Source organism: Lepisma saccharinum, chromosome 1 (genome assembly GCF_977018435.1).
Source record: "Lepisma saccharinum chromosome 1, izLepSacc3.1, whole genome shotgun sequence".
Classification (NCBI taxonomy): domain Eukaryota; kingdom Metazoa; phylum Arthropoda; class Insecta; order Zygentoma; family Lepismatidae; genus Lepisma; species Lepisma saccharinum.
The window spans coordinates 38680255-38916178 of record NC_139229.1 but is presented as its reverse complement, the minus strand read 5'-3'; the positions used below and the strand labels follow the sequence as shown (position 1 = coordinate 38916178).

Sequence of the window (235924 nt, the reverse complement as noted above, 5' to 3'; positions counted from 1 at the left end):
CTGATTGATCTTATTATAGGAGAAAGGAAACAACTTGTTTAACCTACTACAGAAGGTACAATGCACCGTATATTCGTAATTTTTATATTACATTAAATTTATATACAGAATTGTATTTAAAGCTGACTCTTTGTTTCTTGGTTACATACATATATCTCTATTAAACATATTTCATCTACTGGAAGGCTTCTTCCGTCTGCTAATAGGCTCCCTCTTCTTTATGTTAAAGACGTTCTCTTCTTCTATCAATTAATCGGCTGATTCATCTATTGGTTAAGAAGCTGCTGCTTCTATCAATTTGTTAATAGACTACTACTATTAATTGGTTAATAGGCTTCTACTAGTTGGTAGTCTTCTTCTTCTAATCAATATACTTATTCTTCCATTCAGTAGACTACTACTTCTATTGATCAATATACTTATTCTTCTATTATTTAATATGCTTCTTCTATTTGTCAATAGGGTTCTTCTATTAATTAATAGAATTCTTCTTATACTTCTTCAATATATTTATTCTCACATTGATTACTAGACTACTTCTTCTATTAGTTGATAGACAAAATTTTCTATTGGTTAATAGACTTCTTCTAATCGTTAGTCTTCTTCTTCTACTAATCAATATACTTATTCTTCTATAAACTACTTCTTTTAGTCGATAATCTTCTTCTGCTAATCACTATACTTAGTCTTCTATTGATGAAATCATATGCCTTTCATATATTTATTCTAGGAAATATACCTCTTATTTACAAAGGCACCTCTATCCAAAATTCCTTCATCTATTAGACATTGGATTGATTCCCGTATCTTCCCTGCTATATTTCCCTTCTTTTTTGGGCTTTATCAAAGATATAACAATAATTCGAATCAATATTTTGCTGTGCAATAGCCTAATACAAGCAAAAAAAAAGGGGGGGATTAATCAAAGGGTGCCGCCTGTCCCACGCTCGACCTCAATCTGGGTCAGCAATAGATGCACCGCAACGGAAGTGCTTGGCAGCCGCCACTGAGTTGACACCACACCGGGGAAAACAACCAAAAAGGTCTAGTGGGAAAACTCCTTCCCACTAAGACAGTAGAGATAAAAAATTGTAATCGCTTTTTAACTTAATTAATCTTTACATATAATCACATATGCCTCACGTGTCGATCATTTCTTTATCTCACCTTTATCCATTTCCATTGTTTATCTCAGTTCATAAACTTATGTAAGCACAATTAATTTAGGTTCTCCCAAACGCTTGCACATTGTTACTATAATCGGCGATCCTAATATTTCTTCTGCATGCTGCCATCTACGATTCCTTATTTCAATCATTGGCCATATGGTTTACATGTGCGGGTACGTAAAAATTCTCGTGCGGTGGCGAGTCATTCGAGTACCAAGTGGGTAAGGTGACAGGTGTTCAAGGTCACCCAGTCAGCAGGGAAGGTGATGGTCACAGTGTTTTGGGATATTAAAGGCATCGTACTCGTGGAATTTCTGCCCCAGGGTCACACTCACTGCAGCCACGTATTGTAGAACCCTGACGAAGTTACTGTCAGGAAACGTCCAGATGCTTTGAGAGATGGAGTTCTTCTGTTGGATGACGACGCTTGTCCATACAGTGCCAATACCATAGTGGCTCTCATAGGGAACGACTGGAACATCCAGCCTACAGTCTGGATTTGGTGCCATCCGGCTTTCATCTCTTCGGCGCACTGAAGAATTACCTGGGTGGTCACCGGTTCCAGGATATGGAGGAGTTCCATCAGGAGGTTACCAGCTGGATACGACAGCAACCACAAACCTTCTTCGCTGCTGGCTTTGAGGGACTCTTAAAATGCTGGGACAAGTACCTAAATGTTCATGGAGATTATGTTGAAAAATAAACCACATTTCATCAGGTAGCTATTTCAACTTTTCTTTCTATTCCATTTTGTGACTTTATATATTGACTTACCCTCGTAGCTCCAAGGTTTCTGAAAATGTGCAAACTACAGACATTCCCGTAACTTAGCCTAGCGACGCTAGTGCTAGTGCTCCCATACCAGAGTTTCAAATGTTGTGATGGATCTTTACCTCTCCAAGTTATGGAAGGTATTTGTAATGCAATGAATACTTTCAAAACTACCCACTCCCATTAATAGCTATATCCCACTGCTGACCGAGATCTCTATTTACAGATTTCTTGTGACTGAATGTAAAAATGATACCAGTGGTATGAGAAACTAAGAAATCCTAGTAAAAACTCAAATCACTGACCAATTCCTGCAGCAACTTCAACTCTGTAACCAGTTCACAAATTATGGATTTCACAGAAGACTATATTAAAGATGCATTAGTGTAGATCGTTAGCCATTTTTAACTCAAAACAAGAGTGGTAGACTTTAAGTACTATTTTCCCAATCAGCTGACTTTGACTTGGTATTTTAAGTCCACTTTATGCACAGTAAGGCTAATCGGGACTGGACCTACAGTTTAAAGTGAGATCCGAACCAGTATGTGCCTCCACCAAGTATTAAATCCATGACCCCTTGATTACAAAGTGACACTGCACCATCGGAAAGGTCCTCAGCTTTTGGTGACATATGTAGGATGACAAGTGTTACACTATATGCACAACTTTTCCATTTGGTGATTCACAGAGTCCTTCACTATCATCAGTGTCATAAATAACTTTACATTTTTATTATGAAATTTACTACAGTATGAGGATTGATGAAGTTGCTTAATACCTAAGAAATAATGTTGTTTGTGAATTTTTGTGCACTTAACGCTTTTACCATCAACAATTACACAATTGAGTAATTTTCAGTTGATAATGATGTTCCCTCAGATGAAGCCATTGCTGAAATATTGAACACAGCACTTAAAGCTCAGAGCGTAATCATTCTTTCGGTTTACATGGCAGGTTGTCACTAGGGATGGACGATATCGAAAATCTGATATCGCGATATATCGTCACAGAAGATGCAATATCATCTCCACGATATATATTGCCAAATATCATGCTATATCGCAGACACGATATATATTGCCAAAATATTATGACATTATATCATCTAGTTGAGATAGCCTGGACGATATTTTTTCAATATCGCGATATATTGTCTGGATTATATATGACCCAACACTAGTTGTCACTAATTCAGCGTTGCACTGGCCACCAGAGCAATGACTAATATCGTTATATATGGCCAGAACAGAAGTGTGTTTTTGGCGTTACTGAATACACTGGTCAACAAATTTTAATTTTTTTTTGCGACATGGATGAAAATTCACTTTTCTTTATCAATCCATGATGCTGAACACGAAACTGACAATGAAAATGCCACTCGACTTCCGGTTTAAGAATTATACGAGGTATTGTCGAAAAGTCGGGTTTCCCAATGTTCTAACGTAGTGGAATGACGTATGCTTGGTGTGCATGTGACTTTTACGCTTGAACTGTATTATGCGAACAGTACAAAACGTGTGTACATTTCCATCTGCCTTTGCAAGTAAATTCATGAATCATAGTTTTTACATTAATCTCAAAATAATTATTTTCTACTATACTACTGTATGGTGTGTTCTTTACTACTTACGTGGGATTAAATCCGCTTCCTCTTTGCTTCCCTCTTGTAGTGAAGTTCAGGATCATCCCTGGTTACTGTCCAGCAATAGTCGACAAGCATTCCTCTACTCCATTTCCCTTTGGGATCTTTTCTCCATTACAGATATTTGTTGGTGGAAATGCTCACTGAGTTCATCACTTACCTCCCCACAACTTTTCGGGAAGAAATTGAGATGAGAGTAGAAAATGCAATTTAAGGAACATATTGCAACCTATTTTTTGATATGATGAAACCAAATTATTTACAAGTTTTTCATAGTCTTCAGCACGTTTGTTTCCCAAAAAATTGTTGGAGACTTCTACGAAAGAACTCCATGTACGTTTCTCAACATCACTTAGCAGGTGTTCGAAGATCTCGTCCTGGTGAAGTTGACGAAGTCGCAGCACATGAACATTTCGCCAGGAAGTGTCCGAAAAGCAGGCTGCAGAAGGGGATTCCCCAGAGAAGAGGGGGACAGACAACATGTGCAAGAGGTGTACTACGATGACCCACACGTACACAAGTAGTATCCAAAGCTGTACGTAGAATTGTAATGTAAAATTGCTGCCGTAACTGGAAAGACATTCTTGAACATGCTGACTACGTGGCTTATGCCGTAGCCGACACATGACAGTGCAGACTTTATCTATCAGCTCGATGGAGCCCAATGTCACTTGCACCCTAATGTAAATGAGTTCCTTGACGAGGGATTGTCACATCATATCGTTGGATTGGGAATGGAGCTAATAATTACCGTATTGACGTGTGCAGAGTAACGAAGGGTGCCCACATTGAGCATTTGTGAGTTAACTTCGCGATAACCATTGGCACTTAAACTTGGACAGTTACATTACATATGTGTGATATTTCATCTCATTTTGACCATTTATGTAAAATATAACAAAATGAAATCGTTCAAATCATTTTGAAACACAGTGTACAATGGAAAATATGTCTATAAGTTAATTGTTTCGCCAGTGGATGTCACTGCAAACGTATGTTTGGTCTTTGCTGCCATCTGGTGCCCATTTCGTAAACTAAGTCATGCCTTTAATCCAGGTGCTGCTTGTAGCATCGTTGCCACATGAAAGGAAATTATCATTGGCGCAAAGAACGCCAGGCAGAATATAATTTTGAGGGCAGAGGGGGTAAAAGGAGAGATTTCAAGAAAAACGTCAAAATTGCGGACGATTTTGAAGATATCCGCGTCATATAAAAATAAACCATGATTAAAATTTTAAATGGGGTTTGGGAACATCTTCCAATTTCCCACTATCATCTAATTCTAAAATTTTGAAGTAACACAGCTACTACTGCTAGAGGAAAAGGTCAATTTCCAAGAATGAAAATATTACTATTCTTGACTGTTTTACAATTTCAGCTTCTGAAAACTTTTTACAGGTAACATTTAAGATGCATTTAAAATATACATATATATACGTGTGTGTGTGTACATACAGGGTGTCCCAAAAGGTACTTTACAACTTCAATGTCATATAACAAGACTTGTAATTCACTCAGAGAAACAAAGTTTTATGTGATACACCAACTCAAAAAGTTTTGTTCTGTTAGGTAATGAATAACTCCATTCTCAAATGATGTTGCTCCTGCCACATGGAAAGACAAGGAAGTTATCCATTACCTAAAAGAACAAAACTTTTTGAGTTGGTGCATCACATAAAACTTACTTTGTTTCTCTAAGTGAATTACAAGTCTTGTTATATGACATTGAAGTTATAAATTACCTTTTGGGACACCCTGTATATATTATACACTACATATAATTGAAGGGCTTGGCGCAACATCATGACAAGCCACATTTTTCACGAAAATCATTTTTTTCTCTTCAGGTGGTAGGTATGTTGGTACCGTATCCAAGTAGGCAACTACGTATTTCATGTAGGCACCCTGTAGACCATGTTGTTGCCCAAATCTCTCTCCTTTTTGTATTTGAAGAACGTGACAAGCCACTGTTTAAGATGACGTAATGTGCGCCTACCCGATGGCGCAGTAGTAACGTCGTCTCCTTGTAATCAAGGGGTCCCGAGTTCGATACCCGGTGGAGGTACAGTGGTTCGGATCCCACTTTAAACTGTAGTTCCAGTACCGATTAGACCATCTGTGCATAAAGTGGACTTAATGCAACAATTCAATCAATTCAAAATGACGTGATGCAGTAACGTGTTTCTTAATCCCGGGAGGTATTGTTTAATTTTGGCACTTTGTTGCCTAATTATAGTGATGATTGATTCCACTTCCCTTGTAGATCATAGCGATGGTGACATTGACTATCGACCATCAGGTGAAAATTCATCGTCTTCAAGTCAAGTATGTAAACAATAAAATAATTTGTGGCTTGTCATACTATTGTGTCTGTAATTTCTAAAACTTCCTGTGGCAAAGTATTGGGTACAAAATTATTTACGGCACCAAATAAACTGCTTTTTAATCTGAAGTTAATCGGATGTCTCCCTAAAGTAACAACAATTATCAGGAGCATAACATTTAAAAAATCTTAATGTTGTAATAGTTATTAAAGATATTTAGAGAATGTGGCTTATCATATTGTTGCCGAGAGACTTTCAGTTGGTTTATTATGCGAGGGCAAGAACATGACAATATAAAAAAAGCGTGTGTATTATTTTAGAAAATAATTAAATTTGAGTAAAGCAACACTTAAAACATACTTTCGTTTGAGCCAGAAAATAAATAAAATATATTTTCAAAAATTATTAAGTCTGGCCGAAAAATTTACCGGATGTGGCTTGTCACGTTGTTGCACCAAGCTCTTCAATTATCATATGTGCAGTACACAAAACAAATGTGGGTCTTTTTAATATCACGGTTAGTTTGTGAAATATGAACAACAGCGAGTCAATGTAACTCAAGAGAAAAATGGTGTGATGGTATAAATATATAGAATGGAGTCGGAATCTATTTCAAATTATGAAAGTGACAATCAAGTTCCTTTTCGATCAAAATAAATACAATGTAATAAAACTGATTGCAGTTTTGAACAAAAAGTCCTGAAGAAGAATATCTGATTGAACAGTGTTGGCGCTACAAATCCTGTTTCATGTGAACACAATGAATGCGCAGAGGGAAGAATTGTGTTTTTGATCTCTGAAAATAACATTGTTATATGTTTTGCTAGACAATATCATGTAAGAAATACAGGGTAGAGCATTTTCGACTACCTATTTTATAATGAAGACAGATGATTTGCTGATTACATTTATTTTCATTTTTCATTTCTAGAACAAACATCGCACCTTTGGATTACAGAAAATGTATACATGAACAATGTACACAAAATTATTTCTTGAAAATAACATATTTCAAATGACGTCCCTGGCAGGCAACACATTGTGCAAGACTGTCTTGAAAGCTACGCATGACCCATGTTCTTTGGTGCTCTTTTTCTCCCATGCGGTTTATTTTGAACACTTCCAACTTCACGCCATTGTTTCCACCATTCATTGATTGTTTTCCTGTTAGGAACTCGTCCACGGCATTGTTGATCACCATACTCCCTGCGGCAGTGGCGCAGGAACGGAGGGGTACAGGGGTACATTGTACCTCCCCAAATTTTTGAAGGGGGTACTGTACCCCCTAAACTCGTAAATCGAGTTGTACCCCCTGTACCCCCCCCCCCTTTGGTAATTTGACAGCAGACGCAAGAACCTATTTTAAATTCCCCCAATAAAAAAGTGAATATTTTTTATAACTATAAGCATTATCTTTAGCACAGAAATTCAAACCATTGTAAACTGATTCTACTACACTGTGCTTGCTACTAGTTAGTTCATTGACCTGTGTTCTTGGAAACCTTCTTAAGGAGATGAAATTTGTTTAAAATGTGTGTGGAACAATGGAATCAGATATGCTCCCAGAAAATCACGCTGCATACGAATTCTCCTTTGCGTATGGGGGGTACACTTTTCTAAAGAAGTGGTCACGTCGATTCGAAGATGAAATACAAATCTTCATAAGAAGAGTGTATGACTGGCCCCATTTTCTTTTGAATATTTAAAATGGAATTTTCCTAAACGAAATACTTACACGAACGAGACGAGGCACGACAAACCAACTTGGGGGGTACAATACACTCCTGTACCTCACCCATATTTTTCATAACTTTGTAAGAGGGTGTTCGGAAAACTATACTTAAACTTATATATTAAAAATTAAAAATTAAGAGATTTTTTTTATAAAATAGAATCCAGACTAGCCTACCTGAGCATGAAGTGAATCTAGAATATGTTATAACAACTTCAGAGTGGAAACCGAAACAAAAATAAGCACAAACAAGAACGAGAAGGACCTCACCACACAGGAGACGAGATGAAGCTGTGACAGTTTTCGACTCATCGCATTGCGATATCATTCCTAGGTGAAATGAAATTTTATCGAGACATTTAAACAGGGTGCAATCTGCGATTTTATCAGAGGGGGACTTATTTTACCTATATATTAGGTATACTTATAATTGGACATTAATTGCTTAAAATATGATTTTCATATCGAAAGCAACACAAACACAACGCCATTTTAAGTTAAACACTAAAGTCAAACTGTAAGAAAATTACATTAGTCATATGAATGCACGAGATAAATTAGACTCACTGCAGGTTCTATTGGTAGATTTTGGATTGGATTCGCTAGGTCTTTGGAGTGAGATATTAATGTTTCATTGATTTATTTGGTTTATTTTACTTCGCATTTCTGCCATGAGTGATGATATGATGGAATTGATGGACACTCACAAATAACACCCATGCCCAGGCCGGGTTTCGAACCTGGGACCTCTGGCGTCATAGCGCACTATGCTATAACCCTTCCGCCACGGAGGCCGGCGAGGCGGGAATGTGTTTTGGATTTTCTTTGTAGATTCAAAAATCTTTAACTGTGGCGCGCATGCTTTTGCTTACATTAAAGTTTACCTTTTCACATAAACAAGAAATTGACATGTCACCCTAAAACACACGTATGTATCTGCATTTAATACCACTCCATGCGAAAATAAACCTTGGCCGGCTCTTCATGTTGTCCACCAAAGATTGAAAACAAAACAAAAAAAACTTTTCTTGCTTCCTCCGTTATCTGAAGCATTTAGGTTTTGTATATGTAATGATAGTACTTGCAGTGCTTGAAGAGTGTCAGGTACAGCTCGTAACAAATAAATGCTTTGTCAAATGTTTCATAAATATTTCAAAGTTAGATTTCTTACGAGTTGATCAGGAACCGTCTGAACTCAGTTCTTTTCTTTCTTTTTTAATACAACGCCCTACAGATGTCTGAGAAAATACCAAATACATGGCTTCTAAAAGGCATTGGATGTGGTACACATCTGCCATAAATTGTTTAAAGATATTTTTATGCGTAGCTATGGGAATTTAAAATTAGAATGAACTGATCTGAAGTAGAACTCAATTAGTTTGATATACGGATCCAGTGGGTGGAAGATGATTATTCTTGTTTGGAGCGGCTCAAGATCCTCCTCACCACCTTTAATTTCAACCTGTATTAAAATGAATAGATGTATCTTTGTTCGCAATTTTCACATTTCAAACTTCTGATTTTCCGTTCCGTTAAATCCAAATAAGCCCAGAACGAGGTCCAGAGCTTTATGTGTTTCACAATTGTTATCAGGTTTTAAAATCTGTTAAAAAATCTAAGAAAAACAAAGAAAAATACTGTATATTTATGCAAATTTTGCATTAAATAACAGGACGTTCGTGTGTGCTGTTCTAAAATAGAATGTTTCTCATGGCTTCACATTATACCTAGGTATCAAGGACGTATTTGGAGGGGGTACAAGAGGTCCGGACCCACCCCCGAAAGTCTTACAATGTAGTAAAAGTAAATAATCAATATAATTGTGTAGCATTAAATATATAATCGATGGCTATTTCCGCTCAACTTATTGGAAGGCAATACATTTCGCTGATACGGCTTTGAAGTGTTCCAAATATTTATGCACAGTACTAATAATGATATCCATAAAATATTGATCAGCAACTTTACTTTTCGTTAATTGGATCTAACTCCTTTTTGTTATTCAATAAATATTCAATTCTTTTTCTATTTGACATTAAATGCTTACCAAGGCAGTTGTTTTATGCAAATTTTGGCGATCTTAACTACACGAAAGCTAGATAATGAGTACGTGCTGTTATACATCTATTCTTTTACTATCTTTTACCTATTCATGTAATAATATTTAACATTAATTAATTTACATATTTAATTAATATTTTAATTTAATTATTCTAATTATTATTATGTATTATTATTGCGACACTTGGTTGGACCCCCCCCCCCAAAATGTATTTCTACATACGTGCAGGAGAGTGTGTGTGTGTATATATATGTATGGGAGACTGAATTCTGTACCCCCCTAAATGAGAAACGTTCCTGCGCCACTGCCCTGCGGAATGTACGCTGCACCGCTACAATTGACTTCGTCAACACGAACTGCTCCACACAAAATATACGTTGCTGTAGCGGCCAACGCTCCATTCCTACTGAAATCCAAAGTCACAGTCATAGGAGTCATAGGTCACAGTGTACACGAGGCAGGAGGAAACCTCCCTCCCAATGCATTTGTTTTGCAGTGTTGCCAACCTCAAACTGTGTAGTCGTAAATGCTCCACCCTGTATGAGTATAAACTTAAACGATGATTAGATTTAATTGATGAAGGGACACTCACAAAGAAATAACATGCCGGGGCCTAAACCCAGAACTTTGGTGGCAGGTTCACGAATCTAAACACAGCGTTTTCAGCCACCAGGATGGCTTATTTTTAATAATGCTCATGGTATTTCCATTGATTGCTTGTTTTAAGCATGACTTTTTGAGCTAATATTTTAGACATTAAAAAAAAGCTATATGTACCATTGAAATCATGACATAACATTATGTTCAAAGGGTTTTTCGTAAATATGTATTCTCGAATGTTTTAGCAATGTTTTTCTTATCTGACCTAGTAATCTTTATGACATTTCGTAGACCATAATTTCGAAACCCGTAATTTTACAACTTTTTGGAAATCGTTGTTTGGGGGAGAAATTGTGAGTACTCTTTGAGAGTGATATGCTGAATTTGATGAAGGGACACTCACACAGAACAGCCATGCCCATGCCGAGATTCGAACCCGGGGACCACTGGCGTCGTAGCGTGCTATGCTAACCACTCCTCCATGGAGGCCGGCTCCTATCAAGAGGGATTGAAAACCTTATCGAACAGTGAATATAAAAGTTGGAAAGGGAATTTTTGGAAAATCATAAGGGAATTTTCGGTCCGAACCAGGAACAACACTGCAGAGAGGACAACGAAAGTTAAAATGGAGAGGTCGCGAGTGAGTTGCGATTCCGAGAATGAAACTTTTTTTTTGGAAATTTTGAGTTACTACTGACTTCCATTAATCCAACATACCAGAAGTTTCGGGGGAGTTGAACCCTAACCCCCCCTTCCCCTCTAAATATAGCCATGTCTGTTGTGTCGCCCCTTTCAGGGTCGGCTCTGAACAGAAGAGTTGGTAAACATACTGTTGTGATGTAAGCAAATGCTCTTACTGCAAATTGCAAATCATATTTAATTCGATTATGCTCTTTTATCTCTGTAGTCGACGTCATTTTACTTTCCAGCCAGACCGGAAATTTATTTCATGCTTATCTAACAATCCACTGTATTTTTAAAATGCTAGACGTACTGTTAGGGGAGGGGATTCATTTGTTGTCAAAAGCAAAGGGGAATTACACGAAGATACGTTGAGGGAGTTTTAAATTCAAGCGTGAGCGCCATCTGGTGTTGTGGCAGGAAACTGCTCTTCTTTTCCGGAAGCTAGCATTTTAAAGAGACAGCATGGAAGGTCAAAGGCTTCGGAATTGCTACCTTTCAAACGTTACAAACTTCAAAGTGGAATTGGCCTGTTCGAGTAACGTTTAAATTCGAAACCGGAGTTGTTCAAATGAGAACTTCATTACAGGTATAATTATTTCGGTTGTGGTATGAACTGTACTATAATTGTTCTCAGATGTGTTGTGTGAATGTAAGCAATTTATACATTCGTGTCTGGGTATCTATTAATAATTATCGCATAATTTCTAACAGCTTACATGCATGTTTAAGATTTTTTCAACAGTTACTACAAAACAGTGAATGTAACTTTGAGTAGGCATACCAATATTGAAACCAAATACGTTATGGCAGTTAATAATGAGCTTCCGTGTAGTTAAATCGTTCGATTCCCTGTGGGATTCCCCAAAATTTCGGTGTTGACCGAACATCATGAGAACAGGGAGCTACTTGAAAAGAATAGCGTTCCGATCTCGAAAGCCAAAAAACAGCTGCGATATACCCAGACCAGGACGCGTCATCTAACGACTCTGAAGGCTAGAGTTCAGGTTGTGTAATAGCCCTTGTACACTTGCATTGGATGCTGCCTATGCATTATATTATTTCTGCAACTCATAATACAATTTCTGTTCTTCAGAGATTTTTGATTGACTACACTTTATGAACAGATACGTTAATGAGGACTGGACCTACAGTTTAATGTGGAATCCCAACTACTCTGCAGGGCCTCCCCGATGGCGTAGTGGTAACGTTGTCGCCTTGTAATCAAGTGGTCCCGGGTTCGATACCCGGTGGAGGTACATGGCTCAGTGGTTCGGACCCCACTTTAAAACTGTAGGTCCAGTCCCGATTAGCCTTCCTGTGCATAAAAGTGGACTTAAAACAACAAATCAATCAATCAACCAACCACTGTGCAATGTGCCCTCACCGGATTATTTTCTCGTGTCATTCATAAGTAATGAATAGGTATCAATCAGCCATGTATCTCGAAATACATTTCGGGAGGAGGATTCCGAACCAAGCGTCTCAGAAATAACAATAATTATTATTATTCTTAAATTTAAATATATTATAATATTAATTAAATATGTAAATTGTTTAATAACCTATTGTTATTATTATTTCATGAATAGATACAAAGACGGTTTAAGAATGGAGACATAATAGTACTTATTTATTATCTAGTTTACGTGTAGTTAAGATCGTCACAATTTGAATTACATCAACTGCACTGACAGACAAGGAAATTTATATCAAATAGATATGTATCAAACTGAATATTTATTGAATAAGAAAAGAGATTGTTTGTCCAGTTGACGAAAAGTAAAGTTCCTGATTAATATTTTCTGCATATTTGTCCTTCAAGGCTACATGATCCAAATACAATCCTTGCCTTCTTACAAGTTCGGTGAAAATCAATAGCTACCGATTCTACAATATATTTTCATTATTAAATTTTACTACTTGGTAAGTCTTTCGGGGGAGAACTCCCAGCCCCCCCCCCTAGATACGTCCGTGGTATCAATTGCTTAACGGAAGCATGGGCGTCCGGAAGGGGCGACAAGGGGGGCCGTGCCCCCCCCTGGAAAATGAAAGTCAATCAAAAAATATGGATTCACACATATAATTTCATTTTAGCCACAATAATATGTGTTAATTATTGCATGAACACCATAAATTCAAATTTAAGCAATGTTTTTTTAGGGAACAACACTATTTTGGGGGAAAATTTGCCTTCGTTTGCCCCCCCTGGAAAAAAATACCTTCCTTGCCCCTCCCTGGAAAAAATTCTGCGGACGTCCATGAACGGAAGATGAGTTTTTTCTTCTGAAACATCGTAGCATATTACATAATCAGTGGCGTACCAAGGTAGGTGAGCTGATGAAATAACCTCCTTTTGGCAGTTTGCTTGCAACAAAATGGCAGACGCATGAAAATCTTTCAAAATTATAGGTATACTACTGTTAACGATGTGGATATCTAATACAACAATAAATTAATTGTGTGTGTTCAAAGGATAAGAGAAATTCTTGGGTGTTCTCCAAATCTTTTTCAACACTTCCCCCCCGAATCTTCTATTATGGTAATTAGTGGTTCATAAAGTCCGATTTTCAGGATGGTCAAGATTTATGGGGAGGGTATGTGTCATTTTGCGTCTCTAATACACTTCTTTGTACTCACTGGACAGCGCGAGGTTAAATTGTCCAAATTAACCTAGAAATACAGAAAATCAAGGTAAAAGTCCACGAGAATACAAACAAGAAAAGAAGACACAAGAACAGAGAACCGAGAACAAAAAAATAAAACTTTCTTCATTCTTGTTTGTTTCATCTCGCTAATATTCACTTACGAAGAACAAGGATATCAAGAAACCTATATTAGCCTACTTCTGAAATTGAAACGTAACGAGATCTACCGCTCAATTCGTTGTTGCTTGAATTCTCGAATTAAACTTTCTTTCTGTTGTGTACACACGTCTTTTTTTTTTTTTTACTTATGAACTTCTTTGGTCGCTCTCTCAAGTTAGCCCGTGGTTCGTTGGTCTTTTCTTGCTCAGCCGACCCACATCCATCCGAGTACGAACGCGTCCTTATTTTTCAGCAGAGCATGACTTGCTTACCCTCCATCCTCCAGCCAGTCTTGTGCGGGACACACGAGCGAACGCAGTGTCGGTCGGGTCTCTTTTCAGTGCTGTGGTGAAAGGTCAAGCTGAGTACCGCGTATCGCTGTTCTCTTGTTCACTCAAGATTGGCGCTGCACTGTGAAATTTGACAGCAATCTGTATCTGCTGGCTAAATAACGATTAACAGGCGAAGCCAAAACACGCCAGATTTTTGTGTCGTGCTGCTTAATTTATCTAAAAGAGACACGAACTTACATTTACTGTGCCATATTTACATAATGTGCATTGGTTATTAGTGTTACGAGTGGTGTTTTTACTGTACAATATTTCAGGGATTGTGTTGAAGGCTCACGTGGTAAGTAATTATTTTATTTGTTTACATTGAAAGTCGCTTTATATTAGTTTGTGAACTATTATTTTCCAGTTTTTACTAAAGAAATAAAAAATTCCGCGAATGCATGAACTACGTATATGTACAGTGGGATCCATGCGTATTACCCTGCAAATTGTCCATGACTATTTTCATTAATTTTTCTCTTACATCCTATGTGTTTTTAAGTGATGGATTCTTATGTGTGCTGGTTCAGAAGTTGTCAACAGCTTGTTTTGAGTTTTCTTTTAATTCTCGAAGCTCTTATTGGATCAAATAAGATGTACGAACATGATGATGGACAATTTGCGCGGTAATACTCATGGATCCCACTGTACCTGTCATTGCGTAGGCAAATTTATGTTTAAACAATTTGTCAGCATCTACTGAAATGTAGTTTTGCTTTTGGTCTACAATTGTAAAGGTGCTGGTGCAGTAACTTGCTAGGTTATTTGTCTCCTCCGCCACCTCCAATTATAAAAGACAGGAGAAAGAGAAGTGACAGTAAAAAATGGAAGGTGAATATAAAAGAATAAGGGTGAACATGGTGAAACATTGTAACAACATATTAATAACAATTATGTTATAACGACTTTATTATCTTTATTATTTGGGATGACGTAAGATCTAACTACATAGTTCTTACTTTGATGTTGAGTAATATACTGTGTCTTCTATCATCAATCATGATTCACATGAAATGTTGGAAGGTTTAAATCTCGATATCACTATTCATATCTATGTACATTCAGTGGAGTCAGCTTTGGATTTTACCTGAAAAATTCACTTTGTTTTACACAATTCAAAGTTGGGATAATTGAAACAAATCGTTGACAATGAAATATTCTGTAAACACATCAAATGAATTAAAATTATATTGCGCATTCTGTATATACGTGACAGTGTTCTTATCTGTACAGTGGGATGAATAAGTATTACCACGCAAATTGTTTATTCCTATTTCTCCCTTTTATTTCACGTGTATTGAAGAATAAAATTGTCCTGATGATGTCCTCAGGTTTTTAACGGCTTGCTTAACATTTTATTTCATTTAAATTTTCATCCTCACAGTGAGTAAAACAAAATGAATGAACGTGAAAATCAGGCCAGTAGCCAGAGTTTTATTTCGGGGGGGGGCTTTTCCTTATCAGCAGCCGCTATCTAAGGGCGAAAAGTGTGGGGGGCAGAACCTCTGAAGATTAAAATTATTTAAATTAGATATTTGTAGGATTTCTGGGGGGTCTTCAGCCCCCCCCCCTAGCTTCGTGCCTGGTGACAATGCACAATTTGGCTGGTAATAATTATGCATACCACTTTTCAAGATTCCTAAAGGTAACAGAGCGATTCTGGATGTAAAAGAAAGCTTTATTAGGCGAGTGAATTATACCTTGAACACCTTGATTGATTTGTGGGATAAATTGAACGGCGTAAAATTATTATCTTCCCGGATACACAGCTTATTAAGTCTGCAATTAACCGAAGCAAACACGAGAGGAAGATACAACAATCTTTCCTTCCCAGCAAAAAAAACAACAACAAAAAAACATATCGTGTACATTCATAAATGCGACCTTTTAATTTTTTACACAAGGATAAAAAAAGGGTACAGTCCAACCGCTATTCTGTTTTTGATCTGAGATTTTAATTGTTCTTCGTAAAAGTGGAAAATCTCTAATCTCGTTTTCAAAGCACGTTTAAATATTATGCACAAAAAATGAACCGATGTCAAAAACATCCTTGCTTTAAATAATAGATTATTTTAATAAATCAATTGTTACGACCAGTCTCGTGTTTAGTACGTTGTATTTTTACGATTTGCGTACATGGAAAGCTCAACTTGTGGTTGGTGGTTACAGTCGGCAATGAGACCAGGATTTTCGTAAGTGCTGTATTTTACCTTTCCTCGCGTATGCATTTTAAAAATAAACTATCTACGCAAATAACCCACTAGTTACAGTAATGGATCCGCTTCTTGTATCTTCAATTTACAAACTCATCTGGCAGTGTTTCAATTGTTTTATTTTTCTAATAGTTCTGTAAGCAATGCAACGTTGTTGTTATCTACAGAACAACTTGTCCTCTCTCAAGTGGCATTTTACTACATCTCCGTTTTAACTTTCATGTAGGGATTTTAGTTAAGGGGAATTTTCCTCACCTTTGAAGGGTGCAAAATGTCAAAGTGTGTTAATGCACCCGAAATTTTTAACTCCATTCATTCATTCAATCCTAACAATGGTTCCGTAAGAGTATTAAATATTACAACAATTATACACACACGTGGTAAAACTTTACTGTTGTTGTTACTATTATTATATTCATGAGCTTCCGTAGAAGGGTATTGCCCCCCCCCCCCTCCAGGAAATGAATGTCAGCCAAGAATCATATTTCACTAGTTCATTTCACTCGTAAGAAGTTCTGTTAATTATTATTAGGGACCAGTGGCGGCGATTAGGGGGAGGGGGGGCAATTGCCACCCCCCCACTTTTTGCCGCTTTTGCCCCCGCACTAAACCTTATCAACGAGGGAAACAAAACTGGTTTTGCCCCCCCCCCCCAGTTTTAGAACCTTGCCCCCCTCCTAGTTTTGGAACCCAATCGCCGTCACTGTTAGGGACTGATAACTACAAGTAAGGCTGGTATGGATTGTTGCAGGCATGGGAAAACTTCGAAATGACGCAGTTTTTTTTGGTGGTGGGGGAGGGGGTTGTTTGCCTCACTGAAAAGAATATTGACAACATCAATTTTGTACCAAAGACCTGACCGCGCATTGTAGTGTGCGTACGGACACACACACACAGTGGCGTGCCCGGGAGGAAAGTTGGTGGGTATCATAGCCCCCTATTTCTCGGAGTTTTCCATGTAAACAGAACATCGAATTCAAGAAAAAAGGCAACACGTTGGCCGGACTGACTGCAGAAGTCACATTCAACTGTATCCTTCCCTACGTATCTTCTTCATCATTGTCCCGAGAGGATCGAGTGAGAGTCCTTGTGATAAAGCTTACCACATGAAATTAACGCCGTTTTACATGACAGTAAAACTATACTGCTGCAAGGTGAACGTTTTTACTACATTTTATTGCATGCTTTCAACGGACCGAACCTTTCTTCTTTTCTTCCCAAGGGGAAACATAATAGACCCTGACTCTTTTAATGAAAAGAAAGAGAAAAAACTTCAAACGAGTGCTCTATGTGCAATTTGTTTTCATGCTCATAGGCGTACCTCAGCAGAGGCATGGGGGGCATTTGTCCATTTGCTGGTTTATTCAAATTTACATGTTCAGGGCAATTTTTTTAACCTTCTTGAACCTGAGATTCACGTTCTGCCCCCTTTCCCACCACAAAGTTGCGCTGCTGCTCATGTTCATGTAGAAATCGTTCCTAACCCAGCCATTTAATTTGATTTGCTTTATTTTACTTCGTTTTTCCGCCACTTTAGGCTAATCATGAAGATGAGGATGAGTTATGAAATGATGACATTGATGAAGGGACACTCAAGAAGAACACCCAGGCCGGGACTCGAACCCGGAACCCCTGACGTCGTAGCGCGCTGTAATAAGCACTCCACCACGGAGGACTGTTTCCATTCATTTAGTGTTGGTTTGGCTGAATACTTGTTGGTTTATTGTTGCTTCATACTACCACTATACAACAAAACTTCTTTGTTGAAAAGCCGGCGCCCATGACGGAGTGGTTAGCACATTGCGCTACGACGCAAGGGGTCCCGTGTTCGAATCCCAACCTGGACATGGATGTTTGTGAGTGTGTATCAATTTCATCATATCATCTCTCATCCCCATCTTCGCAAATTAGCCAAAAGTGACACAACAGGCGAAGTAAAATAAAGGAAATCAATCAATCAATTCTTTGTTGAAAATATTCTAATTGAATGAATTGCAATTCGGAGACCCTCAAAACTTTCCCTTTTCCTTGTGTCGACATTTCTAAGTGTGATTCATTTGGTTCAGTGGCGGTGATGGGGGGCAGTTGCCTACCCACTTTTCGCCACTTATGCCCCCTCAGTTTTGGCACCTTGTCCTCCGGTTTTTTGAACCCAATCGCCGCCACTGATTTGGTTATATTTCTTCGCTTTTCTACCACTTTTGGCTAATCGCGACCATGGGAATAAATGCTGATAAGATCAGATGGATGAAGGGGGCAATCACATAAGGGTCTCCTCGATGGGTAGTGGCGAAGTCACCTTGCAATCAAGGAGTCGCTAAGTCGATACCCGGTTTAGGCACATAATGGTTCGGATTCAACTTAAGGCTGTATGTCCAGTCCCAATTTCCCTATCTGTGCATCAAGTGGACTTAAAAACAAAAACTCGAACAAACAAACTCATATGAACGACACAACACAAACCCTACAGATGACTATACTGGCTATGGGTCCAGGCACCAGAACCGCGTTAACCTGAAAAATGCAGTCCAAGTGCACTACTTGGTAGAAAGGTTGTCAAAAGTTGTATAATCTAATACCATAAGAACATCCAGAATTTTCTAAAAGCAGGCCCCCGTGGCGGAGTGGTTAGCATATCGCGCTACGACGCCAGGGGTCCAGAGTTCGAGTCTCGGCCTGGGCATGGATGTTTCTGAGTGTGTATTCATCAATTTCATCACATCATCACTCATCCCCATCTTCGCAATTTGCCAAAAGTGGCACAAAAAGCGAAGTAAAATAAAGGAAATCAATCATTCAAAATCAAGAATTTCTAAAGGGAGTGTTTCGGATCCTACTTTTAATTGTAGGTGTATATGTATATAAATAATATATATATATATATATATATACACACACACACACACACACACAGTGGCGGTTATTTGGGGGGACCTGGGGGCAGTTGCCCCCGACTTTTTTTTGCCACTTTTGCCCTCGTACCATACCCTCTTAATGTTGGTCTACCAAGAGCAAAATAACTGTTCTTGCCCCCTCGCCGATACTGGTCAGAAGTATTGTATTCGGATAGTTCTGTGTTTTTTTGCAAATTAAAAATGTTTTCAAAATTTCCTTTATTTTCTTCAGAACCAATGAACAGCCACTATAATTCTATATTTACCAAATAATATATTTGTAAATTAAATTACACGCATTAGCAATAATTATTACAATAAAGGATTCTAAATTAGAGTTAACCGAAAAAAATGGGGCAGAGACATTTTCACCTGGTAGCCAGTGGCGGCGATTGGGTGCCAAAACTGGGGGGGCAAGGACAATTTACTTTCTCTTAGCAGACAAGTTTGAGTTTTGTTTTAGGTTCACTTTTATGCACAGATAGACCAATTGGGACTGGACCTACAGTTTAAAGTGGGATCCGAATCACTATATGCCTCCACCGGGTCTGGGTAGACAAGACTTAGCATTAAGAGTCCATAATGCAGAAGCCCCTCCAATCACCGCCACTACTGGTAGCTTTGCATCTATGGTTGTAAAACTAAAAGTACCCAATATCGCAGACTGCAGACTTCTGGAGACTGCCTGTCTATACAACAAACGCATTCATTTATGCAAGAACAAAATTCAATTTTTTACAAGTTTGAAAAATCGTCGATATTATTTTCGTAGCTTTTTAAAGGTTCACATTTAAAAATTTCATGGCTTGAGGGGGGCCCATGACGCCAGTTACCCCTCCCATGGCTACGGGCTTGACACATTTTACCATTCAACCTCATCTTCACCATTGCTAAACAGAAAAGGCTATTTTATATGTAATTATAAAGCACATTACATCATAGGGAGATTTCTTTTTATTTTATTTCTTTCTTTAACAGTTAAGTTGATTCAAAATTTCATTTCTTTTCAAAAACACTCGTAAAGAGTTCGTTTCGCAAGTTTCTTCACACGTTTGAACCTTCCTTCCCCTGAGAGGAAATATTGCATGTATGAAGCATCCGATGAGATTTCAGTTTCATGGGAAATTTTAGAATGCACGAAGAAACAGAATAAATCACATGAAAAGTAGCGCTACAGATGTCATTGCCACTGTTTTATATTCACTGAATCCTCCACAGTACACAATGCGTAAAGGTTTCTCAAAGTTTTTGAAAAGGGTACGCATGTCCCCTCCAAAAATATGCAAAATGTATTATGTGTATGTAAGATATTGCCGTCTTATACAGCATTTTCCCCTCAATGACTCAAACTTAACGACCAGTGGCGCAGGAACGTTTTTGATTTGGGGGTACAAATATACATAAGCATGGACCATTCCATATTAGAACAAGTCACATATAGGGCCTCCCCGATGGCGTAGTGGTAACGTCGTCGCCTTGTAATCAAGGGGTCCCGGGTTTGATACCTGGTGGAGGCACATAGTGGTTTGGATCCCATTGTAGGTGCAGTCCCGATTACCATATCTGTGCATAAAGTGAATTTAAAACACCAACTCAATCAATAAATCAAGAAACAAGCCACATAGCTCTCAATCTTTGAAATAAAATTTGCATAACCTTGTATTGTCAAGAAAAGCAATAGTTACGAAATATGGTAGGCGTGTGACGAAGAAACGTATTCTTTCTTAGATTAGGTAAGTTATTTGTTGAAAGTAGACCTACTATTACTTTATATTTGAAATACTGTAATTAGCTATAATGTTCAGTGATATAGCTTTCTTCCCAAAAATGTGTACAATGTGTCTTATACGCCGGCAAATACGGTATGTCTATTTTCAATATAGTTTTAAACATGTTTTAGAAACAATTCCGGAACAGATATAGATCTAATCCTTATTCCATTCTTTTGCACCCATTTTAGACAGTTTTTACATCCTTATAAGGTTACCGAGAACACAGATCACGTGAGGTAGCTAATACAATGTAGTATAATAGATTCACTGTGGTTTGAATTTTCTTGGATAGGTAAAATTAAACTTTTTTGCGTTTAACTATTGAAAACAAGAATCTTTGAATGGCAACATTTTGCAGTTTGATTGATTTGGTTTATTATACTCCACTTTTCTGCCACTTTCGGCCAAACGCGAAGATGAGAATGATTGATGGTATGATGAAATTGATGAAGGGGTACTCACAAAGAACACCCTGGATTCGAACCTGAGAATCCTGCCGTTACAGCATGTTGTGCTAACCAATCCGCCACTCAGGTCGGGACATTTGGCAGCTGTCAAATAATTTGACGAAGAGGGTACAGAGGGTACAATTCAGATCAAATAATTTAGGGCGGTATTGTGTGCTCCCAAATTTGAAGTGGTACGATGTACCCTCATTCAAAACCCACTCCCAAGTTGGTAAGGCGCCGATGACAGCAACTATAACAATGGGCATTGTTGAAGTGATAGAATCTCTCCACGTTAATAATTTCACATTCCATGTTAAAACCTCATGTTCTTCAAAGTCCCTTGCGTGTACAATTTTAACTTCACGTTGCGCTTCGGGAACATGCATTAATAAAACAACAAGGCTTCTGCGTCAGATATGTACAAGCAGCCAACTTTTTAAAGACCTGGCCACTCGTCATGAGTCATAATTCGGCGATTTGCGTCCTAATTTCATTATAGCGGTTTCCGTCACACTTCTCCGATTTATGTGGAGGCGAAATAAAACCCTTTGCCGTTTCTTTCAGAGTCCTCTGGTTATATTGTCAATAGCTTACCAGCATGCAAATGCCATCAAGGGCCTTGCTCTAGTTGCAAGAAATAATGGCCTACCATACGGATCAGGGCAAGCCTCTATGAACTGTACTTCATTCTTGTTGTCTCGTACAACAGTAAGTATCAGTGTAAGTTTGCGGCCAAGAAAGACATTTATTAATAATTCAGTGGTATAAAACACAAGGTACTTGTAAAGTAATTTGCTCTGGCCAGTCTGATATTAATTTTTATATTTATTAATATCAAGTTGTACATATTAATAAAATGGTTATTTTTGTACGTATTGGTTCAATAATGATATAATTTCAATTACTGGAGGTAACGTATTAAAATTACACAAGTTTTGACGCCCCACATAGATGCGAGAATAGTTGCAAACAAACGTCCTATGAGCTACGAGTGTCGAACTTGACATTTGGTTTCGCAGCTAGAACTACGAGTATTTCTGGTTTCTAGTGTTTGAGATAGGTACAAGTAACCATGCCTGCTTGTTGGTTGGTTGACTTATTGTTTTAAGTCCACTTTATGCACAGTAAGGCTAATCGGGACTGGAGCTACAGTTTAAAGTGGGATCCGAACCACTATATGCCTCCATCGGGTATCGAACCCGGGACTCCTTGATTACAAGGTGACGACGCTGCCACTGCGCAATCCGGAAGGTCACAAGTAAACATGACATCACCATAATTTTTTGTAGGGGAGGATCAGACCTTTGATAAGTCTTGAATAGTACAATATTAGCATGGTTATGATTGTTACTATACAATAATAGCATTTAGAAACTAATAAAACAAAACTTTTCCCACATTTATTATTATTATTATTATTATTACTATTGCTATTGTATCGTCATGGAGAGACTCGATCCACCAGATGAGTTAATATCTGACACAACTGGTTTTCATTTTTTATAAACATTTCATAGTTAGTGTACTGAAATGTATATTTACTTTATTTTGTTATTAACTTTTGCATACCTCGTTCAAGAAAAGTCTTGAAAAGTTGGGGGAAAATTGTAGTAGGTCTAATTAGCTTATGTTGTGTGAAACTCACGAAACATTCTAATTTCTGGAAGTTTGAAAACAGTGAAACTATTTATTCTTTGGATTACCTGGTTCCTGCCTTTTACACATAACTCTTTTCGCTCTACCGAAGTTTTTAATTTGGTTATTCTGTTGCAATACTAACTAGCTGAACTTTCGTTATGTTTTTAATAACAAAATCTCTCGGACAAACCTCTGTTCATATGTGTTTCTGCATGAGTTCCAGTCTCTTTACATTTAAATATGTGCAGAAGTGTCAGAAGTTCCCCCTTCGCCACGTCACAGATAAAAAAAAATAATGCTTTCACTGCTCTGCAGAAACGCATGGACTTTTGTGTCGAGCTTTTTCCCAAAGAAGGTCAACTGGGGCAGGTGAAGGGAATCTAACGGGTTTCTGTTCGATGGAGGAGGAAGGGTGTGAGGAACCACCGCCATGGAAGAGGCAGGTGTTCAACTACCTCCAGAAAACACCGTTTGGTCTGAAAACCACAAAATACACAACAGGTTCCCACTGCAACAATACGAATCTCATTTCGTCATCGTACGTTATTTAAGGTGGCTCTTATAGAAGAGACATTGACAATAACAAGCTCACTCATCAAATGAGTAAGAAAATGCATTTATAATATGATCTATCAGGGTTAGGGCGTGAAGACTACCTTCTCTCGACACTTCAGATTAGAATACTCTCCTTTTCCATTTTCAAATGTTAAACGCTTCAGACAATGTTTGTAACGCGACTTTTAAAAAACTAGTTAAGCCCGTTCATACCGAATGTTAATAATTTTGAACCTGATGATTTTCTTTCATATGAACAAATTATATAATACAACACTGGCAAACATTCCATAATTTTGTCTAGCATAGTGTTGTACAAATGTACTTACATTTGCTCTAAGTTATTACTGTCATCTAGCGACAAAACTGGAAACTAAGGAACAGTAGTAAACAGATCTGAGAGGGTTAGAATCATTTTTTTAAAAATTGGAAGCTGTTCATGTGTTTCTTTTATCAACCTAACAAAATAGTATTCCTCTTCGTTTGATGATTGCCGACCTCCGTGGCAGAGTGGTTAGCACAGGACGCTTCGACGCCAGGACTCCTGGGTTCGAATCCCGGCCTGAGCATGGATGTCCTTTCATCAATTGCATTATATCGTCACTCATCCTCATCTTCGCGATTAGCTAAAAGTGACAGAAAAGCGAAGTAAAATAAGCAAATCAATCAATCGTTTGATGATTTATTAACATTGTTATTGTGTAATATAAAAGTGGTATTCGTTTCAAAAGACAGACTTTTACCTGGTAAATTCAAAGCCTATCTAACGACGATCTCTGGTCCGATCAAATACCAACCTCTCTCCCAGTGTCGTCGCTAGAGACTTTCCTTTGGGTAGGCTAAAGGAAAATAGTTCCAGTTTCGATCTCGGATGGAGGCATATTGCACAGCAACCCACTGGCGCCGTCGTCGAATTTTCAACCCTGAAGGAGCGAAAGTAACGCAGCTTAGCAAGTAATCCTGCCCCTGCGTTGCCACAATGTGCGACTTTCTTCAACACATCTTCCTCACCTTTATTCAATGCCAAGTATTGGTATCGCCATGAAAGGGAAAACCATACACAGCGAGAAGCAAGGACGTAATACTGTCATTGTTGAAGTTTTTGACAAGCATTATCTACGTCTCTGCTTTCGCTGTGTATGTACCCATTTAGCATTTTGACCTTTCGCATCTAATATCCTTCGTGTCTACTGTTAGATTGACCTGACCCGGAAACAAAAGACAACGTAAAAATACACGGTAGCAACTGAAAAAAAAGTATGCGTAAACGAAGTCACGCGTTAGGCCTAAACGCTGTTGCTCTGCATACAATGAGACATGGCATTGTTGCACCGGAGGTGATTGCAATGAGGAAGTGTATTTCAGTCTTCTAAAAAGTGTCCCTCATGCGTAAGAAGTTTATTATGCAGGGCCTATAACCTGCCGTTACATGTCGTTTCCTCTTTCCGTTTTTATTGCCATACGGAATCTCACATTAAGCTTTAGTTATTCATTAACAGCAACTTTTAAGCAGACACAGGGTATCAAAATGCAATGTATGATGTTGAAAAATTGCAGTGTCAAACTGCTGTGTGATAGCTGTCATGGATTTGGTTGGGCTTGGGTCACATCTTCAAATAAAGATGTATACTTATTCACATTGTTATTATCACGTGGTGCAAGCAAGAATTTCTTACAATTCTCCGAGTGTTAGTGACAGGGAAAAGGATCTTTATCTTTATTAACATGTAATATTAATTCGACATTATCATAGCCGTATCTTGGCGGGGCACTTGCCCCCCCCAAAAAAAATTTCAAGTTTGTTAAAATTTACAAGTTAATTATACTTGTTATACTCCTGGAACCTGAGAGGCAATGCAATAAAGAGTAATTTTCATAATTTGGACCATTCCATGTCAAATCAACAAGTTCCCCAACCTTTCATTTTTTTCATTTTTTTGAAATTTGGCATACTGGAAGCGCCACCTGAGGTAGGATAATATGAAAAGTTGCAGATCCATATCTTTTGCATTTCCGAAATTACAGTGTCCCTGTGCGATTTTGACCATTTTGTTTTCTTGTTAACTTTAAATTGCAATATTTCGGCAATCAGGCCACATATAAAAGTGATTCAGAAGACGTTGGAAAGGTCTTGAAGGATTCTTTCACACGAGAAATAGCCTATGTCAGGGTAAAAAAATAATATTGGTAGCCATTTTCTCAAAGACGGGCCTTTAACAGTTATTTAGCAAAATAGACAGAAAACTTTTTGATTCTGCCCCCTCCCCCATAAAGTCGATTCTGCCCCCAAAAGTTAAGTCCCAAGCTACAGACACGGATATTATCGATTGTCTAGTGCTTTTATTGGTTCACCGAAGTTCGAAAGTACACCTCTTTTCACGTCTTTGGTGAACCAATTTCGTTTTGACGCTGTGGGGATCGAACCGAAGACAAAGTTGTGATTTTGCTACAGCTTCAAATTTGGTGCACTAACGAACCACTCCACGGTGGATTATTTGTGGACCAATTAACACAATGAATTTTGGTTTCTTTGAAGTGGTCGTGTCTCATTTTCCCAAATGATGCATTTTTAGTGCATCACACGGAAGAGCAGGTGCTAAAAGTACTCTTTGCACCGTTTACACGTTCTGGAGCGGTGTCACGTGGTGCGTGCTAACTTAACAAATGAACGTTTAAAGCAGCAGACAGGCATTTGTTCAATTTTCTGAACTTGAACACCGCTATTCGTCTAACCAGCCTGACACCGGGATATACCTGCACTACACCCCGAGTAGAGTTCGGATTTTTATGACCTAAAAACTTCTGTAATATGCATGCATTTATGCCCTTAAAATTAGCAAAATATGACCTTAAAAACTGAAAATATCACGAATAGGATAGCCAATATGTAAAATTTAAAATGACTGACATTTAAAAAATATATGAAACACAATTTACAAAATAAAATTCGGCCATCGGTACTGAAAAACTTTTCACCGAATTCTCTCACAAAACTTTTTAATTTCACACTCTCTGGGCACTTCACATTCGGCATCTTCAAATTATAGCAACGTACGCGTTACCTGCAAAATTCGTTCCCCTACTTTCTGGAGCAAAGATGGTCTCTGGATGCACTGCGAAGTATAAGCTTCAAACTCTAAACGACAGGATTCCTTTCTACCCTTCCTTGGCACTGATACGCTCCGTCACTGAAAATAACGTACACTTCCAATCCAATGCTGTCTGGTTGCCGTGTATACAGTGTGGCTCAATAAGTCACTTAACACCCCCAGTACAAGGCCACTGCGGCATGGGACGTGAAAATGGCGATGACCAATCGTTATCAGGCCAAGGGGGAACCACATTGACATCACCCGCATGGTCGGCAGCCATCTTGATGTCCGCCATCTTGAATTCAACTTCAGAAATTTAAATGGGAAGGGGGTCGTGCGACATATCAAAATGGGCTAGAATTTCACCAGGAAAACAACTGTGACATTTGTTTTCACCTAACTTTAATTGTTGCAGAGTTAACAATACCACAAAGTTATAACACATGCTCAATATGACGTCCCTCTTGCGCAACACACACGTGTAATCGTCTCTCCCATGACCTTACCACATTCTGAAGAACCCCAGGAGTTATTGCAGTACAGGCATCCACAATGCGTGTGCGCAAGTGGGCCAGATCCCTGATTTTCCTGATACACCATGGCTTTCAGGTGTCCCCAGAGGTAAATGTCCAATGGTGTCAGGTCAGGTGAGCGTGCAGGCCATTCCACAGTCCCTCGGCGACCAATCCAGTGGTGAGGGAATTGTTGATCCAGGTACTGACGGACTATCATCCCATAGTGCGGTGGAGCACCATCTTGCTGGAACCATTCAGGATAGCTCCCATCCTCGGACAGTAAGGATGGTAAGATCTGCTCCCGTAGCAGAAGCAAGTAGCCCTCTGCATTTAAGTTGCCCTCAATGAAAAATGGACCAACAAGTCGGGAACCCCAAGTACCACACCACACCATTAGCTTCCCGCCTCCCGTCACCTTGCTGGAATCTGTCCAATGTGGATTTTCGGGTGACCAGTACCGCAGATTTTGCTTATTCACCTCTCCCGACACATAAAAATTAGCCTCATCACTGAACAGAATCTTGCTACCGACGGCAGGGTCACGTTGCAGTTGTGCTATAGCCCACTCACAAAACTGCAAACGCCTGTCTGGATCGTCCTCACTAAGGTGCTGCTGCAGCTGTATCTTATACGGATGCCAGTGGTGGTCACGTACAATCCTTTGAATTGAACCCCTGCTGACACCGCTTTCCAGCGCCAGTCTCCGTGTGCTACGGGTTGGGGACTTTGCAAATGATGCCAACACCGCTACAGCAGTACCCTCATCCGTGGCTGTTTTCGGACGTCCATGTCGCGGCTTGTCATCCACAGATCCAGTATCTTCGAACTTTGCCAGCAACTGGCTGACGGCCAAATGTGACACCGGTTGTCTTGCAGGATTGGGGTTATTGAAGTCTGCGGCAATGTCACGCGTACTTCTCTCCTCTGACATCAATATGATGGCAATCCGTTCCTCACGTGTTAGTGGCATTTTCGTTCAGATCAGTGAAAAAGGAAATATGCTACTCTTGACACGATCAATTCACATCATCACTCTTTTAAACTTTTATGTAAAGACAAAACACAATCGTAATTCCCAAGCCAACCAATACTACAAGATATGTACATACCGGTAAGTCAATATCCGGACATTTTCAGTGATTGGTCTAACAATAAATACCACATAATCACATACTAACGATTATTTGAACAATAAACATTTAAGCAAAAAGGAAAGGACGTGTCACTCTCCCATGCGGAAATCGCCCTTAAATTTAAAGTTAGGTGAAAACAAATGTCACAGTTGTTTTCCTGGTGAAATTCTAGCCCATTTTGATATGTCGCACGACCCCCTTCCCATTTAAATTTCTGAAGTTGAATTCAAGATGGCGGATATCAAGATGGCTGCCGACCATGCGGGTGACGTCAGTGTGGTTCCCTCTTGGCCTGATAACGATTGGTCATCGCCATTTTCACGTTCCATGCCGCAGTGACCTTGTACTGGGGGTGTTAAGTGACTTATTGAGCCATAACTTTGTGGTATTGTTAACTCTGCAACAATTAAAGTTAGGTGAAAACAAATGTCACAGTTGTTTTCCTGGTGAAATTCTAGCCCATTTTGATATGTCGCACGACCCCCTTCCCATTTAAATGTCTGAAGTTAAATTCAAGATGGCGGACATCAAGATGGCTGCCTACCATGCGGGTGACGTCAATGTGGTTCCCCCTTGGCCTGATAACGATTGGTCATCGCCATTTTCACGTCCCATGCCGCAGTGGCGTTGTACTGGGGGTGTTAAGTGACTTATTTAGCCACCCTGTAGAAGGGGAGGGGAGGGGCAGAACAGCTAACGATAAGGAATGAACAATAGCCTAATAATCTTTAAGCCGATTGCGGACAGCGAAAAGAACGATTGGAAAACAATTTCAGTTTATTTTATAAATCACGTCCAGGAGAAATACACAGTTGGTTATTTTCCAACCAAGGTATAAAACAAACTGAAAAAAAAATCCGCCGTTTAGATAAGCTTGCGAAACAAGTCAGGAATTTCTTTTTAAACGCTGGAAGTATGTTGAACATAAAAATATGCTTTTATTCCACACTTTTGGGCCATAATATGCCCTAAACCGAAAATATAGTAGAAATATGCATTTATATGACCAATAAAAACAGTGTTATTGATTTCAAAACACCAAGAAACGTGCTTAAACTAACTTAACAAACAGAGAATCAGCCCCTGGGAAAATATCATATGTCATAAAAATCCGAGCCCTATTTATTAGGCACCATAGTGCATCATTAGCAGTTCATGCACTTTAATATGTTACTGAAGTCAATTGACACGTTTTGAGTTGTGTGCGCATGCATGAATATTTCATGTTTTCTTTATTGTCAACAAGCCCTAAATTTCATTCTGCACCCCTTCAGCATCCATAGATAATTCTGGTGCCGCTCTTGCTTGTCAAAGCGTTAACTGAAATTAATGTATAGTTTTGCATATAAAAGGATCCTTCTTGAGAAGTGCAATGAGATGGCATTCTGCTACAAAAATGTTACACAATCTCTCCTCCAAGAAACAAGCTGATAGCAGGAATTGAGTTTGTTGCAGTAGACAGTAGGAATGAGAAAGCAAATACAGCAAGTTCTGGTACTTCATGGTGTACTACAAGGAACGGTAGGAAACAGGCAATGTACAGTTACTAATGAACCCTGCAATGAGGAAAGGCGACTCTGCATTGTACTCGTAAGAGAACACCGTCTTTGGGGGGGAGGGGGGGAAACGTCATGTTTATGAGCTAAGAGTACTGAGCGTGAAAAGATTTATGTGGGAGTCTTCATCTTTTGAAGTGGCAAAAGGTTTCCCAGGCTGTTAACAGCATCAAACGTAACTCACACGCACAAGAGTTGTTCCTCCATGATTTAACCCAGGACAAGGTCTCACGGTTGCAAAGGCAAGGGGAAAAGCACAGCGCCGAGGAAGGAATGGGGTGTCATTTGTCTTGCCTTATCACTAACCAACAATTCGTTTACGTTGCTCAAGACAGCGTTGCTACAACACCTCTTAACTCATTGTTTACACTGTTTGTAATCTTGCTTGTGAAATATTAGATTGCGACAATGTTCAGTGATAGGATGTGAAATGATCTCAAGACACATCTTTCACCATTGCTTGGCAGGGCCTTCTGGATGGATACCTGTCCGCATTTCTGACAATCCGGAAAATAAGTTTATATTGAATTATTTTAAACGTCAGCACATAGGCTACTTGGGCCTATCGTGTAATATGGGGTGGGGTCCCTTAACTAAAACAAAAGAAAAACTAGAAAATAGTATGTCCGGTACTAACTAACTAATTCTCTAGCCTTCTCAAACCCAAAGGTTCGACTACAGCAACAAAGGCCTTCCATCTGTCCCTATCTTGAGCAAGATCTATATACTCTATTCCATCCCTACCAATTTCCTCTAGGTCCATCTCAACGTTATCCCTCCATCCTCGTCTTGGCCTTCCTACAGGTCTCTTACCATCAGGTTTCCCAACAAGAATCCTGTAAACTCCTCTTTCCTCTCCCATTCGTGCCACATGGTCTGCCCATCTAAGTCTTCTTGATTTAATCATTCTAATAATATCTGGACATGAATACAAATTATGTACTTCTATGTAACCTTCTCCACTCACCTGTCTCCTCATCCCTTTTAGGTGCAAATATTTTCCTAACGATCTTATTTTCAAATACTCTCAATTTATGTTCCCCTTTCAATGTAAGGGACCAAGTTTCGCATCCATATAATAATACAGACAAAATTACTGTTTTGTATATTTTAACTTTTAGTTTCTTAGATATTAAACGAGAAGACAAAGGTTTATGAAGAGAAAAGTAACATGCATTTCCTGTATTAAGCCTGATTTTTATTTCCTCTTTAATATCATTTTAATTTGTTAGTATTATTCCTAAGTACTTGAATTTGGAAATTGGTTCAAACGAGTTGTTATCAATAATTAGATTTTGATTATTACCTAACACTTGGTTTCGGCCTGTAAGCATATATTTAGTTTTCTCTTTGCTAACTTCCAAACCTATCTCTTTAGCTGCTTTCAAGAATATTTTACCATTACTCTTAATTGTATTTATATCATCCCCTAATAAGTCTACATCATATGCATATGCTAACAACTGAGTCACACCGTTTAATTTTAGTTCTTCGTTAGTTTCTTTTACCTTCCCAACAGCATATTCTAAGGAAAATTAAAGAGCAATGGAGATAATGCATCTCCTTGCTTTGACCCATCATGAATTGTAAATTTGTCAACCATATTAATACCCACACGAATTTTACTTTCTGTTTCACTGGGCATATTTTTATCATTTTAACAAGCTTCTTAGGTATTCCAAACTCGACTAATATATTATATAATTTATCTCTTTTGACTGAATCATATGTTTTCTTGAAATCAATGAATAGCTGATGGACACCTTCATTATATTCCCACTTTTTCTCAAGTGTCTGTCTGATGAGAAAAATTTGATCTGTAGAGTTGATCTGTTACGTTTAAATCCACATTGATAATCACATATAATTTCATTAACATATGGGGTTAGTCTTGTTGAAAGAATGTTAGATAATATTTTATATGTTGTTGAGAGTAGAGAAATTCCACGGTAATTATTGCAGTTCATTTTATCACCTTTCTTAAACACAGGAACAATTATGGATTCTTTCCACTGTTGAGGGATTTCTTCTTTATTCCATATTAAACAACTTAATTTATGAATTTAACATATTAATGAATTTCCACCATATTTAATTAACTCAGCTGGTATTAAATCAATGCCAGGTGCTTTGTTATTCTTTAGCCTCTTAATAGAATCTTTAACTTCAGTCAAGTTAGGTTCTGGAACTAAAGGTTCTGCTGTGTGTACTTCTTTTACTTCTGATTTATCTCCTACATGAACATTTAAAAGGTCATTAAAGTAGTTCTTCCATCTATTTAGAATATCGCTTGGGTCAGCTGGAAAATCACCGTCTTTATCTTTTATCAAGTTTACTTTAGGTTGCCACCCCTTTCTAAATTCATTTACACCTTTATATAAATCTCTGATATTTTTGTTTTTGCTATTTGTTTCAATTTCGTTAATTTTACTTTTCAAGCAATCTCTTTTTTTACTTCTCAACGTGCGGTTAACATCTCGCTTTATTCTATTATAATTGCTTAGATTTGTATCATCAGAGTTATTTAACCACCTAAGTCTATCCTGATTTCTTATTTCTGTTAGATTATAACATTCGTTATCAACCATAGCTTACTTTTTCTTGGTTTATGGTATCCTATACATTCTTTAGCTGCTGATTCTATTGCATTACGTAGGTGCTCCCAATTCTTATTTACGTCTGTTTCATTTATATTTTCATTATCATTTAAATCCTGCAAAATATCGAATCTATTTGACACTTTAATTTGGTAATCTTTCTTAATTCTTCCATCAGCAAATTTACCTGTATTAAATTTTATAACTTTTAGATTTTGTTGCTTATGATTTATCACTGCAAGTCTTTCTCTTAATATAGCAATTACTAAATAATGGTCACTGACACAGTCAGCACCTCTATGTGAACGAACGTCAATTATACTAGTATGCCTTCTCTTATGAGAATATGATCTATCTGATTATGAGTTTTACCATCTGGAGAAGACCAGGTACATTTATGGATATCTTTATGTTTAAAAGTGGTACTGTTCACAATTAAATTCTTTGAGGTTGCAAAAGTAATTAATCTTATACCATTATCATTACTTAATTCGTGAAGACTTTCTTTACCAATCGTGAGTTTAAATGTCTCTTCTTTACAGATGTGTGCATTACAGTCACCTAACAGAATTTTCATATCATACTGGGAAAATTTATCAAAGACCTGTTCTAACTCGGCATAAAATTCATCTTTAGTATTATCATCTTTATCTTCCGTTGGTGCATGTATGTTTATGTATGTCCGGTACAAACTCCCTCAATCAATTTCTAAAACTAATATTGTGTTAGAATCATTAAACATTTAAGATAATGTTGCAAGCTATGGGTGTCGGGAGGGAGAGTTGAGGGGGTCCATCGACCCTCACCCCCCCCCCCCCCCCACGATTTGAATCGTTCAGTACAAGTTGAAAAACCAAAGTAAAAAATACGTACGTTAGATCGAAAGAAATGAGTGTAAAATACAGGATGTTTTCGTAATTTACCATTTAACCCAGTTAAAAAAATAAATTTTTCAAAATTCCAAAAATTATAGTTTTCATGACTAAAATACTTTAAAGCTTTTTCTTGAACTATGTATAAGTTAATAGAAAAAGAGAAGAACTATCCATTTCAGCACACTAACTGTACGAAATATTTTTTTTTAAAAAAATGATAAATAGTTGTATTGTCATCTAGTGGATCGAGTAGAGAAGTCTCCACAACGATATAATAACAATACATTTTTAATAAAATTGTTTTATTATTTCTAGTTTTATCTACACTCAGCGGCAATAAATATGGGACGTCTAGATCCTGAAATACGCGCTTCCTTGCAGGGCGTTATGTGTGTTGCCTAACTCTACGGCGGTGGTAGAAGTTGGCATCGAAAATTTGCTATTAACCTACACTTATCGTCATGCAGTTATGCAACACACATAACACCTTGCAGGGAAGCGATTATTTTAAGATCTATTGTCACATTTTTACTGCCGGTGATTGATAGGTTGATTGATTCACTTTATTTTACTTCGCTTTTTGTGTCACTTTTGGCTAATTTGCGAAGATGGGGATGAGTGATGATATGATGAAATTGGTGAATGAACACTAACAAACGTCCATGTCCAGGTCGGGATTCGAACCCGGGACCCATGGCGTCGTAGCGCGATGTGCTAATCACTCCGACACGGGGGCCGGCTTTTGCCGTTGACTGTACATAATCATAACCGCGATAATAGTTATTATTATTGTTATTTCTGCTGACAAGACAAGACCCCGACAAGAATTTCTGGCGCGGCGTCCATGTTGCAAGCTGTATTGTTTTGAGGGGATACATACGGCCCCTACTTTGTCTCATCACATCCAAGACGGGTAAAGGAGCTAATTTATCATGTCCGGGGGGCTCCCCGATGGCGCAATGGTAGCGTCACCCCCTTGTAATCAAGGGGTCCCGGGTTCGATTCCCGGTGGAGGCACATAGTGGTTCGGATCACACTTTAAACTGTAGGTCCAGTCCTGATTAGCCTTACTGTGCATAAAATGGACTTAAAACACCAAATCAATCCAATGATCATGTCCGAATCCAACCTTCGAACTTCGAGTTGATAACTTGACCAAGCGCAATGCTGTTGTACCGCTTCCTAAGATCCGTATCTGTAATCTCCCCTATCGAAGCAAGATATCTTGATTTACCACTCTGTAATGCGCAACTTGAGGAGCAATACCCGTCGTCACGCCCGAAGTAAACGATTCACCTAGATTCGAGCGAAAGACGGTGTGGCGACTTGTTCTGTTTCCGCTGCAGCAGGTGCGACGGCAACGCCACCAGAGCGGGTTTCACTCCCCACGTAATGAGGAAATCCTTCACCGCATACAGGATGCATTCTTCCTTGCTCTCTTTAACTCTAGTTTTCGAATTAGAATCCCAGCACACGGCAAGAAACACAAGTAACAATTGCGTAAGGGAAAAGAAAGTGCATAGATAGCACACTATAAACATCGGAATATGATAAGTTGATGCTCCCGGGTTCGAATCCAGGTTAATACGTGGATGTTTGCGTTTGTCCGAAATATTTAAAATAGACAATTGAGTAAAAACTGATACATGTGAAAAATTGAGAGAGAGAGAATGAAGAGGAAAATTAAAAATAAAAATGTGCGCTAAGTGGTCCACTTTTGACTACTCCACCGAATTTCACCGGATTCGTGTCCTGGAGGGGATGGGTATTCTTTGTGAGTTTCACTTAATCAATTTAATCTAATCATCACTCATCATCATCGTCGCGATTGGTCAAGTGATAAAAAACGACGTACAAGGAATTACAAACGATGCATTTTTTTTTTAAAAAAAAGAAGCGCACTGTGTATATTGGAAATTCGACTGTCATTACTGGCTACAGATGTATTTGGTTACTGGAAATGTGAGGTGGCGTAGTAGTAACGTTGTCGCCTTCTAATCAAGGGGTTCTGGGTTCGATACTCGATGGAGGCAAATATAGTGATTCGGATCCTTTTTTCTAAATTGTAGGTCCAGTGCCGATTAGCCTTGCTGTACATAAAGTGGACTTAAAAACTCCAACTCAATCAATTAAGACAGCGACAAGCAACAGGTGGTTTGACACGGAAATAACTAGCAACAAGCGACAAGGGTCTTTCAGTCTGTAAGTAAGCATTCATTCACAGCGTCACGATGGACGCCATTGAGAAAACGGTCCAGTCCAATCGACACGCAAGCTACCGTGCGTCCATTTCGATCTGCAGCCGAGAGATCGGGAGAAGCGTGGCGGGCGGCGCTGGCGGAGATGCCGACATTTGCGGCCTGAAATGCCCGCTTATTTTTATGGACATATGCAGACATTTATATAAATATTGCAAAACGAGCACTAACCTGTGTTATAAGAGTATGGTTTTAATTTTAGTAGCTTAGTGGCTGTATGTGCTGATGATTTTGACACTCCCATCTCCTGTGAAATACGGCGTAGAGGTTTGTTTGGATAACTTTCTAACGCTGCCCCAATTTCATCGAGTTCATCGAGGAAGCTCACGAAAACCATTGACTTTTAATGGTTTCGTCGGCAGCGTAATCTTGATACAGTGTTGCACATTCGAAACCTCCAAACGATCCCCATCGACACAAAACTCTTTCAAGGATATAAACTTAAGCAGGACGTTGCTGGTCAAAACTATGATTAAAATGTTTTATTATCTGTGACTCTTATCGTCACTTCTAAAGCGTATTTTTTTGTGTATATAATTGCAGAACTTGGATGAATTACAGATGATGAATTATAACCCAGGTTAGTGATCGTTTTGCAATATTTATATAAATGTCTGGATATGTCCGTAAAAATAAGCGAGCATTACAGGCCGCAAATGTCGGCATCTCCGCCAGCGCCGCCCGCCACGCTTCTCCCGATCTCTCGGCTGCAGATCGATATGGACGCACGGTACAAGCGATATGGGCAGCTTGTAGTGTCGCTCCGGTTCGAAAGGTTGTATTTACTTCTGGTGGCTTGTTTACAAGCGGTACGTGTCACTTTTCGCATGTTGCTTCGGCCTGGAAGCCCTATTTCTCAACACTCCAGATCCAAATTTTGAATTTGTTGTTCTACCCGATATGTTATCAACAGGCAAACTTTCATACCGATCTGTCAAGCGACACGTATTACTAATGCAGTAATCAATGCAACATTTCGAACCAAAGCAACACGACAAGCTGCACATGTCGATTATGGCTTGCGTGTCGCTCTGACTTGGCTGTTTTCTCAAACCATGCGTCGCCTAGGTCTGTTCGCGCATAAGCAGTGGATGTTTTGCTTTACACTGAAGTGGTCCGTGTCGCTTGTCACTTCGGCGTGAAATACCCGTGTCGCTTTTCGCTTCGGTCTGATATCTCCCTTAAAGTACTCTCTACCCCCCCCCCACCAGGCTGCCAGGAGGATTTTTCTCAGGGGGGCAACAGCGCTTAAAGTTGGGGAAAGGTGGGGGTGTTGCTTTCCCGAGTTAAGATAATTCTCATAAAACATCGCCAGCACAATGATAATTTGCATAGGTATTAATGTGCTGCTTTTCACAACACCCCTCGTCCATGTTTTCACCTACAATTTCAAAATTTAAATTATATGAAAACTTTCCAGATATCTCGGGGAGAACGGGCAAATGCCCCCTGCCCCCCTCCCCTCATTTTGACGTCGCCACTGTATTGTGTGATGCATCTGCCACGTGATACACCGTTGCAGATTCACAGGAAACGGCGGAAGTACACTTAATTACTTCAAAACAAAGATTAATTTTTGTTTGCACGGATGTACGTACATCTGCGCGTGGCAAAGTAGGTCGAGGGCACCCAGTTGATTTCAATTAGTGGATAAACTTGTCTTCGCTAAGTTGTCCAGCTGGGAGAGAAAGAAAGAAGATAAGGCAGATGCTCCTGTGACCTGAAAGTCCTTCACTTTCCCGGATGGGGTGCCCCCTTCCACTTTTCTCTAAAAAGTAGTGCATCGCTTCTCTCAAGTACCGCAATGAAGTCAGATTTTCAGAATCAAATATCCAATTTTGAAATAAATAAGATGCATCTTTTTTCTTATTTTTCTGCAAGAAATCGTCGCTCAGCTAAGAAATATTTTATTTACTATTTATTATGTATATAATAATTTCCCTTTTAGTTACAAAAATATCGGGGTCTCCCCGACGGCGTAGTGATGACGTCTTGTGATCAAGGGGTCACGGGTTCGATCGCTGGTGGTTGAACGTTTCGGTTCCCATTAGCCTATCTGTGCATAAGATGATCTTAAAGCAAATGTTGTTTGCTTGTTCAGTTACAAAAATATAAGATTTCTTATTGAGCTGTGACAGTATCCATTTTACTACAAAACACTATAATTACCTGTTTTTGAAATAAAATTTCCTACTTTGAAATATAATTTTCTATTTTTGGAGTAACATTTCCCATTCGAATCCCGGCCTGATCTTTGGGTGTACTTTGTGAGTGTCCGTTCATCAATTTCAACTTATCATCACTCATCCTCATCGCCGCGATTAGCCAAAAGTTGAAGAATAGCGACGCTAAATAACTAATCAAAATCAGTACAGAAAATGTTTCCTTTGAAGAGAGTACAGATTTCCTTTTCGGAAATAAAATTTGACAACTCTAAATTAAAATTCCAATTTTGAGCAAAATGTCTTCCGTTTTCAACTCAAAAATTCCAAACTTGATACAAAATTATTCCATTTCGAAATAAAATTTCCCTCAAGATACTGAAAAAAGGTAGTCTTTATTATTTAATCAAACACTTTACAGTTTACATGAAACGTTTCAATCCTATGTCAGGGTCTTCTTCAGGCTAAGGTCTCAACTAAAATGTTCTAGAGACGTTTTAGATATTAGTTCGGTTCTTAGCCTGAGAAAGATCCGGATATAGAGTTGAAATGTTACGTGTAAAATGTTTTATTATATAATGAAAACTCCCTTGGTCATCATTTTTAGCGTTTTTTTCTACCATGGAAAGATGCCTTAGTGCTAGAATTTCCCATTTCCGGATTAAAAATATAAGATTACAATTCGCATTATTTTCACTTTTGCCTGATATTTCCTGCCATCTATATGTATTGGGGCCAAGCAGAGATTTAAGGTCTTGTTGTTTTTGCAGCGAAAAGTCAACCAGGTATATATTTATATATCCTGGGAATCACGGCAAATTCTGCGTGTGAGCAACATTCCCAGTCGATCTGTGTCAATCGTGAAGAGAGCCTCTTGGAAAATATGGAAAGGCTCGGGGCAAAATATACCATTAGGCTTTCCACCGGAAATTAAACACGGCAGAGAAATTTCGCTGCTGTGGCCCTAATGCGAGGACCTAATGACCCTTGGGAAACGGTGGATCATTTATTCCCGCTAAGGAGGCTGTTTCCACTTGGTTTTGTTTCTGTGTCGAGAGGTGTGTAGATGTGTCCTGTACCCCTGAAATCTTCAAGACTTACAGGTTGATTCGTTTGGGTATAGGGATTCTTGTAAATGTGCTGCGACATGGACGATAGCTCGAAAAATACTATTTCTTCATATTTTTACATGTACCTCAGTCGTTATGGCGTCTGACTACCATGCGAGAGACCCGGGTTCGATCGCCGGCGGGGGAGAACCGGGATTTTTCCCACCTGGTCAAGCTGCTCCGGCGCTCACCCAGTGTCGAATAAAGTGGGTACCTGGAGGTAACTCTGGTGGGTAAAGGCGACCATGGGCGTGGTGCTGATCACATCACCCCTATACGCCTTCATGGCGTGATGCAAAACCCTTTTTTTTATACATATATTAGCTTTTTGAATGTATTTTTCTTATTTTTACATATAATTTCCATATTTTCAAGCATTTTTGAGCATTCAATTATTACCATAGGCGTGTGCAGACTAATTCATTTGGAGACTTTCAATTGCCTATCTGCACAATATTAGCCTGATGTACTTCATGTGCGTTTCTCACAGAAACTATTAGGTATATGAAAATGAAATTTTAACATTATTGTCTCTGAGTATTCGTTATCACCTTAACAAATGATTTTCTATATTTATATTATTTAATTAATGAAAATAATAGAATCAAAAATTGCCGTCATTAAACCACTTGTATAGAGCTCCTTCATAAATTTGCACACCCACTAAGGCCCAGCTCCCTAAATGAAATCAGAAATACGCCACTGAGTGATCTTCCCTCACAAAGCAAAAAGCTTAATTCTCACTGCACCAAACCTGACCTGCCTAACCTACTTAGGTGTGCATCTAATATGAGAAATAAGCATGCGAGTAGGTTAGGCATATGTTGTCGTATTTTGCACAGTGGACAATAAATACGTGACGTCATAACAGTCACTGCTGACAGCATTTCTCCAAGTTGCTAAAGCTGTCGTTAACCGCTCGTCAAGAAACGCTACTGCATATGCCGAGTGCCACACTATCTCAATTCAAGGCGCCTTAGAACCACAACTAAGAGTCTAAACAAAGCAAGCCTTGCATGAAACGTTAACATCCGTTGCTTCCCTTCCTACTGGTTTCCTTACATTTCTCACCTTCGAGCCAATGGGCGTGTGACTATTTACACACGGGATTCGGGCGGAAGACTTGTGGGTGGATAATCGTGTGAAGTTTCCAGTGTCACAGGACAGCTCAGCCACCTGGCCTGTCTCACCGTTAGATCGCCCCAGAAAGATTTTTAGCCAGTTGATCTGGTAGACTCGTGCCGGCACAACAAAGCTGCCGTGCAATGTTTTCAAGGCAGGCAAGAAGATAATAATTCTTGTCATTTGTGGTGTTGTGGTTAGCATTTGAATACTTTGTACTTATTCTCGCATATCAGTTCCTCTTTAAACTCCATCTTTGCTTCAATGAACTTCAAGTCATATTTTCATCTCCTTTGTATCCTTGCATTCTTTGTAATTAGTTATTTAACATGTCCACCCGATGGTGTAGTGGTAACGTCGTCGCCTTGAAGTCAAGGAGTCCCGGGTTCGGCACTGTGGGTCCAGTCCTGATTAGCGTATCTGTGCAAAAATTGCACTGAAAGCAACTATTTAAAAAAAGTTATTTGACGTCACTTTTCTGCCCCTTTAGGTTAATCGTAAATGGCGTCGCCAGTGAATTTCGATTTAGTGGGCTCAAGGGCGTTGGCGGATATCCAGCGGGAAAAGGGGCACTTGACCCCGCCTACGGAAAACGAGCGATGGAAAATTTTCATTTGGTTCACTGTGATTTTTACGTTGTAGAGCAAAATGTTATTTCCTTTTCAAATATATCAAATATAGAATTGCCATAATTTCTAAGTTAGATTCCTTTTTCTTCCTGAGAATATTTTGTATGGTTCCCTGGAAAAAGTCTCCATGGGCGTATCAGCGGAGGATAAAGGGGGCACATGCCATCTCCTGGAAAACAAGTGGTGACATTTTTTTATCTTGTTCATTGTGCCCGTTTACGCGGAAAGTAAAATAAATGCCATTTCCTCTTCAAATAATTCAACATAAAGCATTGCCTTCCCTGGGAAAGTGTTATTCCCTGCAAAGAATGCTTATTTGTCCTATGTCTGCATGGTAGTTGATGAGTTTTCGATAGGTCAAAACATTTTAACTTTTTGTTTGTTTCCGAAATGAATTAAGTCATTTCTTAATGATTTCGATGTTATGAGTTCAAAAATGAAAATGAAAACCTTCAATTAGCTCAGATACATGGACGTCCGCAGGATTTTTCCCAGGTTAAGGGCAAACAAGGTTTTTTTTCAGGGGGGGGGGGCAAAGGAGGCATATAGTGATGCCCCCTCGAAAAACACTGCTTCAGTCTGAAATTATCACGTTCCTTCAACGCCCTTATAATAATTAGCATAAATTACTTTGACGGAAATGAAATTATGTGTGAAATATAAACTTGATAGGTGGACATTCATTTTCCAGGGAGGAGGCGTGCCGCCCCCTTGCCCCTCCTTCATGCTCAGATAAACAAGATAAATATACTTTAATGAAGGACACTATGTAGTTTACACATACAATGCACAGTCTCAATATAACTAAATTATCTAGTCAATACAGTTTAAATGTAAAGTTGGAACACAGAATTATCACACTTTTTTGCACTATTTTTGCATAAATCATCAGGTCTTTCTCTAGTAGCACCCCAACAATAGTTTGCTAGCATTTATGGCTCCATTGTCCTTGGTAACATTTCTCCACACCTGTAATAGCCTTATGTAAAAGCTCTCCATGCTCATCATTGACAGAACTACAGTTGTCGGAGAAAAGGTAAGATGGGAGTGCAAAAAATGAATTTTCAAAGACATGTTGCATCCCATTTTTTTTCATATCATGACAGCATACTTTCTACCAGTTCTTTGTAATTCTCAGCCTTGTGGTATCAAAGAAATTGTTTGCTACCATCTTGAAAGCAGCGCAAGTTTCTTCTTCAGCACCATGAAGCACTTTACCGAAGTGTAATCCTAAAACAGCTTGCAAATCTGTGGTCCCACCAATATACCCTCTTTTGACGAAGTTTTTCTTTTAAAATGTACTCTTTGATCTCCGCTATCCCATTCAACAGAGGAAACAAAGAGTACTTTCTGTAACGAAGTTCAAGTACAAGCACTATACATAGAATTTTCAAATGCAGTCTGTGGAGTGATATTTCGCTTTTGCAATCAGAAACTGACGCAGCAACTGAAGTATTATTCAGTCTGTGTTTGGTATTAACACAAATAAACATATTACGCGTATAATACGTTTATCTTTGATATTAACCAGCACCAGATAGCGCCCGCAGCCCGCATACGTAGGAGCTTTCCGGGGAACTTTGTTGTCATCATATTTCCGCAGAAAGAAAGCATACCTCATATGGCCTTCAGCAGGATTTTTTCCAGGGCGGGGCAAGCAAGGTATTTCTCCAGGAGGATTGCAAACAAGGCACATTTTCCCCCATAATAGTGTTGTCCCCTAAGTTGTCATGTTCCTGCAATGCTCTTGCAATAATTAACATATATTACTGTGACCGAAATTACATTATATGTGTGAAATAAATAATTTGTGGTCGATTTTAATCTTCCAGGGGTGGGAGTGTGGCCCCCTTGTTCCTCCTTCCGGACGTCCATGATACCTCATGCCTTATGTAACAGTGTAACAGTAAATAAGTGGAACGTTTTTGCATTTTATGACATTGCATCATATTGTACTGACAATTAAAATGGTAGGATTTTCAAACCATTTCTAATGATTTCCTTCAAAAATTTTGAAAACTTGAACTAATTGACATTTCCATTGTCAGATTCTTATTCAGCGCCCACGAATTATTAAAATTCGTGTACTTTGTTTGGTCTCAGAAATATTTTGGCCTTTGACCAGTGTAATTAACATGGACGAGTGGACATACGACTATATTATACACTTTTCTGTTCAGTACACCATTTAAAAATGTTCTGTTTTGGGCCAGAAAGAAGAAGAAATAAACAGAAGTCAAACCAAAGAAAGTGACCCAGATTTGACTACAATAAAAAGAATGGGTAAAAAAAAGAGAGAACAGTTCTGAGACAGAAGACCGCTCTCCGCATCTTCCAAGCTTCCATTTACACGAAAGTGAAAACTCATCACAGAGGAATATTAATGCTGCAGCAACCCAACGCCGTCATTCCAAATTACCCTCAACCTCATCTGAATTGGCAATTCAACCAGTAAACGCACATCGAAAAGAACACTTAAAATGGATGACTTTTCGTTGACCTAGCCGAAATGGAAAGTTTGTCCGATTACCCACTCTCTTGACGCAATCTTTTCCATTTAAACAGATGATAATGACAAGGAGCGAACGAAAAGTCATCCATTTTAAGAAGGGGTTGTCCATTGTCGTAGCCATTATCTATGTAACTGTTGTTGTAAATTCCTTTTTGCTTGCTGAAAATGATAGGATGACTATATTGTTGTCTTATTCATAATTCATATTATCTTTTTTGTACAATAATAATGACATCACATTGTCGTACTTGAAGATAACAACAGCGGGTTGCATCATATGCTATAATCTAATAACAAATATAGTGTTCTTTATCACTTATTTTAGACAATGTTTACTCCCTATTTTTTACACACCATGACAAAAAATGTTTGATTTAAGTCCATTGTATACTTAGATATGCTATCAATCATTACTGGACCTACAGTTTAAAGTGGCATCCGAACCCCTGTGTAATGTACGGTATCCATGAGTATTACCGTGCAAATTGTCCATCACCATGTTCGTGCATTTTCTTTGACCCAATAAGAGCTTCAAGAATTAAAAGAAAACTCAAAACAAGCTGTTGACAACTTCTGCACCAGCATACATAAAATCCATCGCTTAAAAACACATAGGATGTAAGAGAAAAATTAATGAAAATAGTCATGGACAATAATACTCATGGATCCCACTTTAATTACAAGGTATTAGCATTAGCCACTACACTACTGGAGAGATACGATGCAGGAAATATGTTCAAGAAATTTCATGCTGTATTTTATAATATTTTTAATATCTGATAACCCTTCCTTGAACACGCCACTGGCAGTAGGTTAATTTTGTTACGGTTGTCGCCACTGAGCTTCTACCAATATAACTTAAGAGTAGATTTTAGAAACTACACCTACACCTAAGTGTCATGGACTAGTCGCAAAAGCCCATTACTTGTACTTGGTTTTGTAACTATAAGTTTGGTAACTACAGTGCTTTTCACGGTCGGGTTGGCCGTGAAGTGCGCCTGAAAGTAAGAGCACATCTGCCGGCAAACTGGATGCAACATCCGCGTTAACTGGAACTGTATAAGTTACAAAAATGTGTCCATAAAACTTGTAGTTTGTCATTCAACCGTATGATGGCATTAGTGACTTCCAAATTCGCTTTTCCATGTCTATGGTAAACATCTTACCTAGAAATTGGTCTTCAGGTGTTTAATATCTGTATATTTCGACAGTGTCGTTTCGTTTAATATTCTCCCTAGCCCAAAATCTGCAGGTTAGCCAACAACCATTACAAAATTGCGTTGTCTATTAGAAGTAACGTCCAACTCATGAAAGGTATTCTGTTTTAATCATGGGCGTCCGGAAGGGGGGGCAATGGGGGGCCGTGGCCCACCCCTGGAAAACGAAAATCAACCAAAAATTACATATTTCACACATATAATTTAATTTCAGCCACAATAATGTGTGTTAATTATTGCTCGAACATGATAAATTCATATTTAAGCAATGTTTTTTGAGGGATGAACACTATTATTGGGGAAAATATGCCATGTTGGCCCCCCCTGGAAAAATATACCTTCCTTGCCCCTCCCTGGAAAAAATCCTGCGGACGTCCATGGTTTTAATCCTTCTCGATTATACGTAGGCGTAGAACAAAGGCCGCCATTACGAAGAATGAAGTTCATGCAACATGTATAATTCTTCCAAATGAATGTAAGCAAGGAGCTGCGAGCGAGCTTATCAGATGAGGCAGCAAGTGTAACGGCCATCGTAATGCCAGATAACGCTAGGTTCCGCACCAACTTGCAGACGACTCCTCCTTTTGCATAACGAACGAACTCCTCACGAGTTCCCATGTGGTTAGAGGAGACTGTAATCTCTGGCGAGAACAATTGAATACATTTTTCGTTTTAATACTCCTGAGTTTATGCGGGAACCATTGTTTCGTAGTTGGTAATTTTTCCCTCAGAAAACGTGATTGAAAAGTAAATGAATGATGCACAAACCATCTGTTTCAAGCACGTGGGACTCTTCAGAAGAGGTACCAGATTCATGAGCGTCGTCAGAATGTTTTTAGGGGGGGCAAACCATTGATAAAACTTGAATTGTAGAAATAACAACAGTAATAATAACTATTATTAACATGCTTATGATTATTATTATACAGTAATAACTATTATAAACTACTAAAAACAAACCAATTTTATTACAAATTTATTATTATTATATCCTGGGCGACTTTTCCACTCAATCCACCAGATGAGTGAATATCCAGCAGAACTTTCTTTTTGACATTTCATACAGTTGGTGTACCGAAATGCATACGTTGTTCAAGAAAAAGCTTTAAAGGTTAGGAGGAAATTTTAGTCATAGTGTTTATGTTGTTTGATGTCTCGCATTTTGGAATTATGAAATTGTAAAACCATTTATTCTTTGTTTTAAATGGTAGAATTGGAAAACACACTGTTTCCTGTATTTTACACTAAATCCAATGCCATTTTTCTGTTACAATAATAACTAACTGAACTTTATTTCCGTTAGTAACAATTAAAGTAACTAGCTTTATGATTTTTTGTAACTTTAAATGAACGATGCCAATGTCCCGACCTGTTCGTCTACCCCCTTGACGACACCCATGACCAGATTCAATATCCCAGTGTCATAGGCGTGCCCAGACCCTCTGATTAGGGGGCAAAGCCTTTATGAAAGTTCAGTCGGGAAAGAAAAACCTCATTTTATCTCGCTGTTCTAGTTTCATTGGATCGATGGATATACTGTGTGTGTATATAATGCAGCAACATAGAGGCACCATACGGAATGAATAAATTGTCTGTGAAATGTGATGTCCTTTTCCTCCAAACAATTGTATTCATGCACTTAAAACAAAACTATTTAGCAGCAAGAGTGTGAAGTACTTTTTAGTTATAAGTTCTCTTTCTGGTAATTTACAATGCATTATAGAAAACAATAAGATTTCGAGCGAAGCGAGCAAGAAAATTTTTAGAAAAACAATTTGACAAATTGAAAACAATATTGATTTAATATGGCACAAAAACTTCATGGGCCACCATGGCGTTCTTTTACAACTTTTTTAATCATTTCGGCCAACTCCCGCCGCCCCCTAGCACGGCTCTTAAGTTGACAAGACTGTAAGAAAAGCAGAAATTGCGAGCAAAGCGAGCAAGAAAATTTTACGAAATGTATTTTTATTTACACAAAACTTGATATCGAGGGGGAGGGGCAATTGCCCCTTTGTTCCCCCCTGCAGGTGTTCTTGGCCATCTGGAAGAAATAATGCAAGATATATAGACGTGAAAACAAATTCAATCTTGACTATCGTCTTGTCCTGCTACTCTTAGATTCTACTATTCTTGCTTTCTTTTACCCCATTGTTTGCCCCTCTTGCCCCCTATAATTGATTTCCGTCCAAGGTTGGGGAGGGAGCAATACGAGTATAATATCGCTTAATAATGGCGATAAAATTCCTGTACACTAAATTTCTAGGTGAAAGTGTAATAATGTAGGGACATAGACTTCTGGACATATGCCCTATGGAAAAATACCTTGCTTGTCCCTCCGTGGAAAAAACTGCGGACGTTTATGATTAGGGGGGGCAAGTGCCCCCCGTGCGCACGCCTATGCCCAGTGTTCGGATCCTAGGTTCAATCCCGACTGTGCAGAGGTGTGGACTAACGTGTGTGTGTGTGTGTGTGTGTGTATATATATATATATATATATATATATTCAAACTGTCTCTTTTGACGACCGTTAAAATCAGTTAAGAATGAGAACAAATCATTTGTATCTTTTCTTCCATTTTTTGGTTGTGTACTACGATGTTCAACTCCTCTAAACACATGTGTAAAGTTATGAATTACATATTCATTGTGTTTTTGGTACAAGAAATGATTAATTAACAGAATGAGATCGTGCCATTATGGAAAATTGGAATAACCAACGACAGGAGATGGGAACGTGGCTGAAAGACAATTTCGTAAGACTGCCATACTTCATTCTAATGTTGGACGAATAGTGTTTACGCTAGCCAATGATTTTTAAATATACAGGGTGACTGGTAATTAGATGTATTCCCTGAAAGGGATTAAAGTAGAGAAAATTTGCAATAAATTTGACCATATGATACCCCGTCCGAAAATTAGTAGTTTTCGAGATAATCGAATTTCTATTGTTTTTTTTTTTTAAATGACAATTTTCCACATAAAAAGATGAATTGAGAAAAAACTGCTCATTGTATGGAACTTATTTCAGCGTTTTCTGATAGCTAACAAATAAGTGGTTCGTTGAAAAAAACGTTTTTCCCAAATAACAATCACATGTAAGTAACGGGTGGGTCTAAACTTACAAGTGATAATAAAAAAATGCACCCTTAGTTTACTTGGCAACGTATTAATAACAAAAATGGTATGACACGAAGCGTACACATTACTTAAATTGCTTCCTTGTGCCATCTGCTAAAATTATCCGATATGCCATCTGGTGAGATTTTCAGGAACCACTCCACATAGGACACTTCGCTGCTGTGTTGAAGGCGTTCAAAAATGGGGAACATGCGAGAGAGTAACGTCTACTGTTCAGTTTTTTGCTCTAAATCGTTTTGTGGGCCAGGACAAGTGAAAAGCTTACATGTGTTTTTCAACCCGTGGAATCAACAAAATGAAATTTGTAAATAAATCAGGGAAAACAGAACTGATTGACAGGATTGGCAAAACTGAAATGCGGCAAGGAAATTACGAAGAATGCACGAGTCTGTTCACATTATTTTCCGATTATTTTATTACCATCAAAGTAAGTTTTCAATTGTTCTTTATGAATATAACATTTTTTTTCGTAAACAATGTATTAGGCATGTAATTTGGAACAGGTGCAAGTCGATTGAGTGCAAAGATGAAAATAGTTTGAGAATTAATTAACGTCTGTAACCATAAAGGTAAGTCAGAAAAGGAAATTGACATGCTAATGTTTCATTCAGTAAGTCAATTTTCAGTGAAGGCTGAAGATAGCCTCAATGAAATTATTGTTGGTATTATTATTATTATCCTGTGTTATTAAACCAGCCTGTCTCTTTGTGGAAAGAACTGCAACGGCAGGTTTACATTTTTCTCCTTACCAAGCTTTGCAATACAGGTGAATTGCTTTATTTTCAAATCATTTCTGAGAGCCCCAGTTACAACCGAGGTGCAGATGAAGCAGCACTACTTTGAAGAGCCAGTGCGTATGCATTAGTTTCGTCTGCGTTTTCCGTGTTATTTTTGCCTATCATATTTAAATGCTTCGTTCTCAGTACAGCTTCACCTTCGTTATAGTTCCTGGAATTCACATCACATTCGCAATATTTAAAAATATCGCGTAATTTAAACGTTTCTTTCATACCAGCCACGACAACACGCTGCTATTACGTACTACTACTGAATGTAAACAAAGATCTATCCTACGTAGAGCGGCCATATTGGAAGCGACACTAGCGCTCATGTGGTAATTTTAATCGCGAATAGAAAGATGCTGGGACTATCAGTGACGCCAACGGAAAGCCTCCTGACACATGGAAACAGGTCGCGAATGTCATCTTTTTCAGGATTCGTGTACGAGAAGTTCCGACACGTCATCATTTAAGATAAATAAAATGTTTGTGATGACATTGTGTGCGAGTGGGAACTGGAGTAAAAAGATTCGTGGGAAACGTGGAAAAATCGCATCGATACAAAACATTTCGGAAGTAGTTCCTGTGTTCCACTTACTTAGCGGGAGGCAAGATCCGCTCGAGAAAAATAAAAAATGTAGAAAACACGAAGTCGTCCGAGGTCGCCGACCCACAAATTCACGGCCATACATAATATCCGAGTCACGTGACTATTTGTGATGGTTCTTCTTCCTCGCTTCATGGGGGATCCTTTGACGCGAATATCACATATAGCGCGGCTCCTCTACATGAAGCAGGCACGTATCTAGAAATACATTTCTGGAAGGGGGGGGGTCCAACCCAAGTGTATAATAATAATAATAATACAATTATTATATTACATTAATTAAAATAGTATTAATTAAAACTATTGAAATTAATATAATATTTTTATTACATGAATAGGTAACAAGACGGAATAATAATAATAATATAAAAGCACGTATTCATTATCTAGCTTACGTATAGTTACGATCGGCAAAGTTTGTTAAAAAAAAGAACTGCCCTGGCAAGGAAATTAATGTCAAATCGAGATGAATTGAATATTTATTGAATATAGAAAATGGACGTTAGATCCAGTTGGCGAAAAGTAAAGTTTCTGTCAATATTTTATGCATATTATTGCAAGAAGTAATAAATCTTGCATAAATCTTCTTTGGTTAAGTCATTCAAAGTCGTATGACCCCAATATAATCCTGTCCTTACAATAAGTTCGGCTTAAATAAATAACCTTCGATTAAAGAAGAAGTATATTTTCACTATTTAACATTAGTTATTTTATTATTTCACTATTTTCATTATTTAATTTTAGTACTTAGAAAGTCTTTCGGGGTGGGGTTGGGGGGTCCGGACCCCCTCCAAATACGTCCCTGACATGAATATATTTAACGGCGAAAGGAAGTCTGAGTGTTCAGTTCTTCCCTCAGTACGCAACATTCTGGCCGACTTCAGTGGCGGAGTTAACCACAGTGCGCTACGACACCAAGGATCCCAGGTTCGAATCCCAGCTTGGACATCGGTGTTCTTTGTGAGTGTCGATTCATCAATTTCATCCTCAAAGTCGCGATTAGCTAAAAGTGACTGGAAAGCGATGCCCCCCTAATAAGAAAAATCAAACCAAATATACACAACATTCAGTTCTGATCCTAAAGTTTGTGACATTAAGAAAAAAATTAACTCTCTATATCCTTGGGCGTTGTCAGCGTAGGGGAGGGTGGTTCACATAATAAACGGGAAAATTATGTTTATGTAAGATATTAGTGTATTCTACATCATATCCCACGCATTAACGCAAAAGTAGCGACGCTTATATCAGAAAGAGGTTTTGGAACGGCATAATGCATAGAGCTCGTTTTTGAAAATGTGTGTCAAAATTTATTTTCTCTTTCTTGCTTCCCAAATTATTTTTTTAAAAAAATACATACTGTTGAAACATACAGTATACGTACCTTCATGTGCTGGTGCTTCTGTGTGTGTACTGCGTGCTGCGACACCATGGTTTTTGGGTGTTCTATGTGAGCTCTTTGTTTGAGCTGGGTTTGAAGTTAACTTTATGAACAGATAGGCTAATCGGGACTGGATCTACAGCTTAAAGTGGGATCCGAACCACCGTGCAATGTGCCTCCACCAGGTATCGAACCCGGGAGCCCGTATTACAAGGCGATGACCTTACTACTACGCCATCGGGGAGGCTCGCGTTCTTTGTGAGGCCCTTTCATCAATTGAATCACATCATCACTCATCCTCATCTTCACGGTTAACCAATAGTGGCGTAAAAGTGAAGGGAAATAAACCAAATCCATCAATCAATATAACGTTGTCGCCTTGTAATCAAGATATCCTGGTTTACATCTCCGGTGGGGATGCATAGGGTTTCAGACCCAGTCCCGATTAGCCTATCTCTGCTTAAAGTAGACTTAAAAACGAAAACACCAAATCAACCAATAAGTCAACAACACAGAAAGGGGCGATGAAAATGTGAACCAGGGTTGTTATAGGTCCATGAATTTTAAATGAATTCAATTCCGGTCCAGGAGAGAAAATCAGCAGGGTTCTGGACCTTAAAGAACCTTTTGTATCTGTAAAGTATTTCAATTCGGTTCAGGAACCTTTTTTCCGGACCGATTTAAATACGGTCCAGGAACCTTTTTTCCGGATCAATTTACGTAAATGCAGCCCAGGAACCTTTCTTTACGGATCAATTTACGTAAATGCAGCCCAGGAACCTTTCTTTACGGATCAATTTACGTAAATGCAGCCCAGGAACCTTTCTTTACGGATCAATTTACGTAAATGCAGCCCAGGAACCTTTCTTTACGGATCAATTTACGTAAATGCAGCCCAGGAACCTTTCTTTACGGATCAATTTACGTAAATGCAGCCCAGGAACCTTTCTTTACGGATCAATTTACGTAAATGCAGCCCAGGAACCTTTCTTTACGGATCAATTTACGTAAATGCAGCCCAGGAACCTTTCTTTACGGATCAATTTACGTAAATGCAGCCCAGGAACCTTTCTTTACGGATCAATTTACGTAAATGCAGCCCAGGAACCTTTCTTTACGGATCAATTTACGTAAATGCAGCCCAGGAACCTTTCTTTACGGATCAATTTACGTAAATGCAGCCCAGGAACCTTTCTTTACGGATCAATTTACGTAAATGCAGCCCAGGAACCTTTCTTTACGGATCAATTTACGTAAATGCAGCCCAGGAACCTTTCTTTACGGATCAATTTACGTAAATGCAGCCCAGGAACCTTTCTTACGGATCAATTTACGTAAATGCAGCCCAGGAACCTTTCTTTACGGATCAATTTAAATACGGTCAGGAACTTTTCTTTCCGAATGAATTTAAATACGGTCCAGGAACAGTTTTTTATTGAAACAATACAACTTGGACCGAATTTAAATTGTGCAAGAAAAAAGGTCCCGGTCCTCTTGCTGAGCCCAAAAGAACCCATTAGAATGTATGGGTTTCTGGAACTTTCACAACCCTGATGTGGACAAAACTCAGCATTTCGTCCAATGTTTCCGGAACTATGGTAAATTTTATTTTCTTTCTACGCTCTTGATATTTACAGCAGCTGTTCTCAGCAAAGACACTCGCAAGACAACCTTAAATAACAAAGGAAACGGAGCAACGAACATTTCCTTTCCCCGTGTTGCCTATTGTCTGTCGCTCTTACCACATACCTTGGCGGAAAAATCGAATTACATAACGAAGGGCGAGGAAAGGCGAGAATAATTCCCTTCTCTGGGCGAAGGCTACACGAGAGCGCCTGGTCCGTCTGGCCACTCGGATAGAGAACCTGTGGCCAGCTTCCCATACGCTCCGGGGTCGTTTACCGGCCAAATGAACGCTTATGACGTCCAACGGCCTGCGGTTTTGTGGATTTTTCCCCGCCGTGATTTGCGAGGTTGACCCCGTTCTCATAACCGCAGCGTTGTCTTCGGTCGTGCTATGAACGTTTCTAATGTAGTTCCGATGTTTCTCGTTTCCCGTTTCGAACTTCCTACATCCAGCGTGGTTGTGGGAGTTGAATGAGTGGATACACGTATTCAAGATGCAAAGGGACTGGTCAACGAAAACTATTGTAGGTGGCAGCACGCAATTTCTGTCTCATTTAAATACATGGGAAATTTGATGCTGAACGTGCTGCTATTATATTAAATTGTAAGTTTAATTTAATCTTAACTTCAGGAATGATGTTGGAATATAATAGCTGAATAAGCAGTTCTGTAAAACTTTTTTTTTTTTTAAAAGAAAATCGTCAACAACAGAAATATCGACAGGAAAATATTTTATCACTGAACCATTAATGGATACGAATGGTTTTTCAATTGTGTCTGTTACCAGTGGCGTATGCTAAGTCCAAGATATGGGATATCTCACTATGACACGTGGTTATGGAAGGAAGACGACCTAAACACCGTGTATAAATGGACACACATTTTGCTCTTTCTCGGCGTCTTCAAGGAAGTATCGTTACCATGCCAACGGCGGTTAGGTTGCCAACTCATAAGAAATAAGGTTGCCAACTCCTGAGAAATCAGGTTGCCAACTCCAGAATCACCATCATATAATTGAAATGAGTAATTTTATTCACAATTTATAATATATTTTTCTTCTGCATTCTACTCTCTACTTTTCAGGCTTCGCAGATAGCCTAGCTAGACTCGAATATACGCTCCTGTCTGTTACGTAGTTGTAATGGTATGCTTCATGCTTCCAATCCCATTTTCCTTGAGGGGAATAAAAACATCGCATTTGGGGTGGCGGTCCAGGGGGTTCTGACCCCCCCCCCCGAAAGACTTACCAAGTACTAAAATTATATCAATATATACTTGTTTAGCATTTGTTGCATAATCGAGGGTTATTTATTTTCGCCGAACTTATTGGAAGGCAAAGAATTTGGCCCCTACGGCTTGGAAGGACAGTTCCAAAGATTTATGTACACTTCTACTTATCAATTAAAATATTAATGAGGAACTTTACTTTATGTCAATTGAATCTAACTTTTTTTTTGTAATTAATAAATATTCAATTCTTTACATGTTTTTACATGAATTTTAGCGATCTTAACTACACATAAGCTAGATAATGAATATATCATTTGTCCTCTTTTTACCTAGTAACAATAACAATACAATATTAATTAATTTACACATTTAATTCCCACACCCCCTATACGCCTTCATGGCGTGGTGCTAAGCACAGGGGAGCACTTTACCTTTACACATTTAATTAATACTATTTTAATGAAATTAAATACAATAATTATATAAATGTATTATTATTAGCAGTAGTAGTAGTAGTATTGAAACATTTGGTCAGACCCCACTCACGAAATGTATTTTTAGATAGCAGGGATCAAAATAATTATTTTATGGCGTTAATTCTCACACTGACCCTTACGACAGATCAGCTCACGGTAAATTTAATTTAACCGCATAATCGATTTTACCTGAGTGCTAGGTTACGATGTAGAAGACATCTCTCTCCTATTGTTGTAAACTCCCTAAAGACCGCAAGAGGGAATGCGGATATGGAACGGGGGAAAAAATTGCTCGAATCGGTCTCAGTGGATATTGTGTTGGTAACGCTTCTCTTCTTTCCATCAGGCACTCGAATGGACTGAGAAGATCTGGTGAAAGTGTGAATCTGGAGAAAGGAGACGCCTGGCGACTCTTCATCGCTTCATCGCTCCTCAAACATCCTCTTCCCTCTTCTTCCGAGAGAGTTCCTGCCATGGTGAGCGTCCGTGGGACGGACTGAGTGTCCGGTGCTGCTGTCCGGAGCCACTGGCCCAATCTTCACTTGAGAGACGGTGATGAGCCGACAGTCACTCCGCGTGGGAGTTTAGTCGGTGCTAAACACACCACAATGGATCGCAAGGACAAGAGGAAAGGATCTATGGAGTCTAAGGTAAAAGGAGATAATTATTTTGTTTATGTAATACATAATTTGTTTTGATTCTTGCTTACTTCACTCTTAACATTTCCAGATCATATGCTATTTTACCCCTTTGTTTGAGGGGAAATATGTGTGTATGTATAACTTAATATGACATAATTATATATTGTTTTCTGCAGAGCGATCCATTCAAGTGTAGACCACCGCGTCGGTATTTGCGCTATCGGCAAGCGAGGCGTTAGCGGCCGTATGTCAGCACTGTAGATGTCCGTCAATCAAGCACGCAAGTATCCGTAACTAGTTTCATTGGTTGATTAAGTTGGTGTTTAAGTCCACTTTATGCACAGTAAGGCTAATCGGGACTGGACGTACAGTAAAAAGTGGAACCCGAAGCACTATGAGCCCCACCGGGTATCGAACCCGGGACCCCTTAATTAAAAGGCTACGACGCTACATCTGCGCCATCGGGGAAGCCACCGTAACTAGTTTAAAGAGTGATTTATTTACTTACCAATTTATGAAAGAAGGTCTGGCTGCCTTCATTGTCCACACATTTTTGACACCTCTTGGTGAAGTTACCCATAACTCGCTGCAGTTCCAGTTGATTAATATTAGCAATTTCTTGGCGGATGTTACGTTTCAGTTCTTCCAGGGTGTGTTAATCTACCCCAGAGATTAAAATCGCATTCAACTTATACACCCTGGAATCTTGTTTCAAACCGCCTTTGAACTTCACGTGCCGATTGAGTTAACACATATGAATCATAAATAAATACACGCTGTGCAGTAGAAAACTTTTGCTGAGCCATAAAACACTTGGCTGTTGAATTCAGTAGAAAACACACAATACATAACAAGTAGTCTATCACTTAGTCGCCAGACTAATAAACAGGCACACAATACAAAACAAGGAACCTTATCACTTTATAGTCGCCTGTCTACCTTAAGGATCTCCGCAAAAACAGGTTTCTACCCCCCGCCTCCTCTTGCCAGCATTAGGTTAGTGGGTGTCTGAATAAAGATGTATCAAAAATGTGTGCGCATCGAAGGTGACTAGTTTGAACACATCTTTTATAAATCTGGTAAGTGAAAGTGAATAACTCTTTTTTAGCCGGCTCCCGTGGTGGAGTAGTTAGTACATCGCGCTACGACGCAAGGGGTCCCGAGTTCGAAACCCGGCCTGGGCATGGATGTTTGTGAGTGTGTATTCATCAATTTCATCATATCATCCCCATCTTCGCAAATTAGCCCAAAGTGGCACAAAAAGCGAAGTAAAATAAAGCAAATCAATGAATAAATCACTTTTTTAAAATAATTACGGAAACTGTTGTGCGTTTGCATCATCGACATTCTACGATGCCGACAAACGGCAGAGAGAGCCTCGCTTGCCGATAACGCAAACACCAACGCTGAGGTCTACACTTCAATGGATCGCACTGTATATAATATATTCATAATAGTCATTACATAATATATTAAAACACATCCGAAGTTTTTTAATAAATAATGAGAATCAAAAGCGCAAGACCTGCTACAGTAATAAATCCGGTTCCCAAACATTATTCATAAAGTATTAGCGGATTCAAGTAACGAGAAACAGAAGACAGCGGCAATAGGGTTTAATGCGCTGACTGGTTTGGTTGTCATCATAATTAATTATTTCAAAATATTGTGGTTGAAATTAAATTACACGTGTGAAACAAGTAATATTGTCTAACATTCAATATCCAAAGAGAATGGGTTCGTCCCCTCCTTAAGGAGGCTCGCGATTGTGTGTATTCATGTAAATATGTCTGCAGATGCACTCTTTAGCATCCCATAGCCCCAACATTTTTAGCGGTATAAAATGTTTCACAAAACCTTGATCTGTGTTTGTTTTGGTACTGCGTTTACCATTACACCCACTAAAATCATCCCTACAGCCAAAATGGAAATTTACTGGGGAGAGCCCTGGACGTGGGTGCGGAAATGGCCACATTGATTGAGAACTGCTTTAAGAGCTACTCTTAATACTAAACATTAACTTATTACTTGTTCAACAATTATTCGGGAGTGAATTTTTTCTACGGAGTAGTTTTCATATACAGTTACTCACAATGTTGTTCGTACAGAGGAAGTGTGAGAAATAAACGAAAGCAAAAATTACAATAAGTTAAGCCTTAGTGCATTAGATAGTCTCCCTACATGTAGTTATAACACACATGGTGATTTATTTACAACAGTTTGTTCCTCCATAAACTTTATTAATAACGAAAAAACATACATTTTAGCGCAAACATGCTACTTCGATGTCACATTTCTGTTCGTACAGTTGCAATGAAAACAGAAAAACAAACATACGTAAAAATGTTATAAAATGATACAATTTAACAGCCAGAATTATAACACTTGACCTTATTAACTTCTTAATAGAAGCGACCAAGCTCTTGCAGGTGTCTGGGCTGATTCCCTCCCACTCTAAAGCGACTGCTCCCTTCAGATCATTTTTTGACTTGCATTCATGTTTATGGACAAGTTTATTCAAAAGTGGCCATAAATGCTGAATCGGATTCAGATCTGAACTTTGAACTAGTGTTTTAAACTGCTTTGATACGTTCAAAATCAACCAATCCCTGTTGAGTTGAGCAGTATGTTTGCTGTCATTATCCTGCTGGAATGTGAACGCACGTGGCAACCCAATTTGCTAGGAATTTTGTTTCACGTTATTCTTCAGGATATTATTACAGACATTATTGTCCATGATTCCACCAATAACTTGCATTTTCCCAACTCCTTTAGCCGACATGCAGGCCCAGATCATAATGGATCCTCCACCATATTTTACCATAGGCGTTGCATTGGCAACATTGTCCTGCGTATTTGCCTTCCTCCACACTCTGGTCACACCATCTGATCCGTGCAGGTTTATTTTGGTTTAATCGGACAAGATGACGTTGTACCAAAACTCCTGATCCTTATGTAAATGCGCTTTAGCAAATCCGACTCTGTCGATACTTGTGCCCTGTACGAACAACATTGTGAGTAACTGTATATTAAATTATTTTTATTGCAGTGCGCTGCTATTGGCAGGAGATTTGACGCGCAGTTTAAAAAGATGAAACCAATTTTGATCTGTGGATCAAAAGTTCTCTAAAGAAAATTGAGTTTCTAAAATTTTAAAGTAAAACTTCCTCTAAGCTACAGAAAATTTGGAGATATAGTGACAACTAACGTAAAGAGAGCACTTTCGTAAAATGACCAATGAAAAAGAGTTCAATATAAATTGCTGTCCATCCGTATTGCATAATATTTGAGGAGACTGCGGGGATCATGCAGAACGCAGAAGGAAGCTAAGACGCAGCTGTCGAAGCGAGAAAACCTGCGGTGAACCAAAGGAATCGATCAGCGTAGCGGGAGTGTGATCGGTTTGATCGGTACGTGGGAAACAGAAACCACACGGCTCGTCACTTTCGCTTTCAGTGGTGGGTTTTCCGCGTCTCTCTTCCCCTGGGTCGGGAATGGATTTTCGTTGCTCAGGTCAGTCAGACTAGTTCCTTCTTTGGTACCCAGAGACAGGAGTTAAGTCGGCGACGTGGCGTGGGCAGAATTTGAGGATTACGATATTTGATCAAGACCAGTTCAATGTATTGTACTGTAGTACTGTATTGGCTACTGTGTCAAATGCTTTGCTTAAGTCAACATTGCACACATTACCGAACCAGCTTCAAAACTAGTAATTATTTCATTAACCAAACTTTCAACTGCCTTCATTGTTGACTGATCTGGTATGAAACCAAATTGATTGTTCGATATTGTTACCTCCCCTAGACCTCACATGATCGTTCTTTGTATAATGCTCTATTATCTTATAGAAGATAATCATCAGTGATATAAGCTGATAATTACACTGGGGGAACAAAATTTTTGTTACCTTGATACCAACACTTGTTCTAACTAATTTGGGTGCACTGATTTCAAATCTGAGGTTTGTTTTTCTCTGTAAGATCTACTTTTTTGGAATGCAATATTTAAATTTTTCGCCTTGATATTCATTTTTCAAAAATCAATTCAACATTTTAAAGTTAGATGCCATCTTGAATACCATATTGGCGAAGATATTCTTCATGTATTCGCAAACATGTGTAATTGCATCGCCTCAACCGAATTGCGCACACTTTAGGTCCAGGATTGCGTACAAATCTCACTGACCTGTTTTGCGCACAGATTTTGATCGAACTTTGCCACTTTGATATCTTTAAAGTCTGTGCGGAAAACTGTTTTTGTCTTTAGACAATAAGAGAGAGATAAATTAGAAATAAAATAGTAAATCATACCAATTTACTCAAACTCAAAAGTTAGGTTAGGTTAGGTTAGATAAGATTAATGACACACACACACAGAAACAAACACAACAGAAGTGATAACGGCTTGAGAACATTTTACATCTGACAACATCGCCTCATTTTTTTGTGCGCAATCCTGTACATTGTGACAGCTTGTTAAAGGCCTATCAGATACCTCTGATAAAACCGGAAAAGTGTGCGAAATCCGGCTGTAGCCAATTGCATCACAATATGCATTACAGTTTGAAAATTCGGCAAGATAAAAGCACTTTTTGGAGTATTAAACATGTATGCAATAAAGTAAAATATGAGTAGGAATTTAAGGCTTTTTAAAAAGAAAATAACACAATCCCTACATGTAGACGGAAGGCAATATAAGAAATTTGATATGGATGGCACGCAAAGTTCAAATAGGTTCTATTCAGGCAAGAATTTGCGCCTGTAGCTCTTGCTCCGTGAACTTGCACAGGGCAATGTCGCTGGCAACTGTAGTCTGCCATCATATTCTTCTCCGTCGCCTTTCACATGCTCTTTTATGGCATTATGATCTCGCAAATGCACTGAGTGACCAACTGGAACTGATCCATAAACATTCCCGTTGTGCAAGAGAACACACATGATACTGTGCTTAGAGCAATCGAGAAATAATCGCCATTCTTCTACGAGGTAAGAAGACCTAATTGGGTGAGAAGACCTGGGATCTCATGGCAGTAAACAAAGTGCTTGTATTCTGAAAAGAAGTCCACAAAAATCTGCTCTCACTTTCGGAAATATGACACTTTTGCTTATCAGTGCAGTATATTTGTTATCTTGCAGCCTGGATGCTAATAACTCAGCTGCTTTCTCTAAGTGATGAAGCCATGATCCGATATGAAAAACCGAAAAAGAGGTGTTTTAGGGCCTTACTGATGACGATGTAGGAACGTCATCGCCTTGTAATCAAGGGATCCTGGGTTCGATACCCGGTGGTGGCACATAGTGGTCAGATTCCGCTTTAAGCTGAGGTTTCTGTCCGATTAGCCTTTCTATACACAAAGTGGCCTTCAAACACACTCAATCAATTAATCAAAGGTGTTTTAGTGCGTGAATCTAAGCGTCGTTGTCCACCTATCCCCAATGTAGGTAAATACCAATGGGTGTCCTTTTTCGCAAAAGTAAAAGTTTCAAATTGCATGATAACTATAGCATATACGTGAAAATAGTTTCATATTTCAAATCAGCGTTGAAAAATTACATAGAAACAGTGGAAAAATCAAATGCAACAGAAAATGAAAAAAAAATGTTCCCCTGAGTTATCAAATGTATTCAATCACTTTATTATATAAAGGAACTGTAACAATGATTTTTAGATGATTTGGGTCGACTCCTTCACTGAAATAACTTACAAGATACCTTTCACTTTCTATAACAATTTTGACTTTTCATAAGTTAAGCATTAATGCAATTGGATAAAATGTTAATCGTACTTCTGATATGATCTGTAAGTCCTTGAACACAGTTCTCACCGTTAGCCCATTCAGATGTTCTTCAGTTCTTCTTTGACAGGTAGTCAATGAATAAGTTCTTCTATTAGTTCTTCCCTCTCAATGTAATATTTTCCATTGGCGGTAGCTTTTAAAGGAAAGCCTGATTTTCATGTTTCATGTTGCAAAGTATTTTGCCAATTTCTCCAACTCACTGCTCAATAATGGTAGACCATTTGGCAAAATTTCAGGATCTCCAACTAGAATTAATACCCTCCAGTAACTTTTGGATATTAACTTCTCCAATTGATGAAAGGGGTTTTCAGTAAGTAAAAGTTTGTTTTCAGTCACTGTAAGCTCTGGTAGTCTAATCAGGATTGGAACTACTTTCAAAGAAGGACCTGCACCACTGTGCAATGTGCCTCCACTGTGAATCGCACGTTTTATTACAAGGTTGTATCGTTAGCCACTACGTTATTCGGGGACTCACAAGGCAACTGATGAAAATCATAATGGGGTTGTGACGTATTTTACGTAGTCAACGTTAGACCTAAATTTACCTCTACAGCTCATACTCTGTTGTATACCCTGTCCCGGGAATCTCTGGAGCAAGCAAACGAAAGCAAGTCTCTGCGTAAGTTAGTGACTCGAGAGGGCTCGACCAATGAACGTGCGAGAGAACGGGATTCCGTGGAGGAGGAAAAGCGACTACCGTGACCAGCCTTTGCAGGAGCGTATACTGCTTCGCTCCACCCACTCGTCTTCTCCCCTTTTCTTCCTTTATGCGAGTCCTTGCTACACAGATTCCCGGGACAGAGTATAGGTGTCTGTGGAGCAAGCTAAACAGATTCTCTGAGCAAGTAGTGAGTGGCTCAAAACATGACTAATGAACGTGTGAGAGGGAAGGAGATTGCACGGAGGGGCAACGCCACTGCAGCTGCAGCAATGCACACGCTTTACTCTGCCCACTCGCTTTCTCCCCTTCTCTGCGCGTCGTTGTTCCACAGACATAACATAGTATAAAACGTTGCTATTCTCCCTTCATATGGGCAGTTCTGTTTTCACAGCTTTGTTATTATTTAATCCCCACCTGGGGAGGATTGGATTACGCCCTCCCCAGAGTCGTGACTCGTGCAAGGACGTAGCTGCCTTGTAGGAAGCGTGCCCCTTGCATCTGGAGCGCAACGCAGCAATCCTTGTCTCTAGGGAACGTATCAATTCCCCTCCTTGGGAGGGCGTTGTCTCAAAAGGCAAGAATGACTCGATTGAAAACCGAATTAAAGGCACTGCGGGAACTCGTTGTTTCGATCACGTGACCTTCTTGTTTTCTTTTAGGTAACCACATTCTGTCGTTTTGCCTTCCGCGTCCCTTTCTCCAGCTGCCAAAGGTCACTACGTTCACCTCTGCAGGTTTCAATACGTGCAGTGACTAAGTGCGAAGTTGCATGCTCTCGAAACCTTTGTCAATTAGGCCAATTGGCGGTTTGTGTGCACTGGGGTTGCAGGCACCAAAACGTGTAGCTAGCTAACATTGTCCGTGTGTTTGATTTTAGTTTTAAGTCCACTTTATGCCAGATAGCAGACCTCCGTGGTGGCGCTACGATGCCAGGCGTCCTGGGTTCGAATCCCGGCCTGAGCATAGGTGTTCATTGTGAGTGCCCCTTCATCAATTTCATCATCACTCATCCTCATCTTCGAGATTAGTGAAAAGTGGCAGAGAAGCGAAGTAAATAAACCAAATTAACGAGTCAGTCACAGATGAGCTAATTGGGACTGAACCTCCAGTTTAAAGTGAGTTCCGAACCACAACCGGATATCGAACCCAGGGCATTTTTATTACAAGGTGACGACATGCAGTGATATAACTTGATATACATAGTGACATAGCTTAATGATAGATATAGATAGCTTGATGATGGAGCTTAATATCATTAAACTTGTATAAACTCATCCAAAACAATGATGTTATTTTCACTTGTAATCGTGTTGAAAGTCGCTTCATATCGGAGAGATTGAGAGAGCTGTCATTTTTGCTCTTCGACAATGAAATATTTTTTGTTTGGGGAGGGCTATAAGAACAGGCACATTAATGTTAAGGTTGATAGAATAGTCTATTATACTGTTGTTCCTTATTAGAGAGAAAGAGTAGTCACTTACGTACTTGTCATAATAAGTAAGAGAATGATAAAAAGGAAGAGAATTGAACAACCAGACAGAGAGATGGAAGAGAAAAAATGAGAGACATAAAGATAGGGAAATAACGAACAAGTAGAGAGAGAAAAGTGAATTAGAGAAGCGAAGCGAAAACACACACAGAGAGGAAGACAAGTAAGGACGTAGAGAAAAGTAGGAAAGTGAGAGAAAGAGAAGGAAAGAAATCAACGAGAACGAAAGAAGAGAGAGAGAAGTAAGAAGAATTGCAAAAGTCGATAGAGAGAAATACTAAAGAAGAAACAAGGAAATGGGAGGGTGCTTCACTAAACTGAGAAATGAATAACGAAAGCTAGAAAGAAGCTGCAAGAGATGGAGACAAATAATAGAGAGAGGAAGGAAGGAGAATTAGGCAATTTTTACTTATTGTAAGTGCACGTTGCCGAGGACTAATTCACTGAAGTTATACTGTGAAAGTAGATTTACATTTGGATAGACCAAGGATCGCCAAACCTTCGATCGCGAGCTACTGGTAGCTCGTGAGTTAGTTGGCTAGAATAGACTGTAGATAAGAGAGGTAATATTTGAGTGAAACTTTTGCAGAAAGATCTGCTTGTGCCCAACAGAACAACTCGTTCTAATATCTGAGACAACCTATTCACCTAATTTGACAAATATTGTGGATGAAAATGAGTGTCGTCCTCATTAACATGATAAGAACAAGAGGATAATGATTAGGAACAAGTTTCTAAATTTTACTGTGTTTGTAAGAAAAGTATTTATATGTTTTGAACTCTCTTTAAGTAATGACAGCCTCTGTATGTTGCATAGAAATTAAAAATAATACAAGTAATTTGATGTGATTTGATTTTTGTTATTTAGCGTCGTCTTTCTGCCACTTTTGGCTAATGGCGACGATGAGGGCGAATGATGATATGATGATTTGATTGATTGATTTGTTGCACAGTAAGGCTAATTGGGACTGGACCTACAGTTTAAAGTGGGATCCGAACCACTTGTGTCTCCACCGGGTATCGAACCCGGGACCCCTACCACTGCGCCATCGGGGAGGCCCCTGATGATATGATGATGAAATTTAATGAATGGACACTAACAAAGATAATATTCTTATGCCGCGATTCGAACCCAATGCCCCTGGCGTCCTAGTGCTGCAAAGAAATTATTATATATATTAAAGTTGTTATAACTAAACAAAGGATTGTAAAAAGAAAATCAATCCACAATTGGTAGCTTGTCATATATTTTCAAATGTGGGAATATGCCTCCCCGATGGCGCAGTGTAATCAACCAACCAATCAAATGTGGGAAGAAGCCCAATGTCTCTGTGAGTTTGGAGACCTCTGGGATAGATCATAAAATAATTCTGCTAACAGAAGTTGCCTTAGGAGCAACCGAAATGAACTTGGCGCTTGCCTTTCGTTACTCAAACACCCCTCCAGGACATTAATACAAACCCGTCCTCCAAGTGTTTGGAAATGAGGTTTAGACATAACAATATTCTTATCATTGACATCACGCCACGAGAGACAATGGGGAAGCTAATTGTCACCGGACCTCCATTGCCAGAACGATAACCATGCGAATATGGCGTTGTCTTGCCAGAATCAGAGAAGGATCTGTCGCCGTGGTGATACGATCTCATTCCCAGCACTGTTTGCACAGAGAAGATGGCGTGAAAGAAGCTGGGAAGATAACTGTCATATCTGTGGAAGGTCCTTTCGTGAAAATACTCATAATTATATTCTCACCAGAGGCTAACCACGCAACTGTCGGAGTTTCCATGTTTTGGGGGCAGCCAGCAGGTGACCTTCTAGAATGCTCATATACACACCGCGCATTTTCAAGCAGTAATTTCAGGTTTAAAAGGGCATGCAATTGTCCATTAGAAATGGTAAGAACTTTTGAAATATGCAGTAAAGTTTATTGTGCACAATTTAAGTAAGTATAAAATATTATTGCGGCAGTAATACAGTATAATCATAAATAAAGTGACTGTGTGGGAGGGTGATGTGCTGTGCTGGAGTGTCAGTATTATTTTATTCGTATTATTTGTGGATTGTCTACGTAATTTTTGTAGGGGGTGACTTTGCAAGGTCATAGTCTCGTTTCGAGATGTAAATGCCTGCCTCGTTCTCGTCTTGATTGATTGATTTTCATTGATTGATTTGGTGTTTCAAGTCCACTTGATGCACAGTAAGGCTAATTGGGACTGGATCTACATTTTTAAAGTGGGATCGGAACCACTATGTGCCTCCTCCGGGTATCGAATCCATCCCAGTCTCCATATATGTCTCTTTCTATGTAGTATAAACATCATTTACAGCGTTGATTGATTGATTTGGTTTATTTTACTTCGTTTTTCTGCCGCTCGGGTAATTGCGAAGATGAGGATGAAATTGATGAAGGGATAATCGCAGACAACACCCAAGCCCAGACCGGAATTCGAACCCGAGACCATTGATGTTGTAGCACACTGGGGTAACCACTCCGCCACGGAGCTCGGCCAGTATATACAGCGTCTCACATAAGCTTTCACACCATTTAGGAGCAAACAACTTTCTGTTTGAAGCTTCATTTACGCTAGGAGCGTCGAAGATCTGAATTTTGTCGTGAATATTTTTGTTTGTTTAACAACTTTAAATTGGAATGCAATAATAGGAGAAACGCCAAAGAACACGACATATACAGAGTGGGCCAAAAGTAGCGTTACAGTTGTTTTATTATTGGTTTCACGTTTTTTATCTAATTTTTCAAAACAATAATTCCAAACCAGTATTCTATATCCTTGATCTACGTTATAGAAATGTTTTTATATCCATATTACCATATCGCCCACGACTGGTGCATGATATTTTGGACGACGACCCCGATCGCCGATTACCGTTCTGCGAACTGATGCGTAACCAAATCGGTTTGAGCCAGACCTTCTGGATAAGATCATCTGGTCAGATGAGGCTTGCTTCAAATTGTCAGGTCACGTGAACAGGCATACCTGCGTGTACTGGGCTGATGACAATCCTCATGTTACCATCATTTCTCAACTGAACCAGCCTGGCATCGCAGTGTGGGCTGCATTGTCCAGCGAAGGTGCTGTCGGACCAGTTCTCTTTGATGGAACTGTGGATGGGGCGAATTACCTAGACGTGGTAGTGCCACAACTCAGAACCAGAGCTAACTTTGCCGAACTGTTCTTTCAGCAAAGATGGAGCACCTCCCCATTATGCTTTGGCAGTAAGGAACTACCTTAACCAAACCTTTCCACACCGTTGGTTAGGAAGAAGGGGCAGCATCGAATGGCCACCACGTTCACCTGACCTAACACCAATGCATTTCTTTTTTGTAGGTGTCGTAAAGAGCAAGGTTTACGAGAAAAATTTCCACACAGTGGATGAATTAGAATCGTACATCTGAGAAGCATTTACTGAAATTGATGCAGATAAGGTTTTCTGTCGTACTCTATGTCATAGTGTTATGGAAAGGTTCGAAGCATGTTGCAATGTTGAAGGAGGTCATTTTGAGCATTTACGAGATTAAACTGTGTTAAAAAAGGCAAGTGAAGTGTTAAATAAATGTGCATAAACAGTATTGAACATATAAATGTACTGTACAGTGCATACCTACTAAGTGTAGCCTAAGGCTACCTTTGGCCCACCTTTTATATAGTAGATTGCATATACGAAAGTAGGGGTGTTGGCCCTTTCTAAAGACACCTTAAAAGCAACCTCTCTTTCACGTAGTACACTATGGACTACATTTGCAGACTAAGGAGGATCGAGCGTCAGGACTCACAGCCAGTACAATCCTCTGTGTGGCTCATGTTATATCCTGACCCTATGTGTTTATGATTGTCCTTTCATCAATCTCATCTTTACACCTATCATCATGGCCATATATAAGGAGACGTTTTAACGAGTCCAAACTTACCCCATTGGTTTATACATTTTTCACTAATTTATAATCAAAGAAACAACAGCTCGAAATTGATCAAAAAATTTCATTGATTGAAAAGCTGAAAGCTGTATTAATAACACACACATATACCAAAGTAGGAGTTTGAAAAATACCAAAATTATATTGTTATAGTTAATATAATAATTGAACGTCAGATTGCCAAATTGTTTACAGAGAAAATTTTATTTGTTGTATTTATTAATAATAAATAAATAGTAACAAATTATAGCTAGTAAAAATGAACCGTCTTTGGACTGCCATTATTTCTGTGTATATATACGGCCATGCCTCTCACTCTCATCTTCGCGAGCAGCCAAAGTGGAAGAAAAGCGAAGTTAAATAAAGCAAATCAATCAATCAGTCAATCATGTGAAAGTGGAAACATTCAGGATAGAACTCTATTCTAAAAATAAGCTGTAGGAGAGAATCTAGAATTGCCGCCACACTTCCCTTGAATCATCGGTCTCATCGGAATTGGAGAAGCCTGTTGGTTTTCCCTTTTCGAAGAGCTCACCTGGTGGAAGTAGGTGAGGACGGAGAGTCTGTCGCCAGGGGCACTTCCACGGCTAGGTCAGGGGGCCAGCGAGGACCGTTACTTCATTTTCTTGGATTCGTGCTGTATCGTGTTTCGGTTCTCTCCGGGGAAAGAAAGAACTGCACGCAAGAAAGGAGGCGCCATTGAATTGCATGGTGGTTCTTGCCGGTCACGTATTGTATCGCGAGGACTGCTGTTCCATGTCGCATGCAAATGTCCTTGGACTGAGTGCATTCTGGGTTCGAGTCCTGGTACGTTTGCTTATTGTATTTGTTATTTCATCTCTTTCATCAAATCATCCAGGGGCACCTGCCCTCCTACCCCTCGAGATATCTGGAACAAAACCCTCATATAATCGATTTGTAATGAAATTGTACCGTGAAAACATAGACGAGGGGTGCCATGAAAGACGTCTCTGATATCTGTGCATTGTGAAAAAGAACAACAAACAAAACTTTCCATCAATAAAATGAGAGATGTTTATGGTAAGGAAGCAAGTCGATTCCATTTTCTATTCAAATGGTGAACTCAAGTCTGAACTTTCAATTTTATGATTTCTACAACAGTAATAATAATAATGAAAGTTAAAATAGAGTTTTTATGACAGAGGGGCAAGATATGAAATCTTACTCTGCCCCCCCCCCCCCCCCACCGCCAGTGCTCGAAGTAGAAAGGTAGAAATTCCTAGCTGGGGGTGAGGGTTCCAATGGAAATTATCCAAGTGTGGGATGCTTTATGAGAATTTTCTTAACTGGGGCAATAACATCATTCCAAGTTCCTTGCTCTTTGACCATTGTTGCACCCTCCCCGAGAAAAAATCCTGTTTGTGGCCTTGAAATCGTCCTTCATATTCATCATGTCATGTAGTTAAGTAGGTAGTAAAGCTAATACAAACTTAAGTAGGTGTTTGTGAAATGTTAAGTACAAACCAGAATAAGTGTTACAACTTCACTTTCTCTCAAAAACATTTTCCCTGTGTATCCTGGAGGCACTATTTAAATGATGCTGTTCCGATCATGAGGTTAGGTGGACGCTGGGGTAGGGATGAGAGTGGGGGGATACGGCCTGACTTTCCATCTGCAAAGGAGTCACAAGATGGTGGGGAAAGATATTTGAAATACGGAAAAATAGGTACAAATATTAGGCATAACTGAAATCTAATGCTGTTTTATGTATGTGAGGATATAAGGTCGCTTTCTGTCACTTTTGGCTAATCGCGACGATTATGATGAAGTCATAGCAAGATGAAATTGATGAACGGACACTCACAATTACCATGCTCAAACTTGGACTCGAACCCGGGAACTTCGGTGGCGGCCACCGATTTATTTGGTTTCTTCACGTCACTTTCTTCCACTCTTCTCTAAACGTGACGATGAAATAATCATAAACACACATCGACAATAGGTGCAATTCAACACAAGTCCCGCAGAGGACTGTGAGTCCAGTCGCCAGAGACTCGTTAGTCTGCAATGTTAGTGTTCAATGTGAAAGGGAGGTTGACACTTGAGTACCTTCTGAAAGGGCTGCTTCCTACATCCCCAATATAAGTTGCAAACAATTTAGGGACATTATATGTATCCCCAAACCTTCACATATACAGAGTACATTGTAAATCCTTGCAAAGTCAAGACTAGTAGTACCAAGCTTTCTTAAACCTCGGGAAATATGCCAACTACAGGCTACCCCATAACTTAAACTAACGACACTAGCGCCACTGCTACCACGATAGGGTTTCAAATATATTGGTGGTAGATGCATATCTTCGTGGCGGAGTGGTTAGCACGGTGCGCTGTGACGCCAGGAAAACTAGGCGAATCACGGCATGGATGTTCTTTATGAGTTTCCCTTCATCAATTTCATCATATCATCCTCATCGTCGCGATTAGCGAAGTAAATAACCAAACCAACCAATCAATGAAAGACCAAGTGTATTAAAAAGAATAATAAAATAACTTTTATGGTTTTTCACATGATGACAAGATCCTTTTTTAATCAATTACTTGGTACAGAACACTATAATTTAGGAGGTTGAAATAGGGGTAAATTTGACAGCACTTTTTTTTTCATCATGTCATTATGATTAATGATATATAATAACTGTAAACTTTAGTGATATATCCTTTTCAGTGAGATTTACAGCGGCGATCCAATAGGGCTTTCCTGCACCCGTACATGTCCTCTTAACGATAGGTGCAATCGTGAATTCCTTGTACGCAACGCAAAGCAACCCAACCGTGAAAGAAAAGGGTTTCCGGTTCGTGTAGATACATTATGCGTTGCTGCCACTTGGGCATGGGCATGGGCATTTTCTGTGTTCACAAGTTCAAGGTCTCTGCGTAAACAACGGGAAGTTCCCACACTCTTCTCTTTCTTTTCAGATTCACTATTTCTCGGTTGCCTTCCCCTCTTCTATCTTTCCCTTTTCGAGTTTCTCTTCCTCTCACCCTTTGTGCTTCTTTCCTTTCTCTGTCTTTTTCTATTATCATTTCTCTCTCTTCTTTTTTCTGTCTCGGTAGCTCACTCATTCTTTTAATGCTTTTCTTTCTCTCTCTCTCTACCTCCTCATTACCTTTGCTTTCACCTCTCTTTTTCTCTTTCCTCTTATCACTTCTCTCTCCTTTCTTCTGTATTTTAATTCACTCTTTCTTCTACTGTTTCTTCTTTTTCTGTTTATCTCTTCTTCCCTTTATTTTTACTTACATCTCTCTCTCTCTTTCCTTTCGTTCTATCATCCTGATTCTTTCACTCCCTTCTCTTTCCTCATTCTTATTCTTACTCTGGTCTTCCACACCTTCCACTATCTCTTTTTCGATTCCTTTCTATGGAATAAATAAATTTAAATAAATTGGAATAACCAAAACTGCAAGAAAGATTTCATTCTAATGTTGGACCAATGTTTAAATATAAGTCCCTTTAATTTGCAATTTAAAATCAAATTTATCAGTTTCCCGAGTAAAATAATATAGGCGTCAATTTCGCAATCAGTTGCTGTTATTTGGAATTTTTCTGTGTTCAAAATTGTAAATCACCTATGATAATCACCACTTGCCAAATTAATGATGTTTGAGTGAAGAAACTATAGGAGTTCAATAGATCCAATGGTTGGCAATTAATTTAAAGCTAAACCTATATTTGTCAATCATTCTAGAGATAATAGAACTATTGCTCTGTATGATTGTGAGGTGTTTAAGAGGATGACCTTTCCACGTTGTACACTCAAATGTCAACCTCCCTTCCACGAAGTACGCTCTGGACTGCATTTTGCACACTAGCGAGGCTCTGGCGACTGGCAGTAAAATTCTCTGTAGGACATGTGTTGTGTCGTCCGTATATGTTTGTGATTGTCCTTTCACCTGTCTCATCACATCACCACTCATAGTCATCGTCGCGATTGGTCAAAAATGTGATAAAAACGTAATTCAATCAATTAATCAATCAATCAATCTATATGATTCGTTCTTAGGTTATGGCTCTTAGCATAAATACACGATAAATACACTGCAATATTTCAGGGCTTGAACAAAAAGGTATTATTTATGCTAAAGAGCCCTAAACCTAACAACGAAAGGAATCAGCTCTGATCTCAGTAGACGACAAGTGAGGCTCCCATTCCATCTATCGGTGGCAAACAGGCTGCCACAGAATGTTCTATCAATTCCTACGGAAGCTTTCCTTCACTTATGTCAAATACATGATTAAATATACCACATTGCCACACAGCAAGGAGAGTGAACGAATCATTCGAAACGAATGAATCAATAAAATATACATGTTACACAGCAGATGTAAAAAGTTTTAAAATAAATATGCTTCAGTTATCTTTCCCGTAGCTATTTGCTCTCTAGAAAGTTACTTCAACAATAACTTGATACAACCAGGTATATTACAATGTACGTAAATTGGGTTATTACCTTGTAATCAAGGAGTCTCAACTTCTATACCTGAATCCCACGTTAAACTGTAGGTCCAGTCCCGATTAGCCTTAATGTGCATAAAGTGGATTTAAAGCACCAACTCAAACAGACAAACCAACTCAACTTCTATACCCGGTGGAGTAACATAGCGCTTCGGATCCCGATTAGCAGTCCCGATTAGCCTATCAACAATATAGTGGCATAGTTCCCCCCCATCCCGTTTTCATTCTTACCTGTTCTATAGAACAGTGTATGTTCAAGTATATATGGCTTCAAGGGTTTATTTTCATATTTCATTTGATCAATTCTGTATTTGCTTTCATGCCATGTATCTAATTCTTCAAAGATATCTGGATCAATGAGGGAATGTAATGCTCCAAATAAATAAAACCATTCATTTATATGTATTTAAGAAATAAAGATGATACAACAATCTGTAATGTACTCTTTAGTTTCGACAAACTAATTTTTATTGAAGGTTACTAAATAACACAAACGTTAATATATTTGAATTTCGTACGCGAATCACTATAACAAACTACATATATATATAAATTTATAGACAAGTGTAAGTTTTGGTGTGTTTTCAATGTAGTTTCCGCCCCTCTTCCTCCCTCAATAAGTGATAGTTTTTGAGGAAGTCCTTTCAGATGTTAACACAACCTAAACATTCTCTGTATGAAACATGCTACTGATTCTTCAAGGTTTTGTGGCATCCAGATCTCTGTAGTGCGTGTACTCTAAAACATGTTTTTTATCAAGCAGACTTTCACTTGTACGTATGTAGCACAATTAGTACTATATCAGTCATTACTTGATTTTCTGCTTCTGTAATTTCTTTCACTTTACAGTTTATCTGGACGTACTAATTTTTGCACATGTTTTTACATATTAACCGTCTTCATTAAACACTTGAAAGTATAGATAAAATAATATATTCTAATACTTCACTGTCAAGTTTCAAGTCGAGTTTCGCTACTTTGTTTCCCAGTTGAAAAATTATTTTGTATGTGTTGTAGTATTACCCTAGATACAATATATCTTGTACGTGTCAATATATTGAAGCATGAGAATTCTGGATACACGCTTCAAAACTTTACAAAAGAAGAACAAACCTGGGTGGGAAATAGTGTAAAACGTAAATATTGCTAGACATCTCAATTCATAAATCTTTTCGTATTGATTTCTTGAAAACATAACAACACTGACATTTTAAAAGTGATATTGTGTGCTGTACCTAAATTGAAACATAAAAGTAGGGAAATTATGATTAGTGAAATAACTAATATATCAAGAAGTTGTAATCTTGTTTGCATTACTACTTTTGACTATTGAGGTTTAAGTAAGTAGTTTCATAAATATTCGTGTAAGCTTTTTCAACACTTGATACTGACTTCATTCGATCTCCTCCTGTACGAAGAACTTGCAATGCGTTCTCATAATATTCTATTTGGAATTGACAAAATAAATCTCACCGTCGTTCTACATTAGCAGAGCTGTATGTGTGAATAGCATGATATAGATAAGTAAATAAAATAAGTGAGCGGAGTCTAAGAATATTTTTAGTATTTTTGTATCGAGGTTGAAACTGTTGTGTGTGTACAGTCGGATGCATAAAGATTAGCACAAAAATTATCCATGGCTTGTTTATTCTCTTTGTTTTATGCAATCAGAGCTTCAAGAATTAAAACCACGTCAAACAAACTGCTGATAACCTCTGCACCAGCTACGTAAAAATCAATTACTTAAAAACATGTAAAAAGGCAAAAATAATCATGGGCAATTTGCCGAGAAGTATTTGTGTATCCCACTGTACATTTCGGTATTCTTCATTTGGGTCCGATTGATGTACAGGAAACGTTGTCGCCTCGAAATCAAGGGGTCTCGAGCTCAATACCCTATTAAGGCACATGCTGGGTATGTGCATAAAGAGGACTTAAAAACTTTGTATTTTTTATTTGACCTAGTTCTGTATTTAGTATCATGCTGTTCAAGAACTTTAAAATAAACTATTGTTATTATTAGTGTAAGTGAATAAAACACTTTTAATCCACTCAACTAGCAAACAAGGATATTGGAATTATTATAAATGAAGAAAGAAAATGATATGGAAAGGCAAATGGAAGTGAAACGAAAGGGTAGCGTCTTTTATTCACCCAGAATCCTCAGCAGCACTTGGTAACGGGAACCCTCGCAGCCAAGCTTTCCTTTGTTCGGGTCACATGCTTTCCATACACGAACCTTCGGAGTCCTCCCGAAGCAAGCAGCCATAGACCGTTACCTTCGGAAGGTCAGCACCCAGGTCTCGAACACACAATCAAGTCGAACTCGGATCACAAAGAGCAAATATTTGAAGAGCCCTGTTTATTGCTGAGACGGGGAGATTCTTATTCTGTTCACCGTTGCATATTTAAATTGAGAATAGATGTTGAACCGACTTGAATTTTTATCTTCTTTTATGTTGCTAATAGTTCAAATCGGATACGAATTTTCATGGAACAATTTTTTGCAAATTTTGTTCAAGATTTCTTGTAATAGTAAAAATAAGTTTTTCCTTAATTGCTGAGTACAGCAGCTTAAATCTAATATTTGAGACAATTATTTAGCACAGACAGGAGAATTGTTATCGATATTATGATAATTCTTGTCAAAAGCTTTTATCACTCCATCCATGTTTGAATTAAGCTTAACGTCCACTGACACGCGGAGAAATGAGGCAGTAGAACGCAACAAACGCGTTTCCGCCGTCTCAGTGGGCGACATGCTTTACAATTATATAATACAGGGTGTTCATAATGTACATTGTAATGGTACCAGGACTTTATGAACACCCTGTATTTTTCGTGTCTTATTAGGAATGCTTTTCGATATATAAAAACTACATACAAGGTGGGCGAGAGGGTAGTTTGATTGATTGATTTGTTTAGTTTTACTCCGCTTTTCTGTCATATTTGGCTAATCGCGAACGTGAGGATGAAAGATAATAAGCAGTTACCACTTGTATACTGTAAATCTTCTCGTTAAACCGAATGTCAGTTTTTTCACCTGCTTCTGTGGGAGGGTGGTCAGCGTAACGCGCTACGAGGTCATAAGTCACAGGTTTGAACTTTGGTCGGTGCTGTGTGTTTTTTTTCGCACACAGCTGGAAATTGGAAAGTATGTATATAAAAGTGTATTTCTTTGTACATGCTCTGGCCTAGGTTGCTTTTTGCCCGGTAGTCGGGGAAGCCAACGGTTGGTTCCCTCAACGGCTTCCCCTTTTGAAAGGTAACAATAGGACCTTGCCTGGGTGGTTGGGGGCGGGTCGTTTGTCGGAGGTATAAATACCGGTTCAGACTTGTTACGGTCTCTCTTATGCTCTCAGATTTTCAGACTCGCAGATCGCAGAAAGTGGCCGTCTCTCAATGGATTGACAGGTTTTTGGATGCATCGATACACACAGAGAGTAAGCGCCGTATGTTTAGGGACCTCTGCGTGATAAACTGCGGAGGCGGGTTAGCGCTATGGTAAATAGTGCGCTCGTAGAGTGAAGTCTTTATAAGTGCAATTCTCTGTGTTATGGGGCAAAAGGCAACCGGGAGAAGTTGATATTGGATTTGTAATGAAAAGATGTATATACGGAGACGGGCAGAAGTGTAAATAAATGCTGTACATAAAGAGATAACTACTTGAGACGTTATTCTTGTCAACATCGGGCATGAATGTGTCGTTTGTCCCATCACCCAGTTCATCATCGTCGCGATTAGCCCAAGAGGTAGAAAGCGACGAGAAGTGTATAATTGAAATAGAAACAGAATCCATTTTCCCAAAGTAAAGTTCCAGCGAAATAAACTAAACTAAACGTCATGGCCAGGGCCTGCCAGAGCGGCTCTTTCATTGCGTGGCGCATGGTCAGAGCATTAGAGTCCCATCGCCGCTGTTTTCTGGTTTTCGAGACCGGAGTCTGTCCTTCTTTTCAAGCACGTATTGTTCTCACGATACTGGGTGAACACCGAAATTTTGGAGGCTCCCATTGGAGGCTCTATATTATGTAAAAAGTAAAAAAAAGTAAAGTGCTCCCCTGTGCTTTGCACCACGCCATGATGGCGTATAGGGGGAGTGGAGTTAGGGCCCCACACTTCCTTGATCACGGGCGAAGGTGGGAGTGATGTGATCCACACCACGCCCCTGGCCGCCTTTACCCCCAGAGTTTCCTCCAGGTACTCACTTTATATGTCGCTGGGTGGGTGCCGGAGCCACTTGGACAGATGGAAAAAATCCCGGTTCTCACCCGCCGGGGATCGAACTGGGTCTCTCGCATAGTAGTCAGACGCCCTAACGACTTTTTTTTATATATATAAGGAAAGCCCCTAAGCGGAAGCTTTCCCCATAACACTTAATTCACTCATATCATTTCATTCAAATTTCTATTCCAGGACTTTTCAGGACAGGCAATCACAAATACCCATGCCTTACCCGGGACTCGAACCCGGAACCCCTGGCGTTGTAGCGCTCTCTGATAACCACTCCGCCACGGAGGAAGACAGTCGACTGAGCTACCGCGGCGATATGTTGTACATTTATAAACATGTATACACATTTAGCAGAACTGTATAGCTTAACAAATTAATTAATGTAGGGCAAAAAGCTGTTTTTATAGTAAGATACTCTGTGTAAAATAAACTGTAAGCTTAATTGTAACCCTACTTCAAATAATAAATAGTAATAATAATAATGATCGAACGCGGGACCTCTTGCACCAAAGGTGGGAGCGCAAACCATTTGGGTACACGGGAACCTGAACATCGAAATGCTACAGCTTAAAACGGAGGGTAAAGAAATACTAAATTAGATTAAAAATCAGAATTTCAGAGTCAGTGTGAGGGAAATTTGAAGGTTGAGAGTGTTCTGGGTACCTGGATAAATACTGTAACCTTACAGACATGCGACAATCGTCTTTCATGCCGCGCCAGCGAGAGATCGCACTCCCTAACTGCCGTGCTAATGTCATTTGCGCCTTCTCGCGTGTCAGAGCAGAAGTACGTCTGATCCAATAAGCAGGGGATTGTGACATCAGGGTCCAGCGGGCGTGACATTGCTTTGCTTAGAAAGCGAGACACGAGAGTCACAAAAGTTAACGTTGAGCTGAGTACAAGTTGGCATCGTCACGTCAATTTCCCACTTGTTACCAAAGCAACAAACCCCCTTTATCTGTCTTTCTATCTAAGAGATCCCAATCTCTGTGAAGGTGGAATTTATTTACAAGGTATGCTCTTTGTTCGAATCTTCTTTGTATGTCAACAATTGTTTTTAAGTGTTGTTTACGTGAGGTAAAAAAAAAAAAAGTGCAACGGAAATGTTGCGTTGTGGAAACTGGATCGTCTTCTTTTTTTCTTGTACATTTTGAAGGAAAACTTTTAAAACAAGTTTTCCATTGTAGTGGTGTATAATACACAGCATTTGTATGCTTTTTCGTGACGTAGGACCGTCATTTGTATACAGAGTAGAAATTTGAATAATCTTTTGGCACGTGCAGTATTCTTTGTGAGTTTTTATCTATTATACTTAGTTTGTATTGTTCACTTTCAGGATCGCGGGAGGGGTCAAAGTGGGCAACTTGCCCGGGTAACGGGCCAAAGAGGCCCCAACCGAAAAATAAATGTGGGGTCCAGTGTGGAATCCAGATACTTCCCTCCGGAGAGGGGGGGAGGACATATCAAATTGCCCCTTGCTTCTTATATGTAAATAAATTAAGTTTAGGTATAATTAACTATCATTTTAAGAATAAGATTGTGAGAATCAATAAAGTATTAGTCTATTATAGCATGCAATGGTTTACATTTACAGCAAACTATAACGTCTAAGGGCCTCCCCGATGGCGCAGAGGTATCGTCGTCGCCTCGTAATCAAGGGGTCACGGGTTCGATACCGGAGGAGGCACATAGTGGTTCGGATCCCACTTTAAACTGTAGGTCCAGTCCCGATTAGCCTTACTGTGCATAAAGTGGACTTAAAACACCAATCAATTAATTAATCAATTAAAACGTCTAGGCTTTCTACAGCATATCTGTGGATGACATCATCAATGACACTTTCCGTGTGTTCCTCGACCCCCTCAGCAGTTAACACCTTTCCACAAACTTGAAGCGTATCCTTATCCATACTATTTCTTAATTTAGCAGTTATCAAAACGGACGGTAATTAAAATTATTTCATAATTTTGGCCTTTAATTATACGCGTAAACAAGACTAAACAAGTGCTTGTTACTAAAAGAAACCCCCACCAAAAAGTACGTTTTACGTTACATTACTGTGAATGAAGGAAAGCCTAAGTGAACATAGTAGCCAAATTTCTTAGTTATTGTCGATTGTTCTTCCAGCTTACTGAAATTGTCGTGGGGGACTTTTTAATTTCCGGGGGGATTTTCCCCCTCGGACCACCCCTGAATTTATCACTGGTGAAGTCAAAATGTTCTTACTTACTTCGCTAGCAAATATATCATTTTATTGAGAGTGACAGTTTTTACCTTAAAATAGTTATCGTTACTTTCACGTAGTACTTACATTCTAGTAACTGCAGTCTTGTAGGTCAGCGAGGCTGTGGCGTCTCGATTCACTACCAGGATAATCTTCTGTGGGGTCTTGCTGTCCTGATTGTCCTTATTTGTGTGGAATGACCCTTTACAGTCTCATCTTTAAACTAGGGTGTGGAGATTTTATCCTCGGAGATAGTATATTTTTAGTTCTTAAGGAATTTATGACTGTAATAGTTTTAAAAATTGAGTGAGGAAGTATTTTTAGACGCATTTTATTTTCTTGTCAGGTCCTGTCCTGAGTCTTGTTTTACTTAAGGGGCTTATCCCCTTATTGTTTGATGGGCAAAAATATACCATGTTCTCCGTAATATAAAAATCAAATCAATCAATCAATCCAATCCAATATTATTGTATACGAGTTATATTTAGAATGTGCAAGAGCTTTTAGAAAATCAGAAAGAGACAAAGTTGCAAAATACATGCTTTTGCGTCTTTGTGAAGTTTAGCTTACGAGATATAGAAAGTAATCTTGGTATTGATTGTTACCAGTTATAAAATAATGCTGTTATATTATCTACATTTAATGCACATGCATCATTTTTACATGCCGTAAAAATTGCACTCAATATATAATGCACAGTAAAACATCCTAAATTACCCATAGAACAGAATAATAAATAATGCTAAATGCACATTTCGAACTTTTTGTCGCAGGCAAAGTGAACTTTGTTATTAAAGTTTAAAAATAATTTTGTTGAAGTTCGCACACTTGAAACAAAATATAGATCTTGTTTGCTCTGGATTTCTTCTGGCGCCATGGTAATTGAGTTGCTGTGTTTATGTGAATATTAAAATGAAGAAAGATTAAACTTAGAGAGCGCAAGTAGCGCCAGTTTCTATTATATTTATATTCAGTTTAGTAGTAAAAACTTTGAAATACGCGTATATTACTTGGTTGAGGAGGGCCGATCAGATCATGGATTTTTAACCCTGCCGCAACAATTAAGCTTTTGTTATAGCTGCTTGATACCTCGGAGAACTAGTTTGATTTTTCATTGCAACTAATATTAGAACTGGATTATTGTTTTGTTGCTTTGTAATGTCAGAAATGGGTACTGTAGTTTAAACATATGACCTCACGTTTGAAAATGTTTCCTCACTCGATCAAGACATTCCGAGACTGGGTAAAATTAGTTATTAAAAATTGTATCTGCAGTCATTACTTGGTAGCAGTATAGTAATTTATATTATTCTGTTCATAGGTGAAATTATTTTTTCAATTCTTTGCGAGGTATCTGTGACCTCTTTGAGCAGAAAGCGGCTTGTTTTGAGTGAGTTTGATACTTGAGAGAAATCACAGAGAAAACACATCGGTTGCAATCAATTACCTGACTGTTGGCCAAAAGCTGAACACTTGAACTATCTTGAAATATGCAAAACGTAAACAATTATGAGCAATGGAGTTCTAATTGAACACCTAACACCTCCGTAACAAGCGTTACCAGACACAGAAACGTCTAAATACGTCTGTAAAAAGTAAGAATATCACATTCCATTTTGACGCGCACCTACTTTTACCACTATCGGTGAAAGTCACCTCATGTGTCATTTCTTTGCATGAACAGAAAAGTGAGAAGGACAATATGTGGAGATCCTATCTCAAACACCGAGGACATTCAGGAATAATTATTGTAAACATAAGTAGCTAGGAGGCCTTAAGGAGAAGAGGGGGTGGGGGCGACTGGCTGCGTGCTGGAGATGTCTCCAGAAGCTCTGAAGCAAAACGAACAACCTGGTTGCACCTGATAGTGAGGTTCCAGAATACATTTTCTTTCTTATCCAGAGAAACGGACATAAACTGGAAGAAAACGTGAGCGCAACCATAAACCGGGTTGTATATTTAAATACATATCCGTGCTTTTTATCAGCGAACAAAACACGAATTTCTATAATGGCGAATATTATGTGCGTATCGTTTCTTGGAGAGGAGAATGCTTCCCCCAACCTCCCTTCGTATTCTGCGTGTTTTACTTTGGCTCCATCATGACTCTTGAGTAGCTTTGTGGAGTGCGCGCTGTCCGGTTGTGTTCTCTTGGTGTCTTGTCTGTGTTCGGGAACATTTCTTCTAGCCATTTTATCATATGTGGCAGCACTTGAGGTTACATGATTTCTCAGAGGTTTGTACCTAATGTGTTTTGGTGATGTGTCCGCGTTGATTCGCCGAAACCCTCGCTTCTTTGCTAGGCCTGAGTGTACTTCTCGTGACGCCATCATTGGGAGTCTTAAAAAAGTTACGAATGTGGAAGTGATTTTTTTCTTTAGTTGGCTTTAAGTCCACTTTTATAGCTTAATAGGGGCTAGACCTACTGTTTAATATATGCTTACAGGCCGAAACCAAGTGTTAGGTAATAATCAAAATCTAATTATTGATAACAACTCGTTTGAACCAGTTTCCAAATTCAAATACTTAGGAGTAATATTAACAAATGAATATTATATTAAGGAGGAAATAAAAAGTAGGCTTAATTCAGGAAATGCATGTTACTTCTCTCTTCATAAACTTTTGTCTTCTCGTTTAATATCTAAGAAACTAAAAGTTAAAATATACAAAACAGTAATTTTGCCTGTAGTATTATATGGGTGTGAAACTTGGTCCCTTACATTGAAAGAGGAACATAAATTGAGAGTATTTGAAAATAAGATCCTTAGGAAAATCTTTGGACCTAAAAGGAATGAGGAGACACGTGAGTGGAGAAGGTTACATAATTTAGAACTACATAATTTGTATTCATGTCCAGATATTATTAGAATAATTAAATCAAGAAGACTTAGGTGGCAGGCCATGTGGCACGAATGGGAGAGGAAAGAGGAGTTGACAGGATTCTTGTTGGGAAACCAGATGGTAAGAGACCTGTAGGAAGGCCAAGACGAAGATGGAGGGACAACGTTGAGATGGACCTAAAGGAAATCGGTAGGGATGGAAAAGAGTATATAGATCTTGCTCAAGATAGGGACAGATGGAAGGCCTGTGTTGCTGCAGCCATGAACCTTCGGGTTTAAGAAGGCTAGAGAGTTAGTTAGTTAGTCGGTGTAAAAGCATTGATTTCGTGTGCTCATGACTTCGCTAAGACCTCAATGACAGGCCTTGTAATTTTATCTTGTAACGTCACATTTAAATGCTTTGTTTTGGAGGATATGAAATTCATAAGCCCGAGGGCTTCGAAAAAACTTTTATTAACTATTGCCTGTAATATCTCGCACATTTACCAGGTAGTATTAAACGGCAAGGCAAATGTGTAGCCCACGAAGCATTGCGTATTATATAAACTACATATGCAGCCCCGCTTCAGATACCACCCTGGGTTTAAGTGCTACATATTTGGCAAGAAAGCAAATTCTCGAATGATTTCGAAATATACGCGGAATTCCATTTTCGGCATTGCAATAAAAAAGAAACATGGAATAGTGTCTCTTTTTCACAGCAACGGGAAATGCTTTGATTGGTTTACTGATTGATTTAGTTTATTTTACTTCGCTTTTCTGCAACTGAGGATGAGTGATGATATGATGAATTTGACGAAGGCACACTCACAAATTACAACCATGCGCAGACTGGGATTCGAACCCGGGATCCTTAGCATCGTAGACGCTCCGCCACGGATGTCGATGGGAGAAATGTTTTTGTTGGCACATATACGATTGAATATTATTTCAATGATGATTGACTTGATCGACTTGGTTCTTCTTGGGAGATGTTCTCAACCTCAACCCCTTCCTTCCTCTTTAGCCACAAAGTTCTATTGTATTCTATATATGGGATCCCCTACACTGGATCTATCAGGTAGAATCATTAATTTATACGTTTTGTGTTCCAGAAAGAGGATTTCTGACCCTGTGCCCGGACATCTCTCAAACCTTGACTCTGCATTCTTGTGTCATTGTCGCAACTTTTGTGACGTAAATTAAAACAAATTTACCACTTAGCAAACGCACGTGTGTCATAAAGTATGTAGGCCGGAAAAATGTTTTTCTGCTGTTTAGTAATTTCCGTTTATTGTGTTCCGCTCTCTTACTTTTCCACGCTTTCCTCTGGAAACGGCACTGCTCTTTTCTGGATCTACACGGAGAGATGCGAGGATGCATCAGAAGTCCTCCGAACTAGAGCAGATGACGCAATGATGACGACATTCTGCACGACAATGGCGGATTATTCAGAATGAAATTTCTCCACCCTTACTGTGAATTTACGAGAACAACACAGACCTCAGTAAAATCGAGAAGACACCGGGACTCTTGTTCTCATTCGAGACTTTGGTGAGATATTGAAAAATTACTAATCATATCTATAAATAATGATTATTTATAGATATGTCTTACATTTTTTCATACTAATTACGAAGTGGTAATTAAAAATGAATTCGTGATAATCACTCGACCTCTGTGGCGGAGTGGTTAGCACAACGCGCTACGAAGCCAGGGGTACCGGGTTCGAATCCCAGCCTGGACATGGGTGTCATTTGTGAGTCTCTCTTCATCAATTTCATCATATCATCCGTCATTCTCATCTTCACCATAAGCCAATAGTAACCGAGAAGCGAAGTAAAATAAAAACAAATCAATCTATCTTTCGAGATGATATTGACAACTGTACCTAAACCCAATTTACTTTACTTTGCAACTTCTCCATACATACCGAGAGGTTATATGCCTGATTATTGACACGTTACCCGCTTTTATCACTGTAGAACCCTACCCTGAGGCCATCTTGGATAAACCTTATGGTTGAAATACCACAAGCATCCACATTACCTTATATGGGCCTCCCCGATGGCGTAGTGATAAAATCGTCTCCTTATAATCAAGGGTTACCATCGGTTCGATTCACGGTGGAGGCACATTGCACAGTTGTTCGTATCCCACTTTAAACTGTAGGTCCAGTCCCGATTACCCTTTCTCTGCAAAAAGTGGACTTAAACCTCAAAATTCAAACAAACGAACAAACCACCGTATATCCGTGTATGCTTCCTGTTAGTCAACACCGAAAAGTAAACACTGAAGCAGATATTAATAATATTAATCTCGAGAAACATTTATTCAGTTACACTTGTCCAAATACCCCAAAACTCCATGTCTTTGAATCAGCCAAGAAAGAAACTTACAAGTTAGTTATTAATCCTTAGGTAGGATTAGAGGATTTCGTCATAACAGAATTAAGGTCATAATATAAAAGCATTCTCTTTTCAATGTAACATATTAAGTATCGTATCACCTGATCAGGGGAGCGTAACATTATTTGTAACTAAGCCGAGGTATGTTTTGTTTATACTACAGTCAGTCCATTAGAACCAATCGTGAGCTTGTGCTGCGTGATGTGTATATATTTAGGATAAAATTCTAGTTTTTCGAAGGATCATAGCAATGTTTAAGGAAAATTCCCCTGGAATGTTCGGGTAAAATTTCAGGTAAAAGGAGAAAAGAAAAATTCTCCAGGGTATACACAAATGAATGGTGCGGTTATAAGCGTCAATATTTTTTTCTTTTTCAACTTACGTGGTTGCAGCAAACACTGTTAGAGGCGGAAACTGTCCCAGTTTAGAAATTTAAATCTGAATTGAAATCAATCAAAAACATCCCATCATTTAGCTTTAAAATTATTGTCCTGAAAATTTTGGTATTTTGTAATTTTTCGAAAAATGCACAAAAAACTAATAAGCTGCACAATCTGTTACCCTAGTCTAATTTTTAATAATATTATGTTGCCAAAAGGAAGGGAGGGGGAGGGCAGAATCTACCCCAGCAGGATGGAAATTTTCATTTGTTCTTTCGAGAGGAGGGATGCAGTACGATCCGCAGCCAAAAATCCATGAACTTTCAGGAAAATACGTTCACAACTTTTGGCCAAGATATACCAACAGTCAAACTTTAGAGAGAATGTTTACTCTTCTTAGTACATACAATATAAACAGCTGTTAATTTCATTTTTACCTTGTTTATTGTGTTATGGAGTGTGCAACGGCTCGCCCTCTCGGCACATATCCTTAAAAAAATAATAAGAAGAAAACGCTTTTGCACAAACACGCCACGAGATGTCCTTGCAGTGCGCACGCGTGTGTATCATGTGACGTTTTTCAGAACTTTCAGACGTCGTTCGTCACGGCCTAGCTCCCAAATGGGAAACTGGAAGAAGGCGGAAGAAATAGGGGCGGGGGAGGAAGAAATGATGAATGGTGACTCAAAAAACGAGCAACGCATGCTGGAAATTTGAAATGAGAACGACTTGCGGTGAGTGTTTTGCAAGTCGCGTGTTTCTTTCACCTCCAAAACCATTTGAATGAAAAATTAATGTTTTTGTGACACGTAACAAGGTCATGTGTACTTCTTGGTCTACTGCGTTCTTTACTTACGAAAATTTACTTTTTATCTGCACAGCGACTTTTCCACTTTTTTGTATTCATCATCATGAAGAAGGTAATCGTGTTGCTTCTTCCTCAATTTTACCTATGGACAGTACGACATTTTCTGGAAATGCTTATTGTTTCCTGGACTCAATTGCAGGACTTCAATTTCATGTTCACTAGAGTTTAGCCGACCTCCGTGGCAGACTGGTTATCACAGTGTGCTAAGGCACCAGAAGTACCAAGTTCGAATCCCGACATTGGTGTTGTTTGTGAGTGTCCCTTCATCAATTTCAACATATTGCTCATCCTCATGTTCGCGATTAGCCAAAAGTGGCACAAAAGTGAAGTAAGATAAATCAATCAGTTACTCGAGTTTAATACAGACTTTTTTTGGTCAAATTTCACCACCAAACTTAAGATGCAGACTAGAATCGAAGACTCATTGGATTCCGATGCAATGCGTAACATAAACCCATTGTATAAAATAGCCTTATATTGTAATAAAATTCAAAATTCCAAACATACAGTCATTGTTGTATCCTCCCGTTACATTGTAATAAAACTGAAAATTCATAATATTAATCCATTGTAGTGTTAAAAAAGTAAAGTAAAGTGTTCCCCTGTGCATAGCACCACACCATGAAGGCGTATAGGGGGTGTGGGGGTAACGCCCCACACTTTCTTGATCCGGTCATGAGTGGGGGTGATGTGATCAGCATTACGCCCCTGACCGCCTTTACCCCCCAGGGTTTCCCCCAGGTACCCATGTTATTCGACGCTGGGTGGACGCCGGGGCCGCTTCCACCGTTAGAAAAGTTCCCGGATTTGAACCGGCCGGGGATCGAACCCGGGACCTTTAGCATGGTAGTCAGACGTGATATGATCCATATTTTTATGTGACGTCATCAGTAGAAAATATGTCACTAATGTATTTATTTTTGTAAAAGAAAGAGTAATTTCTTTGTTATTATAGTTATTATATGTAATAACGCACCTGGTTTGTAATGTATATCTTTTGTTTAATGTTTATTGTATTTTATGCTTTGTTATAAGTAGTTTAATGTATCTTCATGTTTGCAAGAGTGCACTATACGAATTTGCATTTCTAAAGATGTATAGATGTCAGTTTTGTTGATAGTATCCTTTTGTAGATAGGGAGTGATTCATCTGTACTTTAATCTGTGTTCTCGAAAAGAGTATAAAAGCGAGGATATCGCGTAAGAAATCATCACACTTTCGCCACGGATCGTCGAAGCTTTTAAACTTAAAAAGAACTTCTTGGTGTTGTGCATACATCCTGGTATGGTAGTTCGGGGCGCAAGCTAGGCCTATGTGAACATAGGTACGCCGATAGCCATGCATTGATGATATGCACAATACTGCAACCATTCTACGTAAAATAATAAAGTTAGCCTAAAGATTAATTTGGAAATAAAAGGCTAAAGAGCAAATATTGGCTCAGTTATCATTGCATATCTCTTGGTGTGGTAGTTCGGGGCGCAAGCTAGGTCTATGTGATCATAGGCTTGCCGATAGCCACGCATTGAGTTTTATGCGTTTTAATTGAGTCAATTCATCGACCAAGCGAAATCCTCGCTTTCATCTCAAGTATATTTGCATTATAATTGCAATGAATAAAGAATAAAACCTTTCAGTTTATATATACTGCAATAAGGTGATTTTATTTCTCTGTGCTGTGAATATTGTCTTTGCCTAACACTACCCCTGTACCTGAGAGGAGTCTGTGTACTTCACCGAGTCTCATCGTTCACCGCTGAGTATTATTAAGTTAATATTAATAGTATAATAATACGACGCATCTAAATAATTGTAAAACCGGAACGTGTCAAGTGGCAGCTCAACGTGTTGGCTCGATTTTGTAGTGTACAAGGGCAAGACAATTGTTTAAAGTTGAGATTAATTGTGCAAGAGCACTGAACTTTCATATTTATTGAAAAGCACAGAGTTATTTTGTTTCGATATGGACAAGAAGCATTTGCGTAGCGCAAATAAAAATCTCACTTCGAGTTCAGGACTTAAGGTTCCCGATTGTTGTCGGGACATTGATAAAGATAAAACCACATTTGTGTGCAAGAAATGTACAAAGCTTCTACATTTTGAATGTTGTGGCTTAGATATTCGAACTGAAAGCCACGATGCTACCGATTTGGTTTGTAAAGATTGTGAATCATTGTCTACGGATAGTTCATCTGATCCATTAAATATGTTTAAAGCATTAAAAGACATGATTGAAGGAATTAGCAAGCAACAAGTCGAAAGTATGGAAAAATTACAGACTGATATTAAACAGCAAGCTGATTCCATTAATAACTTGAAGGCCGATATTAGCAATGATATTAGTAAACAGTCTGAAGCACTGAAAGCTGATATTAAACAGCAAGCTGATTCCATTACCAGCTTGAAGGCCGATATCTGCAAACAGTCTGAAACATTGCAGGCTGATATGTGTAAACAGTCTGAAGCACTGAAGGCTGATATCTGCAAACAGTCTGAAACATTGCAGGCTGATATGTGCAAACAGTCTGAAGCACTGAAGGCTGATATCTGCAGACAATCTGACATATTAAAGGAAGATATCCTCAGACAATGTGCGTTGCTAAAGGATGATATCGGTAAGCAGCACGATGAATCTATAAAAGTATTAAGAGCTGAAATAGGCGAGATGGCCTGTGAGATTCAACAACTGAAGTCTGAGAACGAGGAAACTAGGGCTCGATTCTCTGAAGAAATCAGGCAGGCTAGAGAGATAGACTTTGATGACTTCCGGCGCAGCTTGGCAGCCGATGTAAATAAAGCCACGGAAAATGTTCGCACAGATGTGGAGGATATTAACTCGAGATTCACTGGAGAGTGCAATAGGATTATCGAAAAACAGCTGACAATAGAACAGATGTTGGCCGAGGCCGAGACTGACAAAATACAGTTCCGGGCTGAGGTCCAAGAAAATATTAGTCAGATTTCAGTAGTTGTGTCTCAAAGAAGCAAGGACGTTGAGGAAATAAAAACTCAAGTAGAACAACTTACGAATCAGTTAGAGACCATGCACGTTACCCGCCAAACGGAAACAGAAACTGGATCTCGAACAGCTGGTTATCCGTCTGCAGTTGCTGAGAGTGCAGCGTTGCCAACCATGAACATTGAACTAAATGAAGCGATGGACAGAGCCGGTGGAGAGAGAACTAAAGAAGACAAACAAGTCTGTCGCCCACGAGTTACTGCTGATTCAAGAGCTAATGAAGTGGCGTCTGCTGTTCCACCTACCTTTAGTCTTTCGGGCGATGACAGAGGTTACAGAGAGCGTGAATCTCGCAGGGCCCGGCACAGTCTTTATGAAGAAAGGACAAAGAGGAAACGTCTAGAAAGGAAGAAAGGTCGCAGTTCCTCCTCTTCCAGCACCACATCTGACTCTCAGTATCAAGCAAAAATCAGGAAGCGAACACGAAGGCATGGAAATTCAAGGAGCGGGCCAGATGAGTCGCCGCCAAGAACTCAGCGATCAGCAATGACTGGAACTCCAAGGATGGCAGACCTTAATTCCTTGTCGAAGTTCAAGGGAGACCTGGAAGCCCAGAATGCTGAGCAATACTTAAAAGAACTTAATATCAATTTTGATTTAATGCAGATTCCATACGAATACCGATTGGAAATTATTCCTCGGCTTTTCAAGGGCCAGGCTGAGCATTGGTTTCGAGCAAACCAGTTAGAGTTCAAGTCCTATTCTGATTTCTGCCGTCGTTTTCGCAAACAATATGCTTCAGAAGAGGCCAAAGAGAGGCAGCTGACAGCAGTGAGATCTCGCCGATACTTAAAGCAGTCCGGTATGAGCATGGAGGAATATGCCTGGTCTATTTACTCAGCCTACCGCAATCTGTCTGCCCATTACATAGAACCTGAGATTGTGAATTTAATCATCTCCCAACTTCCATATAGAGCTCGCAGTCTGAGTCTAGCTAATTCTCCTCAAACTGTACGGCAGCTAGCCGACTTTCTGAAAAGGTTTGAGGTGCTTGAGGAACAGGACAGTTGGAAGCCTGTGTGGAGTAGGGAAGGTGCAGGCCAGGGAAATGCTCCCAGACAAAATAGAATTGGAAACCAACAACCCAGAGTCAGACAAGTTATGCAGAACCAGAGGAATGGATATTCCAATTACAACAGGCGGCGTAATCCTCCGAGAAGGGATGGCAGGAACAACTACGCACGTGGGCCGCGTCGTTCCAGATCTGATCCAGAAGAACATTCCCGTGACTCTTCACGTAACGCCTCTGAACCCAGTAACTTCAGAGCGACGGCGCCTCCGTTTGAACCTTCTGCTTCACGTTTGACGAACGAGCAACGTCAAAGCGTCGACATGACAAGAGACTTTTGTTGGGCACCATCGACTAGTGCTAATCCGAGTGGTATGCAGTCGGATTTAGCCAGTCGCCCAACGTGAATTCTTCGTTCCCGATCACGGTTGGGCTAAAATCTTGGACTTCTCTGGAAACAGATGACAGCGTTATAAATAGTGAAGGCAATCATCTTTTTGTTGTGCTGACTCTCAATGAAGGAGAACAAAGTTTTGATAGAGCACTACAACAGGCAGTTAGAAAGGAAAATTTACCCAGGGCTCCATTAATTAAAGCAACTGTAGCAGGCGTCGATTTTATTTGTGTTCTGGACACTGGCAGCGAATGTAATCTCATGAGCTACGCCATTTGGAAGAAGATTAAAGAGAAGCTGCCGTCATTGCAGTTACAACCATGTCCAGATGTTAGGCTGACTGATTTCACTGGGAGAAACAAAACTAGAGTTGTGGGATGTAGACAAGTATATCTAGAGATTGCTGGAAGAAATTTATTGGAGGACATGTTTGTCTTGAAAGGTCTCGAAGCTGACTTTATTTTGGGCTACCCATTCCTCAGGAAATATGAAGCAGGAATTGACCTACAGCGCGAGAAGTTATCCCTCACCGTAGACGGAGTTCCGGTAGAGCAGGACCTCGTGAATAATGGATCTTCGACAGGGACGTATGTAAGAAAAGTCCGTGAAGATTCCCATGTCGATCAGTGGACGGCTAGTCCTGACGACATTCTTCAGAAGGTCAATGCGAATGAGATTTTATGCGAAAGGGGTAGAAGCCAATTGAAAGAAGTCTTATTGAAGCATAGAGATGTATTTTCCGAGAGACCAGGTACTATTAAAAACTTCCAGTGTGAGATTGAACTCACCACCACAGAACCAGTGTATCGATCTCCATATCCCATACCCATAGCAAAAAGGAAACTCCTGGAGGAAGAATTAGCAAAGTGGAGACAATGGGGTGTTATAATGCCTTGTAATTCCCCTTACTTGAACCCTTTAATTGTAGTCGACAAGCCTGACGGTACAGTACGCCCTTGCATTGACTTCAGAAATTTGAATAAAATTGTACGTGTTCCACGAAATTCAGTTGAGCCCATTTCGGATGCCTTACAAAAATTTAAAGGTGCTCGTTATTTTACAAATATGGATCTGGCTTCTGGATATTTACAGATCCCTGTAAAAGCTGACTGCCAACCATGTACTGCCTTCTCCTATAAAGGACGTCAATGGATGTTTGCTCGAATGCCTTTTGGTATCTCTAGTGCTGTGTCAATTTTCATAGCTGCCATGCATGCTGTATTTGGTCCTGAAACCGAAGAGTATCTAACTCAATATATGGATGACTTGCTGATTTTCGACAAAGAACTCTCCAAGCATCTCGAACATCTGGACGAAGTGTTGCAGCGACTCCAAGAAGTGGGGATGACTGTAAAGCTGCGAAAGTGTGAATTTGTAAAAAAGGAAATCACCTACTTGGGTCACGTTGTTTCTGGAGATGCGATCAAAATCCAACCAGACAAAAATTCAGCCGTTAAGCTATTTCCTAAACCTAAAACTAGAAAGGATGTTCGGAAATTTCTTGGCCTCGCCAACTGGAGGCGGAAGTTCATTGAAAATTTTGCGGCTAAATCTGAACCGCTCACCAAGCTGTTAGGTAAAAATCAACGTTGGATTTGGCGAGACGAGGAAGAACAAAGTTTCCAGCTACTGAAGAATGAACTTGTAAGAGATGCTGAATTAGCACAGCCTGATTTTGAACAGGAATTCTGTATCCAATGCGATGCTTCTGGGAAAGGATTGAGTAGTATTCTTTTCCAAATGGATGGTGAAGAGAGAAAGGTCATTCAGTATGCAAGCCGAAAACTGAAGGAGAACGAACGCCATTACTCCATCCATGAGTTAGAATGTTTGGCCATAATCTTTGGAGTTGAGAAGTATGCTGTTTATTTGAAAGGTAGACCCTTCACTATTTACAGTGATCATAAAGGGTTGGTATGGTTACAAGACGCCCGTAACTGGAACAGTCGTTTGACTCGCTGGTCTCTAAAACTCCAACAGTACCAGTATAAAATAGTATACGTCTCTGGTCGCCAGAACGATCTGGCAGATATTTTATCTCGGTATCCTGCTGATGATATACCCCAGATTCATCCTGAAAATAGCCAGCAGACATTCAGAATAAACTACCTGTGGGCCGAAAGAGGAGAAATAAATGACGTCGACAAGTGGAGAGAGGCACAATCTGAAGATGAATTCTGCAAAAATTTACTCCAATCTCTAAATTCTCAGGAACCTAACCTCAGATTGCATCGTTCCTATCGCATTCAAGAAGGAATTTTATTTAAGAGAGGATCAGACAATCAGTCCCTTTGGAAATTGTGTGTTCCGGTGGTAATGAAGCAACCTCTCTTGAAAGTAATTCATGATGAAGCTGGACATTTTGGAGTATCCAAGACATTGAAGCGACTTGCAGTACGATACTTCTGGAAAGGCATGAAGGATGACGTGATACAGTACATCCGAGATTGTGAAATTTGTGCCCAGAGTAAACCAGACAAATTGGGGATACTCAAGGAGACCCTTCATATCAGTCCCAAGCAACCTCATGAGATGCTTTCTCTGGACTTGATTGGGAAGCTTCCTCGTTCTAATGGATACCAGTACATCTTGAGCCTTATTGATGTGGGTACACGTTTTGTCTCCGCATATGCTTTACGGACTGCCAGCACCACAGAAATTATAAATACGCTTCAGAGAGGATATTTTGCTCACTATCCAAACGTTACGTTTACCTTGAGCGACAGAGGAGCTCAATTTACCTCTAAGCAGTGGAAAGAATTTACCAAAAGCCGTGGTATCCATCATGTTTGCACAACAGCTTACAATCCAAAGGGGAACATGGTAGAACGAGCAAATCAAGAGATAGTCAGATTACTTCGTTTATTTTGTTATCGAGAACATCAGACTTGGTCGCGATACATATCAAAAGTTGTTTGGTTAATTAATTATTCTATTTCCGAAACTACTGGATATTCGCCTGCTGAACTATTCTTCAATCATCCTATACCCAGAGAGATCCTAACACATTTCAATTGGCCCGAACGGGAAGAAGCCCAACCGGATTGGAAGTCCAAATTATTCTTAGCCCAAGTCAGGGAGAAGAAGAAGCTGTCGAAAGATTTAAAACAGAAGGGAAACGCCAAGACAGTGACAGTTGGAGACTTCGTGATGGTTAAAAACCATTCCTTAAGCTCCTCACTAGATAGGACCATTCAAAAGTTATTTATGTTGTGGATAGGACCTTATATAGTGGACAAAGTGGAAAATAATGTTGTGACATTGCTAATTCCAAGGACTAAAGAATTATATGATAAGGTTAACTTGGATAACCTAAAACTAGTGCGTTTTTCGGAGGATAAAAAGAAAGACTTTGTACTTTAAAACTAAGTTTCCTCCAGGTAGATAACTTCCTTCCTGAAACTTAGTTTTCGAAAGGAAGGGGCAGATGATATGATCCATATTTTTATGTGACGTCATCAGTAGAAAATATGTCACTAATGTATTTATTTTTGTAAAAGAAAGAGTAATTTCTTTGTTATTATAGTTATTATATGTAATAACGCACCTGGTTTGTAATGTATATCTTTTGTTTAATGTTTATTGTATTTTATGCTTTGTTATAAGTAGTTTAATGTATCTTCATGTTTGCAAGAGTGCACTATACGAATTTGCATTTCTAAAGATGTATAGATGTCAGTTTTGTTGATAGTATCCTTTTGTAGATAGGGAGTGATTCATCTGTACTTTAATCTGTGTTCTCGAAAAGAGTATAAAAGCGAGGATATCGCGTAAGAAATCATCACACTTTCGCCACGGATCGTCGAAGCTTTTAAACTTAAAAAGAACTCCTCGGTGTTGTGCATACATCCTGGTATGGTAGTTCGGGGCGCAAGCTAGGCCTATGTGAACATAGGTACGCCGATAGCCATGCATTGATGATATGCACAATACTGCAACCATTCTACGTAAAATAATAAAGTTAGCCTAAAGATTAATTTGGAAATAAAAGGCTAAAGAGCAAATATTGGCTCAGTTATCATTGCATATCTCTTGGTGTGGTAGTTCGGGGCGCAAGCTAGGTCTATGTGATCATAGGCTTGCCGATAGCCACGCATTGAGTTTTATGCGTTTTAATTGAGTCAATTCATCGACCAAGCGAAATCCTCGCTTTCATCTCAAGTATATTTGCATTATAATTGCAATGAATAAAGAATAAAACCTTTCAGTTTATATATACTGCAATAAGGTGATTTTATTTCTCTGTGCTGTGAATATTGTCTTTGCCTAACACTACCCCTGTACCTGAGAGGAGTCTGTGTACTTCACCGAGTCTCATCGTTCACCGCTGAGTATTATTAAGTTAATATTAATAGTATAATAATACGACGCATCTAAATAATTGTAAAACCGGAACGTGTCAGACGCGTTACCGACTGTGCCACCGCGGCCAGTTGTCAGAAACGTATTACTTTTTGCATGTTAAAAGAAATATATTTATTTGTTGTATGAGCAAGATCTGAAACAACCTGAAAGATTGAGGGGAGAGGGTGAATTTTGAAGGTGGTGTAATCAAAATTTGGGTAGTCATTTTCTCAAAAACTTATCTTATTTTTTTATGTTATGCTTTCATAAAATTAAATTTATAACCTAAACCCGTTGTTGTGCAATTTATTTTGTAGGTGCGCATTACATTATCATCCCCCCTTCCAAGGTTTTCATAATTGGAGTGCGCATTATATTCGATTGTATACTGAAATGGTATAGTCACATTTGATCCGGTTTCGGCTGTATATCTCGTTAACCCATCCTTTTCACTGCACGTCACCTGCACACGACGATTTTCCTGATGCAATGTTCAGAATATACCGACCGTCAGTCGAACTCAGTCACTAGCATAAGCAGGATGTTTTTTCGGAGGGACTGGAATTGTAAAGATGGATATTATATACCTGCGTTCTAGGGAAGTGACTGGATATGCTATACAATTCTGTAATTCATATTTTTTAAATTTCGCTTTAAAAGTTCTTCAAGGGCAAATATGCTAATCGGGAGTCATTTTAAGAGGGATATTGCATTTACCACTTCGACTTGCCCAGTTCTTTTCTGCTTTTATTTGGAAATTTGGATTTTCTCACAATTTTGGTAGTGGGTGTAGCCCCACCGTGGCCGTAGGGTCTAAGGCATGCTTTGAGCTCCGGCTACGGGACGTGTGCAGGTTCGAGTCTCCTTGGGGAAGTGTAACAACCTACAACAACGACTGGGGGTTCGTCGTGCTGACCACACGTCACCTCGTAACCGGTGGGAGTGTGGCCGACAGTCGGTAGGTAGGCCCGGGCCCTCAATGGGTTGTTGTTGTTATTGTTTATTATTATTATTATTATTACTATTATTATTATCATGTAGCCCAATCAGCTCCCCCCTACGTACGCCAGTGAACTCGGGAGAACACGGCATTGCAAAAGTTCGGCAAGATCCAATGTGACCATAAGGTTAGTTACAAACAGATTTCAAAACAGAATGAATGAATGAAGTGTTGTTTTTAAGCCCACTTTATGCACAGAGAGGCTAATCGAGACTGGACCTACAGTTTAAAGTAGGATCCGAACCACTATGTGCTTCCACCGGGTATCGAACCCGAGACCCCTTGATTGCAAGAGGTAAATGTATCTTTGTTTCAATCGATTATTGTCAGATGTAGCGCAGAAACTCGTATTTCAGATAGGAAGCTATGTTTGTATAATAGGATGGTGAGGGTAGTGTTAGGTCTCCCCGGTTGCGTAGTGGTAACGTCGTCGCATTTTAATCACGTGGTGTTCGATACCCGGTATAGGCACATAGTGGTTCGGATCTCATTTTAAACAGTAGATCCAGTTCCGATTAGCCTATAGCGAACGTGAAACAAATTTTGTATTTTTGTTATTTAACGTCGTCTTCCTTCCACTTGTGCATAATCGCAACGATGACAATGTGCGGTGAATGGATGGTATTCAAGAAGGGACACTCGCCTATGACTTGGCTGAGACCCGAAGCGTGACACATCGGTGACGAGATAGAAAGGCCACCACTAAAGCATGCTCAGACAACGGGTTCGGATCCTACTTTCAACTGTAGGTCCAGTCTCGATTAGCCTCTCTGTGCATAAAGTGAACGTAAAAATAACTCTGAGAAGGATTTGCAATGTATTTTTTTTATTATGTATATACGTAGTTGAAGATAGATTCGAGCTAAAAAAAAAGGGGGGATTCACTTTGGAACACCCTGCAGCTATGATCAGATTGTGATTGCGATACTAATCGTGATATCACAATTGATTCAGATTTTTTTTTCTTTATTCACTTCACCGATTTCCACCCACGACTTAAACCCCCCCCCCCCTTTCCCTTTAATTGAACTTCCGCAAGTCCCACTCCAGCGCTTCTTCGTTCGTGACCACGGAACACCACGGTTGGTCTTTTCTCGGCCAAGTGGCGTATCAGAAAAATATCTTCGAGCTACCGTTAATCCCACGTGACTTCTGGACTGAGTAGTCACCTCCGTTTTTTTAAACATGCCCAGTACTGCTTCCGGTTTCCGGTTTCAATCCAGTGAAGGTGATCTGTTTTGATTTCAATATTTCAAACACTCTAACACGTAAAACTCCACAAAATGTATCCTTCTGAAGCCGAATTTTTTTCCTATAGCAGTTTTACACAATATAGTTTACAGGTTTGAAATACTGTATCCGTCACCAGAAGCAGCAATACTCGTAATTTCTCACTACTCACCTGCTTACGTAAATAAAATCGATGACTATATGTTTTAGGTTTCACCAGGTACAGCTTTCTGTGTTCACACAAATTTGTTTAATGCACATGTCATCTCGAATAATTGCAGTTATAACACGAGGTACGAACAACACTAAACGCACGGCCATGAAATTAGGCGGGTGGCAGAAGTTCGCGCTGTTGCCCCGTCAGAGCACAATCCCATGTGTTCGGAGGTTTAAGAGAATAAAGATCTCGTTGTAGAGTTGGTCTTCGTAATCCATGTGATACGCCGGCCCCCGTGGGAGAGTAGTTAGCACATCGCGGTACAACGCCAGGCCTCGGCATGGATGTTTGTGAGTGTCCATTCATCAATTTCATCATATCATCACTCATTCCCATCTTCGCAAATTAGCCAAAAGTGGCGTAAAATAAAGCAAATCAATCAATCAATTCATGTGATACAAACTGACAGTATATGCTCGATAGGTCAGGGATGACACAAAAGTGCCCCGGAGAGATATCGGTCTGACGCTGGAACTAAGCAACGCAGCCCGGTTGACGTTGCCACACAGTTCGCGGGAACCAGCGACTTTTGTCCCGCTCTCGCCTTGCTTTTGCCATATGTGGCACCAGCTCAAATCTCCCCAGCCGCCTATTTTCATGGACGTGTGTTTAGTTTACAATGTAAATCCATATGTACTTATTGTGACTCAACTTTTTTAAGAACTGTGCAAGATAGAGGGGCAACTCGATCACTCGCCCGAGGCCGCGAGCTTCATGGGAGCCAGCTCAAGCCACATAAAAATAATTGTGCATGGTTTATTATTGTAGGAAGCTGCTATTTCAAATTAAGCAACTAATATTCACAGATTGTTTTCATATACTTTAAAATATCCTAAATTACTGAAATCATATTCTAAACAAAGAACTACATAAAAATGGTGTTCCAATATTTCAATCATAAATAGTTCGTATGCACTATTTGTTTCATTTTAGATGAAATCAGAAAGTGAATATATAATTTCATATGAAATGATGTAAATACACTATAACACCAACATTCAAAGAAAAGTAAACAAAAAGACAATCATGATAGAGAATGTTATTGGATATGATTAAGATTGTCATTTTGATACGTGAGGTAATAGTTTGATATTTCACACACTCGTTATGCAGTTAAATATAAAGAACGTCGCACCAGTGGCGCATTGGAAAAAAAAAACACTTCCATAAATCTTGATTTTAACCTTCAACATGTTCTGTTCTGCTTATTGGTCTTAGGTAATAGTAAGAAATATATACATTAATTGTACTTCTGACTAACGAACAAAATCTCTACTTTTTTCAGATCTCTGAAAAATTTTGGTTTCAGGCCCCGCGTATAGTGTATGCCCCAGGTCCCGCATCCACTCTGGTGTACGAATTATACTTTCAGCTTTTGTATAAGTGGGTTTCACATTAAGTCAGGATGTGCACAGCTGCCATGTTTGCGGCCAATTTTATTTGTCGTTTGTTAGGGAATAAGTAATTTTAAATCACGAATGTCTGTATTAGTAGTCTCTGCCGCCCGCCTGCTTGAATACCGTATGCATACAAGAACTGGCACAATCATGGCTGCTCGAAGCCACAATGCAACAGGTTTTGACGTAGGTGAAACATTGGATTCGCAACACACGAAAACATTCCGAAAATTCAGTTTTCTGTATTTTGAACAAAGCCATTATTTATTTATTTATTTATTTTACAACGCATCACGTCGTATAAGGACGATTCCAGGGAACATAGTGGCAGCAACAACAGCTACACAGTGCCATAGTGGTAATTTGAATCCCGATTACCTTATCATTCATGGGAATTTTGGCATTTTTATGATAATTCTTAAACACAGGTTTCCAGAAATAAAATATGCGACATAATAACGACAACCATGTATTCATTTACGATTTTAAATTTTAAAAAATAAGCATTGACTTTCCCCTCATTTCTGGGATAAAATAGTGTTTGTGAATACATGTATGAAGTTTTACTGTCATCGCTAATTATATCTACAGTGCATCGAAAACCACAAAAAGCTAAGAAAGCGTTGAGAAACCGCAATGCCTGAGTGCGTGATTGCAATTTGTAAATCAGACAAAAAGTGCACACGGGAATAAGTCGGCCGCATGTCCCGTTATTTCGTCTTTGTTCAACTACAGTGTCACCTCACAGGTTCGGATCTGCCTGTGATAACGAATTGGAAGGACTAGGTTTTCATGACTTCGCATATTTTTCCATAGGTTATTTATATAATAACTAGGTACAGAAATTCGTGTTATCAAAAAAGCTAATTAATTTAAGGTTCTACGTTACGGCATATCATAATTGTTTATTGTTACTTAATGCTGAGAACAATGGCCACATCATCAAATCCAATATTTCTACAATTAGGCCACGGTCGACACATTATCGTTTAAATTATCTATAAGAGTTTTTATCAGTTCACCACCATTGTTACTCTTTATTGAAGTAATAGAATTGCGTCTAGTCCTATATTTAGGAAATTTTCTAAGCAATAGAACTCAAGAAATTGTCACTATCAATCTTAGATGAGAGTATTTTATGTACAAATACTTACTTACTGTACCTTATCCGGTGGCTCTACAGCCCCTCCTCCACAATGGACTGCCAGACTGGTCTATGTATCCATTGCTTTCTTCCTCCATCCTTTCACACTCAGCTTCCTTAGATCTTCCTCACCCTCCTCCAGCCACCTCTTCCTTTGCCTTCCTGTCCTTCTTATTTCCTCTGGTCTTCCATACATTAATTTTCACACACACCTCCTTACCTCCATGCTTTCCACATGTCCTAACCATCTTAGTCTCATCCTCTTGATTTCATTCACAATATCTGGCTGCTGATATAGGTCCTGGAGTTCTTTGTTCTTATACGCCCGAGTCCCCTGTCATTCACTGGTCCATATATTTTCCTTAGGATTTTCCGTTCCTATGTACAAATACACTTATTTTTTAACTCCTTTGGGTGATATTGCAAGAATATCCAGTTTATGTAATACTAATTTATGGTTCACTCACTGAGTCGAGAGCTTTTGATAAGTCTATAATGTCTGTTTGAGATTTCTTAATTAGAGCATTTTCATTTTGCATATTTTGGTGATTATGACATGAGTGTAATAGAACAATGGGTTAATGCAAAATTGGTGTTGTGTAACACCATCCTTAGTGTCTTATTACACCATTGCCTTCCGAGCAATATTCGAATTAGGCTAGGTATTGTGTTACACTGTAGTTACTACGATGTTACACATTCAACTGTTTGTGTCTAGGCATTGAATGACTTGTTTCTTTCCTGGTTTTCAGGTGTCGGTGGGAACAATGAGCACTGGGAGGCTGGCTCGGTCGGAAACCCCTTCGTCAACCGACAGCGACATTAGGTTCACAAGGAAACATGGCTGCCAGTACAGGTGGTGCTGCTGCATTGGCGCTGCCTTCCTGTTCCTCGTTCTAGGAGCTGCTGCGGGAATCTACTTCGGATGTAAGTACTTTTCTCGTGTCCAAGCACTGTGTTTGTATTTTGGGTTTTTGTTTTCCTTTGCTTTCATTCTGGCTTCGCAGCGCGTTACGCTAACCAATAGACCAAGGAGTTCAGGTCAACCAACTCTCCTGTTTGAAGACTTTCTTATGTCTTATGTCTCGTCATAAATTCATAAATATTAATTTTAGGTTATTCGAAACATGTTATGTTTCTGGACAAGATTTCAAGATGTACGAAGAGATAAAGATTGGTTTGGAAGAGAGGCGCAACCACAAAAGTTTGTGTGTGTGTATATGGGGGGGGGGGGGAGGGTCAGGTACCTGGAGTCGCCAGACATTTTTGTAGGGGTCAGGCCAAAGACAAAAATGGATAGTAATAAAAATAATAATTATTTTCATACTAATGATTATTATTATAAAATAACTATTATAAACTAATAAAATGAACCATTTGTATTACTATTTTGTATCACCACTATCACAATTGTCCTCCTCCGTGCGGTCTAAGGCTCCGACTGCGGAACGACATGGGTTCGAGTCAGACTCTTAGCTACTGTCCCTATTTCAGCACTATTCATTATAATTCCAATTGGTCAGCACGCACAAAACTTCTCTAAATAATGTCTGAATCCTAGCGGATCCGAAATCCGGATCCGGTTGGTTCCGGATCCTAAAATTTTTCGGATCCGGATCCAGTACTTTCGGATCCGGATCCAGAACTTTCGGATCCGGATCCAGAATTTTCGGATCCGGATCCAGTACTTTCGGATCCGGATCCAGAACTTTCGGATCCGGATCCAGTACTTTCGGATCCGGATCCAGAACTTTCGGATCCGGATCCAAAACTTTCGGATCCGGATCCGGTACTTTCGGATCCGGATCCGGTACTTTCGGATCCGGATCCGGTGCTTTTGGATCCGGATCCGGAATTTTCGGATACGGATCCGTTTTGCCATCCCACATGCGCTTCTTTGGAAAGTAACAATGTGCTTATAACATATTGTTACTTGCTAATATACATATAAGTTGGGCTGAAAAGTTCGTAGGCTAACATAGTAAAAAATATTTTTTTGACAAAATTCGATTTTATTATTCAATATAGTTGCCTTCGAGGGCGATACAACGATTATAGCGGTCATACAATTTTTCGATGCCATTTTTATAGTACGATTTCTCTTTAGCCTCAAAATAGGCCTCAGTTTAGGCGATTACCTTTTAATCAGTGCTAAATTTCTTTCCAGCGAGCATTCTTTTAAGGTCTGCAAACATGAAAAAGTCACTGGGGGCCAGATCTGGAGAATATGGTGGATGGGGAAGCAATTCGTAGTCTAATTCATATAATTTTGCCATCGTTTTCATTGATTTGTGACACGGTGCATTGTCTTGATGAAACAGCACTTTTTTCTTCTTCAAATGGGGCCGTTTTTTCGTGATTTGATCCTTTAAACGCTCCAACAACGCTATGTAATAATCGCTGTTGATGGTCTGGCCCTTTTTAAGGTAATCGATGAATATAATACCATGCGCATCCCAGAATACTGATGCCATAACCTTGCCAGCCGACTGTTGCGTCTTTCCACGCTTTGGATTCGGTTCATCACGTGCAGTCCACTCGGCTGACTGTCGATTGGACTCTGGAGTGTAGTTATGGAGCCATGTTTCATCCATTGTAATATATCGACGGAAAAATTCGTGTTTATTACGGTTGAATATCGCTAAACATTGCTCCGAATCATCAAAACGTTGTTGCTTTTGATCGATTGTGAGCACGCGCGGCACCCATTTTGCACACAGCTTTCGCATGTTCAAATATTCATGCACAATATGTCAACACGTTCCTTTGATATTTTTAAAGTCTCAGCTATCTCGATCAACTTCACTTTACGATCATTTAAAATTATTTTGTGGACTTTTTTGATGTTTTCGTCGGTAACAGCCTCTTTGGGGCGTCCACTGCGTGCATCGTCTTCGATGCTCATTTCGCCTCGTTTAAATTTAGCAAACCACTTCTGAATGGTTGATTTTCCTGGTGCAGAGTCCGAATAATGTTTATCAAGCCAAGCCTTGGCTTCAACAGTATTTTTTTTCGCCAAAAAGCAATGCTTTATTAACACACGAAATTCTTTTTTATCCATTTTTTCACAATAACAAAAGCTGCTTCACTCACAATGCTATATCTCACGAACTAATTATCCGGCAGCTGTGAAATTTATACACGTATCTTTTGAAGGTTAGTACTAAGTAAAAATCACATGGATTTAATTCTAGTAACGCCATCTATGAGTCAGCCTACGAACTTTTCAGCCCACCCGATATATATAATATACATACACACATATATATATGTAGTGTGTGCGCGCGTGCGCGATTTGTAATTAATTAATACACTTACAAGGGAGGTCTAAGTCTCCCCCTCCGATTTCCATGAAACTTGCAGGGCCCAAATGAAGAAATACGTGTTTTTTTGTTTCGGCAAAAAATTTGTTCTAGGGGGCAACCACCTCTCAAATGTCAAGATGAGGACAAATTGAAGTGGGGATCTGACCCCTGTGTTCCCCTCCGATTTCCATGAAACGTGGCAGGTGTATAGTAGGGATGGTCAGATCCAGATCCAGAACTTTATTTTAAATTGTAGAACTGTAACTGTAGAACAATTGTATAATTTTTGTATAACATTTCTATCTTGTTATATGTGTTAAAGGTTTCATCCTGGAATGGAATTTCTCACATTTATGTGTGTTTTCATTTCCCCCCCCCCACTCAAATGTCAAGATGAGGAGAAATTGAAGTGGGGATCTGACCCTGAAACCACGTAAATATGGCATAGGAAGAATCAAGGGGCATACGGACTGTCTATACACCTGTCAAATTTCATGAGAATCGGAGAGGGATACTTAGATAACTTCCCTTGTAATTATTTAACACTGCATATATTATAATGTTTTATTTTAATTTGTAGAACTGTAACTGTAGAACAATTGTATAATTTTTGTATAACATTTCTATCTTGTTATATGTGTTAAAGGTTTCATCCTGGAATGGAATGTCTCACATTTATGTGTGTTTTCATTTCCAATACATTCGAATGACTACATATTCGTTTCAATGGCATTTACAAAATCACCTCTGACATGTGTGCACGAGTGTGTTAGCCGATGCGTAGCAAAGTATTTTAGGAACAATACTTGAAAAAAATTCTTGTAGGACTAACGAAAAATTTCTTTGTAATAGAAGATCATAATACCTTTTAAGTTGTGGTAATATTATAATGGGATTGAGATACGAAACTCTTTTCGACCCCGAACGTGTCAAAGGAGAAGCTGGAAAAGACTAAGAAAGTATTGACATCCTATTAAATTGAAAAAGCCTGCAAAGAAATGGATGTAAAAATTTTCTTTCTCGCTTCGCTCGCAATGATGTGTTCTTAGGATGCGTGTTTGGTGCTTTAATGAGGTGAATGTGAAGCTTTTATACTATAGCTGCATTACAAGACAAGCGATATTCTCGATTATGATCAACGATTTTAGGGATGGTCTTGAGTGTTGGGCTCCCTGTTTAGGGAGGAGGGGCAGATCAAGTATAGTGTTCAGTAAAGCTAAGAAAAAGTTGCTTTCGGTAGACACGCTGTCGTAATTAAATACTTTATGTAGATTACGATATGGTTTGAGGGCGGGAATTATATGATTTGGGGGGGACGCATGTCATGATTTTGGGGCGATGCGCCATTGGCCTTGGGAGGGATGGGCACCCCTGAATTCCTAAACATTAATGAACACAAATGCACCTAATTTATTTTACTTTTTTTTCATCGAACGGCGAACAAAAAAACAAAAACATTCAGAAAGCACAGACCAAAACCCTTTTCCTCGCCAAACTCACAGATTACCTTCACACGAGAAAACTTTCGCTCTGATTGGCTGCTACTACAGCATCCAGTATAGAATCCAGTTGCAATTAGCACACGGTCTAGTCGCCAAAACCAGTATAGCAGCTAGCCGGACAGCTATCATTTCCAGCCCCCACGGGTGGACAAGAGGGAGCACTTGCCCCCCTCCCCCTCAGTACTCTTATTACCGTTATTAGACAATATTATGCTCTTAAAAATTAAGTGTTTTCAAACCGATGAAAGTTCCAAGCAAATACGGAGAGGGAGGAAGGTGCATTATTTCCGATGAAATTGAAGATTTCAACTTCGTTGTCTAGCAAATTTCTTGTCATTAACACTCCCACACACTTTATTCGTTAATTGTGTTACCTCTGTGTGTTTGCAGAATAAATTGTACATACATTGAAAATCAATAGTGATGATCAGGTACAAAAATGTGGGGAGTCTACGTTTCAAAAGTGGCAAAAGTATGGGGGCAACTACCTCCTTCACGCCTCCCCCCTCCCAATCGCCGTCACTGTTGGGAATTAATAAATTATGTGTAGTTGTTTTGAATCTGCTGTACGAAACCATGATTTGTAAAATAGTCTATGAACCACAAAAGAGGGGGCAAAGAACATTGGTGTCGCGGAAGTTTGAATTCTTCTTATATAGTGATTTTCGATGGTTCCGGACACACACTATATACGCCCCTGTCCCATACCTATCAATACAATAAAACAGTAAGATGAAATGACGTTTTTCTTTCTCCGATTGAACTTTCTTCAAGGCTTTTGCCCCATAATCAGAGGGTCTGCGTACGCCTATGCCAGCCAGGTAGCCAGTTCAGCGCCAACTAGAGCATTCCTACTGAAAATCCAGTTCCGTGTGATTCGTCCTTTACATGAAAATGTGGTACTAAGTGACAACTAAATTAGAAGTGACTTCCCACTACCTTTAGAAATGTCTGGACACGCTCCTACAGGATCAGTGCAGGATCTGTGTTGAGGGAGTGTGTGCAAGATTAGAGCTTCTTTCATCTCTTCAGTCCCTAACGGTTCATCCTCCGTTACCGTTTGCGAGGCGACAGAACGCCTCCTGCAGCGTGCATACTTCAGAGGTCAATCCCCAGTGACCGACATTCGATGATGACGTAACACATCTGCTTGCGTAGGCGCTGTAGTACAAAAATGACGCCATCTTCCGGACTCGCAGGTGAAATGCGATGCAAGATCAGTTCGTGGGTGTAATGAACTCACTGCGTTTACCTTCCTGGATGTTTTTTACGTGAGTTTTCAATTCCTGCGGGGTTATTGAAGATCGCCCAGGCGTTGGAATTGCCAGCTGTTTCGTGGTTACCACAAAACTGAAGATGTTGGTGCTCCAATGAATGTTAATTTAAGTAAATTTGCTCGCTCCGCGTGAAACAAACCTCAAACCGAACTCCGTGCTGTAACGGTTAGGGTAATACGATGACCCAATTGGTATGGCAGACCAGAACTATTCTTCGTCCGTGGTAAGAACCACAAAGAGGGTGAACAAAAGCATGTGACTTGCATTTGCTTACCCATAGGTGGGTGGTTCATATGATAAGGTCCCACTCCACAAGTTCACTATAGGGTGTGTAAGGGGTGACCTTCTGGTAAGGCAGCCAAATGTCAACCTCACTTCCACGTAGTACACCCTGGTAATTGGTTTTTGCAGGCAAACGAGGCTCTGGCGTCTGGACTACGGCCAGTATAATCCTCTGTAGGACTGTGTGTGTGTGTTATCCTGTGTTTTGATTGATTGATTGAGTTGGTGTTTAAAGTCGACTTTATGCGCAGTAAGGGTAGTCAAGACTGGACCTACAGTTTTAAAGTGGGATCCGAACCACTATGTGCCTCCACCGGGTACCGAACCCGGGACCCATTGATTACAAGGCGACGACGCTACCACTGCGCCATCTGGGAGGCTCGTTATATGTTCTGAGTGCCTCTTTAGAGCCTCACCTTTTTAACCCAGGTAAGACTCGTTATTATTTATGGTAAGGGGCTGGGCCCTGTATAATGTAACGGGTGCAAAATAGTGTTAAGTGCTGACGCGCTCACAATTTTCAAACCAATCAATCAATCACAAGTTCAACAGCCACGATTGTAGTAGATGGTATACGGCGATATACGAGGGCTAGTCAAAAAATAATGAGAACGATTTTTTTTTACTTACGAAATAACATTAGGCAGGGTCCAGATTGATGTGGTCTTTTTCGAAGTAGTCCCCATCGAGTTGTATACACTTGGCCCAACGTGTCACTGCCAGTCTGCGCTTGCAATTTTATCTGCCGATTCCATGAGATTTGTTTCACCGCTGCATGTTCACTGTGTGATAAAAAAAAAAATTCTCACTCTTTTTTGACTAGCCCTCGTACTAACTTCCATCCTCTCTTCTGCAGAGCGTTATTAAAATGTAATTGTAGATGTAGTGAGATCTCACTGTTCAAATACGTTGGACACCAAGATAGTTGTGCCGACTTTCGTGGCGGAGTGATTATCACCGCGCGCTACGACACCAGATGTCCCGGGTTCGAATCCCCTTCATCAGCTGAGGCTCGTAGCTAAAATTGATCTCATGGGGATATTATTGGGGCTTTGTTAAACCAAGTTCATTTTTCAAAAGTTTAACAGTATCAAATAAATGTAAATTATATGTGTGTGTGTTTGGGGGTCATTAAATTAATATGAAATTTAGAAATATCATACAAATACAACAGGTTGTTTTCTATATCTTCTAAAACATGTCTTGAAGTGTTAATTGACTGCCTTACTTACATTATCCCATATTATACACTCCATACTACTTATTATGATACAGATATTTATATCCCACAAGAAAAATGAGTAATATTCATAGTTTTTCATTGATTGAGCTGGTGTTTTGAGTCTACTTTATGCACAGTAAGGCTAATCGGGACTGGACCTTCAGTTTAAAGTGGGATCCGAACCACTATGTGCCTCCACCGGGTATCGAATCCGGGATCCCTTGATTACAATGCGACGTCGCTACCACTGCGCCATCGGGGAGGCCATTTTTTAGAGCCTGCCGTACATTCCACCCCCGACCGAAGCAGTAAAACTCCCCTTCGTTCCCAAAACTTGGGAGCTATTGACCTTTGACGCAAATGTGGAAGGAACGTGGATGGTGACGTAAACGTCATAAATTTATGTCTAAACGGAAGGCTGCAACAAGGTCTGCGAAGTTACAGATAAAGAAGATCCCTTATGATAGAACTTTCTAGTCTAGGTAATCTTCTTAGACTTCTGCTCAAAAACCAGATGAGCGAATACAATAGCTGCTGTTCATGTTCTGTGAATTTATCCTACACCAAGTTGTGAGCAAAATATCTGCTGTCGATTAAACAAAATAGTTTTCAAGGAGGCTGACTGCAGAGCCAAGAGGGGGCTCAGACCCTCCCTGGCCCCTGCCTGGCTACGGGCCTGCATCAGATCAACATATCATTACTGAAAAGCTACCCAAAATAGTTTGTACTTGTATGACGTAGTTTTGTGATATTTTAAAACCGTTTCTGCGTTCAAAGTTTCATCTTTCTACTTAGCACTGTTGGGGAAATCGTTCATTTTCTGAAGGAATGATTGGGATCAATCAGCCCACTCTGAAGTCTTCCTTCTTTCGATGAAAGGTTCATTACTCCGCACGGGGCATAACAACGTCTTTTGTCTGCAAATTTTCCAATCACTACCTTTCTCTCATTTTGCAAAATCGCTCCGATATCGCTTTCTCTCGATATCCTCTCGCCATTATCTTTTTTTTTGTGGCCCGTGACCCAGATCTGGAGGGAGGATCTCATAATTCTAATGCCACACTTCGAGGGGGAGGGGGCCATCTTGTAGGAGACCGCTTTCTCGATTCGAGTTCGGACCTTTCACGAACTCGCTCGATTATCGAGGTAAAAAAAAAATGCCAGTCTCTCTCTCTAATGCACTGTAGAAAGGCGGAGAAGGATTTTGCATATTATGTGCCTCGTTGTGGTATTTTGGACGCTGGCTCTCGCCCTTTCAAATTCTCCATCACTTTTTGGAAACAGCGTGGCCAAGCGTAATGTCATGTCACTCAGTGTTGCCTGTTTTCAATGTTAGGTAAAGCGCAGGATAATTTGAGGTCTAACTTTTTCTGGGGGGTGTCAGAACATGAACTTCGGGTTACAGAGAGAAACTCTAACTTGTAAATTTTCATAAAGGTGGAATTTTTGGGAGGGGGAGACAGGTGTCTATACGCCACCCGACACCAGAAAAAATTATAGACAATCGAAAAAAAAGATTTCACCAAATTTTTCCAGCATAATTTCCATCAAAATGAAAGATGGAGTGAGCTCTAATTGTTTTCTTCTAAGCAATTTGTGTGTTTAATTTTATCAGCTATGCTAAAGGAATCATGATTTGGAAAGATGAAGGACAAATTGAACATGATTGAAGAGTAAGGCTCCCTCATGCCTTAAGGTTCTCTTTAGGAGGCCGAAGTTGTTAGTTACGCCACTGAATTTATTTTGTCACTTCATATTGTTTCATGGCCTATCATTTTTCATAATTGATTAAATTATCTGTAAGTTCCAACACCATTTCTCCTCAGCGTATATTCTTACTGCTTGGACTTTCCAAACAATTGCTTCATTTCATTGATTGCTTCATGTCAATCTCTGTGTACTTCATTGTTGGAATGGCAGTACAAGAACCGTGGAGAATATAAAGAGCGGAACATCATTAACAGAATTCAACAGATTCATGTTAAGACTGCATTGTCTATATTTCTAGATTTGAAATAAAGGTTTACCCTTCGTAGATGTAGGCCAAATTACACCCTTGCGTCAAAAGACTTACACAATAGGAAGATAGTAACATCTCCATACTATCAATGTGGTGCAACTGAAGGACCAGTTGATCATACAATCTTTGAATGTCGTCTCCATGTAACTAACTACGCGTGAGGAAGCTAAATTATGCAGGATATTATTCACCATACGTCCTGTCAACACTTTCGAGGAATCCAACCGCGAAAATAGTACATATACTTACCAAATTATATTAGAAGATATTGTATATAAATTTATGAAATACCATGTTAAATCAAATGTTTAAAAAATAACTGTGAGTAGTTGAAAAATTAAAACAAAAAAAAATAAAAAGAAATAACAATTAGAAAAGGAAAGGACAAGTTTTTTTTTATTTAAATGTACATTTTTGTGCGTGTAGAACAATATTTATAAAACAAAAAAGTTGTCCAATTTTTATTTGTAACTTTTTCTGCTGTCTTCAGTATTAGAATATAACGTAAAATTAATATTCCACCGTTAAAATCTAAGTTTCCCCGTTCATTTACAAAAATGGGACACAGCTGTTTTTTTTGTTTTTTTTAAATGAGTATTTTATCACGCATAAAGATAGCCAATGATTATAAATTGCAGTTGGTAAAACATAAATATATTTTTAAAAGCTAATTAATTACAAAAATTGCATTATTTATGCGCCGCTTTTATATCCGGCGCGGGAACCGCTATTATGGCAGTGACCCTCTGTTGCCGCGTTTCCCTACGAAGTAACTCGCGGTCAAACAACCAATTAGGCCTAGTGCTTGGGCAAGAAGGGACGGCATTAAAAATACCCCCAAAGCAGCCAGTAGAGAAGCAATATTTTGTCAAAATAACCGTTCTGCGCTGTGATTGCACCCCGGTTGCTACGCCGTCCTGGGAGTAATTAGTGTTACTATGTTATAGCCAGTAATACTTCAAAAAGAGTCAAGGTCATTTATGCTCGAGTAAACTTTCTACAGTGTAGTGTGATAATGTCATCGCCTTGGAATTAAGGGATCCCGGGTTCGATACCGTGTGGAGTCACATGGTGGTTCGGATCCCACTTTAAACTGCAGGTCTTGTACCTGTGCTTAAAATGGACTTAAACAAAAATTCAATTCAAGTCTTCTGTGTAGATATTCTAATTCTAATGATATTTTTCTTTGCCTTTGCAGACAATTTCTTCATCCTGGAGACCCCGATGGAGAAGATCTTCCGGGCGATGTTCAGGGTCCAGGAGGGGGATTCGTTCACCCCCGAGCTGGCAGACCCCGCCACAGAAACGTTCAGGAGGAGAGCCCGCGAGTACAGGGAGAGGGTCAACTTGGTCTTCAGGCGAAGCGTCTTCAGGACGGCCTTCCTCGGCACAGAGGTCCTCGCGTTCGACGGGTAAGTGGAAGATTATTTTGTATCACCCGGTGCTTTCTTCAAAGTTCAAATTAATCCACGTGGGCCGTTGGAATGTCTGTTCATCTTTGTACGGTCAGAAGAAAAATTGCAGTTGTTATGTAATCATTAAGATACTCTCCATATAATTGACTTGCATCTTTTGGCATGGCCCTATATAGAGAAATAATGGAAGGGGTTCATCTTTCAGCAGCAAACGGATAGTAAAATTTTAATAGTAGTAGAATCTAAATAATAATAATAATTTTAAGTTCTGAGCACAGTATAAAAACTAATAAAACACTAAATCAAGTAAAAAGTACAAAATTCCATGGATATATTTGTATTTCAAGTTATAGCTTCCAGCAAGATCATCTATTATACCTCTATAATAGTATCTTGGAAAATAGGGGTTCCTGATTCGAATCACGAGGACTTGTAAAGCTATTTGTAAGGAAGCCGAAGACCATGCTATTACATGGAACATAGTTTTGAATGAGCAAAAACAATGCCAATTGAAAAGAAATCTAATTGTATTAATGGTTAGTTGAGAAGTAGTGTTTTCAGTGGGGTGCCCAGGATGTTTGAAAGGGGAAGTATGTATACTTTTTTTTTTTAGTATTCAGTCCTTATTTTGCCATGTTTTCCTGCCTTTGACGTTCTTTCTTTTAGAATACTGGGTCAAAGGAGGGGTTATGACCCCCACCAACCCCTCCCTTGGGCACGTCACTGAGTGTTGTGTAAATATAAAGTCACTATCAATATTCACATTGACTTGTAGCTTTAGAACCACAGTATTTCCCCCCTATCAATTATCGCATACACATTTTACCTATAATTTTAAAAATAATTGTCGAAGGAAAGGCAGTTGGTTCAGTGTCCGAGCGCGTAAGTGGTCGACTTTCGATCTCGCCACCGAAGTTCCCGGGTTCGAGTCCATTCCTGGGGATGTTCCTTCATCAATGTCATGTAATCACCACTCGTCCTGGTCGTCGCGATTAGCACAAAGTGGCAGAAGAGCGACTTAAAATAAGAAAACATACATTTCATCGAAGGTTGGGTTTCACCTGAAGAAGAATTTGTGGCTATGCTTCTGGGGGTAACAGGTTACAACCCTCATGAGCCCACCCTTGGATTTGTTCATGATTTTCCAAATGCTTGATTCGTAAATAATTCAACACCTAGTTTTCGAAAGTACCGTGTGAATTTCCGACACATTGCACCATGATAGTAATTGACAAATGATGTTTTGCACACTTAAGCTCGATTTCTATCCGGCATTGTTAGCTGCAGTGGCGGAGAACAAGAATGTAAAACCTGATTTGCTTTCTAACAATGTTGAGCTTACTGTTTGCCTCTTATCTGCACGTCGGGCCAAGATAAAAAGAAAATCGTGAAGCACTTTCGACATGACAGGGCAACTTTCATTGCTCGTGAGAAACGGAGATACAAGTGCTTTCGCTCAAGCCCGTGGTGTTATTTGTCTGACCAAGATGGCCGGAGGTGAAGTGGCCAACAGCTGACGCAGTGAAATTCATTCTGCTTGTCTCTCCGCTGTGCATCTTGACCTGGAAGCCTATATATGCTCCCACGTTAGTCACTTTGGGCGGGTCGTCTTGTTCCGGGCCGGCGGCCACCTTGCCAGCAGAGCACCTGGTGGGAGAACGACGAACTAGCGCTTCCATCTTGCTTCTCTTTTGTTTTCTTCTTCAGCTGAAATGGAAAATGTAGAAAGTCATTTTAAAAAAACGAGTTTACCTTTACATTATATTGCTTTCTCCACAAGCATGGGCAAGGTTGTCCTCTCCATTTTTTCAGGAAAGGGTAAACACAGTGTGGTATTTCAGAAATTTCAAGAGGGGGGAAGTTCTACTGACTAAGAGACAGCTTGAGATAATAATTGTGTGTGTGTGTATATATATATATTATATATATATATGGATAGACATAGGGGAGTTGCAGGAGGGGTATCTCGACAATTTTTAATGGTAAATGGGGTCACTCCTCACTTCGTTTTATATCACTCAACTTTTTTTTTTTTTTTAAAAAAATGGATTTGGACAAAACATATTTTTAATAATTGCTGAAATATTGCCAATTTACATTTGTATCTTGACAGAAAGAGAAGGCTAATTCCACGTTATGATCAGCACAGCTAATCGGAACTGAGCTAACAGTTTTGAAAGTGATGTTTTGACACCCACCCCCTGAAATCTAGTGTGGGACCTAACTATTGGGTATCTGAATCGAACTTGGGTATAACTTTTTGTGTGGGAGGAAGAATGGGAGAATCAAAAAGTTTTCTACCCATAAATTCATTGATTGATTGATTTGCTTTATTTTACTTCGCTTTTTGTGCCACTTTTGGCTAATTTGCGAAGTTGGGAATGAGTGATGATGTGATGAAATTGATGAATGGACACTCGCAAACATCCCTGCCCAGGCCAGGATTCGAACACAGGACCCCTGGCATAATAGCGCAATGTGCTCTACCCCATAAAAATAGCAACCAAGACTACTTTGCTAAATTACTTTTTCATTTGCGAAAACATAAAAATTACGCATTAACTTGCTTATCAGGTCCCAGAAGGTTAACACAAGTTACATTAGCTTCTTAATTCCGAAAATTTGTTAGGTGGGCAAGTGCCCCTGCCAAGTGCCAAGTTACGCCTAATTAGTCCGGAACTCCTTGAATACAAGACAATAACGATTACCACTATTATATAACTAACGTCCATTATTGTGTACGAAATTTCATGATCAATTGTTGTTACGGAACTGATCAAGAGAACGAATTCAATCATCTGTATTTTTAGTCATGATGTTTTATAAATGTGTTTAGCTTGATGCAAAATTACAAAACTACCAACTTGACAATGCATGGTGAAACCAAAAAAAATTATTTCCAACAAAGGATATCACCTCACAACTCGCCCCTGTGTTGATAAAGATCCCATGGCCGTGTAATTGTCCGCTTAATAAATTTTTCATAGGCAACGAACAATCAAAAGAAACTCACCACTTTACAACTACTGACTTCTTATAGATGCACTTGCAAATTTTCAAAATCGATCATTTGATCAACTCTGTTGCAGAGCCTGGAACTCATACTGTTAACTTTTTTACTAACTTTCTAGCTTCACAAAGAAACCTAGCTCATTCTTCTAAAAAAAAACACTGTTCTTTAAAAATGACTTCACAAGAGATTATCGCGTTCGCGTCAAAAAATTACGTGTAGGCTATCTTCATGTACTATTGTTCCACTCGTACAAATACAGACTTTTTGTGGTGACAAGTTCGAGTCACGTAACAACTCATTTGTAACTTACACATGCATTTTCCTGCCAAATTCCGTGAACAAAGAAAATTGAAGAGAGGGATGTGGTCTTCGACCCTGGCCACTTGTTTAACATTTCCAGAAATATAGCAGCGATTGAAGCTTCGTCAAATGGAGCTTCCAGTTGTTTGGCAGAAAAGTGTTGCAATTGAATTGCGAAGTGGGAAAAGTAACTAAATTGCCAATAATTTCATGTTTCCCCCCCAAATATTATTCCCCCCAGGGATAAAATTTCTCAAGCAGAGAGGGGGACACAAGTATCCAGAGGGTAGGGGGGAATTCCCCCCACCTCCGTACAAATACCACCCTGGGTAAACATTATTTTTCTGAAACTGTGCTGCTTCACCCATGAAAAAAAATGACTTGAATTTGAACTTGTGCGACTAAGCTGCACCCGAAAGGGTTAATCGGAACTGGACCTACAGTTAAAAGTGGGATCCGAACCCCTGCGGACCTCCCAAACATGGGATAGGGTAGACTGGGGGATTATTGCTTTAGATGAAAATATTTTATTAATACCTGGGATCTTTTGTAGGAAATTAAATTCCTTGCTGTTCTAGTTAATGTTGGGACTTTGTCCCTTACCTGCAATTTTGCCAACATGACAAATTCGTTGTGTTGAAAAGTGCGAAATAAATAATTTGTGAATTGCAAAATGTGTAAAGATGTATCTTTCCCAGTAATTTTATTCTACGTTTTAAAAAATGGAGAAAACAGGGTATAAACAGATACGAGATCAGATTTTAGTGAAGTAGAAAGGGAACAGACCGAACAGGAGAAGGAAAAAAACCCTCTAAAACGTTATGTCATACAGTGACGAGTCAGAAGACAGGTGACTGGATTCAATGTCAGGAATGTAGATTGTGGTGTCACGAACCTTGGGTTAATGCCTTTGGACACAAACAGTTTGTGTGTGGAATATGTATGTGCAAACAATAAAATAGCTGTGTAACTCATTTACTCCCACACTGATCCGGCTTACCCCGTATCACCGACGCACAATAGACTTTTGTTCAACATAAATGGGTTAGAAATTAATTGAAGTTGTGTGTTGCATGTTGTTTAGATGCATCGAAGTCTGCTTTTTGTATTAACTATATAGATTGTACAAGATTTCACCGAGATAGACAATTGTTTTGACAAAGTGGTCCGATTTCCATCGGTCTACCAAACTTGGATTACAGTCCTACTTGTAATTATCCATATATTTTATAATTTATGCGATATTTTTTCATTGGAAGTTACCTGTATGGAAGCACCTGTATCTCATATGTAATTTTCACCATGGGAGCTTTCTCTGTTCCCTTTCTGGAGGTACATGTACAGAAAGTTGAAAATAGTCCCCAACGGACCATATAAACTTAGTAATCGGACTATCTTTTACAGTAAATGCACACTACACATGTAAAAATAAGAGGTATATTACAAATGTGAATCTCTCTTTTACATTACTGTTGATTGAATTGCTTTATTTTACTTCGCTTTTGTGCCACTTTTGGTTAATTTGCGAAGATGGGGTTGAGTGATGACATGATGAAATTGATGAATGGACACTCACAAGCATCCATGCCCAGGTCGGGATTCGAACTCAGGACCCCTGGCGTCGCAGCACGATGTGCTAACCACTCCGCCACAGGGGGTGCTTTCTTCGCTTCTCCCTTTCTTAAGTTTTCACTGTTGACAAACAGAATACTATGTTGGGATTCTGGTGTAAAGGAATACAGAAAAATGAACTTCTCAATTCAAATCATCCTCACAGCTAGACAACCGTAAATACACAATAAATAGCCACGCCGCTCTGATATCATGACTGTGAGCATAGCATATCCCCTTCTGGATAAGGGAAAATTGCCTCCTTCTCCTCCCTTTTCCCATTTATTTGAAACCCTTCTGTCTGTTTCTTTTGTTCTTGTTTTCTAAGTTTAGTGAAGTACTCTCCCATTTTCTCTCTGTTTCTTTTTATTCTTCCTTTCCATTGATCTTCTGCTATTCCTCTTCATTCCCTCTCTCTATATGACTGTCTTTCTTCTATATGTCTTTCTTTCTCGCTTCCCTATTTCTTTCATTCTTCCTATCTAGCTTGTCTATTTCTTTCTATCTTTCTAGCTTCTCTATTTCTTCCTTCCTTTCTTTCTTTCTAGCTTCTCTATTTATTTATTTATTTATTTCTAGCTTCTCTATTTATTTATTTCTCTCTCTTCTTACTTTTCTACTTCTATATCTCTGTGCCTCATCTTTATTTCTCTTTCCCCTCTCTCTGTTTCTTTCTCTCTTTTTTCCATTTCTTTGTTTCCATACCAGATCTGACTTTTTTCTGAAAGTGCATTGCAAAACACGAGAAAGATAAGTGAAAAAATCAAAACGATACTACAAATGGAGTTCCAGTCCGAGTTTGCTCGCTTCCAACAATAGTGTTTCTTTTTTCTAAATTCCAACAACGTCCTCGATTTCTTTCCAACCACGTTTTGATTGCAACCTTTCTCCTCTGTTTGCCAGTCTTCGTTTTCCAAAAGAGTGTGTTTTGCGAGGAGGATGAGAAGTCAATTATTATTTCAGAAGAAATGGCGGATGAAAGCACATTTCATAAATCTTCATTTGGGTTAAGTGGACCAGAACGCGATTCGTCGAGGTTTCGCTCTGAAAAATCGACGATTTTTTTTCCCACGTAAAAGAAAATAACGGATAGTGATCAAGGTAGATAGTGCGAGACAAGGCGTATATGCACAGGCGGGTCAATAAGAGTTTTGGGGTATTCGTGAAGCACGCAGAAGGGTTCTTTTTTTGTAAGGGGATGTTCACTACGAAACTTTTCCGCTGTGGTAGCCAATTCCAAAGTAAATTTCTCTCGTCGTTTGTTTTGCTCTTGTCCAATTTTAAATGTGAAAACAGCTGTAAATATTGATTGGCGGAATTCTTGTTATTGTAACTGAGAAAACATAAAACTTACGAACATTATATTGAAAGAAATAAGTATTATCGCCATTCCACTCTATTATACTTTCTGAATAGTGTTCATTTTATATATATATATATAAATATAAATCTGTGTTTGTGCACATTTATATAGTGCCGGGGGTCCACTTGATAGGGTGTCTGAACGTCACGCGGGAAAACCGGCTTCGATTGCGGCGTGGGTGATTTCAGGCGGAACTTTTGCGGAAACGCTCCTGCATGAACGGACTCTGGGGTTTAACTAGGCTCAAATAAATGGGTAATTGGGGGAGGGGGAAACGGTGGGGGTTAAAGGCGGCCGAAGCGTGGTGCTGATGATATCATTTCTACATATGACCGAGATTGTAACTGTGTGGAACTTTACCTGTGCATTCCCAATATGCCGTCAGGGAACGTTGCCATGCGCAGAGCCTAGCCTAGCCTAACCTATTTGTGTATATGTGTGTATTTATATTATTACATTTATTTGCATTCCAGAACGGAAGGGCGAGATCTCCTGGTGCATTTCAACCTCCACTTCAATGCGCGTAGACTTGACGTGGATGCCACGGACTTGTTCCTGGTGCTGACGAGAGACATCGAACTCCGGTCGCCTTACTTCGACAACCTCACCATTGATGCAAACAGCTTGGAAGTACAAGGTAATATGGCTGTTGAAACATCCTCCTTTATGATTTCATTTTGTTTTTACTTGTATTGATTGATGTGTTATTGTCATGGACGTAACCTGGGAACTAACTTTCGGGAGGCAGAATTGAAAAGTTTTGCATCCCATTAAAATATTAGAGATCTTTCACACCGAAGCGACAGGCGACACGGAGAATTCACACCCAAGCGACACGAGTCCCTTCAGTCCTTAGAGAATAGAAGGGTATGAAGGGAGCCCAAGCTTATATTCTAGGCGAGGAGAATGAAGCCGTGAGAAGAAGGGGATGAGGTAAAACCGCCATCTTGGGTAGCACGCTAATTACAGCTGATACAATGGTGGAAGTAGCGATTTGAGCGTGGAATGTCAGTTTATAGTGCATAATTTCTGCATATTATAGTGACATTGTCTTCTACCCTCTAAGATTCAGCCTAAAGCAAAACATTCACCGCGCATGCGTGAACAACAGACCTAGGCGACACGATGCACAGTATTGAGAAAACTGCCCAGCCCGAGCGACAAACGAAACCTGCAGCTTGTCGTGTCTCTTCGGTTCGAAAGGCTACATTCATTACTGAGGGTTCTCTTCCAAATGACACGTGTCGCCTGTCGCGTGTCGTTTCGATATGAAATCTAACTTACATTGCAAAATCTTACATTTTATTACTTTGCTCCTCACGCCCCTTAACTTGTAAATTTTAATAAATCTGAAAAAAAAATTGAGGGCGAATGCCCTCCTAGCCTCCCATAGATACGCCTACGATTGGTGTTGTTTGAATGGGGTGGGCTAAGACAATTTCACATTTAACTTTAGCACAGTAGCCACGCCCGTGACGCGCAAGAAGCATTTTTAAAATTATATATATTTTTCTACTTACAGAAAGAAGTACGGTGTTCATGATGTCCACTCCGATGTTACCAACCCCTGAGATTCCTATCCGATCGAGAGAACCCTACTCGACGACGACCTCGCTGCCCCCTCGACGTTGCACCCCCATCCAGATGGAGTACTGCTCTCGACTGCCCTACAACGTCACCAGCTACCCCAACGCCCTGGGTCACATGTCCATCGAAGAGATTATGAAGGATGTCATCCCTTTCAGGTATTCATTTCGCTTCGGGATCGGTTGTGGGCATGAGTTCTGCCTAGGAACAAAATGCTGGTAGCTCTGTACGTGAAAAATTGAAAAACTTACACGAAAACATCAGACTTTGTGCGTGTGGCAAAACGTTTAGTAGGGTTTTGACAAGGTCATAATTTATATGTATGTGCTTATAATATACATATGTAGAGTGAGATGCATAAGTATTACCATACAAAGTGTCCATCACCATGTTTATTCTCTTTGTTTACTCAATGAAAACTGCAAGAATTGACACAAAAAGTCACACTAATTGCTGACAAACTCTGCACTAGCATGCGTAAAAATCAGTTCCCTATAAATGAGTGAAAATTGTCATTGATAGTTTACCGAGCAATACTTGTGCATACCCTGTACTAGAAACTCGATGAGCATTCTTTGCAAGGACTTATTTAGAAGGCGCCCAGGGGGTCCTCACCACCTCGAAAGTGTTGCCATGTATTGTTAATAAAAATAATAACTACTTCTTTACAGTTTGTTGTGAAATTGTTTTGTATTGACAGTCGTCTACGAAAATCTATGCATAATCTATGATAATAAATAACAAGATATAAATGTTATCAATGCATCTACGAGTTATAAGACGATGAAAAGATAAATAAAAATATATACGGGTATGTTATATATTATTCATAAAATAATAATCAGGTACTTTAATTTCATTAGCTGGAATAACATTTTTTTTTCCTTATCCTAAAAATCTTGTAGTTTTCTTTCCTATTTTGGCATTAATATCTTTGGTAGAAAATCTGTTTTTAATACAAATGATATAGGTATTTCTTAGAAATAAGCTAGGTCAGTGGTTCCCCAAGTGTCCGCCGCGGCATCCTGGTGCGCCGTGGTTAGCTTACGAGGGCGCCGCGAAATGTTCCGATATTTTCACTGAAATTCTTTGAATTATATGATTGTTCCAAATATGTGCTTATTTAGTACTTTTTACACATACAATGCTTGTGAATTTAAATTCTGTGTTTAGTTTTTAACTTTAGGCAAGCAACTTAACCACACTAACTAAGCGTTGCAAGTGCAAGGGCGTCATGAAACGAAAAAGTTTGGGAACCCCTGAGCTAGATAATGAATAATATACTAAACTATATATACACACCTATTACACATATTTTTGGTCAAATGTATTGCTATATTAGTATACCCATATTATTATAATTAAATGTAGACCCCTTTTGGGGTGAAATCTTTTAAATTCATTAACAGATCCTCTTTCCGTCCATTAAAATTCTTACCAACAGGAAGGAAATTAACAAGCTTAAAATAATTGTCTTATGCAGAGAACTGGTTGATGCCGAGTGTTACCCTCTGGCGTACGAAATCGTCTGTCAGCTCCTTCAGCCGTCTTGCGTCAGGGACCAAATGGTGCTTCCGTGTCGAAACTTCTGTAGGGAGTTCCGGGCCAACTGCAAGAACAGGCTGCCGGAGCGGTTCCGGAGCAAGCTGGACTGTTCAAGGTTCCCCGTTTACCAAGGAAAGGGTTCCTGCATTTCGAAGCCAGGTAGGAAACGGGAAATTACCAGTTTCTTTTGTAGCACCCTGTTTAAATTCTTGAAATGTGTAATGCAAATAATTTTTATTATATGTATTCATTCAACACCATTTCCTCAAAACATCAAATGTTTCCGGGCCATATCACCTTCCATTTACTTCCTTACTTCAGTGTTTCAGAGTTGCTGTTCGAATAAGGTTCCCATGAGCAACCTTTCAAAGTGAACTACCTAGTGCCGCTGTTTTCAGCGGCGAGTAGAGAAAGCAGAAAGGCTCTTATGGCTTGGATCAGAGGGCTTTCGGACTCGCTTCGCACAAAAAATTGAGATCTAGTACCTACAGACATGCGCCGACTTCCCTCTTCGTCATGTAGTGTTGCAATCTTTGCATTTCTTACCGTGTGACGGAGTAGAGAGCAACCCACATAACATATTTTTACTTGGAAGTGGTAGGTTCAATAAAGAAAGAAGCAGTAAATAAACTTAGAACGTATTTTCCCAATAGTTATGCAATAATTTGTGAGATTTGTTCATTTTATATAATGTTATACACGAATATTTGAGAAAGCAGTTTGGTTATACTGCTACCTACATGTGTATGTGAATTCTAATACTTTGATATTACACGAAGACACACACCCACACACACCCATACACGCAATGAACAGTTGTGAATAGTCGACTATAGTGAACCAAATTACAGACAGGACTTCAGACAAGCCTTGTTATATTAACTTGAAGATAAAGAAACTACTTTCCTGCTTGTTTTTATTTTGGTAGCATGCAAAGGGACTCAAATGAAACTGGAGGAAGTTGTTCTGAAAAAAAAATGTTTAATTTTGTATTGATATTGATATTTTGTTTCATTGATAGATTCAATGCCAATCAAACTACTTTTGACTTTGAACCTTTAGTCCTTTGCCACTACAAATCTCAGTTCGGCTTAAGGGAAGGCATTTCGGTTTTAGTGAACTTCGGATATAGTGAACAGATTAACTGAATCCGTTTCCGTATAGGGATTCGTTATAAGCGGAGTTTACTCTATATATCGTATCGTGTGTACGTATGTTTTGCAATTGGGCGTTGGCGCTTTGTAATCAATGAGTCCCGGTTAACCTTACTGTGAACAAAAGTGAACAAACTCGACTACATTGCCAATTGTCATGCAAATAGTTTCGTGTCAAAAGTAAGCATACTCTCTAAAACAGGTAAAAAAAGGTAAAGTGCTCCCCTGTGCATAGCACCACGCCATGAAGGCGTATAGGGGGTGTGGGGGTAACGCCCCTCACTTTCTTGATCCGGTCGTGAGTGGGGGTGATGTGATCAGCATCACGTCCCTGACCGCCTTTACCCCCCAGGGTTTCCCCCAGGTACCCATGTTATTCGACGCTGGGTGGGCGCCGGGGCCGCTTCTCTAAAACAGGTATCTAGACAAAAGCGAAAGCAAAGTATGCGAATATTCACGTGAATGCTGTAGATGAAATTCTAAGCAGATGTAACTTTTCAGAATTTGCAATATCATAGCGGTTTTTCGAAAACGAATTTGTCTTTCTTGCTACACTATTCAGCTGAGCTGCCACCAAATGTGGTGTAACAACCCTAATGGATTTTACGCAGCGCCTAATCGAGTGTTAAAGGCCTCCATGCAAAGGGTTTAACAAGATAGCAAAGATGGTGCTACACAACGCCAATTCCTCCTGTCCTGTTGCCGCCACTTTTGATCTCAACTCAGCTGCATATTATTTAATGCATAAGTATACCCTAATATCGCCTCCTTCTAGGTTGCGTCGAGGAGCTCCAGGCCCGTGGGTTGGTGTCCCGGGTGTGCGACGGAATGGTCGACTGCCCTGACTTCTCCGACGAGAGCGGCTGCGACTACTGCCCCGACGGTTTCATCCACTGCGGGGCCGGGAAGGTCTGCATCCCCGCCTACAAGAAGTGCGACGGGATCCCCGACTGCCCCAACTCCAGCGACGAGAGGGGATGCTGTAAGTAGATCGCGATTTGCTTCTCTATTCTTTGAGCAACCCAAAATGCCACTTTCATGTATAACTTAAGAAAATGATATTAGCAATCAAGGTGGATTGATTTAAACCAGGTTGATTTAAATTGCAATTTAAATGAGGTGATTTTTAAAAAAAAATACTGATTTAGATAACTTTAAACAAATAATTTATAGAATAATGTGCATAATGATTTTGTAGATACCAGAATCACTTTCGGCGAAAGTACATTAATCTCGTAATCATTTAATTGTGTTAATTAGGCTCTAAGAAAGGAACAAAATATATGTTCTGATGGGGTGGAGCTCATACGAAAGGAAAGTAATAGGCCTATGTGTACTGTAAACACACTTAAATTTATCTTCATTTTAAAATTCAATAATTTTTATAAGAAAAATAGCAAACTTTGTGTACAATAATATACAAAATACTAATCATGTTAAACCGTAAATAGTGTCATTATTATTAAACTGTAAATAAACATGGCAGCATATAGTTTGTAAACTAGCATTAAAAGAATTGCAAAATTCAGTTACAAAAACGGTAGAAAATATTTAAAGTTACAATTATATAGTATATCCAGAATATTTCATTTTCACCAGAATAAAAGTTACTGAAGTTTTTATAGTTGCATTAACACATTTAACAAACATTTCCGTAGTAGGTTCAAATATATGCAGTATCAGAAATAGATAAATGTATACTTACCAACTAACTAACTCTCCAGCCTTCTTAAACCCGAAGGTTCATGGCTGCAGCAACACAGGCCTTCCATCCGTCCCTATCCTGAGCAAGATTTATATACTCTTTTCCATCCCTACCGATTTGCTTTAGGTCCATCTCAACGTTGTCCCTCCATCTTCGTCTTGGCCTTCCTACAGGTCTCTTACCATCAGGTTTCCCAACAAGAATCCTGTAAACTCCTCTTTCTTCTCCCATTCGTGCCACATGGCCTGCCCACCTAAGTCTTCTTGATTTAATTATTCTAATAATATCTGGACATGATTACAAATTATGTAGTTCTAAATTATGTAACCTTCTCCACTCACCTGTCTCCTCATCCCTTTTAGGTCCAAATATTTTCCTAAGGATCTTAGGGCCTCCCCGATGGCGCAGTGGTAGCGTCGTCGCATTGTAATCAAGGGGCCCCGGGTTCGATACCCGGTGGAGGCACAAGTGTTTCGGATCCCACTTTAAACTGTAGGTCCAGTCCCAATTAGCCTTACTGTGCATAAAGTGGACTTAAAACAACAAATCAATCAGTCAATCAAACCTAAGGATCTTATTTTCAAATACTCTCAATTTATGTTCCTCTTGAAAAAATAAATTGAGAGTATTTGAAATAAGATCCTTATGTCCAAATATTTTCCAGTAGGTTCAAATATATGCAGTATCAGAAATAGAAAAATGTATATTTACCAAACAAAGTATCTGTTTTAATCAAATTGTTCAAATATTTTACATGGCAGTCTACCCTATAAAATATCATATATCTATATGTATGGTGCCAAAAACCATACAAGCAATTTAAAGCGTGTTTTCTTTAATTTTTTTTTAATAAAATTCATGATTTGTATCCACCCTGTCAGCAACCTATACTAATTCTCTGAATGCTAGTGACAATGGTCGTATTCGTGGCGTATGCAGCCTAATTTATTTGGGTAGTCTCAATTGCTATCTGGACAATCTCCCCCTAATTGTAGTATATTCATGTTATTTTTTCACAAAAACTCTTTACGTATGTGAAGATGAAATTTTAACATTATAGTCTGAGTATTAGTCATCACTAGGACTAGGATTTTCATGACTTAGCATATTTATTTTTGGTAAGGGTGATGTGTTCCCTAAATATATAGAAATTCATATTATGAACAAACTAATTATATTAAGGTGCTTCTTAAGGGCATATTTTGGGATATTTAGCCATTTCTGAGTGATAGAGCATATTTTCATGGATTTTCGGTCATATTCAGCATATTTTTGCTTTTTCAAGAAATATACAGTCATTTTCTAAGTGGATTCATTCTTACTCCCAAGTTCACTCGAGGGTATTTTTTTTTTTTTACTGCAGCAAAATCTTTTTCATTTTCATTTGAAAATTTACAGAAAGATTGCATTGTGGATTGCAACTCAGGGCCCATAAAGTGAACTAAAAGTAGTACGAATGTGAAAATATCTCAGCATTTAGATATTCATGTTTGAAACAGTCCAGTTATAAGGGTATATTTTTCAAATGATAGTGCATATTTTGTACAATTTTAGGTCATAAGAGCATATTTTATTTTGCATATTTTGATGATTTTTAGGTCATAAAAGTCCTAGCCCTAGTCATCACTATAGCACAGGTTTTCCTACCATGGTGGCAATACTTATATTATTTAAATAATGTAAGTAAACAATTTGAAATTTATATTCGTACAGAATAATCAGCTCTAGCAAATGTAGTACAATACAAGGCTATATCTTCACACGTAATACGTATCAGCTGAATCTCTCTCATTAAAAAAATCTGTAGGTTCAGTTTGTACACGTTTTCTAATGCGTATTACTTTCTAAAAAAATAACATTGTACCTGGTCACTTGATAGTTAATACCATGTGTTATATCAACTTAAGTGCGGGCAGATTTGTGGAGGAGTCCAGTGGAATTTATAAAGTGAAAAACATATTTTTTACTACGCAATTACTGATTGTAGTAAATAATATCACACTGTTTTGGAGAGATAGATGGAGAGCGAAATTCCTTACTATTTTAAACACGGATATTATTTTCATTATTTTTATGGTAGCATCTACATATTTACGTATTTTTCACGACACATAAGGGGTTGCCCAGGCACGCTGGCACACCCGTGCGCACGCCTATGACAGTGGTTTCTTATTAACATGCAATGTTAGTTGGACATTACCCATTGTCTAGTGTTCAGTAGTAAGATGACACTAAGAAGCATACTATCAAACACCAAACCATACAAGCTAGCAAAACTGCTTATACAACATACCATGTGAATGCAAGCGAGCTTACATAGGAAAATCTGAAACCCCTCTAGTGAAGAGGATACATGAACACAAGCAGCACCATTCAAAGGTAAGTGCTTAGGACAGAGCGCTACTAGTCCCGGGTTTGAATCCAGGCCTGGACATGGTTGTTCTTTGCGAAAATCTCTTCATCAATTTCGCTCATATCATCACTCATCCTTATCTTCGCGCTTAGCCAAAAGTTGCAGAAGCAAGACGTGAAATAGAGCAACTTAGTCATCTATTCGACCTATTTTATATTTGCCAACTAGCCTAGACACACTCGAACTGTTACTCTTTATGATTACACCAGTATCGGTCTGATGATGGTTGAGAACCACTGTTCTACACGATCTGGGAAGAAGAGTTCAAGATGGATTGCACAGCATGGAGCCAGAAGCAAAACGAGACCCGTCTGTTACCATTCTTAAGGAATTGTGATGTGTTATACTTTTCAGGGCGTCCCGAGTTCTCAGGTCAGTTGTGGCAGAATGACGTCAATTTCCGTTCCAAGAATGTAATTAAAATCCCTTTATATTGAAGCCCTAAGCAGGTGTCGCTCAGATGGACGGAAGCGCTGCTTAGACGCTTCGCCGATCATGCGAGGTGGCGTGGTCGAGCGCTTTAATTCTTCCGCACGCTGCAGGTAAAAAAGTTTCAAAATTCCTCTTCTGTTCTCAAGCGTTTCTGTAAATGGCTTTATTTGAAAAAAGAAATGCAGGAGAAATGGAATACCAAGAAAAATAAGACTTTCAAATATTGGTTTGGAAACACAATTGAAAACATTAGTGGTGACTTCACGAGCAGACAACTGAACAAAGATTGAGTCCAAACAAATCGGTCAGCGATAGCATTGAATTTTCCATCGCAAGCGGTAACTTTTAAAATTGTGGCAAATCGTAATGTCTATCGTACGTCAATCTCAAGATGAGATTTCGAACACGTCGATATCGTATTACACATGCCTTACATTACAGAGGATAAGGTAAGGAATAACTGGAGAAAGAAATCAAATTTGAATTTGAATTTATTTACTCCATATAAACCATATTCAACGACACTATAATATTCCATATTTAATAGTAGTTTTTTTCAATTTGTTTTTGAACCTTGTTATATTTTCTGATCTTATATCGTTTGATAGGTTATTGAATATTTTAATTGCCATCTATTCGGGTCCTTCTTGAACTTAGCCTGGTGAGGTAGGGCTTTAGAAGATGTTTATTTCGAGTGTTATATGAATGTTCTATTGAGCTTCGTGGCATAATATTTTTTATCGCATATAATGTAATTTCAGTGAAGGGAGCTTTAATACTTCATATTTTTTAAACAACGTTTTGCACGATTCCCTAGTCTTCCTGCAATAATCCTAATCGCTTGCTTTTGTTTTCTAAATGCTTCTAAACTTGCCGGTGAATTCCCCCAAAATTCTATTGCATAATTTTTCACCTTTACCTTTACTTATAGTATTTATGTACTGTGTCTTTGTATTTCATATTTTCTTCTATAATTATTTGATTTAATTCCAGTGACTGTAGCGCCCAGCTTAGAAGCCGCCAGTTACGTCCATCAGTATTACAATGAAGGCTACGTTGTCTTCAATGAAAAAGGACACACTGGAAAACTGTGTACAGAGAATCTCAACTCGACAGTGCCTGAGCCCAATAGGGACACCGTACTGCAGACTATAGGCGCCTCGCTTTGTGATCTGCTTTCCTACAAGTAAGTAGTGTGTGTGTTGACGCATTGGTCGTTTCGAGGACTTGCTTTAGAATACACACCTTTACACCTGAGTAACAAATCGGCTCCAGGGAACTTTCCTTGGGTACTCTAAAATATTTATCTTTAATTTCAAGTATGATAGTACATATACTTTCAGAGGGGAGAAAATGTTCTTGCCCCAGTTGGAAACTGGCTTCCTCTCTTCAATTCGAACACTGAATTTATGAATTTTTTCAGAGGAAAATTAATTAATTTTTTGAACTTTGATGCAGTAAATTAAAAAATATTAAGCAAGTGATTCTCTAGAAACACCTTTTCTCAGTGCTCAGATAACATTTGAAAATTATCTGTTGACTTGTTCCTCAGATATTCGTGACCAAAGTTACCCCATAAGCTTACACAGGCTTGACAAGGAAAAACTAAAATCTTGACAAGGGTATAAGATGGCCTTAAGATAAAAGAAACTTTTACACTGGTCGTTTGTAGTTTTATTTTTATACATATACAAGGCTGATCCGTGGTCGTGTGGTCAAAGGCGGGAAGTTTTGGCTTCGAATCTCCAGGGGGAAGCGTAACAACTTTTCTCCCGATATTTGGGCCTGTGTATGGGACCGTTGGCCACCCACTCTCGATGGGAAATTGGGGAGCTACGAATGAGTAGCGTTATCCGGTCAAGGAGACCTACAACAACTGGGGTTCGTCGTGCTGACCACACGTCACCCCGTAAATAGTTGGATTATCTTCCACCCCCTGGTTAAGGCACAGGTTATATACAGCTGCTTGACCTTGAAACACAGCTAATCATGAACTAGAAACTATTACTTAACTCGTGAGTCTCAATGTTGTTCTTTATTTTAGGAAAGTGAACGTTGTGAAACTACGAAAGGACGATGAACCAGAAGTCAGCTACGTGCACATGGAAGACCCCTCCGCCCCAGAAATCACGTTCGTTCGAGCTCCTTGTCCGAAAAAAGAAGTATTGTATGTTTCTTGCTCGGACCTTGGTACGTATTGCATAGAGGCTAAATTTTAGTTTTTGGTACGGTTCACCTTTCAGATCTACTCTGTAGGACCTTACTCACTGTACTCATTATAAGAAATAAATAAATGTTAATTTAGCGGTGAAATGTCCAGGACGTTTCACAATACACGTCTGCCGTTTTTTATTTGCTTATCACGATTCACGACAACGAGGATAAAATGGTGATTTGATGAAAGGACAGTTAAAAAAAAGGAACACCCATGCCCATGCTGAGATTCGAACCAGGAACTTTCAGGTAGCGAGATCAAGAGTCGATCTTTCAATCTGTCTGTCCGTGCTGCGGGGAGCGTCCTCTCGCACGATATCTCCAAACTATACCCTGTCTCAGTTATCTCTGGAGCAGGCGAACGAAAACAAGTCTCTGCGCAAGTAGTGACGCGAGACGGCTCCACCAATGAACATGTGAGAGGTAACGGTATTGCAACATCAGTTACCAGCATTTGCAGCAGCGTATACTGCTTCGTTCTGCCCACGTCTCTTGACTCTATGCGCAACCTTGCTCCAGATATATAGTATGAGACAGGGTATATTTCTAGGCTGTTCAAGGTTGCCAGGTGTTCCTCAATTCCCCTCCTGTTTGTGGTGTTCCTCAATTCCACTCCTTTGCACTCTTTCTACTTCCTTTCCACCTTTCCAACGAGTATGTTGCGTATGTGCTGATGTAAGTTCTGTTCAATGTGTTTCAAGATGAGTGGTAAACGTGAAGACGAAACGACTGTTTATTCTTCGCAAGCCATGGTTAGAGGAAGAAAATTTCCAGTTGTTGAAGGACAGTGGTAATAAAAATATAAAGCAGATTACAAATACTGCACCAAAAAAATTCAATTGCACATGTTCGACGCGCCATACTCGGGAGCATAAGAATAACAAGATATATATATATATTGCATCTATTAGTATTTTTCATAAGAAGGAAAAGTTCTGAAGATGAAAAGTTGAGTGTAAATGTTTATTAAGGTTATTATCCTGTGCTTTTCTAATTTTGTTCCTTATTTTTTATTCGTGATTGCCAGTTTGTCCTTTATTTTTAACTTGTGTAACGCTCTTGGGGAGATAGAGACGTTACATGGGGTGCGTAGCTCAGTTCTTGAGACATTTGAAAGTACAAGACACTATTTCAAATTGCTTACAATATATTCACCAAAGCGTATACATAGAGTATTTTTAAGTTATTCCCTAAACTAGCTAAGTCTAATCCGTTACACTTGACAACCTGGCAACTCTGAGACTTAAATGACGAGATATGCTAGAATCGTGTATTATGTACTTTTTGTATTGAAATTATATTGTATATTAAATTGTATATATATTACATCGAAATAATATAGAGACATAATTATTAATCATTTAAATACATCTGTGTTTTCATGTAGAATGTGGAACCCAACCTTTCAAAGCGCCTCACAAGATAGAAGCAGGAGTGTCGATGCATGGAGATTGGCCGTGGCATGCAGCTTTGTTCAAAGACAGTGTCCATGTTTGTGACGCAACTCTAATTTCTTCAGAGTGGTTGATGACAACAGCTTCTTGCTTTCAGGGGTAAGGAGTCAAGAGTAAATACTTAAAAAAATAAAAAAGCGTGGATCTCGTATAAATAACTGAATAACTGAAGTTAGGTTACTTTGGTATAATTTAATTAGTGATCTTGCTCGACATGCTGTATGAAAAAAAAGAGAACATGTCAGTCATTATTATTCATTCATCATTATTTACTAACCTTAAAGTGATATCAATCATCCTGCGAAATTCCAAGCAGAAAGCATTTATTTATACTGGTAATGTTTAATTTCTACACATGAAGCATTCGTAAGGCAAAATGTTGTGGCGTGCCCAGTCGGAGGGGTTGGCAATGGCTACAAACCTCCTTTGCCATATTTCACGGATAGAATCGGTTCTAATTTTCTCAGCACCTCGCGTAACATAACCAAAGCGAGCTCTGCGTATTTAACAAGTGCATGCCGCCGAGTGAGGTGAAACCAATGTTTTATACACAAATCAATGGCGCCGCTCCTCTTTTAAATCACATCCTCTTTAAATTTATTAACTATTAAAGGAATACGCATAAGTCGGTACGACTTTTGTGCTGTGTATGTTAACTTAATGTTGTTCTCTGCACGCTTCGCATCGCAATTAACAAATGATAATAGGAATGTTACATGAAATGTTTCCGTATAAAGTATTATTGTCCGCTAAAAAAAAAATGTAAAATTTTTAAAAGCATTTACGTAGCATTTATGTTAACGAAATGCTTCCGTCTAATTGCGAAATTACTGGGCATGAAAAATGTTCCTTGTGTAGAACTGAATTTTCAACATAGGGCAACATAGAGTATCACAACTCCATGATGTTACCAGTAGAGGAGAATGTTTCTCACTTGGAATTTTGTAAAACTGATATCAATTTAATATTAGTCAGTATATTGTCGAGCATATACGTAGAATATACCTCTGTATTAAACTACTAGCTATTAGTTGACGAGAGCTTCAAATTGCTTTCGTTATACCGTCCCTCCCGTCGAGAAGCAGTCATTTTAACTCGGCTCCGTATTGGACACAGCCGTCTCACCCATGGTCACTTTCTGCAGGAGCTGGACTCTCCAATGTGTTGTGTCTGTAATGTTAAATGTTCCGCATATTCTTATATTTTTAGTCTCTCCTTACCCTCTGCCTCCCCGATGGCGCAGTGCTAGCGTCGTCGCCTGGTAATCAAGGGGTCCCGGGTTCGATACCCTGTGGAGACACATAGTGGTACGGATCCCACTTTAAAGTGTAGGTCCAGTCCCGATTAGCCTTACTGTGCATAAAGTGGACTTAAAACACCAAATCAATCCTAATCTGTTTGTACATCCTCTACAACCTTGTACTTATAACTTTTCTCAAGGGACCAACCTCCGTGGCGGAGCAGTGCATGCTACGACTTCAGGGGTCCCGGGTTCGAATCGCGGCCTAGACGTGGGTGTTCTTTGCGAGTGTCCCTTCATCGATTTCATGGTTACATCACTCATCATGATCTTCGCGATTAGCCAAAAGTTGCATAAAGCGAAGGAAAATGAGCCAAATCAATCAATCAATTTCTCAATGGGCTCTTTATATCCCTGTTTTAACTTTGAGGTAAGGATTTTAGGTAGGAGGATTTTTGCTCGTAGGCATTGAAGGGTGCAAGATGGCCATACTTGCCGACACACTCAAACATTTTAACTCAACATTCATTTGCTTTCCAGGCAGCCTAAGGCCAAGTGGGTGGCCAAATTTGCAAGCGTGAGACTCACTGGTTCATCCCCATGGCAACAGGAGAGGAGGATTGTTGGAATGGTGAAATCCCCCGTGGAGGGTAGCACTGTCGTCATGGTGAAACTTGAGCAGCCGGTAGAATTTTCTGACTACGTGAGGCCAGTCTGTCTGCCCAAGGACGAAAATGTATTCAGCAACAAATCTTTGTGCTATACTCTTGGATGGGGAGTTAACAGTAAGTTCATTATTATTATTATTATTATTATTATTATTATTACACCTTTATTATGATATTAAACTAGTATTTTAATTTATAAGACACATGGCCTACACATGTTCGTGATTCATACCTTGGATATGATTTCTGGGGAAGTTATTTTCCATTTCTCAGGCGACAACAAATACTGGTGTTACTGCTCCCGTGTGGCGGTAGCCGAGGACTCGATCTCCCGCCAGAATCCCACCGGTGATTCCGTCTCGGTGATGGAAAATATTCCGTTAGAAGTAGTGTTGCCCACGAGACGAGACTTTGGCCTGTCTCGTCTCGTAGAAATGCTGTGAAATGCTGTCTCGTCTCGAAAATATTCGTTTGTCTCGGGACACATGATCAATCTCGTCTCGTCTCGAATTTTTAAAAGCCTGTCCCGTCTCTTCCCGTGGGCAACACTAGTTAGAAGGCGAAAACCCATTGAAACGTCCAACCAACATGTGGTTTCGTGTACATGTCGCAATTTTTCCATTTATAACATGCACCATAACTTTTGTGGGAGATAACATTTTGGAAAACCTGCACGACACGCGTAAATGCTGTATATTATTTTTATTAAGCCTAGAACACAAGAAATTTCTCGTTTTCGCGGTATTTTTCGTTTTTAAGCACAAAATGTGTTGAAATTCGCGAGAAAGGTCACAATTTGCATTTTATGCCAAATTCGTGTTATTTTGCAATTTCGAATGAATGAAAAACGTGTCTTGCAATAATTAATTAATATCTTTCGGTGTTATTGCATTTGCGAAAAATCAAAGTTCCTACTCATCTAACACTTGCAGAAAAATACAGATGAGGAAAGTAGGTCGTCGGGATTCCCACAATACATTTGTTGTAACATGTTGATGTTGATTGGTATTGATTCTATTCGTGTGCCAAGTAGAGAAGGGGGCAAGGACAATCTTGGTAGACAAGGCTTAGCATTAAAAGGCCACGTGTGGCGCAAAAAGGGGGGGGGGCAACTGCCTCCCATGCCCTTCTAATCGCCGCCAGTGTTCTTGGCACCAATTTATTGTTTTTTGTTGACAAAACAAGTTTAAACAAACACGACCTAACATTGGACCGAGTGAAATTTAAACGTCACGATCCCCACCTTGTCAAAATCCTGTTCAGTTGACATGGAACATAGGCGTCATTTGGCGGGACAAGGGGGAGCACTTGACCCCACCCCCAAAATTTTCTGGTTACTAAATTTAAAAGTTAAGTTAAGGATATTTTTGTTAACCTTCTGAGATATGAGGAGCAAAGCATTGAAGAATATTTCTTTTATGATTGCGCAACTATTTAGCAAAATAGTTTTTGGACGCTATTTTTATGTGATGGAAAACTTATCAAGTTTGATTCTGCCCTCCCAAAGTTAAATCCCAAGGGTTAAGTCTCAACTTCGATTCCCCCCAGTGATCGAATTGGGCCGGTATGAGCTGGTATGACATACCGTTAGTAAATTAAGATGCCAAACAGGATACCGGCAGTAAATTTTTAATATTCGCACCCATTTATTGCAGCTGATCGCACAGCTACGCAATGGTCAGCAATGTACTCGCTCATTTGCATACCGGCAGTAATTTATTTCCCCCAAGTTAGGCCCCAAGATACGTTCATGCCATGCAATGTTTGTCTTTGGGGATTGGTTCTTTCAATTACTTACTATCTTATCTCTTCTAGGAGACCAGTTGCAACAGGTAAAACTACAACTCAGTTCCATGGAACAATGCGAAAATGTCAGCATTACCACCGTGAACAGTGTCTGCACGGAACCAGAGGAAATCACGGATCAATGCACGGTACGTTTACCACAGATTGAATATCTTTTCGAAAACAGTTTCAGTGCTTCGAGAAATAGCATTTGAACTGGAGTTCTACTTCAGGATGTGCGCAGGCATATTTGTTTGGATATTGGACTAAATTCTTAACGAACTTGCTATTTGTCTGTCATTTTTCATGCATAATAAATTCGACTGCCCCCTTTTTACTTAGCCTCTCACTTTTTAGTGGGGACGTTGCTGTAGGTACAAAGAGCGCCGAAGAAGTAGGGGAACGAGTCAGGGGTTTCAAAATTTTCCATTTGGGGGGGTGTAAATTCGTGTTCAGGCGGGTGAAAGGATATATTTAGAGCCAAAATTACCATAAATTGTTATTTTGTAAAAAATTTAGGAGGTGTTGATGAATATTGGGTGTGTGTATATAAATCACTGGGGCGAGTGCCCACCCCTTTTTCCCTCAAACCAACAATAAATCTTAAATGAACATAGTAGGAGAGCAGTAAACAGTCAGTTCCTCCCTCAAAAGGAAGTTATTCATTCATCATTGCATTGTAATTGCTATTTTTAGCATCTCCCTCAATGTATGGTATGAAATTACGGGAAATTTACACTGAGGAATTCAAGCGGACTTGCAGAAACGTGTGCAGGTGTAAATTTACATTTCTTCATACATTAACTATTTTATTGAAATATTTGAACACGATTATAAAAATTGTTATTTGTTTCAAATATTACTTTAGTAATTTTGGATATTTATTTTTAAGCATGTCAAAACAAAAATCAAATTACTTGCCTAATTGGAAGCACTAGCATCCTACAAACTCTTAAGAAACTACACAATTATTTTTTATCTACCCTCCCTCCTCCAAAGTGCGGGGCCCGAGCTGCTCCTACCTAGGGCCGACTCTGTGTTACTCATTTTATTTTTTCGTTTATTTATCTCAGGAAGAAGAATTCGCTGGAAGCCCAATGCTTTGCCTTCCTCCAGGAGGGAAGAGATGGATTCTGGCTGGAGTGAGCAACTGGAGAATAGCTTGTGCCAAAGCAGGAACGGAAAGGCCACGACTCTACGACAAAATGGCGTCCAATGTGGAATGGATTCATAAGACAATGCGATCCATCCAGTGAAATGTTAACCCCAGAGGTTCTGAGATTGTTTCCTAGCGAACGTGGTCACTCGGCTTATGCGATTAGTGATTTAGTAGAGCGAAAGAACCTAACCTTCAGAATTACATCGTTGTGAGAATATGAACAGTGACTTATAAATGAGATAGTTTCCAGAACAGAAACAAAAAATGTTGTTGACCATATGCGGATGTTTTAATCTTCCAAGATTTTGTTTTCGTCATATTGAAGTCCATCGTCATAGGTATCAATTTTGACACCATACCTGTAAGAAATGCTGCTGAAACAGTTCTATAAAGTTTCCTAAAAAGATATTCATAGAGTTGCACCGTATATGATTGTCTTGACTTCTCGTGTATTTTACTTTGTATGGAAGTGAAAATTGTAATATTTCCGTACAAATACTGCTTTCTTAATTTATTGGACCATGACACTTCGTTTTGTTAAGATTAGAAATCAGGCTACAGTTTGCTCAATATTTCTGGTAGAGTTGGAAATACCAATTCAAATTATTTCAAGTACAAGTAAGCACATTATAACAAGTTATTATTCATACTTAATCGGTAATAAATTAAACCAATCAGCTAGATTAATTTATCATTATTCCAAATCTTGTGATAATTTGTCCAAATATTTTACATATGCAACTTTAATAGAAATGGTTTTAAAGTCGCTTAGTGCATTTTCAATTAATAAATTATGTAATAATCAGCATTACTTAATGTACTCAACCATTTTTTCCATCTTGATGGGAAAGGAGAACAAATTCTAATTTTGTCTTAAGTTTACACAATGGTACAAATGCTGATTAATAGAAATGTTAATTTGTATTTGTTTAACATTTTGAACAAAGCGAGAATTGATTCTGAATACAAATGAGCCATAAGAATTTAATTACTGCTAAGGCCAAGCGGTCATATTTATAAATTATAGACTCGTTTTGAGCAGTCTTGAGTTACATCGAAAAAGTTTTGAATATAATAGATATTTCATAGTATACCACGATGTGCCTAAACATGTAATTTTCTTATCAATATTTTGAATGAAAATATGTTCGAGTGATTCATATTTTTTATATTGTGTATATTGTATGTTGATTTTGACTGTTTTGTAATTATATATGAACTTAGGTAAATAAAATATTGTTATTTTTGTGTGCTTTGTGAAGCATTTCTGACCTTATTGGGAAAATTCCGTTACTTTACTTTATCATTGGTAAAGAAATATGATTTTGGAAAAAGGCAGGCCCGCTTATCCCTTATCAGTAGCCACCATGTAAAGGCAAAAAAGTGTGTGTGGGGGGAGTAGAAGCCCTGAACATGAATTTTCCAGTATATTACAACTTATTATACTACATGTTTAAAATCTTACTAAGGAAGTAAACTTTATTACTACTATACATTATTTAAATTAGATATTTGTAGAATTTGCGGGGGGGGGGGGGCTTCAGCCCACAGAGCCCTTCCCTGACTACGTGCCTGGAAAAAGGGTAAACAAGAGAAATATAGAATTCTTGATTACATAAGGGTATCAAAGAATGACAGTTTTGTAATGACAAATGAATGTGTTTCAACAAGCTGTGACTAAACCTTAATTAAAAAGTCCTGTTTTCTTCCATCATGGCAGTAAATCGGGATGGAAATGATTCCATCTCTTCTCGGAGATCAAGTGAAAGTGATAGTGAAATTACTTTATTAAGCCTAAGTGCCACGAGTACCGGAACATTTTCATCAAGAGAAATTGTAGTAAGTAATAATGTATGGGATAAAACTACATAGCTGTAACAGTGAAAAATATAGTTTTGCCCTTTTTTTGGTAGGAATTTAACTTTGGTAAATTTCTCGTATCGGACAAACGGCTGAAATTTGCTAGTTCATTTAATTTGAATATTCGTACTTACGTATTCTGCATTGAGAAACACTGCTGAAGGTGGCATTTCGCTTATTTCACGGAAATAAGCTCTATTTGCGACATATCGAGTAAGTTTTCTTCGTTTCTTTTTGCCTTCAGTAACACGCAAAATTGCGGTAACAGTTTCACTACTGTACTCGGCATGCAGTATTTCCACCCCACTGCACCCAAAAATACTTACGTAACCCCACAAACCATTGATGCATAGCCCCACGAACCATTCATACATAGCCCCACGAACCATTTCCGGTAAGGTTAGGTTAGTTAGGGTCACTATAGGTTACAATAGTGAAAAATTGGTTTCGAAAAAAATATGCGTAGCCCCACACACCATTCTCGCATAGCCCCACGAACCATTGACACATAGCCCCAAGAACCATTGACACATAGCCCCAAGAACCATTGACACATAGCCCCACAAACCATTTGTGGAAACGTACCTTCTTCAGTTACAAAAACATGTGTTTGGAAACACTGACCGGGATTACGTCATCAGACACAGGTTACATCCACATGGAAGTAAATGGATGCAAGAGCTTTCGTGCATCGGTCACACATTTATATCGAAAAATAGATGATTTACCGGGAAAATTCAATGAACGATGCAAGAAAACACTTCCCCGAACTTCCACAAGTCTAAAGAAACTGCATTCGGTAAGTAATTTCTCCTGTAAATTTGAAGAAATCCGTTTGTCCGATACGAGAAATTTACCTTAACTTTTTTATCATTATTATTCACATTTGGAGTAAATGTCTAACAATATGACACATTCTATTGATATATAGTTCCATAGTCGTAAAATTTTCAATTGATGCTATATTTATAAGGGATTAACTTATATCTCTGCCGCCCTTTTCTGAAATGTTTATGTATCGAGAAAGTATGTACTTTTCATAGCTTTGCAAATAGAATTAAATCTGTTTGGCAAGCATGTTGATTCTAAGCGGTGGAATGCCCAACGAGGTGGATGAATGTCATAACCCCCTTTTGGCCAAGTATTCCTATAAAAGAACGTCAAAGACAGGAAAAGATGGTAAAATGAGGACTGACTACTAAAATAAAAAAGTATGCATACCCCCTCCCCTTTCAAAAACCCTGGACACGTCCACTGGGAGTTATACAATTTTGGCCCCTAGGCTAACTTTTGTTTTGGGTCTTGCCGACATCACGTTCCTTTGGCACATTTTGAATGATTTAATCAATTTCATGGGAAGTTAAATTTAACCACAAGGTGTGTGTGTGGGGGGGGGATTGATATAGATCTATTTTACTGTGTTACCAAACTAACCTCATAGGAGATAGTCTGAGCAACTGCTCGAAGACCACCAAGCAACGCATAATTACCATGGAAAATTAAAGGTCGATAACGTTACATACGTGGCCGCGGTGGCTCAGTCGGTAACGCGTCTGACTACCATGCTAAAGGTCCCGGGTTCGATCCCCGGCCGGTTCAAATCCGGGAACTTTTCTAACGGTGGAAGCGGCCCCGGCGCCTACCCAGCGTCGAATAACATGGGTACCTGGGGGAAACCCTGGGGGGTAAAGGCGGTCAGGGGCGTGATGCTGATCACATCACCCCCACTCACGACCGGATCAAGAAAGTGTGGGGCGTTACCCCCACACCCCCTATACGCCTTCATGGCGTGGTGCTATGCACAGGGGAACACTTTACCTTTAACGTTACATACAGGTATATTTTTGGAGCGAATTTACAATATAGAGAAAGTCTCCAATTTTGTTAATTTTCGGTATACTAACTAATTTTGACCTCCTAATCACGAATCTGTTGAAAGAAACCGGGGGTCACGTCTGAAAATTTGAAAAAAAGCCGATTGATTTTTTTATATATATAGGTGTATATGCGTAGTTTTACGAACAAAAATGTAATATCCTGTCATTTTGTCCAACCACGCCGTTGTTTTACAAGAAAATGATTTATGATGTTCAATTCTAGTACGATCCCTATTTATTCGATGAATGTAGGGGTGAAATGAGTGCTAATGGAACCTAACCTAACAGGCCTAACCTAACCTCGTGTGAATGGTTCGTGGGGCTACCTGTGGATGGTTTTTGGGCTAACGTAAATGGTTTGTGGGACTACCCGTGGATGGTTTTTGGGACTAACGTCAATGGTTTGTCGGGCTACCCGTGGATGGTTTTTGGTGCTAACGAACAATATTTCATCAAAATGTACAATTTCCAGACGTGACCCCCGGTTTTTTACAACAGATTAGTGATTAGGAGGCCAAAATTAGTTAGTATACCGAAAATTAACGAAATTGGGGACTTTCTCTATATTGTACATTCTAGCCATATTTTTTTCTGAGTTGAGATCCGTCTCAACCTGTGGTTCTAACTTCGGGGTTTCTATCGGAGGGACCGTTACACTTGAAGTTGATTGGGCTACTGAACAAGACAGATTTGTTTTAGACAAACTTTCCGAACATAAATAGGCTATGAATTTAATTTAGGTACTTTATAAGTTTCACATCCTTTCCAGTCTGCCATCTCCGGTTATAATTAGGGCCCGGGACTTTATGTTATAACCTATTTTTCATTTGGCATCGGATAGAATACTGGGGTGAGATCTTTACATATCTGATGAAAATCAGCCGAAGTAAACGAACTTGATAAGGCATATTTTAACATATTTTACCAATTTCGCGTTTTTATAACATATTTCTTCAATTTTCTCGTAATAAGACATATTTCTGCTTAATTTCGTAATTATCTTGCATAGAATCGGCTATTTTATATTTTTTTCCTCGTACCTTTAGCCCAACGGATAGTTCATATTATCGATGGCAGGATAAGGAAAATAAGAAGAAATTAAAAGCAGATGCAGTCTTTTCTTACCAACTATTACAGAACAATAATACCCCCCTTTTTTTGTGGCGAGCTGTCAATTATGCTTTAGTTTCCACAAAGGTGTAAATCTGACGTAATAGTAAATGAAACTTAGGATAATTGCAGTGAATCTCACGATATTTTCAGTATTTTTCCACTGCATTCTTCGGTTGAAGGGATTCTGGCTTCATTTAATACCCTACCCCCCACCCTAGTCGATCTTCCCTGGAAGACACTGACATCTTGTATAATGAGAAATTCGAAAATAATGTTGTGCATATTATTGGCTTTACTGGGAATATTTCTGCATTTTTCATGACATATTTTCCCACTTTTATGACATAATTACAAACATATTTTACAGTTTTATAGGACATAAAGTCCTAGGCCCTAGTTATAATACAAGACCGTACTTTGATTGATTGATTTGCTTTATTTTACTTCGTTTCTTGTGCCACTTTTGGATAATTTGCGAAGATGTGATGAAATTTATGAATGGACACTCACAAACACCCATGCCCAGGCCGGAATTCGAATCTGGGACCCCTGGCGTCGTAGCGCGATGAGCTAACCACTCCGCCACGGGGCTCGACACAAGACCGTACTGAAAATAGGGTTATGCAAAATGTAATTTATACGCTAGAAACTCTTTCCTTCTACCTTCTTTCATGAAATAAGCAAGTAAGAGAACTTGACGTTGTTTTATTTTGCTAGTATCACAATATTAGGGAATTTTAATAGTCGATGGTCTTTGCACTTCTGCCTCTTCAGCATCTCATTTTTGTGCGACCCCTTGGACTTGCTGCCCCTTAGTCTGTGGATATAGCCTCAAGGACGTATTTAAGGGGGGGGTCCGGAATTCCTCCCGGGAAGATTTAACAAGTACAAAAATTGGATATTGAAAAAATACGTTGTATAACATTTATTTTTCAATCGAGTGATATTTATTTCCATCGAACTTATTGATTGAAGACATTATATATTTATTTTTCATAATTGATTTATTTTGATGTATCGTGTGTCTGAACAAAAGCTAACGTAGTACAATCACTCCTTTGTTGCATTATTATTTTATTTGGAGACTCGATACGAGACAAAACTATTCTACAAGACTGGCAAAGGACATATTTATTATAAAATTTAAATAATGAGAATTTTTCCCGTCCCGACCTAAACTTTTCATTCCGCAAACTCCTAATTTGATACTGGCAACATTGATACCATTGGAGCGAGTTTTTCCCTTATCGCACAATGCTATAGCAACGTTGCATTCTGACGTCATCGTAAAGTTCGTCATTGTTACGCTAAATGCCTAATTTGTTAGGTTAGGCCTGTGTGGTTTAGTCGCTTAGGGTAAACAATGCATTTTATGTGTATTTATGCTAAGGGAACCAAACTTAACCTAACCTAACGTAGGCATTTCTTGTATGACGTCAGAGCACGAAGTTGGTATACCGTAGTGCAATAAAGTGCGCGATGTCAGCTCCGCTTTACCGACCAAAGGAGTTCCCGGAGTTCCTTATACAGGTTCCTTGTCTTGTTCCTGCCTTTTCACGTGTTAGTTATCAGCTGGCCTTCAAGACAAGATCCAGGGAATTCAAGATCGAGTGACACTAACGAATGCTATCTTTTTGTAGAGCAATAAATTGCCGTTTTCTTTCCTTAGGCAGGAAAGTGCATCCGGTGACTTACAGAATGGTAATGGCAAAAAAAAATGTAACGAATACTCCGACCTTAACTCACGGTAAGGTTAGGTTAGGTTGGGCAATATAGTAAAAAAAACTGTGTTTGGAAACACCGGGGATTACGTCATCAGATGCTTTCGTGCATAGGACGGACATTATTATAGAAAAATTCATGAATTAGCGGCCAAATACATTGAAAAATGCGAGAAAACACTTCTACGACCTTCCGAAATTGCACAGAAACTCAATTCCGTAAGTCCTTTCTCCTGTAAATTTGAAGAAATCCGTTTCCCGGCTTTGACATTTTTGCCTTTTGTACATACAGAGTGATTTTTTTGATTCCTTTCTTTGCTTCTGTAACACACAATATCTTTGCTTCTGTAACACACAATATCTTTGCTTCTGTAACACACAATATGGCGGGCACATTTTGACTTGTGGGTATGCAGTATTTCCAACCTTCTTCATCGAAAAATACCTAGTATCGTGTTAGTCATGTGTGAAAATTTTACATTATGCACGGTAGCTGACAGATAGCCCCACGAATCATTTCCGATAAGGTTAGGTTTGGTTGGGTTAGGCAAGTATAGTGAAAAAAAGGGGTTGGAAACACTGACCGAGGCTTATGTCATCAAACGTACGCAGCATGCAATTCACATAGCGAAAGTAATGGCAATTGTACGTCAGTCAGATATTTCTCTTGAAAAATATATGATTTATCTGTCAAATATATTCCACGATGAAAGAAAATATCTCGACAAACGTTGGAAAGCTTGGAGAAACTCATTTCCTTAAGTAGTTTCTTCTGTAAAAATGAAGAAATGTGTCTCCGATATAATGAACTGTTACCCTATTTTGTAGATAGTTCAGAGCTGTAACAGTACAACTATCGTATGTTGTATGGTTTGTATGTTCGGAATAGTGTGTTATCATATTGGAAGCCTCGGGAAGATTATGTTTGAGAAAGTGTTGTATTTCTGAATGCATTGTATGTTACTCGAGTTCAATTCCGTATAATCATGATATTTCGTCCATTGAGAGTGCAAATGTTCTTTCTCCAAATTGTAAGCAAATAGAGATATTTTGGCTGTGGTCTATTTAGGATGCAATTGTTTCATCTCTGCTATCGTCTTATGCCTACATACAAGAATCGTTCAAGGTTGACCGGGATTTTCGTACGTAAAAACTCGATGAATAGCCGGATCATGATGAAACATGCGGGTGACGTAATGTATTCCTTCGCGAGTAACTAGCGCCCGGCATGACGTATTTCGCGCATGCGCAGCAGTTGCAGCGAACATGGCAGCAAGCAGTGTGTCTGTGGCTGTGGAGCAGCGGTGTGTAATCAAATTTCTCGTGAAGGAGAAAGTGAAACCAGCTGAGATTTTCAGACGATTGCAAGCACAGTATGGTGAACAAACAATGTCGCAGACAAGAGTGTATGAATGGTGTGAGCAGTTCCGCGAAGGACGGGAGCTGGTGACAAATGAAGCGCATGGACACATTCTCCCGACTGCAGAGACACCAGTGAATATCGCACGTGTTGAGCAAATGATTCTTGAGAACCGACAAGTAACAGTGCGGGATATTGCTGCCGAGGTGAATATCAGTGTCGGAGTGTTGAGACAATCATTCACAACCACTTACGCTTCCGCTAAATCTGTGCAAGGTGGGTTCCCTGCCAGCTGACATTCGATGAGAAGTGGACACGCAGGACGGTCTGTGAACATCATCTGAATCAGTTTCGTGCAGAAGGTGATGAATTGTTGCAATCCATCATCACGTGTGATGAAACATGGTTGCACAATTCAACCCCAGAGACCAAAAGACGCAGCATGGAGTGGCGGCATAAAGGTTCCCCGCCCCCCAAGAAAAGCAAAACGCAGCCGTCCGCTGGAAAGATCATGGCAAGTGTCTTCTGGGACATGAAGGGCGTTATCCATGTGGATTTTCTGGACAAAGGGAGCATGATTAATGCCCAGTATTACTCCACATTGTTGAGTGGTGCTGTACGAAAGTCCATTCGCAAGAAAAGACCTGGGATGTTGTCTGGAAATGTCATTCTTCTCCATGACAATGCCCGCTCTCACACGGCCAATGTGACAACAACAACTCTGGCCGACATGCACTGGGAAGTTCTGCCCCATCCCCCCTACAGTTCGGATTTAGCCCCCAGTGATTATCATTTGTTTGCACCCCTTAAAGACCATCTGGGAGGGAAGAAATTCACGACAAACGAAGCACTGCGTAGCAATGTCCTCCAGTGGCTACGACAACAACCAAGTTCTTTCTACGCCAAAGGAATTCGGGAGCTGCCAGAACGATGGCAACGGTGCCTCTGCGCGCACGGAGAATACTTTGAAAAACTGACATAGTTTGGTGTTTCTTCTGCTACCTATTTCCTCTGCAGAAATAAAAGTCCCGGTCAACCTTGAACGACTCTTGTACAACCAATATTGATATATTGAGTGTCTTTTTGGTCCATGTGCAGAATGTGGAAGCAGCCACGAGAATGCAAAGTTCAACAGCAATGAAATTTCCTCAACAAACCACAAGTGCCATCTGAGTGTAACATAAACCACTTGCATTCTAACCTCAGTGACTTGTGGGAGATGCTTAGCAATAGTAGTGTTCTTCAGTTCTTCCTTTTGTTGTTAACAGACAAAAATTTTGGGTATCAGTTTCATAGATCGGAGACACATTAAAATCGGATATTTTGTGTTTCGCATGGTTTGTACTTACCAATTGTGTATTGGGGAACATAGTTCAAGGTGCCATTATGCTTTTTACACAAAAACATATACAATTTTTCACATAGTAATTTTTGTTATTCCTTTTTTCGCCACTTAACACACAATATGGTGGGCAAAACTTGACTACTGTAATGTGTATGAAAAATACCTAATATCGTGTTCGTCACGTGTGCAAATTGTACATTATGTACGGGTAGCTGACAGATAGCCCCATGAACCATTTACGGTTAGCTCCACGAACCATTCCAATAAGGTTAGGTTTGGTTAGGTTAGGCAAGCATAGTTAAAAAAAGGGAGGGTTGGAAACACTACAGGGGGTTATGTCATCAAACGTATGCAGCATCCGGTTCACATAGGGAAAGCAATGGCAATTGTGCGTCGGTGAGATATTTCTCTTGAAAAATACATGATTTCCGGGTCAAATAGATTCTACGATGAAAGAAAATACCTCGACGAATGTTGGAAACTGTAGAGAAACTCATTTCCGTAAGTAGTTTCTTCTGTAAAAATGAAGAAATGTGTCTCCGATATATGAAACTGTTACCAAATTTTGTAATAGTGTAATCAAATAGTTGATTCATTCCCCGAAATATGAATTATTTATTTTACTTTGGTACCGAATGACAAATTTATAATGAAATTGTTTGGTCTCCATGTCGTTTCCAGAATGCAGTGTTATATCTGGTTGGCACACTGAAATCAAAGCTAGTGTTGTGTGCAATTGTTCTATCTGAAATTTCAATTATTAATTACATCGTATGTACCCAACGAAACTACTACTACTTCTTAGAGAGACTTCAATATATCAGGCTTTGCAATAATACAAACTTCTCTTGTCTGTGGTGTAACTCTCAACTAGAAAATATGGCAGCAGTTAAAAATTTTATGCTACTTATTTTAATTATTGTAGATTAGGCACACACAGGAGACAATCAGGCGAGGCCAGGCTGGCTCGGTAGCTCAATGGTAGAGCAGTGGCACGGTATGCCAGAGACCTGGGGGTCGACTCCTGGTTGAGCCTGCATTTTTTGCTGAAAATTTCTACTTATTTTAAGTATTGTATCATGGAATGTTAGTGTGAACTTGAACTCAATGCATGGTGTGGGACTCATCTCCCTCCACAAGAATCTGCCTTACTACACTTACAGTAAGTTTCATTGATGCACATCCATATGTGACTTCATGGATGTCCTAATTATGTGACATTGATGCAGGCGCGGTTGGCCCTATAGCGCACAGGATCAGTGAACCCCCAGTAATATACGATAATCACCTCGAGAATGAACAATAAACAATGTCTTTACATTTTCACATTATTTCGCTAAAAATTCTACACAATAAGTCATGTATTTGTGCCCGTAACACGGCGAACTCTCTTGCTGAAAAGAAGAAACCTCGAATCGGCCGCCCTGATACAGACCCTCAGTTGAACCCCCACAGGACAGCTCGTGCCATTGTGAAAGCTTCGTGCGGGAGGAGAAGCGCGAGGAGGGTATAGGACAAAATACATGGGAGTTGAGATTTGCAGAACCTATGTTCAACCCAACGGTCATGCGCAGTTCGTTCTCTCGCAGAAGGCGCGGGACAAGGCTCCGATCTCGCTGCTTCCTCCCTTCCAGTGTTGCTGTGTGCGGTTCAAGTTTGAAGCGCACACATTACATATTCAATATTCTCTTTGTATCATTTTTGTACTGAACTTCTTGGAATAAATGCAAAATTGTGGCAGAGATGGATGAGTGGAAACAAATAAAAGCTGGAATTAGATGCGATGAATTAAAATAAAGGAGATACATTACCAAAATAGCTCGTGCATGCATTCAGAGGTTTTTCCTTAAAGGTGGAAACACTTCGGGTTCGCGAAAGAGAAAGAATGGCGCGAAGACGTGACTCGCTGTCGCTCGGTGTCAATCGTCTCAAGTTTGTTAGTTTTTGAAGTGCTTGGATACTTGTTGGAAAGTATTAAGTGATGCTGCGAGGGAAGCGAGGGATGGACTTTACCTAGGTTATGTCACATGATGCAGTGTAGGCGTTGCTGTCCGCGCAGGTAAGAAATGACCGATAGAAATGCACATAATTAACGTAAACGAACTTCCTTGTCCACTGAAAAAAAGCGTGTGCTGGTCGACCAGCCCCAAATTTGAACAAAGCTATCTTGTATCAATGAAAGGGTCTCAGGTTCGATTTCTAGTATGCACATGCCATTAGTTGCCATTTCCCTTTAATAAATGTAGGACCAGTTCTGATTAGTCGGCATGGACGTCCGGAAGGGGAAAAGGGGGCAGCCCCCCATGGAAATTGAATGTAAACCAAAAATTATATATTACACGCATATAATTTAATTTCAGTCACAGTAATTTTTGGTAATTATTATAAAAGCGTTGCAGTAACTTCAGACTGAAGGAGTGTCTTTTGCTCCTCCTGAGGAAAAAATATATTACTTGCCCCTACTTGAGGACGTCCATTCCAACAAAACTCAACTTTTTTCATAAAGGCACAATTTATTGTAGTTTCAGCACTAAATTTATTCGCACACCCCTAATACAAAACCTTATACTCCCATATAAAAAAATTTCTGGACAAATCTTTTAAGCCCGCCCCCCATCCTTTTGTTAGGCGAAGGAAGTTTATTTTGCGGAAACTGAATATATGTCACATGACTTCAGTGAACCCCCGGGTAAATAATGCACGAGCCGCGCCTGCATTGATGGGAATATAACATAGAAATGTTGTACATAATGCATTTCACTGTGGTTGCCAGAAAAGTTTGCAGGAAGAGTCAGAGATACAAAGAGATGACTTCTGATAATGATAACCAACTTATACATGATGGTAAATATGGTACAGAAGTTGTAGTTGTTGATGTAAATAAATGTAAATAGATGTGCCTGTTAACTTTCATACCCTTCCTACCAAGTCTTAGGTGCAGTGTGAAAAGCATGGATTGGAAGAATATTTTCAATTATCAGGTGTACATATATCTCTAATATAAGCATAAAATCAAAATTTGTTATTTACTTACGTACAGTGAGTATATACTTGTCAAAGACAGCGTTTCGGTGGCAACTGCCCCCTTCTTCAGGTCAAGAAGTCGGCTTTACGGAAATCTCCAAAGCTTCGTCATTTAGAAAGGATATAGGTTATTTTGTGGACAGGTTGAATGCTAGGATAACGAATGACTAAAACAGGACTATTCCCACATTTTAAAATCCCTTAAAACCCATATAAAAACTGTTAAGAAGGGGCCAGTTGCCACCGGAACGTTGTCTTTGACAAGTATATACTCACTGTACGTAAGTAAATTACAAATTTTGATTTTATGCTTATATAAGTAAGTCGCACGCATACAAAATATGAATTCATATATCTCTGTATATAGAAAGAAATCAGGCCTGTTTCAGAGCGCAAAAGTCACATGACCCAGGGGTTTTTCCAGAATTTTCGGTGGGGGGTGTAAGGGTAAATTTATAGCAAAATGGCCGTAAATTGAGCCTTTGTGCAAAATTTTAGTATGTGTTGGGAAAGTTTTTGGGGCGAGTTGGAGGTGTGTGGATATGTTAAAATGTTTTGTTCCAATAGATTCTCATACTCAAATATGTTCACGCAACTTTTTCATATATGTTATATTTAGACCTCTGATTTTAGGGTTTTAACCTATTTTTCCTTTACAGGAATGTAAGAAATAATAAGTTATGTCAGAGTTTCGTTAAAAAATGCAACGACTGATGAAGTTTTATAGTGCCTAAAAAAAACTATTTTGCTTATTAGGACCTATTTTAGGTTTATGCATCTAAATCAAGCCTTTTTTAGGTTTTTATATATTTTTAAAGGTTTTACAGAATTTTTGTGTCGCACAGAGGCATTTGCTTTGTTTGGTCACGAAAAAATTCAACGACGAACATATTTGAAACATACTCTCTGTCGATTTCCCTTCCTCCAAGTCCATGGTGATTTTTCAAAGCTCTAAACAAAGCAAAATGTCTGGTGACACTGTTACCTGTACATTCCAAAGTGGTCTGATCTGTGTGGTCTTGCTCACCTTTGGGCCACTTCAGTGATTTGTGGCATTCACGCTTTGCAAACTAGCATTGAAGTTTGCAGGCTGAGTCGGTAACGCGTCTGACTACCATGCTAAAGGTCCCGAGTTCGATCCCCGGCTGGTTCAAATCCGGGAACTTTTCTAACAGAATCGGCCCCGGCGTCCACCCAGCGTCAAATAACATGGGTACCTTTACCACTGACTATGTTTTTGTTGAAAGATTATTTTCAGCATATAAGATGATCCTCCCAGACAAAATTGCAGAGTTTGACTGTGGATAACATTAAAAAAAGATTTTTTCATTTTAGTTTTTTTTAACCTACTTCAGGATTCTTAGAACCTATTTTAGGGTTTTTCGAACCTATTTTAGGATTTTTAGAGCCTATTTTAGGAACCTAAAAATCAGAGGTCTAGTTATATATTCTGTGAGGCGACTCAATTTTTTTCTGTTCATTTTGTGCTGTGGCTTCAGAAATAACTAGTTTCCAGTTCAGTTCGGCGTATTAATTTCTACACAATATCAGGTTTGAACAGTCTTTTAAAATTTAACAGGATATATCACTGGCACTGTTGCGACAGTGCTCTGGACTGTAAGGCATCCAAAGATCCACTTCTCATCCATGTAATGCACCCTGGACTGCATTATTTCTGACCAACAAGGTTCTCTTATCTCTTCAGTATTATAAGCCTTTGTGGAGCTTGTGCTGCATCCTGATCATGTGTTCGTGAGGCTATTAGGAAAGAAACTGAAAAAACCTTAGACATTTTGCAATAATGGGCGTTGCTGAAACTAATGACATTTAAAGTTCGACCTGCCAAAGAAGAAACTTCAGGGAACCCAGAGTTTTCGCCTCCAGTTGTGGGAGTTTCAAGGGAGGAAAAACAGTGTTGCTAGATGCCTGATTTTTGTACATTTCACAATTTTCCTACATGGTGAAAGCAGAGGCATAATATTTTATGTTGTTGAATTTTTAAAAACTAAGCTAAGGGAAAAGTTTGCTGAGGGTTTACTCATCTTGGTAGAGCTGTTATGTATTGGACAGCTGTGGCATTTCCAAGGGAGGTTGGAGGGGCATAATCCCCCATCCCTGATTTTGACCCAGTATTCCTTAAGAAAAAAAACATCATCAAAGGCAGGAAAAGATTGCAAAATGAGGACTGACTACTAAAAAAGTATATGTACCCCCCCCCCCCCTTTATCGAAGATCCTGGGCACGCCACTGCTGTACAATCAGTGCAATGATAATAGCATGCAAATTGTGTGTCATCATGATATTACATTTTGTTATAAAAGTACACAAGTAAAATAAAAGAATGAGAAAATAGCGATGAACAATTTGCCTAAGAGTATGTTTGGTGTCAATTTCATAAGTAGAAGGTCAACATTAAGTTGGTTATAAAGATATGGGACTCAGAATCAGTATCTTTTAACCCATGATCAGTTGCCGATGAGCTCACTTGTAATTTTAATGAAGTGTCATTTGAACAGTATTTAGAATATTCGCCTTTTGTGTTCTCTAGCTGGCTTTAAGAATGTCATTAGTGGCCTCATCACATTCTAATGAGATGGTAGTAGGAGAGACATTGTTGTTGAAGGAGTGTTGTCAGACACTCGCGACCATTTAAATTACTTTTTTCTTCAAATTTAGATTTGTGCATTATTTAGTCAATATGTCTACAATGTTCCTAGGGGTGAACAAGTGGTGATCCTTCCATATAGTACACCCAATTATCAACCCCACTTCCACGTAGTACACCCTGGACTGCATTTTGCAGACTAACGAGGAGGCTCTGCCATCTGGGCTTATGGCCAGTATAATTCTGTGTGTTGTCCTGTTTTTGTCCTTATGTGTGCTGAGTTCCTTTTACAGCCTGACCTTTTAACAAAAGTCAGGATATTTTAATATTTTAGTAACACGACATTGCAATTATGCTATTTCAGTTACGGTAATTGGCTGGACCCAGTATAATGTGACGGGTACAAAATAGCCTAAGTAGGGTGACCATACGTCCCATTTTGACTGGGACAGTCCCATTTCAAAGGCATGTCCCGGTCGTCCTGTTGATATTATTAAAAAGCCACTATTGTGCATTTTATAAAAGTCTAGGAGTTACCTTGAAAACCAAATCTAAATTTGAGAGACATTTCATGCTAAAAAAAGATGTATTGTTTTGTGTGTGTTCCGTTATTTGTAGAGCAGTGAATTAGCATGGACAAGAAGCAGTGGCGGCGATGGGTTCCAAAACAAGGGAACGAAGGTGCAAAAACTTAGGGAGCAAGGCCAGTTTACTTTCCCTTGGTAGATAAGGTTTAACATAGTGCAAGGGCAAAAGTGGCAAAAAGTTGGGGTGGGGCAACTTCCCCCCCCCTCGACCCCCTTAATCGCCTCCACTGCCATGTTCACACAAACTCAATAGACAAATCTCTCTTTGTGTGTCTTATTTGTGGGGTAAGGTTTTGGGGGAAATTTGGAAATTTATGAATGATTGGGGAAGAATAAAGTTGTTCTCAAGAAGATTGTTTTTTTCTGTTAAATACTTCTGGCACTCCTCAACTTCAGCGTAGGACTAACATCAAAGGTTGATAATTTTATAATTAGGCTTAACCGATTTTTTAAGGATCTCCTTGGGATGTCCCGTTTTGGAGTCAAATTATTATGGTCACCCTAAGCCTAAGTGCTGACACACCCAAAATTTTAAATTCAAATTCAAATACACTGTTTCTAATGAGTTTTCATACCTATTTGTTTCTTTTGTGTTAAAAGAAAATACTAAAAGTGTCTAATTGACTTTATATTATACAGGGCAAACGAAATGTCATCGGACTCAACTAATTTTTTTTTTATAGCTATTTATCTATAAATTCAACAGATTTAAATATGCACAATGTAGGATGTATCTTCCTGTATTCAATAATATGTCTTATTCCTGAAATTTGCTATTTATTGTTATTGTTATGATTACTATTATTAACATAGATCTTAGTGCAATGTTAAAAAAGATAAGATAAGATGATAAAGAAAGCAAATGCACAAAATTAATACGGGGTAACATCGGGATACAGTCTTCTCCACTTTTCCAGAAACAAAGTATAGGTCTTCAGCTCAAAGTAAGCCTCCAACAAAGCAACACACTTCTCGCGATTAAAAAACATCTTGCACTGAGCGGTCAACAAACAGCCACTGCTGCAGTTACAACACCAGCGTCGCTTTCAAAATAGGCTCCTCCCCTTCCCAAGGGTTGTCCAAACAAGTCTTGCACGTTTGGTCAACATGACTTGCACGTTTGGTCCTGCGGAATGGAACCAAACTTTGAAAATGATTTTTTAAACTTTCAGTCTGGCGTCTTTTTGCTCACCCTGTATTAGATTTGTCAAGCACAGTTGGAACTTCTTTAGGGAAGCTTTGAGTAACATGCATTTTTTTTTGTTAGGGTGGAGAGTTCTTCGCTTCGATATATTACGCTGTTTGCAAACAAAAGAAAAATTGAAAAATGTAATAAAGAAGATAATTTGAAGTGCAAAAAAAAAAAATATGGTGAAATATGCCTGAAAAGTGCCATGCTCACCTGCGACTGATGGTGTGACTCAAGAGAGCGTGACCGATCGTGGGTTAAATTTTATCACATAATTTGAAGTAACGAAGGTGTGACTAATATTTTATCTTTTCTTGTATTTCAGGAGGGAATAATACTACCCCAATCGACTTTGGCTAAAATACAGTGCTCATCAGATGACCCATTTGTTCTCCTGCAGACATGGTATGAGGAAGTGAAGGGTGCTAAAGACGTGTTGTTTCCCGGCTGTGTATGTCTTTCCACTGCTACCAAGTAAGGGAAAAAGAAAACTCTCTTTTGCTTATGTGTGTGTGTATAAAGCTAAGTAGTAGTATTTATTAGAGGTGCACTCAGTTAATCAGTATTCTCTCAGAATCTGCCAACATAACCAGCAATAAAGACCAGTTTTGGCATGTACTTTGTTCTCTAGCTTTCACCACATCATGTGGCTTCCTCAGGAGATAGTACAAGAATAGTCAAGTTGCCAAGGCTGGGGGGGGGGGGGGATACAAACACATTGAGAACCAATTTGTTGATCACAATCACAGAGAAGAAAACGGTAAATGTGGACAACTGATTAATTGAGCATACAAAGAGGCGAAATTTGAGCCAAGAATCGAAGCTATGACTTCCGTTTTTAGAGTGTTCTACACTAGCAAAGTAAAAAGATTATCTCGGTATTTGTCTAGAGTTTCTGAGGACAAAAATAGTAAGCAAATTTAATAAACATTAAGAGCTGAAACTTTTCAAGTTGACACTACGAACAACTATCAACTATTCTGCATCAATACTCGCAAAAACATATCACTGTTTACCAATTTTTAAACAAGGCTACAAAAACCTATGCTGATCGATTTGATTAACGTCATTCATCTGGACGTTATGACAGAATGCAGGAAAGCCCTAGAAATGGTAAGCGGTGTTCCATCAAATGTATCACCCCACCATCCATCGGGAGTGACTGAAGGAGGCCACGGATAACTTCAGAATGTCGAGCCACGAAATTTTAACCCACGACCTCCCAATTGTGAATCATTGATACATCAACCACTAATTCAGAAAGAACACATGTTGACCACACGTCACCCCATTACCTGTTGAAGAACTCCACACCTCTAGGTAGGATTGTGGGAGGGAGACTGGCAATCGGGAGATGTGCCAAGGCCCTTCGAGGGCTGTCGCACCATGGGTTATTATATATATAATAAATAAAATAAACCTTGGGTGTCTTTTCTGCGAATGTTTAAGAATTCCTCTGTTTTTTAAATAAACCTTTTCTCCTTTATTGTATAAATTTATTCATGTATATAAATATAATTTATATTTTAGTTATACAAATTTGAACAGTACAGAACTGTTCTAGTGAAATCAGAATATATTTCATTAATAAATTTTAGAGTACTAATTTCTGCTTAACACCTCCCCCCCTTCCCTCACTCCTCGCCGTTCAATGCCCTCAAAAACAAGGAAACATTACTAAGGTATACAATACATTTTTTCCCGTTTAAATTATTGAAATGCCTTACTTCTCTCCTCATTGGAAATTATTTTTGCTGTTCCTAAGAATTAACCTCCACCATTTCCACTGACCATGATATCGACGAATATGTTTGATTTTTTAAAAAAAATTCAATTGCCATTTGTAATTTCACAGCAGTTTGGTAAGTAAGTCTCTGGCAATGCTGAAACTTCATGATGTGAATTGCAATTCGCGAGCCGGCCCCCGTGGCGGAGTGGTTAGCACATCGCACTATGATGCCAGGGGTCCCGGGTTCGAATCCTGGCCTGGGCATGGATGTTTGTGAGTGTCCATTAATCAATTTCATCATATCATCATCACTCATCCCCATCTTTGCAAATTAGCCAAAAGTGGCACAAAAAGCGAAATACAATAAAGCAAATCAATCAATCAAGCAATTTGATCTAAGACATCGAAGATCTTAGGAATTACTATAACAATACATGCAAACAGTGCTTGCATTATATCATCTTGATGACTGCTTACTTTCCCCAATACAGAAGCTAAACAAAACAAAAAATTAAATACCTTGCACTCGGCCACTATCAGCATTCTCCGAACAGTTGCTGTCATCTGTTGAGTGTTCTTTCGGAAGGGCATGTCCTCCGATTCCCAGTTTCCCCCCTTGCTTTTTCGACTTCTTCTGTTGAGCTAGATAGAACACGGGAAGAATACAGCAGAGGGAGTTCACTGCGCCAGAGGTGCGCCGGGCTCTCGCTGCCTAACCTGGTGACCTTTTCTTGTCAACAGTCGGGGGAAATTGGGAAATTTTAATCATTGTGAAGAATGTATGAACGAAAATAGCTGCTTTGTAAAATCAGTATATTGAAATGTAGTGTTTTATTCTGCAGAAAAGAAAAATGGAAGTATGGTGAGCATGATGGGATAAACTCATTGATACAGGGTTTAAAGTTGGTGAGTCTGGCTTGGTATGATAACCACTGCGCCATGCAGATAGGCATCAACGTTTTACCTAGAATTGGTAGTTACTTAAATAATTCATTTACTGAAAGTTCTCATTGAATTTCTTCACTCAATTTTAAGAGAAGACATTTGTTTAACTCCATCGAATGCAAAGTAGGTGTAAACAAATGCAACACAGAATATCTTAATGTGAACTCAGTGCGTCCAAGTCAGTGTGCTCGCCAGAATGTTTTATTTTCACTGGAAGAAAAGTTAGTGTAAGTACTATCAGTGTTGTCTCGTCCCTTGGGGCTTCCGGATTTTAGCCCCTAAAGAAAAATGGAGGTATTCACATAATTATCAATCACCATAACACATTACTAGCACACAATCTTTTAAAAGGCGATTTTTACCCACTTAAGTTCATCGTCTGCTACAGCGCTCCTATCGCCATTGATGTCAGTTATTGGTCTTCGGGGCTCGTCGCATGAGATGTCGTGGCCTATGCTACAGTGAAGGTCACGTGCTAGGAGAGAGAGAGAGAGAAGGGGAGTGCAATGGGTTTGAGTGCTGAAACGGGGCTAGTTCCGTCGCGTTGCGTTCGATCTCGCGTGTTGTACTGTAGTGTTGTGGTGGTTTTTATTCACTATGAACAAAGTGGATTTCTTGTTGGCAACGCCATTTCAGATGTTGAGTGACCAAGAAAAACATGTTAAACAATTAGGTCCTGACCATCAATAATACAAAAACACAAATCACAATCACGCTCTTTCAATCCAGACTGGTACAACAGGAAACCATGATTGACAGCTAGCAAGAAAACTCTCTTTTGTTTTAATTTCCTTTTGTTTGGTGGTGATGCTTCATGGACAGTTCATGGTATAAGTGATCTCAAACATCTCTGAAAGAATTAAGTCACATGAAACTAGTTCTTTGCACATTGAAAAACTTGTTAAAATTGAGTTTGTTTCGAAAGGTTGGTGTTCGAACAAAAATTGATGAAGGATATAGGCTGTCAATTACAAGATGCAATGAATTAGTCCAGAAAAATAGGCCTATATTAAATAGAATTATCGATTGCTTAAAATTCTGTGGTCTACATGGACTTGCTCTGCGAGCACATAATGAAAGAGAAGAATCTTTAAACAGAGGCATCTTTCTAGATTTAGTAAATGAAATTGCTAAGCTAGATAACAGTTTGCATGAACATTTAGAGGAATCCAAAGTAAATAAATACACATCAGCCATGTTAAAGGATGATGTGTGCATCTTGACATCACATGAAACCCATCTACAGGAATTGTATAGCAAATCTACTACAGAGTGAAACATTTTGTGTGAATTATGAAGATTGTGTTTATGAACGATTTCATAAACATATCATGGAGATAGATGTGTTATGGTGAAATAATGTACCTCTGTTACCTTAGCCTGAAGACTAGATGCAAATGATTATAACACCTGACACATTTGATGCCAATTGCAATTTTACGGTATTCTTTGAATGCTCATGTGTTTTTGTGTGTGTGGAATGATTTTTTTTAAAAAAAGTTATAAAATTTAATATTCATAATGGACCTGTGTATTTAGTTGGAAAACACAAGGTTGAAAAGCAAAAACCATGATAATATACATATTTGGAAAAATAATCATATTTGGATGGGAAAAGCTGGGAATGTCAGGTTTTTGTTTTTGTTAAATTTATTGTATTGTTATAACCAGGGATAGACAATATTAAAATTAATTCAGCAGCCAGCCCAGTTTTTCTCAGGAGCCATAATATTTTTTTTTCAAATACGGACTAAGAAAGCCATGCATCCAGCTAAGAAAAAGCTTCATATTTTGAAATGCAATCTTAAAACATTTAATTTGTTAATTAATACAAGAGTGGATTAAAAATAATTAATTCTTGCACTGATGTGATGTCACAAAAGAAGGCTGAACTGATAAGAGTATGAATAACTATTCAACACTGCAATACTTTATGATATATGTCTGACGCCACCATATTGCAGGAGATTTAAAATATGGTAGCAAAATTGTTAATGGTGTGTTTATTGTTCAGATTTCATGATACACGTCATTACATTAAAAATATTTATATACTATACTCCGTATTGTTTTAAAAGGAAGGTAATATAAATTTCCAGATATGAACTCAAAATATTAGAAAACAATATTTTTAGAACTGAATTTGAAAATTCAGGTGCCATGGCGACCGGGCATCCTGTATTTATCTACCCCTGGTTATGACTGTAACATTGATCAATCTACACTAGTATACAGAATTAAGAGAATTCACACCTGTTTGCGAATATCTCCCAAAACTGGAAAGTCTGAGCTTACCAAAGCATGCACCTCCGCTGGTATCGACTACAGGTATGACTACGGTATCTTACGCGAACGTGGAGGTGATGCTGAGACAGCGGTAGGAATGATTAGCGGCCGGGTGGTGTTCCGTGCATACATCGTTCGGACTTCGTTCGTACACATCAGTGAGATGAAGAACAGTAGTGGTCAAATTTGGGACTGGTGGAGAAGCACTGGGGTAACCACAAACGTTTAGAGGATGGCATGAGATGGAGAATCGTTGGATGATTAGAGGCTGGGCGATCTCAAGTTCAGGTTGCACATGAGTTCAATGTAATGCCTAGTGTCATCTGCAATTGTGGAAACAGTTTCAGGAGACCGGATCCATATCCCGACGGCCTGGCCAAGGCCATCCAAAAGCCTCGATGGCTAATGAGGATCAGTATTTGGCACTGTCCGCCAGGTGTCAGAGGGCAGCAACAGCCACACAGCTCACTTGTGAGCTCTGTGCTGCCACTGGGATCTCAGTTTCCATTGTTACTGTTTCCCTAAGGCTGTATGCCAGACAACCCGCTGTTTGCATCCTGCTCACCCCTGCGCACAGGAGAATGCATCTGGCATGGTACAGAGAACATTAGCAGTTTACCCAACGTCAGTGGACCCACGTCCTCTTCACTGATGAGTCACGATTCAGCCTCGACACTGATTTGCGATGGACCTTGATCTGAGAGAACCTGGAACCTGATACCATGCCACCAACATCAGGAAAAGGATCACTATGTCATGGTATGAGCCACCATCATGTTGGATGGCTGCACACTACTCCCATGTGTTTGACAGAGGCATGCTGACTGTGCAGAAGTATCGAGAGGAGAGGAGATCTTAGAGCCCTACGTGAAACTTTTCAGGGGCGCAATTGGCCCTCAGTTCACTTTTATGGACAACAATGCCTGTCCACATAGTGCTCTCCTGGTTGTTAATTTTCTGGAAAGTGATTATATTCGGCAGATGGATTGGCCAACCTGATCTCCAGACCTGAACCCAATTGAACATGTCTGGGATGCACTTGGGAGGGTCATTGCAGGTCGCTGACTGCCTCAGAGGACCATCCTTGAGCTTTGAACTGCTCTGGAGCAGGAGTGTGTGCGACTGCCAGAGACACTTCTCACCAGTCTCGTGAACAGTATGCCGACTCGCTGTACCACCTGTGTGTGTGTTAGAGGTGACCATACCCCATATTAGCCTTACTTTCGGCACCATCTTGCAACAGCAGTGTTGGACATTCCTGCTCTCATGGGCATTACTCACGGTCATATGTGAGTACGTTCACTGTTGTATGGTGTGTATTGCTGTAGGCTATTACTCTGTATCCATACCAAATTGCATTACATTATGTCCATTAGTTTTGGAGAAATTCGAAAACATGTGTTTATTCTCTTAATTTTGAACACCAGTGTACAAATACATATCTGAAATAAGTAGTGTGTATTGTCCTAAAACTTTATATTTAAGAAAGTGTTTAAATGCTTGTAACAGCTGTAACCTTGAAGAACAATACAATACACATTGCTAGAGTTGCTTATTTTGTCCTTCAGATGTGGGCAAGTAACTTCCCGTATGATGGTTTTAAGAAGACTGGACAATGATGGGTTGCTTTTTATGACAAATCAAAAAAGCAGAAAATCTCGTGATTTGGTGAGTAAATTCATTCTCATGTTTCTTGAGCAGAGGTGTCTTAATATTAGACACATGCATGCTGTAAATTAATTTGATTAACACATTCGGGTCTGGCCTCATAATACAGCATTTTTACCTCTGGTCTGCTGGTTTTGGTCGTTTTTAAAAAAAAATCATAGAAAAAATATTTTTAATTTGTTTTTATTTACCACATATTTCTTAAATCTACAAAACTTCCTCTTTTGAATGAACAAAAATTTGTTAAATTTTCTTTTCATTTTCAGACATTTTTGAATATTTTTTTCAGCAAAGTTAAAGTTTTGTGAAAAAAGAATACAACATTGTAACAAATGTTAATATAGAGATATTTTAAGTTCGTAATCTGGAAATTTCAATAATTAACTACATAAACTATCAATACATCTTTTGAATCTTGCATAAGAATACTTCTTATGTGCACATAACAAAAAATAATTACAAATTACAGGTAATTAGCTTTTGTATGAAAAAGTGGCTGCAGGACCAGACGATGTATCAGTTAGTTCTGCGTCATCTGTAAAAATTAAACAAATAAATAAACTAAATAAATATAATAAATTTTCATTTGACATACACTACACAAAATAATAAATGGAAAAACTAAAAATACATAAGTGCATGTAGGAGAATCAAGCAAGAGGCAAGATGAATAGACCCAAAAAAATTACCTCTTCTCACTTCATTCATAAAATACTAGAGTTTGCAACACTGTTTATATGGTCAACAATAATTATTACAAATTTAACCTACCTTACAAATCTTCAAATTCATCTGCATCATCAAAATGGTCGCTAAATTCAAACTTTGAGGCGGAATCCTCATGCAGAATTTCCGCTATGCAGTCTGGATCTAACGACGCCATTCTAAACAATGCACAGTACATCAACCCAACAACAAACAGTCACAGGTGCGAGATAAAAATAGCACATGAGTCACCTAGCTTTCGGAATTTCAACAGAGGGGCTTGAATGAACACGCACATGAGGCTAAGTACGAGCATAGCCCGTCGTTCAATCGGAAATACGATTGCATACCACAGGACGGCCTATGCCCGTCGTTCGTCCACTTTGACTTTAAGTGCACTGCGGACTATGCCCGTCGTGAGACCCCAATGTGTTAATAACACACTCAGCTAGGAATGAAAATTAAAATGTTTCTGTGGATGCAACATATGGCCGACCTCCATGGTGGAGTAGTTAGCACAGTGTGCAACAATGCCAGGGGCCCCAAGTTCAAATCACATCCTGGGCACAGGTGTTGTTTGTGAGTATCCCTTCATCATATAACCACTCATCCTCTGTCACTCTGATTAGCCAGAAGTGACAGGAAAGTGAAGTAAAATAAATCAAATCAATCAATCGAAGACGTACGGTATTTGATCCTGTGTTTCTGCATGACTCTCTGAGGCCCACCCAGCCTCACATAATGGGTACCTGGAAACAACCCTTTGGGGTAAAGGTGACAAGGCATGATGCTGATCAGGTGATCCCAACTATGGCCGAGATCAAGAATATGTGGAGCTCTATTCCTCCAAATCACCCTATATGCCTTCATGGCATGTGTGCACATGCACAGGAGTATCTTTACCTTACCTTAAGTGCAAAGTGAGGAGAGATTCTTTTAATTATGCTTAGTCTGTAATTAATGCTCCAAGTGCCACCCCTTGTGTTTGTTATTACAGGGTGTCTACCAGTCACGAAAGTCAAGGAAATGTAACAAAGTCAACAAGTTGGTCAAGAAATTATACTTGTAGTCAAGAATTTTTGCTATCACAATGACTTTTAGTTTATTTTACTTCACTTTTATCCCCGTTGGCTAATCGCAAAGATGAGCATGAATGGTGCTAAGATAAGATGGATGAAGGAACAATTGGAAATATATAGGAATGACAAGACAAGCTACACACAAGGTTGTACTGCTGTGAGTCCACACGCTAGAGCCTCACTACTATCGGATTAAACATTTTAGATACTCGAGTTTGGACTCCAATTAAAAATTTACCAGTAGACCTACATTAAAACGAGTTACATCAAAATTTAGCTTATTTAATTCTGTGTTAATCTATGCTAATCATTTTTTTTTTCGAGTATGCCTTCTGTTTTTTATCGTCGTGAAAACAAAAAAAGGGCCTCTTTTTTTTGTGCAAACGATCGCTATCTTTGAAATTCTGTAAAGTAAATCAAAAAAGGGTTGTCCGATCGTCATGAAACTTTAGTAGGGTGCAGGCAGAAAGATTTTAAAAACAATTATTAATTTTCAGGTTTTCAAAATTTCTCAAAAACCAGTTTTTAGCATTTTTGCGAAACAACATTTTCTTAGTATTGGGTCCTACAAATACAATATTGGCCTTGTTTTGAAGCTCTTTGCATCTCTTTTTAAAATGCATTATCTTTGTCAATCAATTCACATTGTGAAACCGATTTTATACAGATTTTTATTCAGCCGAGTAAAGCTGTACGTGCGACGTGGCAACACAGCAAGCATTGACTCGCAGCGCCTGCTGGCAGTCTCCGTGGTTTAACGGACTTCACTGTGTGCTGTGGTGTCACATTCCACTTTACTCAGCTGAATAAAAATCTGTATATAATCGGTTTCGCAATGTGAATTGATTGACAAAGATAATGCATTTTTAAAACAGATGCAAATTGCTTCAAAACAAGGCCAATATTGTATTTGTAGGACTACCCAATACTAAGAATACGTTGTACGACATAGTACATCTCCTGTGTGTGCCTAATCTACAATAAGGAAACATTGTTTCACAAAAATGCTAAAAACTTTTTGGAGAAATTTTGAAAACTTGAAAATTAATAATTGTGTTTGAAACCTTTATGCTTGCACCCTACAAAAGTTTCATGACGATCGGACAACCCATTTTTGATTTACTTTACAGAATTTCAAAGATAGGGAGCCCTAGTTATTATGCTTCACCCAGGAGACTGAAACCTGCACACGTCCCATAGCTTGACGCCTTTGATCAGATGACCATGACGTGGGACTATTTGATAAATAACAATGACATTTGCGAAATCACAAATGTTACTCTATTGCTTTGCTCCTCAGCCCTTGGGCATCGGAAAGCAGGGGGTCAGTGAACTGTTTCAGCCTCCCACCTTCTGAAAGTAACATATTTCTTTTCAAGTAAAAAAAAGATGCTTGTAATTTTTATACTAAATAACAAATAAAGGTCAGTTAGTTAGTATCAATCAGAATAATAAATGTTACAATAATTCATTACATGGAAAAATTTAGTGTAATATGCAGAACTGGGATTTTTTTTTCCACATTTTGCCATTTAATCCAGTGGTTTCACAGTTTTCAAAATTCCAAAAATTATATTTTCACGAGAGGTCACAGAACATGAAAGTTTATGGTTAAATTTTCCTCCTAACTTTTAGAGCTTGTTCTTGAACAAGGGTATACACACACATTTCATTACACTAATGGTTTGAATTTTTTTAAAAAAAGTAATGAAAAATAGTTTTATTGAATATTCACTCATTTGATGCATGTACATACTAGAAGTCTCCTCAAGAGTGTAATGATGATATATTATTAATATTAATAAATTTGGAATACAATTAATTTATTGCTATTGGTTTATAAAGTCCCGTGCGAATTAATCGGAACACAATAATTATATTCAAAAATTTACATTTATTGTCTTACAACATAGAATACTTCAACTTTTTCAAACACATTTGTACATATATTCATTTTTCACATAAGGTACAAACAGATAATCATTTCTAATAGTTAACATGTCCTCCTTGTTGTTTTATAACTTCCATTACATGTTTTGGCATAGATTCTACAAGCTTTGAACATATTGCATGAAGTTCATTGTCATGCAACCAAACACGAACAAGAGACTACTGCTTGCTTTGTCGAACAGTTCAGTTTTGATATTCGTCGTTTGCAAATAGCCCACAAATTCTGGATTGGATTTAGATCCGGGGAGTTCCCTGGCCACTTTAACACTTGAATATTGTTCTCACTCATAAAATTCTTTACTTTTTTGGCATCGTGACAAGAAGCCAAATCTTGCTGGAAAATGCCGTCACCATTTGGAAACTTCTCCTTGAGCACTGGAATAATTTTCCTTCTCAGAACATGTATGTATTTGTCAGCGTTCATCATACCATTAATTGGCACTAATGATCCTGGTCCTTCATGGGTTAAGAATCCCAAAAACATCTTCTTGTCAGGATGTTTTACGGTCTGTTGCAGATGTGCTGACGTTATGGATTCATTACTCGACCGACGCATGTATTGAACCCTCTGTCCCTGGACCTCAAAATGTGTTTCATCTGAGACCACAACTTTTTTCCAGTCGTCCTCTGTCCAATTTCGATTAGCATGGGCCCACGAGAGACGTTTCTTGCGCATTGCAGCCGAAATAAATTGTTTCTTCACTGGTTTCCTGGCTTTCCGTCCAGCTGCAAGAAGTCTGTCGTACATTGGAAACGTCCAAGTGCACTCCTTTGTCCCTCAATTCCCATGTCAAATCCACTGCAGTTAGAGCCGGGTTTTGTTTACTTTTCCTGAGAAGAAATCGATCATCATATGGCGACGTCGTCTTCTTCCTCCCACATTTCCCCTTTTTATTAGGTGAAATGGAACCAGTTTGTCTGTACTGCTTGATAGTTCGATTTAGGTAGCTACACCAACAGAGAATTTTGCAGCTATCTCCCTTTTCGTCATAGACATATTTTGCGATAAAGTCACAGTCGCAGAACGTTTCCTAGGTGTCGTATCCATTGGCAGAATCTCACTGACACCTCCGCCACAATTAGCCTACTGATTATATGGAACAAAATACACTTACGAACGCATAGATATGTACACAAACGCAAAGGATCAACGCACGAGACGCTTGACCTTGTCAACAATGCTCAAGTTAATGCACAGAAAACGCAAGAGATAAAAATAGCCACGGCGTGTACATTGCTGCCACCTACTGGGCAAGTGCTGACAATTCAGACAAATAAGGAGGTTGTTCCGATTAATTCGCACGGGACTGTAATACATATCATGTAATAATTATCATTATCATAATAATAATTATTACTGTTTCTAATGAAAATATTTAATTAAATAAAATGTATTTTGTATTTTTTTTATCATGTTGAAAGATATCTTGTGAAATATCACATTATTTACTGGGAGGTATTGGTTAATAATACTTTTTCAAAATTTGAGCAAAATACAAACCAAATGCAGACTATTTCCTTTTTCACTTTGCAGGCTGAGAATCCTGTAGCGAATGCTGTGTTCTTCTGGGTGTACATGAAAAACAATGTCACAATAATGAAACAGGTAAGATACAGATGATTGTGTTCATAGGGTTATGCAAAAAAATAAAGTAAGATCTGTATAATCACATGAATATTTGGTACCAGAAGCAGTCTGCTGTTCTCATAGCCACTGGAGATAATGTGAATGAAATAATACCTGTCCAAAGAAATGTGAATAATGACACTATTGACAAGGACCTCAACTTGTGGGTCAGCCTTACTTGCATGATCATGCCTTCACATTTGATTAATTTTAAGCTTTTTTTTTAATGTACGAGGGTTATTTTTTAAGTAAGGTCCATTTTGCAATAAAAACAAAGTAAGTAAATTTTTTTTTTTAAAAAAAAACATTTATTTTCTGATTTTTACATACATTTATTTTCTGATTTTACATACACTTCTCTATTTTTCTACATAATTGCCTTTCTGGTTTAAACATTTATCGTAATGAACTATGAGTTTTTGTATACCCTCCTCATAGAACTCTGCCGCCTGTGATGATAGCCAGTTACTCACGGTCATTTTTACTTCTTCATCGGGGTAAACACTTGCTGCCCAGGAAGGTCTTCAGATGGCGGGAGAGATGGTAGTCGCTAGGTGCAAGGTCTGGACTGTATGTTGGATGATCGAATACCTCCCAGCCAAAAGATTCGATCAGATCTTGAGTTTGAGCCGCAGCATTAAAAAATAACCCTTGTATTAATTCCTGGGCATACCTGTAGAAGGAACAAAAAAAAAAAAAAATGTTGTAAAGAAATATTTAGAGTTGAACCACTTATAAGTACAGCTTTTTTATTTCACTTCGTACATTGTTGTTTACATTTATATTGTCATAGTGCATTTGTCTTATTCAGTTATGATTCACAAAAATGGTGTGTATGTTAGAAACTCGGTGGAAATGTGACTCCATCAAGAACTGAACACCGAGTCGAGTATATTCATTCTATGAGAGAAATTATAGAGTAAAGGAAATTTTAAAACAAGACAATCTTTACCGATATTCTCAGTAAGACAATCCACACAGGTACAGCAGAAGTGAAAAATTGAATTAGTTGGTAGAGAAGTGTCTTAATGTGCCAGACTTGTGTTTGAGTCATAGTTGAACCATTTCTCAGTTACCACAGTTGAATTGCTTTGTTAAAAACACACCACTTGTCTAATATACATCCATTCTCGTTATATGTAATATTATTAGGGCCACATATTTATGGCAAATTGAGTATCAAGATTTCGGTACATAAACGGCACATTACAGGATGAAAAGCAGTATATAAAAGGCATATCAGTATTAAAATGTTGAATATAACCCTAAATTAGATTTAATAATGATGCCTATTACACAAAATAAGCATTTTCTTTCTAATAACACATTTTATGTAGCTGTCAGAGTCTTTAGTTTATTCCCATGTAAAGGAGTCCATTTTTGCTTATCTAAATTTTTGCAGCAGAATTAGTCAATTTTCTGGGATTACTCACAGGGTAATTCAGGCTCTGGAGAGCATTGTGTGTAAAGATACTCAAAATTTTATGTTTAAGTGTTTATTTCGCATCATTTTGTCACAAAACGTGATAGGCAAATGCACTCTGCACCTTTCGAAAAATATGGAAAAATGAATAATACAAAATGTTATTTCATATTTTCTGCTTCAGTCAGAAACAAAATGTGCATGTCTCTAAGTAGGGGAGACCGGGGTAATTAGAACATGGGGTTATTGGAACATATTAATGTAGAATAATTTAAAACGAAAAGACTGGTGTAACAACATTTCATAGCTATGTACCTACACTAAACCTACATGCAGAAAATTTGTTATTGGAATAACTACACAAAAGTAAGTTTTACTTGACTTTTATTATACACCTGCAAAAAATGATGTGACACATGCTTGGTGTTTCTCTGCTTCTGCATATACTGGATGTGAATGAAAGAACCCTTGCAAAATTTTCTTCACCCCTATAATAAAACATAAGGGCACACATCTTTTCATGTGAGTTTGGTTGTCTATGGGCAATTTGCCTGGTTTTTATAAGCAAAGTTCTTATTACCCAAAAAATTTCTGCAAAGGGGTTATTAGAACATTGCGTAATTTGCTTGATTTCACTTGGGTATACTAGATTGTACATGTAACTATGAGAAGTTTTTTCTTTACTACATTGTAGAATGGCCTGTAACCTTTCAAATAAATCATAGAACACTGATTTTCATTCACACATGTTTGCTTCACAGCTGGGAAATTGAACTTTATGAAAAAAGACGTTAACTTGGGATTTTATTTAAACAAGCATTGATAACTCCAGAAGAAGTAGAGCTATTGTGTTCAAATTTGCAGGGTAAATGGGATATTTATATATGATGTTCTTATTACCCCAACAGCAATCTAAAGCTATTCAGTTGAAATTTCTAACTTATGTTCCATTAACCCCAAATGGGGTAATTGGAACAATTTTATGATGTCATGACAATTTTTTTTTTGGACGAGTATTTGCAATGCAGGTATGGTCATTATTTTTTTCAAAAATATACAAAAGATGTCCTTTTAAATCGTAGAAATTTTTAAAAAAATCCATCAGTAACTTTCTGAGTAATTTACAGTGGAATTTCTACAGGCTGTTTCCTGCTCTAATTACCCCGGTCTCCCTATAATTAATATTTTCATAATGTTCATATTAATTTTTTTATCTGCATAGGTTAAAGTGCAAGGCCATGTTGAAGTGCTGGATTCCAGTCAGTATGTTGACTTATTCGAGAGGGAACCGTTGTACTGTAAAATTCGAAGCCACATCTGTAATCAGGGTGAAGCTGTTGATTGGGATGAGCTGAAGGAGAAGCATGATATGCTTCTGAAGGAGGTGACTGAGAACGGAACGCCTTTGCCAATGCCGGAAGATATGTAAGTACTTATTACTACTTATGATATATATTTTTAATGCTGTTAAAACATACTGTTTCAGTCATAAATTGGCATGTTGTTCTTCCTATGTACATGCAAAAACAGCAAAAAATCAGGTTAAATAAAGAATATAACTCTCACCACTTGCCAAAAGTGATAAACAAAACACACTAGATGTCGACTAAGTTGATCAAATGGTTGCTCATTTTTCTTATTGCATTACACAGACGTAAGAATAACCATGGAAATTCCATATTGAAAAGACAAGAACTAATATGAACATTTATTACAAGTACTAGCTGCTTTAAGGCTGAGTTAGTTCTTAAGAAAGAGTCTAAAATAAGGTAAATCTGACTTCAGTAGTATGCATTAGAATTCAGAAAAAAATCAGTTCAAATGTGCTGTTTTTTCAATGAACTTCTAAATCACAGGAAATGTGGTGTCAAGAATTAAACTACCTATGCTTTGAGTCAATAAATGAATTTCTAACATATTCATTCTACAATACATACACACTTACAATTCAATACAATTGTCATACATTCCCAATTGGTTTCGGTTGAGATTCCGATTGAGACCAGTTCATTCCAATACCTTTTTGGGTATCCAATAATTTCCATTACATTCCAAAATTGAAACCAATTCAATCGGTGATCCTTCCACGTAGGACACCCTGTACTGCATTTCGCAAACTAACGAGGCTCTGGCATCTGTGTTTTGTCCTTATGTGTGCTGAGTGCCCCTTTACAGCATCAGCTTTTAACCAAATTCAGAATGTTTTAATATTTTAGTTAACGACATTATAGTTAATTTAGGTAAGGTAAGAGACTGGACCCCATATAATGTGACGGGTGCAAAATAGCCTTTAAGTGCTGAGCCACCCAAAAATTCAAATTCAAATTCAAAATTCAATCCATTTGAAATTTCAATTGGAACCAATACACATTTCTAGCAGGATGTTGAGCTGTTCAAGTTCTTGTATCTTTATTGGAAAGTTACTCAAAATGATGAGTGCAAATATAAATTTGAATTAATCATTTCTGAATTATGATTATGTAGTATCAAAGAGAAACAATGTTTTTACATTTGTCATACAAATATTAATTTTGGGTACCTTTGCTAACATGACAGCTGTTGAGATGACATCCATTTTCTAAAAATCAGATGTGTTGCAGGATATCCTTGCTATTAATATCAATCCAGTTTTAGTCAAAAGTTTGTATTAATCCCACTTTAGCTCAGATAGGTTAATCGGGACTAGATCTACAGCTTAAAGTAGAATTCGAACCACCGTGTCTTGTGCCTTCACTGGGAGTCAAACTCAGGACCCCTTGATTACAAGGCGGTCTCATTTAACCTTTAGGCAACAGGAGCCTCTCCCGCATGTTAGCCTCTTTGGATGGAAACTTTTCACATGTCCACTTTTTTACGCTTGCTGCGATGTACAAAATAATAATAATAATGGGGTCATTCCATGTCAAGTGAACCAATTTTAAAATAATTGGTTGCATGACCATTTTAGAAAAAAATCATTTTTAGTACATACGTTTGTACATGTTTCTAAATATCAAAACCAATGTTCAAAAAAAATTTATTGTTTTTAGTTCTCCTGGGGCAGCCATTTTTCCAACATGGTGCATGGCTTTTTTTTGCTCATGTAGCAGTATACAGAAACCTTAATATCTCAAAAATCATTACAGCTAGAGACCTGAGACAAAATTTCATTTTGTAGCTAATGAAGTATACTTTCTATGATATTCAAGTACGTTTTGCTCAAAATTGCATCGTAAGTACGAAAGTTAGAGTGGAAATTGGGGTAACAATAGTTAAAAAACTGGATTTTTAAGCCTGATTTTTTCAATGAAGGGGTTTAGTCTAAGGCTTGATGTTTTTTTCATGTGCAGACCTGCCTGCAGGGTGTCTGTAAATAAAATATCAGTGCTTAGAAATGCCACCCTTTTTTACAGCATGGGCTCAAACATGGCTGTTCGTAGAATTTTGACAGTTTTCGGAGTTAAATATCTTGGATGGGTCCTCTTGAAAAATTCTGAAATTTGGCACAAAGAAAGCCCTGCATGAACCTAACTCACAGTAAAAATCTCAACGTGTACATTCAACTCGATTTGGTCAATATGAGGTAACGTATGTCACCTAATTTCTGACGTAAGGTAAGGTTAAACTACATCCCATTAATATCCCAATAATTAAGTTTTTTTTTTTTTCTCTTTTAAATTTGGGTTAAATAAAGCCTCGGAAAATATAGTAACATAAGGTTTTAATACTTGACTTCCAAGAAATTGAAATTACAAGGTATGACAATTGAAAATCTGTAAAATCTCATTACAAAAGGTTTGATTTATTAGGTACTCACGACCAGTTGGTATTGTCAGCTCCAAGACTGAGCTTCACCCACATTTTTTAAATGTAGCAGTACATGCAGCTTAAGATAGGCAGTGGCATGCCCAGGAATTTCAAAAGGGAGGGGAGGGATTTACATATACATTTGTAGTATACAGCCCTGTTTTTGCCACATTATCCTGCCTTTGAGGTAATTGTTTATGGAATACTAGGCCAAAGGTATTGGTTTATTACCCCCACCAACCCTTCATTGGGCACTCCGTTGAAGTAGGCTATTTTTTTTGGAGGGTCAAAGTTGGTAGAAGATATTATTCTTTTTTCTTCAAGAAAAGACATTCGTTAAAATAGATGTGAGTCATGCACAGCAGAAGATTCAGAGACATGTTTTGTTAGGATGTGAGGCAAGCCTGGATTTGATCTGTGCACGGACAATCTCTGCTTTCATTCTTTGCCTAATGTGCTGAGAGTAGTGACTTGTGAATGTTCGTTATCTGTGAATGGAAATGGAGTGTTCTGTAGAATTTTTAACTGGTAAGGTTCCCAAAGACCTAATTAATCTTAACGAACTCAGTGAAAATGATAAAACACTTCTTAGGTCAAGACTAGAGGTGGATGGCTTAGAGACAATATGCAAATACCATTGAAAATAGTTTTTTATATGGTAAAGTATGTTGTGATCTTCAGAAGTACCACTTAAAGAAAAAGTTAAGTAAGGGAATTTTTAAAATCAATTTGCATCATATGGTAAGGCAAAAATGTGTCAAGTAAGCCTTATACCAGTTAAATCAATAGGCCTGACATGTTGGAGTAAAATTTTCATATCTGGAGAAAGTGACACACTTAAATGCCAGAATAGAAATGATGTATTTGTGCCAACCCAAGAAAAACTAAAGGGAATGCATGAAGTCTGTTCTGTTTTTGATGTATCTCCTGTTTCAAAACTGAGGAAGCTGATTGCAGAAAAACAATAAAGTGCTCTTGCTCGAAAAACTATTCACATCATACAAGAAGTGCAAAGGAAACTAGAAAGTTGCTTTACACAAAGTATTAGAACTGAAGAAAAGGAAGACAAGTGTGAAAATACTTTGCATGGCCAGTACAATCATATAGTTGAAATTATAAGAAGAAAAATGTAAATTGGGGAAAACTAATGTTGAAAAGATCAGAATCATCAGTTTGATTGCTACCACTTGGTCAAAAAAAAATATATGTGATGAACTGAAGGTTTCTGATAATGTACTTGGGAACATAGTGAAAGAACAAAGAATTATGCCTGATTTGACAAAGAGAATGAATAGGAAACTGGAGCTGACAACACCAACTAGTCAAGGGTACCTAATAAATCAAACCTTTGCAAAGAGATTTCGCAGATTTTCAATTGTCATACCTTGTAATTTCAATTTCTTGTAAGTCAAGTATTAAAATCTTATGTTACTATATTTTCTGAGGCTTTATTTAACCCAAATTTAAAAGAGAAAAAGAAAAAACTTAATTATTGGGATATTAATGGGATGTAGTTTAACCTTACCTTACAACATCAGAAATTAGGTGACATACGTTACCTCATATTGACCAAAACGAGTTGAATGAACAAGTTGAGATTTTTACTGTGTTAGGTTCATGCAGGGCTTTCTTTGTGCCAAATTTCAGAATTTTTCAAGAGGATCCATCTAAGATATTTAAATCCGAAAACTGTCAAAATTCTACGAACAGCCATGTTTGAGCCCATGCTGTAAAAAAGGGTGGCATTTCTAAGCACTGATATTTTATTAACAGACACCCTGCAGGCAGGTCTACACATGAAAAAAACATCAAGCCTTAGACTAAACCCCTTCATTGAAAAAATCAGGCTTAAAAATCCAATTTTTTAACTGTTGTTACCCCAATTTCCACCCTAATTTTCGTACTTACGATGCAATTTTGAGCAAAAGATACTTGAATATCATAGAAAGTATACTTCATTAGCTACAAAATGAATTTTGTCTCAGGTCTCTAGCTGTAATGATTTTTGAAATATTAAGGTTTCTGTATACTGCTACATGAGCTAAAAAAAAGCCATGTTGGAAAAATGGCTGCCCCAGGAGAACTAAAGACAATAAATTTTTTTGAACATTGGTTTTGATATTTAGAAACATGTACAAACGTATGTACTAAAAATGACTTTTTTCTAAAATGGTCATGCAACCACCAATGGATCGTTTGGCGTGGAATGACCCCATGATGATGATGATGACGAGGACGATGATGAAGAAGAAGAAAGTGTAGTAGCAAGATAACTAATGGTAGAAAGACAAAATCTTTTTTTACCCCCGGAATGGCAGGACTCTTAGCAAGGGTGAAATTTACACATTTTACGTCCCAATAATGAAAATTAAATAAAGAAAGAAGAAAAAGAAAATTGAAATTTGCGATGGTACAAATTAGCATCCTTAGATGCAATGGTCTCTTCCATTGCATCGGCGAACAGTGGTAAATGCCGGTGATGCACGGATATTTGGGTGCTGCTACCTTCAGGATTAAGAGCTTATCCTTCGGTAGATATAACCAAGTATCAATGAAACAATCACCACAATCTGCCTCCAGCTAGCTAGTCGATAGGGGTGGGATACCACTGAAGGTTTTCATTGCAAAATAAAGAAATGATTACTAATAAAATTGGAAACAATTTAACTTGAGTTTAATTTTGATGTGTATTGAAGTAAAGAAACAAAATTTGATTACAAATGATTTCAGTTCTTTTCATTAGAGAATTTTGTAAAGGGGATAATTATGGTAATACTTGGGCCGGCGCACTGTTGTTCACTGTTGCTTTTGTTTTGCCCACTCAATGGGTTTCTAGACAACACTGCCCTGGAGCAGCTCCTATCCTTGGGTCCTTATGATCCTTGGTTGGGACACACTCCACACAAGAACACTGTCGTACTCATATGCATGTCACACACACATATATAACACATAAATGTACACAACAATACTCAGTCATTTAGTCTTAGTCATATGCTCATCACATGCATATATATATATATATATATAGTAATGTGCACCACAATACTTAGTACGTTCGGTCGTAGTCACATGCACATCACACACATATATACACAGGACTGTGCACAACAATACTTAGTGCGTTCGGTCGTAGTCATATGCACATCACACACTTCACTCGTGTGTTCTCACACACTTCACTCGTGTGTTCTCACACACTAACACATTGGGGTGTTCGCAATGCTAGTGCCACGTCAATACGACTGAAATTGAACTGTTCCTCGGCTAGTGTGAACTAGAACTTATTACTGACCGATCTCGCTGGTGCTCGACACGTCCGTCTCAAATCAGTACTCGAATCAAAACTGTTTCCACAAAATTTTGGTTACAATTATGCCGAAATTGAATTGACTTTTTGAATTCTATTGGTGGAAATTTGGAGGGAAACGTTACAAGAAGCAAAAGACAGTTTACAGTGATGTCAAACCTCCTATGACTTCAGGTAATATATTCCCATTACACCAAAGCAAAGTATCCAACCATATTATCATATTACTAGGGTGAATCAAAAAGTAAGTTACACCCCTCCTGTAAAAACAAACAAAACAAATTAGAAAGAAAAATGTTATTGGACGAAAACGCATGAACATTTAACTTTTTTCGACATAGTCACCAAGGTGTTCCAAGCACTTTTCGTATCGTGTGACCAGTTTTTCAATTCCTTGTGTGTAAAAATTCCATCCAATTTCTTTGAACCACTTTGAGACTGGTTCCTGCACTTCCTCATCTGACGCGAAACGCTGATCCCCTAGGTCTTGTTTGAGAGGACCAAAAATGTGGTAGTCACAGTGTGCCAAATCAGGGCTATAGGGAGGGTGAGACCACACTTCCCACTTGAATTTCTGCAGCAAATCCTTTGTGACACCAGCTGTATGGGGGTAGCGTTGTCGTGAAGAACAACCACCCCATCACTCAATCCTCCGGGCCTTCGAACTTGAATGGCTTTTCTCAGCTTCTTTAAAGTCTCACAGTATGTTGCGGCATTGATTGTTGTTCCTTGGGGCACAAACTCACTGTAAACAACGCCTTCGGAATCGAAGAAGATCGCCAACATAACCTTTCGAACCATTGGACAGGTTTTGGCTTTTCTTGGTGGTGGCGAATCCTTGTATCTCCATTCCATTGATGCCCTATTTGTCTCGGGAGTGTATTGGTGCACCCAAGACTCATCTCCTGTGATGATTTTGCTCAGAAACTGCGGACCCTCCATGGAATAACGGTGATTTTTGTGCCCGTCGGTTAGCAAGCGTGGCACCCACTGAGAGCACAGTTTACGATAACCCATCTGATCACAAATCAGCATAGACACACTACAATAGGATATGTTCAGTTCACTTGCAATCTCTTTAGTTTTTACGTGGCAGTTAGCAACAATGATTGCATTCACACGCTCCGCGTTGTCGATAGTGTTCATAGTTGCAGGCTGCCCGACACGCGGTTCGTCGTTCACGTTCGATCTTCCCTCTTTCAACATCTGGCACCATTTTGTGATCATGGGGCATGACATCGCATTCTCACCATACACCTAGACAATTTGGTGATGGATTTCACTCCGATTATGCCTTTGTGCCCACAAAAATCAGACGACGGAGCGCACCTCAATATTGGACGCCACCTCAATACCAGTGACGTGCGGTGACGTCGACACTTGGGGTAGCAGTCAGTGGCGTGCTCAAGGGAGGGGTTGGGGTTGGTGTGGGTCACACCCCTCCCCCCTTTAGGGCCCAGTATCCCTAAAAAAAAAAAAAGAATGTCAATAACAGGGAAAGATTACAAAATGATGAATGAGTACTAAAAAAAAAAGTACACGTAAACCTCACCGACATTCGAAAATAAAAAACGATTTGATTTGATTACTAAGCCAGAGATCCTGGGTTAGAATCTCGGCTTTGCCATGGGTATTCTTTGTGTGTGACCCTTCATCAATTTTATCGTATCATCTTCGCGATTAGCCAAAAGTAGCGGAAAAACTAAGTAAAATAAACCAAATCGAGCAATCAATCAATGATTTGATTTCATTTTTGTTACTTAGCATCGCTTTTTTGTCACATTTGGTTAATTGCGAAGATGATACGATAAAACTAATGAAGGTACAAACACAAAGAACACCCATGCCCAGGACGGGGTATAACCCGGAACTCCTGGCGTCGTAGCGCGCTGTGATAACCACTCCCGCACAGTTGGTTGACTTGGTGTTTTAAGTCCACTTTATGCACAGAAACAAAACAGGAAACAAAACACACTTTTTTGTAGTTCCTTCAATAATATTCATTTGGCTTTTTGAGTTCTGAGATACATTTTTCATTCCAAATTATTTCATCATTCACTGCAGAGTACAACACATAGGACAAGAATGCGCACTCATCACGGATTCGAATCCAGGCCTGGATTGTTCATATGAGGTCCCTTCATCAATTGCATCATATCATCACTCATCCTCATTTTCGCAATAACTAAATGTGGCAGAAAAGCGAAGTAAAATAAACAAATCCAACAACAATATGAACGCCCGTTCTCTTGCCCAAATAAATACATCCGTATTTATGACTTTTAGAGGCCAAGAGTAGTATATTTAAATAAAACACTACTAAAACGAGAGTGAGAGAGAGCCCGAGCACATATTTGTAATTTAATCATTATATATTCCATACTTGAAAAAAAAGAAAGAAAGCATAACATTATTGTCTGCACATAACACGTTCCCATTTTATAAATAATAAAACTACATCCCATATTATACATACATATTGTACAACGTGTAAAATGTTGTGTAAATACAGAGAACTGCAGAAAATTTTACACTGAGTTCTTAAGAGGATTTACAAAAAATCTATGAGAAACCAATCCCCTATCTGTCCTATAGGAGATAGACTGGGGGACCTGAAAGCACGGGTTTTCAACCATTGCAGCGGGGAGAGGGGGCAAGGGAGGTAGAGGTAGAAACCTTCCTTCTTTTTCGGGCGGCCGTTTCTACCTGGAAACTGGTCTGGCGGAAGAAGAGCGAGCTAGGGTATCCAGCCAGCTTTACCCGCGGAGAACACCGATGGACGAGAAGAGCGTGGGAAAAAAGGTGTTGCGTATGAGCTGTGATGGCTTTAACAAGACAATAAATATTGTGATTTGAATATAATTCGAGATGTGAGATTGATTTATCTATCTCTGCTAGACTAGCTACTCCTCAGTGCACGTCACTGCTCAATACAACGTGCCATATTCACACTGTGACTACTCACATTCTAAACCAGCTGAAGCACGGCTGCTTCTGATGTGTGAAGAAAACATTCCAGACAGTGTTGCCACCAAGCGTGATTATTTTATCTCTCTTAGTACAGGAACACGGGTCAGGTGTAACTTACTTTTTGATTCACTCATGTACTATATCTTTGGAGTTTGCAACCAGTACAAGAGGATGCAGACCAGATGATCAGAACTTATAAAAGGGGTTATTGTGGAGAATTGAGTTTTATGACTTGTGTCGCCAGAATGACTATAGAAAGACACATAGTTGACAATAGCAGTGGCTGCCTCTGGGTCATTAGTGGAAAGATGAATAGAAAAGAGAGCTAGGGTTAGTAGATAGTTGCCAGATTTAAGATAATCGCAGGAAAGGTTAGTATGAAGACATAGGGATTTCGGAAGTAAAGATAGCTGTGATGCGAGGCTAGACTCGGGGCGAATACCCTATGGTCCATGTGTGGCGAATTAGGGTTTGCGAGGGGGAATCTTACAGCAATACTGGCAAGAAGTTGCTGCGAAATCAGAGAAATGCTGGAAAAATCTAGAAATATGAAGAAATGATAGAATTGTTAAATGATATGAGAAAAATAATTAGAAGTAAAATGTAGATATGAACAGTGATAGAAAAGAACTGTTCCAAATTTATATTTGTCATACCTCTGTGGCTACCACAGTAGATCAAAATGAACAAGGAAAATGTAGGATGTAGCGCTGGTATACTCCCTACATCTATTTAAAATCGTGTTGAAAATAGGCAAGATACTTCTTGGAGAAAAAATAATTACAATGTGTAAGAAAACAGTGTTGCCATCTTGTGAAATTTTTTTCAGAAATCACTTCTAGCACTGGCACTATGGATGCTGGATGGATAAAAAAGAAGCATGACAAAGGACTACACTACAAGTACGTGTAATACCTGGCTCCCAATCTTGAAAAGAAAAAAAAAGAAAAATATGCAACTAATGTTAGAAAAATGTAATTTTCAGGGTATTTTGAAAACTGGACATCTCCCGCTAGACCCCCAGTTATTGCATGTTGTTCACGTAAACAAGTTTTTCTGTTTTCATTTCATCTATTTTTTACACATGCTGAGAATTGGAGAGCTACCTGGAAATAACAGTAAGCTCTGGTCTAGAAAGCTAGATGATGATGATGGCACTCAATGCACTGACAATGATACACCATTTGGTCTTCAAGTGTTTCTGTGCGATGGAGTTTAGTTTCGATAGTGCATGAAGTTAAGAACAGAGGATTGAACAGAATGCTATACTAACATCATCAAAAGTGCCAGATGTATAGAAATAGTTGAAGTTAATATGGCTGAGCCGATAATTACTTTGAACTGGTACACACGCCCTTGTTGATACTCTTAAAAAGTGTAACAATTGAGGGAGATTTCAGACCGAAGTGACAAGTGACAGGTGCCCCTTCAGTCTATAAGCAAGCATTCATTGTGCATGCGAGAACAACAGACCGAGGTGATACAACATTGAGAAATGAGCCTAGTTCGAGCGTCACACAAGTGATACGTGCAACTTGTCTTGTCACTTTGGTTTGAACGGTTGTGTTGACTCTGAGTGTTCACTGCCAAGTGACACATGTTGCTTGTTGCTTCAATCTGAAGCTCTGTAAAAGTTGTCAAAATATTGATTAATATTAGTGGGTGATTAAAAGCATCAAATTATCAGATATATTCAAGAATTAAATCAGAAATTAAAATATTTGTTATGTTATCACAAAGTATAGTTTTTCACACAGTATTGGTGCAAAATATATGGAAACTTCGAATTTTGCATAATTTCCAAGAAAATTAGACTGAAAATGTTGTGCCCAGCATTTTTACAGACAATGCAAAAGACCAAAATACCAGCAAGTATCAGAGTGTAAGAAAGAGGTGACCTTCTGGTAAGGCACCCAAAAGTCAAGCTCACTTCCACATAGTACAGCCCCGTGACTGCAGGCTTGCAGGCCAATGAGACTGGTGTCTCGACCTATGACCAGTATAATCCTATGTAGGCAGTGGCATGCCCAAGTTTTTCGAAAGGGGAGAGAGGTTACATATACTTTTTTTTTTTAGTCGTCAGCCCTCATTTTGCTATTTTTTTCCTGCATTTCACGTTCTTCAGGGTGGCTACTCACCTTGAATTCCGGGAATTATGCATGAATTATTGTCTCCGGGAATTATGCGTGAATTCTACAAGAATTTTTATCCGTAGACGTGAAGAAATTACAACCTAGTTTAGCTTTAATTTTTATCGAAGAAGGAAATGAAAGCTGCATGGAAAATAAAACAGAATTCTCTCAATCCTTTACTTTGTTAGTGTCCTTTGCAGAACATTCTATCTTACATACGGAAGATTATTGCAAGATAAGATATCTTGAGATAAATTTGAGTTTGAGTTCCAATTCTTATACATTTAACAATTTTTCGTATATTAGTAACATTTGGGACTAGTGTTTGTACATACATTTCGAGTCTAAGTATGTGAAATGTCAAATGGAAATTCCGTACCTTAAATATTTTAAATATATATACCGTTTAATTGAATTGAACTATAATTCTTGGATACATTGGAACCACATGCACACAGACTCTTTATATTGTTAGTATATTTGTATGTGAGGAGGGGGGGAGAGAGGTTGAAATATGTAAGGTTGAAATGGAGAAAACATCTGATCATATCCTTAAAGTTTTGGAAAGCTCGCCTTGAAAACCGGGAATTATACGTGAATTTCATCATGGTCATAGGGTGGCTACCCCTTTTTTTTTAAAAAAAAAAAAAAAGAAAAAGAAAACTGGGTAGGGGGGTATGACTCCCACCGATCTTCCCTCTGCCATGCTACACTCTGTAGTATGGTGTGTTGTCCTGTGTTTTGTCCATACATGTGCTTAGTGTTGTTACAGCCTCAGCTTTTAACTAAGGTAAGGAGATTATATCCTCAGAGACAGCATAGTTATAATTCCATTTTAAGTAATGAATAAATGTATTACTTTTAAAGAAATTGTTAGGACTTTCTTTAGCCATATTTTATTTTCTAGTTATGGTCTTGTCCTTATGTGTGATTGATTGAGGGATGTAAAATTGTTGGGCGCTTCAGCACATATGGGCATTTTGCACCCTTCACTGTATACAGGCAAATATTCCCTTATCTAAAATCCGTACTTAAGAGTTTTAAAAAAAAAGCTATGTAAAAAGGCCCTTGAAAAAGGTTGAAAGTGCAAGGTGGTGGGTAAAAGTAGCTTATGTGCTGATATACCCATATTATAAAAATCAATCAATCAAAAACTAGAAAAGTATCACCAGTATCAGTAAATAAAATTCAACCAATACATAAGCATCAACATCAGCTCAGTTTTAAAATCAGTGTTTCAATGTTAAAATCTCGTAAAACTGTATTTCCTCAATTCAGGATTATGATTTTTTCTTATTTTGTTCTTTGTAATGTTTACCACTGTTAAACGTATGCTTGTGACTTCCACGTTTTAATGTGTGATGTCCATTTTGCTACACCATTACTAATGTAATTGTATGTAAATTCAATGAGGTATTTCTAAAGACAGCTTCATTATGTTCGGGTATGGAGCCCTCCTGATATAACCTGTGGTTAAGCAATCAAGTCATCCTGAGTTTGATTCCCGTGGGAATACATGTTAGTAGTTTCAGTCCCAATATTAACTGTAGGTCCATTTCTCTTAGCTTGTTTGTGTATAATGCTAACTTAAAAGCAGGCTGTTTTCTGCATGCTGAGAATTATGTAAAAAATATAAAAATATATTTTTCTTTCCTTACAGAATTTGGTACAGGCTCGTTCCAGACCTTATGGATTTTTATGAAGCATATACTAATGCCATCGCAGACAGGCTGTTGTTTACGAAGACGGAGGGTGCTTGGGAACGAAAGAGAATAGCAACATGAGGTGTTTTTTCTCCTTCTTTATGATACTGTGATAATAAAAGGCTGGAAATAATGTTTTTTATGGGGCTAGGGAAAAGTTTGTTAATGGTTGGATATATTATTACGTTTTCAGAATATTTTATTAAAGTACTGATGAATTATTAAAAAGTTGTTTATTTATGTTGTTAAGTATTTTTTTTTCACATGACACTTATGTAAAATTTAGGGTTGAGTCAATACCACTTTGAACTGATTCCCACTGATAACAATAACGATGCTTGAAAAATTGTAACGTTTAGAAGTTGTTCAAAATATTAATATTCCACTCCAATTATAATCACAAATTTAGCAAATATTTGCTTCAAAATAATATCAACCAGGTGATTTCCGGATAGGCTTTCGGCAGGGGGGGGGGGGGGGCATGTTTGTTTGTTGTTCTTGTGCGTTACTCGCTCTAGTGTCTTGTTGATGTCCAGGATGGCTACATTCAACATTTATATATTTTGCCAAAATAAATGTAAACACCTTAGGTACACCATATTTAATCATTGAGATGAAGAAAATGAAGTATTTTGAGGTAGCGATGCCCACAGGTGGGTTTGTGGACTCTCGTTATGTCCAAGCAACAGCAACTTATTTTTTTGGTGGGGGACAATTTTTTGTGATGGAAATTTGATGTGAAACAGTACAGCATATTTGGCACAAGTTGAATTAAGTTATTAACTATCCATTGCTGTTACATAAATATCAAATTATAGACTGCCAAGGAAATTGTAACGGGTAATATTATTATTAAGGAAGGGGGGATATTCAACTCTTACACATTGGGTCTTAAATCGACATGTGGATTCTGGTGGGGGATTGAGGACTAAACGTTGGGGGAGGGAGGGGGCAATATTCGACTATTGAATATCAGTGTTAAATCTTAGATTATCCTTGGAATTTTAGTTAGGGGGACTGAACATTAAATTTGGGGGGATATCCAACTCTTGTGTGTTAATATTACGTCTGATATTGCAGCGGAAAATGTGGTTTGTGGACAGAGATTTTTCTTTTGGAGGGGTAATATCTAGGTATTCTTCAACATAGACAGTAAGTCCAAAATTTTGGTTGGAGAATTGAATATTAAATTTGAGGGGAGGAGATATGGAGTTCTTAATAAAGTGTAAGATCTTAGAATGTCAAGGGATTTCTTTAGGGTTCGGACATTGTATTTGGGAACTATATTTAGCGATATGGTAGGCACACGTTTTGGCGCCCAACATGGGAAAAGAGAAGCTTGAAAAGAGTAAATATCGAGGGATCCTATGAAAGTATTGACGTCCCACTAAATTAATATTCTTGCAAGCCTGCAAAGAAATGGATATAAAAATTTTCTGCCTCGCTTTGCTCGCAGTATTACGTTGCGAAAATGCGTGTCTGGTATTTTCATGGGACGATTGTGAAGAATTATACTGTACCTGCATTACAAGACAAACAATATTTTCAGTATTTATTAATAATATAATTTCTTAAAATATAATGCTTAGTGTCGGTATATTGCCTAATTTAAAACAGGTGAGTCATTTTGATGATACGGTTCTATTAGCAATATTATTGTATTATTGATTCCCTGTAGGCTATGCTGCAATAGTTATACTAACTGTGTACTTCATAGTAACGTCTTGCACATTACTCGATAAAACAGAAAAATAAATAGTGTCAAATTTGCATTTCTAACTTATTGTTGCAGGGTAATTTTGCTTCAGCAAGTGAAATTTGCACTGAAGATGAAATCCATGTAATTATTGCTATGGATTACTAAAAAAAATTGTAGTTACAAAGCAGAGGGGGTGAGTTCTTTGAAGGAGGCACCTTATTATATTCTCGTCCCGGCCTTAGGAATTTCTAGCTAGGGTTCTGTAATGCTCGATCTTTAGTTGTGTAAGACTTTGAGTTAAATACCCAAATTGTGGGTTATTAAAATCTTGTTCTCCAACCACAAACACTGTTTAAATACATATTTATATAATTATGACATTTGAGATTGCTAGCTTTCAGTTATTTTGAAAATTCGAACCATTAAAAAAATATGGACAGTTTAACAAGTAAAAATAATTATTATGTAGTCACACAAAATATTTTGAGGGGTAATGCATCCACGGTCTAGCTGGGGGATGGAAACCTCTGTTTAAGGAGGAAGGGCAGATCAAGTATCGTGTTCAATAAAGCTTAAAAAAACGTTACTTTCAGTAGACACGCTATCATAATTAAATACTTCATGTGGATTACCACATGATTTGGGGGGGGGGGATGCTTGACGAGATTTGGTGGGGATTGCGCCATTGGCCTTGGGGGGGGGGGGATGGGCACCCCTGACATATCTTCAAGATGATTAGGAAAATTGTAGTCTGAAATATGTATACAGTTAACAATTTTTCTTAGAATATAATCGTAGATGTACTGTATTTTTAGTCGTGAGTATGGGAAGTGGCAAATGTAAAATCCGCACCTTAAATATTTTGAATACAGTTTAATTTAATTATATTTTTTTGACACACTGGAATCACACACACCCTTTATATTGTTAATATATTTGTGTGGGGGTGGTGACAGGCGGTATTACACAAATTGAAATGGAGAAAACGTGCTTGTAGCCGTGAATTTTTAAAATCGCCTTGAATTTTATCATGGTTATAGAGTAACCACTCTAATTTCAATTTGAATTTTAGAATTTTTTAGCTGTAAAATAATTTTAAAATATAATACACAAATGAACCCTCTTATAAACAAACTTTTACAACCAATTAATGTTAATTAAAACATTGTATTACCAAAAATCGGGGAAATTTTCCACAAGGAATTTTTTCTTAACTTTGAAACTGTACTTAAATTTCGATATTTAGAACTGCTGAATTTCTTTAAAGCACCAGTGTGTGGAAACTTTGGATCCTGCACAATTATTAGCACCACCCTTATGTTTGAGACTAGTTCTTGAATTTGTGGTTTTGGGTGGAAGTTGTGCTTTCTTGAGAAGAAGATGTAACGAGATGCATCACCGTAAAGCACTAGTGCACAGTAAATAGCTGCAGATGCCTTGAGGGATGGGAGGACTTCACTGTAATGTGCATCTATTAAGAGAAGGTCAAATATGTAGTTACACGTATGTTTAACATTTTCATCATTGAGTCTCATCTTGATCATGTAAAAATTAACAAAAATCATTGGTTCTGCCACAGCTAAATTGAAATTGAGTTCCTGCAAAACATATTTCTCTGTAGTGTACAAATCTTTTCTACTGTAGCCCTGTTAAGCGTAGAAATCTGTCTGCCCTTGAGATGTCTGATGTCTTCAGTGTATTCATTCTATCTGAAAGCTGTGCGCAGGTGTCTTATTTCATCTTGAAGGTGCTCTGTGTTGCTGATCGAGATGTCCCGGTAAAACATTGTAGACAGTACAGTTGACTGCTGCTCTGGATACTGAAAGCTCCTGGCATTGTGGTATAGATCTATGTGAGTAGGTTTCCTGTATACACTGTGTTATAACTTATAAGTTCCCGACCAGTTTGTGTGTGATGAGGATGTCCAGGAACGGAAGGCTTCCATTGGTCGCTATTTCCATAGTGAATTTGTTGTTTGGGTGTTGGTTGTTAAGGTGATCCAGGAACGTTTGTAGTGCTGCTTCTCCGTGCGGCCAGATGACAAAGGTGTCGTATACGTATCTAAAATGCCGCAGGTTTCTGTGGAACTGAAGGAAATGCTTCATGTATGAAGTTCTCCATGAAGAAATTGGCTATTGCAGGCGAGCACGGATCCAATTGCCACTTCGTTGGTCTGTTTGTACTACCTGCCCTTGTAGATGAAGTGGGTTGAAGTCAGTGTATGTTTGAAGAGACATGATATCTGGTGCGAAGTGTTGCTCTAATCGTTTCAAGGAATCTTGAAGTGGCACTCTGGTGATACTACGTCAAAGCTACCCAGAAAATACCTTATGTAATCACAAAATACATTTTTTTCACAGAATATTAGTGCAAAATGAATGTACTCCACTACAATTTACAAGCATAAATTTGACAAATTTTGCCTTGAAAATATTTCAAAATTACATAATTAAATTAAAATAAATGTTATGTAATCACAACATACTGGTTGTTCACACAATATTGGTATAAAATCACTCGTAACTTCAATTTTTGCATAAATTTCAGGATAATTAGACTGGCATTTTTGTGTACCTCGTGAAATACCAAGATGCCAGAAAAGTACTGACCTGTATCGTTAAGTAAAATTCAACTGATACTTTCCGATACCAATACCACTGCTATCAGCGGATACTGATACTCAACATCGATATTGGCTCATCCCTAGTTAAATTCAACATAGTAAGTGACTAAATTATACTCTAGAGATTCAAGAGTCTGGTGGACGAAGACCTGGACAGTGAATTATGTTCTTTAGAATGTTTAAAGAAAATAAGTAAACTGCAGAAATAAACTTTTAAGACTCGATTGGGTATTTAGGAACAGAGTTGTTTCAAAAAATATCTCTCTTCTCAGAAAACTGCTAAGAGACAATCAAGATTCTGCAAATTTTCATGTTTATAAATAGTCTTATATCATTGAAGTGAATATTTGTGCTCCCCAGTGGCATAGTGGTAATGTCGTCATCTTGTAATCAAGGGGTCCTGTGTTCAATACCCAGTGGATGCACATATTGGTTCGGATCCCACTTTAAACTGTAGGTCCAATCCTGATTAGCCTTTCTGTGCATAAAGTAGACTTCAACAAAATCATTTGTGCAATTTATTCTCTAAATATTTGTGATGCTCAGTAACGTATTCTCCCATGTTACCTGGTTTACTGCTGGTAAACCAACTTTTATCTTGCATATAGAAATTGCCGGAAAATTTGAACTCATCAGATGTTCTGTTTTTGTTTTACTTACATTCCTGCATTGGTGTTTTATAGTATCTAATAACTATATACAACAAATAAGAATTATTGCAGTAAACCAGGTCAAGTTATCAGAATATGCCACTGGTGATGGAGAAATTGTAAAAAACTATTTCTTTTTTGAGAAATTGTAAAGAACTATGTGTATTTTTTGGTGGCAACTCCTTCACTGGTGTTCCAAACCCCCTCTAAATACTTCTTATGTCAAATAAACAAGAAAGCGAGTTCAACTTTTCACAGTTTGTTTGAAGAATAAGTTGTTGTTTAAGATGACTGTAACATGCAACTATTGTTGTAATAATGCATTTATTAAATCTTGGTGCCTCCATGATAATGAGATAGTTAACTCTTTGTGTACACACAGGTATAGATTAGGGATGGCCAAACGGATCCGAAAAATCCAGATCCGGATCCAAAAGTTATGGATCCGGGTCTGAAAGTTTCAGATCCGGATCTGAGAGTTTCGTATCTCAATCCCATTATAATATTACCACACCTTAAAAGGTATTATGATTACAAAGAAATTTTTCATTAGTTAGTCCTTCAAGTGTTGTTCCTAAAATACTTTGCTACGCATCGGCTAACACACTCGTGCACAAAAATAATCGTACTTGTTTAACATAAAATGTCAGAGGTGATTTTGTAAATGCCATTGAAACGAATATGTATTCATTCGGATGTATTGGAAATGGAAACACAAGATAAATGTGAGACATTCCATTCCAGGATGAAACCTTTAACACATTTAACAAGATAGAAATGTTATACAAAAATTATACAATTGTTCTACAGTTACAGTTTTACAACTTAAAATAAAACATTATAATATATGCAGTGTTATATAATTACAAAGTGTAAGACTAACAAGGGAGGTTATCTAAATGTCCCCCTCCAATTTCCATGGAACTTGGCAGGTGTATAAAGGGACCCAAAGGAAGAAATACATGTTTTTTTGTTTCAGCTAAAAAACTGTTTTAGGGGGCAAAACCCCCTCAAATGTCAAGATGAGGACAAATTGACGTGGTGATCTGACCCCTGTGTCCTCCTCCGATTTCCATGAAATTTGGCAGATGTATAGAGGGGTCCCATGCCCCCTGTTTCTTTCTATGCCATATTTAATTTACGTGGTTTCGGGGTCAGATCCCCACTTCAATTTCTCCTCATCTTGACATTTAAGGGGGCAGGGTTTCCCCCCCGTAAAACAGTTTTTTAGTTGAAACACAAAAGCACGTACTTCTTCCTTTGGGCCCCTCCATAAACCTGCCAAATTTAATGGAAATCGGAGTGGCACACAGTGGTCAGATCCTTGCATCAATTTGTCTTCATCTTGACATTTGAGGTGGGGTTTTGCCCCCTAAAACCGTTTTTTTTTAGCTGAAACACAAAAACACGTATTTCTTCCTTTGGGCCCCTCTATACACCTGCCAAGTTTCATGGAACTCTGGTATATTACACAAGGGAAAAAATTATAAGGCCGCAGATGAACCAACTACAGAAAAAAAAAGGGGCATTTCATAGCGCATAACTGACAGCAATAGGAAATAATTCTCTTCCTAGAAGCTTATATTCCGCTTCTAGGTAATCCATCGCTCTTCCGAAGCTTTGCAATTAACATCTACCAACAAAAAAACGTGATAAACGAAACCTGTCTTGTCACCATGAAATGTCTGGCACCTTCTGACTGCCCGCCGACTGGAGATAAATTTAGTACAAGAACTACCACATTGATTCGCAACGTGACTCAGGAATTCCGAACCTAACTTTCATGTCTTGTATTTTGAGTAATGTTATATAAAAGGTCATTTCATGTTTATGTTTTTAATATTTTGATTGTCTGCATTTAAAGATAAAAAGCTCCTTTTTATTACGTTAATTTTTCATGTAACTTGTCAAAGTGTGCTCCATTTTAGAATAACTAACCGCCCTGTTGTTTCAATTAGATTATCGAAGGTTGACTGATTAGTCTTTTATTTGTTGAAAGCGTATGTTAAATTGCAAGGTCGTGCGAGTGTGGTATTCCTTATTGTATAGTGATTTTGTAATTTTTGCTCACGCCGATGATTAATTTGTGTATTCCGGCAGCTGGAGCCGATTAAGTTTTGCATCACTATGTACCCAGATAGCACAGACAGCTTGCTGCAAGCATGAAGCAAGCTTACCATGGCAAGCTAAGTAGCTAGCAGCAAGCTTGCATTAAGCAATCTAGTTACCACAATTGGAAGTTGCAGAAAGCTTGCCAAGGCATGCAAAATTAGAAACAATTGGGGCTAATTAACAACAGTTTCTCTTTGCAACTTATAGAAACTTTTTGTGCTCCCCCAAAATATGCAATAGTTAGGATGAAGAGGTCAAAGAACTAATCAATAATCGAACAATCTCTAACTATACACTGGTATTCAAATTTTCTTTGCAGTTTTTTTTTTTTTCTAGTGTTAACCCGTTGAGAGGGTTATGCCCTCACTTCGGTAAGTGATTTCATTGTAAGTTATGTGTCTTTCATCATTTTGGATGGTCTAAGTGCTTTTTTATATTGCAGAATATTTTTTCTTATTAAGATTGGTGATTCGTATGTGTTAACTTACTTTTGGGCATGGTTGAGAAGATTGTAAATATGGATTTCGATATTTGGAGTCGGAGTATTGTTGGTACTGCCTAGGCTGTAGTGCTGGGATAAATATGGCGTGATAGCTGCGATGGATGATATACCGTGCGTCCATTTCGATCTGCAGCCGAGAGATCGGGAGAAGCGTGGCGGGCGGCGCTGACGGAGATGCCGACATTTGCGGCCTGTAATGCCCGCTTATTTTTATAGACATATGCAGACATTTATATAAATATTGCAAAACGAGTACTAACCTGTGTTATAACACGCAAAAGTTCTTCTGTAATTCATCCAAGTTCTGCTCTTATATACACAAATAAATACGCTATAGAAACGATGTTAAGAGCCACAGATAATAAAGCATTTTAATCATAGTTTTGACCAGTAACGTCCTGTTTAAGTTTATATCCTTGAAAGAGTTTTGTGGCCATGGGAATCGTTTGGAGGTTTCGAATGTGCAACACTGTATCAGGATTACACTGCAGACGAAACCGATAAAAGTGAATGGTTTTCGTGAGCTTCCTTGCAATCCGAAATATCCGAGCTCGAGTTTTTTGTTCCTTCGCGACTAGATGAAGACAGAGTTGTAAATATAGTGGCGAGCAATGTAAACCAAGAGCGTGTTAATTTCGTACTGTGCGCAAGAGTGTTATTCTTGGTTACTTGCAGTTACTTGTTTGTGTTAATGTAGTGTGTATGTGTGACGTGTCAGTGACACGATTGGAATGCCAGCCGCAAGATTCACGTTAGAACAAAGATTTTTTATGTATGACACGTACGTGAAAACAAACTCGTGTCGAGACGTGTGTAGGTAATTTGTACAGAAATTCCCATGCGTTTCAACTCCACACAGAGATACAGTTAGACATCTTGTCCTTAAATTACGAGAAACTGTATCGTTAAATTTTAAAACACCTAAGCAAAAACGACGGATTCTAACCGAAGCAAAACTCGATGATATTGGTGCAGCGTTAGAACGTTCTCCAAACAAACCTCTACGCCGTGTTTCACAAGAGGTGGGCGTGTCAAAATCATCGGCACATACAGTCACTAAGCTACTAAAATTAAAACCATACTCTTATAACACAGGTTAGTGCTCGTTTTGCAATATTTATATAAATGTCTGCATATGTCCATAAAAATAAGCGGGCATTTCAGGCCGCAAATGTCGGCATCTCCGTCAGCGCCGCCCGCCACGCTTCTCCCGATCTCTCGGCTGCAGATCGAAATGGACGCACGGTATATCGTACTCGTGTTTCTGTGGGTCTAGATCATCTAGATAACATGAATACATGGTGAGCAGGTGTTGTAATGGCGTATAAATATGTGTAGGTGCTGCATCATGTCGGCTATCAAGATGAATGGTATTCCAGAATACTGAGTTTTCGGATATCATGGCTTTGTTTATGTATCGTTGGCGAAGGCTCTCGCGGGAAGGAAATTCTGTCATACAGTAGTGCTGTGGGATAAGGTAATTTAATCCGGACACGCATTTAATTTAATTAAATGCGTGTCATTCAAAGATTTCCAATTGGTCGTAGGAGGAGGCAGAAGCGTCAATCCAAGCAATATGCCCGTGAGTGATGGCTGGGCGCAAGAACATTTTGTAGGTGGTTAGGACTGTTGTTGGGTGTAATCCCCAAGATGTACCCACCAGTTTCCATAATAGGTTTAGGCGGTTCTTTACCTTCTTCTTTATCCCTTCTAAGTGTGGACGCCAGGTCAGTTTAGTATGTTACGTGTTTTGAAGGTAAGATGCGTCTTCCCTCTATTTTAATCTCCAAGAGTTTGGGGTTTCGGTGTACTTTGGAGCGACAGTGGGGAGGTAGGAAAACTACTGCCTGAGTTTTTGAAGAGTTTATTGATAGTTTCCATTGGTTGCATCAGCGAATAAACGAGTCTACGGCCTTTTGGAGTGTTTTATTAATGGATTGAACTGTTTTCCCAAGAGTTAGGAAAGCAGTGTCATCTGCAAATTGGAATACGTGTGTGCTGATATCCATGGTCGGCATATCTGTTACATACATTAAATATAACAGCGGTGACAAAACAGACCCCTGAGGGACTCCTGTGTGCTAGAAGATGGGATAGGATGTTGTCGAGTTCAGAGAGATGTATGGCATGCAGCCTGCCAGGAACGAATGGATAAGGTGAATGTAGCATTGAGGAAGTTGGAATTTGTGTCTTTGCAGTACTTAGCTCCTGATTATATAGTCTAGGATAAAAATATTTATCATGGGAGTTTCACTTTTATTCACCACATTTTATTTTCTGATCTTCCTTGCAACTTAAATATTCACATACCTTTCAAAGGATAATAAAACACATTTTTTCACTTATTACAATCAAAGTTATCGTTACTGATGTTATTAAAACTCAAGGTTATTAGAAGTATAGAAGTATCTAAAACTTATGTTTGTTTAACATTTGAGTCGCACTGCCATCTAAATAGTGTATGCCACATGTAATAAAAGCTTTGGTGCTTATTCGTACTGGAATTCATTCCACTGTATTTCGGTTTTATTTCATTTTGTCACTATTGTTTATGTTTAATAATAAGTATCTTTATTTTTATATTAAATGGGTGTGTCTATTGTTTTATTTTTTAAAAAATGCATCCTATCACGCTAGTTATCACATGCATCAGGCTTACGACGAGCTTGCCATGTCAAGCTTGCTTTGAAAAGCTAAAAGGAAGCTATCGCAAGCTTGCCACAAGCTTATATGCTATCTGGGTAGAGTTGTAATTGTTCTCAAGGGACGAGAGAGGCTTGTGTGTATTACCCCCGTCCAAGAAATTTGATAAATGTCGTACTTGCGGCATTGATGCGTATGTTCATTAGAACGAAAGGTTCAGAGAGAGAAAGAGAGAGAAACTACGCCGACCTAATTGTTTCAGATAATTGTTTTTCCGAGGGCTGGCGCATATTGATAGAAATGAGCACAGGAGCGGGCAGACAAACGACCTAAATTCAATTTAATGTTTAAACAAAAAGCAAATGGTGCGTTGATTAAATCCGTGACATGCATGTGTATTTCCATGTTGACATTCGCCAGGAGTGTGAATGAGTGAGAGAATGAATCAGGGGGACTTGTAAGACGTTTGTTATCCCAATATTTCTTTGATTACAATATATTCATATTTTACTGTTCGTCCGAGTTATCATTTGATTCTTTCAGGTACAATGCAATTTGGTGTGTTTCAATGCCGACAGATGTCAGGTAGATTTTAAGGTGTAATATTTCAAGGTATTTTATCCCCGCCTTGCACTAGTACGACAACAATGACCGTCTCAGAACCCGAACTAAACCTGGACCGTTTGCAATCGCATGAATGGCACCTCCCGCCCATGGACGTCCGCAGGATTTTTTCTAGGGAGGGGCAAGGAAGGTATTTTTTCCAGGGGGGGCCAAACGAAGGCAAATTTTCCCCAAAAATAGTGTTGTTCCCTAAAAAACATTGCTGAAATTTGAATTTATGGTGTTGATGCAATAATTAACACACATTATTGTGGCTAAAATGAAGTGTGAAGTACATATTTTTTGGTTGACTTTCATTTTCCAGGGGGGGGGGGGGGGGGCACGGTCCGGACGCCCATGCTCCCGCCTATTGTGACATTTGTCCCCATGCCGGGGAATGAAAGATATGTCACCGGGGACCGGGAAAGGCATTCACGCCTGATAGTGCGTTGTAATATGCAGGGGTGCCCACAGAGGGGGTATTATGGCGCAGACTGCGCCATCGAAATTTTTTTGGGGGATTTTTTTTACCTTCAAATAATATAAAATTCAACATTTATATATTTTTCTAAAATACGTATATGTAAAATGTTTACACCTTAAATCCACCATATTGAATCCATTAGATGAAAAAATAAAGTATTTAGGGGTAGGGGTGCCCACAGGGAGTTTCTGGACGCATGTTGTGTCCACTCAACTTTGGAGCTTTGGGTATTTTTATAATTGAAATTTCAATGGTAATTCAGCTTGTGTCCAATACTACATTGTTCACGTCAATTAACCATTGCCGCTATATAGATATCAATTTGTAGACTTCCAAGGGAATTGTAACGGGTAATATGTGTTATTGGGGGGGGGGCAATATCCAAATCTTACATATTAGGCCTTAAATTGACACTTGGATTCTGGGGGGATTGAGAATTACATTTTTGGGGGGACAATACATCCAACTCTTCAATATCAGTGTTACGTCTTCGATTATGACGGGTATTTTAGTTATACCGTGGAGCAAACGAACGAGAAAAATTCTCTGCGCAAGTAGAGTGACCCGAGACGGTTCCACGAATGAACACTGTCATGGAGGGGTAGGGGTTCGCAATAGTGTCTCACTTCTTAAAATGCTTAGTGTTGGTTTAGTGCTTAATTTAAGCAGGTGCATCATTTGGATGGTGTACTTTTATTAGCAATATTATTGTATTATTGATTTCCTGTATGCTGTGATAGTTGTACTAAGTGTACTTCATATGTTAACACCTTGTACGTTACCCGATAAAACAGAAAAATAAATATTATCAAATTCACATTTCTAACATCGTGAAAACTAATTCCATCATCTTGAGTATCATTTTGTCCTGCTACTCTTAGATCCCGTTAGACTTGCTTTTTTTTACTTCAACGTTTGCCCCCCCCCCTAGAATTTATTCCGTCCAAGGTTGAAGGCAATACCTCGCTGTGGTTGCGCCACTGGTGCAGGATGCAGTTTGTCGTGTCACTTCAGTACGAAAGGTTGCATTCATTTCTGAACGCTAGCATATGTGGGATTTTTTTTTCGGAGGGGGTCGGAATTATTACAGGGACGGCGACAGGGATGGGCACGGGTGGCAAGCGCCCACCCAATCAAATTCACTAAGTACCTATACTTGGGAATATATGAATGATTCAATAAATAAGTGTATTCTGGTGTTCATAACATGTATATTTTACTTCTGCATATTATCTATGCTAGAAATGTTCACATATCAATCCATAAATAGCCAATTTTGTCATTAGAATGTGAAGGTAATTACTAGAGCTATTGAAACAGAAACTGTGATCAAATGAATACTTCCATGATTAAAAGCAGCTAGTAGGTTTAGGAGGCTCAAAATTATGCAGGGTACGATCAAGATTAGATCAGAATTTAGGGTGAACTTGAAGACTGCAGTTCCAGGCCTCCACATACGGATATAAATCTCGGCCTGGGAATGGTTAAAATAATCTCGAAATAAACAAATAAAAACATCCATCTTAGCGTTACTTCCTCCAGCAATACAATAAATTATTTCGACTTTTTAATTATTATTAGAATAATTTAATCAAGAAGACTTAGATGGGCAGGCCATGTGACACGAATGGCAGAGGAAAGAATAGTTTACAGGATTCCTGTTGGGAAACCTGATGGTAAGAAACCAGTAGAAGGCAAGGACGAGGATGGAGGGATAACGTTGAGATGAACCTAAAATAAATCGGTAAGGATGGGAAAGATTGGATTGATCTTGCCCCGGATAGGGAGAGATGGAAGGCTTGTGTTGCTGCAGCCATAAACCTTCGGGTTTAAGTATGCTAGAGAGTATAATATAGTTTTAATTAGCTTGCATTGAAATTCCAGAAGTGTCCCTTTTTGATTTCATTACAATTTTTATATACCTAAAAAGGTAAAGTTCTCCCCTGTGCATTAAGGCGTATAGGGGGGTGGGGGTAACGCCCCACACTTTCTTGATCCGGTCGTGAGTGGGGGTGATGTGATCAGCATCACGCCCCTTACCGCCTTTACCCCTCAGGGTTTCCCTCAGGTACCCATGTTATTCGACGCTGGGTGGGCGCCGGGGCCGCTTCCATCGTTAGAAAAGTTCCCGGATTTGAACCGGCCGGGGATCGAACCCGGGACCTTTAGCATGGTAGTCAGACGCGTTACCGACTGAGCCACCGCGGCCAGTATATTTTTATATACCTGTCATCTTCAAATATCAATATGGTCAGGGGCGGATCCAGGATTCGGTTTTGTGGGGGCACCAATTTCCAAAAGCGTACACGTCGGCCCCCATGGCGGAGTGGTTAGCACACCGCGCTGCGACACCAAGGGTCCCGGGTTCGAATCCTGGCTTGGTCATGGACGTTTGTGATGTCTATTCATCAATTTCATCATATCATCACTCATCCCCATCTTCGCAAATTAGCCAAAAGTGGCACAAGAAGCGAAGTAAAATAAATCAAATCAAAATCAAAAAAATTAAAAACCAAAAGTGTACACATAAATACTAATGAAGATTACAGTACTACTTTAAATTAAAGTTTACCATGGTGAAACAAGTCTTTTATACTTTAATATTTATTTAAGTACCAATACCAGTCATATCTGTATGCGCCCAAGTTATTAAGAACAAATATATTTAAAAATTACATTGTAAAAAAAATTATTAAAAATAGCCTATTCCTCGCGAACACAGAAACGTACAAGTTACAGAAGTATTTTCATATTATAAACAGTCTGTTTTATTTTATTTCTTAATTCTTTTCTGCTTAAAATTAGTTTAATGTAGCACGTGAGTCCTTTTCAGTAACATGCATGATACATGATAAAGCTGCTAGTAATTTGGACACCAGTTTAACTTTTCAATCGTCAAATAATTGGAACTTACTAAAGACATTTAACTCACCAATACTGTAGCTGTAGTTTTCGTGAATGTTCCCTTGCAAATATGTCAATAACCTCTTCTGGTTTCACTTGGTATTTGTCTTTATGGATGATCGGTCAGGAGAGCCAAGCCATTCAATCGTTCATTACCCATTTTAGGTCTAAGGTAGGTCTTGATTTTTCGGAGATTGGAGAATGAACGCACATCTGCAGCCGTTGTGATTGGAATCACACACAACAGGTGAAGCAAACTTCAAATGTTGGGATACAAGGAAGAAAATTTGTACGCCTCTTCTGGATTATCTGGGGTAGATTTTTCCAATAACCAGAATTGTTTCCATAACTTGAGTTCCCCTTCTATTGCTAAAATGGACTGCACATCATCTTCATAAAATTTATCTGCCTCAATTATATCTTCAGCTGGGTCATCTTCTTCAACAATGAATTTCGAAATTACTTTCTGTAGAGTGCTTAAGACTTCAATCTGGTTTCTTTGAAATCTATAATCAAATTCAGATATTAAATAATCCATAAAAGGGATGAAAACAACACATCTGAAATAATCGATGACATTCTCTGAGGGAATATTTGACCTATGTCTTTGATTCTGTGCAATTCTTGGGATTTTTACATCAACATTCAGCTCTTCAGCAAGTGCTTTACTTTCCTGAAAGACTTTATCAAACTCTTGAGCATACTGTTCTTTCTTATGAGTAAACAAGCTGAACCAAGTTTGATGATTGCTTTAAATAAATTTGCTTGCTCTGTAGTTGGATTGACAAAGGAAGAGTAATGGGCAGGACCAACTTTCAACAATACACAGGAGGCACCAACTTCAAATGATGTTCGGCACTCAGCAATTTTTAACGATATATGGGGTGCACCACTTTTCGAAAGTGTACACATAATTAATCAGATTTTTTAAAATTAATTTTGTAAATGACATATTACGAGTATAATTTGCTCGAGTATTTGGAGGGGGCACGTGCCCCCCCATCTGGATCCGCCATTATGCGAAATATCAACTTTATATTCATTCTACTAATAAGATGGAATACCAAAGTGAATACATTTTAATAAACCAGTTATGTATGAAAAAAGCTACAGAATTATTCAATTGCTAATGAGTGGCTTATCCTATTTAGAAATCCTCGTTCCACACATAAATTTTGCCACATGAATCAACCGAAAATGTCGACAGAATCTGTAGATGCAGCTGAAGTAAAGAAAAAATATATATCACGAAGTATCCAGAAGACGATTTTGTTAGTTTGTTTTTAAGCACACTTTTATGCTCAGATAGGCTAATCGGGACTAAACCTACAGTTTAACGTGTAGTCCGAACCAATGTGCATTGTTCTTCCACCAGAGGAAAGGGGGGGGGTCGAACACAGGACCTCTCTATTATAACGACAGCGTTATGCCATTGGGAGAGAAAATATACAGAAAGAACTCGCACCAAACGTGTCATTTTATCACCACAGAAGATGCGTCCATTTTAAGAGGGTGATTGCCCTGAGACAAATATTTGAGACTTTCGGAAAACAACGTCATTGTTCACGGAATTAGCTGCCTTGATCCACTAATGAAACGCTGTGCGATTGAAATTACCACGTAAACTTTCTAAGAGGTATAAACTAATGAAGCTCCATTTTTGGAAGAGTAAGTTCTGGTTGCTTTGTTTTATTGTAAGTCACTTTTCTGCTAATTTTAATAATGATGACGTGTAAGGTTCAATGGTGATTAGATGAAAGTAACGAAGGGGCGAAAACAAACACACGCTGACACTCAAAATACAAACCCTTATAAATTGTTACTTTGACAGCGGTTCCAGGCGCCAGGGAATCGTTGCCCTGAAAGAATAGTTTCCAGGGTATGCTGCACAGGATAGAGTTTGACATTCTAGTGTGTTCCAAATGGTCACGCCATACAACCCAAGTCATCTATGAAAAATCGATGAAGTATTACTGGTACGGTGATCAACTTCGATGAATTCTTTGTATCCTAAATAATTTTGTTACCTCAAAAAATATGTTCATGTAACCATAATATATTGCTTCTCCCGCATTAGTAACACGACAGTTCAGAAAACGAATAGCAACTTAGCTAATAATCTCTTCAATTCTGAACAGATTTTTCAATCTTACTTACTTATGAGTGATATTTTGTCAAAATAGCCTTTCATTAGCCTAGGTATACTTCATGGACAATGAACAAAGAATTGGTTTTCCGTGTGTGTTTTAAATCATTCCTAATAAGACGTTCATTTTAATCCAAACATTCAGTGGCGACGATTAAGAGGAACGGGAAGTGGGGGATGCAGTTCCCCCGCCACATTTTGCCACTTTTTGCCGACGCACTATGGCCTCTTCATGCTAAGCCTTTTCTACCAAGAAAAAGTTAATTGTCCTTGCCCCTCAAATGTTGGCACCCAATCGCCGCTACTACAAACATTCAGATAGATTTCTCAGTTGTACAAACCTTGTAAGCTAAGAAATGTGACCCCCAAGGAGTAAGAAAACTCTTTCAGTCAAAAACTCATACGATGAAAATACTATGCTCAGGAACATGCATTTAAATTACGAGAAACTTCACCATTGTCTACCATCACACTTTCTATCACTGTCGCGGAATACATAAAATCAAGTATGTGCCTTGTATTTGCAACACAAGCTTAAATCTAATTCACATTTATTTCACTGTATTAACGTGCATGAAAGAATGTGATTAGAATGTATGGCTGGTGTATGGCTGCGCATGGGTAAACACTTCCTTGAACTAATTGTGTCCATCAGAGACAAAGCGAAAGGAAATGGAACAAGATGCGAGAATAGATTAGAGAAGAATAAACAGGAAAAGGAAAGGGAAACGAAGTAAAAATCGGGAGTGTAAGAGAGAAGGGGATACATACGTCTTAGAAGGTCTTACATTTATACTACCCACCCTAATCTATCAATATGGAGCTTCTTCCCACCTGGTAGAAAATTTCTGGCGCCGCCCCTGGAATTATAATTTGGATATTATATACCTACGTTCTAGAGGAGGCGGGATTCAAAATAAAATATTTCGTAATTATCATTTTTAAAATTTCGTTTTGAAAGTTGTTCAAAGACAGAAATGGTAATCGGGGATCATTTTAAGTCCCCCCCCCCCCCCCGAGGTCTTTGCTGCTTCCATTTGAAAATGTTGATTTTCTCAAAATTTCTGGAGAGCTGTAGCCGCCCCATGAGCCCCCGTGCTTACGCCAGTGTTTTTGAATGCTCATTTCCAATTGATGCGTGTCGTTTTAGGAAGCTTTTAGACTACAGGGATAGACAAGCGACATATCACTCGACAACGAACCTTTAGAAACAAATGCAACTTTTCGCAACAAAAGTGACACGAAAAGCTGCATGTGCCTCTTGTCGCTTGCGTGCCGTTCGAACCGGGCCGTGTTCTCAATAGCGTACACGCGCATTCTGTTGGCTCGGTCTGTTGGTAGACCTCGTACGTTCGGTGAATGATTTTTTGGGGTGTTTGTCGTTCGTCGCTTTGGTTTGAAAGATCCCATATTGAACTTTCTTTTTCTCTTTTTCGAAATGAATACGGATGTTGTCCAAATATCCACTCTTGAAAATATAGCAACCCTTTTCTGTAGGGTCTTTCGTTCTAGAAACGACTGAAATGCTTTTCAAACCTTATGACATGCTGTGTAGACTTAAGCAATTGTCGATTGTAAACTGGTTAGCCGGCAAGGTCATTGCAATTGCTTGAAAATGTATGTTGAAAGTTGACAGTTAATCCTGGAAAGCCAATTTTAGCAGTCGTCTTTTCCCGCTATCGTTGCAGTCAGCGTAGCCCAATGCAACAATTGATAAGAAGTGAATAAACAGACTACAATAGATAAAAATGCTGGAGTGGCAACGACTCGTTTTGATGTAATCAGCACCACGTGGATGAGGAAATCGAAGGACAAGGTCGCGCGTCTCCTTGTCTGTAACCTACGGCAAAATTTGTATAATAGCGATTTCTTCTTCACCATTTCAATATATTTTGTAAATCTTGCGTGACGAGGAGTTCCCCTGCATTCAGAACAATCAGTAATCAACTGGTATTTTCATTTTCATAAGGAAAGAAAGCAAATTGCCACTATCAAGTTCATATCTGTGACAGCAGCTTGGCTTTCCGTCTGCAGAACGCAGTGATATTGCAGGCTCGCTGATTGGCATGAAGGAAGCGATTACCGCTGCGCAGCGCCCAGACAGAACTTCCAGAGCGAGTTTCCACCACCACTCTCTTCTTGGCGCGCGGGCAGTGTGACGTGCATGTGCGAGTACAATCAGCTGGAAGCGTGTGTATTTAACGTTTAAAGTGTGTAGAAACTGTAAACTGCAGAAGCAAATCATTCATTACTGTTGTTGAAGTGAATAATTGGTGATGAAGAGGACTAATCTTCAGTGGAAGTGTGGTTATTTGTAAATAGGCAGGCGAACACGTGGTGTAGCTGTGAATATTTGTATTGATATCTTTAGAATGGATGGTGAACAGGTAGCAACACTTGTGCTTGACGATGGCACACAGCTGAGAGGCACGTTGTTCGGGGCACCTGTTGGAGTGCCGGGCGAAGTAGGTAAGTGAAGGGAATGTTTTGATTTTTCTAAAGGGATGAAAGCGCGGTAATTGAGCTGTGGTAAAAATGTTTTAATTGTCAATGTATGTTAAGGGTTTAGAAGGGTTTTTCATTTTAGGAGTGTAACGATAATTGAACACTAAGAAAAAAGTACAGGGTGTTTGGAGTTGTTGTGGAGGTTCGGTGGGACAGTAGGGCGTTGCCCTCTTGAAAATGAATGTCAGCGAAAATTTATACATTTCAGTCACAATAATGCGCCAGTTATTGTAATGGACTAGTATGAATTGTTGGGAGGAACACGGTAGTTCAAACGGAAACGGTTAGTTCTTACTCTTCCCCTGGAAAACAAATCGTGCGGACACCCTTGACTGTTGTTATTGTCATACAATACAATTAATAGCAAATGCCATTCTAGAAAGTTAGGGTTGGTGCTATTATCGAGTGTTTGTTGCCTCATGTTGTTTTATGAGTGTATCGTGGAATGGCTTGTCTGTATAGCGAAACAAAATGTGAGTAAATATATATATTGTTAAATACGAAGTTTCGAAAATCAAGACTTGATGATTATCCTTTGGTTTAAATTTAAACAAAAAAAATTAGTGTCTTGTCGTAATTTGGTTTATTTTTGAACCATGCAGCTTTAGATAAAATTATCGAGGGTTTGCCACACTTATATTTTTATATTGGGGTGGAAACACTGACAGTCGTTTTCCGAACAAGTTTCGCCATCATGTCATCCAAACCACAGATTAGAAATAGGATCCAAACTTTCTCCCTTCCAACAAGCCCACGTGACGTGTTCGAGTCCTGAGTAACAGAGAAGCCATAAACGCTTACCAGGGTAAAAAATGACACACAGAATCGTTTTTGTTCTTTAAGTTTTTGAGCTTGCTTTCAACAGGAGGTCTCGCTAAAGGGTGGGGTCAGTTCGAGCCTTCTTCCCAAAATAGCCGGAGAAGAGGGGGCGAACTCCAGATTTTCTTTATTTTCTCATTGAAATTCGGGGGTGGCGTACCCCGCCTGAAACCCCCCTTCGGTTGGAAGTTCTGAATTGTACACGTTTGCATGCCCTGATGTTTTAGCTGCATACAAAGTTATCCGAAGTTGATTGGCCCCATAGTGTCAGAGTTGTAACGATTTTATTAGTAATATGCAAATTGGCTATTTTTTGTAAAAACAACATTTACAAAATTACATTTTGGCTCATTATTCAAATTGTATTGCACCCACAAACATAGAACAAGTTTCATTCTGTTGCGCAAGGTCCATTCGTTGAAAAAAAAAGACAAAAGTTCGTGTGATCTTCCCAATATTGCAAAAGAAAGAGGGGGCATACTCCACATTTTTTTTCATTGACACCGCCCGTAAACCCCCCCCCCCCCCCCCCCGCGGTTGGAGCTTCCAAACTGTACATGGTTGCATGCGCTGATGTTTTAGCTGCAAAACAAAAGTTATCCGAAGTAGATTGGTCCCATAGTGCCAGATTACGATTTTTCTCCAATAAGTATACAAATTTAAATTTCGCGCTCGAAAGCCTCGGCGACACTGGGCTTACTTTCGTCGGACCCGCACGGCAGACTAAAGGTACATCCTACTTTCAGGATTACGCAAGGTAAAACAGTTAGATTTATTTTCTAACGTAGCTAGAGAAAGGGCAAAAACAATAGGGTGAGTGGAAGGGGTAAATTTGTCTCTAAATTTCACAACACATGTAGCAGGTCCGTAGCCAGGAATTCTTTGTAGGGGCGTCGAAGTCAATCCTAGACAGTGGTGGATTAAAGACGTTCTCTCGGAGGGAGCGGACTTCCATTACGATTCCCCCTCTCCCCCAAACTTTCGGCGCCTAGCATACTTCCGTCCCAAACTAACGTCCTACCATGTATGTCATAAAATCATTGTTGTAACTAAAACGTTGGAGGCCCAGGTGAGTGTCATGATTTTGCCTTCTCCCTACGAGATTATAACTGACGTCGCTAGTACACTTTTCGTCTTCTGAAAAATCAAGGAGCACCAAAGCAAAAAGAAACTATTTTGTTAAAAGCCCGCAAAGCATATATTATACTCTTATCTTGCCGCATCGTTACTTAATAAAAGTGATAAATTATCGTTTTCTCCAATTTCATCTTTATTTAACTGTAGCACAACAATAGGAAGGAATATACATCCTAAGTTACAAAGGAAGAAAAAAAAGCTGGATATGGGGACGCTTGGCCCCAGACCTTGGAGCACCGCTTGCACCTCCTGTTTTTATAGCACTGTATAAAATGCTACAACGTTTGTTGAACACACCAGTCATTCTAAGTTGTTTAACTTCAATAAAATAAAGATTATAACAGATTTTCAAAAAAATTACAATAAATTATTTTTTTATTACAAAGATGTGACTGTCGAGAACAGTGACGATGTCAAAAGAAAGCACTGCTGTGTCACCTCAAATGGTTGATATTTTTTAGCTCTTGGGGTATGTCATAAAATACCACGATGTTTGATGTATTTCATTACAGCTTTGCAAATTTATAAATAACTAAAAATAGCAAAAATGAATCCCTTGTGAGGGGTGCAGGAGATGAATGATTACACCCTCAACCTCAAACCTTTAATTCGCTCTTGCAGCAAGCTAATAAGATTGATAGTTGTAGTTCGCCTAATTGTTTTTCATCGTTGCTCAAGTGGCACTGGGGTACACGTCAGTCAGCTGCTCTCACTCGGAGGCGCAACAACAAAATTTTGTCGGGGGGGGGGGGCAAGTAGGCTACCAGCAGGATAAACGTGGCAATAGGCATCTTTTCAACACTCAATTTCACATTAGCTAATAATGAAAACAAGCACACAAACTGTATTTTTGAGACAAAAATTACGAATATAATTCCTTTTGTACATATATGACATGTGTAACTTTCATGTACAACATATGTTTACACATATGCAACATGAAGCGACGTAAAATAAGAAAATACGCATGCAACATGTCAACGTAAAATTGTGCACGTATTCAATGTTGCTTTAATATATTTATACTGCGTATTTAAGTACATTACATAATCAATTCATCCACCTCATAACAAACCAACAGAAATAAATTGTCTCCCACATGTGTGTGCTCCATTTCCTCAAAACGATTGTTCATACATTTAAAACAAAACTGTTTAGCAACAGCAGTCTGAAGTACACATTTGGTCTTACTTCTCTCTCCAGTAATTTACAATGCATTATATTGAAAATACTAACAACATTGCGAGCGAAGCGAGCAAGAACATTACCCATTGATGAGAGGTTACAGTGCGCGTCAAATCTCCTGCATATGGCGATAGCCAATAGCAGCGCACTGCAGCGGTGTCATGTCGAAATCTCACACGGAATAGAGACAGTCTGGTTGAGCGAAACACCTTGTCATGGAACAAGGCAACCCCGCACGTCTGTGATTCGATGGTGCTGTTCAGCCGTTCAAGGCCATATGCAGGAGATTTGACGCGCAATATTGATGGAAAACATTCTGCCGGAGATAGCATTTCCGGGAAATCGAACCCAAGTACCTCGCTTGGGGGTCACGCACTTTACCGTAACACAGCTCCTCATTCCTGACGCTACCAGACGCCCAGTTTTAGTCGGGACAATTCTTGTTCCAGCTTTTAAAAGTGTTTATTAACGAATGTCTTGATCATTTGAATGTCAACCAACAATAGGCACCCACCTCTGCACCTCGCGGCAGCGTGTGAATGTAGCTAATCAAATGTATTATCGATCCATTTTCCCTACTTCGCATCCGGGTTCGCCGTGAATCTTTCTCCCTTCTACTTCCCCATAAAGTCACGATTTCGCACAGGAAAGATATAACACTGACCTTGTCTGCGAGGAGCGTTTGTTTGAGTTCTTGTGTGCATCTCTCATTGTCCTTATGTCAACATGCATGTTATCTGGTATACGCTTGATTCGTATCCGGTAGTTCAATTCCAGACTGTTGAAAGGTTTTCACACACATATGCAGAAGTTTGTCAACGGGGGGGGGGGGGGGGGGTGAATTGATTTTTAAAATTATTGCATTGTCGGTATTTTAAATTATTATTATTATTATATTACTACTACTACTTCCACGGCGATGTTAATAGTCAGTGACGTGCGGTGATGTCGACACTTGGGGTAGTAATCAGTGGCGTGCCCAAGGGAGGTTGGTGTGGGTCATAATCCCCCTCCCCCCTTTAGGGCCCAGTATTCCTAAAAATAGAACGTCAAAGAAAGGAAAGGATTGCAAAATGAGGAAGGACTACTGAAAAGAAGCACGTGTTAATCTCACCCACTTTCGAAAATCCAAAACATGTTGATTTGACTATTAAGCCAGAGATCCCGGGCTCGAACCCCGACCTGGGCATGGGTGTTATTTGTGTTTGTCCCTTCATCACTTTTATCGTACCATCTTAACGATTAGCCAAAAGTGTAGGAAAAGAGAAGTAAAACAAACCAAATGAAACAATCAGTTAATAATTTGATTTATGCTATTTAGCGTCGCTGTCATATTTGGTTAATCGCGAAGATGGTACAATACAATTAATGAAGAGACAAACACAAAAAACACCAATGCCGAGGTCGGGGTTCGAACCCAGAACTCCTGGTGTCATAGCGTGCAGTGATAACCATTACCCCGCGGTTGGTTGATTTGGTGTTTAAATCCACTTTATGCACATAAAAGCTAATCGGGACTGGACCCACAGTTTAAAGTTGGATCCAAACCACTATGTGCGTCCACCTGGTACCGATCCGGGGCCACTTGCACTCCCCCACGGAGATCGGCCGACAACAATGATGAGTGGAAAGCTCTAACTATTCGGATACTTGGGTATCGGTAAAGCAAACTGTGTATTTACTCAGTGGTACGTAAATTTCAATTGGATTTTTGAAACACCATATTTGCATATGATTAACGTTTTTCCAAAAAAATTGCATTGCTTGATTTCCCTAATTTCTCCATCTCACGATCTCGTTACTGAAGGATCCGGGCTCGAGCCCTGGCCTGTGCATGAGTGTTCCTTTGTAACCACTTTTCATCCGTTAAATTTAATCGACGTTCATCGTACTGACAGAAGTTAGGTAAAGTGATGGAAAAGCCACGCTAAAGAAAGGAAAAAGAAGATACAAATAATTTCCTCGCAGTGCATCTGCAGGGCACTGTGAAATCAGGAGTACAGAGTTCTCTGTTTATGATTGTCCCTCGTGACTTCCATAAGCTCATTAGCTACTTATCGCTGGAAGATGGCAAAAATATATTAGAGGGGATGTACAGGTAACAAAACACACTTTTTTGTAGTTTCTTCAACAATATTCATTTGGCTTTTTCAGTTCTGGGATACATTTTACATTCCAAATTATTTCATTATTCACTGCAGAGTACAACACATAGGAACAAGAATGTGCACTCGTCACGGGTTCGAATCCTGGCCTAAATTGTTCATTGTGAGGTCCCTTCATCAATTTCATTATATCATCACTCATCCTCATTATCGCGATAACCAAATGTAGCAGAAAGGTGAAGTAAAATAAACCAAACCAACCACAACAATTAGAACGCGCTTTTTCTTGCCCAAATTAATACATCCGTATTTATGACTGTTTAACTTACCTGTTTTTTTTATTGTAGGTCAAATTTTTAGTATATTTAAATAAAACACTACTAAAACGAGAGCGTGAGCAAATATTTGTTATTTAATCATGATATAATCCATATTTGAAAAAAAGAAAAGAAACCATAACATTTTTTTCTGCACATAATACAAGTACGTTCCCATTCATATACAAATAAAACTACATCCCATATTATACATAATATTGTACAACGATTAAAAGGTTGTGTAAATACAGAGAACATAAGTACTGCAGAAAATTTTACCCTGAGTTCTTTAGAGGATTTACAAAGAAATCGAAGAGAAACCAATCCCCTATCTGTCCTATAGGAGATAGACTGGAGGACCTGAAACTACGAGCTTTCAACCATGGGAGCGGGGGGCGAAGGGGCAAGGGAGGTACAGGCAGAAATCTTCCCTTTGCTTTCGGGCGGTTGTCTATACCTGGATCTGGTAAGGCGGAAGAAGAGCCAGCTAGGGTATCCAGCCTTGCCAGCTGATCACATCGAGGGGCGAGAAGCGCGTGGAAAGAAATGTTGCATATGAACTGAGGCTTCAAGATAATAGATATTGTGATTTGAAAATAATTAGAGACGTGAGATTGATTGATCTATCTCTGCTATACTAGCTACTCCTCAGTGCACGTCACTGTTAATAGTCCGTTTCTTTCAGTGTCAGACAAAACTTGATCACAACTTAAGTACATAATTGCCAATGTCTTTTTTAGCACAGCTAACGTCCTCTGATTTTTCTTGAGAAATGGGATCACGTTTGGGAAGTTTTTCATAATCACCACTCACCTGAGTCACCTCCTGTCCATCTTCGAGTGCCGCCTTTCCGGGACAAACTTCAGTTTCTGCAACAACTATCTCCGAAGACACTGATTATTTTTAACGAAGGTACCTGACAGAATTAGGAACCGTCTCTAAATCCATCGTTAATACCATAGAACTACCAATCAGAATTGAGGAGCACACTTTCCAACTGAAGTAGTAGAAGAAGAAAGGCAATAGATCTTCGACTATTTATTCAAGGCAGCTGAAGAAGGAAGAGATTCGACCAATACACCTATATAAATGATTGGGACGAATATTTTATTTGTTTGTTGAGTGAAGAGTCTACTAATTATTATTGTTTTAAATAAATAGTTCGTATGTCTAAATTTCCTACTGTGAAACTGTTATTTTGCTAGCATAAATGCTATGAAAATGCTTCCAAAAATCTCATAGCATATAGTACTTGACACGGAAGCATTTCATGTAACTTTTCGGCTAGCTTTTGCGATTATATACAGCATGAATATGAAAGGCACGTTGAGTTACACCATCTATGCTGAGTGCACGGTGTTTACAATTGAAACAAGTAAAATATTATTCCATACGTGTTCAGTAAACGTTGTAAAGTATGTATTTAAGCAGCGCCATTGTTTTATACCTAATAATGTTTTATACGAAACGTTATTCCTCTCGGTTCAATAGTTATCGTGACCTAGAGGTTGCTTCTGATTGCTTATGCTACGAAAAATGCTACGGAAATATAAGACTGGTTCTAACCTTCAGAAATGCCATGAAATATGCCATGGCACAAATGTTAAGGAAAATGCTTGCGTCTAAAGCGAGCTTTAATGTCATGGATAATCGAAAAACTCACTTAGGTTAATATATCTATTATACGTGCTGGGAGAGCAGTGACTGGGTTGGAAAGAACAAACATTTTTGAAAGGGCACTCTTACTCTTAATATACTCCTAAATACAGAACATAGTCGTAACTTGGCGGGGGTTCTTCTTGACCTCCAAATTTTCGGGATCTAAGGAGCAGAGCAATAAAGAGTATTTTTTATGATGATAATTGAACAGTTATTTAACAATGGAATGTAAAACTTTTCGATTCTGGCCTTCCAAAGTTATTCCTCAAGTTACGCCCATGATACAGAATATGCATACTTGGAAAAAACTATTTATTTCTGTAGTTTTTTTCTTGCTTAGACGAGTTGGGCGGTGTGTCGGCCCTTGGTTCTCCCTTTCCCTCCTCGCATCGATTGGATGGAAATTCCAGAAAGAAAGTTTTTTTTTCGGGTTGTCGATTGCTTGTTCTTTCATCTTTTCCCGTCGTGGTAAATTTATTGACAGAAATAACTGGCTTTCTACAGGGTGGACCAAAAGTCGCAATACATAGGGAAATAAAATTTTGTTTTTAAGTTTCCATATTCTTTTTAACGTGTTCTTTTCTAATGCGTGTTCATCAAGAATGGGAAAAACGTATTGCAAACCAATGGCAACCACGTATTATATGAATACATTGTTTCTTATCACAACATATTTATTTTTCCTATGTATTGCGACTTTTGGTTCAACCTGTAGAATGAGCTACACAACCTCTTCCTGTCAAATGTTCTTACCACTTCTGCCACTAACTTACTTTTTGTAATTTTTATTTTACGATATTTTTCTGCCACTTTACGCTCATGAGGATAAACAGATGAAAGTGGTGGGCACTCTCAAGAACTTCGGTAGTGAGACCATAAGTTGATAGGGCACAGAGTCAGCTGCTTGCTTTTTTTTTTTTGCTGGTTTGACCATAAAATGTGAAGAAACAATAGTGTAGGGGGAAAAGCAGTGGTTTTAGCCAATAGTCTGCCGGCCTCCTTGTCGCAGTGGTTATTACAGAGCGCTAAAACGCCAACGGTCCCAGGTTCGAATTCCGGAATGGATGTACCTTCATCAATATGATATCATGACTCATATTCATGTTCGCTATTAGCCAAAAGTAGCAAAAATTCGAAGTAAAATAAACTATATCAATCAACGAGTTAATAGCCGGAAAGACAAGCACAAATTTATTAACACTGGTCGTGGTAGTACACTACTAATAAATGTATATTATAATAACACTGGTGTTTATTATAATTACTATTGTATCCAAAGTAAATATATAAAGACAAGACCTATCACGTCCGTCAGTCCGTTGTGTTCTTTCGTAAAAATACTGGCTTATTAAAGAAAGGATTTTTCTAGTACGTATTAAGTATTTATTTTAAATCCACTTTATGCACAGATTAGGCCTACAACTTAAAGTGGGATCCGAACTACTATGTGCCTCCACCGGTTATCGGCGAAGTTATGTATCACAATGTCGTGAATCGACAGTGTCACATTATGCAGATGTTAAACCTATGTACCAATATTATGTTCATGAGAGAGTAGCCTGTGCCCACAAAAGAAGCAAATGGCTGGCTGGTAGAGGTGTCGCTGGCAATTATTGTCCAAGAGTCGCGCGGTTTCAGAAGGCCGTTTTTCTCACAGGGTGAGCCTCATTCGATTCTTCGCAATGCAACAGTGAGTGAAACGGAGCTTCAGATAATATTTGCAAAAAACACAGCGGAAAAAGTACGATTTCTTCCTTTTTTTGTCACAGTGGATCTTACGACGATCTTAAATCTCTTACGACGACTTGACAAACCAGTTGTTTTAATGACAGCACAAATACACAAGTCTCTCAATACATTGTCACACTCAAACGCGTGCGCGTTCTCACACAAACATACACTAACTTCACTATCGTTACACCGTCAAGATCGTAAATGAGGTGCAACCAGCAACGACAAAAACCGCGGATAATCATACTTACTATTGCGCGATTCGGCAATACCTATCATCGCCACCTTTCGCAATCAGCACGTCAAAGAACAATGCAGCTCTGTTTCCGACTACCGAATGCGACACTCAGTTTAACTCAAACCTCGATAACAGGGGGCGGGGGCGGAGGACTGGCGGATAGTGTTGCCCACGAGACGAGACTTTCGCCTGTCTCGTCTCGTGGAAATGCTGTCTCGTCTCGAAAATATTCGTTTGTCTCATGACACATGGTCAATCTCGTCTCGTCTGGAATTTTTAAAAGCCTGTCTCGTCCCGTGGGCAACACTACTGGCGGGCTAGCGCGGGATCAAACAATAGATAGCGTTGTAACATGGCACCGCACGCGCACAGTAGACGTTGTTTAGCACTTTCAAAGACAAAACAATAATAGCTGCTTTTGTAAGAGGACAATTAATATAAACTTTTGGCACCGCCGCTTTCTCTTTGCTTTTCTTATCCGTTTCTGCTTTATACTGCGTATGCAAATGGATTTGATTTGAATTTTCTCCGCCCCAAGAAGACCAAACTGCCTCAAATAATGCAGCTTCTATTTTTTATACATTTTGCAGCCCCCTTGAGTTTACCGCCCCGTGCAAATGCACGTGTTCCACATACGGTAGAGCCGGCCCTGCATAAGACATTCCGCAGAGCAGGCAAACTAAAAAGATGGACGAGCAATTTGAAGAACGTTATAGGAGAATTAGTACTGTATTTAAAAAATAAATAAATGAAAGTATGGACTAGAAATTGGCTCGCGAGAAAATATGGTAATCAATGCATACTGAACAAGCTTTTTAACGAACTCTGGTATGTATATTTATGCACGAGATTCGCAGGATTCATTCATTAAAACGATATTTTTTGAACTAAATACATCAAACATTCAATGCACTTGTAATAATAAGGATTTTCATTATCGACTAATCATATTTGTCATGGATAAATCGCATCACTTTGCATACATACCTAACGAACTGAACACAAACGCCAATCATTTCAGTCACTTTTTCTTTTATGGAGAAGCGAAGAAAACAAATCAATACTCGGAAACCACAGACAAAAAATTTCCTTCCGCAAACAAAGATTATCTTCACATGGCCAAACTACGCTCTGATTGGCGGTTCCACAGAATCCAGTCGAGGAAAGCCAGTTGCAATTAGAACATGACCTATTCCTCAAAGCCAGCCAGGTAGCCAGTTCAGCGCCAACTAACTGGAAAGCCAGTTCCGTGTGATTCGGCCTTAAATCATGAAAAATGTATCCAAATTTATGGACATATACTTAAGTATCGCATTAGATGAAAAAGTTGTTGAACAGTTTCAGCTTAGCTTTTGCGACAAAGAAATGCCATTGTCTCTGAAAATAGACAAGTGACGGATGTGCCTGTACTGTTAGTAAATTGTAAAATTAATATTCAAAATGAGAACACATTCCAGGCTCAAGTTTGCAATGCATTTTGCCACCACTCGTAAGTAACTCCAGGGTATGGAGATCCGAATTGGCAACACACCGCTCCTTGCTCCGGCTGGTGAGTTGGGAGCACCAGTTCTCACCCAGGGATCGAGATTAAGACGATCCACCCTTCCTCCAGGAAGGAAACCACCGAATTGCGACACGTGACAGTAAATAAAATTCCAAATACTTTATAATTAAAATGTCCAAAATCTTTAATCACGAATCGCGCGCGTACATACTGATTCGCACAAGTTAAAAGTTATAATTTGTTGGGTCATGCACGCTCGCAGGCAGTGATAAGCAATTTATTTGACACGAGAGTCCGCGCACCGCCCTCACAGTTAATAGCAAGACCTCAACTGCCTACCTCAAGCGCGAGGCGCAGCATAACAGATTGTTCTAACTTACAATACAAACTCATAACATAAAATAACACAAGAAAAACTGATAATTTATATAACACATCAATGTTAATTAGCGATAGTAAGCTAAAGTTAGGGTTGGCAACAATTAAAAATGCCAACGTGGAAGTTTTTACATCGCCAAGAACACGAAGCGTGGTTCCCCCACTCCTAACATAAACAGCCAATAGGAAAACGATATTTTATTGAAAACGAGGGAGAAATACTTTGCTGTAATATTACAATATTAAACTATATAGAAATAACTAAACTGATTTTATCAAATAAATCATATTTGCCCTTGCACATAAAAATGATTAAATAAAGATTTAGTTTATAACGAAGATAAATTACTTCAATCTTGTACATTGTTGAACAAAAATCGATATTAAGAAGAGATGTATTTAACTTGTGCTTAAACAATGAAAACGTTGCATATATTATTTGGGATAATTATTAGCGTATGAATTCTGAATAAATGTTGCAAAAATACGCGAATAATATTATAACATAAGATAAAACGTAAATATATACATGAATTATAAAAACAATTAAGTATAAATAATTTAATCCAAGTTCTTAACTTAAAAGTATACGAATAAGATAAATGCCAATATACAACTTAAATCTGCCTAACATGGCGGTCGTTACAAGTTCCAATCTGGATATCGACGCCAAGGGTCCCGGGTTCGAATCCCGGTCGGGCTTGGTTCTTTGTGAATGTCCATTCATCAATTTCATCATTTCATCACTCATCCCCATCTTCGCAAATTAGCCAAGAGGCACAAAACGCGAAGTAAAATAAACTCAAGCAATCAATCAATCCAATCTGGATATGAGCGTTTCTGTGTGTGTGATATTTCATCACTTGCACCCAGACCCGTACCCAGGATTCTTTTAAAGGGGGAGAGGGGGGGGCGGCGGCGGCTAGATTCGAAGTGTTGTTGGAGTATTAGATGTGATCATCAAAGCTGTGGTATTACAGCAGCTAGACATACAATTGTAGAATTGCAATATTAGGGTCCAAAGCAAGGCAAACAATCAAGTCACACATAGACCCCTTCCCCTCGTTCCGACAATCAGCAACACAGTCGCCTACAGACAAAAGCTATTACATGGCGTACAGCTTGGTGTTTGTTTACATTTGATTGTGAGAAGTATTCGAATAGTATTTCATTCCACAAATTAACAATCATGTCAAATTTCCTTAACTTTTTCTGTACCTACACCATTGTACAATCAACAGCAAATGAATTAGGAGAAAAAAGATTTTCTCCACGAAAAATGAGTTGGCAATGCTGCGAACACCGAGGCAATCTTGATAAGAGGCTTGAGGAGCGTCGAGCAAACTTTCCTGAAAAGCACAACTCAACTCCAGTATCGAAGGTCATGCTACACGTGGATTGGCAACTTTCGGGAGCATGCTGTCTGTCTACACAATTCTCCCCAAATGCCTGTTTGAAGATGAACCTTCTGCTCGCATTTTATTTTTCAAATGTACTTCTGACGTTGTAGTCATATTACAATTATTTGTATTTGTTCTTATTTTGCTTTGCTTTTATGTCACCTTTACAATTAATCGAAACTATGAAGATGGATGATAATGAGATTAAATTGATGAAGAGACACTTAAAAAAGATATTTCCAGACCAGGACTCGAACCCGGAACCTAAAGCGGATAAGGTGGGGTGACCGTCAATAACTCCCGGCCATGAACTGTAGTATAAAATTTGTAATTGCTCAGGAGCATTTTTTGTTCTGTTCATGACTAATACCTGCTTTCGGACACTTAATTTATAAGCGACACACTTCGTTCGGTGGGGACAAGCCACGTATTGTTTGAGAGGAGGGACACATCTCGTTCATATAGCCTACTAGATACAATCATGGACTATACTTGAAATGTGACGTGCTAAACAATACTTTCGGAGATCAGTTGGACATAGCAATTTTGATATACAAGTTGCATTTTCTCTACTTATTCATTATGCCTCATAGATAATCTCGCAACAACGCAAAATGTTTTAATTGACTCGAATGCACAATGACTAATATATACTGGACCTACATATTTAAAATGCAAAATCTAGGTGACGAAAATATGCCTCAACACGAAATGAAAATGCAATATTCATTCAATACACTAAAAAAGCTAACCAAAGCAGACTTTTAACAACATTACACACGTAACGTTTCCATCCTCTATCAGGGTTTTTGTTGGAGTAAGATTCACATGGCGTAATAGGATTATCATTCACTACAAAGCAATAGCTATAAACATGAGATAAACCTGAAATGAGCGGTTAGAATTCACCATAAGAGAAGTGCAGCAGGTAAAACAAAACACATATGTAAGGAAGAGGTGTGTAAGTGTAAGTTTCTATGTGAAAATTGACTGAGTGGTAGCACTAGACGGTTTTACGTCAAGGATCCTAGGTTCGAATACCGGTCTGGGCATTGGTGTTGTTTCTGAATGTTCTATTTATTTATTTTATCTTCACTGATCTTCGTCGTCGCGATTGCCCGAAAGTGGAAGAAAAGCGACGCTAAATAAAAATAAAAAATATGTGAAAATTAGAAGGTTAATTAAGAGCTGATAGGTAAAATATACTCTATGAGCCATGTTCGATAGAAGTTCTGTTAAGATGTCAAACCTGTAAGAAGCAAATGGCGAAGTTGTGTGAAGGATTCAAGATAAGCTTCGATAACATGGTCACCTGAATTGTCTCGAGCTGAACCAGTAAATGGGCGATGTTTAATCCCCAAGGCCATTCTGCAAAACGAATGCCAAAAGAGGTTCGTGTGTGGATTTGGTCAGAATGAAATTGTTGCCTGATGATAAGTGAATGGTATTTTTTCTGTTTTCGTTATTTTACGTTGCTTTTCTACCTCTGGATCTTGAATGACGAATAAATTAATTTGGTGAACTGATAAACACAAAAAAGCCAACCCCGTGGCTAATTGGTTAGCGCACGCGCTTCGAAGTAAGATGAGGATGTGTCATTGTCTGCATCCCACTTCCATACATCACATCTTCAACCTTCATCATTGCGATTATCCGAGACTGGTAGAACAGTGACGTGAAATAACAAAAATATCACCCTCGGTGTCGATTTCAAAGTTTGAAGTATTGCTGTTTTTGCATTCAATAGCGGCTCTAGATTGTGACAGTGATGTGAAATACTTCTGATTTTATAATAAATAGTAAAACGGGAAGAGCGATAGATATTCCTCTATTTTCAATTTTCTCTAAAACTATTTTCCCCGACTGTGGTGATAATGAATTCTATGTAGTATGAGAAATATACTTTAATTTATACTAATTTATGCATATGCAACTGATTAAGAGAGCCTCCACGATGGCGCAAGGAAATCGTCGCCGCATTGTAATCAAGGAGTTCTCGGTTCGATGCCCGGTGGAGGCACATAGTGATTCGGATTCTAGTTTAATCTGTAGATCTCGTCCCGGTTTGCCTATTTGTGCATAAAACTCAGACTCAGAATGATTAAAGACTTTTCGAAATATTCTGTCTGTATCGGAATGGCAACTTTCTTCAGAACGAAAATAATACGCACAGCACCTCTAATTACCCACTGCCATTCGACACGCTACTATTCGTAAATTCAGAATTATTATTTTAGGGTTCAAACCCTGGCATCTGAAAGAGGGACACTTGGCCCCAAAAGTTTCAGGTTTGTTAACATTTACTAGTTAAGGATATTTTTGTTAAGCTCCTGGGACCTGAGGAACAAAAATATAGATCTTTTAAAATGATTTCTCAAATTAAATGTAGAAATCATGCAGCACACTAGCCCAGGGACGATATAGCTTATTCATGGGATGGAAAAAATTGTAATTTCCTGGTCTCAGCATGGAGTTCTATCTCTGCAGTGTTTCCTTATCAATTTAATGTAATTATCATCCATCCTCATAGTTGCGACAAATTATAAATGTGTCATGGTAAAAACAAAGCAAAATAAGAAAAGAAATATTGTAACATTACTGCAATGTCAGAACTACGTTGGCAAAAAAAAGTGAACACCAGATCATTTTCAAACAGGCATTTGGGGAGAACTGTGTAGAGGTAGACAGACAACATGCTCCCGAAAGTTGCCAATCGACATGACCTTCGGTACTGAAGTTGTGCGTTGAGAAAACTTTGCTTGAGGCTCCTCAAGCGTCCTATCGCAAATGCCTCGGTGTTCACAGCATTGCCAACTCATTTTTCGTCGAGAAAATATTTTTTCTCCTAATTCATTTGCTGTTGATTGTACAGACATGATAATTCTATGCTTAAAAAATAATATATATTTGTAAATTAAATGATACATATTAGCAACGATTCTCATAATGAAGAATATATCTAAGTGTCCCCCACCGCAATTTGCAGACTAGCGAGGCTCTGGCGTCTGGACTCAGGCCAGTATAATCCTCCGTGGGTCTCGTGTTATGCGCTGTCCTTATGTGTTTTTCCCTTTATCCATCTCATCTCCATTCATTCTCACCTTTACGATTAGCCCAAAGTGGCAGAAAAATAAACTAAATCATATCAAAATCAAAATTGTTGCAAAATCTCAAAAATCGTCAGTTATTTCGTAGGTTTTTGTAGGTTCTTACTAAAATATTTCATAGATGAAATGGGGGGGGGGGGCATAGCCCTCATGCCCCATCTTGGGTGCGGGCCTGACTTACCCTGCTTTTGATAAAATATGAGGATTCAGGTGGTGTCTTCCAGCTTCACCTCTCTTCGGAAGGCTGCTGCTTCTTCTTTTATTGGCTCATATCGCATTTAAGCGAGTTCTAGGCAGAGGTGCCGAGTACTGAAGGCATTGTTCGCCACTAGGATCTTTGTTTCTTGTAGATAGATACATGCATTTGATTCCTCTGAATTGCAAAAACTGTGAAAAGTGGCACTGTAGAAAAGCCCCGCAACGGCGTCAACGTGGCTACCATCTGCGGGGGCCTCTTTTTTTTCAGTTGGAGAGGGGCGCAAGGCCGCTAGTACCGTACGGCCTTGCGTCGGAGAACCAACTATATAGTCACGAACACTTCTAGGTTGTAACAATCTTTTCAATGGGTTTTTAACAACCCAGAAATTTCCTTGGCTGTACATCATTGCGGTATTTGAAAATTTCCCACGGAAGATTGGAAGATTTCCATAACTACCCCTGAAGCATCAGTATATTATTTGAATTATAGCCTACACATTTCTCCCACCCCACCAAGTGCCAAACAGTAGTTGTATTGGTGATATTATAAACTCAGGAAAGGAAGAGCTCTCCCCAAGCATATTTGGCTATACTTAAAACTAGCTCAACATGCCCATATGAGTTTTTTGCTCAAGTGTAGCACCCCCTCTAATCCAAGATTTTTGTAAAAAAGCCCTCATGGATTCCATGAGAAAGGAAGAGCCTCCTCAGATTGTTTTGCTAATACTTACAAAAGTTGCATCAGCCAAATTTTTGTCCATAAACTTGTCAAAAATTGATATTTTTTTGGCCACACCAGAAATTAAGCCAAGACACACACACATACACACCCATATACACATGTATTTACTTCCAATTTAAGTTTAATTGGACCTCAGCCTCAATCCAATATTAAAACAATGCAATATGCAGAGAACCTCTAGAATTGCTCCGTGACCCTCTCATTTCTTACATCATAAACATATGATTTTTCTCCTATGAGAATAACACTACATATGGTGTCATCAGGTAAAGCCTCGTGGAATTCACAGATAATTTTAATATTTGTTCTGTCATTCACCACAACCTGTTTCCTTTTTGAAGTGTTAATTACAAACATGGGTCTCTGTACCTTGAATTCATCTGGTGTGTAATACATGTCAGTATTGCCAATTGTAGAAAACAGTAAACAAAATTTGCTTGTTTTAGAGATATTCCAAAAAATATATAAGCAACAACAACAGGGGCCATCTATGAGCAAATGTCTGAACTCGGTGAACACTTGGGAACAAGCCAACTTTTTTCAATACTACATCATTTTTAACTCTTTCTGTTAGTAATAGGGAATGGTAGTAAGCATTAGACAAAGTACTTTGGAGCCGAATATGCCTTTCTTAAGACGTCGTATATTACTAAAATATCTTTAATTCACATATTTCTCATACCGCCATATCTTGTTCTATTAGGTCTCTTCAAGAAAATTGCCAATTAGTGAAAATTAATTGAGCACAACAGCAAAAGAGGTGCTAATAGGGCAAGCATACAATGATATGGGGATATGTGAATTGTTGGTTTCTTCGATTCAGATAAATGGATCGAATTGAAACTGGGATATTTTGCATTTTTTTTATACAAAATCTGTTACATCTAGCTTATTTGTTGTAATCCACTCTTATTTAGGGTCGGGCCTATACCTGTCACAGCTTGTTATACAAAAATCAATACATAACACTCAGTGCTGGGTCAGTGCCTTCTGGGACATGCATGTTCGTGCAGCCATTTGTGCTAGGTCAGTGCCTCTGAAGGCCGCTGCTTTCTTCTCAAGACCCGGTTCTCAACCGGCCTGGGAATCAATATATTGATTTGTTCTTTTGTATTCAGCAATTCCATTAGTAGTTTTATTGCCAGTTGGAGGAGCAGTTCCTCAAATTCCCGCATGGCGCTGTGAGCATCGGATTGCTGTGAGCATTGGATCAATATATTAGTACCTCGGATTCCCGAGGTGTGGGTGTGTAGGGGTGGAGGCAGCCTTGATGGATTAGTTCCTGCGAGCGCCAGGGTATGGCGTGCAGTGCTGATTGCATGTACACCCAGCAGAAAAATGGGAGGTACGCACAGGAGAAAATACTCCAGCCATGCAGAGTCACCCACAAGTGGGGGATAGAACCTGAACAGGCTCCACCAAAGTATAGGAGAATTGAAGCATATAATTTGGCGGAATAACCCAAGTAATGTCATAGAAACAATATACACTAATACAATAAAAGCCAAATTTTTGGCAGGAGGGGCCAAAGTGGTTCCTAAATACAAATCTCAAGAACTAATTGACATAGAGCTATGCAGTTTTTTTGTCTGCACTGAACCCAACTGATCCAGTATAAAGTTTTGATTTGATTCCCAAGAAATTGTATATAATAAACAACAACATAAATTCCATAGCCAAACATACATATACATGCACTAGGTATACACACTAGGTATACAAAGCACAGTGCTGAACCCAACTGATCCAGTATAAAATTTTGAATTGAAACCCAGGAAATTGTATATAATAAACCAACAACAAAAATGCCGAATCAAAAATATTGTGACCAATGCAATAAGAATATATTTAGCTCTAATTGGGCTAGACACCAAAAGATTTGTAACCCAGACAAATGCAGAGCTCCCACAAAAATTTGCCCCAAATGCAATAAAAAATACAGCATGCAATACTTCACATATACACATAAAAATACTTGTTCTGCACAGTCATCAATATTGCCCCCACAACCATCCACATCTGGTCTCAAAAGGAAGCAAGAAGCACCTATTAATGCCAGAGCAGCAAAGCAGCCACGCTATGAACCTATCCATAGCAGTTTTAATGCTCAACTTAGGGATTATCGGTTTGTATCAGAGCCAAGATGTGGTATTCAGAATTTTTTGAACAGTAAAAAACCTGATGTACAGGCAATTCTAAATGCACAAAATGGCTCTTATAAGCTCTCTCTCAAATTGTTTGTGCAATATAAGAAGCCAAACGGCACAAAATTTACACAGCCCCACATGACAGAAACTGTACCAGTATATTCAAATGCAAATTCAGACACAATAATAAGCAGTTTGATAGATCAATTGAACATTAAACACTCTGAATTTGCTGGAAAAGAGTCTGGATGGAGCCTATGTGGCTCTCCACACAGGTTATATGTTAATATTTCTGAATTCAGCCCATTACAAGGTTCTACATATTTGCCATTACCTATCAATATTAAAAACAGAAGAGCCGTGGTTAATATAGAAAATAATGATAATAAATGCTTTTTGTGGTGTATATTAGCTGCTTTGTTTCCAGTTTCAAGGAATCCTCAGAGAATAAATTATTACAAACAACATGAATATTTTTTTGACGATGCAATGGAGGGTTTAGAATATCCAATGTCTGTTCAGAATATTGATAAATTTGAAAAAAGAGCCCGGGATATGAATGGCAAACAATTATCTATTAATGTATATATTTGTTCCACTGGCCGTGACAATTGCTTGATAGCACCTCTCAGAATTAGTACATTTGATGATAATTCTGCTATTCCGATTGATTTGCTCTTAATTGAAGGGGATGACAAATATCATTATACTCTGATACATAATCTTCTAGCTTTAGTGAGAACACAACTAGACAAATCTAATAGAATATTCAAGTTGTGCAGAAGATGTTTAACTGTATTTGATGGCAGGAAAATGGTGAATGGGGTTCGGGAAGAGAATACAGAAATTGCTAAAAACAAATTAATTGAGCATCTGAAATATTGTGGCAATCATAAACCTGTTCATATGGTAATGCCAATGCCAAGTGAAAATTGCAAATTCAAAAAGTTTGAAGCCTTGTTGGAACACCCAGCATATATTCTCTGTGATTTTGAATCAATCCTCAAACCTCTTGCATTCTGCAATCCGGATCCTGAAGAATCTTCTATTACACCATACCAGCTACATGAACCTTCCAGTTTTTGTTATGTGGTTGTACAGGATGGTGTTGTTACTAAAGAATATTCATACATGGGGCCAGATGCCATCAAAATATTTGCACATAGAATAGAAAATGAGTGCCGTGACATAGCATCTAACATCTTATTAAAATCAAAACCCATGTTGCCTTTAACAGAGAAACAGATTGAAGATTTCAACAATGCAGAAAAATGCCCGGTATGTGATTCTGAATTTTCAGATACAATTATCAAGGTGAAACACCATTCTCATACAGATGGTAAATTTTTAATGGCCCTGTGTAATAGTTGTAATATTAAGATCAAGAGACCAAGATTTGTCCCCATATTTTGCCATGGAGCATTCAATTATGATTTCCATCATTTGATCAGATATGAGGGGTTTGACAAGCAGAATTTAAATATTTTAGCTGAAAATGATGAGAAATATATATCTATTAGCAAAACAATTAAAATTAATGGATTTTCTATTCAAATAAGATGTCTTGATTCTTACAGATTTTTACCTGCTAGCCTGGATACACTGGCTGCTCAATTACCTGATGATCGATTCAAAATCACACGTGCAGTGTTTCCAAATCAGGACCTGAAATTAATTAGGCGGAAGGGTGTATATCCATATGATTATGTCACAGATTTTTCTAAATTTGATGAGTGCTCCCTGCCACCACAAGAAGAGTTTTACAGCAAAATCAGAGGATCTGGAATCACTGATGAAGATTATCACCATGCCCAATTGGTGTGGAACAATTTAAAATGCCGGACATTTGGTGATTATCACATGGCATATTTGAAACTTGATGTGACCATCTTAGCTGATATATTGCAGGCATTCAGAAAATCTTGTATCCAAAATTATGGACTGGACCCAATATATTTTTACAGTGCCCCGGGCCTAGCATGGTCTGCAATGTTTTTAAACACCAAAATGCAATTGGATCTGATCCAGGATCAGGACATGTATCTGTTTATGGAGCAATGTATACGAGGAGGGGTGGTGCAATGTTCTCAGAGATATGCCAGAGCAAATAACAAGCATATTCCCAATTATAATCCAGCACGGCCATCAAATTATATAGTGTATGTAGATGCAAACAGCCTCTATGGTCAGGCAATGATGCAAAAACTGCCATATGCAGGGCTTGAATGGGTCGAAGATTTCAATATTGAAGATCTTCAGGGTTTTGATGACAGAGACTGTGGCCTCTTCTTAGAGGTTGATCTGACAATTCCAGATCATTTACACAACAAATTTTCTGATCTGCCCCCAATTCCTGAGGTTCAGTGCTCACCTGGCTCTAAACAGAAGAAGCTCATGATGACTCTGGAGCCAAAACAGGGTTGTGTCATATATTACAAAAACCTCCAGTTCCTGATGAAACATGGTGTTCAAGTGACCAAACTTGGCAAAGTCTTAAGGTTCAGGCACTCAGAATGGTTGAAGCCATATATTGATACAAACACGGAGCTTCGAACATCTGCAAAGAGCGAATTTGATAAGGGATTGTTTAAATTGATGGTAAATTCTGTATATGGCAAAACAATTGAAAATGTCAGAAAACATACCGATGTTAAAATAATTACTGACCCCAGCCTGAGCAAAAAATTGGTTGCAAAGCCCAACTTCAATTACAGAAGAATTTATGATGAGAATATGGCACTTTTCAACATGAAAAAAACAAAGATTAAGTTTGATAAACCTATTTATGTAGGGGCTGCAATATTGGAATTGTCCAAATTACATATGTTAACATTGTATTATGATGTGCTGAAACCTTTTTATGGTGATAATATAAAATTGATGTACATGGACACGGATAGTTTTATTCTTGATATTAAAACAGAAGATGTTTATCAAGATATTGCACAGCCTGAATTGTTTCAATACTTTGATACCAGTGAATTGCCAAGCCATTTGAATATTCAACACCACAACAAAAAGGTGCCCGGCAAGTTAAAAGATGAGACACTTGGTGATGTTATTATGGAATTTGCTGGGTTAAGTGCCAAGATGTACAGTTTTAAAACATGTAGTGCTGTTGTCAAAAAAGCCAAGGGTATTGGCAAAGTAGCTGTGGAAAAAGAGCTCCAATTTGAAGATTACAAAAATTGCCTCAAATCCCAGAGTTTAATCAGAACATCAGAATCCAGAATTCAGAGTGTGGATCACTTATTGACTTCAAATGTTGTAAGAAAAGTGTCTCTGGACCCACATGATGATAAGAGATGCATTTTATCATGTGGCATACATACTCTACCATGGGGTCATTGGTATTTGAAAAATGGCAATCAATGCCCAATTCCAGAGCATGATTTGAAATAAATAAACATGCCTATGAACTTATTTGGGTTTAAAAAACAAGATATTATGGACCTGCCAACCCCACAACCCTCTTCTGATATGTTGTCTAAACTGAGTGGCTTGTTAATTATTCATCTGAACAGCATACTTACAGATATTGATGATGAAACAGGCAAAATATTGTACATATTTAACAATAATTTAAATTATTACCAATTACCTGTAGGTGGGCAATTGCAATTTATTACAACCCCTGAGGGTGATGTCAAGATTTCAGTAGGGAGAAATATTTACAGAATTAAGCACTCAAACATGGTTTCTGGCACTGTATATACTGTTTCTGCTGGTGACTGCTTATATATTGAGGTCCCTGGATCCTATGACAAGCTTATACCCTTTTTTATAGAATTAAGAATCAGATACTCTATAATAAATAACTACTAAACAAAATGCCTAATGATATATTTGGCCATACAAGGCATGAAGATCACAGTGATGAGATTCTGATGCTTGATGTCAGAGTCAAGAAATTAAGAAGTGATTTACAAGCTTTACAAACCACACTCAATGCCAGTCTTCAATTAGAAATTACAAATTTGCAATCACAATGCATGGACCCTCTTCTTAAAATTGATTCTGAACTTAAATTGCTGCTTCAGAAATATACTGACCTGGCGACACTGGATAATTTTCAAAGTTTGGAAGAAGCTGTTGCAGCTCTTCAAGCCAAATTTAAGACCCAGGCTAACAACTCTGAGCAATTGAAACAGCAATTAGAAGAGCAGATAAATAATGTCCAGGCACAGCTCCAAACAATTGTCAAAAGCATAAAATCACAAGAAGATTTTGATCTAGTGATTTCCACTCTAAAAGAACAGATTCAGTCACTCCAAATACCTAATCTGGATCCTCTGAACAATGCCATAGCCGAGGTTAAAGAAAAAATTGAGACACTTGAAAATTTTATGAACAATTTGCCATCTTCTGATGCTTTGAATGCAATAACTCGGAGTGTTGCAAACATCAAGCTGCAACTTGAAACATATGAAGATTTTGGAAAAATTCAAAGTTCCATAACCCATCTTGAAGGTACAATAGCAGCAGTGCAAAGTGATTTGGCAAATGTACTAGAATCCAGATTGCCCGGGATTGTAGATACCCTTGTCAGTGTCCAGCAACAAATCACAAAGCTTGAAAACCTCAACACTGAATCTGAACTATCTCATTTTCATCACTTGATAGATGATATCCAAACAAAACTTGAAATTTTACAACAATCCACACCCTCTCAGGCAGATATAGCCCTGCTCCAAAATGCAATGCAAAATGTGGCTGATGCTTCTGAATTACACAATGTAAAATTGGCACTTGAATCTTTGCAGAATACTGTATCAAATCTTCCTACATCACAGGAACTTAAAAATATTAAGAGAGCAGTGAATAGGATATTGAAATCAGAAGATATCAAGAATATCCAGGCAGAGATCAAACATCTCACTCAGACAGTGGCCACTCTTCCAACCAATCAACATATTAATGAACTGCATTCCCTGTTTGAGGATATCAGAAGACAGGTCCATGATCTTACAGCTCAAAATTCAAAATTGGCAGTTGTTGAAAATTTGCAACAAATTGTAGCTAATATCAAGCAACAGCTAGGGACCATGGAATCCAATCAAGCAAATGCTCTGTCTGTTTTTGCCACCCAGCTTCAAGAAATTGTGCAACAATACAAAAAACTTGCTGTTGACATAAGAATCAAGCCGGGGCACGATGAGATTGTTAGGACTATCAATGAGCACCTTGAATCTGTAACAAGCAGATTGCTCACAGCAGAAAAAGAAATAACAGGCATAATCGAGAATCCAAAACATTCAGTAATTCTTGAATTGTACAGCATCCCCAACAAAGAATATGATTCTCCATTTACACCAGGAGGCAAAATATATATGCTGTCCCCTGCACAATTTTATTACCAGTTTTTTGTTGGGGGCACATTGAGACCAATCAAGATCAAATATTGGCTACAGCCACAGGCACACCACTACCCTACCTTATCAATAACAAATGCTGATAACAAAGTGAAAATCACCAGTGTAGAATTGGAGGACTTTACAGATCCCAATACATTGGAAACAGCCTATACTGAAGATGATGGCACTCTGGAATTTAAAATACAGATAGGGGACAAATTATATTTAGAAAATCCTGCAGTCTCAGCTGCTGAACACCCTATAGTTGCAATATTCTTGTTTACATATTATGTCTAGAAAAATTATTGTTGATGAATTACACAGACAAGCCAGACATAATTATAAGAGACTGCCAGTAGTCACAAAGGGCATAGATGATTTATGGCAAAGCGACTTGATTGAGTTGTCAAGTGGACAGTTGAAAAACTTAGACAAAATCAACAAGGGCTACAAGTATCTACTCACTGTAATAGATACATTTTCAAAATTTGCCTGGGCTGTGCCACTCAAATCCAAGACTGGAACATGTGTTACAGAAGCCATCAGAACAATCATCAATCAGAGTGGAAGATCCCCGCGCTATTTGCAAACAGATAATGGCAAAGAATTTTATAATTCAGTGTTTCAACAATTTATTAAAAGCCAGGCAATTAAACATTATTCGAGTTACAGTGATCTCAAGGCCTCAATTGTAGAGAGATTCAACAGAACCTTAAAAAATCTTATGTATAAACAATTTACACTGCAGGGTAATTATAAATGGATTAATATTCTTCCAGAACTTCTACATAAATATAACAACTCGGTCCATTCCACAATCAACATGAAACCCTCTGAAGTAACTTCATCTGATGAGCAAAAATTAATCAGCACTGTTTATTATCCTAGATACCGGCCAACAACAAGAAAGGCAAAATACAAGATTGGGGATCAAGTAAGAATAAGCAAATATAAGCACTTATTCAAGAGAGGCTTTACAAGAAACTGGAGCACTGAATTATTTACAGTGGTTCAAGTTAAACCCGGGACCCTTAACACATATATAATAAAGGATCACCGAGGAGAAATTCTCAAAGGCAGGTTCTATGAACAAGAGCTCAGCAAAACTAAACAGCCTGACACATATCTCAGAAAAAATTATCCGCAGAAAAGGCAAAAAGTTACTTGTCAAATGGCTGGGTCATCCGGAAAACAGCTGGATCGATGCAAACAAAATAATAATATGAACACCTGGGATGTTATAAAAAGGCTGCCAGAACCTGAACAACAGAATAAGAGAAATGGAAAATTGCTACCTGATAATATTAGGTGTCTTATTGTTGGGCCATCTGCTTGTGGTAAAACTACACTAATGGTTGATAATTTTTTATTGGCACCCAACTGGTTAGACTGGAAAAACAGGCACTTGTATATCTTCTCTAAGAGCTTGGAACAATTAAAATATCAGCAGCTGATGAAGCTATATGATGGATTGGATATTGCCACTTTTGAACCAGATGTTAAGCCACTTGATGAGTGTCTCGATAATTCTGTTGTTGTGTTTGATGACATTATACTGGATAATCAAAACAAGGTTAGGAATTTCTTCACACAGGGCCGGCACAAAAACATTGATTGCTTCTACCTGGCACAGACTTTTTCAAAAATACCCAAGCAACTGATCCGAGACAACAGCAATTTTATATGTGTATTTCATCAAGACCATACCAACCTCAAACACATACATGATGAATATGTAGGTGGGGACCTGAGCTACAATGATTTTTCCATATTTTGCAGCAGGTGCTGGAGCCAGGACAGTTATGGCTTTGTCACAATTGATATGACAAGAACACCTAATACTGGTAAATACAGAAATAAAATCAACAATTTTCTAGACGTAGAGACGTATATAAATAAACATGAAAAGGCCAATCATTGATGATCTTAAGTTAAGAGATTATCTTGTAAAAAGATTTAAGGGATGGAAATCAGAGAACCGAGGAATTTATGAAAAACACAAACAAACAGAACAGCCTGTAATTGATGCTATTAATAATTTAGGTAAGAATATCAAAACTGTTACAGAGCAAAATCAAAATTTGCTCACAGAGCTTGTACCTGTAGCTGCTAGGAACATATTAGATTATCCATTCACCCCACTTTCAAGTATTCATACACCTAGTCCTCCTCGAAGAATTGAGGCTAGTCAGGATCCTATTGAATTGGGTCTTCTTGCTCAAAAATATTTAACAACACCTAAAGACAATAAAGATGAGGTGTTTGGCTTATATGCTGACACAGAGCTTGATGGCAGCATTATTCATAGAATTGGCAATTTCAGAGTAACATTTATGGGAGATGATATAATTGTATATTCAGAATCTCGACTTGGAGAAAAAGGTGCTTTTGTTAAGTACACCGGCACGCCTGGATTGTGGGAACTCATGACTAGGAAAAGGCCTGGCAGCTATACAGATCAAGATTATGAGGATTACAAAGAAATATTAATAAAATCAGATGCTCTATACCAGAACAATGATCCCACACAAAAAAGAGTCAAGTCGAGCAGTGGGGCAAAATACAACAATTTAATCAAGCCCATATGGTCACAGATCAAGACTGGCAGTGGAATCAAACAATACAACACCCTGCCTAAAGAATTTGTGTGGGTTGATGATGTCAGGAAACTTGTAGATAGGCTATTGGTGATAGCTGGGGAGGAAAATGCTGGGAACCACAATTTTTACAATGAAAAGGTTGGAATTATGGACATGATAAGCACCAAATTGTCTAATTTTATAGTGAATGACACTAAGGGGATTGGATATCTCATAAAAATTATTAATACTCTACCCCCCAAATTTTGGAATATTTCTGAGGGTCGGGGTCTTGTTAATGACATTATAAACAAGCTGCCATTTGAACTGCATATTCCAGGCTATCAGTATTGTGGTCCCGGTACAAAACTGGATCATAGATTCAACAGAGGGGATCCTGGTGTTAATCCTTTAGATGCTGCTTGTAGAGACCATGATATTGCATACAACACACATTCTGATCTTGACAAGAGACATGTTGCAGACAAGAAATTAGAAGAGGTTGCATTTGGCAGATTTGTAAGCAAAGATGCTTCTTTGAGTGAAAAAATAGCAGCATTGGGAACCACCATAGCTATGAGCACGAAACAAAAACTGGGGTGGGGGTTGTGAATATGTATATAATAAACCTACAATGAAGGCCAAGGGTGTTATGTATCAAGTACCTTATGCAGGTCTCAAATCTCTTAAAACTATTGACAGTCTCTTAACCAAAAAGCAGCGCAAGAAAAAAAATTCTTGTATTGCAAAGGGACATGGTATGAAATTGTTACTTAGCACCCCCCAATTAAAAAAATTACAGCAATCAAGAAAAAAATCACATGTGGGGGGATTTATATTTACCATCCCTGCCATCTTAGCTGCTCTCGGGGCTGTTGGGAGCTTGGCTGGGGGATCAGCCGCCATAGCAAAAACAGTAATAGATGCCAAGAAAAATAGGGCAGAATTAGATGAGCAGAAGCGCCATAACCTGGCAATGGAGAAACAAGGCAAAGGTATTAAGAGAGCCATGAATAAGTTTAAAAAAAACAAGAGCCGCTTACAAACCAAGATATTGAAGCTTTAATCAAGCCATTGGGCATCAAATATTTTAGAGGTGTGTATATGTCTGATTCTTTACCGGAACAACCACTCAACAAAGAGTATGGCATTGTTAATTTGGATGAGTACAAAAATCAGGGCACTCACTGGATTTGTTATCTTAAATATGTAAAAAATAAGGCATTTGTGTTTGATTCATTTGGAGGTGTTCCACCTGAAAATTTAGTAAAATATCTAAAATCAGCTAATCTTTATTACAATAATGCCCGTGTTCAAAACTTCAAAGATGTTAATTGTGGACATTTGTGTTTGTATGTTCTTAGATATATGTCTCAAATAAATAAACCATCAATTGAAGATTTTCAAAAAGCCTTGTGGTATCTGAAACATCATGGGGGTATTCCATCTCACCAGCCAAAATTCAATATTGAAACTCAAATTGCATGATGACATAGTATATCCCAAAACAATAGCTCTCAGAGCATTTTATGGCATGTACCTAATCCCCAATATTACACACCACAACAACACAATTGCAGTAGGGGATGAAAAAATTGTCATTACTCCAGGGCAATATAATCTCTCCACTCTAAATGCTCAATTACCCAGAGGTGTAGTGTTAAGTCAAAATTCTGTCACTCACAGAGTAGAAATTGTATCTGCCACAGAAACAGTGGATCTGGCTACTATAGGAGAGCTGTTAGGCTTTGAGAACAACACAAAACTTGAAGCAGGCATCAAACACACTGCTATGAATATACCTAAATTCTTAGCCATAGAAACTCTGAATATTCACTGCAATGTGGCTGAGGGTATGATCACCAAATCGAATGGCATAGGCACTCACAAACAAACAGGCATCATTGCAACATTCAAGCCTAATTCTGAATTCATGGAGCCCATCATCTACAATCCATCCCCAACATTATATTTTCCTGTGTGTCATAATAGAATAGATTATATTGAATTGATGGTCACTAATGAAAAAGAAGAATTAGTTGATTTTGCTGGAGCCACAACAACTGCTATCATAGAGATTAATATTTAAATAAAAATACATACAATGGAAAATATTGAGAGTTATGAGCTACAATCATTCCCTCCAAACAGGAGGACATTTGCAAATTTAAATCAACCCAACACAGAAATCGAGGTTGATCTTGATGTAGGGGATGGCTTTATACACCCCCACAGAGCAGATCTATACATCAAATTTGATGTTGTAAAGCTCGATGGTACAGATTATCCTGCAAATTCAAATATAAGACTTGTAGACAATTTTGTGCCGCATCTATTCTCTGAAATTGAGATCAGAAAGCACGGTGTTGTTATAAACAGAGTGGATTATCCCGGCATTACCTCCACAGCTTTGGCCACATTAAAATTATCCAAAACCGAGGCTTCATATTACAAAATCGGGGGATTTGAGGCTGGTGATAAGATATTATCTAAGAACCACACTGTGCTGTTCCCTATGCGCCTGTTGCCAGGATTCTTCTCAGATTACAAAGAAATTATGTGGAATGGTGGGTTAAGAATCACATTTAGAAGAGCTGCAAATGATAACAATGCTTTGATGAGGTACAGTACAATAAACCCTACAGGAGAAGCTCTGCCTGATACCCTACCAGATGCAGGCAAATGCATTATTCAGACCATGGAGCTAAGAATCCCTGTTGTTGAGTATGAAGCCAGTTATGGTCTTAAATACAAAGCTGATATAATAAAAAATCCACAGGTTCCTCTGCAATTTTATACATATCAATGTGTACAGAAGCCTGCATCTGGTACATATTATGAGTTTGATGCTACAAATTCATTCTCCAGTATTCAATATGACATGCCTGATTTTGTGGTAGTACTGTTTCAGACTGGAAGACACAACAATCAGGAAAAAAATTCAAGCAAATTTGATAACTGCAACATCAAGAACATATATCTTAAAAATGGCAGAAATGAGGTCTTTCCTAGAGAAAATTACAATTTAGACATGTCCAAGGATGATTTCCTCAAATTATATGAGGCTTTTTCGGCTTTCAAGAGGGTCACAATTGGCAATACTGACATGTATTACACACCAGATGAATTCAAGGTACAGAGACCCATGTTTGTAATTAACACTTCAAAAAGGAAACAGGTTGTGGTGAATGACAGAACAAATATTAAAATTATCTGTGAATTCCACGAGGCTTTACCTGATGACACCATATGTAGTGTTATTCTCATAGGAGAAAAATCATATGTTTATGATGTAAGAAATGAGAGGGTCACGGAGCAATTCTAGAGGTTCTCTGCATATTGCATTGTTTTAATATTGGATTGAGGCTGAGGTCCAATTAAACTTAAATTGGAAGTAAATACATGTGTATATGGGTGTGTATGTGTGTGTGTCTTGGCTTAATTTCTGGTGTGGCCAAAAAAATATCAATTTTTGACAAGTTTATGGACAAAAATTTGGCTGATGCAACTTTTGTAAGTATTAGCAAAACAATCTGAGGAGGCTCTTCCTTTCTCATGGAATCCATGAGGGCTTTTTTACAAAAATCTTGGATTAGAGGGGGTGCTACACTTGAGCAAAAAACTCATATGGGCATGTTGAGCTAGTTTTAAGTATAGCCAAATATGCTTGGGGAGAGCTCTTCCTTTCCTGAGTTTATAATATCACCAATACAACTACTCCAAACGTTAGCAACCAGAAAGGGATGCACAAACCAGAGGGGAATTCTCCAAATACCCCCTTCAAATACCACATTGTTTACATGTGTGTGAATAGAGAAATGCAATGTGTGTGTCGGAAATAACTGAAAAGGTTTGAGTTAAAGAAGGTTTAGATACATCGTACACTAAATGTTAAAATAATTGGTTAGTGTACGTGTGATATTCAGCAAAGTCTTTCTTCTAACCGACGCTTAAAAAGTTAGAATGTAACAATTTTCCTTTTCACAACATAATGAAATCTATCTTCTTAATTCTTACAATAGTAATAATATTTAAAAACTACAGTTTTTGTGTTTGAGCAATATAACACTAGGCTAAGATAACTTCTTAGTAATTGAAGGTATTAATTGAAGGGAAGGCTTCTTGTTTCGTTGATAGGCTGTTCTCGGAATTTCACATACAGATCCAGAGTAAATATTCATAAATTTAAATATTAGTTCCATTAAAACAGTTTGCTTTCTTGTGTAACAAAAGTTCTGGAATATGTCAGAAATGAAGCAGTGGATGAATAATAAAGAAATCTGTAGAATTAACAGAAAGATAGTGTCAGGAAAGAGATAAGTGTAAGACATTTTTAAAAAATATTATGCAGTTATTTATTATCTTAAGGTTTTCCTTCAATTTTGTTAGTCATCATCATCGTTCGCAGTTTCCTACCTCTGGCTGGGTCGGCATAGAAGTCAAGCCTCTCCATTTTTTTCCTGGCCTTCCACCACTCCTCTCTTTCCACGGTGCTCCAATGTTGTCATCTTCTCCTAAAACTCTCCACTATCTGCTCTTTCCACCGACATCTTGGTCTCCCCCTTGGCCTTTTTCCCACTCCTTGTGCATGGCAGGAAGCTCTTACTGGTAGTCTATCTGCATTCATCCTCTTCATGTATTCGAACCATCTCATCTGTGCCTGATCTATCCTGTCCTGAAGCTTCACCACACTCACTGTGTGTCGAATCTTCTCATTCCTTATTCTATCCCTTCTAGTCTTCCCCAATATACTCCTTAAAAATTTCATCTCCACTGCCTGTATCTTTCTGCTGTCTCTCTCTGTCATTATCCAAGTCTGCTCCATACTTAATTATTGGCACATAGTATGTGTTATATATTACCTTCTTGCATTTCATACGTACCTCCCTGTTCCATATTAATCTTCTAATGCTTTGATATAGTCCTCCACCCATTTGACCTCTTCTGTTTAACTCCTCATCTATTCTTCCACTACTCTCAATTATGCTTCCTAGATATTTGAAGCTCTCCACTACCCTCAACTCTTCCGTGCCAATCTTGATTCTTGGTTCATTTCTGGCTCTGTTTCGTGTTGTTATTAGCACCTCGCTCTTTTCTGCACTGAATTTCATTCCAACTATCAAGCTGTCTCTGTACATCGCTATCGCTCTCTCTCTCTCTCTCTCTCTCTCTCTCTCTCTCTCTCTCTCTCATGTACTACTTCTTCGCTGTTTCCCCATGTTACTAACTGTAAGTCATCAGCAAACAACAGGCCCTTTATCTCTTCTTCTCATATCTTCTTCTCCACCTCTTCGTTAATTGGTAATAATAAATAATACTAATGTTAGTACAGTGCGTTCGTTTCGGCTCTGGGCCGAGCTAGCGCGTAACATAGCGCACATGCCGGGATTTTCGTCCCGCATATTTACGCACATATCTTTAGCATGTAGACAATTATATTTATTTTGCCTAACAAGTACTAACCTGCGTTATAAGATTTGTTCAATGTTGTTCACGAGCTATCTCGACCCAAAGCCAAAAAGGGACGCACTGTACTACACCATGAACTACTGCTCCATGCAAAATTTTAATTCCAACACTGCGTAAGTAAAAGATCTTCGAAATTGTAACAAGAACGATTTGTCACTTTTCGACGGTTAAGATGAAAATACATCTACGAACCTGCATTATACCGCGTTTGGTAGAACCTGTCCCGCTTCCCGCGCTAGGGAGCGCTCGACAGTTTCGGTGCCAATGAGAAACAAGGAAGAAAATCGTCTGCTGGGCAGCGAGGAGCGAATGGAAGCCAGAAGAGAGGCGCTTACGTAGACGCTGTTGCGACGTTGCGTATTTTAATTGGCTGCCTGGCTTTGACTTTCCCCAGCACCGAGAAAAGACAGGGAGCAACTAGCGCGGGAACCGGGACAGGTTCTACCAAACGCGGTATATATATATATGAATTATTGTCATTATTTAATATGTGATAGGGCCTTCATTATATTTTATTCTCTGTTTTCTATCTTTCCCCCTCCAAACGAAAGAAACTACCAGATACACACCTGCCAACGAAGAATGAAAAAAAGAACCACGTGTCTTGTATTGCGAGCACTTGAATAATATCGCTAATTAATATTATAAAACTGCGCTGATAACATTTATTCACAGATGATGTCAAAAATTTACTTAAAATTAGAATAAATAAACTGTGAGATACTCACGGTTCCATTCATTCAGAGATGAACTTTGATTGTAGTTACATAGAAACAGTCGTGTGAGTCAACAATGCATAATTATTACTTCAGCATTGTTGTTCCCAAGCTTCCATATTCAATCAACCCATTATTTGAGTGCATGAAGATTTTTTACATGCATACAGGTGCATCTAAACCTGCATCTGGTAACACTGGAGCAGCAATATATTGTAATTATCTAATGGAATACAAAATCTACCCATTACCAGCAGAATTGTCTATATTCACGGCGGAAGCATGTGCTATTCGTCAAGAACAATATCTTGGTAATCCATAGTAGACATATGGAGAAGCGAATATATGTAGAAGTCACTAGCGCCATCAAACGGTTAGGCGGCAACTTTAAGTTACAAAACCATGGGAAAGTAACAATTTGTGCGATTAGTTCACGGCCGACATGCAACTCGTAAAGTGATTAATTAAATTTCATCAAATTACATTGTATAGTGCAGTGGCATTCATACTGTGAGGCGCCGAAGTTTCGCAGGGGAGGCGCGAGAATTCCGAAAAAAAGAGAAAATATCTCAAAGTTTAAAATGTGTTAATTTTTAAAGAAATGCCAATTTCTTCATCTGTATAACTGCAATTCACGTTGGTTATCCATCGGTAATGTCATCTTGAGACAGAAACTGCACTCTTACTGTACCCTGTAGAAGACTATCATTCCAATGCTAAAAATCTAATTGATAGTGCCTTTGAACAGAAATTAGCACACCCTTCTGCAGTGGCTCCCCTCACTTTTTGTCACTTTTCCCCGCACTATGCTAAACCTTATCTACCAAGGGAAATTAAATTATTCTTACCTCCCTCCCCACAGTTTTGGCAACTTAGCCCTCCCCTCAAATTTTGCCGCCGCCACTGCCTTTCTGATCTTGTTCACAAATTGAATGAGGCTGAGGTTGTGCGAGGCCGAGTTGGAGTTCGGAGGCTGAAGCTGGAGGCCGACCTTGAGCTTGGAGGCTGAGGCCGTGTGAGGCCGGAGGCCGAGATGGAGTTCGGAGGCTGAGGCCGAAGGCCGAGTTGAAGGTCGGAGGAGATGGAGCTCGGAGGCTGAGGCCGAGTTGGAGTTCGGAGGCTGAGGCCCTGTGAGGCCGGAAACTGAGTTGGAGGTCGAAGGCTAAGGCCGTGTGAGGCCGGAGGCCTACCTGGCCGACGTGAAATGGCCATTTCTGATCTCGACAAGGTATTCTACGTACAATGGTATCCTTCACCTATGAGACAAAATGTCAGCCTTTCAAAGGAAGTTGCTGCTTTGTAGCAGGAAGATTAAAGCATTGATGATTGCTTTCGCACGTTGAGCATGTTCTTAGAAGAAACAGGACTACAATTAAATTAAGGGAGAAATCCAAACATTTTTTTATGCCTGTTTTGAACATCTACAGGGTGTTTGTTTTTTTTTACAGTATAATGAATTTACATTGTTATATACCTGTATTGGGATTTGATAAAATTGAATATTTAGAAATCTAAAATTATATTGCTTTGTGGTTAAGATTTGTTCACTTTGTTTCTTAAGAATTACATTCTTGTATGCGCAAAGTTTTATAAAAATATTAAATAAAGAAACGTGCTTTTCCCCATCCAGGATGAAGTCTGAAGCATTAATTTTTACATCCAGCAAGTCTAAATCTTTTGTTAAGTATAGCTTCAGTTATCATCTTAACCGGCCTTGGTAGAGGTTTTTAATTGAATGAAAGTATCTATTTTCTTAATTTCCAACCTTACCTAAGTAGGGGGGATTCAATAAATGTTAATAAAAAGGAAAGAGCAGTCAAGAAAAAGTCAAGAATTTTAGATTTGTTATTTCTGTAGACACCCTGATCTATTTTCCAGCTTTTCTTACTGTCTGCATTTATCCTTTTCATTTCATGAATATCATATCGCTGAATGAATTGGCAGCACCTTATAAACATTAAAAAATTGTACACCACTTGCATTAATCACACACATTATATTTTCATTACTTGTATATGTACCAACCACAAACAAACACGTTGAGGGATTTTGTGTTGGTCTTTTACAGTCACATGTATTTATTATTGGAGGGAGGCGGTTGCAGATTGTGGCAGCGGAAGGTAACTACGAGAGCTAAAAGTATGAAAACCCCTAGTACGAGGGTCACTATTTATATTTTGAGCCTAACAATGAAAAAAACAGGAATTTGGCATTGAAAACTGCTTTATTGTTTTTCGAAGTATTCTCCTTTATGGTCAATACACTTTTGCATTCGTTCGAACCATTTGTCAAAGCAGTTTTTCCCATCTTCTTGAGACACCTCCATAATATTGTTTTTGAACGCATCAACGGCGTCTTCCGCTGACGAAAATCGTTGTCCTCGCAATTTATTCTTGACATTCGGGAACAAGAAGAGGTCATTGGGTGCCAAATCAGGACTGTACGGCGGATGACCCATCAATTCGATTTTTTGACTGTTCATAAAGTCTGTTGTTAGACGAGATGTGTGACAGCTGGCTGGCATTGTCTTGATGAAGAATGATCCGACGGCGTTTGTTTGTTTTCCGTATTTGACCGAAGACCTCTGGCAAACAAATTGTTGTGTACCATTCAGAGTTGACCGTTCTACGTTCCTCTAAAGGCACAGTTGGCACATGACCAGTTTTCCCGAAAAAACAGGCGACCATTTGTTTCGATGTGCTTCGAGCGCGAACAACTTTTGTTGGATTGGGTTCATCTCGAAACACCCATACAGTCGACTGCTGTTTACGTTCCGGCTCATATGCATATATCCATGATTCGTCACCTGTTACAATCTTATATACGTCTTTTGAAGCACCACGATTGTATTTATCGAACATTTGTTTGCACCAATTGACGCGAGCGTCTTTTTGAGTTTTTGTCAAATTGTGTGGGATCCAACGAGAACATACCTTTCTCACAGCTAAATGATCATGTAATATTATATATATGCTGGTGGAACTAATGCCTATGGTTGCCTCAATGTCACAGTATGTCACATGACGATCTTGCAGTATTAGGTTTTGCACAGCATCAATGTTTTCTTGAACAACAACTGATTTTGGACAACCTTCGCGAATCTCGTCGGTGAGCGAATGGCGGCCACGATTGAATTCGTTATACCAGCGTTTCACAGTGACAAAGGATGGGGCTTCATCGCCAAATGTGGAAGTAAGTTGATCGATGCACTCTTGTCTTGATAATCCACGTTGAAAATCGTAAAAAAATCATCGCACGAAAATGTTCACGAGTTAGTTCCATTTTATTGTTGTCGCGCAATCTCCAAGGCAACATAAACAACACAAATGAAGCTATTGACAAAACATTTGAAGTACGTTATGGTCAATAATGCCAGACGATTCCGTGCAAACGTTAAATCGCGCCTAACTTCAATCAGTGTTGCCAAGGCTCAAAATATAAATAGTGACCCTCGTATAGTGTGGTATTTGTATTACATTGTTTTTGAAACATTGAAACAAAATAAATCTTATTGTTCATTGTAAACATCGAGCAGTAGTTTTTATTTCACATTATGAATAATAAGCACCCGTCAGTATTTTCAATTTATCTGAACCCAGAAACTGTAAATAAGTTTATTGCTTACGAATATGAGATTAATATATTTGGAACTGCACATTTGTGTGCTCGATTAATTTGTTCAGTTGTCTGACAGTTTTCCTATCTGCATAGTGCAACGCTAGAATTTTAGTACACAACGCTAGTATTCGTTTCATGGATAAATTCACCTACAGTCGTTACGTCATCAGGAAGATATTCCATGTACTCAATCTCAATCTCCTTTTTGTAATATCGTTGGAGAGACATATTTGTGATGAATAAATGAACAACATTTCGGCATCAAACGCGGTATATAAAATGGCATTTCGGTATAGAAATGGTGAATATAATCCTAATTTTTATTTAAAAACTAACTTATTTCATAAAATAAACATTTCCTTTCAAATGGCACATTTATGTGAGAGTATTAAATTCATTCCTATGTAAAGGTGTCCATTTTTGCATCTCGAAATTTACCGCAGAAATAAGTTGTTCGTGATTTTGTGTAACTCGCTAGATAATTCAGACTTCAGGAACTAGTGTGTGGACAGTGGCGTCCCCAAGGGGTATAGTTGGTGGAGTCATAACCCCCATTTGGCCTAGTATCCCTTAAATAAAAAGTTAGAGGCAGGAGAAGATGACAAAATGAGGGCTGACTACAAAAAAAGGTTACGTAACCCTACCCTTTCGAAAATCCCGGGGCACGCCACTGTGTGTGGTAAATAAACTCCAAATTTCGTATTTGAGTTTACTTCGCATCAATTCGTGATATAGGTAAGAAATGCATCTCACACTTTTAAGAAACATAAAAATGATCATTACAGCTTGCTGGTTCACATTTCGTGTTTCCGTGAAAAACTACCGTGTCTCTAGTAAGATGCCCCTCGCCATGGATTTGGGTTGGGGAGAACCTTGTCCTTCAGGTCGGCGCCTGTATGCTGGGGTTTGGCATAATACCGAAAATATTGGGAAACGTGACATTGAAACCTGCTTCCATGATTCATAAGTGATGGACGATTTACGACCTAATGACCTGATCCTTACGATTCCATTCATATCAATGTGGACGCGTTTCTTCTAATAGCTTTCGTAAGAATTGTCGTAACTCGTAAGTGACGTGGCTATTCGAGTCTAAGCGTAATTATTAATGTAGACATTGTAACTGCGGATATACGTGACGTATGAAACGTCAGCATAATTTTTTTTGTAGTGTTATCAATTTTTTTTAAAACCTCAGAGGTTAACGCAAATATATGAGCCCATATATTAAATGGAAGTAGTAAACATATTAGATAGTTATGTCTTACTGATAGCGACACGTCTAAAACGAGTTAATGTTTGTCCTTATCAGTTGATTTGAATATTGTAATAGACTTCCGGTACCATTGGAGGCGTGTTCAGCCAACGGCATATATAAATCGTCGGCAAATTGCCAATCACAGGTTCATTCATTCAGTATTTTTCCATCAGCAATTTCATCAGTTCAACTCATCGTCTGGATTAACTCAAGAGGTAGAATTGAGACTTAAAGTAACCAAAATAGAAATTGGCTGTCGCAAAATGCGATTGGGATTTTTTATGTCGTCGATTATCGGGATGTCTGCAGCCTACAAATTTCAACTTTCAAAACAGAAACAAGACAACCCCTCCCCCTTATAGGATATGAAACTATACGCCCGGTAACTTCTTCTTTCAAGCTAACGAAGCTCTGGCGCGTGGACTCACGGTCAGTATAATCCTCAGCAGGGTCGTGTTGTCCCGTGCTTGTCATGTGTGCTGAGTGCCTCCTACAGCCTCTTTTTAACTAGTGTATGGAGATTTTATCTAAAAAACAATATAATTGTTGACAATAGTCTAGTAATAGTAGTAAAACTAGTCCCCACACAGCAACCCGCAACAAAGTTTTTTCACAATCTCACTACAAGAGACTTTTTCTACAGGCTTCCTCGCTCGTGTAATAACCTACCTCCAAATGTTGACATATTCCTACCAGAGCACATTTTTAGAAAATTATTAAGGGAATGTGTAATCTCTTTTTCTGTCATCTTGTACTCTATTGTTTTGTTTTTATTATTATTATGTTGTTTTTCTGCTGTTACTGTTTCAGTATAAAATGGTAATACTGTACTGTATCTGAAACTTTTGGTAAATAAATAAATAAAGTTTTAGTTTTAGATGTCGATTGAGGAAGTTTTTAACACATATTTGTTTCTTGTTAGGCTCTGTCTTCCATTTTGATTTTGTTAACGAGCATATTCCCATAATTCGTGACGGCCGTACATAGCCTATGTGCTAATGTACCCATAATTTTAAAATAAATCAGCCTAACTGGCCATACTGTTAGAAAGTGTTAGATTTTCCCGCTTCTTTTGGCCCAGAACAATATCGCTTTCTCGCGTAACATTATGAGACAGTGTTATCTTTTCCATACTATAGTCTCCTACCTAACGACATGGCGTTGTGATGAAGCAGTTTGTTTAAAAAATCCAATGCACACGCATTCTTGCAGTCATCACAATCTTCCAGTCAGAGACATCAATAAATCTTTACGAATTACCCTTTCATATTCTGCGGGCAGTTTTATCTTGATGTTCCAAGTTTGAAAATTTATGGCTCACGGTAACTCCGACAAAAAGTTTGAAGCCTTTAAGACTTCATGGATTAGATTCTCTTCACTGTTAGTTTCTACGTAATCTGTCCACTGAAGAACGAAGTTAATATAAGCAAGACCACATGGCTATTGATATATACTCGAGTTCCAGTAGCGCCAACTTTTGAGGAACATTGGGTGGACTGAACTCGGAGATTTGTTTTATAATTTTATGCAATAATGCATGTCTTAAGTAGGCTGAGGATTTGCTGTAAAATGTATCTTCTGTTCCTTTTCCTGGATAGAAGAAGTAGGCTGCCGAATGTAACCCCTGATTCGCCGAGGCTTTTCCGCGCAATTTTTAAATGTTTACACTTATTTCGGAAAAACGTTACAACTCGTAGACTATTGGACCAATCTGCTTCGGGTAAGTTTTGTTTTCAAGCCAAGAGGGCATGCAACTGCGTACAATGCAGAACGCCGAAGTGAAATGGACGGGGTGGAATGAGTCGTGCCCCAAAAATTTCCATGAAAAAGAATAAAAATCTAGACTTCGCCCCATCTTTTCCCCACTTCTATGGGAAAAGGACGCAAACTTTAGCCTTCTTTTCATAGTATGGACCTTTCGTAATTAAATGAAAGTTATTTCATGTTCTTTTTAAGTGCTTTTAGGAGGAACGAAAACAGCACGTGTTATAAGCTTCACGCTGACAATGTACAGCTCGAAAAACAAGGACTCGAACACGTGACCTGGACGTGTTAAAAGGGTGAAAAAGTTCTCCAACCTTGACGAAGGCTTTTCCCAGAAAGCCTGTTAGTGTTTCCACCACAATATAAAAGTATCAAGGTGCAGGTAGCATGGGAATTTTACCTAATTCTTCTTGTCACCTTACGGTGACAACGGCGGACAAGACCGTCGTTTTGCGTCTCAGGTGACACCGGAGAAATAAAGGTTAAAAACCGTTAGAGGCCTTTTCTGTCCCTATTAGGGATGGCCAAATCCGGATATCGGATAGTTTTATATCCGGATTTCAAATAACCGAATATTCTGATTATCCAAATGTGTGCATTATCCGGACAATTTTATCGTTTATCCGTTTTACGGGCTATCCACATACAGTAGTATTCTTCTATTCGTATTTCACTGTACTAATTTTGTACAAATCCTTCATAAAATCTGTACTATCTGGATATCAGTGCCCCTTTACAGCCTCAGATTTTAGTTAGGATATTAGTCCTCAAAAACAGACGTTGGTCCTACGTAGTTACGGTAAGGGGCTGATACCAGGGTGCGAAATCATTGAAATCTGGTGGGGGGAGAAAGTTCTTCGTCTACAAACCCCCTCTCCACAAACATATGTGTAAATTATACGATACATATTTTTAACGTTATTAAAAGTAAAAATAAATTACTCATATAAAATATATTATTATTATTATTACTATTATTATTAATTACATAAAGGAAATTATTTTGTTACTTTATACATATATTGCAAAGCAGCTAATTAATTACTTCACTAACTGGTTAAAGATGTTAATAAATTATGAAATAGTTCAATTGGTTTTATTATGTGTAAGTTTTTGTTTAGTTTGTGCTTTATGATAAATCAGTTAGATTTCACAGTTATTATTGTTTTGCATTCTTGTTTTACTTTTATTGTGCGTATTGATGTAGATTTGTTAATGATCTCTTGAGAGAGAAAGCATTCAATAATCATAACTACACTAATGAGTGTGTGTTTCCGATATTATTCTTAGTAAAGTATATTTGAAATTAAAAGTATTTGCTTATCTTTTGTTTGTTATAACAAAAACTCTCCCCCGGAAATTTTTGATGGGGGACCCCCCCCCCCCCAGGATTTCCCACCCTGGCTGATACTCGTATCGTGACGCTCCCACAATTTTCATTCAATCCATCCTCCTTTACAATCCCAGTCCCTTCCGAAAAAAATAAAATCCTGCGTAGTGGCACCCATTATAATTGTAATAGAAAGGTAAAGGTACCCCGCTGCACATTCCAAATCTGTCATTTGTGGAGGTGTGGTCAGCACCATACACAGGCCACCTTTATCCCCTCCCTGTGCCCATGCATTACATG

The 235924-nt window shown here is 38.7% G+C and overlaps 3 protein-coding genes across 4 annotated transcripts in view; all 3 read left to right on the top strand.

Moving 5' to 3' along the window:
* Positions 1–14092: 14092 nt before the first annotated feature.
* Positions 14093–133250, top strand: LOC145994745 (atrial natriuretic peptide-converting enzyme). Of its 2 annotated transcripts, XM_083130967.1 has the most exons (14): positions 14093–14418; positions 54002–54305; positions 98091–98265; positions 108145–108358; positions 115122–115285; positions 116171–116393; positions 117719–117939; positions 119710–119916; positions 124478–124670; positions 125529–125674; positions 127086–127251; positions 128933–129177; positions 130876–130994; positions 131919–133250. In XM_083130967.1, the coding sequence occupies exons 2-14, from the start codon at positions 54264–54266 to the stop codon at positions 132099–132101; spliced, it is 2298 nt and encodes a 765-aa protein (XP_082987093.1). In that variant the 5' UTR covers positions 14093–14418; positions 54002–54263; the 3' UTR covers positions 132102–133250. The 2 variants fall into 2 exon arrangements, with proteins under 2 accessions (XP_082987093.1, XP_082987102.1); XM_083130976.1 differs by lacking the exons at positions 14093–14418; positions 54002–54305 and adding an exon at positions 79280–79345.
* Positions 133251–133717: 467 nt separating this feature from the next.
* Positions 133718–176240, top strand: LOC146004964 (pyridoxine/pyridoxamine 5'-phosphate oxidase-like). The gene is made up of 6 exons (XM_083144081.1): positions 133718–133843; positions 149011–149159; positions 155214–155313; positions 160582–160653; positions 163320–163522; positions 175956–176240. The coding sequence occupies exons 1-6, from the start codon at positions 133718–133720 to the stop codon at positions 176077–176079; spliced, it is 774 nt and encodes a 257-aa protein (XP_083000207.1). The 3' UTR covers positions 176080–176240.
* An 18178-nt stretch (positions 176241–194418) lies between these two features.
* Positions 194419–235924, top strand: part of r (carbamoyl-phosphate synthetase 2, aspartate transcarbamylase, and dihydroorotase rudimentary) — a 228192-nt gene continuing 186686 nt past the window's right edge. Inside the window, exon 1 of the mRNA XM_083130942.1 lies at positions 194419–194833. Within this exon, the coding sequence (XP_082987068.1) occupies positions 194737–194833 (97 nt within the window). The 5' untranslated portion in view covers positions 194419–194736. The remainder of the gene's footprint in view (positions 194834–235924) is intronic.

Excerpts from the sequence above, each read along its gene's own strand:
- LOC145994745 (XM_083130967.1), top strand. The coding sequence starts at position 54,264 with ATGGATCGCAAGGACAAGAGGAAAGGATCTATGGAGTCTAAG. Across the intron at positions 117,940-119,709 it reads TTCCTGCATTTCGAAGCCAG|GTTGCGTCGAGGAGCTCCAG; the intron begins GTAGGAAACGGG and ends GCCTCCTTCTAG. Across the intron at positions 119,917-124,477 it reads CAGCGACGAGAGGGGATGCT|TGACTGTAGCGCCCAGCTTA; the intron begins GTAAGTAGATCG and ends ATTTAATTCCAG.
- LOC146004964 (XM_083144081.1), top strand. The coding sequence starts at position 133,718 with ATGGCAGTAAATCGGGATGGAAATGATTCCATCTCTTCTCGGAGATCA. Across the intron at positions 149,160-155,213 it reads TGTCTTTCCACTGCTACCAA|ATGTGGGCAAGTAACTTCCC; the intron begins GTAAGGGAAAAA and ends TTTGTCCTTCAG. Across the intron at positions 163,523-175,955 it reads TTGCCAATGCCGGAAGATAT|AATTTGGTACAGGCTCGTTC; the intron begins GTAAGTACTTAT and ends CTTTCCTTACAG.